The 288,358-nt window shown below is 43.8% G+C and overlaps 4 protein-coding genes and 1 pseudogene across 7 annotated transcripts; 1 reads left to right on the forward strand and 4 right to left on the reverse strand.

Annotated features, from left to right (window-relative positions):
* Positions 1-43,549: 43,549 nt before the first annotated feature.
* Positions 43,550-204,608, reverse strand: LOC147419047 (protein FIP1-like). Of its 4 annotated transcripts, XR_015187096.1 has the most exons (18): positions 204,423-204,608; positions 204,199-204,328; positions 139,392-139,504; positions 139,214-139,301; positions 138,907-139,015; positions 117,160-117,209; positions 116,962-117,028; positions 115,456-115,534; positions 110,683-110,738; positions 109,509-109,605; positions 108,375-108,459; positions 108,244-108,303; positions 60,914-60,976; positions 60,673-60,765; positions 60,539-60,601; positions 44,282-44,415; positions 44,134-44,199; positions 43,550-44,026 (listed from the first exon to the last, which is right to left on the reverse strand). XR_015187096.1 is itself a non-coding variant. In XM_086505493.1 (17 exons), the coding sequence occupies exons 3-16, from the start codon at positions 139,475-139,477 to the stop codon at positions 44,320-44,322; spliced, it is 1,089 nt and encodes a 362-aa protein (XP_086361619.1). In that variant the 5' UTR covers positions 139,478-139,504; positions 204,199-204,328; positions 204,423-204,608; the 3' UTR covers positions 43,550-44,199; positions 44,282-44,319. The 4 variants fall into 4 exon arrangements, 3 of the variants coding, with proteins under 3 accessions (XP_086361619.1, XP_086361617.1, XP_086361618.1); XM_086505493.1 differs by having other exon boundaries at positions 43,550-44,199; positions 60,914-60,973; XM_086505491.1 differs by having other exon boundaries at positions 43,550-44,199.
* Positions 53,211-54,263, forward strand: LOC147419048 (uncharacterized). Its single transcript, XM_086505252.1, has 2 exons — positions 53,211-53,333; positions 53,538-54,263. The coding sequence occupies exons 1-2, from the start codon at positions 53,211-53,213 to the stop codon at positions 54,261-54,263; spliced, it is 849 nt and encodes a 282-aa protein (XP_086361378.1).
* LOC147419049 (uncharacterized) lies at positions 103,288-103,881 on the reverse strand. Its single transcript, XM_086505641.1, has one exon. It carries the CDS (start codon positions 103,879-103,881, stop codon positions 103,288-103,290), a length of 594 nt encoding a protein of 197 aa, XP_086361767.1.
* On the reverse strand, positions 121,598-124,162 carry LOC147419050 (uncharacterized; annotated as a pseudogene).
* On the reverse strand, positions 155,336-156,487 carry LOC147419051 (uncharacterized). The gene is made up of 2 exons (XM_086505775.1): positions 156,082-156,487; positions 155,336-155,910 (listed from the first exon to the last, which is right to left on the reverse strand). Exons 1-2 carry the CDS (start codon positions 156,485-156,487, stop codon positions 155,336-155,338), a joined length of 981 nt encoding a protein of 326 aa, XP_086361901.1.
* Positions 204,609-288,358: the final 83,750 nt, after the last annotated feature.

A 288,358-nucleotide genomic window follows, 5' to 3' on the forward strand; every position in this document is an offset into this window, starting at 1 on the left:
CTGAAATGACTTCACCTGCAAAAATAAGTTGCTCATTGATATCCTTGACACTAGCAAGGAAAGTGTCCATATCATCTTCCTCATGCATAATCTTCGACTCAAGCTCTTTACACAGCAAAGCAATTTTAGCCTCATTGTGACTTGCATAAAGACCAACCAAAATATCCCAAGTCTGTTTTGCAGATTTTGCTAAACAAATGTGAGGAACAATGGTACGCTTCACAGACAACACAATCAATGCATGAGCTTGCGTATCCTTTACATCCCAACGAGATTGTTCTGCCGTAGGCAAAACAACTCTAATAGTGGCAATTCTTGCAGCAAGACCTGCAACATCCTCAACATCGCCTGCATCCTCAGAACCAGGATGTACATCAATGCCTTGTACAGTATTCTGAATGCCCTTTGATAGAAGAACATGTTGCATCATATAAGCCCACATAGTGTAATTGTCCCCATCCAACCTATCCTCAATAGCAAACATCTTGGACAAATCTGTGTTGTTGTCAGCCATATAAATGCTACACCTGATGTGAAAATTGGCCGAAAAGAGGAGAAACAAAGCGAGAACAACACGTGCTATATAGCACAAACCATAGAAGACTATAAGGCACCTATTATGCAGAAAACGACGACAAAAATTTTGCACAGACTGACGAAATTGATTGTGCAGGCCTGCCTGTAGTTGAAACGAAGACCGAAATGAGCCTGACTACCTGCCTGTAGAGTCGACCTGCAAATGCTTGCCAAACCTCACTAAAATCGGAGAAAGAGAGCAGGTGTGTGCCGGAGCAGCTGGCGACTAAGCCCAGGAGGACACAACCTGCTCTGATACCAATTGTTGGAATTAGGGTTGCAGAGAAACACACACAACTTGGAGAAGACGAAGGAAGCTCAAGGCACACAAATGAGAGTGTATTACTTAGTGTGCGATGGAAAGATAGATAGCCCTAGAGTGATGGCATATATACAATGCACGGGAGGAAAAACCTCCTAAAGAGGGAAAAAGTGCCTCGGCGGTCCTAGTGTGTTCACACACATCACTACCACATGTATATGGTAACAACTTGACAACTAAACCAAATTTCAAATTGCCCAACTTTTGAGTCAAATTTGAAGTGGTTGCAAGAAATATAGAACAAATAGGATCTTGTAGCAAGGAGTGTAGAGAGAGATGCAGTGCAAAGTAAATTAGTGGAAAATTAAAAGTTAAATTAGCAATATTACAAAGTGATGGTGCCATCCACCCATGTGCTCTCAAGATAGAGCTTAGATGGCGATATAGATAACTAGAGCTAGTAGGCAAGAATCCAAGGGGTTTGTATCCTTCAACATGTTGGGGTAAAGGCGCTACGCCTTTTGCCCGTCCGGATGTCTAACGTCCGGCCGCCCGTCTACGTGTGTACATACCCTTATTCTTCATTACATATGAGAATAAGGAGCTCCTCATCTTTAGTCTTGTGAAGCTGCTCTGCCCACACCGGCTTGTGCTTCTCCCCTTCCACGCATGCACCGCATCGCGCACGCACGCATGCATCCGTACACCCGTGCACTCATCAATTGGTATCAGAGCTCCGGCGGCGAATGACGTGCACGTGACCGCTCTCCGACGATCGACTCGGAAGTGACAGAGATCGCTAGATATGGCGGAACTCAGAGCCCGTGCTTAAGCTTAGCAGTGGCAACAAATCCGACACGGAATCGGAGCACTCAAAGGGGATCTCGGCGGTTCCCGACGTACACAGCCCCTCTCGGGTGGAGGGAATCTTGAAATCCTTGAGATCTCTGTATGTGGCATATCTATGTGTGCAAAGCTTGGCGTGGAAGAGAGCCTTGAAGGCTTGAGCATCAAGTGCTTCAGGGAATTGAGAGAATCGAGAGCAGGTTCTCTCAGAAGGGGTAGTCCAAGCAGAAGTTGCAGGTCAAATCAAAACCAAGGTCAAAGGCAAGAGCTGCAGCATGTGCTTGTGAGCAAGGCGGGTAGGTAGCGACTTGCAAGCAGTCCAAGCACCGGTTATTGGTCATCAAGCTTGGGATTTTGGGTAGCAGGTTTTCGGCAGTAAGTTGAAAAAGCGCGCACACACACACACAGAGCCAATTGTAGTGGGCAGAACCGGGTAGCAGTGTGACGAGCAAGGAGCAATTGGGGGAAGTCGAATTGAGGCTCCACAAGAGCTTGGGGGAAGTAGCAAACAGTGATCTGAGGGAATTCGAGAGGCAAAAACATTGACAAGCTTGACATTGAGCCAATTAGGCAGCGGGAAGTCTCAGCAGTGGGTAGAATCGGGTGCAGCAGGACGAGCATCTCGACAAAAGGGGAGCACAACATATGGAGAGCTCTATGTACATAGGCAACATCTCCCCCTAGGATGTCTATGATGTCTTTTGTTGCTACAACACCAAGGTTGTCATAGCAGGGCCGAGCACCAGAGCTGTAGAAGTAATCGACCAAATGCCAAGGAATTTGAGCAATTGGGGAATTCGGGCAATCGACAGGCACCGAGTGTAGCCATACGCAGCCGAGGACGGCTTCTGCAGGTCAAGAGCAAGTGAGGAACAGAAGCCAGGCTAAGCGGTGGGCGACCTTGTATTGAGTATAACACACACACAACACACACACACACACTCTGTCTCCTGGCAGATCGTCAGATTCGACAGAGCAGGCCACTTTCGACAGCATGAGAGATTGCAATTTTTTTTAAAACCTTTGACTCTCAGGTTTTTGTGTGCAAACGACATTTCTTGGCATCAGAGACTCTTGCCCGATGGCGGGGAGGCGACATCGGCATTAGTTTACGACACTGATTTAGCGGCTCAACTTTAGCGGTTCTTCTCGACATTTCACATCGGCTCGGCATTAGCCTTGAGCTCGATGATTAGCCGTCCCGATGCATCAGTTTCGACATCGATTAGACAGCTATTCGACTAGCGTGCTTTCACCTAGCGGTGGAAGCCAACATTGAGCGTTTTCTCGACTTCGAGCACAGGTGGCCATTGCATTGGCACTTCCCCCCGATGGCGGAAGACGACTCCGATAGCCATCCTCGGCTTTTCAACTTCGACGGTCATCTCCAGTTTCGGCGTCGTCGGCATATACCGATAGATACGGCTCTGACGGACCATTCCAGAGCAAGTTTTTTTTCCCTTGAGCGCACATAGCTCCTGGAAAGCGTTTTTGATTGACGTGTTTACCGATCAATGAGGTAGTACTTGCCAGTTCTCATTGGTTTCACTCACAGGTTGCAGTGTAGTTTGTGTGGAGCACTAGAGACCAGTTTTTTTGTGCAGTTTGGTGCAGTTTCATGCTATGTATGCATATGAGGATACAACGTGAGCTAGGTATAGCTCGCAGGTAGCAGATTTACATGTGTTTTTGGACAGGTACACATCCATAGAGCCACTCGATCAGGAGTGAGCCAGTTTACCAGGCTTTTGGCAGCGTATGTAGACCATTTGTGGATTTGTTTACTAAGACACTGTATGTCTAGTTTTCATGTGATTTGGTGAGATTTTTGGAGTTTTTATTGAGTTTCCAAGAAAAATATACCGAAGTTTCCCAGATTCTCGCCATGGTTTGCACGTATTCACAGTTTGCTCCCTAATGGTTTAGTGGTCGAGTTGACTCCCACTCTGGTAGTTATCTGCAGTTTTTTGGCTTGCGGTTTGCGCTGAGTTTTGACTCATTTTGCAAAGGAAATACTGTTTGTTTCTCCCCGTTTTCTTGCCATAAAAGTTTGCAGTGTTATGCCATCTTCTACAGTGGTTGATATATTCCCACTTCGATAGTGACCAAGTGCTTACTCTCACTTTGACAGATTTTGACAGGTTTTGTCACTTTGGACACAGTTTGGTGTTCTCGTACCCACTCTCGTAGGAGTGAGGATTGTGATTGTGTATGCTTGTGTGGCTACAGATAGACAGTCATAGGTTTCACAGGTTCTTTGTAGATATTTTGCAACCAGTTTCTCTCGTGGGATGCGTTTTGAGCTAGCTTGTTCTCTACTTGCATATATGGTTATGCGCTTTACGCTCAGTTGAGTAGTTTGTCCCAGTTTATGCTTGCAGAGTTTGCAGATTATGGAGTTGCTTTTAGGCATATGTTAGCGTTAGATTTGATGCAATTGATCTTGCTTTTAAGCATTGTGTAGTGGTCGAGTTACCTCCCACTTTGTTGCCAGTTTGGCATGGTTTATGGTTGAGATTGTACTTGAGATTTTGCTCAGTTTACAAGGGAGATTCTATCAGATTTTCCCAGATTTCTTGCCATACTTTGGCTCTTAGCCATTCATTTATAGTATGCTCGTAGTGGTTATAGGTTTCCTTTGATTTTGCCTCATGTTCTCACATCGACACATATTCAGAGCATGAGACTACATCATGCAGGTTACAGGTTTTCATTATTGAGCTACTGGTTGGTTTATGCTTGATTAGCATAGTGGTCGAGTGATCTCCCACTTTGTTGCCATTTTGGCATTCACTTATGGCAGCAGACATGTGTGACATTGAGAGACGACGGTCTTGTTCTTGCCGATACATGCGTTGTTGGCATTGCGGTCACACACGGCACATTAGACGCCCGTTGTTTCAGACGTATGAGATAGCAACAGAGATGTATGCAAGATGCAGATACGGCTTTGACAGATGTTAGAGAGGCAGTTCCAATGGCAATCTATGCCAATGACGATGATGTCACGCTTGCCTCTAGTGTACCTCTTGCAGATCTATGGTTAGCACAATTTCTCCACAGTGGTTACTAGATAGCGAGTCAGTTTTCCACGTCACACCATGCCGTGAGTGGTTTAGCATATTTTCTAGTGGGAGACTTGGTTGTGTGCACTTGGACGATGATTCGATGAAATGGTGCATCATACACGCTATGACATGTGCGCTACATTCCTCAGTTGAGATAGAGCTTGATCTTAGTGAGACAATTGGCAGCTTTTGGTTGTCAGGTACTGTTTAGAGAGCAGTCTTTCCAGATGCATTGCGGTTCAGTAGTGATTGCCAGAGGAGCCCGCAGCGGCCTAGTATATCCTATGCATGTGTTTGAGGTTTGAGACGGCATAGTCTTGGTTTTGTTGCTAGCACGCTTTGAGCGAGAGATGAGACGTGTCTTTTTTACCAGTGATCTCCATCATGCTCAGGAGACGGAGCATTTTGCTATGCAAGACATGCAAGTAGATTCTGTAGAGGCAGAGATAGTGCGGCATTGCTCTAGTGAGACACAATAGGTGTTGTTAGACATGTGTAGGTAGAGGTAGAGTAGGTCTGCTCCCCAAAGACACAGACAAAGCTGACAGATATGGAGTTTTTTGACATGCTCATGTTAGAGGTTGATGAGTTAGTGCCAGGATGCACAGTTTTGCCTATGGGTGAGAGGGACGTAGCTTCCCCAGTGTCGGTGTTGACACATCCATACGCGATGGGAAGTCCTGAGGATGTAGTGATTGCAGATAGCACAGGGGAGGCAAGTACAACCACTCTTGTGTAGATTTCGTCAGCGTTCGGGCGTCTCATGTTTGACTTGTTACTGTTGAGGCCTGACCTAGCAGTTACAGTGGGAGCATTTGCAACAAGGACTGTCAGCCATACGGTGGCTGACACTAGCATGAAGCTTCGTGGAGCTTTGCAGACCATACAGAGTTGTCTGCGGGATTTACATGCAGGCTCTAGCGTGGGTATGCACACTAGCCTACCACCATGGCTGATACGACTGCATGTAGATCGACAGAGTGAGCCAGTGGGCGTAAGTTGAGAGAGTCTCTCACCTAGTTTCTTGTACATGCTAGTAGTTTAGCTAGTAGGCCTCACCTATCGGCGCATTGCCTTTAAGTGGGAGTTTGTTGGGGTAAAGGTACTACGCCTTTTGCTCACCCGGATGTCCAATTTTCGGCTGCCCGTCCACGTGTGTACGTACCCTTATTCTTCATTACATATGAGAATAAGGAGCTCCTCATCTTTAGTCTTGTGAGGCTGCTCCATCCACACCGGCTTGTGCTTCTCCGCTTCCTCGCACATACCGCATCGTGCACGCATGCACGCATCCGTGCACACGTGCACTCATCACAACATAGGATACTATGGTTCATGGAAATGGTCTCCTTATATAGTGCTTGCAGTGTATGTGTTAGATAGGTGTGTATGTGTGTGTGTGTGGTATGTGCGGTATTGACTATGCCAACCCACCACCATGGCCATCGACCACTAACCACCGGCCATTGGCCATAGAGCTAATGGTATGTACATATATATGGCTTAATATCGCAGGGAATATTCTTTCAAAATTTTCATCGATGGCGTTGTCCTTGAACCCTTGCTTGGGGACCCACTAGCACCCTAGACCCCTCAACCATCACCTCGTTTTAGTGTGAGCAAGCTAGAATCCACGAAATATATGAGCACTATCGGCTTCTCCTCATATGGGGGCCTTACAAACTGTGCATACATGATGGTGGGAAAAACTGGAAAGTTGGTAATGCAAGTATATTAACACCCCCTCAATGATCACCTGAAGATGCATTATGTTGGTCGTGCGCCAACTCTGAGTTGATGAAGGTGTCGAAGTAGTTGGTATTTCCCAAGAGCTTTGGTGAAGATTTTTGCACAATTATCTTCACTCGGACAATACTCTAGCTCCATAATCTCATCCTCAATAAGATCTTCAACATAATGATATTGAACCTCAACATGCTTTGTATGTGCATGGAAGATAGGGTTCTTGGCTATTGCCATGCAATTTTGGTTGTCACTTTGAAGTGTCATTGCTAAATCAACAAGAACACGTAAGTCCATGAGAACTCTCTTGAGCCAAACTCCTTCGCAAGTTGCAAAACAAGCAGCTTTATACTCTGCTTCTATTGAAGAGCATTGGTTGGCTGCTTCGTGCTAATCCAAGAAAATGCTTCAGAACCAAGTAAGAAACAATATCCAAAACCCACTTTTTGGAATCACAATCTCTTGTCCAGCAATAATTTTCCACTTTAGAAATAATGCTATAGAAAACGCCACGGCCTTTAATATATTTTAGAACACACATGCCCATATTCTAATGAGATTCCCTAAGCTGTTTGAAAAACTGCTCAAAACACCAACTGGAAAACAAGTGTCTAGTCTAGTATTACATAAGAAAATCAAACTTTCCACAAGATTCTTGTACTTCTTGATGTAGAGTAAGGGAGAAGAATCCTCCATGGAGAGTTTCACAGACACCTCCATTGGAGTGCTCACAAGTTGAGAGTCCATCATCCCAAATGCTTTAAGGATTGCATACTTTTGATGAGAGATGAAGATGCCCTTTGTGGATTGTCAAACCTCAATCCCCAAGAAATAATGTAAAAGTCCCAAGTCTATCATTTCAAATTCAGAGCTCAAACTCTTTTGAGTTTGTTAAATGAACTCTTCATAGACACCTATGTAATTTAGTTATCTACATACAATATGAGGTTATCTAGACATGCTTTTCATTCTCTCTTAGTACATACAAATTTTCATTAGAAGCTCTCCTCTCAAAGCCAAGCTTTTTGAAAGAGACTGTCTATCCTGACATACCATGCTCTTGGTAATTGCTTTAGGCTATATAAAGCCTTTTTTAAGCTGCAAACCTTCTTTTTTGAATGGGACGACTCAAACCCTAGTGGATGCTCTAGATAAACCTCCTCCTTTAGAAGTTCATTCAAAAAAATTGATATTATATCCATTTGGAAAACAACTCAAGAAAAGATAGCAACAAGAGCAAGTACAAGGCAAATACAGGTTGGTTAGTTTTGTTTGAGTTGTCATCATTAGGCAAATCCTCCTCCTCAAATTGTCCTTAACTTTGATTTGGCACAAGTTGGGCTATTCTTTTATGCAGTGAGAAAGTGGATGAACCTATTTCTCCACAGAATGTGGCCCTTCTTCAAAAAACACATCGCACCTAGTGAGTATCTTCATTGCCTCTAGATCATAGAGTTTGTATTCCTCAAGCTCTTCACTATATCCTCAAAAGATACACTTCTTGATTTTGGCTTCTAACTTTGTTCTTTTGAGATTAGAAACATGTGTATAGCAGAAACACTCAAAAGTTCTAAGATGCAAGACCAAAGGTTTCTTACCAAAATACGCTTCTCGAGGTGTTTGTCCTTTCAAAGCCTTTGTGTAGCTTTGATTGAGGATATAAACTGTTGTATTTACTGCTTCGACCCAAAAGGAGTCTGGCATGTCCTTGGCTTTGAGCATTAATCATGCCCTCTAACACACTCTGTTTGCAATGTTTCATAAGTCCATTTTGTTGTGATGTGTAAGTAGTACTAAGGTCCATGCTCATTGCAGTAGTTACTGTATTTTTTCGAAATGAATATTTCTCCTCTATTTGTGCAAAATTTCTTGACCTTCTTTCTTGAGTCTCATTTTCTACAAGCGTGTGCGACACTTTAAATCTTCCAAAAGATTTAGAATTCTCACAAATGAAATACAGCCACATCTTTCTACTAAAGTTATGGACTAACATCAAAAAATAGAAAGATCCACCCAAAGAAAAAGTAGACATTTTACCACAAAGATCCACATGCACCAACTCTAGAGGAGACCGTGCTCAATTATTAGTCTCTCGTGGAGATGCCTTCCTTTGTTTCTTGCCCATCATGCAAGCCTCAAATGATCCATCTATATCTAGTATTTGAGGCATGTGTGGAACCATCATAGAACCTTGTATCTTTTTTAGCACAAAAATACTTAAGTGATCAAATCTCTCATGCCATAACTGAGTTGTACCCTTTTTTGTAGTTACCATAAGAGAAATCTCATAAAGATTATTTCACCTTTCTCCCTTTCCCAATGTAACATGGCCCATATGCATAAGGTATATGCATCTAAAAAAATGCTTGGAGTAATAAAACAACAAAGGAAGGCATCTCAAAAGGAAATCGCTTCACATAACAACAAAAATTCTATGTAGATAAGCAATGTACAAAGTCGAGTTTCAACTTTTCTCACCTTAAGATAGCAAGTGTTTTTAATCCTACTAAAAGCCTATTATTAAGGCTTGAGCCTACCAAAAGTCTATTGTTAAGGCTTGAGCATGTATTGAATGTTTTTCATGTAATCCTACTAAAAGTCTATTATTAAGGCTTGAGCCTACCAAAAGTCTATTACTAAAGCCAAAATAGCGGAGGGTTATGTAGTAAATATGCTTGCAGGCCATATATGGTTTACTTTGCGCGCCACTCGTTTTGCAAAGTCTCCACATGTACACGTCAGACTACTGGCAACATGAACTTCATACCTCTCTCCTTGAACTTGAGAAGAAGATGTCTCCACCATGAAATTTTCATGCATGCTTGCCTTCACGACAATGTGTTGTATAATTTGTGCCTCCATGGTTACGATCGATTTAATTCTCTTTGAGACCTGAATCGATACTCATGGCCGGTAACGCACATTGTTGGTTTCCTTTACCGTGATCTTATTTACGGTGAAGCCTCCTGTCTCCAATTCCAACAGCTGTGAGAAATTCATGTTTGTTTCCTTTTCCACGGGCCAAGTACTAGGCACTCTTGCAGGACATTGAGTGAGATCCTCCATGTGTGATCCACACTATTTTTACAGAACCACATGAATTGTGCCTTCGAAGCATTACCTTGACCAGTGTCATCCCCTCTTTCCCATGTGAAAATACCATAGAAGGATGGTGCACCTGCACCTGCACCTGTGTTCTATATGTTTTTCCTGCATTTACCAACTCTAGATCCCAACCACCCCGGACATTGAACCCTACTACCCTTTGGTATACGACGGATTGCCCACATTGTCTTATGAATATCCGTCTCCTCAACCACCATCTTACCCTCGTGTTCTTTGACTTCATGACTTGCCCGTGTGGATGCTGTTTGGAGTCCTCTATGATATCAAGGAACGTTCTATGTAATATATTCACGTTGATGCAACACATTCTCCTCCTCATGATTTATTGTCCCAACATTTTTGCACTTTCTGGCTACTGTAATATTATCTCCCTCCATTGTCGGTCTTTGATAGAATGGTGTACCTCCCAGCCTATCTTCAATCTATTTAGCAATAGCTTCTGGACCCTGTGCTCCACCTTGTTGTGCACGACGACCATGTTTTTCAGCCGAAGGTCCTGCTCCATGATATCTACCCTTGACAAAAGCAAGCATCTTCACACTTTGCAAAAAAGCGTTTGATAGATAAAAAACGCATGCATCGTACAAACTCAATATTTCTTTGTTTCCCTCGCCAGCAAGCCAACTTGCATGCTTTGTCTCGGCAAGGTTTGTAGGTGGAATGTATGACTGATCATCCACTTCTTGCAACATATAATAATTTGGTAAATGCATTGAAGCAATCAAATATATATTCCACTCAAATAGAGCCTCACATAGTTTTACCCCAATGAAGTGCTTTTTCCAGCGAGGGTAATGCACATGCCACCAACTGAGCCAACAATCCATTTGCGACAAGCTACTGTCACTTTTCCAGTAGCCCACCAAGCTCGAATAGTCATGTACAAGCTTGTTGCCTCCTCCTCGCTCCTTGCACATGACCATAGTTCACACATACGCTTGTGCTCATCTTGGAAATTTTTATGCAAGTATTGCATGGTGTTAATGTGCAAGCTTTGCTCCCAATGAAACAAGAAAGAGCTTTCTCTTCCCTTCATAATATTGTTAGGCCCTCCATTGAATACAATTTGAATAGCTTTCCAATTTTCCCCAGCCTCATCTGCCATGAATCCTCTAAAATCAGTTGTACGGTGCTCGCTTTCCAATAGTACCGAGTTCACCATTTTCCTAAACATGATTTGTGCTTGTGTATTTTATTCCTTCATCTCGCAAATGGCTATTATCTACATTTCTTGGATCGTGCAAAGTGCAATGATTAACCAATGTTGTGAACCAATGCAAAAGTAGAGTGATGATATGCCAATAGGCCTTATGTAGGGTCATATACATGGGCTGCCATTGTTGTCCACCCTACTACTCTACGGACATGATAAAAGCAAACCCAACTTTTTTGGAGGTCTCCACTTCCATCTTGTTGCATTATATTCACAAGCTTGACATAAAATCTCGGGCCATTGACTGACATTTTGGACACATGACATATTTTGCTATGATCTATGGATTGTCATAGAAAAATAAAACCGTGGAGAAACTTGTAGCCACAATTTTTTTTAAGTCGAATCAATTGGGACTCCGCACCGACACCAATCCAGTAGTTGCTTTTCGCATCCAATGTTTGAATCTGAGTTTTAAACAACAAGTATGCAGATTAGACTCGTGGAGGGAGCAAAATTGCTACACATATTAGATAGAAATTCAATACCTCTATGTATGAATCAATGGATGCATCTTCTCCAGTATAGAGAGGAGCTCATTGCTATTCAATTTCTCCCCATTTTCTCATACCACCACCCCCATAACCATCTGCTTCACAAGATTCAACTGCAAATGCCTAGGTCCAATCACTGATGTTTTAGATAGCACACGCGACACAAGTTCTCTCGTCTATCTGATCATCGATCGCAAAACTCCCTTTGCAATAGGGTGATTATGCCTTTCAAGGTGGATAAACAATTGGGTCCACTTGTATTCAACGAGAAAGTAATAAACAGTGCATGGACACTCCCGAAGAAGAATTGGATTGCTGCCACGGTGGAAGCAATGAAGTGTACTTCCATTTTTGGTGCTCAACATATTGACTGATGCAATTGATGTTAGCAATTTTCCTTGTCCAAGAAGTCTCATTTGGATGCCCGTTCATTGCATTTATGAGCATGTGCTATTCTTAAGAATGAGGTGGCCACCACATTTACTTCTCTTGATCAAAGGTGGATACCTCATTCTAGAATGAACATGCTTAACCCAACAATGGCCATCATACTTTTGATCCATCCCAACCTTTTTGGGATGCCATCCGGCACAGTGTCGAGCTCATAAGTGCAATCCAGATTGTACATCTATGGAACTTCATCAATGTGCTTCTTAATTAAACATCTAGAGACCATTTGGCTTAAGCTGGGGTACTTGTGGCTATTTAATGCAATATACTCTAATGTACTCTGTGTTTTTTCCACATGGTCAAAACCAGCCCAATCTTCTTTGTTTTTGGTTTCTTCTTCTCTAAAATTGCAAGGTGTTTGACAAACCAGAAAGGAATCTTGAGTTTTATCAGATGAATTTTCAGCAGGAAAACCTTCTTGTTCTTCCATGGAGCTGTTGGACAACTCTACTATTGCCACATTTGATGTTGAGGACATTTCCACACTCTTGTGTGTGACCAACATAAACTTTGAAGACAAGGTTGAATCCAATACAAATTGACATTGCTGACAAAAGTGCAAGAAGGGACATCTCCTGGGGTTTGTGGAAGATGCTATCAACTCGGATGAGGATATCGATGACCAAGAGATGGAGGCTTACATGACAACAGGGCTGAATGCCGCGGGGGGAGGCGGGGGGGGGGGGGGGAGAGTTTCCAATTAATGAGGATGTCACAGTGCGTCAAGATATGTTATCCAAGCATCTTAAGAATTTGAAGGTGATTGTGAACTTATGTATTGAAAGTATGCAGTCGCTTTTGCAAAGTATGGGCTTTGAAATAATTTGGATAATGCAAATAGAGCATGAAACTCCATTGCCTTGGGTTCCTCTATGGCGATTGTTGAAACTAGAGAAAGCAAGACAAATAAGCTAGGATTCCAAGCGTTGGTGCAGCTAAAGTTGGCCCAAGCTAGGAGATGGTCTATGCCGGGCAGAGGCAGCATATGAGTGCAGTGCAGAAGGCTAGGACCGGTGCAAGGGCCCTAGACAGCCAAAGGTTAGCAGGAATGTATGCTTGAAGCGGGTTTTTGGGCCAAAAGGTCTGCAGGATGGTCTAGATGGGATGGCAGATGAAGGTGCCCAAAATGCCAAGTCAGTGCTCTAGAATGTGGTTTTCAATGTGCTTTTCAAGCTGGTCCAGACAGCTCGTAAAACGGAACCCCGGTGCTCAAGATATTGCGGTTTAAAGTTGAAGTGTGTAGCAGATCTCCGACAGACAAGACAGTTGGGGATAGGTAGCCTAGGGAGGTGTGAGCGCATACATGTGTAGAGATCGAGTTGTGGAGCATACCTGTCTTTTCAGATTGTGAATCGGAGCTTTGGATAGCAAGTTAGGACCATTAGAAGATTTTTCTGGGGGCCGGGTCTGAGATCACTTGGCAGCATCAGAGGGTGAGTCATCTGGCATCGTTTCGACCTCGCCAAAGTTCTCAGGGGAAGGGTGCATCATGTGGAGCTAGCACGAGTCGACTGCACCTCAATCGGATGCTTGGTCGGCCAGATACCGAGAGATGAAGCTGGGAGCCATGGACAGTGAACAAGTCGCAGATGTTTTTTTCTGATTTTTGTGGCCTTGGGTAACGAACTCCGGGGAGTCGGAATGCAGTGGGGTTTGCACGACCAGGAACCGGTAAAAGGGGGACTCAGCACCGCTTTGCGACTTGATGATTGGATCACCAGGTGATGTATGGCATGCACGGCAAGTAAAGGGGAAAAAATGGGCTAGAGGAGGTTTTGTGGAGGAAAAAGGCATGGAATTTCAAGTCCTTGGAGGCCGCTGAAGCCAATGGCTGCCACGTGGCGTGCATGGTAATCCCACATGCTTTGTCGGAGGTGGACTTAGCGCACTTTAAGACTTGGGTCGAGAGCCCCATTTGGTGTGTAGGTTGGAGAGGGGAGCTCCCCTTGAGCGTGGCTATGGCGCTGTGCGCGGGGCGTTGCGTTGGCCCGTGGTAGTGCTGCTAGGCGGATCCGCGGGAGTTTTGGCCGGGCAGGGGTGGCGCAGTGGCTCTCGCGTGGCTATGGCACTGTGCACGGGGTACTGCGTTGGCCCATGGCAGTGCTGCTAGGCGGATCCGTGGCAGTTTTGGCTGAGCAGGGGCGGCGTAGTGGCTCCCGCATGAAAGTTGGGTGGTGAGCTGGCGGCGCTCTTTGATGACATGGCAGTACCCGACACGGGGCGCGTTCCCGCGGGCCAAGTTTTGGAGAGGGAGAGAAGAGGCAATAGCGACATCGCTATTGCCCCCTCCCCCTTGTGTATGAGGAGTGTCCCACAGGGATGAAGCAAGGTAAAGCAAGGGCCGAGTTGGCCATAGGGTTAGAAGCAAAGAGGGTTTCAAGGCCGAGCAAGGGCAAAGGCCGTCCGGACAAATCAAAGGGTGCAAAGCTAAGCCAAATGCAAGGCCAAAAGAGGACAAGAGGAGCCGGACAGGTGAGTTAAAGTCAAAGTCGGACCAAAGAGGCAGTACAAGGCTAAGCCCAAAAAGGGTAAAAATTGAAAAATAAAAAATAAAAAATGAGAAGGCTAGGGGGCAATAGCGACATCGCTAATGCCCCCCCCTCCCAAGAGTAAAAGAGAGAAAGAGAGCAGATGGAAAAAGGCGGTGCCCCCCTTCCCAAGAGATACCAAAAATGGGTGCCCCATGGACCAATTAAAGAGAAATTTCCCAAATTGAACCCCCCACCCTATAAAAGTAAAAAATTGATCAAATTAGGGGCTTCTTCTTAGCTTTTTGGCCTAGTTTTTGTGATGTTTTGAAGCCTGCAAAGTGGAGCTTTTGGACAGAGGAGTGTGCCTATCAAAGCCCTTTGTATTTTCCTTGTGTAAATGGCCATGGTGATGGCAGTGTGAGTCTGTATAAGTGTTTGGTGGAGTGTAATCGAGTCGTGGTTGCCTCCCTTGCTGTTGTTTTCCCTTCTCGCCTTCTCTTTATCCTGCTTTCATGGTTCTCCTCGGTGCCAACTGTGTGGAAGTGTGCGCCCCCCCGGACGGATGGTGTTTTGAGTGAGAGAGTGAGATTGAGTTGTTGTGAATGTGTGTAAGGGTGGAGACAGGCAGTGGTAGTAGGTGTACCTTGTGTGGTGGTTTGTAGAGTGTGTGAACAGTGGCAATTGAGCAGGTGGTGGTTTAATAGTGTAAAGTGTTTCTTTGAAGGTATTTTCTGAGAGGATAGGGGTGCTGTGAATACCCTGAGCTATAGAGAGGCCCTTGTGTTTGTGCCGGGTGTGTTCCCCCATTCCCCCTCTCCAGCGTCTCCAGCCATTGGCTGATACCTATTTGTTGGAGGGATATTATGAGCCCAAGGGATGCTTCATGTTCTCTATCAATGAGCTGACTCTAATGAAAAAGGGATCACAATCAGAGGTGGCCAAAGCGTTGGTAGACACAGGCAAAAGATGTCTTTACAGGTTTGATCACTCTATATTTTTATCATAGACAAACAAATTGAATCTGCATGCTTAGAATTCTATAACTTGTACTAGATGGTTGCGAAAGCCTAACATCAGAGGTGTTGCAAGCTTTTGAAATTGGTAAACCTGAGCAAGTGTTTAACCCTTTGTAAGTAGCCCGCAACTTCAAGGGGAGAGTGTACCATGCTCTACCTTGGTTCTTGGAGTATGATGAGGGATGTTTCCCTTTGAGCAAGGAAAAAGCACACAACCACACAGTGAGGGAAAGAGAAGAGAGAGCACATGGAGGTACACAAATGTCCACAATAGCAGGTTCTAGTGCGAAAATTCCTCGAGGGGAGGCATTTGATATGACTTCTCAGGTACCAAAGAAAGTGGTTTCAAAGGGGTCTTTTGTGATCATCGTTGTGCTGATTAATTTTCACTAAGCAATTCGGCTTTGTTATGTAGATGGAACATTCTAGTGAAGCTTTTGGTTCACAATGAGAGGCTCCAATGAAAGGAAAACGTGAGTTCTATCGATATTCATAAGAATAAGAAGCTTCATTGTCTCCCTTATTAATATGATCTTGCTGTTCAACAAAAGAAGTGAGATGTCTACAGAGGAGGTGGTAGACTTTGCCCCATGAGTTTGGAAATAGAAACATTGCATGTCTCAGACCTACCACTAGTTATAATACCATCGCGAGTGGTAAGTTCCAAAACAAGGTAAATGGTTGTTCAATTGTGTTTTGAGAACTTTTTTACTTAGTTCAATGTTTTGTTGCAGCTAGTGGTGGCAAGCATAAGTAGATTTTGCATCTTAGCTGCTTGGACAAGTCAGAAGATGACTTGAAAAATGCTTTGTTGAGCAATGTCAGACCTCAGGGAGAAGTGTCTAATGCCATTGCAAGATGGGTCAACAACTGATTCCTCAATGAACACTTCTATTCTTTTCCTACCATCCAATGTGCCTGTGTATGGGCTGTTTGATTCAGAAGTCCCTGATTGGAACAAGATGGAAGCATGCCCTTCAAACAACTCACTTGACTTGCATTGGCAAGAGCTGCTGACAAAAGTGTGTTCGTGGTTGTTTGTCCAACCATCAGATAATTATGGAATGGTGCATGATATGGCAACAGTTGTTGGGTGGTGAGAAGACCACTTGAATGTGGTTGTCTGTAAGACACCAGTGTGCAAGACAAAAAGTAGAACCGTGCACACATTATTGGTGTCAGCAATGAGAAAACACACTTGGACATCAGAGGCCATTGCCATTCCATCGAACAAAGCTTGGTTTGATTCATTGCAAGAGGATGATTGGACACGAGAGGAGGGTGGGACACCAATGTGATGTACAATCCATCATTCATTGGCTCTCTGTAGAGTTTTTCTGTAACTTGTTTCTAAGTCCTTTGACATATATTTGCTGTGTAGGGGATATGGAATGTGTGCATTGGTTCCTTCGGCACTCCTTTGGCAGTTTCTTGCACAGTACACCAATGAGAACAATTTGTCATTCAATACAGGGGTGATTGCGTAGCCTTGGCCTTGCTGGTTAGCCAGATGGGCCATATGATGATAGTGTTTAAGAGCAACGAGGACGTCTCCACCAGACTACACAATGTTGTGTTGGAGATGCAAGCCCATCCACTATGAGAGATACAAGAGCAAGACAAGAGACTTGCAGATGAGGTAGAGCATTCCGTGAAGGCAGCATCTCTTGTAGAGCTGCATCCGAACATTGTGGAATTGGATCCACCAACCCATTTCATAGAGTAGACTAACAATGGAAAACCTCACATTTTGTAGACAATGATCTTTTTGGTTGGTCACTGTAAATGGATGCTTTAAACATTCTTGTGGATAAATAGATGTGTTTTCTTTATTTGTAAGTAGTTTGAACTTGTAAAAAAATGGATTTTGCTTGTTGTCGTGAACCTATCCGTGTACTGTGAGAGAGGGTATACGAACTTGTCTATTTTTTTGAGCAAGTGGATATTTTGTATTTTTGTGGCTATTCTGTGTAACCTTGTAGTCACTCTAGTTGTCCTTACTAGGTGTTGCGTAGAGCAGAGGGAGCTTTTTTGCCTTTAAGATTTGATCCCATAAAAGGGGCATAGAGGAAGCTTTTTCAATAAAATAATCAAGTGGTCCATTTTCCAAGAAAAGCTTTCTCAAAAGCTCCCTCTAAAATCTTCCACCGTTTCCCTACTCAATTGTGGAGTGTAGATTAAGTGCATCATATTCTGAGTACATTGCAACCATCCAATTTCCTGAATCCTGTGAAAGAGGTTCCTCTTCATCTTATAAACTAGAAACAACCAAAGCATAACAATTTGACACATATGATGCATCACAAGAACCTGAACGAGTATGACTATGAATGAGTATGACTAGACATAGGTGCATCCAATTTACTATCACACAAAGTAGGCACCACCCATTTTGGCATACCTCTAGCCTCTTCATTCTCAACCCTTTCCACATCAAGTACATTATGTACATTTGCATCAACACAATTAGCTGATACATAATATTTTTGAAAACCCCATAGGCTATACACGTGTCTCATTGGAACTTTCATTCAAGTTTTTGCCATTAAAAAGAGGCAACAAAGTGTCATAATGTCATGTGAGCTTACATTACTATCTGGTACATGATAACAAAGGTTGAGCACAATCTTCCACAAATACATCATCTTGTGAAACCAAAATACATGTTGTTTGCGGATGGTATAACCTGTAACATTGGCTTTTAGGATTGTAACCATCAAAAATGCATTTGAGATCTTTATTATCCAATTTTTTGCGCTACATTTGTGGCACCAAAGAATTAAGCTAAACAATTAAAAAAAATGCATGTGATCAACAAACGGCTTCCATGGCTTCATATCATGCCATGCTTCATAAGGAGTCATAGACTACAAGGCTTTGGTAGGACACGTTTAAATACAAGTAGCACACATGACAGCCTCAAGCCAAAACAAATGTGGTAAAGCTTGACTCTTGACCATACATCGTGCCATCTCCATAAGAGACCCGTTTTTCCTTTTAGCAACATTATTTTGCTGAGGTGTATATGGCACTATAGATTGGTGTTTTATCCCATGAATACCCAAAAATGCATTAATTCATGAGATATATACTCTCCCCCTTGATTTGAATGGAGGGTGCCCATGGTACATTTAGAGATATTTTTAGCCATAACTAGAAATTGCTTGAAACACATGAACACTTTGGCCTTAGCTTTAAGAAGATACACCCATGCATGCCTGGAGTAATCATCAATAAAAGTCATGAAGTACAGGTTATTATCCAAGGATGGAATTTGGATAGGCCCACAAACTTCACTATGCTGCAACCTGCATGTAGCCCTTACCAAATTATCCTTTGGAAACTGTGAACACCGCATCTGACCCAAAATACAACCTTCACAACATGCTTAGAATGCGCTTCAAGAGGTGGCAAAGAAGCAACCATATCAACTTTATCCAAACATACCAAATTGGCAAAATTTAGAGACCAAAAAAGTGCATTCCAAAGTTTGGCATATGAAAGAACCTTTGAATTTACAAATGCATTTGCAAAATTCTACCCACATTTGTCATACAAAGTGTGCATGCCAAAAATTGGCATCTGAAACAACCTTTGAATCTACAAATGCATTTGCAAAATTTTGCCCACACTTGTCGTACAAAGTGAGCTTATATAGCCCATGGTATAAGATGCCAGATGCAACAATTCATCACCAAAACTAAGATAATGAATTGTACATTTCTCATCCACAAATTTGCCAACAAGACCAAATCTTGTAAGTACAGATGCAGACAAAAGGATCTTTTTAATCCTTGGTACATAAAGTGCATCAACAACTGTAAAAGAACTGCCATTTGCAGCTGTTAGCACAATTTTTCCAACTCCCTTGACTGGATAAGAAGCATTGTTGGCACACGTGGTCGTATTCCTATGAAGGACAACCTTGAGAGAGGCAAACAAATCAGGATGCGAAGTAATGTGCTTTATAGCACCACTATCAAAGTACTAAGGATGTGACTTTGGAGCAACTAACATACATACATTATGGACAGAAGGATCATCAGTGCACTCTATACTAAATGCTCACTCTGCATCTATATCAATATCGGAATCTCCATTAAAAGATTCTATAATAGCTGCACTGGTGGTAGATCAAGCCTCTTTCTTCTTTTCTTCTTTTGCCTTTGACTTAGGAAATTGCTTTATCAAGTGATCATTAGCCTTGCAATAATGGCAACACATCTTCTTCTTTCCTTTTTCACCAAAATTCCCTGACAAGTTGTTGCTACCAAAAGCACATAGACACACGTGATTTGCTACTCACAAAAGAACTAGGAGAAGTGGTTGCATTGCTATTACCACCTTTTATTTGAGCAGCAACAAAAGCTTGTTCAATTGCATGATGTTTAGCCCCGTTCTTTCTTGAAAGTGAGTCTTGTAAAAACAAAAATCTGCATAATGCATCAAGCTTGACATCTTGAGGGTTTTCTAGGGTCATAAGTCTCTAAGTACTAGCAAAAGTCTGGTAAAAGTCTGGCAATGCATTGAGAACAGTCTGCGCACAAGTGAACCATAAAAAATAACTTCACTTGCAAAAATGAGTTGCTCATTGATATCCTTGATACAAGCAAGAAAAGCGTCCATGTCATCTATCTCTTGCATAATCTTTGATTCCAGCTCTTTACGTAGCAATGCAATTTTAGCTTCATTGACTTGCATGAAGATTAGCCAGAGTATACCAAGTTGTTTTTGCAAAACAAATGTGAGAAGTAATAGTGTGCTTCACTAATAGTGCAATCAATGCATGAGCATGCGCATCTCTTACATCCCAATGAGATTGCTTGATAATAGGTGAAACAACTCTAGCGGCAACATACCTGCTAGAACCTGCAACATCCTCAACAGAGCTTCTATCCACAGAAGGCGGACATACATCAATGCCCTGTGAAACATTCCAAACGGCCTTTGACACAAGAACATGCATCATCATGTAGGCCCACATCGGGTAGCTATCCCCTTCCAATTTTTTCTCAGCAGTAAACATCTTAAAAACATCTATGTTGGTGTCAACCATGATGAGTGACTACACTTGATGTGAAAACTGCTCCAAAAGAGGAAAGGTAGACTAACAGGTGCTATGTAGCACAACCCAAAGAGGACTATAAAAGACTTGCTATGCAAAAAATTTCATTGAAAAAAATTTGCACAAAAGGACAAAATTGCCTACTTTGTACTACTACTACACAGTACTACATGTAGTGAAAACGGAGGCCAAAATGAGTTCGAATCATAATTATGAGCACACCAAGCCTACGAGCTCTCTTGAAGTATTACTTAACCTTCCAAGGCTCACCAAAGCACACCCAATTCGGAGAAAGTGAGCAGGGAGGTGCTAGCAACGCTGACGACTATGCCTAGGAGGACACAACCTACTCTAATACCAATTGTTGGAATTAGGGTTGCAGGGTGCACCCACAACCTGGACGAGATGAAGAAGCTCAAGGCACACAAAAAAGAGTGTATTTCTTAGTGTGGAAATAGAAAGATAAGTTAGCCCTAGGGTGATGGATGTATATACAATGCATGCGGGGGTGGGGGGACCTCCTAGTGAGGAAAAAAGTGCCTCGACATTCCTAAATGTGTTCAAACACATCATTACCACATATATGGTAACATCATCACCATTTTTGGAAAACTTAAAGTTACACCAGCCTGTCCTCTACCACGATCACCACTCAACAAGCTACATGAATAACAAGTCCGCTTCCACTACATAAACCCACTCCACTAGCCATGTGAGTAGCTAGAGGTGCAAGCAGAAATGCAAGGCCAAAGACCCAACTACTCAACCAAAGTAAAGCAATGCTTTAACAACCTCCAAGGGTGAAGTGCCGATGATAAGCTACTTTTGGCATGTACATAGTAGTGGACATTTGCACGAACATATATACAAGTAAATGTAAATACATGCGTTTGTAAGTGTTTCCAATTTCATATTGGGGTTTTAAATATGTGGACCATGTACACATTATAAACAATCTTATTTGCGCGTCAGTAGTCGCGCACATGTACATACCTAAACATGGTTTCAGAGCATTGGATGTGGTGCCAAGTGGATTTTTTTAATCTCTAGGTTGTGCTTTTCAGCTTTCTAGAATGTAAATAATGCAAGTGGGAAGTATGGGTATGCTCATCTTGCCCCGGAAGTTTGACATGTGCGACAACTATCTATTTGCGGTGCTTGAAATATAGTGATGCACGAAAAGACTTAAAAGTGGTCAAAAATATAATTTTGGTATGTGACAATAAATTTTGGGTATCAAGGATCAAGCCTACAAAATTTGTAGAACTTCAGAGTCTGTTGGGCATTTTTCCCTCCAAAAATGCCTAGTCAAGGGTCAAAATTAGCCCCTAAAAGGTAAAAAGGAGTCAAAATAATGTGAAAAGATTAAATTTTTCCACATCACTCATGGTTTTATGAGGTCCAATCTAAGGAGTGTGTGCTGAATCAAATATGTGCAATTTCACCTCTCTATGTGGAAGAGGAATCGGGGTTTCTACAGGAGGTCCTATGCAATCGTCTCGACTGGTCTGCGTCGTGTTTTTGAGTGCATGGAGGAGTGAATGACGGTTTTTTATCTTCAATTTTGCATTTGGGAGAGTCTATGTAAGTTTTTAAGTTTCGATTGATGTGTGTGTGCAAGGAATTGAGGGAAGAAGGTGCAGATTTCTGCAAGACTACATGCACTTGTATCGGTGCCATTAGGGTTGAGGCTACACCAAAGAGTTGGACAAAGTAAAGTTTGGTGAAGATTTTGAAATAGTTTGAGTCATTTGTGGCTAGATTTTTGTGTTTTTAAAGGTATTTCTTGTGTATTTTGATGACCATCGACTATGATATCAAACCTTGATTAGCTTGACTCACTGCGTAGTGCCTACGGGTAGGTAAGGGCATGTAGTTTGAGACATTTGGGGCTTGAATTGAGTTTGGGGGGAGGATTTTCATTGAGCTCTTGATTGTTTGTTAGTGAGGTGAGAAAATTAAGGAAATTACTTGTTTTTTGTTAAGGTACAAGGGTGTGTGAGTCATTGTCTTTTGCTCCATCATCTCTTGGCAATCCTACTGGGAAGTGGAAATTTGTCGGTCGTGCACTCAAGTGAAGGGTTTTGCTGTGGTTTTAGCATCCTTGAAGATAAGGTAGTGTGTGGTTGAAGCACAAGACTTCAAATTTTGTGTAATTTCTCAAGCAAAGGAGAAGTCACTCTGAAGAGACAACGTCTAGTAGGCCAGTGTTTACAAGAAAGGAAGATGTGAAGGACTGAATTGCTGAATTTGAGTGGCATACCCTTCGCATGAATATTGTAAATGATGAGGCTAAGGTTCATGTATTTCTTGTTGCACTCAAAGGAGAAGCTCGTGAGTGTTTTGAAGGATTGGAGAAAGAAAAGCAGACTTGGGAGCAGGTGAAGCAATCGATTTTTGACAGGTTTGGAAAGACGTTGACAATGACAGAAGCAACAACAAAGTTGAGAGGTTTGTAATAAGATGTCCAAGCTTAATTTCAAGAGTCTTTGCAACACTTCAAAGGGCTTTGGGTGCAATTAGAGGCGACGTCCCAACTACCACCATGGGATTTCTTCAAAGTACGTTAGTTTATGGAATGTCTTCATCCAAGTGTAAGGGAATAAGTCGATCAAGAGGAGGTTGCTACATTTGAAAGAGCAGTGGAAATAGCCAAGGACAAGAGAAAAAAGATCAAATGAAGGTGGGAGCAAGTTATGATGCATGTAAAGCCAATGGTAGTGCAACCAATGGTTCTTGTAGTAGCAGATGAGAGTGGAGCGAGTTGTTCAAGGTCCTGATCCCACTACAACAAAGGCTTTGCATTATATTGCAAGAGTTGAAGGTTGACATAATGGATAGAAATCAAAGAGAAGAGCATCCAATTGGGAGAGGTAGGGGATGAAGTCTACAGGGAAGGTGTTACAATTGTGGTGAAGAGGGTCACTATGCCCTTGATTGTCATGAATCACCAAAAGAGCGAGGATGGATGTATCCCTTAGATGGATGTGGTTGAGGAAGGGGGAAGGAAAATCATCAAGAGCGGGCACTAGAAGCACCATCGCAACAACAACAACCTCAACTGTTGCCTCCGAATGGAGAAGGTAGGGATATCAACATCATTACCCTTGAGCAACAAGATGTGCATATCTTTGCCAATAAGAGATCCAGACATGATAAGGAAAAAGAGATGGAAGAGGAGAGGTAAATAATAGCAAAGAAGGGGAAAGCTAAAGTAGATGATCAACCAGAGAGCAGCAAGAGGCGGCATTGAAGAAAAATAGGTCCAGTGGACTACCGACTTGGTGAAGGCGTTGAAGACTATCATATTCTTGATGACATACGATATCAAAAGGCTAATATATTGATTGGTCAATTGGTGGCTCCAAACGCTAAATTGAGGAGGAAATTGACAAAATATGTGAATACATGACTTCCTTCTTAGAGAGAAAAGCATCAATGCATGGTGTCACATTTGAGATTCGATCACCCTACATATATGGTGCCAATAGTAGAAGATATGTTGAAAAAGAAGACAAAAGTACAAGAGTGTGTGGATGGGGGTGCCCAAGTCATGAAGGAGTCATGTATCAAGATTTCAGTGAATGATTTGATTCTTATGAGGATGGCCAACCAAAAAAAGGCAAGGTGTCTTGGGATAGCTGAAGATGTCAAGATAAAAGTCTTGGGGATCGAGTGCTTGTTTGATTGCTACGTTATAGATTTCAAACCTTTGAATGCTGCCACAAAGAGAATTTGTTATCCACCTTCTAGGATGAGATCCTCAATCAAATTGCAAGTCTTGAATGCTACTCAATCATGGATGGATTTTAAATCTACTTTCAGATCTTGATAGTGATTGAAGATTGATTGAAGAGTACATTTTGACTCCTTGGGGTTGTTTTGCATACAAGAAAATGCATGGATTGATTAATGTGTATGCTTCTTTTTAAGGGTGGATGAATGAAGTGTTTGGTCCCTACTTGGGTAAGACTTAGTTCATTCGAATTTTCATGGATGAAATTGGATGTTATAGCTCCGGGATCACACATTTGGAGAAGCTGAAACTGAGTTTCAGAAGGCTTCAACAAGAGAGTGGGCAACTCAACCCAAAGAAGTGAAAGTTTTCCCATGCTAGAGTTCATTTGTTAGAACACGTGGTCTCACAGAATGGAATAGAGGCCAACCACCCTGAGAAAGTTAAAGACTTATTGTGTATGGATCCACCCAATAACACAAAGGATTTGGCATCATTTGCATAAGCTCAGGTACCCATCATGTTTTTTTTGGATGCTATGTCAAATGTGTAACCTCTCCAAAAATTGAGTTTGAGTTCGTTTGAATGGAACAAAGACATGCAATAATCTTGAAGGTATCAAGGAGGTATTGTGTACTTTACCAACAGTGAGTCCTCTTAACTTGGAAACCATTTTTTGTGTATCTATTAGTGTGGGATCAATAGATTCCTCTTACAAAAGTAGGGTAGAAACTTCAAGCCAATCTATTTTGAGAGCAAGATGAAGCGAGCTCTCCTATACAAAAATGGAACAATGGGTTTTTGTATTGGTTCTTGCTTGTCACAGGTTCAAGACATATTTTCTGCCACAAAGGTTCAACGTGCTATCCACATCAAACCTTTTGCCGGATGTAGTATAACACTTGAAGCCTAGCAAGTGCATCTTAAAGCAGACTTTGAGTTTGAGTTCAAAGTTGATCATTCCGTTAAAGCTCACTTGGTGGACATAGTGGTACACAAGGGAGGGGAGATGCCGTCTTACCCAAGAGTTGATAAGGACAATCATGAAGAGGAAGTGGACATTGTAGATGTGTATATGATGATGTTTGATGGTGCAAATAGGAAAGTTCTTCAAAAGGAAAGTGGTGGGGTGAACATTAAGAATTTAATAGGCGATGTATTTTTTTCTAGAGCTTATGATCTTGATGAATCCAAAAGCAACAATGAGAACGAGTACCTAACTCTTTTCCTTGGATTGAAGTAGTGTGCTAAATTTGGATTGAGGAGAATCATTGTGAAAGGGGATGCATTGCTAGTCATGAATCAATTTCTTGTTTTGTGGAAAGTTAAGAACGATAACTTAAAGATATGGTCTTATGGAATCAAGAAGCTTTTGCAAGAGAGTAGATTAAGCATGTCCCTCGTGAGCATAGTAAAGAAGTTGATGAGTTGGTTAGGGAATAGTTCTCTTTTGCACACTCCTCCTCTACAAGAAAATATGAGAGGCCTTTCTCCTCCTTGCAGGTTCCACACAACAATTGACAACACAATTCACCTCCCTTGCCAAAAACACTTGTGCAATGCCTATCTTTTGGTGTGTCTCCTAGACACTTGCCCATTTCAGGCTACCCTTGTTGGCTCACACGAACCTTGGATTTGCTTCTAGATCCAAGAGGTGGAATCTTGGCAGATTGGGATGCTCAATTTTTTTTTGGCCCACCTATTGAGGGGTACTGCAAGATGCAATACCTTTTCCTTGCTCTAAGACTATGAAGATCCAAGCTTCACAAGCATGTTAGTCAACCTCTTGGTCTATAGGGGTGGTTGATCGGAGGAGGGGGGTGCCTCATCGGTGACATGTCTGCGCGCGCGCGTGCGCACACACACACACACACACACACACACACACACACACACACACACACACACACACACACACACACACACACAGAGAGAGAGAGAGAGAGAGAGAGAGAGAGAGAGAGAGAGAGAGAGAGAGAGAGAGAGAGAGAGAGACTCAGGTCTATCTACATATGGCATTAAATGAAGCCAAGTGATGGGATCAATGACACAAAAGTTGGGCACGTATCGTGACACAATTATCATTGTCCATGCGATGGGGGTGGAGAGGTGACTAGATTTACATAAAATGTAAACCTAGTGTGGTGTGCATGTGTAGGCCATGGGAGCTCAAACAATGCAAGTTTGCGCATCGATGTGGCGTGTGTGTGTGTGTGTGTGTGCGTGTGTGCACGCGTGCACACACACGCGATGAATGATTTTATTAGTGATTGAAAATCTCTAGATGAGGAAAGAACTCGTCTTCATTTTAGTAGCTTGATTCTAGTGCCTCTCTGTTTTCACCTACAATTTGTGCACCCGAGCACGATACATCCAAGTATCGTTGTATAACACATCTCAACTCTCCATACATGCATGGTGGTTGGGAGAACCTAGACACAACATGGTGTGTGTGTGTACGCGCGCGCATGTGCAAACATGCACATAGGCCATGGGAGCTCAAACAATGCAAGTTTGCACAGTCACAAAAAACTGAGCACGATACATTTGACTATCGTTGTATAACACATCTTAACTCTCCATACATGCATGGTAGTTGGGAGAACCTAGACATGATGGGTGTGTGTGTTTGTGTGTGCGCATGTGCGCACATGTACACAGGCCATGGGAGCTCAAACAATGCAAGCACATTCACAAAAACTAGTATGCCCGTGTTTACCTATGTAACCACTTGTGTGTGTGTGTGTGTGTGTGTGTGTGTGTGTGTGTGTATGTGTGTGTAGGCCATGGGAGCTCAAGAAATGTAAGTTTGCACATCCGAAAAAAAAAAGTATGCCCGGGTTTACCTATGTGGCTATGTCTGGGTTTACTTGTGAGGCTAATGGTGGAAAACCTCTCTCTCTCTCTCTCTCTCTCTCTCTATCTCTATTTGTGTGTGTGTTGTGTAAATCCTGAGGTTATGTAGGTAGGATTTTAACTAACAACAAGTGGCTATTACAAAGAAATAATGGTATGTATGTCAGTGAAGACTGAAAAGTGACATGTACAAAAGAGTATGTATGCAAGTTGTAATTGAGAGGAAGATGTGGTTGGATTGATCCACATTGTTAATCACCATATATACTAGCTTCAACGCATCCTACTTAACCATGTCTCTAGTGCCTGGTTGTAATCTGTTAGTCAGTTAGAGGGACGTCTATGGGGCGAAAAAAGTTACAAAGTATAATCATGAACTACACAATGACACTTGAGCATGAATATTTGCAAATAACCCCCCCCCCTCTCCCCCACCCCCACCCACAAAAAAAACGGGATAAATTGTCACACAATAGAACATACTTGAGCTCTTTTGAGAGGCTTGAGAAAACCATGCAATAGATGGAAATCAATGCTCAAAATCCTACACAACCTGACAGTTCCACATAATATGGCCCTTAGTGCCATAAAGAATTCCATGCTTTTTCATCTAAAGCCGAATCCATTAACTAAGCTTCCCCAATCATCACACTACTTAGTCTAAACAATAGCATCATGAGTGTCATTTTTACGCATGTCATACTTTCTTCTTCTCCTTTTAGCTGCATGCACCACCCAATAGATCCCCAAACCATGCATATAGCTTATGGTAGCTTTGCCTCTGTTGACTTAGTCTCTATATCTTAGGGGAATTTCTTAGAATCCCGTGCCTATGATAAGCATTCAACAACCCCTTGCTAGGGCTTTGTCTCGCCACCTCAAGTCATTCTTCGTCAAAGTATGCAGCTACTCATTGACCATCCTAGTATTATGTAAAATATTCTAAAATTAAGGTATCATAATTAATTCTTGATGAATTATTGTGAGGATTGTAGGAGAGTAAAATTTTGATAATTTGATCTCACAATTTTTATTCTTAAATTGCATATTTGAGGATTATAATGGGGGTTTCCACTTTAGACTAGAGGGGGAAAATACTGAAATATGCTTCTAATCAAGGTGAAAGTGAATGGAATGAATATGTTAGCAAGGTTAAAAGAATATGGGAATATTCATAATCCTTCCACATTCGTTCTTGAAACTACAACGACCTTGCGACTAGAAATTTTCATGCCCAAAATATAGTAGATGCAATAGTATTCTTTGTGATGTTCCTCAAGATTTCTTTCAATTTAAGATTTTCATAAAAATAAGATCAATATCTGCTGAAATGAAGATTATAGTTCTTTCCTCATCTAAAGGTTTTCAATCAGTAATAAAATCATTCATCTCTCTCTCTCTCTCTCTCACACACACACACACACACACACACACACACACACACACACACACACACACACACACACACACACATATTGAGGTTTTTGAATAGTAGCCACACATGTAAACCCGGGTATATTGTTTTTTGTGTATATGTAAACTTGCAATAGGCTTCAAACTGCTCAATGAAAATAGAAAATCCTTACTCACATCCTAGCATACCGCCTTCAACTTTGCACCAGCTTCTTTCGGCGTAATCACCTCTTGAAACTGCTCCACAAACTATTTGAGCTCCCATGCAATGTCAGAGAAAAATGTGCCTCAACCTAATACATGCTGTTTTCAATTTCAAAAATGTCATTTGAGAGAAAGAGGAAAAGGAGAAATTCCACTTCAAAACAAAATAAATAGTGTAAAAAATTGGAAATATAACCAAATTTGTAGAAATTTCCTCTTGGCAAATTGAAGGGAAGAAATTTTGTATGATAGGGAAAATTCTTTTTCCCTAACATTTCTCCCATGGCCTACACACACACACACACACACACACACACACACACACACACACACACACACACACACATTTCTCCCATGGCCTACACACACACACACACACACACACACACACACACACACACACACACACACAAACACACACAGTGTTACTTTAGTACTCTTGATTTTTTAATTAAATTACTTTAAAATAGACCACACTTAGGCCTAGCCCTTCTTTTGGGACCTGTTGGGGGTGGTTTATATATGTATATTTTTTCTGGCAACAATAAACATACACACACAATTCTTCACCCGGGGCAACTTAATTACTTGAGATCCTATTTAAATCTACTACCGTATATCGTCACCATGGGGCATAGCCCTTGTAGTTAGCCTATGTACTGTGTCGTGTTACTACCTCGGGCGTGCCCGATCGTGAATACATTTGGGGGTTCCTCTTCATAACACCTTGAAGGAGGCCTCACCATCCCCGCTATGGATCTCCCCACTCATGGATATCTGAGCGCCACAATAGGGCAACCATCCTCATTCCTTCCTCTATTTAAAAGGTGAGGGCACATCTCTGCTCCTCACTTAGCTCTATTTATGTTCATTATTTTGCATTAAGCGACTGCGTGACTGTTTCTACATGGATCTCTCAACTCAAATAACACAGGTAAGCGGTTTTTTTACTGTATGGCAATATTTGTGCTGCTATGGCAACACACACACACACACACACACACACACACACACACACACACACACACACACACACACACACACACACACACACACACACACACACACACACACACAAACACACACGTCGTTGACCCCCCTTTATAATTTATTACAGATTTTCTATTAAAATCTCAAAATACTTGCTAAACTTTGAGCATATCCCGATAGATCTGAACAATCTACTAATATGTATACCTTGGATATTCTTTCCTTTCTTCTCCTAATCCCTCCATGGAAATTTGGACCTTACTTATGATGACACCTCTTATTGCAATTGCTGCCTCTTAGTCTCGACCCTCTAAAAGTGAACTCCCTCACCTGCCTATCATTGACTCCCTGAAGGTGAAGGCTTGGGAACCAAGAGCAGGCACTTAACTGTTAACTATTTTGGATAAATAGCCTCATTAATTTCTTGGTTCCTATTGATCATATGAGTGATTGTGTGTTTTTGGCATATGGCGAGGTGGGAACACCCTCATCACCCACCATTAGTTATTATGGGGGTCCATTTTACTGCACCCCCTATTTATGGTAGTCTCATCCCCCTGCACTAGTTTTTGGCTATATCCCTTTGGCGTATGGCGAGGTGGGAACACCCTCATGGTAGTCTCATCCCCCCGCACTGGTTTTCGACTACATACCTTTGCTACGGCATCGACTGTAGCACTCCTAGTTAATTCTCTCCCCTCTACACACTCTCCCTCCCTCTCTCTTTCCCCTGTGCAGACGACAGGATGTCTTGTTTACTAATTATCCTACTGCTAGCTTTGTACCCCCGACTCCTGTTCGCCAAGATTTGGTGGAGATATGGTAGTTGTGCTAGGGTTGAGCCCAATACTGCTACATCGTGGAGACTCCTATAGAGTTACTTCTTATTTAAAGGTGAGGGGTTCTCACCTCCCTCACATTCATGTGGGTGTGTTTGTTGTTTAAGAAAGAGAGTGAGGCCCGTGAATACTGGTGGCTGATCTGTGTGTTGTGCACTATGGACATCATTGAGCCACCGACTGCTTCTTTGGTGCTCTTTCATTGTCATCTTCAAACTAATCAATCTACTGCTACTTTTCTTATACTAGCAATGGTCGTAGATAAATACTCAATGATGGTGATTAAAGTATTCATTGTGCAAATGATGGGGAATTCTTTGGCCCTGTGTAGGGTGAATAATGCTAAAACTTAACAGTTGCCTGTTTACTTTTGATAAACTTTGTAATACCTAATGTTCCCAAAACTGGTCTAAACACTGTATTTTTTTCAGAAACGTGTCTTGGTTGCTTATGTGGGAGCACCATAATTAAATTTGGGTTATGATTAATTAAAGAAAAAAAGGCTTTCTAATACTGCTCGAATCTGATATTTTTTTCATGAGCTTAATCTATGTAAACCAAAAGCTTTCATGGCTTGGGAATTTTTTTAACCAGTATTTTTTTACCAAGGAACACTATAATCTAATTTCAAGGAGGCTGGCTTATGAGCATTACTCATATCAGATATTTTTCTCTGTTTTGAAAAAAAGAAATAGATTGTTAATACTTATTGGAATTTAAGGTCCTTTTTTAACCTATGATATTACTGTGGTTGAGGCACTGCTGGTAATTTTTCAAGCTTAAAAATGCCAGGTTATTCCTTTGATAAAGATCTTGTATGCCTTAGTTGATGCTTTGCTTTGAAATAACAAAAAATCGAGAGTATGTTGCACCAACGTTTGGAAAATGGTTTGCCTTTGGAAATTACAAAGTAACATACTTACATGCTTCTCTACATGGATCTTTTAAGAGGATGCTGTGAGTTAACTCTGGACTCATAAAAAGTTCTTCTCAATCATTACATACTATTTAATTGTTGGTATTATGCAAGGCTTGGGACAAGTGCATAACCTGACTAGATTTTCTAAGAACATCATGAAAGATTCTTCAAAAAACACTTTAAAAGGGAACTCAACATGATAGATGAGTTAAAATTTAAAATATAAATTTTATTATGCCACTTGAATAAGAAGGGGTGATGGCCTTCTTATGCTTACTAAATCCACATAGCTATAAAAAATGTTTTTCACATAGTAGTTTAAGTTAAAATATTTTTAACTAGGACAAGGATAGCAATTGATAGGTGACAAGGATAGCAATTGATAGGTTCTTTGACATTTGTAATACATATTTAAAGCTAACAAATATGTTGTCTTGTTTATACGGATGAAGGTGAGAATTCTATCTTTACTTAAGAGCATTTTGGATTCTAACATTGAAGATCATGGCCACCTTTACCCATAGGACTTTGTGAACCCTACTATTTCCTATACAAAAAAATGATGCCTCATTCTTAACTGTAATGTGCAAAAATGAATCTAAGACTGAGTCATTTTTCTAAAGCCAGCTGTCATTTGAACAATTTTGTTCTCCCGTGTATATGTATTAAGTTTAATACAACAACACACACATCCAAAACACAAGGCTCTCCCAGGTTACTTGGGGACCGGGATGTTGGCTTTAGAATACTCTTGGTCTATAGTGCTTTGACTAGCCCACTATTTATAATTTCTTGTTAGGTTGATAGGTGTTAGGTGGTCCGTCCTTGACTACAGATCGGATTCTTGCTCACAGCTTTTGTAGTCTTTTGGCTCTGCCAATTTTAGGGTTGCAAGTTAATCTAAGTTCACTTAATTACCCTTGATTAATCTTTTTTCAAAAACATACTACTTTTGAATGGACTACTCTTATGAGGGTTATCCACGACCCTGAGAATCACATAAAAATCATGGAAAATATTCTACAATATCCAAAGGATCACCCTTTTCATAAACCTCCCCCCCCTTGAACTAGGCCTTTTCTTGATAGAAAAGCCAAAAACAATAAAAAAACTTATTATAAATAAGTATCTTTGGACAACTAATCCCTTATATTTTTGATACAGGCTTTAACCCTTTTACAAGGGCTCGGACTAGCTTCTGAACCTCTTTTTGTGGCCAGATCTTTTTTCCTTTGATGTATTAACAATTTGGATGCTTCACAATTTATATACGACTTGTCCTTATCAATAGAAAAGAAATCCTCTAGTTTGTTCTCTTTCAATGACTAGGTATAGATCCTTGCTGCTGTTGACAAAGAACTTGAAGGTGGATGTGCTATGATCTCTAATTTTATTTCCCAACTTCCCATTTTAGCTCAACAATATAACCAAGACTTGGATTAGTTTTCCTCTTCTGGTGCTCACCTCGCCAATTTTCTCAAAATTTTTGTGGACTTTATCCAGCTTTCATGAGAGTACTCCAGCTACGCCCATTGTCCCACAATCAGGTGGTCTCTTTTGTTGGGATGATGCTACTTTGGGAGTTGTTCAAGAATTTGAAAACAATCTTTCTCCTCTTAGTGACTCTACTCTTTTAGAAATGGTTCCAAAAGTCTATAAAGTGTCCCCTTTCCTTCTATTGAAGCAAATCAAAGTGGAATCTTTTGGCATTGACCATCAACTATGGATTCTTCCCAATAAAGCCTTTTCTGCTCCCAACTTGGGTTTACGTTGCTAACCTACCAGCATCCATAGTTGATGATTGACGCCTTAAAACTCTTAAGGGTGGACAATTTTTGGACAAAGCGAAACTCATTAAATCTCCCTTCAACCTCAATTTCATTGATCAAGCTAAATGTGCTTCATATGCATGCCTCTATATTCGAACAAAAGGCATCATGGATTTTACCAAAAGTAATCCCGACTTCTACATTGAATCTATTTGGAATGTCTACTAACCTTACCTAAAATGTGCCTACAAATTTCTTGACTCTAAGGCAACATGTGAATCTAGTACTATGTGGTTTGACCATTCTAATTGGTACATTCTTAATCATCTTGAGCAGCTGTTTCCTGAAAAACTAGTAGACTTCCACCTATATATTTTCTGTTCTTGACTTGGTGGGAAAGCTGAATCTCTTGTAATTTCCTAGATTTCTTTTAATGCTTTTAGAAGTATGGTGCTTGCCATCCTCAAAGAATTGAAATTAGATGAACCTCATACCTATCTTACCACCTATGCCACTTACAAAGGGGTCAAACTTGCTACTAGCTTGCTTAAACCTTGCATTGAAGATGATAGTACCACTTCCCTCAAAAGGCCTAACTCTCTCAGTACTCCTAATAACCCTTTTACATCTTTTTTAACCCTTGGAACTTCTACTAGCCATAATAGAGGAAAAGCCCGATGGTGCACCCCTGAGGGGGATCCCACCTATCAGGTTACTTGTGCCTCCGTGGGTTTGCCACCCACCGACTCGCGTACATGTTAAACTCCTTGGTCCGTGTTTCAAGACGAGTCGGATGGAAAGCCCAGAGCACCAACGTCTCGAGCGCGCAAGTGCATAAAGCCCACCACGAGTGACGCGCGCTTCGTTCCTCGCCCGACGCGACGGCATCGGCGGCTGACGAAAGCCCGCTCTTGTCCTGCCGCACCAACCCACGCTGACCAGCGCCCCGCATCGAGCGACAGACCAACTCTCGCCGTTCCGCATCCGACCGGGGTGCACCTGCGGCCTCCATTCGCTTCCCTCCCAGCAAGAGGGAGAGGGAGGAATGCCCTTATTCAACACCTCCTTGATATGTAGCTTATTTTGGTGCTGCAGGTACTTTTTGGACCATGTGGGAGAAATACAATTTTCAAGATGGCACATACAAAAGATCGGATTTACATACGTTGTCACATCACAATGAGCTTTTGGATTGGTTTGCGCCTAGGTCTATCTTTTTTGAATGTTTTGACACTCTTTTTGGTCATCATAATATTCTTTTTGGTCATCATAATATGCTAAACAACACAACACAAACTTTTTACGAACTAATACATAATACGGTGCTTGAATGTTTTTGTGCACAATTTGATATGTTTTTGAAAGACTTTGACAATCTAGGTAAACATGTTTGCACTTGTTACCTTAGGATCATAGATAATCCCAAAGCTTGGAGAATCATTTTTAAGGGTACGAATCACATCCCAATTTTTCCTAAAAATCCTTATCATGCCCTTTAAGCCTTACTTGGCTATTTGACCGACTTAGTCAAAGCTCTCCGATTGGAGTCCAACAAAACTTAACCAATTTGGTTAAAGAGTGTTTTTTACAAAAAATTGCTCGTTTGTCACCTGAATGGTTATCCACGCTTAACGGATTACCCCAGATATTGGCAAATATCTACAAATGCTTTCACAGAAATGGTTTATCGTAGGCCTTGATAAAGCCTCTAACAACCCTAAAATCTTACATAAACAACTAGCTTGGAATGCAGTCCACTATGACTCAATCAATGAGTAATAAAATCATTCATCTCTCTCTCTCTCTCTCTCTCTCTCTCTCTCTCTCTCACACACACACACACACACACACACACACACACACACACACACACACACACAGACACAGAGGTTTTCCAATAATAGCCTTGCATGTAAACCAGGGCATACTGTTTTTTTGTGTGGATATGTAAACTTGCATTTTTTGAGCTCCCATGCAATGTTTGAAAAAAATGTGCCTTAGCTTAATATCATGTTGTTTTCAAATTCAAAAATGTCGATTGAGAGCAAGAGGAAAAGGAGAAATTCCACTCCAAACAAAATAAATAGTGTAAAAATTTGGAAATATAACCGAATTTGCAGAAAATTCCTCTTGGAAAATTGAAGGGAAGAAATCTTGTATGTTAAGGGAAATGCTTTTTCTCAAACATTGCTCCCATGGCGTGCGTGCGGCCTGTGAGAGCGCACGTGTGCGCGTGCATGCGAGCACGCACGCACACACACACACACACACACACACATGGCCACACAGGTAAAGCTAGGCATACTATTTTTTGTGAATGTGCAAACTTGCATTGTTTGAGCCCCCATGGCCTGTGCGCACACATACACTCACACACTGTCACGTCTAGGTTCTCCGAACTACCATGCATGTATGGATAGTTGACGTGGTTTTACACAACAATACTTGAATGTATTTTTCTTGGGTGCAAAAATCGTAGGTGAAAAGGGATAGGCACTAGAATCGTGCGAGAATCCTCAAGGGATGAATTGGAGGAGGTCGAAGGTGAAATTGAATCTGATGAAGAGGGGAGGAGAAGATCCGCTCTTAGGATTAGCTCGATGCACACAAAATAACACCAAGAGCTGGCTGCAAATAAGCTCAAAGGGGACGAGGGGAGACTAATCCCGTAAGGGGAAACCAAGAGGGGAAAGGGGCTTTGAAGGAGAAGAAAGAAGGGTGCTCAAGGAGTAGCCCAAGAACTTGCATAGAGATCTCGGGTTTACATGTGTAGCCATGGTGAAGAGGTGAGAGAGGGTGCAAGTGAATTTAAAAATTGAATTCCTTCTTTTCTCTTCTCTCCCCTTAGCTTGCCTCGTTAGTGGAGCCATGCATTTTAATCCATGTGCCCCACTAAGCATTTAATAATGCCACATTTATGCCTTGTCTGTAAACACGTGTATGCCTCATCATCAAACGTTCATGATGCCACGTTGGCAATCATCAACATCTCATCTTTTGCTCAGGTTTACATATTATGTATATACATGCACCTATCCACCCACACATGGGCAACAACGATCGTCTCACAATACGCATCCAACTTATGTGCCATTGATCCCATCACTTAGCTTAATTTAATGCCATGTGTAGATAGTCCTGAGGGAGAGCAACCCACAACCCACATGAACAATCCTTGCCAAAAGTAGCACACTATAGGTAACACAAGCTTTTATCTACGAGTAACACCAAGTTGGGAACTAGCTTCCTATGGTGAGCTAGCCAAGTTAGCTTCACCTTTGCTATCAAAAGTGCCCTTGTCAACTACCAACATACTGTCTAGTGTCACCAAAATGTTTGCAAGGGGAAGATAGAGTCGTAGGTTCCTAATAGGATATTGTTTACTCTCTCTCTCTCAAAAGTATCTTCCCTTTGGAATCTTGATGCTTTTGGAAGATTCTTCATTTTCCAGAGTTGTGGGAACGAGGGAATTGACTACTTGCTTGATATAATCTTTTGGGATTCTGTTTACTCAAGCCTTTTTTCTTTTGCAAAAGTCACAAATCGTGAGTGATAAATATATTAAAACCAAAAAATTTACAAAGTAATCCAAGATCAGCACATCAACATCAAGCCAGATCAAGGGAGGCCAAGCCCGAACACAAGATACTTTGACCAACATGCGCATGAAAACATAGCGTACAAATACTTGTCCCTAACACAAGAAGAAAGCTCATGGGGTGCCACCACATCATTGCCTCTGCCCCACAAGCAAACCACATGCCTAGCGAGTATCTTTGAATAGTGCATATTAAAAATTAGAAGAAAAAAACTAGCAAACAGAAGCATCCGGATGTCACCAAGAGAGACCTTATTCCATCAGCCATCCCTTGTCTGAACATCATGGCCAACCAACAGACCAACCAACAAGAAAAACATTTGTGCTGGAAAGAGCCCCCAACCATAGTACTGCCAAACTTAGACCGCATCCAACAACCTCACCAGAATTGGAGCACAACAGAAGAACCACACCATCTTTGGACCAGGACCAACACCCAGGGAAGAAATGCATTGAACCCAGATGGGTTCACTCAAAGACCGTACCAACACCCATGGTGCTCAACAATGTGGGCCTTACATTAGGGAAAGAAAGGGACGGCCCATATACCACCCTATTTCCATCGCCCTTGTTCTTACCAGCACGTGTGTCGCACCCATTTGTGCCACCTTCTTGAGAATTTTATTTACAAGCTCCTATGAAGACTCGAAAGGATTTGAAAGAACCTCTAGAGGTTCTAGGTAATGAGAAAATGGAGCGAGTAGAAGAGTACTCATTTTCATTTATTCTAATGCATAGTTGGCCTTTCAACATTTGATTCTCTCTCTCTCTCTCTCTCTCTCTCTCTCTCTCTCTCTCTCTCTCTCAAATATACATAACCTACAATGGTGAAATTGAAGGAAAGAAATTTTGTATGATAGGGAAAATGCTTTTTCCCTAACATTTCTCCCATGGCGTACATGCAAGCGCGTGTGCGCGCGCGCACACACACACACACACACACACACACACACACACACCTTTGGTCATTGCATTGGACTTGGGCTGCTTCATCCAACTACACACACACACACACACACACACACACACACACACACACACATGCACAAACACACACACTTGGTCATTGCATTGGACTTGGGATGCTTCATCCAACTACACACACACACACACACACACAAACACACACACACACACACACACACTCACTCTTGAGTAGCTTTATCTGATAGTGATTGATGCATCTAGCTACACTGATACTTATTCTTAAGCTATTGTTGTAGCTAATGGTTGTGTTATCTTATGGGTAATTGCCTTGGATAATTGTTCTCCCGCCATGGGTGATTTTGGCTCATGTTATATTAAAGTTGATAAATATAGGAGGCTAATGTTGTTCACCATGATTCCTGACCATTTAAGGATATAATTGTCAAGGATTACTATGAATTTTTGTGCTTATACTAAATCTTGGTGGTAATTATATGTACTTGAGGGGGTCCACCGTGAGATTATACCTTGTAATTACCTCATAGGTAATTTTGAAGTGATCCTAGATACTTATTATTTCTTATGTTGCTATCCTGGTGAGCATGGTTTAAAGTGACCATTTTTTAGTAAGCTAGGTGGGAGAAACCCCTTAACGACTTGACCCATAAAGGGTGCATGAATGAAGGGTTTTCCCCTTTCCCATATTTTTTCCTCCTGGCGTGTATCTAATGCACTCTCCAATGCGGGGTTAATGCACTCCACCTCTGTTGCGATGGTTCCCTTCCTGCTTTCACTCATGTTTCTTCACAATGTACGCATCTTTATCTGATGATCGGCTTGATGGTGGGCGATTGTGCACGGCGTTTGGCCCATCCGTTTCTTGACATCATTCGATTGCATAACTCCTCCTCTTACCCTCCAGTAGACTGGCCAGTGATGAAGATACACCTTAGGGCTATGACTCTACATATCGGCATGCTACTTATAAAGGTGAGGGATTTATGCTCCCTCACTTAGACTTGGGTTTGGTTTGGAGAGAGAGAGAGAGAGAGAGAGAGAGAGAGAGAGAGAGAGAGAGAGAGAGAGAGAGAGAGGTTGGAAAAAAAACGGTTTTCTCTGCATTAAACGACTTTTGCTACCTAGATATGTAGTGGAAAGGCTTCTGCTTCACAGTTGCCTTATTTTATTGTCCATTGAATTCGCTCAAACTTGGTCTTTTTCTTTCTGTCTGCCAATAAAGGGAGGATTGGTTGAAGTTTTGTTGCATAGTGATATTGAAGTAACTCAGTGATAGGGAAGATTTGCAAATTCTATTTTAGTTATGAATACATTTCATTGTGGGATTGTATTTTGCTGATGATACCCTGATTAGATGTTTTGTTATCTGATCTAATCTCTTATTAAAAAAAAGGGCGAGGGGGGGGGGGATCTGCTATATTGTCTTAGCACACCTAGGCTCCTCATATGAGATCTCTGGTTTTCAGCTTGAGTAACATACTGGTTAGAAATGCTGAGGGCTATGGATTTACATTAATGGGAAAACTTGGGCACAAAATAGGAGGAGGATTTCTCAGGCTATTGTTGACCTTTTGTCTAATAAAGCTGTTATCTGGTTTGCTGCACTCCTGGCCTGTTCACTTTACTGTGCTTGTGGCTTTTTGAGAGAACTCGATTACTGATGTTCTATTCTAAGCTATGAAATCTCTGCATTGCCTTATTCTTATCATTAATGGTTTTGGTGTCTTATTGTGGGGACTTCTGGAGAAGAAGTAATGGATTCTAGTTGTAGCTTTTTTACATACATATAATTACTGATCTGGCTTTGTTGCTTTACTACCTAGGATTTGGCATGAGAAAGACAAAAGTTGGGTTATGATTCTTTGTTTCCATGGAGCCCATTGACTAGGGTTTGCTAACTCTGGATTAACAGATTTATGGATTCACTAACTTGGAATATGATGGATTTCTTGTATTGGCTAACTGTGGGATTAACTGGTATTTTTTTGCCTTTTGCTGAAATAACTGGGTTGATTAAGTGGCACGACATTGCTGAGTTCTATATTAGGCTTTTATCCTACACAGGGCTCGCATGCTCTGCTGGATATGGGTTGGGATATTACTTTAACTAATGCTTCAATACTAAGGTGTGAGCCTATTTCAGACATAAAGATTGCCCTCCCTAGCTGGGGGTTTGATATTTAAAGAGTTTTAAGGTATGATAGTGGCTCACTGGGATTTGATCTTTACTTGAGATTCAATTGCTGGTAATTTCTAATGGCTGTGGTCTTGATTGGGATCTGGTCTATGGCTTATTCATTGGTCTTTTAATCCTTGTCTCTGGCTATTGCTGGTCTTTTTTGCTGGGACTGGATTCTATTCTCTTAACTTGGTTCTATTTGGGTATGGTCTGCTGGTTAGGAAGATTAATTTTTGAGATTGCTTAAACACCACCTGCTGGTTTTAGACTTTCATAATACTGGGTATTTTCATTTCTACATTGAAAGGTCTGACAGGGTCAACTATATGGTAGTGCTTATTCTGATAGTTTGGAGTTAAACTTGGCTAATCCTAGGAGATCTTGTCTTTTTTCACTGACTTGCTGGCTTAGTGTCCTAACTTTGATGGTAATTTGCTGGCTTTGATTACTTTTATGATAGCCTGATTTTTTTGACCACTACAAGCTTCTTTGAATTGGTTTAGATCTAGCTTTCTACTTGTATGATCAAACAAGCTAAGCCTTGTAGGAATTTCATTATGGATTTTTGGCTGTCAAACTTGTTGAATTAGTGTTAAGCTAACTTTGATTTGTTTTGGTCTCTACTTAGGGTTGTAACACTACTAGTTACTAACTTGGGAACACTCTCGCTTTTATGGTAGGGTAGCGTTTATCTAGTTGAAGGGTATGTTGTATGTTAATGAATCAAAGACTGACTCATTTTTGTACAAATCCTTGCGTAGTCATCTAAAACCAGTCATCTTTTGGACCTCATGTTCGTTTGTGTATATGTATTTAATTTAAAACTGCAACACACACAAGTAAATCTAGGCATAGTTTTTTTTTGTGAATGTGCAAACTTGCATTGTTTGAGCCCCCATGGCCTGTGCTCACACACACACACACACACACACTCTCTCTCTCTCTCTCTCTCTCTCTCTCTCTCTCTCTCTCTCTCACACACACACACACACACACACACACACACACACACACACACACACACACACACACACACACACACACACTTTCACACACCATCACATCTAGGTTCTCCCAACTACCATGCATGTATGGAGAGTTGAGGTAGTTTTACACAACAATACTCGAATGTATTGTGCTTGGGTGCACAAATCGTACGTGAAAAGGGAGAGGCACTAGAATCGTGCAAGAAGCCTCAAGGGATGAATTAGAGGAGGCCGAAGGTGGAGTTGAATCCAATGAATGAAGAGAGGAGGAGAAGAGCCCCTCTTAGAATTAGTTACATGCACACAAAATAACGAGTTGTTTGCAAATAAGCTCAAAAGGGACAAGGGGAGACTAATCCTCTAGGGGGAAACCAAGAGGGGAAAGGAGCTTTGAAGGAGAAGAAAGAAGGGTGCTCAAGGAGTAGCCCAAGAACTTGCGCAGAGAGCCCGGGTTTACGTGTGTAGCTATGGTGAGGAGAGAGGTGAGAGGGTGCAAGTGAAATAAAAATTTGAATTCCTTCTTCTCTTCTCTCCCCTTAGCTTGCCTCGTTAGTGGAGCCATGTACTTTAATTCCCATGCCCCACTAAGCATTTAATAATGCCACATGTATGCCTCGTCAACAAACGTTCACGATGCCACGTGTATGCCTCGTCATCAAACGTTCACAATGCCAAGTCGGCAATCATCAAGGTCTCGTCTTTTGCCTGGGTTTACATTTCATGTAAATCCAAGCACATGTCCACCTTCGTTGCATGGAGGACGATAATTGTCTTGCGATACTCACCCCACTTCCGCGCCTTTGATCCCATCACTCAACTTAATTTAATGCCATGTGTAGATAGTCCTAAGGGAGAGCGACCAACAACCCACATAAACAATCCTTGCCAAAAGTAGCGCACTACAAGTAACACAAGCCACTATTCACAAGTAACACCAAGCTGGGAACTAGCTTGCTATGGTGAGTTAGTGTAACTAGCTTCACCTTTCGCTGTCAAAAGTGGCCTTGTCTACCGACAACATACTTTCAAGTGTCACACAGATGTTCGAAAGGGGATGATGGAGTCATAGGTTCCTAATAGAATGTTGTCTCTCTCTCTCTCTCTCTCTCTCTCTCTTCTCTTCCCTATGGAATCTTGATGCTTTTGGAAGATTCTTCATTTTCTAGAGTTGTGGAAACGTGGGAACCTATTACTTGCTTGATAGAATCTTTTGAGATTTTGTTTCCTCAAGCCTTTTTTTCTTTTGGCAAAGTCACAAATCGTGAGTGATAAATATATTGACCAAGATACTTTGACCAGCATGCGCTTGAAAACATCGCGTACAAATACTTGTCCCTAACACGAGAAGAAAGCTCACGGGGTGCCACCACATTGTTGCCCAGCGACTCGCGAGTATCTTCGAGTGAGAGCTTATTCCATCAGCCATCACTTGTCCAAACATAGCGGCCAACCAGCAAGAAAACCATTTGTGTCGGAAAGAGTTCGACCACAGCATCCAACAACCAGCACAACAGAAGAACCACACCATCTCTGGACCAGGACCATCACCCAGGGAAGAAATGCATTGGAACCCAGATGGGTTCACTCAAAGACCAGACCAACACCCATGGTGCTCAACAATGTGGGCCCTACATTAGGAAAAAAAAAAAAGGGACTCCCCATGTGCCACCTTGTTGCCATCGCCCTTGTTCTTGCCAGCACGTTTTCGCCCCCATTTCTGCCACTTTCTTGAGAGTTTTATTTACAAGCTCCTATGAAGACTCGGAAGGATTTGAAAGAATCTCTAGAGATTCTACGTAATGAGAAAGTGGAGCGAGTAGTAGAAGAGTACTCATTTTCAGTTATTCTAATGCATGGTTGGCCTTTCAACATTTGACACTCTCCATCTCTCTCTCTCAATCAAAATATACATGACCTTACAATGGTGAAAATTTCGCTAGAAGATAAGGCACAAGGAAAGATACGATAGTAGTACCATAGTCTTGTAAGGACATACTCTAGAGCTAAACCCAGCCATTGGAGAACACATATTGAAGAGCATTATTCAATAGTTATGTGGTATGACAATCCGAATTGAGTTCTTATAAGAGGATGAATGTGAAACATAATTCAAATTCATCTGTTCTTATAAATGGCAAGAATGCCACACAGCTTGCTCTAGAATGCTTTTCAAATGCGCAAAAAGCATTAGTGACATTAAGTAATCTTAATTAGATAAAGGAGCAAGCTTATGTTTAGTACTTTATCCTTCCATGATGCAACTCCAAGGATGGGGGACTTAACTTTGATGACAATTTGGATCTAAGAAGAAGTTATATATGGCCGACACCACGAGAGGGAAAAACGACCTGCTAGCCAAATTCCTTGAAACTACTTTTTGTGCTTTAAAGCATATTTTATCTTTTGTTTGAATGATAATCTCTGCCATTGTGTCTTTAAAGGGAATTTTGTATGAAAATAAGATAGCTATTGAGAACAACTACAAGTTTGATGGTAAAACCTGAAATATACCTGACAATGATAGCAATCAATAATAGAATCCAGGTTCATAACCCAGTCATATAATCACAAGTGGACAACTTCTTGACATAAGGTTTTTGTTACCTAGCCAAAATGGGAGTCGTCACATTACCTAGCCATATCAATAACAAGACATTGATAATTGTCTACTTAATTCACAAATTAAACATACAATTTTGCAGAGTTGAAACCTTAGCACCAAACTACAGTTCTAAAACTTTGGTGTGTGTGATGAACTCAAAATGCTCCTCTGTTGCAATCAATATTGAACATAATTTTCAAAGCGCTAACTTCAGGCATTACTGCTCAAAAGTACATTGCTTTTGTTGTAAAGATCCAATTTGATCCATCCATCAAAAAGTAACACCATTTGAGGTGGGTACAATGATTCCATGGCAAGTTCCTAAAGTTGGCCTCCTTGGACTTTGGATTACATGTACGACAGGACTGTGAAAAGTAAAATATGAATATGGCTTCACTTGAGAATTTTGGGGCCCATCCATCTTTGAAATGCTTTGAAATTGTCTTTCCCCCCTTTGCTTGGTGAAATCTAGGCATCTGAGACAATTATGCCAAGCTCTATTGAAAGGTTCACTATATGCTAACAACCAACAGGTTGGGGCAAAATTGGTAAGACACCAACTGTTCTCTTGCAAAATGGCCTTCAACGCCACAACTGAAACAGGACCGTTGCTTGAAAGGTGGTCAGTAACCCTGCCTTGCTTGGCAAGCCTACAATGAGCTGTTCGGTTGTTAGTGCTTTGCATAGCGGAAAGAAATGGCTCTCAGGACGATGTGTGTTGGTCAGCTTGCTAATTAAGAAATTGCCAACAGAAACAGGAGAATCACCGTTGCATCAGTTATGCCATTCACTCATGCAAGTGGCAGCTACAACATGATTTGCAGGCGTTAGTTCTGCACAAATGGGCACGAAGTCAAAAAAAATGGACTGAAATCTTATGCAGAGGCCTTTATCCGAGAAAAAATCAAGACTTACTGCATGATAGGTGTGTGCACACTCTTCCCAGATTAAAGTCAACTGGTAGACTCTGTAGTAGCATGCCGCAAAATAGCTAGCCTTTTGTTGAGCTCTGCATTGGACACTCGTTCTGCTTCAAGTGCTATTTCTAGCTGGCATCACAAATCAAAATCGTCAGCTACAAAACAAGTGCTATAGTGTAGCATAGATTTTTGAAGAACAGTACAATCAATTATGAAGCTTTTCTAAAACTGGCTAAAACATAAGCAGGTTTAACAAAAATGAGTGTGTAAAGGAAAGAGGAGTTCACATGGAAAGATAACAGAGTGGTACCGTATGCTAAAATCCACTATGTTCTAAGGGACGCTACAATACAGTACAGCACCTACTGGAGTAGTATGATATAGTACTAACAAATTCGTGTGTAGTAGTAGGGAAACTATCCAGCTAAGACTCTTCTTTTTACTACTATTTACTCGTCCATGAGCAAAGAGAGAAATGAAATGTTGTAATGACCTATGAGACCAATCTGTTACAAAATAGTGAATCTGATACGATGTCTGCGTACAAAAGAAATAGAACAAAAATACTACTACTACTAGAATCCATCCTCATTTGCACTCTAGATGTCGAGAGAGTATGGCTCGAATCCTCTGCTGTAGTCTCCATCGATGTTGTGTAGCCCCTCTCCTTTTCGTGTCCATACTGATGCTAGTCAATTTGCGGCCGGCACGGTTTTGACTCAGCCGAGCAAGGAGTTCAACCTTGATCGCCCAGTCCACTATGCCAGTCACCTGCTCACAAAGGCTGAGCTCAACTACAGCACCACAGAAAGGGAAGGTTTGGCTACGGTGTATTCTTTACAAAAGTTTCGCCATTACTTGTTAGGGGTTCACTTCACTATCATCACAAATCATCATGCGCTGCGCTATCTTCTGAATAAACCCCAAGTTGCAGGAAGAGTCTGGAGGTGGCTACTGATATTCTAGGAATTCGATTTCGACGTAGTTCTCCATCCAGGCAAACGGCATGTCATGGCCGACCACCTCTCTCGCATACTAGGGTTGATGATAACTTTCCGGATAGTCATCTCTTTAAGGTCGACACGACCCCAGAATGGTATGGAGATATGTTACATCTGCTCTTTGCTGGCCTATATCCTGAGAATGCTTCTCCCTTGCAAAAAAGAAGACTCTTGCTGAAGTCTAGACTCTTCTCTTTAATTGGCGGACAACTTTACAAATCTGGGCCAGATGGTGTGCTGCGCAGGTGCGCCTCCCCTCATGAAGTAGACCACATTCTGGAAGATGCACACAGTGGTCCTACAGGTGGCCATTACCCTGGTCACATCACGGTGCAAAAAATCTTACAGACACGCTTATGGTGGCCCTATATATTCAGAGATGCTATTGCTCATGTCAAGACTTGTGATGTCTGTCAGCGATGTGCACCCAAGCCTAGCAAGCAATCCAATTGCCCTTTGCAGGTATGTATGGCGTGGTTGCCCTTTGAGAGATGGGGCTTGGACTTTGTTGGTCCAATTGCTCCACCTGCTCAACTTGGCAATCGTAAGTATCTCCTGGTAGCGACGGATTATGCAACAAAGTGGGCCAAGATGGTGGCTACCATCAACTCTACAGCCGCCACTGTCGCAAAATTTTTGTATGAAAATATTTTTTACAGGTTTGGGTGCCCTCATGAAATCACCAGTAATCGAGGTAGTCATTCATCAACGACCTGATCTCCACACTCTCACGAACTACAGGATTTTTCATCGCAAATCTTGCTCTTACTATCCCAGAGCAAATGGGCAAGCCGAGAGCACTAACAAAGTGCTAATCACGCTTCTCAGGAAAGCTTGTCACCTGCATCCAACTTCTTGGGCTCAAGCTATCCTCCGCAAACCTCTCTCATCTCTCGAAGTTAGAAGAAAGGAGGATGTTAGCTTCACATGCTCTGCAAGCCAAGCAACTTCGTCGCAAAGTGTGGCATGATCGCCATCTCAGAAAGACGAAAATAACGCAAGGAACACTAGCGCTACTCTATCAGGCTAAATATCTAAAAAAAAGCTAAGAAGCTGGTCCCAGCCTGGCAAGGGCCGTTCATGGTACAAGAGATTTTGCCACAGGGGGCTGTCCAATTCGTCACTCTGGAAGGTGTTCCCTTGCCACTGGTAAATGGATCCAGAATCAAGTGTTATCACTCGCCCTCACTCTTTAGAAATTTGGTGATGTTATCCCTTCCACGAACAACCGTATGACTGTCCCGTCCTCAGCTCTCTCCGGCCGTCCATTCTTCCCTCTTCTCAAGTCTTCCTCATGTCATTTCTCATTTCAGTTGTAATCGGTGTTATCTTAAAAATTCTTCTTGTTTTACTGCGTGCATCCATTTTCCTCTCATATCATTCATATAATTCGGTTCTTGGAGTCCTACTATGATCCAGCTTGTCCTTTTAATTAATCGAATTCACTCATAGATTGGATTGTCATCCTCCTGTTTCTGTTTCTGTCTTTGTGTCTCCATTTGATCTCTATATATCTCTATCTTTGTCTGTACAGCTCTATCACTACTGCCTCTCTGTCCTTCGGGATTTGTTCAATGTCCGAGGTTCAACTCTAGTAGGATAGATCTTTGATTTTCCTTGGTATTGTTCCTAGGACGTTAGAACTACTCTGTTGCATCTCTCTCTCTCTCTCTCTCTCTCTTTAATTTATTTTGTTAATCTGACTTTGTATCAGATACACCGCATTGTACTTTCTGGTCTCATAGGTTACTTTGGCCTTTTGAAGACGTTAATATAACATTTCATTTCATTTCATTTCTCTCTCTGGTTTATCGTGTCTTGCTTCCAATTTCTTTCCATTGATCATTGATCATCACCCCCTCGCCCCTAACTCTGGCCCCTAGTCCCTCCCCCTCGCCCTAACCAGCCCTTGCACCCCCCTACTTAGCCCTCGCCCTCTCCCCCACTCCCCCCAACCACCCCCCCCCCCCCCCCCCCCCCCCCCCCTATCTACCCCTCGCCCTCTCCTATTCAGCCCCGCCCTCGCCCCCCTCACTAGCCCTCACCTCCCCCCCTATCTACCTCTCAGCCCCCCTATCCACCCCTCGCCCTCCCCTATTCAGCCCTATCTAACCCTCGTCCCCCTGCTAACCCCTCGCTCCTCCCCCTAAACCCTCGCCCCTCGTTCCCTCTACCCAGCCGTCGTCTATCTACTCAGCGCCCCTCCCTCGGCCCCTACCCATCTCCCCTCTCCCCCTATCCAAGAACGACGCAATTGTAGCGATCAAGTATTTACGCGTCTGAAGGGGCATTGGTTCGGATGTCTGACTTCCTCATCCGTCTGTCTCTCTTTCTCTATTGTCGCCTGAAAATCAATCTACATCCTCGGCCTGCTCTTAGTCATATTTTCAAGATACCACCTTTTAGCAGCACAAAAGGCTGTATACAGAATTGCGATTGTGTATGAGGCATACGGTGATGTATTGATGGATGTATGATCCTGGGGATGTTTTCTATGTATGCTCTTGTGGGCCTAACAGAATCTAGTCTGCAGTGAGATCATTGCTAAAAGCTTTTGGGGTTTTTGAAAAATATTGCTACAGTGTTTACAGATGTTGTCAATCAATGTCTATGGCAGGAGGTAAAAAATTGTTGCTGAGGAAAAGGCCTCAACCACAGAAGCAGGCTAATTATGAAACTGAAGCAGAATTAGATCCTAGCAGCCATGGGGTCACGGATATGACATCCAGGGCTCCATTTGACGAAAGTTACAAGGCCTCGGCATCATATGCAAATTCCAGCTCAAGCTCGGACAGTGGTAGCTCAAGTGCACAAGAGAAGGATCCAAAAGGGAAAGAAAAGTAATGAGACACATGATCAGTCATGAAGTTGCAACGCCTGAAAAAACAAAACACAAAACAAAATTTTCACTCAATTTTCACATGTAGCAACCCAAGCTATCTCTTATAGATGTTCTCTCACAGGACCAATTGGACAACTTGGGTGTAAAACCGCTAGCTAAAGCTGTCCTTCCTGATGACATACCTGTCGGCATGATTCATGAAATGCTGAAAATTTTTCCCAAAGTCAGAGGACGCTTTGACAGCGGCGCGTCTAAGACATGCAATGGGGATGACTAACTTTCCCTCCTTGCAGCCGAGTACTAGGTCTTACTCAAAGCTCTCCAAAGCTGATACCATAAAGGCATGCAAGGCATTGTTCGAACCCGATCATCTGAATCTGTAGCATCACAAAGCTCTCTTAGCAATATTCAGATATTATTTTTTAGTGAGAGATGCTCAAGAACCAAAGGGAAAATGCGAAGTACCTACCACATTCCCACAATGTGATGGTCTTTACTGTTTAATCGAGAACATACCTTGTGGGTTTCATCAAATCCTCTTTACATCATTGCAAACCAGGGCAAAAAGGTTTAAAGCACAAGTGCAGTCACCTCAATCTAGCTTCCAATGTTTTACCGCGCCACTGTTGACTTGGGTGATAAACATCCGCATCAACCCTCTTGAAGTGGATGAGGATGCAGAATTGCCACCGCAATGCAAAAAGAAAGTCTCTTGGTACAGATGATCAGAAGAAGAAACAAAACAAAAAATGTCAAAGTGGTCAAAGATACGGCAGAGACACTACGACCTCTGCCATTTTCAGAGAGCCAGCGGGTGACGCATCCTCCACGACGTCCTTCTTCTACCTCCTCTGTCCCTGTCTCTATAGTGCCGGAGGCCGTCGGTAGCTCCGCTGTTCTTGGTACGCCCACTCCTGTTACTGAGGCGGTCTCTCTCCCCCAGGTATGTCTCCCTACTGCTCCCGTTGCCACTGTTACCACACCATTCTCAGCACCTGTGGTACCCTCGTCATTCTCTCCCATCTCCAGCTCACCCACTGAACCTGCTACCACTGTCACCCCGACAACCACTACAGTGCCTCTTGGGCACCCTACCCCTACTGTTACCCCGACATCTACTGCAGTGCCTCTTGGCCACTCTACACCTCTAGGTGCTACTACTGCTTCTTCCAATGGAACAGACTCTACCTCGTTGCTCAGAATCTCTGAAGAGAACCTGCAAGAGTCAAGAAATGCTATTGCAATGATTGAACTTGGTGCCGAGAAATTAGCAGCTACCCACCAAAAGCACTCGGCCACATATGCGGCCATGGAAGGCTGCTTGCGAGTTGCAGAGAGAGAGAGATTGCTGATAGAGATGCTACCGTTTTTGCCCTGCGTCAGCCTTTGCATGTAAAGTCCCAGATAATTGATGACCTCAAAGCTCAAATGCAAGGATTTCGGGACATGCTAGTCCAAGGGGACATGGGGTTTCAACACCAGCCTTAGGCTACCATGGGATATGGGTAGGTTCGTCCTGCTAGATCAGTACAAACGTCCATGGGATATGGAGAGTACAGTCATCGACAGTTCGGGGGAGGTGCTCCATCACAGTAGCAATTTGACTACTACCCTCACGGATTTCAATAGCCTGACACCTTTGGCTCCTTACCACACGTCATCCTCACAAACGGCTCCTTGTGACGGTTTCGTAGACGCACATCGACATGGGTGTGCGAGTCGGCGGCCTCAGTACACTTCAGGCCAGGTATTCCCATCCGCCGAGCAGCAGGTGGTTGCTCCTTTCACTAAGAGTCGGTTTGTGAAGAGCACTCATAGACTCCAGAGTTTTCCCATCATGGCTCCACCTCTAGAGTCTGATACTTCGGTTGCAACAGTGCCACAACTCTATCTCTTGGATGACAGATTCAAGAGCTCACCATTGTACATACGTAGTACCTAGTGGTTTTATTTCACAATTTTTCAGTATTCCTCTCACCATGACGGTGAGCGGTCTTGTGGCGGGCAACCTGTAGCAAGCTACAGTGTCACTTTCACAGGACACACAAATAGTATAGATGGTCTGGTCTGGTTCACACTGGACGGAATCTCTGGGCTGGGCAGTGACACGTGGCAGGGATACGGACGGTGGTCTAGTGGACATCGTGGCCAGGTCACCACCACCACTTAGTTTGGGGATAGACTTAGATGGCTGACATTTATAAGCCATTGGTGGCTCTTTATGGTTGTACATGTGAGTAGTAGCTATGGGGTCATGATTATCATCTTCTTCATATATGGTCCAACATCGTCGTCTAGAGTAGCGAGTCTATTACACAGCACGTCTGCACTATCTCTGCACATCTGAGCCTTGACACCCCCATTGTACCTGTGAGTTCTGAGCTGGAGATGAGTATGCTGCCACGCCAGAGTCGGTATCGGTTCTTTGAGATAGTCGAGTCCATATGTTCTGGTCTGTTGCTATGCCTCTGTGTTGATCAACTGTTATCTATTGTGTCCTTTGTTTTCATTCTGTTTTGAGTGAGATGTCACGCACATTGCACCGAGGAGCACCCACTGAAGAGAGCACGACACACTATCCGTGCTACAACACACACACACACACACACACACACACACACACAGAGAGAGAGAGAGAGAGAGAGAGAGAGAGAGAGAGAGAGAGAGAGAGAGAGAGAGAGAGAAATGAAATGAAATGAAATGTTATATTAACGTCTTCAAAAGGCCAAAGTGACCTATGAGACTAGAAAGTTACAATGCGGTGTATCTGATACAAAGTCAGATTAACAAAATAAATTAAACTAGGATAACAAAATATAAATACTGCGGGATCCTAAACTAAGCAGTACAATGTGAAGGCAAAATGGGAGGGGAGTAGAGATCCATCTACATAGGGATCCCTCTTCATCTGCATTGTGGACGACGAAAGAGTATGGCTCGAATGCTTTGCTGTAGCCTCCTTCGAAACTGTGTAGCTCCTCTTCCCCATCGGGGTAGTCTAGATCTCCCTAGCTCCAATGCTCGGTCTATGAGAATGCCAGTAGTGCGGGTAGACCTCTCCACTGTTGGCTGCTCCTCTGTCTGTTCTTCTGGGTGTACAATATCTAGTCTAAAGAAATCTGTGATCTGTCTCTCGGGTTGTCGCTCTTCAGCTCTCCTCAGTAAAGTTTCTCTATGCTTGTGTAACTCAAGTAGATATAGCCCAAGACATCTCTGATCCTCATAACTCATGACCCTAGATAGAGGCCCAAAACCTTCTCTGAATAGACAATGAAAACGGCCTCGTATCTCATAGTACACTGTGCAATGACATGTAATGTACTTCTGTCTTTGGCTCTAGATGGCATAAGCGGCATATCCTGCTATCTGCTGGTGTCCCTCTGAATCTGCCAGTCTCGATCTCGAGTTGATGTGAGGACGTGCGTCTGGCCAATGGCACAGCGCAGACCATGAGAAAGATGCGTGTCCATATAGCTAGGTCGACTCACGAACCCATCCCCCGTGAGGTGGAGAAGATGCTCTCTATAGAAAGCCATCTTTGTGCCCAGCTCCTATAACGGCTCTATCCATGTCCTCCTCGTGTCCAACTGGATCAGATCCTGACGAATAAGTCTATTAATCTCTACCCGTGTCAGAGACCTCAAGGGTGCCTGTAGAGAGTATTGAAAAGGAGGCAACCTGTCCATGGTGAAACCATGATGCCATCTGTGCAAACCAGCATGATGTATCCCCATTAAGAGCTAATTGTCTGGAGGACTCTAGAGCCACCCTGGCATATTTGTCTCTAGTAGTATCCCACAGACTGTGTACAAAGGAGACTGATCTGGTAAGCGCCTCAATCTCCATAGGGGGGGCAGCTAATTCCGCTCGAATGATATCATGCGGTACGGAAGCCTTGGCTCTAATCAGCTGAGAGATCATAGATACCAGGGGCTTCTCCATACGCCTCCAGCCATCTTGGCCTATAGAAGGTCCCCAAACCTACACCCCATATAACATAGTAGAAGCAACCAAAGTATCAAAGAGCCATAACTTTGTCCTAGGTTCCTGGAACTGAACCTGCGAACACATCCTCTCCATTCCTCCCAGAGCCACACCAGCTCTAGTTAGTCTAGTCTCTGCTGCTCTTCTCAAAGAAAATCTCGGCCCAGTAAAGACTACCCCCTGGTAAGTGTATGCATCTGTATACTCCACAATCTCCTGACCATATTTGAAGGTAGGTACTGATCTCCTAATCCATTGCGGTGTGGTGTTAAACACCATAACCTTGGTTTTACCTAGGTTTACACACAGTCCACTATCCTCTACAAAACTGCGTAGTGCATCCAAATGTCGTTGCATACCTTTTGGTGAGTCAGATATCAGCACAATATCATCAGCAAGGAGTCTCTTCTCTCAGCCCTCAGTTCAGCCAATTCTCTCTATCGCGCTGCCCCCCCTCCCCCGTCTGTCGTGCCCTCCTGCCCTGCTGCCCTTGTTTCTCGCGCTTCTTACCCGCCCCCGCACCCTCTCTCTCTCTCCCTCACCCCCCTTCCCTGCGCTCCCGCTCCCTCGCTCCCTCTCTCTCTCTCGCGCTGCCTGCCTCGCTCCTCTCTATCGCGCTCCCCCCCCCCCCCCCCCCCGGTCTATCGTGCCCCTCCTCCCCTGTTTATCGCGCCCCTCCTCTTCAATCTATCGCGCCCCCCCCCCCCCCCCCCCCCCCCCCCTTCCCCTCCTCTGTCTATCGCGAAACCCCCCCCCACCCCTCTCCTCAACCTATCTATCGCACACCAACCCCCCCCCCCCCCCCCCCCCCCCCCCCCCCCCCCACCCTTCTCCTCAACCTATCTATCGCACACCAACCCCCCCCCCCCCCCCCCCCCCCCCCCCCCCCTCTCTCTCTCTCTCTCTCTCTCTCTCTCTCTCTCTCTCTATTGCGCTGCCCCCCCCTCCTCTGCCTATCGCGCCCCCCCCCCCCCCCCCCCTCAGTCTATCCCCCCCGCCCCGCCCCACCCCCATCCCTCTCTCTCTCTCTCTCTCTCTCTCTCTCTCTCTCTATCTATCTATCTCTCTCTTTCTCCGATTCTTTGGGCCTCACCGTAATGGATCAACGTCAAGGCCATGAATGCTTGATGGGTGTTGCACAAACTGTCACACTTGAAGAAGACCCTGCACAGGACACGGAAGCCGCCAATGTCTCACCTATTTGCAAGCCGCGAGCAAAGGCAACCTTCATGCTCACGAATAAGTGGATGGCGCAGATGGAGAGGGAAATGAAGGAGTGGAAAACAGAGATGAAAGGATGGTGGAAGGAGAAGGCCAACCTCCTTCATATGGTCTTCAATGAAGGCGCACAATGGAAGAAGGAGAAAGAGAGCCTTAACGCAGAAATACAGACACTCAAAGAAGAAGTCTCAGTCCTCAAACAGGAGAACCCAAATGCCGAGATACGGGTACTCAAAAAAGAAGTCTCAGCCCTTAAACAGGAGCTTGCTGATAGAGTAAGCAATGGACTAGAGGAAGGCGAATTTCAACCCTCAGTAATAGATGAAATCAAGGAAATTAAGGAACACGTAAGGATGATCACAGAGGAAGAGAAACTGAGTGTGGCAAAGACATCTTCATGGGCGGAGATGATAACAAGGACACAGAAAAAGGCGGACGAGGCTGAAAAATGGATTGAGGTCGCCAAGAAAGGGAAAGGTCAAGAAACTCCTTGTACACCGACGCTTATCAACATGACTCTCGAAGAGGAACAAAGAAGGCGGATGCGAGCACTGCATGTGAGAGTGACCGGTCTCAAGGATATAAACAATGTGGAGAAAGAGGTCACAAGCCTTACATCCATGATGGGGATGGAGAAGCCTTTGCACACAAAGGCATGGAGGGTAGGTAAGAAAAGTGATGGCACGGGAGAGTCTTCAAAGGGGAGAGCTCTCATACTACGCTTCCCCTCGTTGGAAGAGAAGAAGGAATTCTTGAGGAAGAGGCCTGCTCTCAAAAAGACGGGTATTTTCCTTGGTGATGACCAGACTCTCTCACAGCTCGCACATATGAGAGAGGTAATGCCAGAAATTACAGCAGCAAGGGAGAAGGGAAAGATAGCCTTCTACAGAGATGGACGGGTGGTGATTTTAGAGCGGCGTACTGCATGACGGTGCGAGACCTATGGGACCACACTGAAGATGGCTACCTGGAATTGTAACGGGTCTATGAGGTTGGACGTGGGTGCATTTGAGGAGAGTTTCAAAGACAAGGATATTGTGTTCTTCTCAGAGACTCATCAGGTCCCTGGACAGGTAATGCCACATGTGGTGGGATACAGATGGGAAATAGCTCACAGGACAAATGTGAGATCTGAGCACGGGAGTAGAGGTTCAAGAGGAGTAGCAGTGCTATTCAAAGAGGAACTACAACCATTACTGCATATTGTACGAAGAGATGATCATGCTAAATATATGTGGGTGAGACTGAGACTTGACACATGTCGATTCCTACATATTGCCATATGTTACTTTCCTCCCAGTACATCAATGTATGCCGCATCCATAGGGCATGCGCCTTTCTCTATCCTAGATGATGACATTTGGGAGTTTTCTAGGGATGGTGATATCATTCTCCTAGGGGACTTCAATGCCCGAACGGGCAACTCGCAGACAATTTTCTACGACACTTCAGATGAGGTGCTTAGAGAGCTGGATGGGGGTGAGTTGGGACTTGACAGATGCTCAGATAGAGAGAAGGAGCGGGGCGGGCAGCGCGCGCGCGAGAGAGAGAGAGAGAGAGAGAGAGAGAGAGAGAGAGAGAGAGAGAGAGAGAGAGAGAGAGAAATGAAATGATATATTAACGTCTTCAAAAGGCCAAAATGACCTATGAGACCAAGCTGTTACAACATAGTGAATCTGATACCATGTCCAGAATAAAAAAGAACTGAAACAAAAATAAAATAAAATAATAATAATAAAAAAAACAACTGCTACAAACTGGAACTGTATGGATGTGCCAGCGAATACAAAAGGTGCCCAGTATACACACACACACATAGAGAGAGAGAGAGAGAGAGAGAGAGAGAGAGAGAGAGAGGGGAACAAAAAGAAGAAGAAGAAGAGAATTTTAACGTTGTAGGAAACTATCCCAAGAGACCTTAAAGATCTATCCGACAAGGAGATTTGAACTCAAGATCTGTTATTCAAGAGGGAAATGGCATAACCAATCTACCACACTTGGGTGATAGAAAGGTTATACCATTTTCCTTTTTTATTAGCGCGCACAAACACACACACACACATTTGAGAAGAAGAGAATTTTAACGTCGTAAGAAACTATCCCAAGAGAACTTAAAGATCTATCCGACGAGGTTGAACTCAAGACCTGTTATTCAAGAGGGAAATGGCATAACCAATCTACCACACTTGGGGGAGAGAGAGAGAGAGAGAGAGAGAGAGAGAGAGAGAGAGAGAGAAATGACGAGCGAGCTGCCCTAGAAGTTCTGCTTCTGTGCCGCTGTTAGTGCTCAACTCACCCTCGCGCCCCCCCCCCCCCCCCCCCCCCCCCCCCCCCCCCCCTTCTCTCTCTCTTCCACCTCTTTGTAAGGAATCTGTGATCCCTGATCGCTTTCTTCCCTTTCTTTGTTTTCTTGTTTGTTACTTGGGGCTTTCTGTGTTTCTCTGTTTCCTGCTTGTTATTGTTTTACATGCTTGCCTTCCATTATCTTGTTTGTGTTTCCATAGTTACCCGGAACGAGGAACGGGAACGGCGACGGGCCTCCCTGCGGAACGGCGAAACGGCAAGGGGTCCGGAACAGGAACGGCGCGGAACGGGAGGCATTAAAAAACACCCAAATAATGCAATTTTTAGCGTTGTGTGTTTGAACTTTGAATACAAGTAGTATTAGAGTCCTTTGACTCTAATACTCACAAAAAACATACCATTCCACCTTATTATGGCTTGATTGCATCGTGTGGTGATGCGCGGTCATAGTATGTTCACAACAGACACAATGCATGCTTGAGAGAGGCTTCACTTCTTGAGACCAAGGGAGAGAGAGCTTGAAGCCTTGAAAATTGAGGGCAAGCCCAAGAGAGAGAGCTTGAGAGCTTGAGGCCCGAGCGCAAGGGTAGAGGAAGAGAGAAATGTTATGAAATGTTATATTAACGTCTTCAAAAGGCCAAAGTGACCTATGAGACCAAAAAGTTACAATGTGGTGGATCTGATACAAAGTCAGAGTAACAAGATAACAAAATGACAGAATGACAAAATGACAAAATAAAATACTATGGAATCCTAAACTGCTAGGTGTGGACTAAGCAGCTAAACAACTAGCTGGGATAGCTAGATCACATGAGATCTAGCATCGGTCGCTGGCGGATCTCATCAATCTCCTCCATGGTCAGTAGTCTGACCGGGCGTCGTGCATGTCGAGCCAAAGTGACCCGAATCCTCTGATGCAGCCTTGAGGCTTGTTGCATTTGGGAAGGAAAGGGGTGAGGGGGGAGCAATTTATAAGGAAAAACACACACCCAAAATCTGCCCCTTTATGCTTTCTTACCATTGCTGCTGTTCCGGGCTGTTTCGGGCCGTTCCGAGACGTTCCGGCCCCGTTCCCTCCTTCCGTTCTTGTATTCCCTGGTCTGTCGGAACGCCTAGCCGTTCCGGGCACTTGAAGCCGGCCGGAACGCCGTTCCGGCGTTCCAAGCCTTGGTAGGAGCGTTCCCCGGTAACTCTGCCCTTGTTGCTTGTGTGTTCTGTTGCCAGGTTGTGTGTTGATGTGCTTATTGGTTGCTGTTTGTTTACTTGTTTGTTGGATTGCCTTCCAATTGTGGTTGGCTGCGTGGGTTGGGGGGTGGTTTTGTGGGTGGCTTGTAGCCTTATCTTTGGCTTTGTTCCGGTCAATGCTTATGCCTCGCAGTCGGACTGCCTCATAGCCTTGTGGATTGTTGCTAGAAATGGTTGGGAGGGGTGTCTCTCTCCCGGAGGATTGATGCAGAGGGGATTGGTGGTGGTGGTGCTTCATTTGCTGGGCTGCGCCTGTTGGCCATGGAGATCCGGAGTCTGATATTGGACTCTTTGGTGGAGTTTTCAGCCTCCTCGTCGCCTGTATGGGTGCCTTTTTCTACTCCTTCTACAGTCCCCTTCACTCCCTTGTCCCTCTCCTTGGAAGCATCACTCATCCTTTGTAACTTTGTATTACTCATGGTTTTTCCCCTATGGTTTGTGGTTAATGTTGTATCTTTGGGGTTTTTCACTGCTAGTTCTGGTTTATCCTATAATGTCTACGGGCTTTGTAATTTGTTCACGTGATATAAAAGGGTCTAAGCCCTCCTCCTTGGAGAGAGAGAGAGAGAGAGAGAGAGAGAGAGAGAGAGAGAGAGAGAGAGAGTCAAAACACACCCACACGAGCAAAAGCACACACATCAACAAGCAACATGCAGAACACACAAAGAAAACAAAAGTCACACACACAGCAAGCAGCAAAAAAGAAAAGAAAACACTTAACTGAAACCAACACACACAAAAAATTGGTACAAGAGCACATGCGACTCCGACAAACTATGGTAGGGGGGAGGGGTAGGGGGGGGGGGGGATATACCCTGCAACAACCAATATCGTGAAAAAACTCACGAACAGTGTCACAAAAAGTGCTGACATGGCATTATTATTGCAAGTGATGACCTGGTAAAGCCTTATGAACTGATGACGTGGCAGTTGTACAGATCCGCAAATCGCGCCATGTTTTATGGGTGCTAACGTGGCAGTTTGGCTGGAAATTGGGGAGGTGCTTTTGGGTGCCATCTTTTTCTATATGATGCTTTTCAAGCCAGGGGTCTTTAAATATGACCGACCATCTCTGTAAAAGGCCATCTTTCCCTTCTCCCTTGCCGCCATAATCTCTTGCATTACCTCTCTCATATGCGCAAGCTGTGAGAGAGTGAGATCATCACCGAGGAAAATACCCGTCTTCTTGAGAGTAGGCCTCTTTCTCAAAATTCCTTCTTCTCTTCCAAGGAGGGGAAGCGTAGTATGAGAGCTCTCTCTTTTGAAGATTCTCCCGGGCCATCACTCTTCTTGCCCACTCTCCATGCCTTTGTGTGTGAGCGCTTGTCCACCCCCATCATGGATGTGGGGCTTGTGACGTCGTTTTCCACATTGTTTATGTCCTTGAGTCCGGTTATCCTCACATGTAGAGCCCACATCATCCTCCTTTGTTCCTCTTCGAGGGTCATGTTAATAAGCCTGGGTGTACAAGGAGCTTCCTTACCTTTCCCTTTCTTCGCGACCCCAATCCATTTTTTGGCCTCCTCTACTTTGTTTTGTGTTGTGGAGATGACTGCGGCCCATGACTTCTTCTCCTTATCTTCCTTGATAACCCCTATTTCTTCTCTCATGGTATTCAAATTCTTCCATCATGGATGGCTGAATTGTAATATTAACATCTTCAAAAGGCCAAAATGACCTGTGAGACCAAAAGGTTACATGCGGTGAATCTAATACCAGGTTTGGGTACAAAAAGTACAAAGAACTGAAAAGAAAATAGTGGGTAGGGGTGGGGTGAAAGCTGATAGAATGGAGCTCTCTGACAGTCGAGGCATCATACACGTATACATCAATATCCAAAAGGCTATATAGATTCAATGTCCTCCAAGGTAGGCACTCTATTAGGATGGCTCCTATGTCGCGCCAGTATGGTATTGATCCTCTCTTGCAGTCTGCGTCCATGTCGAGAGGGCCTCCTCATCCGTGGGGGACGGGACCGCCTCAACTCTATCGCCCAATCAAGCAGTATGCCTCTGGTGTTGTTATGCCGTTGGGGCTGCTCGGACTCCTCTGCCTGTGACTGAAAGAAATCTGTAATCTTCCGGTTGCTAGATCTCTCTCATTGTGCCCCTCTTCAAGAGGTCCTCTCCGTGTTTGCGAATCTCCAGTAAGTATAATCCGAGGCATCTCTGATCCTGGTATCTCATGACTCTAGAAAGTGGCCCAAAACCCTCTCTGAATAGACAGTGAAAGCGGCCTCGTATCTCATAGTATACTGGGCAGTGCCATATGTAATGTAGCTCTGTCTTTGGCTCTATCTGGCACACATGACAAATCCTGGACTCAGCGGGTACTCCTCTAAATCTGCCTGTCTCGATCTCTAGCTGATGTGAGGATGTGCGTATCTGACCAATAGCACATCGTATCCCGTGGGATAGATGAGTGTCCATGTATCCTGGTCTGATCACAAAACCATCCTCCGTGAGTTGGAGAAGATGCTCTCTATAGAAAGTCATCTTCGTACCTAGCTCATGTGTAGGTTGTATCCATGTCCTCTCTTCGTATCCAGCTGAATATGAGGAGAGAGAGAGAGAGAGAGAGAGAGAGAGAGAGAGAGAGAGAGAGAGAGAGAGAGAGAGAGAGAGAGAACCTCTCAGAAACCCATTGCTTGTAGGAGCATGTGCCGAGGTGTGCATTGATCTCCTTTGGCTGCGAGAAAAGGACATCTCTGCCTAAACACCTTCGTGACATTCTCATGCACTTTTGGGTGTTCGAGTCAAGAATCTTTTGCTGAAAAGATACCGGTGTTCAGCTGGTAACAAATGTGGGGCATAGGAGGGGGCCTAAGTCATCCACACACTTGCCAATGTCATGTCTTTATGAAGCCTGGTAGCTACAGCTCTCGGTATCAGATTTTCTTCAGACACTCTTTGCACTATCCATGATTCAGGAATTTCATTAGAGGCTTGTTGTTTGGTTTGTAAGGATGGGGCAGCTTAGAGACTATCTTAAGGCTTCTTTGGTCAAAAAGCCTAATATCAGGATTATAGATATCTCTCCAATGGGGAGAGACTATATTACAGACATCGGACAGGCAGATGAGTTTCTTGCATATAGAGCCCTTCAGATTGGAGCAGAGCTTTTTGCTATTTGTACAGGATGGAGACAAGGCATGCATCTACATGCTCTGGGGGAGAGTCTTTAGGTCATAGATAAGGTACTGGGAAAGGCGAAAAGAGCCTTGCTCAGAGAGCTCTTCCCCTAGTTACAAATCTGGCACTTCTGCAAGCCATCATGCACCACGTTTGATTTGAGAAATCACTTTAAGAGGTGCCAGAGTGACTCCATCTAGTCATCTAGCGTGTTCAAACAAATCACAGAGTGCTACTTTAATACCTGGTCTCATACTTCACTGTCACTACAGAGAAGTTAGAACCAACAATCTCAAAGCTCTGATGGGCCCACTGTCTAAAGTAGCATAAGTCAGATTTCTGCAAAGTTCTTCGCATAGATAGTTTCTGGCATGTTTAAATGTGACATGCCCCTTGTCTGCTTTCCCCTACAGGCTGTTTTTGTGTCCAACCATTTCATATGTTGACATTATTTTCTATCAACTACACCAAAGAAAACTCTTTAATTCAAGCCATATTACTCCTATGTAAGAGGAGTGAATTACCTTCGCTGTCCGAGAACTCCACTCACCCAGCATTGAGCGAAGCCTTTCATTTTCTTCCACAAACTGCAAATAATAGATATGTATGAGGGATAAGGAATGCCAGTCATGAACTGGATAAAAGATGCCAATCTCACCCTGTCATTGGTTGCCCGTATATGAATAACATTGGCCTCCCGCTCAGCTATGAGGCCCCTTGCTAAACGAAGTTCAGATTGAAGCTGATCTCTCTGAAATCATTACAGTAAAAAGTACAGTGCCTTGTGTGCTTAATCTTGGCTACGTCAGGAATTTCGTAAAACCTTTTGTGCACAGGCACCTTCTCAGTTACCAAGGACCATTAAAAGTAAAGCTGCTTTCTTCCAGAGGATCACTTACCTCAGCCGTCATTGCTCTCAGCTCCTGTTCCCGAGCTGCAAGTATGTGGACAACATCTACCTGCTAATTCACAATACCAAAAACCCGTAAATTAAAAGTCTTTCTTGCAATTTTCCTGAGCGGAACATTTCAAAAAATGTGTTATCAATTTCTGGTCGCATCAAAAAAGACATTGGGTCCTCCAGTGTATAGAAATTAGTAACGTTTGGATTAGAAAGAACACACACACATAGCAAAAATGAGTACACATACCTATAAGAATCCAGGAAAATCCCAGATTCACCTTTAAACAGAAGTGCATGGTCAACATAGACTTAACTAGATACTACACATCCCATTGTACACTTTCTCCATCATTAGCCCTCATGTCATTGTATCCCTCCCCATAAAATTTGAGATGATTAATTATGGAAAGCTGATGATGATGGAGGTTAGGCTTGCATACCTACTTAGTCTAGGTACCCTCATCTTTTTTTATTTTTATGTTACCCAGACATTGTACTAAAGTCACACATGGATGGAACCTTTTGGTCTCATAGGTCATTTGGAGCATGAAGACTGGATCTGTCGGCAAGCCCTCGAAAAAGGTGTGTGACCCTGAAAATTGCAAAAGCCATGCAATTGTCCCCCACGCCACGAACCCATCATGTGTGCCCACTCTAATCAACAAACAACAAACCGACCTCCACACTGGCTGAGCATATGGAAAAACCCTAAAACAATGCCTCAAAGACTCAAGCTATAGAGTAGATCGCTGACAAGTTGGATCATGACCAATGACTGCAGCCCAAGTGCAAACAGGCAATCTTGCATGTGCGATCATCCCCATGAAATAGCATATCCTGCGGCTGATCCTGAGGGACCAGATGCATGACCAAAACTGTCACTGGAAAGTAGGGTAGATTCGCTGGTCCTGCCATACATCTCACTGTCGTGGATGGTGAGGTGGATGTGTCCACAAGAGGAGTCTCCTCCCAAGAGAGACAGTGTACTCGAAAAAGGAAAGAGGAGTCCCTTCAACCTGCAAAGAAGGCCACTGCCAGTGGCTACTCACCAAGATCCTAGTCAAACTCAACGAGAGGCTTTCCCTACCAGTCCACAATCTCCAAAGTTGTGCCTCCTCGGTAGTGAAAGCGTAGTCAGCACAAGAGTGACTCTCGAAAGAGCCTACCACTCTGACAGGCTACCAATCCGTATCCAGTTGCTGATCAAGTGGCACCTCACCCTAAAACTCCAGCTTGATGTGATGCCCATGATTGCCAGCCAGTCTCTACAATGCTAGACACTAGAGTTCCTTGCTGTGCAACAATCCGTTCTCTTGGGAGGGTCGAAAAACACCGACCAACCCTGACGAGAAGGTAAAATATTTTGTCTTCCAATATAGCCTTGCCGGTCAGCAAGAATAGCTTCATCAATCTCTCTTATACGGGGAGTAACCCCTTTGCGGATCTTGTAGGTAACACCAACGGCCTATGCACTACGAACCAAGGAAGCATCTGACCAATGACGTAAGAACTTGCAGAGCCAGCATCCCATCTAGCCCAGTGAATGTGTCCTCTCACCTACCTGACGCTCCTATAAATCTGTCACATACGCATTCCAAACTAGTGGCTGCCTCACTACCTCCTCTACACAAGAAGGTGGATGGCGAATCAAAGCAAGGTGCAATTCCTTCCAAATCCGCAACAAGCAGGACATAAAAGGTGACAAATGAGCCATATCCAAAGGTGCATCTGTGAAGATAAATCTATAGGTCAAGCGCCAAGCCCCGGAAGTATCCATAGATCCAAAACGAGGAGAGCCACATGACAAAGCATCGTGCAATAGCTGCTTCGGAGGCTTGGACCCAGGAAACAATCCACGTACAATGAGCTAACAAGAAGAGCCACGTGACAAAGCATCGTGCAATAGCTGCTTCAAAGGCTTGGACCCAGGAAACAATCCGCGTACAATGCGCTTGGCAAGCAATGCCTTGCTCTGTATCTCTGAATCAAGAATCCCCAAGCCTCCCTCCTCTCTAGGCAAGATAATTGTGTCCCAATGAACTCGTGGCTGTGTATCAACAGAGACATCTAAGCCACCCCATAAGAAGTTGCGCACTAGGTGTAACAGACTTGGACACTCCAAGTCAAGAATCGACCGCGACAGCACCAAATAACCACTTCAAAACAGTTCACAGTTCACAATTGATTTACATTGGCCGGGCGGAGTTCCGTGCCTAGAGATATTGGCCCCAAAGACTGGCGCCCCTTTCGGTATTTCTTTTTGTATTAATCTGAGTTCAAAGTACGAGAGTGGGAGGGTTCTCACTCTCACACTCTGCGTCCAGATGCTCTGAGGAGTGAGGGCCTTGCCCACTTATTTATAAGTTACAAGGGATGCCAAAAGTAGAGCCCCAAAAGCTACCATCTTTTAAAAAATAAAGCAATTTGTCTCATAAGACTTGCTTGAAATTAAAGCAAAGTTCAAAAGCTGCCCAAAATAATTGCGTAGAACTTCTAGCTGTTTTTCCCAGCGCAAAAAGCGAAAATTCTGCCGTACAGCCCAGCGTGAAACGCGCCGCGTTTTCCGGATTCTGCTATACGGTGCCATGTCATCATGTCTGCAGAAATTCCGCGTTTCACGGACCTGCCCTGCTCCCCACGGACCTTACCTACTCCCCACGGGCCTGCCCTGTTGCCCATATGGCTATGTGTGTTAGGGTTTGCTAGGTCACCATTTTGTGACATACCCCCCTCTTAAAAGCATTGTAATCACCCTCGACTACGCTTGCAAAATAGACAGAGGCCATAAACCGTCTTAGCAGACACTGACTGTTAGTACCTACGCACTAGGAACACACATCTAGCACAAGTACCAATCGACAGTCACATCACAAGATATCACAGGACATCACATGACATTCAACATTCATTCGGATCGTAGACAATGATTTATCGACAATGTAGCTAGCAATCGTATCTAGATCCAGTCGGGAGATGCCCGATTGACTAGCCCCTATTGCAACCATGTCTATTCGAGATCAAGTAGACCAAAATGCTGCAGTCATTTTGTCTATCAGTTCTTGCACTTAAGTCAAGAACAAATCAGTTTCATATTCAAGAATTCCATTTCATAAAGTCATACAGAAAATACTGTCAACTCTTAGTATCCCTGAAGCTCAAAGAGACATCAGTGACTCTAGTATCAAAATCGAGGCATATTTTGACAAAGAAGCGGAGTAACTCCCCTCTTGTGCATCCCACTGCACTAGATCTCCGGCCAAGCTGAATTCTGGGTTCCATTGGAGTAGACTATGCTAAACCAAAAGTTTCGAGGTAAAGTTTCACAATCTGAGGAGTATCTGCTAGGTCCTCCTCCTCCATCCATTTCGCATCCAATGCAGGATAGTTCTTGAACTTAACCAAGAACCACCTTCGGACTTTACCTTTATTCTTCGTATCCTTATGTGCCAAAATCTGTTCAGGAACAAGGATCTCCTCGTTTTCTTCCACTTCGGGTTGCTCATCAGGCTCCCTATCATCAGGCACATCACCTTTAAAAGGTTTCAACAGACTCACATGGAATGCATTGTAAATCCTCCAAGTGTTAGGCAGTTTCAATCGGAAGGAGACATCATTGATCTTTTCAGAGATCTGGAAAGGTCCGTAGTATCGCATACTAAGCTTTGGAAAAAGCCTCTCCTTTCCCTTCTTCTTTCTCAGGCGTGCCTTCTCAAAACGTAAGAGCACCCAATCATCCTCCTTCAATTTCAAATCGCGACGATGGCCATCCACTACCTTCTTCTGTCGTTCTTAAGATTTCTGCAAAGCTTCGCGGACCTTGGCAAAAGCCGTGTCTAAGTCGCGCGTATACTCATCAGCTTCAAAAATCTTATCTTTCGTGCTTAGGAAGGGTGGAACCTTCGCAGCACCTTCAACAATCTCAAATGGCACCTTCCCCGTCGAAGAGCGTATCGTGTTATTGTAGGCAAATTCCACCAAAGGTAGATACTTTTCCCATTGAGTCTTCTAATCCGAGATATAAGACTTCAATAAATCTAAAACCACTGAATTGACAATCTCAGATTGCCCGTCAGCCTGTGGGTGGAACGATGACGAGAACTGCAACCGCGTGCCAATGTTCTCCCAAATTGCCTCCCAAAACAAACTCGTCAGTTTGGGGTCCCTATCGGAGACAATCGTCTCAGGCATGCCATGTAATCTGAAGATCTGGGCCACAAAAAGTCTCGCTAAGTGATCCGGCTTGACTGTTTTCTTCACTGGAATAAAATGAGCCTGCTTGCTAAATCTGTCAATAACAGTCCAGATACCATCGTGACCACTCCGTCTTCTCGGAAGATCAAAAATGAAATCCATTGCAATACTTTCCCAAGGGCGGGTGGGTATGGGCAAAGGCTGTAACAATCCCTGTGCTTTATGCCCGTCAAACTTGACCTTCTGGCATATCAAGCAACTGCGCACAAACTCGTCCACATCCTTCTTGAGTCTCGGCCAAAAGAAGTATCTCTATACTCCTTTCATGGTGGTAGCGATGCCGCGGTGACCCGTAAAAGATGGACAGTGGCATTCAGTCATAACCTTTTCCCTCAAAGGCCGTGTAACACACAACATGGTTTTTCTCATCAAGTAGCCATCCCCAATGGAATATCCCGCTACTGTCTCCCCATCCCGTATCCGTGTGAAAACGTTTGCAAAATCTGTATCTGTGGCATACTGGTCGACCATATCCTCGAAGCTCCTATGATGTATCACGGAAATAGCCAGAACCAACGGCTTCCGAGACAAAGCATCTGCCACCACATTCTTCTGTCCCTGTACATGGACAATCTGGAAGTGAAACTGTGACAAGATGTTCGCCCACCGGATCTGCTTTTCCGATAGCTGCTTCTGTGACAAGAAGTAGCGCAAACTCTAATGGTCTGTGAAGACAGTGAAATCCGCTCCGAGTAGGTAATGCCGCCACTGAGTAAGAGCATGGATAACCACCAAAAGCTCTTTCTCATAAATCTGTGCTCTCAATTCCGGCCATGAGAACAATCGGCTCTCGTAAGCAATGACGTGGCCTTCTTGCATTAAGACCGCATCCAGACTACGACCACAAGCATCACAATATACTTCAAAAGACTTCTACAAGTCCGACAGAGTCAAAACTGGTCCCGGAGTCAATTTCTCTTTCAATGTTTGAAAGGCAGTCACCTCTGTGGGTCCCCACGAGAAAGGGACTCCTTTCTGTGTCAAGATATGCAAAGGGGAAGCAACCTCTGCAAACTTTCTAATGGACCGCCTGTAGTACGAACACAGTCCCAAGAAGCTTCCAACTTCATGGACATTCTTCAAATCGGGCCAATCACGGATAGTCTCTATCTTGGCCGGATCCATTTGCACTCCTGTTGCTGACACAATGTGTCCCAAAAAGTGTATCTCTGGTAGAAAAATTTACTTTTCTTTGCATTAATCACTAACTTGTGATCTCGTAATGCCTGAGAGACTTGAAGCAGATGATCTCTATGTTCTGCCTCATTCTTGGAGAAAACAATGATATTGTCAAAGAAAGTGCCAACAAATAGCTTGTACTCTCGAAAAATCCTGTTCATCATCCGGTTGAATGTCGCAGAAGCATTGGTTAAGCCAAAAGGCATCACCAAAAACTCAAATAACCCAAAAGTCGTCCAAAAAGCTGTCTTGTAGATGTCTTTCGGCACGATTCTGATCTGATGATATCCACTCTTCAAATCAATCATGCTAAAGCACGAGGATCCCTGTAATTTGTCGAGTATATCATCGGCTCACACGGTAAGGTGGCCGGTTTGATGGTGTGTTTTCAGGTATCAGATCAATGGTATGATGAGGACGAGCAGGTGGTAACTCGCCTGGTAGGCCCTCTGAGAAGCAATCGGCGTGAGAGTGGAGAAAATCTTGGCGTTCTTTATCAAGTTTAGACGTATTTGTCCTATCCTCATCACTCAACTCTTTCATAAAGAACGAGTAAACAAACAGACTTGATTTCATTAATTTAGAAATGGCGGAAGCCGATACAATAGGGATAGACTCGCCCTTCGGTTTAATGTCAAGTACAATGGTTTTGCCCTTCTCTGTAGTCAATGTTGCTTTCCTCGCCCGATAGTCGACCACTGCGTTGTTCTTGTGGTACCAGGGAATTCCCAAGAGAACATCACAACCTTCCAAAGGCATTATGTAAAAGTCCTCATGCCCCAAATACCCTTGACAATGCAACCGAAGTTTGCCAATGACAGGAGTGATGGCTACGTCCTTGCCAGGTGCCGCTAGAACAGCCTCCGCAAGTGGTCCCATCCGATCGGGAGTGATCTCGAGCCGCGCCGCCAATTCCGGTGAAATGAAGTTGGCCTTGGCTCCTCCATCAAAGAAGATCAGGGCCTCTTGGTCTTTCCCTTTGCCCCAAGCTCGGCAAAGTTCTGTACTCTCGTCCATGGTGTTGGGATCAGTACCCACAAAATCTGGAACCAGTCCTGTTTTCATCTTGCCTTTTCTTCCACGTTCCTCAGCTGCTCTCGAACTCTCAGGCCTTTCGTCGTCCTTGTCGTTCTGTTCTTTTTGTGCCTTTTTAGGGCACTTCGCGGAGATATGTCCAGTTTCCCCGCATCCAAAGCACTTCCCCTCCCTGATGAAGCGAGCTCTTACCTGAGGAGTAAGCTTGGGTCGTGCATCTTTCTTTTGTCGGTTGCTCTTTCTCTTTCTACTTTCACTTGCTGAAGTCTGTTCGGCTCGTTGTGTCATGACCTCATCGGTGGGGTAGGTCAGACTGCCAATGAATGGCAAAACCCCGTTTCGCATGACTCATCAACTCCTGAATAGAAGCTGACTTCTGTTCCAAGCAGTGATCTCGGATCTCCGTAGGGAGACCCAACGTAAACCGCTCAATCTGTTCTCTGAATGAGATTTTCTTGAATGAAGAGGAGGGTAGAAAAGAGCTCCAGAATCTCTCACAATAAGCGTCCACCGTATCTTTCTTGGTCATCCAAAGATGGTTCCAAGCAGCTCGTATATCGCGTTCATACTTTTGAGTCAGCCAAGAAGAAATAAAAAGCTTCTTAAATTTCAGCCATTTAACTGGCGTAGTCTTGTTTAAAAGAAGCGTGGACCACCAGGTTCGAGCATTCCCCTTAAAGTAAGAGGCAGCTCTCTGAATCTTAGAGTGCTCTGAGTAGCGTCCTCTCGCGAAAGCGATGTCAAACTTGTGTACAAAAGACAAAGCCTTCGAAGCATCCCTATATCCAGAAAACGTGTCAAATTTAATTGACTGTCCACCTGCCTTAAACTCTCAGACTTTCTTGCTTTTATCTTCCAAAAAGTCATATTGGTTGGCTTTATAAGAATTCTTCTTCTTTGCATAAAAGAAGTCGTCGTTAGAGTTTGAACTGTCTGTAGACGAGTCCTTTGTAGAACTGTCACTCAATGGGCGAGATTTAGACTTCTTTGCCTTTTTCTTGCCCTTTCCGAAGTGTTGTTTCTTGCTTCGGTTTTTGCCTTTACGGTCTTCTTCGCTCGAGTCAGAAGAGCTAGAAGAACTGTCAATAGAAGAAGAAGAAGAAGTAGAAGAGCTGGTCAAATCGAGCACGCTTCTTCTGTTTCCAAACGTCGACTAACGACCCAAATAACCTGGGAAGTCAGTACCTTTTTTTTGCGTTTTGCCATGCTTTTAAGCTTTGTTCTGCGTGTCAAAAAGCTGAGCAATCCGTGCACCAACCACCTCCTCTAATTCCTTTTCAAAATATTTCTTGTGAGCAGAAGATTTCTTGAGAGCGGGTTTCGGGGGTGGTTCTATGGTTTTCTGTCACTGCTCGTGCACTTCCTGAAAAGAAGTCTTGCTCATATATTTTGCAAATTTTGAGTCCTTCACAAAATTGAGCATCATCTTTGTTGCATCGCCGATCAATTGACGACGCTCCATCTCTCGTCACTCCGCCTGAGTAGGCTGAGGCGGGCCATACTCCTTGCCGGAATCTTCATTGTGTACTCCTTGCCGGAATCTTCATTGTGATCCCTTCCCGCATCTCCGGATGTAGAGGGAGTCGACTGATCCTTGCGTGAAGCCATAGGTGCCGCGGAAAAAAAATTGGAATCGGATTCAAGTAGAAGAGAAATCGGTCGTGCTCTGATACCATTGTAATGGACTTGGACACTCCAAGTCAAGAATCGACCACGACAGTACCAAATAACCACTTCAAAACAGTTCACAGTTCACAATTGATTTACACTGGCCAGGGGGAGTTCCGTGCCTAGAGATATTGGCCCCAAAGACTGGCACCCCTTTCGGTATTTCTTTTTGTATTAATCTGAGTTCAAAGTACAAGAGTGGTTGGGTCTCACTCTCAGAATCTGCGTCCAGATGCTCTATAGAGTGGGAGCCCAAACCACTTATTTATTTGTTTACAAGGGATGCCGAAAGCAGAGCTCCAAAAGCTGCCATCTTTTTAAAAATAAAGCAATTTGTCTCATAAGCCTTGCTTGAAAATTAAAGCAAAGTTCAAAAGCTGCCCAAAATAATTGCGTAGAACTTCCAGCTGCTTTTCCCAGTGCAAAAAGCGGAAATTCTGCCGTACAATCCAACAAGAAACGCGCCACGTTTTTCGGATTCTGCCGTACGGTGCCACGTCATCATGTTTGCGGGAATTCCGCGTTTCATGGGCCTGCCCTGCTGCCCATATGGCTATGTGTGTTAGAGTTTGCCACGTCACCATTTGTGACACTAGGCACTTCAACCGTGCCATAATGCCAGAGTGAAGAGTCATGCAGATTGTGGTGAGCCAAGTTGTCGCAAGAACCCGATTCACCACAAGGTCTTTGCCATTCAAAGAAAAATGCAAGGAAGACCAATGGCAAAGTTTGGAGAAATGTAAAATTGGTTCAAATTGCTGCTCAACCGATGCATCAATGCCAACATGAAATCCCAAATATTTGCAAGTATGTCCTCTCGATAGCCAAGTGAAATTATCTTGCAAACCGAACTGACAGTCCTCATTAACACCTACAAGAAAACCAAAAGACTTGCGCTAGCTGATGAGTGCACCATCGGCCAAGCGAAAGGTATCAAGAGCATCCCGTAGATTGCTTAAAGTGTGTGTCATAGCATACAAAGAGCATAGTGTCATTTGCATACGCATGAGCCAACAAGTCTAGCAAGCCATCCAAAGGCATAGCTAAACCTCTCAACTGTGGTGTCTTGCAACGCAAGAAGAGTGACATGGCCTCAATAAAAAACAGAAAGTTGCCAAGGGACATCCCTGCCAAACTAAACGAGACGAGGAAAACTCCATCCAATGTGGCGTCTAATTGTGACAGCACTAGAAGCACTACGATATAATGCAGCTACACCCCTACTCCATTGCAAGGGGCACCCATCCTCTGGATAGTGCCCTTCAAGAAACCCCAATTACTCTATCATAAACCTTTTTGAAATCAAGAAGCATGATAGCTATCGATTGTCGTGACTGGCGAGCCCATTCAACTTCCTCATAGAATGTGAAGATGTCCAAAATTCATAGATCCTGCACAAAACATGTCTGAGAAGCATGAATGAGGTCAGGCATCAAAGGTCTCAAATGCATACTAATCATGCGAGCGAAGATCTTATACACGGAAGACATGAGAGTGATCCGCCTCCATTGTCGGAGGCGCGATGCATCTCTGTCTTTCAATAAGAGAAATGAGTTCCGAACACATAGTGGCAGGCATATCTCCTATAAAAATTGTCCAGTCAACTCATCCTCTCCTGGACAAGGAAGTACTATTGAGGCCAACGACTACATCGCACATCTCTTGCAAAGTGAAAGGGGAGAGTAAAGTGTGACACATAACCTCCATAACCATAGGCTAAACATGAGACCAAACCTCCTCTTTGGCATGCACAATATCATCAATTAGCTGATTTGCAGTAAACAAATGCTTCAAATAATCTGAAGCTATGTCAAGGACCTCATCAGGATCTGAATGCAACCTGTTTGCAGACTCTCAATAGGCCCTAATAGAACTCCCCTTGGGACCCTCCATGAAATGTGCAAAGAAATCCTTATTCATCCTATTGGCGTTGGATATCCATGTCGAAACTGAAGCATGATAGGTCAATTCCAATTTCTCAGTTAGAATGTGACTAAGAGTCTTTCTGTGTCAGCCTCCCACTCACCCAAAAACTCATCTCTTGGAAACTCCTCAAGCTGACGGCGGGTGCATCCTTATCGATCTTGTCACACTCGTTCTTTGCGGAACAGAGCTTGTCGCCTTTTTGCAGTTGTCTCTTGACAAGCCTGAGAAATGCAGCAATGCATATAGCCAAAAGGCTCATAGGATATGCAGAACTAGTGTGTGACCAAACATCCTTAATTGTTTGAGAGAAAGGACATCCTATAACACCAAGTCAGGGATGGACGATCCTCATCTAGGCATAGAAGTAGTCTCAAATCTCAAATGCAAAGCAACTAGGGCATGCTCAGAGAGCATGTAGCAGGCCAAATCATTAATTGTCCCACCATGAGATGATGCCCAGGTGCCAATGTAAAATCTATCGAACCACTAATAACCAACCAACCTGCCTCCTGAAACCCCACGAAAACTATAGTGACTGGAGGGCAGATCAAGGAAGGGATATGCAAGGCATCTGTATCTAAAACTGCAGAAAGGAATATGTCCCAAACATCTCTCTCCCGTAGCAAACAAATGGCAGAGAAGATGGTTATACTGCACATCACTCCTCAGAGGTCTCTACATTGTTGAAATCACCCACAATAATCCACGAATCACCCCCAACAATCCATGAATCTACTGTAGAATCTACTGCCCAAAACTCAGCTCTCTTTTGAGCTGAAGTGGGGACATAGATACACATCAACACCTAATAAAGAGCCATCAATCTCTAGAGTAATCCACATCCCTGTACTGTGTATGAATGTACCATGGTCACATCCACAATGTCGCCAACAAGATTCCACAAAAATGCATAAACCAAAATCCATGACTGGATTCTTTGTCCATGTCTCTCTGCAAGCAAAAGACAGGGAGAAGGAGAGCATGGGACTCTGCCTGCTACCTCAAAGAGAGCGCGTCCCAAATGTACAACCAGACTAGTAATGGACCTGTGCTATCGCCATTGTGCTCGGCTCGAGAGAATTGCAAATGTTGGGCTGAAGTTTTACGCTGGAGCTTTTGGGATTGCTTTTAATTTACATTAAGCAAGAGAGAGAGAAAAAGAGTCCTCTTGCTTTATTCTTCAACTGCTTTTAACTTGAAGCTTTTGATTTGACCAGCTTTTGGGGCTCTGCTTTTGGCATCCCTTGTACTCTTTAAATAAGCAAACAGGGCCTCATAACTCAGGGTATTTGGACGCAGAGTCTAAGTGTGAGCGCCTGCCCGCACTCTTGTACTTTGAACACAGATTAATACATAAAGAAATACTAAAAGGGGTGCCAGTCTTTGGGGCCAATATCTCTAGGCACGGAACTCTGCCGGGCCAGTGTCGAATCAATTGTGAACTGTGGACTATTTTGAAGTATTTATTTGTGCTATCGTGGTAGATTCTCAACTTGGAGTGTCCAAGTCTGTTATGGTGGTATCAGAGAACGGCCAATTTCTCTTCCACGGGAAATCTGATCCCTATTTTTTTTCTGCGGCACTTATGGCTTCAGGCAAAGATTAATCGACTCCCTCTACATCCAGAGAGGCGGGAAGGGATCACAACGAAGATTCAACGAGGAGTATGGCCCGCCTCGGCCTACTCAAGCGGAGCGTCAAGAGATGGAGCGTCCACAATTGATCGGCGATGCAACAAAGATGATGCTTAATTTTGCCAAGGACCCGAAATTGGCAAAATATATGAGCAAGACTTCTTTCCAAGAGTTACACACGCAGTGGAAGAAGACCACAAAACCACACCGAAAACCCGCTCTGAAGAAACCTCCTACTCTCAAGAAGTATACAGAGAAAGAATTAGAAGAGGTGGTTGATGCACGAATTGCTCAGCTTTTTGATGCGCAGAACAAAGCTAAAAAGCACGACAAAAAGGAGAAGAAAGGCGCTGACTTCCCGGGTTATTTGGGTCGTCAGTCTACTTTTGAAAAGGCAAGAAAGCAGAAGAAGCATGTTCGATTTGAAGGAGTACCCAATTCTTCTTCTTCTTCTTCTTCTTCTTCTTCTGACAATTCTTCTAGCTCATCTGACTCTAGCGAAGAAGACAGAAAAGGCAAAAAGTAAAGCAAGAAGCAACGTATCGGAAAGGGCAAGAAAAAGGCAAAGAAGTCTAAATCTCGCCCCGTGATTGACAGTTCTATTGAGGACTCGTCTACAGACGGTTCAAACTCTAACGACAACAACTTTTATGCAAAGAATAAGAATTTTTACAAAGCCAACAAGTATGACTTTTTGGAAGACAAAAGCAAGAAAGTCTGAGAGTTTAAGGAAGGTGGACAGTCAATTAAATTTGACACGTTTTCTGGTTATAGAGATGCTTCGAAGGCTTTGTCTTTTGTATAGCAGTTTGACATAGCTTTCTCAGGAGGGCCTTACTCAATTCACTCTAAGATTCAGAGAGCTACCTCTTACTTTAAGGGGAATGCTCAAACTTGGTGGTCCACGCTTCTATTAAACAAAACTGCGCCCGTTTTATGGCTGAAATTCAAGAGGCTTTTTATTTCTTCTTGGCTGACTTGAGAGTATGAACGCGATATACGAACTCCTTGGAACCATCTTCGGATGACCAACAAGGATACAGTGGACGCTTATTGCGAGAGATTCTAGAGCTCTTTTCTACCCGCCTCTTCATTGAAGAAGATCTCGTTCAAGGGACAGATTGAGCGGTTTACCTTGGGTCTTCCTACAAAGATCCGAGATCACTGCTTGGAACAGAGGTCAGCTTCCATTCAAGAGTTGATGAGTCATGCAAAACGGGGTTTTGCCATTCACTCGGGCAGTTTGACCTACCCTACCGATGAGATCATGACACAAAGAGCCGAACAGACTTCGACAAATGAAAGCAGAAAGAGAAAGAGTAACCCAGAAAAGAAGGATGCACGACCCAAGCTCACTCCTCAGGAGAGAGCTCGCTACATCGAGGAAGGAAAGTGCTTTGGATGCGGGGAAACTGGACATATCTCCGCGAAGTGCCCTAAAAAGGCACAAAAAGAAGAGAACGACAAGGATGACGAAAGGCCTGAGAGTTCGAGAGCAGCCGAGGAACGTGGAAGAAAAGGCAAGATGAAAACAGGACCGGTTCCAGATTGCGTGGGTACCGATCCCATCACATTGGAAGAAAGTACAGAACTTTGCCGAGCTTGGGGCAAAGTGAAAGATCAAGAAGACCTGATCTACTTTGATGGAGGAGCCAAGGCCAACATCATTTGACCGGATTTGACGGCGCGCCTTGAGATCATACTGATTGCTTCTCAGAGGCCCTGCTAGGCGAGTTACCAACTGCACGTCCTGAACATCATACCATTGATCTGATACCTGGTAGCACACCACCAAACCGGCCACCTTACCGTGTGAGCTGAGCAAAGAACGAAGAGATTGTGAACCAAGTGAAAGACCTTTTGGAAAAGGGTCTTGTCCAGCCTAGTACTTCACCGTATTGCTCTCCAGTGTTGTTGGTATTAAGAAAGACGGATCTTGGAGAATGTGCGTCGATTATACAGCTCTCAACAAAATCACCAGCAAGAACAGATTTCCGATTCCTAGAATCGATGATCTACTTGACCGACTTTAGGGATCCTCGTGCTTTAGCAAGATCGACTTGAAAAGTGGATATCATCAGATCATAATCGTGCCGGGAGATGTCTACAAGACAGCCTTTCGGACGACTTTTGGGTTATTTGAGTTTTTGGTGATGCCTTTTGGCTTAACCAATGCTCCTGCGACATTTAACAGAATGATGGACAGTATTTTTCGAGAGTATAGACTATTTGTTGCCACTTTCTTTGATGACATCATTGTTTTTTCCAAGGATGAGGCAGAACATAGAATACATCTGCTTCAAGTCTCTCAGGCAGCACGAGATCACAAGTTGGTGATTAATGCGAAGAAAAGTGAATTTTTCCTACCAGAGATACACTTTTTGGGACACATTGTCTCAGCAGCGGGAGTGCAGACTATCCGTGATTGGCCCGATTTGAAGAATGTCCATGAAGTTAGAAGCTTCTTGGGATTGTGTTCGTACTACAGGCGGTTCATTAAAAAGTTTTCAAAGGTTGCTTCCCCTTTGCATATCTTGACACAGAAAGGAGTCCCTTTCACGTGGGGGCCCACAGATATGACTGCCTTTCAGACTTTGAAAGAGAAATTGACTACGGGACTAGTTTTGACTCTGCCGGACTTTCAGAAGTCATTTGAAGTATATTGTGATGCTTGTGGTCGAAGTCTGGATGAGGTCTTAATGCAAGAAGGCCACGTCATTGCTTACGAGAGCCGATTGTTCTCAAGGCCGGAATTGAGAGCACAGATTTATGAGAAAGAGTTTTTGGCAGTCATCCATGCTCTTACTCAGTGGCGGCACTACCTACTCGGAGCGGATTTTAATGTCTTTACAGACCATCAGAGTTTACGCTACTTGTCACAGAAGCAGCTATCGGAAAAGCAAATGCGGTAGGCGAACATCTTGTCACAGTTTCACTTCCAGATTGTCCATATGCAGGGACAAAAGAATTTGGTGGCAGATGCTTTGTCTCGGAAGCCGTTGGTTCTGGCTATTTCCGCGATTCACCATAGGAGCTTCAAGGATATAGTCGACCAGTATGCCACAGATACAGATTTTGCAAACGTTTTCACACGGATACGGGATGGGGAGACAGTAGCGGAATATTCCATTCGTGATGGCTACTTGATGAGGAAAACCATGTTGTGCGTTACACAGCCGTTGAGGGAAAAGGTTATGACCGAATGCCACTGTCCGCCTTATACGGGATATTGAGAGATGAGAGTATTCTGCTGTATGACTTTATGAAATGGAATTCCTGAATATGAAACTGATTTGTTTTTGACTTGTTTTTAAGTGCAAGAACTGATAGACGAAATGACTGTAGCATTTTGGTCTAAATGACCTCGAATAGACATGGTTACAATAGGGGTTAGTCAATCGGGCATCTATGAGGTCCTGAGTGGATCTAGATGCGATTGCTAACTGCATTTCTGAGTGAATGTTAAATGTGATTTGTCATGTGATGTCAAGTGATGTCCTGTGATGTCGTGTGATGTGACTGTCGATTGGTACTTGTGCTAGATGTGTGTTCCTAGTGCGTCGGTAGGAACAGTCAGTGTCTGCTAAGACAGTTTATGGCTTGTGTTTGTTTTGGAAGCGTAATCGAGGGCGATCACAATGCTTTCAAGAGAGGGGTATGTCACAAACTGGTGACATGGCGTGCCACAACACACACACAAATATTCACCGCTAGCTGTAGACAAAATGATGACGTGGCTGCACGTACACCCTCTGTAGGAAATGCCGAATTGCTAACGTGGTAGGTTCTGTACGGCAGGGCCGAAAAATGTGGCAGGGCTGACACGTGGCAACTGTACGGACCCCCGCGATTTACGGAAAGCTGAGACAGTTTTTGGCTACGCAATTTCGGGCTGAAGCTTTACCCTGGAGCTTTTGGGATTGCTTTTAATTTACATTAAGCAAGAGAGAGAGAAAAAGAGTCCTCTTGCTTTATTCTTCAAGTGCTTTTAACTTGAAGCTTTTGATTTGACCAGCTTTTGGGGCTCTGTTTTTGGCATACCTAGTGCTCTTTAAATAAGCAAGCAGGGCCTCATAACTCAGGGCCTCTGGACGCAGAGTGTGAGTGCGAGCGCCTACCTGCACTGTTGTACTTTGAACACAGATTAATACATAAAGAAATACAGAAAGGGGCGCTAGTCTTTGGGGCCGATATCTCTAGGCACGGAACTCTGGCGGGCCAGTGTCGAATTGATTGTGAAATGGGAACTGTTTTGAAGTATTTATTTGTGCTGTCAACGGTAGATTCTCGACTAGGAGTGTCCAAGTCTGTTACATTGCCTGCCCACCGAGAGGTGTTACTTTGTCAGATTCTCCACAAAAACCCATGTGTAATCTGGGGTTCTTTATGGCTTATGCCCTGTAAAACAGAGCGATAAAAATGAGGGCGCGCCCGATGCGTGATGAAGTAAGGGTAGGAGTGGCTAATAAGTCTGGGTCCGGGGCACGAAGATTCTAATAATAAACATGCAAGTGCACAAAGGATCGGTGTCACAAACTGGTGACGTGGCAGCCCGGACACACCCTGCTGATGTGGCACAAGTCCGTAAAATGTGCCAACATGCTGACGTGGCAAACTGTACGGGTGTCCGCAGATTCCGTTGACTGCTGACGTGGTATTCTCCGCAAAACTCGCTGACGTGTTGATGTGGCAACGTACGGATTTTTGAAAATTGCGCTGGCTGCTTTTTGGCAGTTTTTGGAGACAATTGCTTTTGGGAACTATTGCTTTTGAGTTTGAAGCTTTTGGGGCTCTGCTTTTTAGCATCCCTTGTTACCTTTTTAATGAACCCAAGGGGGCTCACTCTGCAGAGCATCTGGACGCAGAGTCTGAGAGCGAGCACCCACGGGAGTTGTACTTTGCTCAAAGATTAATATAAAAAGAAATACCAAAAGGGGCGCCAGTCTTTGGGGCCAATACCTCTTCGCTCAGAACTACACTGGGCCGTGTCGTCTTTTGTGAAATGTTTTAAAGTGAATCTCTGCTGTGTCGAGGTAGAATCTAGACTTGGGGTGTCCAAGTTTGTTACAGTGGTATCAGAGCACAGAAAGATTCTTCTTTTACGGAGGATCCGATCTTTTTTTGCACCGCACACAGCTTCTAGGAAAGAATCTTCGTGCCCCGACCCCGGACTTACTAGGAACTACCACCCTTCATACATCGCGCATCGGGCGCGCTCCTGTCTTCATCGCTCTGTCTTGGCATAAAGCCATAAAGAATCCCAGATAACACACGGGTTCTCGTGAAGAATCTGACAGAGATGACACCTCTCAGTGGGAAGGCAAAGAAAAGTTGAAAATTCGGCACGGGAACTGAAGAAAAGAATGAAGATTTGGGCAACTTTTTTTTTCGGACTAGTTTGCCAGAAAGGAGTAAAAACGCCAACTGCACATTGATATATGTGTGAACAGATTGATTAAGTACTCCTGGGACCCGAGATTGGCGAAACACCTGAAGAATTACCCGATTGATAATAGTTACTCGAGATGGCGTGTGGCCATTGCTTCTCCTCTCAGGTATGGAGGAAAGCCGAAAAGACAGACGAGTGCAGAAAAGTGGAACCTGTACTCGCAGAAAGACATGGACAAGCACTCTTGAAAAGAAGCACTTCTATAGAGCCAACCAATATGACTTCCTCGAAGACAAGAGCAAGAAAACAAAAGAATTCAAGGAAGGTGGACACTCCACTAAGTTTGAATCCTTTTCTCAGTTCCGAGTTGCTCCAAGGCTTTGGCCTTCCTTCAGCAGTTTGACATAGCTTTCTCTGGAGGGCATTACTCAGAGCACTCCATGATTAGGAGGGCTACATCTTTCTTCAAGGGAAATGCTCAAACATGGTGGTCCACTCTTCTTTTGAGAAAGGAAGCTCCACTTAAATGGTTGAAATTCAAAAGGCTCTTTATTTATTCTTGGCTGACTTGAGAGTACGAACGAGATATACGAACCGCTTGGAATTATCTTCGGATGACCAAGGGAGATTCTTTGGACGCTTATTGCGAGAGATTTTGGAACTCTTTTCTACCAACCTCTTCATTTAAGATCTCTTTTAAGGAACATATTGAGCGGTTTTGCTGCGAACTCCCTACACAGATCCGAGACTACTGGCTGGAACAATGATGGGTCATGCAAAACGGGGTTTTGCGATACATTCGAAAATTTGACTTACCCAACTGATGAGATCTTGACTCAGAGAACCCAACAGACCTCTCACAATGAAAGTAGAAAGAGAAAGAGTTCCTAGGACAAAGAAAAGAAAGATACACGTCCCCGACTGACTCTTAGAGAAAGGGCTATGTATCTCAAAGAGGGGAAGTGTTTTGATTGCGGGGAATTTGAACACATCTCTACAAAGTACCCCAAAAAGGCACATCAAGAACAGACTGAAGACAAGCCAAAGAGTTCTAGAGCAGCAGAGGAACGAGGCAGAAAAGGCAGATGAAAACAGAACTTGTACCACATTGCGTGGGGCCCGAATTGAATCAGATGAATTGGCAGCTCAACTTGGAATTACGCACGACAGGCTGAGGCCATAGGCGGAGGCAGTTCTAGCGGCACCCGGATGGGATGTTTCCATTACACCAATCATTGGCAAACTGCGTTTGCAATGTCAGGGGTATTTAGGGCACGAGGACTTCTACGTAATGCCCTTAGGAAGGTTGTCCGAGAAATCCCTTGGTACCACAAGAACAACGCCGTGGTCGACTATCGAGCTAAGAAAGCGACTTTGACAAATGAAGGGCAAAGAGATTGTACTTGCATGCTGATTGTTTCTATGAGGGCCTGTCAGGCGAGTTGCCACCATCTTCTCTTGAGGATCACACTATTGATCTAATACCTGGAGGCACACCATTGAACCGGCCACCTTACCATGTTAGCCGAGCCCCGAATAAAGAGATTATGATCCAAGTGAAAGACCTTTTGGGAAAGGGTCTTATCCAGCCGAGTACTTCACCCTACTGCTCTCCAATGTTGAGGTTTTAAAGAAAGACGGATCTTCGAGAATGTGCATTGATTATAGAGCTCTCAATAAAATCATCATCAAGAACCGATTTCCGATTTTGAGGATCAATGATATTCTGGACTGACTACACGGATCCTCTTGTTTAGCAGGATCTATTTGAAAAGCGGATATCATCAAATCAGAATTGTGCCGAGAGATGTCTACAAGACAACTTTTCGGACGAGCTTCGGTTTATATGAATTTTTGGTGATGCCTTTTGGCCTTACCAATGCTCCAGCGACTTTCAACCGAATGATGGATAGGATCTCCAGAGAGTACAGATCATTTGTTGGCACTTTCTTTGATAACATAATAAGGGTAAGGTAGAACATAGACACCATCCGCTACAGGTCTTTAAGGCATTGCGAGATCACAAGTTAGTAATCACTGCCAAGAAGAGTGAATTTTTTATTGCCCGAGATACACTTTTTGGGACACATCGTCTCAGCAGCAGGAGTACTGAAGGACCCGGCCAAGATTGACACTATACGTGATTGGCCCGATTTGAAGAATGTTCATGAAGTTAGAAGCTTCATGGGCTTATGTTCTTACTACCGGCGGTTCATTAGAAAGTCTGCAGAGGTCGCTTCCCTTTTGCACATTCTGACATAGAAAGGAGTCCCTTTCTCGTGGGGACCCACAGAGGTGACTACCTTTCAGACAAAGAGGTGTGGGGCGTTACTTCTTTTGGCCGAGACTCAAGAAGGACGTGGACAATTTTGTACGCAGTTGCTTGGTATGCCAAAAGGTCAAGTTGACAAGCATAAAGCACAGGGATTGTTACAGCCTTTGCCCATTCCCACCCGCCCCTGAGAAAGTATTGCTATGGATTTCATTTTTGATCTCCCGAAGACACAGAGTGGGCATGATGGTATCTGGACTGTTATTGACAGATTTAGCAAGCAAGCTCATTTCATTCCAGTGAAGAAATAGTCAAGCCGGACCATTTAGCGACTGTTCATTGCCCAAATATTCAGATTACATGGCATGCCTGAGACAATAGTCTCTGACAGAGATCCCCGATTTACGAGTTTGTTTTGGAAGGCTATTTGGAAGAACATTGGCACACGGTTGCAGTTCTCGTCATCTTTCCACCCGCAGACACATGGGCAATCTGAGATTGCAAATTTAGTCATATTGGATTTATTGAAGTCTTACATTTCTAATCAGAAGACTCAATGGGAAAATTTTTTGCCCTTGGTGGAATTTGCCTACAATAACATGATCCACTCTCCGACGGGGAAGGCACCATTTGAGATCATTGAAGGTGCTCCGAAGGTTCCACCCTTCTTAAGCACGAAAGATAAGATTTTTGAAGCCAACTAGTACACGAGGGACTTGGACACTACTTTTGCCAAGGTTCGTGAGGCCTTAGCGAAATCTCAAAAAAGACATAAGAAGGCAACAGATCAACATCGTCGCGATTTGAAATTAAAGGAGGACGATAGGGTGCTCTTACCTTTTGAGAAGGCACGCCTAAGGAAAGGAGCGGCTTTTTCTAAAGCTTGGCATGAGGTATAATGTCCCTTTCCAGATAAAAGAAAAGATAAATGATGTCTCCTTTAGACTGAAGCTGCGCGATACTTGGAAGATTCACAATGCTTTTCATGTGAGTCTCCTAAAACCTTTTGAAGGCGATGTGCCCGATGATGGGGAGCCAGATGAGCAACCCGAAGTGGAGAAAAGCGAGGAGATACTAGTTCTAGAGCAGATATTGGCACATAAAGATAGAAAGATTAAAGGTAAAGTGATTAGGCGGTTCTTGGTTAAATTCAAGAACTATCCTGCATTAGATGCGAAGTGGATGGAGGAGGACCTAGCAGATACTCCTCAGGTTTTGGAACTTTACCTTGAAGCATTCGGTTTAGCATAGTCTACTCCGATAGAACCCCGATTTCAGCATGGGTGAATCTAGTACAGCGGGCTTGCACAAGAGGGGAGTCACTCCGCTCCTTTGTCAACGGATTACCCCGATTTTGATATAGAGTCACTGATGTCCCTTTGGGTTTTAGGGATACTGCTGGTCTACCAGTATTCTGCTGTATGACTTTCTGAACTGGAATTCCCGAAAATGATACTGATTGATTTGTACTTGACTTGTTTAAGTGCAGGAACTGAAAGACGAAATGACTGCAGCATTTCGGTCTAATAAATCTCTATAGACATGATTGCAATAAGAATTAGTTAATCGGGCATCTCTGAGGTCCCGACTGGATCTAGATGCGATTACTAAATACGTTGCCGATTAATCATGGTATGAGATTTGGAATGAATTTGAATGTGATTTGTCACGTGATGTCCTGTGATGTTCGGTGATGTGACTGTCGATTGGTACATGTGCTAGATGTGTTGTGTCTAGTGCGTCAGTACTAACAATCAGTGTCTACTAAGACAGATATGGCCTCTGTTTTTGCAAGTGTAATCGAGGGCGATTACAATTCTTTCAAGAGGGGGGTATGTCACAAACTTGTGACATGGGAGCCCGGACACACCCTGCTAATGTGGCACAGGTCCGTAAAATGCAACGACAGGCTGACGTGGCAAACTGTACGGATGCCCGCAGATTCCACTGAATGCTGACGTGGCATTCTCCGCAAAAGTTAAAACATGCTAACATGCTAACGTGGCAACGTACGGATTCCTGGAAATTGTGATGGCTGCTTTTTGGTAGTTTTTGGAGACATTTGCTTTTGGGAACTATTGTTTTGAGTTTGAAGCTTTTGGGGCACTGCTTTTTAGCATCCCTTGTAACCTTTATAATGAACCCAAGGGGGCTCACTCTCCAGAGCATCTGGACGCAGAGTCTGAGAGCGAGCACCCACGGGAGTTGTACTTTGCTCAAAGATTAATATAAAAAGAAATACCAAAAGGGGCGCCAGTCTTTGGGGCCAATACCTCTTCGCTCAGAACTACACCGGGCCGTGTCGTCTTTTGTGAACTATTCTAAAGTAAATCTCTATTGTGTCGCGGTAGAATCTAGACTTGGGGTGTCCAAGTTTGTTACAATCGGAGCCTCCATAGCAGAAGAATCTTTCTGAGCTTTGATACCACTGTAACGGGCTTGGACACTCCAAGCGAGAAATCGATAACAAAACACAAACAAAAACTTCAAAATCTCTGAACTTTAATAGAGAGAGAGAGAGAGAGAGAGAGAGAGAGAGAGAGAGAGAGAGAGAGAGAGAGAGAGAGAGAGAGAGACATGGCCCGGCGTAGTTCCGTGCCCAGAGGTAATTGGCCCCAAAGTTTGGCGCCCCTTTCGGTATTTCTTTATCATTAATCATTGCAAAGTACAACTCCCGAGGAACCTTTGTCTCAGCCTCTACGTCCAGATCCTCTGTAGAGTGAGGCCCCAAGGGCTCTTATAAACAGTACATGGGATGCCCAAAAGCAAAGCCCAAAAGAAAGCAATCAGTTCAAAAGCACTTTTACCCAAAATCTCTCGTCTCCAAAAGCTAGCGTTGGAGATTCCCAAAGCAGCCAGTGTAATTTGCGAAAATCCGTACAGCCTACCACATGGCACCTGCAGTGCAAATCGCGGAAATTCCGTACGGCCCTGCTACGTCAGCATCCGTACGAGCTGCCACGTTAGCATGTGAGCGCAGTTTACAGAAATCCCTTTCACGGTTCAGGCTTTTGTCATTTAGGGTTTCGGGCCCTACGACCGGTGCTTCATAAGTTCTGCAAGTTAGTCCGTTCACTTTCTCTTGTCCACTTGGCCATTTCTCTACCAAATGGTCATGCCAGGTCATCATTTTGTGACAAGAGTCATGCAGGATGTGGTACACCAAGCTGTTGCAAGAAGTACCTGGTTCACCACAAGGGCTCTGCCAGCCAAAGACAAATGCAAGGAAGACCAAATGGCAAAGTTTCTTTCTGAGAGACTGTTAAACGGGTGCAAACTACCGCTCAACGTAAGTATCGATGCCAACATGGAAACCCAAATATATGCAATTCTGCCCTCTAGGTAGCCAAGTGAAATTATCATGCACACCCCAAAGGCAATCCTCATCAACTCCTACAAGAAAACCATAAGACTTGTGCCAATTGATGAGAGCAACGCTGGCTAAGCAAAAGGTAGAGAGAGCATCCCGAAGACTATCCAAGGTGGGTGTGTCAGAGTGTACAAAGAGCATAGTGTCATCTGCATACTCCTGATCCAACTTATCTGGCAAGTCATCAAAAGGCATAGTTAGACCTCTCAATTGTGGTATTTTCATCGCAAGAACAAAGACATGGCCGCAACAAAAAACAAAAAGTAGGCTGCCAAGGGGCATCCTTGTCGTACTAGACAAGACAGAGGAAAATGCCATCCAATGTGGCCTCTAATCGTGACAGTGTTGGAAGCAGTACGGTATAATGCAAATTCCCCTCTGATCCAATGCAGGGGGATCGAAGGTCTCTCTCTCTCTCTCTCTCTCTCTCTCTCTCTCTCTCTCTCTCTCTCTCTCTCTCTCTCTCTCTCTCTCTCTCTCTCTCTCTCTCTCTCTCTCCAAAGGGTCAAGCCGGCTTCAAGAGGGGTTTCTCCACTCTTGATCATATTCTGACACTCAGGGCCATCATTGAGGAGGGCAGAGCACATGGGAGACGGATATATTGTAGCTTTGTGGACTTTCGTAAAGCATTTGACATGGTACCAAGAGCTCGATTGATGCGTAGACTACAGGAGATGGGGGTGCCCATAGAGGTGATTTGGGGGATTATGGCTTTGTACAGATCAGTGATGGGACGGGTACGCACTCCGGAAGGGGTATCTGATTTAGTTCACTCTACCATTGGAGTGAAACAGGGCTACCCATTGTCTCTACTCTATTTGGTATGTATGTTGATGAGGTGTGATTACATCGATAGAGAGGGTGACAGAGGTGCACAGCTGGCAGGGACGTGGATCCCATTGTTGCTATATGCTGATGATATTGTGCTGATATCTGACTCACCAGAAGGTATGCAACGACATTTGGATGCACTACGCAATTTTGCAAAGGATAGTGGATTGTGTGTAAACCTAGGTAAAACCAAGGTTATGGTGTTTAACACCACAACGCAATGGGTCAGGAGATCAGTACCCACTTTCAAATATGGTCAGGAGATTGTGGAGTATACAGATGCATACACTTACCTGGGGGTAGTCTTTACTGGGCCGAGATTTTCCTTGAGAAGAGCAGTAGAGACTAGACTAACTAGAGCTAGTGCGGCTCTGGGAGGAATGGAGAGGATGTGTTCGCAGGTTCAGTTCCAGGAACCTAGGACAAAGTTATGGCTCTTTGATACTCTGGTTGCCTCTACTATGTTATATGGGGTGCAGGTTTGGGGACCTTCTCCCAAACCTTCTATAGGCCAGGAGGGTTGGAGGCGTATGGAGAAGCCCCTGGTATCCATGATCTCTCAGCTGATTAGAGCCAAGGCTTCCGTACCACATGGTATCATTCCAGCGGAATTAGCTGCCCCCCCTATGGAGATTGAAGCGCTGACTAGATCAGTCTCCTTTGTACACAGTCTGTGGGATACTACTAGAGACAGATATGTTAGGGTGGCTCTAGAGTCCTCCAAACAATTAGCTCTTAATGGGGATACATCATGCTGGTATGCACAAATGGCATCATGGTTTCAGACACATGGTTTCACCATGGACAGGTTGCCTCCTTTTCAATACTCTCTACAGGCACCTTTGAGGTCTTTGACACGGGTAGAGATTAATAGACTCATTCGTCAGGATCTGATCCAGCTGGACACGAGGAGGACATGGATAGAGCGGATACAGGAGTTTGGCACAAAGATGGCTTTTTATAGAGAGCATTTTCTTCACCTCACGGGAGATGGGTTTGTGATTAGACCTAGCTATATGGACAGGCATCTTTCTCATGGTGTGCGATGTGCCATTGGCCAGATACAAACGTCCACTCATCAGCTCGAGATTGAGACTGGCAGATTCAGAGGGACACCAGCAGATAGCAGGATATGCCGCTTATGCCGTCTATAGCCAGAGATAGAGGTACATTACATATGTCATTGCACAGTGTACTATGAGATACGAGGCCGTTTTCATTGTCTATTCAGAGAAGGTTTTGGGCCTCTATCTAGGGTCATGAGATACGAGGATCAGAGATGTCTTGGGCTATATCTACTTGAGCTACACAGGCATAGAGAAACTTTATTGAGGAGAGCTGAAGAGAGACAACCCCAGAGACAAATCACAGATTTCTTTACACTAGATATTGTACACCCAGAAGAACAGACAGAGGAGCAACCAACAGTGGAGAGGTCTACCCGCACTACTGGCATTCTCATTGACCGAGCATTGGAGCTAGGGAGATCTAGACGACCCCGATGGAGAAGAGGAGCTACACAGTTTTGAAGGAGGCTACAGCAAAGGATTCGAGCCATACTTTTTCGTCGTCCAGAGTGCAGATGAAGATAGATCTCTACTTCCCTCCCAAATTGTCTACACATTGTATAGCTCAGTTCACACATCTCACGCCTTTCGCCTTTCACACCTATCCGCTTAGTTTAGGATTTATTTTGTTAATCTGACTTGGTATCAGATACACCGCATTGTAACTTCCTGGTCTCTTTGGTCACTTTGGCCTTTTGAAGACGTTAAAATAACATTTCATTTCATTTCATTTCTCACTCATATAATAGGTCTTGAGTTCAACTCTCCTCCTCGGATAGATCTTTAAGGTCTCTTGGGATAGTTTCCTACGACGTTAAAACAGTCTTCATCTACTTCTTCTCTCTCTCTCTCAACACAAAACCTTCGCAGTCAGCCTGGTCTCGAGCCCCCCACTTGTCTAACCCCTCGTCAATCTCCAAAGTTCATGGGAGAGATGAAGAACAGCAGAAGGTAGCACACCTCAAGACGGAGCTATCAACCAAAGAAGCTAGGATTGTCAATCTCGAAGCTCAACTACAAGAGGTTAAAGCTAAACAAAAGATTCAAGAAGCCATGCAGCAACACATCCAAGAGGAAACTTCTGCAAGAACACAACAGGAAAGCACCCCACCAAAGGTAAAATCTAAGACCTTAGTCAATGAAGTGTTATCAGTTTTGAAGGAAAATGAAAGGGTGAAGAGCTTGGAAAGTTACATCAGAGTCGGAGGTTTACCAGAAGGTTGGGCAACAGGTACCAACCCAGATGAATAGCTTGAAGGATACATCCTAGCTGTAGACATACTCGAGGAAAGACTCACCAAAGTGGTCCCTTTCGTAGACCTTGGTGACCCAACTGACATCCAAGTCCAAGGAAACCAAGCCAGAGTTTGTTATTATGACACAGATGACAAGATCAAGGTAATCAAGCAAACATAGTCACTACAAGGTACATCAGTGTGGACTTCCGATGAGTTGACACCCCTACAACTAAAGAATAGAGCCAGATAGTTGGTCAAAGTCAAAGAAGCAAGGAAGCGAGGGAAATGGGCAATTTACAGAGGAGAGAAAGCTATCATTAGAGGTTTCAAGAGTCCACCACCCGCCTCAAAGACATGGACCTGGCACTTGTAGCATCTAGCCACTTTAAGCACATGGTGATCTATACCATTGTAATATTTATCTCTCATGAGTAATGAGAGTTTTGAGGTTAAAGAGCACGTGCACTTTTTTTCTTTTCTCGTACTTGAAGTGGATTGTAACCAAACATGTATCCGATTTGTCCTATACGTCGACTTCGGCCTCCAGTGGACATTAATAGACTCTCTCTCTCTCTCTCTCTCTCTCTCTCTCTCTCTCTCTCTCTCTCTCTCTCTCGGGATAGTTTCCTACGACGTTAAAACTTTCTTCTTCTTCTTCTTCTCTCTCTCTATCTGGCGGGCAAGTCTGGCGAGAGGCTGAAGCTCTGTGGCGGGCAGGTCTAGCGCGAGGCTGAAGGTCTGTGGCGGGCTGAGCGCGAGGCTGTGACAGGTTTCATGCGTTAGGGACAAGCAGCACAGTGACTCTCTCTCTCTACACACTCAGTTCGAGCAGTGTGCAACATTCTGTGGGCAACGTGCAACATTCCACAGGGTAGCGCTGGCTGTGCATTAGGGTTTTGGGCGAGAGAGGTGGAGCAAGCAGGAGCTCGCGCGAAGGGCAGGCAGCAGAAGAGGTCCTACGCGTAGCAAGTCCCAGCATACGCGCGCCCTTCACCTACGCGTAGGAAGTCCCAGCCTTAGAGAAAAAATTTTAAGCCTTAAGGTAAAAAGCCTTAAGATAAAATATTTTAAGTTTGTCCTATTCTCCCTAGTACCCTACCCCATTTGAGGCTCGGGTTTGATGGATCCGCCTACCGAAGGGGAAGGGCCGGGTGTAGATAGCTACACCACCCCAAAAAAAACAACAGCTACATTTAAGTGGAGAAATAGAGATACTGTACTATCACCAGGATCATTACGAGTGGGGAAAACGTCCAAGATACATGATGAACTAATGATTGAGAAGGTCCAGATGATGCTCAAATCAGAACTAAACTACATGAGAGATGACATCAGGAAGGAAATGCACGCGAGCGCTGAGAGCTACAGGAACTCCATGTATGGAGACATGATGAGAGAACTAAGGAGAGAGATCCGGGGGATACAGAATGAGGAGATTCAGATCTTGAAAACGGAAGTATGAAACCTAATCAAGGCCGAAGTAAATGTAACAGAATGCGTTATGCAAAAGAAACTCGATGAGGCAGTAGTAAGTTTTGAAGCATGGAGAACAAATATGGAAAAGCACATGGGGGAAAAAGATGCAATAATTGAGGAGCTCAAAGGAGAACTTGCGGCTTGCAAATCTGCAACTAAGGAGAAGGGAGACGACCAACCTTCGGTGCTGAAGCAGCTCGAGGACATGAAAGATCAAATGAAAAATCTACGGGAAGGAGATGAACAGAAATCGAAAACGGCATCTTCATGGGCGGAACGTCTTTTTAAGACACAAGAAAAGGTTGATGAAGCACAGAAATGGATTGAGGATGCGAAGAAAGGGAAGGCCCAGATGCTCGAGACCACACCTACTTCTACCATTATTAATATGACCATTGAGGAAGAGCAGAAAAGGAAGAATCGGGCTCTGCATGTGCGGGTCACAGGAGTCAAAGACAGAGAGAATGTAGATGAAGAAGTGAAGGAACTGCTACAACGCATGGGCATCACAGAGCCTACTCACACAAGTGCATGGAGAGTGGGCAAGAAAGGAATCGATGAGAAGGGAAACGTAAAGGACCGGGCACTTATTCTCCGCTTTCCGAATATAGAAATAAGGAAAGAATTTCTAAAGAAGAGGCCAACTCTTAAGAAAACCGGTATTTTCTTGGGAGATGACCTTACATTGGCACAAGTGGCACACATGCAAGAGTTGATGCCAGAGATCAGGGCAGCAAGAGAAAAGGGGAAAATCGCCTTTTATAGAGGAGGGAAAGTAGTGGTTCAGGAAAAGCGCTCAGCATGACGGTGCGAGACCTATGGGGCGACGCTCTAGATAGCGGCGTGGAATTGTAATGGGTCATATAGGCTAGATGTAGGTGCCTTTGAAGACAGCTTTAGGGACAGAGACATAGTTTTCTACTCAGAGACACACCAGATACCAGGACAACGTATGCCACATGTGAAGGGTTATTTATGGGAAACAGCTGGTCGACCAGACAAGAGATCTCTACAAGGTAGCCGGGGGTCAGGAGGAGTAGCAATCTTATTTAAAGAGGAGCTGAAACCACTACTACAGATTATCAGGAAAGATGAGCAAGCAAGGTATATGTGGGTGAGAATGAGAGCCGAGACAGGTAGATTTCTATATATCGCTATCTGCTACTTCCCTCCAATTACCTCAGTCTACTCCTCACCTAAAGGACAGTCCCCTTTCTCCATATTGATAATGACATATGGGAGTTCTCTAGAGATGGAGACATAGTTCTCTTAGCAAACTTTAATGCCAGAACGGCCAACTCTCAAGCAGTATTCTATGATACTTCAGAGGAAATGCTCAGAGAAGTGGATTTATCACAAAGGGGGCTTACTAGAAACTCACAGGATAAAGAACACACTGAATATGGGAGACATCTCATGGAGATGGCAACCATACATAGTTTGGCCATACTTAATGGTCTAGAGAATTTCCCGTTTTCTGGGGGATTCACATGCTTCCCACACAGGCATGGGGCCAGTACAGTGGATTATGTCATGACTTCACCAAGCTTTATTTCTAGTATCAAGGACTTTAAGGTGGGACCCAGACCGGTTGGGATTGCAGTGGATCATGCTCTCTTGACCTTATCAATCTCCTTCCAATACAATGCCTCTCAAGTACAAAGGAAGAAGACACACACAAGATATACTTTCACGCTAGAAATTGATTCAGTCTATGTGGAAAATATCTATAATAGGATGCGGGCAGCCGAGCCAATATATACTGTAGAGGAGATTACTTCTCAGTTAACAGAGATACTACATGGAGCAACACAAGAGGCATACCCACATACTCAACCTGATCAGAAGAGAGGAGCTGGGAACATGCCTCAAAACAGTTGGTATGACGAGGAATGCAGAGAGACGAGAATCCAGGTCCAGAAAGAGCTTACACTTGGGATCATCACATATAACTAGTCTCGGATTGCTCTTCGGCGTATAGTACGTCGCAAGAAAAGGACATTTTTAGCCAATCTAGAGAAGGATTTATATCAGCTCTTCTTGAGTCAGGACTCACATGAGGCATGGCGCTTATTTCAAGAGCACTCACCGCCTCCGACGATTACTTCTCCTGAGATTTGGGGTCAATATGTAACATGATTATATATGGTATCTGGATAGCCTCCATTACCAGATCCGCTAGAGCCATGCCCTGCTGTTAGTACTTTCTTTAATACGGAAATGGTGGAAAAAGCCATTGATAAGATGAAGACAAGAAGAGCATATGATCACGAAGGTTTAGTAGCAGAACATCTGATCCATGCCAGGGATCTACTTTCAGAAGTCCTTGCTCGGCTGTTTAATCGGGTCATGTGTGAAGGATTACCTGAATCTTGGAAATTATCTACTATCGTACCTATTTTCAAGTCAAGGGATCCTATGATATCCGGGAACTACCGCACCATTATGGTAGGTCACACTTTGACCCGACTGTACGCATCCATTCTTGAACAAAAATTGAGTAGATGGGCAGAGAATGAGGGCATAAGAGCAACAGGACAAGCTGGATTCAGAAGGGGTTATTCCACTTTAGATCATATTCTTACGCTCAGAGCCATTATTGAGGAAGGAAGAGCAAACGGGAGAAGGATGTATTGTTGCTTTGTGGATTTTCGGAAAGCTTTTGATACAGTACCAAGGGCCAGATTGATGCGCAAGATGCAAGATTTAGGGGTCCCCAAAGAGATTATTTGGGGGATCATGGCCTTATACGGATCAGTAACTGGTTATGTACGTACTCCAGAAGGGGATTCCGACATTGTTCATTCCACCGTTGGAGTAAAGCAGGGATGCCCACTGTCCCCTACTTTATTTGGTATGTACATAGATGAGGTATCAGATTACATTGATAAAGAGGGTGATAGAGGGGCTCAACTTGCAGGGTCATGGATCCCTTTGTTGTTGTATGCAGATGATATTGTATTGATAACAGAATCACCGGATGGAATGTAGAGGCAGCTGGGATGCATTACATAAATTCGCAGAGGACAGTGGCCTGTCGGTAAACTTGGGTAAAACCAAAGTTATGGTGTTTAACACCACACTGCAGTGGGTCAGGAGATCGGCACCTACATTTGCATATGGCCAGGATACAGTAGAGTACACAGATGCATACACATACCTTGGGGTGGTATTTGCAGGAGCGAAGTTTACTCTTAAGAAAGCAGTGGATGCTAGATTATCCAGAGCCTCTGCGGCCTTGGGAGGGTTGGAGAGGATGTGTTGACAAGTGCAGTTTCAGGAACCACGAACAAAACTTTGGCTCTTTGATATTGTGGTGGCTTTGGCTATGCTTTATGGGGTCCAGATTTGGGGACCATCTGTGGATCAGGATAATTGGAAGTCAATGGAGAGACCTTTGGTATCTATGATTTCCCGAATGATTAGAGCCAAGGCCTCCGTACCACACGCGATTACCCGAGCGGAACTAGCGGCCCCTCCGATAGAAATTGAAGCTCTTACCCGATCAGTGTCCTTTATACATGGTTTGTGGGATACAAATAATTGCCGATATACTAGACTGGCCCTCGAATCCTCTCAACAATTAGCAATGAAAGGGGATACATCATGCTGGTATGCGCAACTGTCCTCGTGGTTTCGGAGACACGGGTTCAGTATGGAAAAATTACCCCCCTTCCAATACTCTCTTGAGGCCCCATCACTGGCAATTACACGAACGGAGATTAATAAAATCATGTGACAGGATCTTATACAGTTGGATACTAAGAGGACATGGGTAGACCCTACACAAGAATTGGGCACGAAGATGGTCGACTACAAAGAAAACTTCCTACAACTATCTGAAGATGGATTTGTGATTCGCCTGAGTTACATGGATATCCACCTGTCTCATGGTTTGAGATGTGCTATTGGTCAGATTCGTACATCCTCACACCAGTTAGAAATTGAATTTGGCAGATTTAGGGGAATCCCAACTGAGAGCAGAATTTGCAAGTTATGCGGAATGGAGCCGGAGACAGAATTACACTATATATGCCACTGCACAGTATACTATGAGATATGGGGGCATTTTCATTGCCTCTTTAAAGAAGGCTTTGGACCTCTAGATAGAATCATGCAATACCAAGATCAAAGATGCTTAGGCTTGTACCTACTGGAACTACATCGGCACAGGGATAATCTAATGAGAAGACAAAGAGCACTACAGCCTCAGAGGCCGATCACAGATTTCTTCGGATCGAGAGAAGCAGGAGTGGAAGGAGAAGCAAGAGGCCAACAGCCAGCACAAAGGAATACCCACAGTCATACCAAAGGCACGCTAATTGACAGAGCGACTGAGCTTAGGAAATCGAGACGACCACGGCCAAGATGCAGAAGCACACTTCACCGGAGGAGACTACAACAAAGGATTAGAAACATTCTAGCCAGACACCAAGAATGCTCCTAAGAAGTTTATTTAATACTTTGTATTTAGTTTTTCACATTTATTTTCACACTTTCACACTTTTCACACTTAGTACTTTAGTACTAAGGTACCCAGACATTGTAACAGATTCACCACTTTTGTATCAGTTTGGTCTCATAGGTCATTCTGGCCTTTTGAAGACGTTAATAACATTTCATTTCATTTCTCTCTCTCTCTCTCTCTCTCTCTCTCTCTCTCTCTCTCTCTCTCTCTTTGTGTGTGTGTGTGCGCGCGCGCGTGCGCGCATTGAAAGTGGGGCTTTGACCCTTTGCATTACATAAAGATCAACCATCGGTCCATATACAAGAAATATGGGAAGAACCGTAATGAATGTACAAGGAGAACATGGGCAAAAATCCCATAACAAACTACAGAAAACATCTATGGATAAAGATACTTTAACCAGGCGGTGAAGTGTAGCTATCTGGATAATGATCAAGTCTACACAAATCTGCCCAAAGCTCTGTCCACCTTGGGCGATGTAATGAAAACCATGGAGTCCAGTGCTGTTTATCTCATTTGTATAAAGCCTTGTCCACCTTGGACAATGTAGCAAAAACCACCGAGTCCAGTGCGATTTATCTCATTGATAAAAACCTCCTGTAGCAACTCACAAAAGCCAAGGGACTATAAAAACGTCTGCATCGATTCTAACACTTCCTGATGTACTTCAAAAAAAGGATGCGGATCTACGGCACGACCAAGCTGTAAGAGAGGCAGGGGGGAGCCACTCATTGTCCATCTCAAAGGCCAAGGGAAGGTACCAAGATGCACATCTCTAAGCAAAGCAGCTTCCCAAAGGCATCTCTAAATTGGCTCTCAAATAAATCTACAAATTGTCTCATATACATTTAGTAATTGGCCTCTACCATTGTCTGCACCTGTATGGTATTGTAGACAGGAAGTAGTCATCATGTAAAATTTGTACTCCAAATCTGATCATGGGTGCTCTCTCTGGGCTGAAAAGAATGTGACGTGTTCTTGATAACTGCAATAAAAACATATCGACACATAATTGCCCACTCCTCAAAGAAACATCTGGAGATTTCCATGGGCCAACCGCGAAGAATTGAGCTGGCAGGATCTCATGTGCTGGAAATGTGAAGCCTGCTGAATAGCCAAAATCCTCAGCAAACTACCCTCCTATTCCTCTTGGACAGGGCCTATTGTGAGAGGCACCTGCGACTGAAGCTCCAAGAGATCCAAATTCTACTCGACTGGTCTACCCTCGGGAAGTTTAGGAGCATCGACTATTGATCTTCCTCTAACCCTCTATCCAACAGCTTTGGTACCTCCTCTCAATCTTGGTCTGGTAACCTCTCCTCTGGAGGTCTGTGTCTGGGGGCTGCTCTACCTCTACCAACCTCTGTCTCACTACCCTTCTGTAAACAAGGATCGGTTGTACCTATATCTGTCTACCTGCAAGTCTTTGTCTCTGTCTCTGTGTCTGCTCTCCACTGTGCTGATGATGAGCACTATGTTGCTAATGACTCTCAATGCAATCCTCTCCTTTAGGAAGGTGATTTTGTCCATGACGTCTTTGAATTGTAGTATGAGCACCCATTTACATTGATGAGGATCTCACCAAGACACAAGTGGAGCATCGAAAGCTTTGTATGCCCAAAATCACGCAAGCAAGGAAAGTGGGCAAGAAAGCTTTCTATAAGATGGACGAATCTTCATAGATGGAAAACCCATCACATAGGGATTCATGGCCTATGAGACTACGGAGACCACTACAAAGGCGACATGACATGAGATCACACTCGGAGTATGGAATTGTGACGGATGCCTATGGACTCAGCCAGGCAGACTCGAGGAGGTGATGGAGGGGAGAGATTGTGATGCTGACAGAGACACACGAGAGCCAGGAGAGAGGTCTACCACATGTCCGGGGCTACCACTGGGAGTCCACATATAGACGATCCACAGGGAGATAGGGGACATCACGAGGTTCAGGGGGGATTGCTCTTTTAGTGAGGAGAGAGCTACAGACCAAGGTCACAGTAGTGAGTAGAGATGTAGAGGCCCGCTTCATGTGGGTGAGGATACAGCTAGCCCCGGACAGAGCCATACATTTGCACTGTGCTACTTCCCCCCACGCGGGTCACATTTCGCAGACCATACAGAGATACGACGGGCATCTACGACAGAGGAGGAGCCACCAGAGGAGGATGCCGATGAGAGTATGGTAGAGGAGGAGGAGGAGGGACCACAGTCACAATCACCCTTATTGGTTCTCTCGGAGGACCTCCTACACTACGCGGCATTGGGAGAGATCCTACTTGTAGGTGATTTCAATGCCCGCACACAGAGCCGACAATGCGAGATATATGACTTTGATGATTCCACCCTACTCCATACCATAGCGGCGGAGGATGTGGGACTAGGGAGGACATCAGAGGACAGAGGGAGTGACCCTACCAGATACGGATCACACATCAGAGGATAGAGGAAGTGACCCTACCAGATACAGAGGGAGTGACCCTACTAGATACGGATCACACATCTGGCACTAGGATCAGCGCACCACCTCTTGATCTACAACGGGATGCCCCGTTGGCCTATGTTAGGTGGATACACTTGCTTCCAGAAGGGAGGCAAGACAGGACAGGGAGGCAGGAAAGTCCAGAGCACAGTGGACTACATCTTAGGCTCCACAGGGGCCATGGATATTGTACGCTCCTTTACCAGACCACCATGGCCCATCGGCACGGATCATACATATCTCAGCCTCTCTCTCAGGACCAATTTACCGACACCACCTCCCCAGTCCTCCATGCAACATACCACTATACACTTCAGTGAGGAGCTTTCCGAGATTTATAGATACCATGTGTACGTAGGGATCAGCCAGCTAGACCCTGACGCCCCACTCTCCACTCACCACTGAGCTCACCTCCATACTCCACTCAACAACGCTCGAGAGATTTCCCTCGACCATGCACTCCAGCGACACACCACGATCTGAGACGATGCCCCAGAATAGATGGTATGATGATGAGTGCAGACAACTATATCAGACGCTTAGGGCACAGCATATTACTGGGCAAATATCCGAGAGACAGATGCACCGACAGATGGGTACTCTTACTAGACGTAAGAACAGAGCTTTTGAGGGGACACAGTGGTGGGATGTGTACAATACACTTCAGAGTCGAGAGGCAGCGATCTCTTGGGGAGATATGAGACAGCGGACCCCACCCACGCCTATAGAGGACCCAGTGGTATGGCATGCTATGCAGAGACACTCTATCAGGTGCCGGCTCAGCTCCCCCTTCCACACCCGGCGGCCCCCCGACCTACAGCTCCCACTCTCTTTACCATAGATATGGTGAGACGAGGCATTCAGAGTCTACAGCACCGCCGAGCCGCGGACCACACCGAGCTTCAGGGTGAGCATTTTATATACGCTACACACACTTTGGCTCCATTGATTGCACACCTGTTCAATAGGGCATTGACAGAGGGATTCCCAGAAAGCTGGACTATGCATACTATTGTGCCTATACATAAGGCTGGAGACAGCATGGATCCAGCCAACTACAGGACTATCATGATTGGTCATATGATGGCCAAGATTTATGGAGCAGTTTTAGAGTCAGAGTTGAGCAGATATGCAAAGACTGAGGGGCTACGCGCCTCCGGATAGGCAGGCTTCAGACGCACATTCTCTACTGTGGACCACATCTTCACTCTCAAATGCCTGATAGAGTAGTCACGGAGCCGAGGGAGACGCCTTTACTGTTGCTTTGTGGACTTCTGCAAAGCCTTTGACAGAGTCCCCAGAGAGAGACTACTACAGCGACTCATATCTCTTGGGATACCCCCGGACATGATATGGGCCATATATGCTTTGTATGAGAGAGTGTCAGGCAGGGTCAGATGCCTAGGAGGACTATTAGATAGCATCACTAGCACCATCGGGGTGTCCACTCTCCCCTACTCTATTTGGTATGTACATAGATGAGATGGAGACCTACATCCGACAGAGAGGAGGAGCAGGTGCCGACCTATCAGGCACTCAGGTACATATTATGCTATATGCTGATGACATTATTTTACTCGCAGAGTCACAGGAGGATCTCCAGCTCCACATACAGGCTCTAGACTTATTTTGTACAAAGAGAGGAGTGACAGTGAACCTTGGCAAGACCAAGATTTTGATATTCCACACATCAGGCATTGTTCGGAGAAGATCAGTTTTTCCTTTTGAGGGCAGCCAGATTGAGGTAGTAGAGTCATATGTATACTTGGGCATCACCTTCACAGCCAGGATTGGCCGCTTCTCTATGGCACAGGCAGCCCAAGATCGTACCACACGAGCGTATGCAGCTCTAGCCATGCTTGAGAGGGGATGCCATTAGACACATTTCCAAGAGCCCCGCACGAAGAGCTGGCTATTTGACACTTTAGTGACACCAGCTCTTCTATACGCTGCCCGAGTGTGGACCCCAGGATTATCAGAGCAGGCTTGGAGCAGACTCGAGAGGCCACAGATATTGCTGCTTGCCCGGATGATCCGGAGCAAGCCATCAGTCCCACATGATATTGTGAGAGCAGAGTTTGGTGCCCCACCCATGGTAGTGGAGGCGCTATTTCAGACAGTGGGATACCTCCATAGGTTGCGAGGCATGAGGGCAGATAGACTACCTCGCCTTGCTCTTGAGACTTCCCGCAGGCTAGCAGACTCTGGGGATGAGAGATCATGGTATGCGAGTGTGACTAGATGGCTTCAGACCAGAGTTACCCGGAATGCGGAACGGGAACGGCGACGGGCCTCCCTGCGGAACGGGGGAACGGGAATGGGCCCAGAATGGGAACGGCGCGGAACGGCAGGCTAAAAAAACACCCAAATATTATTTTTTTTAGCGTTATGTGTTTGAATATGTATTTTTTTTATGCGTGTAAGAGCATAGCTTGCATCCCCATGCACGAGAACCTCCCGCCGCCGACAAGGTGCCCTCCGAGGTCACTTCATCCCACCACGACCATTCCTTCGCCTTTTGAGTGTTGCCTGCATGAACGGAGGGGGTTGAACGAGAAGAAGAGGCCATGGATGATGGATTATCCGTGAAAGAGAGAGCTTGATCTTGAACTTTGAGAGAGAGAGGCTTGCCGCTTGATTCCGCGAGATTGTCAAGAAAGGGAAAGGGAAGGAAATAACACCCACCCCCACACCAACCATCATCAACTTGACACTAGACGAGGAGCAAAGGAGACGTGTGCGGGCCTTACACGTAAGGATATGTGGCCTCAGAGACCAAGATAATGTAGATAAAGAGGTGAAAGAACTCATCACTCTGGTGGGGGTCAACGAGCAGACGCATACGAGGGCTTGGAGAGTGGGCACTAAGAAAAGTGGGAGCAACGGAGAAACCTCGAAGGAAAGGGCACTCATTCTCCGCTTCCCCTCCATGAAAGCGAAGAAAGACTTCTTGAAGAAGAGAGCGACTTTAAAGAAGACGGGCATCTTTCTTGGAGATGACCTCACCCTCTCGCAGATTGCTCATATGCAAGAAGTAATGCCGGAAATAAGAGCAGCAAGGGAAGAGGGGAAGATTGCTTTTTACAGGGATGGAAAGGTGGTGATATTGGAGCGACGCCCCGCATGACAGTGCGAGACCTATGGGACCACACTAAAGATGGCAACCTGGAATTGTAATGGGTCACTCCGTCTTGATGTAGGGGCCTTTGAGGATAGCTTCACGGGGAGAGACTTCATTTTCTACTCGGAGAGACATCAAGCACCGGGACAATCCATGCCACGGGTGAGCGGATATAGATGGGAAACAGCCTGCAGAAAGGAGATCAAATCGAAGCATCGAGGACGGGGCTCAGGGGGAGTGGCACTTCTATTCAGGGAGGAACTGCAGCCAATGATATATATAGAACGCAAGGATGAACAGGCTAGGTACATGTGGGTGAGGCTTAGGGCAGAGACGGGCAGATACCTCTACATTGCTATTTGTTACTTTCCTCCTAGTATGTCAATATATGCATCACCTAGAGGACAATTCCCCTTTGCTATTTTGGATAATGACATATGGGAGTTTTCCAAGGATGGTGACATTATCATACTAGGGGATTTCAATGCTAGGACTGCCCACCACCAGACAATATTTTATGATACTTCCGAAGAGATGCTTAGGGAGCTGGACATCACAGAGATGGGTCTATCCAGACTATCACAAGATGAGGAATACACTGAATATGGCAGATACTTGATAGATATGGGAACCGCACACAGATTGGCCATTGTGAATGGCCTACAAAGATTTTCGACATTTGGAGGTTTTACTTGCTTTCCACACCGACATGGTGCCAGCACAGTGGATTATGTTATGGCCCAGCCAGGTCTCATTCCTTTCTTTCAGGATTTCATGGTGGGCACTAGGCCAGTTGGAGTAGCAGTTGATCATGCTATCGTGTCTTTCACCCTGACCTTTCAGTTCAGCACAGCTCCATTAGGAGAGGTCCCCACACACACTCGGTATACCTTCATGAGGGAGACGGATTCTGTGTATATGGATGAGATATACATGCAGCTATGCACCCAGGAGCTGGGACGGCCACTATATAAACTCACTCAGATATTGATAGAGACGCTCCATGAGGCAACATCAGAGGCATTCCCCACAGCCAGCCCACACAGAGACGATCTGGGAACATGCCCCAGAACAGTTGGTATGATGAGGAGTGCATAGAGACGAGGATCAAACTACACAGGGAAGTTCTCACGAGTACTACCACACATAGATAGTCACGGATTATCTCTCGCCGCCTAGTGCGACGAAAGAAAAGGGCCTATCTATCTCAGGTAGAGCGGGATCTATATCAGCTATTTATAAGTCAGGACTCGGGCGAAGCATGGAGGCTATTCCACGAGCATTCACAACTGCCCGCGGTCACCTCCACTGAGACATGGGGGGAATATGCCACATCTCTCTACACAGCATCAGGGCAACCACCTTTGCCAGACCCACTAGAGACATGCCCAAAGACATGTTCTTTCTTTATTGTCGAGAGGGTAAGGAAAGCCATTGACAGGATGAAGACAAGGAGAGCACATGATCATGATGGTCTGGTAGCAAAGCACTTCATCCATGCTAGGGATGTGCTGGCAGAGCTCCTGGCTATGATGTTTAATCGAGCCATGTATGAAGGCTTCCCGGAGACTTGGAGTATGTCTACGATTGTGCCTATTTTCAAGTCAGGAGATCCCATGATTCCTGCGAATTATCACACCATCATGGACACATTAGCTAGGTTGTATGCATCCGTTCTTGAGCAGGAGCTGAGTAGATGGGCAGAGCGAGAGGGAATAAGAGCACCAGGGCAAGCACGTTTCAGGAGAGGTTTCTCCACTCTTGACCAGATTCTGACACTCAGAGCTATTATTGAGGAGGGTAGACACCATGGCAAGAGAATCTATTGTAGCTTTGTGGATTTCCGCAAAGCTTTTGACACAGTGCCGAGAGCCAGACTTATACACAGACTACAGGACATGGGTGTGCCTACAGAGCTGATATGGAGTATTCTGGCTCTATACAGGACAGTGATGGGGCGGGTGCGCACCACAGAGGGAATGTCTGACATGGTCCACTCCACTATTGGAGTAAAGCAGGGATGCCCCCTATCCCCGACTCTTTTTCGGATGTATGTGGATGAGTTTTCAGACTATGTAGAGCGGCAGGGGGACAAGGGGGCTCAGCTAGCAGGGACATGGATTCCGTTGTTACTATATGCTGATGATATTGTGCTGATTTCACACTCCCCAGAGGGGATGCAGCGTCACTTGGATGCTCTGCGTACATTTGCTCGTGATAGTGGATTGTCGGTCAATCTGGGGAAAACCAAGGTTATGGTGTTCAACAACACACCACAGTGGGTTAGGAGGTCGGCATCCACATTTATGTATGGCCAGGAGACTGTGGAGTACACAGATGCATATACCTATCTTGGGTAGTATCCAATGGACCGGTGTTTTCACTAAGGAGAGCATCAGAGACTAGACTGATGAGAGCATATGCAGCTCTGGGAGGACTGGAGAGGATGTGTTCGCAGGTTCAGTTTCAGGAACCGCGAACAAAGCTTTGGCTTTTTGACACTCTAGTGACTCCAACTATGCTCTATGGAGTTCAGGTATGGAGACGCTGAGTAGACCACCATGGGAGATCTGGCAACACAGATGGATGGAGATGTATGGAGAGGCCTCTGGTCTCTATGATCGCTCGGATGATTCGGGCTAAGGCCTCAGTACCACATGAGATTATCCGAGTTGAGCTAGCCCCCCCCCCCCCGTGGTGGAGGCTCTGACGAGATCAGCTTCCTTTATGCACAGTCTATGGGATCTCCCCAGAGACAGATACGCTCGGCTTGCCTTGGAGTCATCTCGACAACTAGCTCTACAAGGCGATACAGCATGTTGGTATGGACAGATGTCATGGGTTCAGTCGCATGGTCTCAACATGGATAGATTACCTCCGCTTCAATACTCCTTGGATGCACCCTCCTTGTCTCTCACATGGGCAGAGATTCCAGGCTCATACGTCAGGATCTGATTCAGCTAAATACCAGGAGCACATGGATACAGCCGACACAGGAGTTGGGCACGAAGATGGCCTTCTACAGAGAGCACCTTCTCCAACTCACGGAGGACGGCTTTGTGACTAGGCCAGCATACATGGATACACACTTATCCCATGGGATAAGATGCGTTATTGGACAGATACGCACATCCTCACATCAGCTCTAGATCGAGACTGGCCGTCTTCGAGGAGTGCCGGCAGGAGCCAGAATATGTCACCTATGTAACTTAGAACCAGAGACAGAGCTGCACTAGACATGTCACTGCCCGGCATACTATGAGATACGCGGCCGCTTTCACTGCCTGTTCAGAGAAGGGTTCGGACCTTTTTCTAGAGTCATGAGATACAAGGATCAGAAGTGTCTTGTATTGTTCCTGCTAGAGCTGCGCAGACTTAGGGAGAGCTTGCTGAGGACATCAGGGGAAAGACGGTCTCAGAGACGAATCACAGAGTTCTTTACACCAGAAAGAGGAGAGCCAACAGAGCAGTCATGACAGCAGATCTCAGAGCCTACTCATACTAGAGGTACACTGCTTGACAGAGCCACTGAACTTGGCAGATCCAGACGTCCACGGCCTCGGGGGGTTCTCCCACTATAGACGAAGGTTGCAACAGAAGATACGGATCACTCTAGCTCGACATGCAAGACGCCCAACCAAATTTCTGACCATGGAGGAGGTTGATGAGATCCGAGAGAGACCGCTGAGAGATTTCATTGAACCCACAAAATCCCCCCCCTTCTGTAGCGCGGATAATGTGTCGTGCTCTCTACAGTGTGGGTGTCCCTCAATGCAATGTGCGTGACAATCTCACTCAAACGAATGGAAACTCTCTCAAACAGAATGAAACCCAGAAATAATGGATAACAACAGAGACACAACAGTGGACCAGAACTTGTGGACTTGACTAGCTCAAAGAACCATGTACAGACTCTGGCGTGGTAGCACACTCAGCTCTAGCCCAGGACTCACAGGTACAAATGGGGGTGTCGAGGCTCAAATGTGCAGGGATGGTGAAACAGTGCTCTGTGTAAGACTCTCTCTAGACGACTACGTCTTGACCATATATGGAAGATGATGATAATGACCCCTAACAACTACTCATGTGTACCACCATAAAGAGACACCAACGGCTCATAAATGTCCCGTCAGTTGGTGGTATCCTGGCCACGATGTCCACTAGACCACCGTCCGTATCTATGCCACTTGTCACTACCCAGCCCAGAGTGTCCGTCCAGTGTAAACCAGACCAGGCCAACTGTCCAACTGTCTGTCCAGTGAAAGTGACACTGTAGCCCTGCTACAGGTTGCCCGCCACAAGACTGCTCACCGTCTCGGTGAGAGGAACACTAAATACAGGTATGTCTACCAAAACAACTGAAGTGACTCATATCAGAGAAGGCATTAAAACCACAATGGAAATCTACAGGAAAGTGATATCTGCTATAAAGCTCAATCTGCTATAAAGCTATAAAGCTCAGCCAGATTCTTCAAGTCAGATAAAAAATTTCGACCACCGCATGGTAAGCTAGTAGAAGAAGGCAAGAAGATGGTAAGTCAGGATAGACCCATGCGACCTTCAAGGCCAGGGCAAGGGGCAAGGCTTGCAGCAGGGCGAGGCCCAACAGGGCAGCAGGGGCGAGGGGGGTGGGCTGAGGCGGGATAGGGTGGATAGAGGCGGTGGATAGGGGCGAGCCTTGAGGTAGGGGTGAGAGGGTTGGGCTGGGGCGAATCCTAACTGGGCTGGGGCGAGACAATTGGATAGGGGCGAATCCAGGTAAATTTGATAGGGGCGAGCTAAATTGGGCTGGGGCGAGACCACTGGATAGGGGCGAGAGGGGGTGGGCTGGGGCGAGAGGGTGTTTTGGACTAGTGGCTAATTAGCATGAAAGGAAAACCAGGTTCAAACACTTGAACAGGCATTCCATCACACAACTAAAAGGACCTTGGTTTGAAGCTTCTACTTGCTAAAACATGATCAAATACTGACCAAACGATATTTGAATGTAGCTATCTGGTGTAGTGTGTATGAAGGCATGTCTTCAATTCGACTTACCGACTCCATTGCCAGCTCATGTTCAAGCTGCCCACGTGTAGCCTTCATCACTACATTGAACTCCGTGTATGAAGCACGCATGGCAAGCCACAAAGTATCCATAACTTTGAATGCCACACAATACAGCAACTCGAAGGCCATCTCGTCTTCAGCAAGAATTCTCAAGAAACAAACTGCAGCCCAAGACCTCGGCTTTCCTGACCAAAGGTCAAGCATTTGAATCAGCATAAAGGTGATGTTCACACCAGCAACTGCGAACGGATACTCCCACGTTGCTCGTCTACCTCCTTTCTTGTACAACAGCTGCTGAAATGTTTTCGGGTATCGTTTTGAGAAGAACAACAAATTCTCCAGAGAGATAAATCCTCCACCCCTGAAATCTGTGGATGGGTCAGTCCCTTGCCACCCCATATCTTTCCATTGACTGGAAACAAAGCCATTCAAGTATGAGTTGGGAAAAGCAGCAGACCATAAATCCTTCAATACCTCACACAAGACCAAGAGGAAAGACTTCATAGACTTCAATTGCGTGTAGAGACTGTTTTTGATAGCTATCGTTCTGATCACTTCCACAAAGGGAGCATCTGAGTGATCAATCTCTGTGACCTTTACACTTGCCATTGGCTGAGGTGGCTCATTGGGCTCAGCTACTGTAAGAACTTTGGAAGATGGAGGTGGGGTATTCTCAGGCAAAGAGTGAACAGATACCCCATAACAAGGGATAGATTGGGTAGCTTCCAACCACTCTAGCAGGTCTTCATCTGACCCATCCGGCGGAGTAGGTTGTTCTAGTTCGGGATTGGACTCCATGGACAGGGAACTATGATGCACCACCGGATCCATTCCGCCTTCGAGGCGAATCGGTTGCATTGGGGAGCCAGGGGTTCGTATCCACATTGCATCGTTTCCCCAATCATGTAGTGCTTTCGTGTGTCGTAGCCATGGTCTGCCAATGAGCAATGGGAAGCCATCTTCTAGCTGGGGAAGGTGAACCACCACAAAATCCAAGCTGAATGTGAAATCTTGAACCTGCAGAGGCACCTTTTCTACAATGCCCAAGGGGTAGACAGTCCTCTGGTCGGCCAAAGTCACTGTGAATGGGGCATGCCTAGTGGGCTGGAGACCCAATGCCAGCATAGTGAATTCAGGCATCAGGTTGATACCCGACCCACCATCTACTATGACCCCTGAGAATTCGCGGCTCATAATAGGAACGGTTAGACGCGGACTCCTATAATCAGTAAGTGAAGCTTCGGGATAGGATATCATGTAGGATTCGGAGGGCTGCACTGGGAGCTGCCCGCCACTAGACCCTGCACCAAGGTACAGAGATTGAATGATGGCAAGGGTGTCACTTCGAAAATTTGCATCAAGTCGAAGCATGTCATACAATGACACTTGCTGAAAGGTATTCTTCAATATAGTCTCTGTTGTAGGTTTTTCTCTTGGGATCAGTGTCTTCTCAGTTTCCTTGATCTTTTGTAAGTCAGCGACTGCTTCTAAGAAAGCCCCATCAATATCAGAGAGCATAGTAAAAGATCCTTTCTTAGCACTAGGGGATGGCATGTCAGCTGCTGGAGGAGGTGTAGGCATTGGGGAGGAAAGGGCTGTACCTGCTGGAAGATTGAGGCCGAGGGCTGCCCTCTGAGCTCGTGTGAGGACACCAGCTGGCTCCTCTACCAGCTGCAACTTGTCCTGAGAGGCAATCATATGGGCAGAAAGTGGTGGCTTGGGGTTGGTACTAACTGCTATCAAATTGATCTTGGGAAAGGTGAATTCAGGTTGGCTCTCACTTGGGCTCGCAGAGGTAGAGGCGCGTTGTTTTGGACAATCCTTAGTGTAGTGAGCCTGAGCCTCAGGGCAAAGTTGGCACGGAGGAGAGACTTCTGGCAGAGGGCATTTGCTCTGATAATGCCCATACTCTCCACATCTGTAGCATAAAATGGGCCAATTGGAGGGACGGAACGGCGGACGAGGTGGTTGTTGCATGGAGTTTGAGGGTGACGTGTAGAAGCTCTGAGGGGTTGAGGGAGCATTAGCATGATAAAAACTGGGAGATGCGAAGTTGTTGTGCATACCTTGCATAGGAGGTGTTGTCAGCAGAGGTGGCATAGGGTGTTGATGACCATAGGGTGAAACCATGTTGGATGTAGGTGTCAACCCTTGTTGAAGGTTGGGGGCGAGGCTCTGTTGTAGTTGCCGCATTCCCTTCAGATAATAGCACTCTTTGTCATCAAGGCCAGGCTTCTCGCAGAAATGGCAGTAAGCTCGAAGTGGGCAGTCCTGAGAAGGATGCCCTGGAGATCGACATGAGCTACACCATACCATAGCCTTAGTCTCCTGCTGAGACCTGAGCTCTTCTAGCTCTCTTTTAAGTTGATCATAAGCCTCTTGATGTGGGGGCTTCTCCTGTCTGAGAGAGAAGGATCTCTCTTCCTGAAGGGCCCGCTGTAACTTTAGGGCTTCCAGTTCCCTGTGTAAAGAAGTCAAGGGGTCTGATGGACTGTCCACGAGTACAGGGGCAGTCTCTACCTGAGGAGAGTCAGTGAACAGCTTCCTAGCTCCCTCTATTCTAGTAGCAGCAACAAAGTCCTCCAGACTGGCTTCAGGACGGAAACTTTCTCTGAGCTTTTGTTGAGAAGTCTTAGGCAGAGCCTTCTCTACCCACTTCTTCACCATAAATTCTCCTGGTTGCTGAGGCAGCTTGGCGACCAGGGACTTTGTTCTGGTCATGAGCTCGGAAAATGTCTCCTTGGGCTAGAGCAACAGGTTGGCCAACTCATCTAGAATCTTTTCTTGATAATCCCCTGGTCGGAAAGCTTCACAGAACTGCTGTCTTAACATAGTCCAAGTAGCAAAGTGGTTTTCAGCAAACTGACTGTACCATTTATCTGCAAGACCATCCAAGGTGGACAGAAAGAGCACAAGGTAGGCGTCTTCTCTATTGAGGCCACGACCTCTGCAAAGAGAAACAAACCTCCGAGCATGGTCATCAACGTCCTCTCTGGAGAGACCCTTGAAGGTAGGGAACTTGATGTTCACCTTGGCCAAAACACTTGGTGAGCTCCTCCATGGCCTCTTGCTCCTGAGCCTGTTGCTCACTAGCTTGCTGTAACAAAATGGGGGAGAGCCTTACCGGAGAAGGTGACCTGGAGGATGTAGAACCGGTCGAAGGAATGGAGGGAGCTATATGTGTAGGTATGGGTGATGGTGTTAATATACTTCTACTGGGTACCAAAGGTTGGCGTCATCTGTGGTAGTACTTCTGGGGGCTCAATAGTGCGCTTTGACGCTCTAATGATCGCCTTGTATGTGTCATGCAGTAACCACCACCCCAACCAAGCTTTGGGCAAGAAGACCTTCACCTGGTTGAACAGTGGACTAGACTCTACTAGACCAGGCGAGTGACTAGACCAACTAGCCTGGACAAGGACGAGGAGGACTAGACCAGGGACGAGGAGGACTAGACCAAGACGAGGACTGGGTGGACCAGGGCGAGAGAGGACTAGACCAGCAAGGTGAGAGACTAGACCAGCTAGATTAAGCTGTCTAGGGTGAAATTGGACCAGACCAGCACAGGAGAGCGAAGAAACCAGCTACTCAACAGACTGAGACTTCAGTTGAGGTCCCACCGTGATCGCCAAAATGAGAGCACCTGTAGCGCGGATAATGTGTCATGCTCTCTACAGTGTGGGTGTCCCTCAGTGCAATGTGCGTGACAATCTCACTCAAACGAATGGAAACTCTCTCAAACAGAATGAAACACAGAAATAATGGATAACAACAGAGACACAACAGTGGACCAGAACATGTGGACTCGACTAGCTCAAAGAACCATGTACAGACTCTGGCGTGGTAGCACACTCAGCTCTAGCCCAGGACTCACAGGTACAAATGGGGGTGTCGAGGCTCAGATGTGCAGGGATGGTGAAACAGTGCTCTATGTAAGACTCTCTCTAGACGACTACGTCTGGACCATATATGGAAGATCATGATAATGACCCCTGACAACTACTCATGTGTACCACCATAAAGAGACACCAACGGCTCATAAATGTCCCGTCAGTTGGTGGTATCCTGGCCACGATGTCCACTAGACCACCGTCCGTATCCATGCCACTTGTCACTGCCCCGCCGAGAGTGTCCGTCCAGTGTGAACCAGACCAGGCCAACTGTCCAACTGTCTGTCCAGTGAAAGTGACACTGTAGCCCTGCTACACCTTCCCCCTTATTTCCTTTCTCCTTAGTGTTTAAGTGTTAGTGGTAGTGTTAGCTCTTTGTAACTTGGCTCTTTGTAACTCGGTAACTTTGTAACTTTGTAATTTCCGTGCTCACACATGTATTAGATTCACAAATTGTAACTTTTTGGTCTCATAGGTCATTTTGGCCTTTTGAAGACGTTAATATAACATTTCATTTCATTTCACTCTCTCTCTCTCTCTCTCTCTCTCTCTCTCACACACACACACACACACACACATATGCATACCTCCATAACATACATATGCACATGCATGTGTATGCGTATATGCATACACACATACATGCATATATTCGTGTGTACAAAAATGTGTTACTAGTTGATTAGAAAACTTATTTGTATAAAATTGCAAATGCAAATAAAACTATGTAAATTTTCATGTTTACAAATGTTCATTTCTTATTCCTTAATTACATAATTCAAGTTGCAAACAAGACGCATGCTAATATAGCCGCACAATCAAATCATTTTAGTTTTTTGATATTTTGTTTGGTCTTTGAAGGTTTGAGAAAGCAATTTACAAAGCACTTTGTTATAGTAATTCTAAAAGTAATTTTGTTTCTTGTGAGATATAAAGCAAACAAAAAACAAGGAGATTTTGTGATAAACACACTAACCTGAGGTGCACCATCTTGTGAACGCTCATATTTGCTTAAACTTTCTTGTAGTCGCAAAACCTGGCAAGTTGCAATAAGCACACAAGACTCCCCCATATGTCACAAAGAGAGTGAACTTCAAAAATTCTCACCTCCTCATGCAAATAACGGAGGTTCTCTTGTTGGTAGCGCAGAAGAAGTGCTTGTTGCTCTGCTAATTTCCCTCCATCAAGGTATCTGCAGGCATTCTTCTACATCATGGTGAGAAATAAAAAGCTGGATTGGTTACTCGCATTTCCTAGCAATACTACATGACGTTAGGGCTCAACGGCAATATCAATTTCTAATAAAGAGACCTGAACACTAATTAGATACAAGAAAATCTCTTCTCCGAGAGATGGTAACATTTGAATGTCTGTGGAATTGACCAAAACTTTCTTGGTTTTGTGTTCAAAGCGCTTGCATATAATCAAGGCATTGCATTTTGCTTACTAGCCATTCTGATGAATCTGGAGTGCACAAGCTAATCTTTCTTTTTGCAAAACCACTGATCATTATATTGAAGAAAGCGCCATAAAAACGCTTCTTCCAAGAAAGTACATCTCTAAATATGAAAATAAAATGCACAAAAAGGGTGCATGCACGTACCCACACCCTCATTTACCTCCCCACCCACCCCACGTATGCACTCACAAGTGTACAATACATAATAAAGAAGAATATCTTGCTGCAAAAAAAAATATTTGCCAAAAATGGAGGGGTAGTATTGAACATTGAACACCATGACCTTGGTTTTACTAAGATTAACCAACAAACCACAATCCTGTGAGTAGCATGTAGCAAATCAAGATGCCTCTGTACGCCTCTAAAGAGTCAACTATCAGTACAATATCATCTTCATACAATCAAGAAGGATCTATATGCTGCTCAACTGCTCTCCTCTGTCTCCTCGTTTGCCAATATAGCCTACAAGCTCATAAATATATAAACCAAAGAGAGTGATGACAGACATCCCTGTCTCCCCCCTATGGTGGAATAAACTGGTGTAATTGACCCTCAGAAGTTCTTACTCTGCCAATCATCATCTCATACAATGCAGTGATCCCCCAAACAATTTCACCAGGTACTCCCAAGTCATACACCCTCTGCAATAGCCTTGCCCTAGGGACTGTGTCAAAGGCTTTACGAAAATCCTAAGCAACAGTATATCTGTCTCCCTCAGAATCTGCTCTCCTCAATAAAATCATACAAACAAGGTTCAAAGCATAAACTTGTACATTACAAACCTCATATTACCCAACAAGGTAGGTGGCTGGATGACTGAGTGCAGAGAGTAGATGACGTCAGGCTGCAGATTAGACATATTGTGCCAGCGAATCCAATCTGCAAAACCATTAGTTGGATCAATGGAGAAAGTGTGCTACACAGGTTTGCATTCATAGCTAACATCAGTAAAACTTTACAGCACTGAAATTTACTGGTTGCAGCAAATTCTTTACTATAGAGTTTGATGATGATCTTTCTATCTTTGTACAAGACCAACATCAACCCCTCAATGGACGTGGGAAGTACAAGAACGTCCTTCAACAAAGGCAAAACAGATTTCTGGAAAGAAAAGTAAAGCAGTCTATCGGACTACAAAACTAAACATCATCATGCAAGGAATGTCAAGAAGAAAAAGACAGCAAAAATAATGATGGTAAAGTATCCACGTCTTCGAGTTTGTAGTAGCACCCCGTCAACAATGGGAAACATAGGAGACTTTGTGACAAACTCTGCTACCAAGCATGGTATCACAACCTCTCAATCAGCTGCCTTAAAAAATTTTACTTTCTTGAAAGCTTCTACTGTTTGATGAAGTATTAGGTGTAGCATGTTTACTACTAGTAATCTTTTTAAAAATAGTTAGTTGCCTAGGCACCAAGCAACATATATACCACATGCATGCACCATAGTTGCACGCTAAGGCCTTCAATAAGCACATCACACACCCTCTTCTTGAAAACTATTAAGGTGTTCACAACTTGATGCTCTTACCTTTTTAACATCATCTAGATGCAATGTCACCACAATGAGGACATTAGGAGCACTGACTTTTTGAAGCAACGGATACATTTATTCTCTAGAAGCTTCATAAAAAGGCTCCCATCAAGGGTTGTTTCCTGGTATGGATTTCGCAAATGTCTCCAACTATCCATAAAAGGATATATTTTAAAGTTGTGAAGAAATCAAGTTCACATCAAACAGCATTTTGTCTGGGTATTCTAACAAGTTATTTGATGGCCCACGTATTTTCATATCTTACCCACTTCACTCGTGTGGCAGCACGTTAAGACATTACCCTCATTTCTATACACAATGGTCTTGCACCTGATAAAGCTGCTCATTTTAAGCGAATAACTCACTGTTAATAACCATACACTAGTTAAGAAAAGAGACGGCATGCAAGCTTTGACTTACAAAGATACAGCCCAATCACTGCTCCAGTCCACAAGATTTCCAACAAGAGTGCCAACCTGCAGACTCTCATGCATCACGTATGTAGCCATGAGACACTGACAACCTTGAGCTCTATTAGTAACAAAAAGTTGATCTTCCAGTTAAAGACACGCCTTTACTCAGAAGTAAAACAAACAGATATAACTGATGCAGCAAACTGAAAGATTGACCAAACCTGCTGGGTGTACTAGGGTGCTAGTCATTCTCCTCACCCATCTCCCCCTTAGGCAGGCTAGGGTATAAAAAAATACATAATAAGTCACTATCATTACAATAGCGTTCAATGAACTGAGCTCAATTTCCACTGCTGCCTTTCCAATGAGCCAAGTTGCTCTTTGTTCACTGCTCTGCCCATTACTTGCTGCTGCATATACTCAAGTCCAATGATCTCAAAATGTAAAAGGACACTGCATGTTAATTTGCAACAGCAAAGCACGGCGAACTGAAAGGCATTGTCAAATGCAAAACATTCGACCCCAATGCCCGTTCTTACTCCAAAAGGGATAGTTCAATTCAGACCGTTTCACCTTGAATCACAGACTTCCCAAAACGTACAACAAGCTTTACCACCGTTGTAAAGGCTTTAGGGGATGGCCTCTATAACACCTATCACAATCACAACATGAGGATGAAGGAAAGGAACAAACAAAGAACACTCCACCTAGCCTCGACTAGCTGCAATCTACACATTCGCAACAGAGACTAGCATGACCAACTCCCATGCAAAGCCAAGTACGATACAAAAACTCCTAAAAGAACCAGCCCAAAAGCTATGGAAGTCTCTGATTTGTTGATGCCACCACCTTGGGTTACAACTTATTCAACCCGCTAGCGTATACCCCTGCAAGGTGACCATATGCACTCATGACTACACATAGTATTAGGGCAAATGAAACCCAAACCAAGAGAAATTCAAAACCCGACTAACTCCAACCAAAAAATAAGAAAAAACTCAGAATTTGAAGCCCAAACATTGAGGGAATCTCTACACTTCCACATATGCAAAATCAGAGCTTCTATCGAGAAGCTCTAGCCTCAGCTACACACAAGAGAGGGTAGAACTCACCAAGGCTGCTAAAGAGGCATATTTGCAAAGATCAAACACCACCTCCATCAACTCCAAAAGGAGGGACACGCCCTCAACTAGGCTACACAAGCCCCATAGCTAGCAATGATGGGTCTTCCGTGTCAGGATGCCTCCATCCCACGCAAGTAGGGCTGATTTTCTTTCCTGTTCTTCCCTCAAACCTCCTCATCACTGACAACCAAAAACTCAAAAAAACTTCAGGTTTTTTCATTTTTCGAAGCACTTACTCTTTGAAGTCTTGACACTTCTATGTACAAAAAGAGCAAAACTGTGTACCCTGCACAACTGTAACGCATATGTAGAGATAATTGGCACACACCGCCTTTGTACACTTTGTACAAGCAGGCTTTATTTACATCCATGAGGTCCAAACACACTAGAAAACATCTCTCAAATTCTTTAGGGTGGTGCACATCATTCCGTAAAAACACGTCACACCATCTTTTGACCAGTCCTCAAGATCCTTCTTGTTGTATTCTCCCATGGCATTTGCCTCTTCCTTTAGCAGTCACTTTCACTTTAGCAATAGAGCTTCATGCTTCAGCAGTGAAGAGGGCAGTGTGGCCATGTGATAATCTTGCTCAATGCCTTTTGGCTTTAGATATGTAAATAGGGCCGAATATCTCACCATCTGTACATATGCTACATTGGTCTTCACAACTTCATCAATGTGTGCCTGCATCTCTGGTGTGACCATTGTCAGGCCAAGCACTGGCAGCATTGTAGTTGCAGAGGTTGACTGCTTCTAGTAATATAAGCTTCATCTTCTGGCTGCCCACCCATAACCATATCAAAGGAGGTGTCAATGTTTTGCATTTCCAGAGGGAGAGCTCTGCCATTTCCTTGTTCATGTCCCAAGACCTACATAGCCTCTATGTACCTTAATTCCTTCTCCATGAAGATGTTCACTAAGGCTTCTCTTTGGACTCTTTGCATTGTCAATTCCATCTGAGACTTTTCCAAATCAGCTTGGAACTTGTTGGTAGCTTCATCAGATGCGGAAGGGAGTGTAGCTAATGGGTCCTACAAGAATTCTTGGAACCTTATTATGTAAGATGAAAGCTCCTCATTAGCTAATTTGAGAGCCATTTACAGCCTGTCAGCCTTCAGGTGGCCTTTGAAAAGCTCCATTGTAGCTTTAGCAAAGAGGTTGCCTCAATAAACACAAATACAAATACACAAATATGTGTGCAGCTATATCCAACAAAGACGTTAATACGTGTGGGTATATGTTACAAATGCGAGTATAAATTATGAGACTCTACATGTATTATAATAATAAAAAAATCGTGTTTGAACTAAGGGTATTTTGCATGTAACCTGAAAAGTTTCAATGCATATGATAGAAAATGTATGGCATCTCACTTAAGCATGTTTCATGGTTCATAAAATCTCGTAGTAACCATGCTCATAGGACAGCCTTGCAAAGATGATTATCCAGAGCGTGGAGGTGGAGGACAAGGAAAGACAATACCAAGAAGACAGCTCTCATCCTCCAATTTCCCAATAAGACCAAGAGAGCCACTTTCATGAGGAAATGTTACAAACGCTCCCGGTTTCCCCAATCCTCTTGGATATTGATCTCACACGGATGGAAATTGAGCATAGGAGGGCATGCATTGCTTGCGTCTTACAAGACCACAAAGAGGGCAAGACTCAAGAAAGCTATATACGACAGCCATGTCAGCATTGATGGCAAGGCACACATTGTTGTGTTTGTCTCTACACAGCCACTCTCCCTCTCAAAAGCATCTCTCTATCAGAAGTTAGAGAGCCAAGTTCATGTGCATGTGCACTCTCTCCTGTAAGAGATGCACTACAACACCTTTCCCTTGCCGGAACCTCAAGGCACAAAAAGGACTTTGACGCGAAGATACTGGCATCACGGCACCTGTAGCTAGTTTGGCTTGAAGAGAACCAAGGGTGGTTGTGAAATCCTTTGAAAGAAAAATTGTGAAGCTCCAAAATTAAAGAATATCAAGGCTTTGTCTCCTTTCACTTGTCCCCAAGATCTACAAAGTTCTCATGATTCATCAGTTGACAAAGTACCAATCATATCAACTGCACACCTGTTAAGTTGAGAGTTGGCTGACAAGTGAGATTGCCGTACGGAGGGATTAGCACATAAAGAATGCCCAGTTTGAAAACAATTGCAGCATTGATTGTGCTTCCTAAGAAAATTCACGTTTGCATAGCATTAAGATTTAGAGTCTGAAAGGTTTGTCGATTTGTTCGGTCATGTGCAGAGGGGGTATGCATAGCATTAAGATTTAGAGTCTGAAAGGTTTGTCGATTTGTTCGGTCACGTGCAGAGGGGGTATAGGAAGAAGAGGGGCATTCTTGAAGGAAGATTTATCATTTGTGAAAGTAAGACTTACAACCATCTTGTAGCCAACTGCAACATGACCTGTAAGTTTCGTGGATTGTAAACAGTAAGACGATACTCCTGTAATGGAGAAGGGAGTCCACAATGGTACTTCCCGAGACTCCCACTGATCCGCCCAAGTACATTCCTTAAAGATGGAAGCAAGAGGATAAGCATCCCAAAAATGTCAAGGTTTCTCCAAGATACACCATCAATCGGTTCCAAGGAAAAAGAATTTGTAACTTGAAAGCTGTAGTGACATAATTTTTGGCAAAAGCACTCTTGAATTGTGACCAAGTTTTTGGAGCAGAGGGTTTAGCAGTAAGGGCAATCCACCATTGCAGAGGATTGTCTTTCAAAACCTGGTGACTCGAGCAAGCTTGGATTCTTCTGTGCAATTGCCGCTATTGAAGAAACATCAAACTGGTGACAAAACCGCAGAGATTTTAATCTGTCTCCGACTCTACAGAATATGTCAAACTTAACCCTAGAGCCACCATCTTTGAATAGTTTAGGAACTTGCAACATAATTGGAGGAAAACAGGAAAAAACACATTGGATAAGATCCACTATAGGGTGGTAATGGGGTCCAGGTGGTGTAGTAGTAAGAAGAAACTGTCAAGGTAAGAGGTATCTATAAAGTAGGAATTTTGTTGGCCATCATGCAGAGAACACCTCCCATGAATGAAGACTATGGAAAGGGAGTAAGAGGTGTAGAAACTAGAGGAAGAATAAATTTTGGGTCCAAAACTGTGTAATATGGCATGTGAGAAGGCAAAAATCCCATGGAAATCAGTGGAACAGGGGAATAGGTGGGCGAGATGCTACAACAGATCCTTGGGTTGAGAGGAAGTTACTGGTCGAGGTAAAGTATGTCCCATAGTTTCATAAAGATTCTAGAAATTTTCACCTTCCACATAAGGTGCATATAGCTCTAAAGTGATAGCCGTTTGCAATTCTCAAACAAGATCCCCCAAATATTCACGATCAAACAAAAGTCTGCACGACCAAATGTTCTGCAAAGCTCCATTGGTTGCCTGTGTTGAAGTCGGGATTCAGTTAGCGTTTCTCTTGTAGGGATAAGACGTAAGCTGAGCTTTGACAGCACTGTATATCATTGCTTCCATAGTAGGGCTAGGATCTCGTTCTCATAAGCCACTTTGTTCTTTTAAAACATTGCGTTACGTTTTATTTTTTCATCTCTCCCCATCTTTCCACCACTCCAGTTAAACTCACAAACCTACTTTTGATAATGATCACAAGAGAGAAAGGGACTGATTACCGTACAAGAAGCAGAACCGGAACACCAATTTTGCTCAGTTGATTTGACCACACAAGGATTAGCAACACCACTGATGTTCCTGAGAAAAAATACAATTTTGACATAAGTTATTTGCAATCAAAACTAAAAAAAGACTATCCTTGATGGCTCATACAAAAGAAATCTCTTAAATTAAACCACAAAAAGTAATCTGTTTTGGACAGAAGTCGGAATATGACAAGAAAAGAAACAACCAGTTAACTTATATTGTTCTATAACCAAACCTCTAAAAAGAAAAAAGAAACAAGAAAAAGGAAAATGCACCCAACCACTGCAAAGGTAACAACTATGCCTTGCAGCTCCTACTTTATATTAGTAACAAACAACTACCAGTCTTATAACCAACCGCCAAAACGAAGTTTTTAAAAAAAGATAAATGCAGCAAATGCACCCAAAAACTCTGAAGGCAACAACTGTGCCTTACAGCCAATGCTCTCATTCATTAACTGACCTCAAAGAAGAAAGCACTAATGAGATCACATGTAGCACAGCACTGTCCTCTTGACAGAAACAACTTAGGACAAGCTTAAGATCCTTGAAGATAGGTTACCTTGTCCAAGCTAAATCGTTAATTTCAAGAAAGCATGTAAATTAGCACAGATGCTAGAACAAAGAGTCAAACCGTTGTTCAGTCATAGTTACAAGAAACGGGGAAACAGAAATGGAAAAATTTGAAGTTTCAGGGAATTTTGGGTGGCTTAGGAATCAAGGGACAAGTAACAATAATGTAGTTTACTAGTGGACAATGTGCGCTTAGACATCGTCAAATGAAAACAAATGGGCTACTCAGTGGCCACATGGATAGCCAATGTTAACAAGAGTTAACATTTGCAACATAGTTTCAGAATGGCAGGCAATAGTAAGGGGAACTTAGACATGCTTTAAGAGATGTCCACACAAAGTCCATTAGAGCTCAAAGTTCCAGATTCTATGGAGTGTTGGTATGGAAAAACTCTCAAGCAACTCTTTGTGAAGCTGACTCCAACCAGAAAGCAAACTAAACTTACCTTGAATACATTTGCCCACGTGATATTAATTTCTACATGATCCTCATCTTGGTTACAAATAAACTTGCAAAGTCTTTCAATAAAACAACTGCAAATGCATTGTGGCACTCACGACCTTGGTTTTCAAAACTCTTAATCCCTCTCATCTCTCCCATGCATTTGCCTACTTACCAACAATTCTTAACCTAACTTCTAAGGATTCTCAAATAGGAACCAACTAACCGAAGATCCCTTGTCATGGGGCAACTTGGCTCTTGTGACATCAGCAGAGGTATTTTAAAAAACCAGAGAGCTTATCTGGGGGTTATCTTCGCAAAGAAACAAAAATATTGGGCATCCACAACATGCTTTACATCTGTTAAAACACACTGCAAAGCTGCCAACCTACAAAACTTCTTGTTTACCACACTGCAAGCAGCCAAACATAGAAAACTCCTTAATTTGATAAGCAATCACTTACCGTATGACAAACCAATAAACGGGACATGAATAAGAGGCTTCAAATGCTCCGCAAACTTAAGAAATCCCTACAATAGGAGCATAAACTTGTCATCCTAGAAGTTCATCAACATAATATGCCAATCGTATATATTACTACAGAACACACTCTTTTGCAATAACATTACACGGTAAAAATGTTTGAGAAACTAACAAGCACCTGTCTTCTTTCTTTCTTGACTTGCTTTGAGAGATGTTTCTGCACCAAGCCTAATACCAAGAATAAAAAAGCTGTAAGCTGACACAACCTTTACTTATTATGGAGTAAGAAACTATAGAAAGTTGTTTAAAAACTTTACTTGTTACATGTCGTGTGTCATTCTAAATGGGAAGTATAAATAGAACAAGTGGCCATGCAAACTTTGGTATTAGTGGGCCCTTCCTTGCCCCATTAGTCTAGTCCCCCCACGCCATCCCTTTCAAGAAATGTATCTGAGAGAGAGAGAGAGAGAGAGAGAGAGAGAGAGAGAGAGAGAGAGAGAGAGAGAGAGAGAGAGAGAGAGAGAGAAGTGACCTATGAGACCAGAAAGTTACAATGAGGTGTATCTGATACAAAGTCAGATTAACAAAATAAGTTAAACTAGGATAACAAAATATAAATACTGCGGGATCCTAAACTAAGCAGTACAATGTGAAGACAATATGGGAGGGGAGTAGAGATCCATCTTCATCTGCACTCTGGACGACGAAAGAGTATGGCTCGAATCCTTTGCTGTAGCCTCCTTCGAAACTGTGTAGCTCCTCTTCTCCATCGGGGTCGTCTAGATCTCCCTAGCTCCAATGCTCGGTCTATGAGAATGCCAGTAGTGCGGGTAGACCTCTCCACTCTTGGCTGCTCCTCTGTCTGTTCTTCTGGGTGTACAATATCTAGTCTAAAGAAATCTGTGATCTGTCTCTGGGGTTGTCTCTCTTCAGCTCTCCTGAGTAAAGTTTCTCTATGCCTGTGTAACTCAAGTAGATATAGCCCAAGACATCTTTGATCCTCATAACTCATGACCCTAGATAGAGGCCAAAAACCTTCTCTGAATAGACAATGAAAACGGCCTCGTATCTCATAGTACACTGTGCAATGACATATGTAATGTACTTCTGTCTTTGGCTCTAGATGGCATAAGCGGCATATCCTGCTATCTGTTGGTGTCCCTCTGAATCTGCCAGTCTCAATCTCGAGCTGATGTAAGGACGTGCGTATCTGACCAATGGCACAACGCAAACCATGAGAAAGATGCGTGCCCATATAGCTAGGTCGAATCACAAACCCATCCCTTGTGAGGTGGAGAAGATGCTCTCTATAGAAAGCCATCTTTGTACCCAACTCCTGTATTGGCTCTATCCATGTCCTCCTCGTGTCCAGCTGAATCAGATCCTGACGAATGAGTCTATTAATCTCTACCCGCGTCAAAGACCTCAAGGGTGCCTGTAGAGAGTATTGAAAAGGAGGCAACTTGTCCATGGTGAAACCATGTGTCTGAAACCATGATGCCATCTGTGCATACCAGCATGATGTATCCCCATTAAGAGCTAATTGTCTGGAGGACTCTAGAGCCACCCTGGCATATCTGTCTCTGGTAGTATCCCACAGACTGTGTACAAAGGAGACTGATCTGGTAAGCGCCTCAATCTCATAGGGAGAGCAACTAATTCCGCTCGAATGATATCATGCGGTACGGAAGCCTTGGCTCTAATCAACCGAGAGATCATAGATACCAAGGGCTTCTCCATACGCCTCCAACCATCCTGGCCTATAGAAGGTCCCCAAACCTGCACCCCATATAACATAGTAGAGGCAACCAAAGTATCAAAGAGCCATAACTTTGTCCTAGGTTCCTGGAACTGAACCTGCGAACACATCCTCTCCATTCCTCCTAGAGCCGCACTAGCTCTAGTTAGTCTAGTCTCTGCTGCTCTTCTCAAAGAAAATCTCAGGCCAATAAAGAATACCCCCAGGTAAGTGTATGCATCTGTATACTCCACAATCTCCTGACCATATTTGAAAGTAGGTACTGATCTCTTGACCCATTGCGGTGTGGTGTTAAACACCATAACCTTGGTTTTACCTAGGTTTACACACAGTCCACTATCCTCTGCAAAACTGCGTAGTGCATCCAAATGTCGTTGCATACCTTCTGGTGAGTCAGATATCAGCACAATATCATCAGCATATAGCAACAATGGGATCCACGTCCCTGCCAACTGGGCACCCCTATCACCCTCTCTGTCAATGTAATCAGACACCTCATTAACATACATACCAAAGAGAGAGAGAGAGAGAGAGAGAGAGAGAGAGAGAAATCAAATGAAATGAAATGTTATATTAACATCTTCAAAAGGCCAAAGTGACCTATGAGACCAGAAAGTTACAATGCGGTGTATCTCATACAAAGTCAGATTAACAAAATAAATTAAACTAGGATAACAAAATAGAAATACTGCGGAATCCTATACTAAGCTGATAGGTGTGAAAGGTGAAATGTGTGAACTAAGCAGTACAATGTGTAGACAATATGGGAGGGAAGTAGAGATCCATCTTCATTTGCACTCTGGAGGACGAAAAAGTATGGCTCGAATCCTTTGTTGTAGCCTCCTTCGAAATTGTGTAGGTCCTCTTCTCCATCGGGGTCGTCTAGATCTCCCTAGCTCCAATGCTCGGTCTCAGAGAGAGAGAGAGAGAGAGAGAGAGAGAGAGAGAGAGAGAGAGAGAGAGATGAAATGAAATGTTATATTAACGTCTTCAAAAGGCCAAAATGACCTATGAGACCAAAAAGTTACAATTGGTGAATCTGATACCATGTCTGAGTACGGAAATTACAAAGTTACAAAGAACTAACACTAACACTAAGACGCTAAGGAGAAAGGAAATGGGGGGGGGGGGGGGGGGGGTTTGTGGGTTCATATGAAATTTCTCATCGGTCACTGTCGGATCTCATCGAGCTCCTCCATGGTCAGTACTCAAGTTGGGCGTCTTGCATGTCGAGCTAGAGTGATCTGTATCTTCTGTTGCAGCCTTCGTCGGTAGTGGGAGACCCCCCCCCCCGGTCGTGGACGTCTAGATCTGCCAAGTTCCGTGGCTCGATCAAGCAGTGTACCTCTAGTATGAGTAGGCTCTGAGATTTGTTGTAATGACTGCTCCGTTGGCTCTCCTCTGGCTGGTGTAAAGAAATCTGTGATTCGTCTCTGAGACTGTCTTTCCTCTGATGTTCTCAGCAAGCTCTCCCTAAGTTTGCGCTCTAGTAGGAACAATCCGAGACACCTCTGATTCATGACTCTAGAAAAACGGCCGAACCCTTCTCTGAACAGGCAGTGGAAGCGGCCGCGTATCTCATAGTATGTCGGGTAGTGACACACAGAGAGAGAAATGAAATGAAATGAAATGTTATATTAACGTCTTCATAAGGCCAAAGTGACCTATGAGACCAGAAAGTTACAATGTGGTGGATCTGATACAAAGTCAGAGTCAAAGTAACAAGATGACAAAAAAGACAAAAATGAAATGACAAATGCCACAATAAAATACTATGGAATCCTAAACTACTAGGTGTGAACAGCAGCTAGCTGGGATATCTAGATCACAAGAGATCCAGCATCGGTCGTTGGCGGATCTCATCAATCTCCTCCATGGTCAGTAGTCTGATCAGGCGTCGTGCATGTCGAGCCAAAGTGATCCGAATCCTCTGATGCAGCCTCCGTCGATGATGTGTAGTCCTCCGCAGTCGTGGGCGTCTGGATCTTCCAAGCTCAGTCGCTCGGTCGATCAGTGTGCCTCTCGTGTGAGACGACAAGCTCTGCTGTGGTAGTAATTCCTCCGGGTGTCCAGTGACAGCTCTAAAGAAATCTGTGATCTGTCTCTGGGACTGGCTAGCCTCTCCTCTCATCAGGCTCTCTCTGTGTCTGCGTAGCTCGAGCAAAAACAAGCCCAAGCATCTTTGATCCTCGTACTGCATGACTCTGGAGAATGGTCCAAAGCCCTCTCTGAACAAGCAATGGAAGCGGCCTCGTATCTCATAGTAGACGGGGCAGTGGCATGTGTAGTGCAACTCTGTCTCAGGCTCGATGTCACACAGGGGGCATGTCCTGGCCTCTGTTGGTACTCTGCTGTATCTCCCAGTCTCGATCCGCAGTAGCTGGTGTGAAGATGTACGTATCTGGCCGATAGCACATCGTATCCCATGAGACAAGTGGGTGTCCATGTATCTCGGCCTCGTCACAAAGCCATCAACCGTAAGCTGGAGGAGATGCTCTCTGTAGAAAGCCATCTTCATGTCCAGCTCCTGTGCTGGCTGTATCCATGTCCTCCTGGTGTCTAGCTGAGTCAAGTCCTGGCGGATGAGCCTGGTGATCTCGGACTGTGTAAGAGTCAGAGAGGGTGCATCCAGTGAGTACTGGAAGGGAGGCAATCTGTCTATGCTGAACCCATGCGCCTGAAACCATGATGTCATCTCCCCATACCAACATGCTGTATCTCCCTGCATGGCTAACTGTCGAGAGGACTCAAGTGCAAGGCGAGCATATCTGTCTCTGGGAAGTTTCCACATGCGGTGTATGAAGGAGACAGATCTGGTGAGCGCCTCCACCACTAGTGGGGGGGCAGCTAGCTCTGCTCGAACAATAGCACGTGGTACTGAGGCCTTGGCTCTAATGAGCCGCGAGATCATAGAGACTAGAGGCTTCTCCATGTCCCCTCATCCATCACTGTGGCCTGTCCTCCCGTGATGATCTAATGAAGGTCCCCAGATCTCAGCTCCGTAAAGTAATGCAAAAGCCACCAGAGTGTCAAAGAGCCAGAGCTTCGTCCTAGGCTCCTGAAACTGAACCTGTGAACACATCCTTTCCAATCTACCCAATGCTGCATGGGCTCTGGTCAGTCTAGTCTCTGCTGCCCTCCTCAATGAAAATGTTGGCCCACTAAAAACCACTCCGAGGTAAGTGTACGCATCTGTATACTCCACAGTCGCCTGGCCGTATGTGAATGCTGGTGCTGACCTCCTGATCCACTGTGGGGTGGTATTAAATACCATGACCTTGGTTTTACCAAGGTTGACGGACAAACCACTTTCTTGAGCAAACCTATTCAAAGCATCCAAGTGACGTTGCATCCCCTCCGGAGAGTCGGAGATCAACACAATATCATCAGCATATAACAATAATGGAATCCATGTTCCTGCCATCTGTGCACCTCTATCACCATCTCTCTCAATGTAGTCAGAAACCTCATCCACATACATACGAAATAGAGTAGGAGAGAGCGGACAGCCCTGCTTCACCCCAATAGTGGAGTGAATCGGGGTGGATAGACCCTCTGAGGTGCGTACCTGCCCCACTACTGACCTGTATAATGCCATGACCCCCCATATGAGCTCTGTGGGTACTCCCATTTGCTGTAATCTGTGCATCAATCTAGCTCTAGGCACTGTGTCAAAAGCTTTGCGGAAATCCACAAAGCTACAATAGATCCGTTTCCCACGCGATCTACCCTCCTCAATGATGGCTCTGAGTGTCAAGATATGGTCAAGAGTAGAAAAACCCCTCCTGAACCCTGCCTGCCCGGCTGCGCGTATCCCCTCCCTCTCTGCCCATCTACTCAGCTGCTGCTCAAGAATGGATGCGTACAACCGTGCCAATGTGTGTCCAATCATGATAGTGCGATAATTCCCAGGTTCCATAGGGTCTCCCGACTTGAAAATAGGTACAATAGTAGATAGGCTCCAAGTATCAGGCAAGCCCTCACACATGGCACAGTTAAACATCACTGCTAGAAGCTCTGCTAGTAGATCTCTGGCATGTGTGAAATGCTCAGCCACTAAACCATCATGATCATAAGCTCTCCCAGTCCTCATCCTGTCAATGGCTTTCCTCACCATCTCTGCGGTGAAAAAAGCACATGTGTGTGGGCATGGATCGGGGGGGTCGGGAAGGGGGGGCTGCTCAGGAACTGTGTACAGAGATGATGCATACTGGCCCTAGTCCTCTGTAGAAGTGATGGCGGGGGGGGGAGAGTGCTCCTGAAAGAGCTGCCATGCCTCACGTGAATCCTGACTCAAGAACAGCTGATATAGATCCTGCTCTAGCCGAGCCAAAAATTCCCTCTTCTTCTGCCGCACTAGGCGCCGGAAGTCAGTCTGTGACTGTCTGTGAGTGATGTCCCCCAAAAGCACCTCCCTCTGAAGTCTAGCTCTAGTGTCCCGACATTCCTCATCATACCAACTGTTCTGGGGCATGCTCCCCGAACGGCGTCTCTGCTCAGGCTGGGTATGTGGGTATGCCTCTGTTGTTGCATCATGTAGTGTCTGTGTCAATATAGTAGTAAGCTCCTCCAGAGGTCGCCCTGGCTCCTCTGTGCATAGGCGTCTGTAGATCCCATCTATGTATACAGAGTCTGTCTCCTGCGTGAAGGTGTAGCGAGTAGGGGCTGTTGTCCGTAGCCTGTGTGCTACACTAAACTGAAAGGAGATGGTCATTGACACAAGAGCATGATCCACTGCCACACCAACAGGTCTGGGTCCAATCGTGAGATCCTGGATACTAGAGATGAGGCTCGGCTGTGCCATGACATAGTCCACTGTGCTGGCTCCATGTCTGTGTGGAAAGCATGTAAAACCCCCTGAGGCGGGAAATCTCTCTAGGCCATTCAAGATGGCCAATCCATGTGCAGTCCCCATGTCTATGAAGTGTCTTCCATACTCAGTGTGTTCTCTATCTTGTGATACTCTGGATAGGCCCGTCTCTGCAGCATCCAGCTCTCTCAGCATCTCCTCTGAAGTATCATAAAATATTGTCTGATGATGGGCAGTCCTAGCATTGAAATCCCCTAGAATGATGATGTCACCATCTCTAGAGAACTCCCATATATCATCATCCAAAATAGAGAAAGGGGACTGTCCTCTGGGTGGTGCATATACTGACGTGCTCGAGGGAAAGTAGCAAATAACAATGTAAAGATATCTGTCTGTCTCTGCTCTCAGCCTCACCCACATGTACCTAGCTTGCTCATCTCTGCGGGCTATATGTATCAATGGCTGCAACTCCTCCCTGAATAACACTGCCACTCCTCCTGATCCCCGCCCTCTGCGCTCTGATCGTATCTCCTGTCTATAGGCAGTCTCCCATATGTATCCACTGATGTGAGGCATAGACTGCCCATGGGCCTGATGTGTCTCAGAGTAGAAGACAATGTCTCTTCCCCTGAAACTATCCTCAAAGGCACCCACATCAAGTCGCATAGATCCATTACAATTCCACGTGGCAACTTTGAGGGTGGTCCCACGGGTCTCGCACCGTCATGTGGAGCGCCGCTCTACAATCACAACCCGGCCATCTCTGTAGAAGGTCGTCTTTCCCTTCTCCCTTGCCGCTTGAATCTCTGGCATTACCTCTCTCATATGCGCAAGCTGTGTGAGAGTGAGGTCATCTCCAAGGAATATGCCCGTTTTCTTTAGTGTAGGACGCTTCTTCAAGAAGTCCTTCTTTGCCTCCATGGATGGGAAACAGATGATTAGAGCTCTCCCTTTTGAAGTCTCCCCATTGCCTTGTGTCTTCTTCCCCACCCTCCATGCCTTTGTATGAGTAGCCTCACTACCCATCATGCAAAGAAGTTCTTCAACTTCCCCTTCCACATCATCTCGGTCTTTTAAACCGGTTACTCTTATATGCAAAGCTCTAGTTTTCCTGCGTTGTTCTTCCTCTAGAGTCATGTTGATGACTGTAGGAGTGGGGATAGATGTGGTTTCTTTCCCCTTGCCTTTCTTAGCGACTTCTATCCACTTCTCGGCCTCATCCGCCTTCTTTTGTGTCTTCGTGATCGCATCCATCCACGAAGACGTCTTTACCATCTTTTGTTTCTTCTCCTCTTTGATCATCCTAGAGTTACCCGGAACGCGGAACGGGAACGGCGACGGGCCTCCCTGCAGAACGGGGGAACGGGAATGGGCCCGGAACGGGAACGGCGCGGAACGGCAGGCTAAAAAAACACCCAAATATTATTTTTTTTAGCGTTATGTGTTTGAATATGTATTTTTTTTATGCGTGTAAGAGCATAGCTTGCATCCCCATGCACGAGAACCTCCCGCCGCCGACAAGGTGCCCTCCGAGGTCACTTCATCCCACCACGACCATTCCTTCGCCTTTTGAGTGTTGCCCGCATGAACAGAGGGGGTTGAACGAGAAGAAGAGGCCATGGATGATGGATTATCCGTGAAAGAGAGAGCTTGATCTTGAACTTTGAGAGAGAGAGAGGGCTTGAGAGAGAGAGGCTTGCCGCTTGATTCCGTGAGAGCTTGAAAGAGAGCTTGAGCCTTGAGCCTTGAAAGTTGAGGGTTAGAACTTAGAAGTTAGCCCAAGAGAGAGAGAGGTTGAGAGCTTGAACCTTGAGGCATGCCGCGGCGCCACACTATGGCTTGAGAGTTGAGAGCAAGCTAGGGAGAATGAGCTTGGCTTGAGAGTTGAGAGCAAGGCTCAAGCAAGGGAGAATGGGCCTTGAGGCTTGATGAGTGTGTGAAGAATGGGGGAGGAGGGGGGCATTATATACTTTTTTCACTGCTGAAAATGGCCGTTGGCTGCCCAACAGTCATTTTTTTTAATTTCAAAAACTGTCATTGGGGCCGTTGGGGCCGTTCCGGCCCGTTCCGGTGACAGCTTTCAGCCGGAACGCCGTTCCGTTCCGACGCGTTCCAGAAACTTCCAGTCGGCCGGAACGCCGTTCCGGCGTTCCAAGGTCCTAAAATGCCGTTCCCCGGTAACTCTGGATCATCCATACTTGCTCTTTGATGACCTTGATTTCCTCTACTACCGATGGCTGGAATTCCCCCTCCTCTAGTCCATTGCTCGCTCTATCGGCAAGTTCTCGCTTGAGAGCTGAGACCTCTTCTTTAAGTGCTTTGGAGTCCGCCTTAATTGCTTGTAGCTCTGCGTGCAGGTCCTCTTTCTCTTTCTTCCACTGCGCGCCTTCGTTGAGAAACATTTGAAGAAGGTTGGCCTTCTCCTTCCACCATCCCTCCATATCGGCTTTCCAGTCTTTCATCTCCCTCTCCATTTGTGTAATCCACTTGTTTGTGAGCACAAAAGTTGCCTTCGGATGGGGCTTACATACCGGCGAAGTAGTCATTACGTCCATCAAAAATCAACAGTACAATCTGCACTTCTGCCAAGTCAAACCCCCTATGTCCACATCACACATACATCCCTGTCCCGCATGATGCATACATAAGTGTTCCCCATATCAATCATACATTCTTTATATTTTCTGCAATTTCTTGCAATTTTCTGCAATTTCCTGTGAATGCTGCAAATTATTTAAATCCTGAGATTCTGAGCTTTCCCTGCAGGAAATCTGAAAATCTGACAATGTTTGCATTGTAATGCACCTGCGGGTTTTGTGGGGGGGGGGGGGGGGGGGGGGGGGGGGGGGGGCGCGTGGGGTGCAGTTCAGATGATAGTAATCCCGTGTGGTGGGGGGTTGGGGGTGCCGGCGCACTGTCACAACAGGGGGGGAGGGCGCAGTCCAGCTGAACAGCAAGGTGCAGCCCAGGTGGCGCGTAGGCAGCAGCCAGCAGTTGGCGCGCGTCAGCAGCAAGCAGCAACAAACAATTGGCGCACAGGAAACAGTAAACACGTGGCGCAGGTCAGCAGCAGCAGTTGGCGCGCAGGTAGCAGCAATTTGGTGGCGCAGGTCAGCAGTAGCAGAGAGAGAGAGAGAGAGAGAGAGAGAGAGAGAGAGAGAGAGAGAGATGAAATGAAATGTTATATTAACGTCTTCAAAAGGCCAGAATGACCTATGAGACCAAACTGATACAAAAGTGGTGAATCTGTTACAATGTCTGGGTACCTTAGTACTAAAGTACTAAGTGTGAAAAGTGTGAAAGTGTGGAAATAAATGTGAAAATAAATGTGAAAAACTAAATACAAAGTATTAAATAAACTTCTTAGGAGCATTCTAGGTGTCTGGCTAGAATGTTTCTAATCCTTTGTTGTAGTCTCCTCCGGTGAAGTGTGCTTCTGCATCTTGGCCGTGGTCGTCTCGATTTCCTAAGCTCAAACGCTCTGTCAATTAGCGTGCCTTTCGTATGACTGTGGGTATTCCTTTGTGCTGGCTGTTGGCATCTTGCTTCTCCTTCCACTCCTGCTTCTCTCGATCCGAAGAAATCTGTGATCGGCCTCTGAGGCTGTAGTGCTCTTTGTCTTCTCATTAGATTATCCCTGTGCCGATGTAGTTCCAGTAGGTACAAGCCTAAGCATCTTTGATCTTGGTATTGCATGATTCTATCTAGAGGTCCAAAGCCTTCTTTAAAGAGGCAATGAAAACGCCCCCATATCTCATAGTATACTGTGCAGTGGCATATATAGTGTAATTCTGTCTCCGGCTCCATTCCGCATAACTTGCAAATTCTGCTCTCAGTTGGGATTCCCCTAAATCTGCCAAATTCAATTTCTAACTGGTGTGAGGATGTACGAATCTGACCAATAGCACATCTCAAACCATGAGACAGGTGGATATCCATGTAACTCAGGCGAATCACAAATCCATCTTCAGATAGTTGTAGGAAGTTTTCTTTGTAGTCGACCATCTTCGTGCCCAATTCTTGTGTAGGGTCTACCCATGTCCTCTTAGTATCCAACTGTATAAGATCCTGTCACATGATTTTATTAATCTCCGTTCGTGTAATTGCCAGTGATGGGGCCTCAAGAGAGTATTGGAAGGGGGGTAATTTTTCCATACTGAACCCATGTCTCCGAAACCACGAGGACAGTTGCGCATACCAGCATGATGTATCCCCTTTCATTGCTAATTGTTGAGAGGATTCGAGGGCCAGTCTAGTATATCGGCAATTATTTGTATCCCACAAACCATCTATAAAGGACACTGATCAGGTAAGAGCTTCAATTTCTATCGGAGGGGCCGCTAGTTCCGCTCGGGTAATCGCGTGTGGTACGGAGGCCTTGGCTCTAATCATTCGGGAAATCATAGATACCAAAGGTCTCTCCATTGACTTCCAATTATCCTGATCCACAGATGGTCCCCAAATCTGGACCCCATAAAGCATAGCCGAAGCCACCACAGTATCAAAGAGCCAAAGTTTTGTTCGTGGTTCCTGAAACTGCACTTGTCAACACATCCTCTCCAACCCTCCCAAGGCCGCAGAGGCTCTGGATAATCTAGCATCCGCTGCTTTCTTAAGAGTAAACTTCGCTCCTGCAAATACCACCCCAAGGTATGTGTCTGGATCTGTGTACTCTACTGTATCCTGGCCAAATGCAAATGTAGGTGCTGATCTCCTGACCCACTGCAGTGTGGTGTTAAACACCATAACTTTGGTTTTACCCAAGTTTACCGACAGGCCACTGTCCTCTGCGAATTTATATAATGCATCTAGCTGCCTCTGCATTCCATCCGGTGATTCTGCTATCAATACAATATCATCTGCATACAACAACAAAGGGATCCATGACCCTGCAAGTTGAGCCCCTCTGTCACCCTCTCTATCAATGTAATCTGATACCTCATCAATGTACATACCAAATAAAGTAGGGGACAGTGGGCATCCCTGCTTTACTCCAACGGTGGAATGAACAATGTCGGAATCCCCTTCTGGAGTACGTACATAACCAGTTACTGACCCGTATAAGGCCATGATCCCCCAAATAATCTCTTTGGGGACCCCTAACTCTTGCATCCTGCGCATCAATCTGGCCCTTGGTACTGTATCAAAAGCTTTCCGAAAATCCACAAAGCAACAATACATCCTTCTCCCGTTTGCTCTTCCTTCCTAAATAATGGCTTTGAGCGTAAGAATATGATCTAAAGTGGAATAACCCCTTCTGAATCCAGCTTGTCCTGTTGCTCTTATGCCCTCATTCTCCGCCCATCTACTCAATTTTTGTTCAAGAATGGACGCGTACAGTCGGGTCAAAGTGTGACCTACCATAATGGTGCGGTAGTTCCCGGGTATCATTGGATCCCCTAACTTGAAAATAGGTACGATAGTAGATAATTTCCAAGATTCAGGTAATCCTTCACACATGACCCGATTAAACAGCCGAGCAAGGACTTCTGAAAGTAGATCCCTGGCATGGATCAGATGTTCTGCTACTAAACCTTCATGATCATATGCTCTTCTTGTCTTCATCTTATCAATGGCTTTTTCCACCATTTCCATAGTAAAGAAAGTACTAGCAGCAGGGCATGGCTCTAGCGGATCTGGTAATGGAGTCTGTCCAGATACCATATATAATGATGTTACATATTGACCCCAAATCTCAGGAGAAGTAATCGTCGGAGGCGGTGAATGCTCTTGAAACAAGCGCCATGCCTCATGTGAGTCCTGACTCAAGAAGAGCTGATATAAATCCTTCTCTAGTTTGGCTAAAAATGTCCTTTTCTTGCGACATACTATACGCCGAAGAGCAATCCGAGACTGCTTATATGTGATGATCCCAAGTGTAAGCTCTTTCTGGACCTGGATTCTCGTCTCTTTGCATTCCTCGTCATACCAACTGTTTTGAGGCATGTTCCCAGCTCCTCTCTTCTGATCAGGTTGAGTATGTGGGTATGCCTCTTGTGCTGCTCCATGAAGTACCTCTGTTAACTGAGAAGTAATCTCCTCTACAGTATATACTGGCTCGGCTGCCCGCATCCTATTATAGATATTTTCCACATAGACTGAATCAGTTTCTGGCGTGAAAGTATATCTTGTGTGTGTCTTCTTCCTTTGTACTTGAGAGGCATTGTATTGGAAGGAGATTGATAAGGTCAAGAGAGCATGATCCACTGCAATCCCAACCGGTCTGGGTCCCACCTTAAAGTCCTTGATACTAGAAATAAAGCTTGGTGAAGTCATGACATAATCCACTGTACTGGCCCCATGCCTGTGTGGGAAGCATGTGAATCCCCCAGAAAACGGGAAATTCTCTAGACCATTAAGTATGGCCAAACCATGTATGGTTGCCATCTCCATGAGATGTCTCCCATATTCAGTGTGTTCTTTATCCTGTGAGTTTCTAGTAAGCCCCCTTTGTGATAAATCCACTTCTCTGAGCATTTCCTCAGAAGTATCATAGAATACTGCTTGAGAGTTGGCCGTTCTGGCATTAAAGTCTGCTAAGAGAACTATGTCTCCATCTCTAGAGAACTCCCATATGTCATTATTCAATATGGAGAAAGGGGACTGTCCTTTAGGTGAGGAGTAGACTGAGGTACTTGGAGGGAAGTAGCATATAGCGATATATAGAAATCTACCTGTCTCAGATCTCATTCTCACCCACATATACCTTGCTTGCTCATCTTTCCTGATAATCTGTAGTAGTGGTTTCAGCTCCTCTCTAAATAAGACTGCTACTCCTGACCCCTGGCTACCCTGTAGAGATCTCTTGTCTGGTCGACCAGCTGTTTCCCATAAATAACCCTTCACATGTGGCATACGCTGTCCCGGTATCTGGTGTGTCTCTGAGTAGAAAACTATGTCTCTGTCCCTAAAGCTGTCTTCAAAGGCACCTACATCTAGCCTATATGACCCATTACAATTCCACACCGCTATCTGGAGCGTCGCCCCATAGGTCTCGCACCGTCATGCTGAGCGCTTTTCCAGAACCACTACTTTCCCTCCTCTATAAAAGGCGATTTTCCCCTTTTCTCTTGCTGCCCTGATCTCTGGCATCAACTCTTGCATGTGTGCCACTTGTGCCAATGTAAGGTCATCTCCTAAGAAAATACCAGTTTTCTTAAGAGTTGGCCTCTTCTTTAGAAATTCTTTCCTTATTTCTATATTCGGGAAGGCGAGAATAAGTGCCCGATCCTTTACGTTTCCCTTCTCATCGATTCCTTTCTTGCCCACTCTCCATGCACTTGTGTGAGTAGGCTCTATGATGCCCATGCGTTGTAGCAGTTCCTTCACTTCTTCATCTACATTCTCTCTGTCTTTGACTCCTGTGACCCGCACATGCAGAGCCCGATTCTTCCTTTTCTGCTCTTCCTCAATGGTCATATTAATAATGGTAGCAGTAGGTGTGGTCTCGAGCATCTGGGCCTTCCCTTTCTTCGCATCCTCAATCCATTTCTGTGCTTCATCAACCTTTTCTTGTGTCTTAAAAAGACGTTCTGCCCATGAAGATGCCGTTTTCGATTTCTGTTCATCTCCTTCCCGTAGAGCTTTCATTTGATCTTTCATGTCCTCGAGCTCCTTCAGCACCGAAGGTTGGTCGTCTCCCTTCTCCTTAGTTGCAGATTTGCAAGCCGCAAGTTCTCCTTTTAGCTCCTCAATTATTGCATCTTTTTCCCCCATGTGCTTTTCCATATTTGTTCTCCATGCTTCAAAACTTGCTACTGCCTCATCGAGTTTCTTTTACATAACGCATTCTGTTACATTTACTTCGGCCTTGATTAGGTTTCGTACTTCCGTTTTCAAGATCTGAATCTCCTCATTCTGTATCCCCCGGATCTCTCTCCTTAGTTTTCTCATCATGTCTCCATATATGGAGTTCCTGTAGCTCTCAGCGCTCGCGTGCATTTCCTTCTTGATGTCATCATCTGGACCTTCTCCATCATTAGTTCATCATGTATCTTGGACGTTTTTCCCACTCGTAATGATCTTGGTGATAGTACAGTATCTCTATTTCTCCGCTTAAATGTAGCTGTTGTTTTTTTTGGGGTGGTGTAGCTATCTACACCCGGCCCTTCCCCTTCGGTAGGCGGATCCATTGAACCCGAGCCCCAAATGTGGGGTAGGGTACTAGGGAGAGTAGTACAAACTTAAAATATTTTATCTTAAGGCTTTTTACCTTAAGGCTTAAAATTTTCTCTAAGGCTGGGACTTCCTACGCGTAGGTGAAGGGCGCGCGTATGCTGGGACTTGCTACGCGTAGGGTTGCTAGGACATACTACGCGTAGGACTTCTTCTGCTGCCTGCCCTTCGCGCGAGCTCCTGCTTGCTCCACCTCTCTCGCGTGAATCCCCTAGACCCGCCACAGGTCCATCTGCACGCTGATTTGCTGAGGCTGAAGCCTGCTCGCGTTGTGGTGCTGAGGCTGAAGCTTTCTCGCGAGAGAAAGAGGACGACCCCCTGCTCGCTGAAGCCTGCGTGCTGTGGAGCTGACTGAAGCCTGCTGAGGCGGGATTGTAGGTGCAGAGCAGAGGGCCGCCTTCACTTCGTCACCACGCAGAGAGAGAGAGAGAGAGAGAGAGAGAGAGAGAGAGAGAGAGAGAGAGAGAGAGAGAGAGAGAGAGAGAGAGAGAGAGAGAGAGAGAGAGAGAGAGAGAGAGAGAGAGAGAGAGAGAGAGAGAGAAATGAAAATGAAATGAAATGTAATATTAACGTCTTCAAAAGGCCAAAATGACCTATGAGACCAAAAGGTTACATGTGGTGAATTTAATACCAGGTCTGGGTACAAAAAGTACAAAGAACTGAAAAGAAAATAGTGGGTAGGGTTGGGGTGAAAGCTGATACAAAGGGAATACAAAGGGTGAGCTGATACAATGGAGCTCTCTGATAGTAGAGGCATCATATACATATACATCAGTATCCAAAAGGCTATAGAGATTCAATGTCCTCCAAGGTAGGCACTCTGTCGGGACGGCTCCTATGTCGCGCCAGTATGGTATGGATCCTATGTCGCAATCTGCGTCGATGTCGAGAGGGCCCCCTCATCCGTGAGCAACGAGACCGCCCCAACTCTATCGCCCGATCAAGCAGTATGCCTCTAGTGCCTCTGAAGATGTTATGCCATGGGGGCTGCTCAAACTCCTCTGTCTGTGGCTGAAAGAAATCTGTAATCTTCCCGTCTCATTGGATCTCTCTCATTGTGCCCCTCTTCAAGAGGTCCTCTTTGTGTTTGCGAATCTCCGGTAAGTACAATCCGAGGCATCTCTAATCTTGGTATCTCATGACTCTAGAAAGTGGCCCAAAACCCTCTTTGAATAGACAGTGAAAGCGGCCTCGTATCTCATAGTATACTAGGTAGTGACATATGTAATGTAGCTCTGTCTCTGGCTCTATCTGGCACACCTGACAAATCCTGGACTCAAGTGGGTACTCCTCTAAATCTGCCTGTCTCGATCTCTAGCTGATGTGAGGATGTGCGAATAGCACATTGTATCCCATGGGATAGATGAGTATCCATGTATCCTGGTCTGATCACAAAACCGTCCTCCGTGAGCTGGAGAAGGTGCTCTCTATAGAAAGTCATCTTCGTACCTAACTCATGTGTAGGCCGTATCCATGTCTTCTTCGTATCCAACGGAATCAAGTCCTGTCTAATGAGCCTGGTAATCTCTGCCCTAGTGAGGGAGATGGAGGATGCATCCAGAGGGTACTGAAATGGGGGTAGCCGATCCATACTAAAGCCATGTAGCTAAAACCAAGATGCCATCTCTGCATACCAACATGATCTAATGCCAACTGTCGCAAAGACTGTAGTGCTAATCACGCATATCTGTCTCTAGGGAGAGCCCAGGTGCTATGCACAGCTCTGCCCTAACAATGTCATGTGGTACTGAGGCCTTGGCCCTAATCATCCAAGAAATCATAGACACCAAGGGCATGTCCATACATCTCCATCCATCAGTACTGCCATCTCTGCTATGATGATCAAATGAGGGGCCCCATATCTCCACTCCGTACAGCATGGCCAAGTGTCAAAGAGCCAAAGCTTTGTCCGAGGTTCTTGGAACTGAACCTGCGAACATATCCTCTCAAGTCTCCCCAATGCTGCATAGGCTCTGGTCAATCACGTATCTGTTGCACGCCTCAGAGAAAATACTGGACCACTGAAAACCGCCCCAAGATAAGTTATGTATCGGCATACTCCACAATATCTCGACCATATGTAAAAGTGGGGGCGGACCTCCTTACCCATTGTGCCGTGGTGTTAAACACCATTACCTTGGTCTTACCAAGGTTCACAGACAATCCATTGTGTCGTGCAAATACATGCAATGCATCCAAATGACACTACATCCCCTCTGGAGAATCTGAGATCAGCACAATATCATCAGCATATAATAGCAACGGAATCCATGTCCCTGCAAGTTGAGCACCTCCATCACCCTCTGGCGGACATGCCCTGAGTAGTGTGTACCCGTCCTACCACTGTCCTGTATAAAGCTAAGATCCCCCAAATCAGCTTTGTGGGCACCCCCATGTCTTGCAATCTGCGTATGAATCTGGCTCGTGGCACTGTATCAAAGGCTTTGCGGAAATCCACAAAGCTACAATATATCCTCTTGCCATGGTGTCTACCCTCCTCAATAATGGCTCTAAGTGTCAAAATCTGGTCAAGAGTGGAGAAACCTCTCCTGAACCCTGCCTATCCTGCTGCCCGTATGCCCTCTCTCTCTGCCCATCCACTCAACTCATGCTCAAGAATTGATGCATATAGCCTAGCCAGAGTGTAACCAACCATGATGGTGTGGTAATTCCCGAGAGAAGGAGAAGAAGAGAGTTTTAACGTCGTAGGAAGCTATCCCAAGAGACCTTAAAGATCTAGCCGATGAGAGAGAGAGAGAGAGAGAGAAATGAAATGAAATGAAATGATATATTTACGTCTACAAAAGGCCAAAATGACCTATGAGACCATCACGGTTACAAAATGGTGTATCTGATACACTGTCTGTAGAACTGAAAAGATGAAAGAAAAACTAGACTGAAAGCTATAGTGACAAGCTAGGGGGGGGGGGGGGGGGGGGGGGGGGCATTGACGAGAAAGAGAGAGAGAGAGAGAGAGAGAGAGAGAGAAATGAAATGAAATGAAATGATATATTAATGTCTTCAAAAGGCCAAAATGACCTATGAGACCATCATATACAAAGTGGTGAGTCTAATACAATGTCTGAAGTACAAGTACAAAAAGTATTGAAAGTAAAAATGAAAACTGAAAATGAAGTGTGAAATGTGAAAATGTAGAATAGGCCCTCAATGACAATCTGGGTGTCGTGCTAGAATGCCTTTGATCCTCTGCTGGAGTCTCCGCCGATGGAGTGTGCTCCTGTGTCTCGGTCGTGGTCGTCTCGATCTCCCTAGCTCAGTCGCCCTGTCAATGAGGGTGCCTCTGGTATGAATGCGGGTACCACCCTGTGCAGGTGGTTGGTCTCCTGGCTCGCTCGATCCAAAGAAGTCTGTGATCTGTCTCTGTGACTGTCGTACTCCATGTCTTCTCAACAGACTATCTCTTGTAACTCAAGTAGATATAAGCCAAGGCATCTCTGATCCTGGTACCTCATGACTCTAGCTAGGGGTCCAAAACCCTCCCTGAATAAGCAATGGAAGTGCCCTCGTATCTCATAATACACAGTGCAGTGGTATATGTAGTGTAGCTCTGTCTCTGGCTCTTTACCACATAGTTGGCATATCCTAGACTCCGGTGGTATCCCTCTGAATCTACCCGTCTCAATCTCCAGCTGGTGTGAGGATGTGCGAATCTGACCAATAGCACATCATAGACCATGAGACAAATGAGTGTCCATGTAGCTCGGACGAGTCACAAACCCATCTCCCGAAAGTTGGAGAAGATGCTCTTTGTAGAAAGCCATCTTCGCGCCCAACTCCTGCATTGGCTCTACCCATGTCCTCCTGGTGTCCAACTGTATAAGATCCTGACGGATGAGTCTAGTGATCTCCGTCCGAGTGACTGGCAGGGAGGGTGCATCCAGGGAATACTGAAAAGGAGGCAATCTATCCATGTTGAGACCATGCCTCTCAAACCATGAGGTCATCTGCGCATACCAACATGACGCGTCTCCCTGTATCGCTAACTGTCTAGAGGACTCAAGAGCCAATCTAGTATATCTGCCTCTATGTGTATCCCATAGACTGTGCATAAAGGACACTAATCTGGTAAGAGCCTCAATCTCTATAGGAGGGGCGGCTACCTCCGCTCGAATAATCGCATGTGGTACGGAGGCCTTGGCTCTAATCATCCGGGATATCACAAATACCAAGGGTCTTTCCATGTTCCTCCAACTGTCATGATTCACAGATGGTCCCCAAACCTGGACCCCATAAAGCATAGCTGAAGCAACCAAAGTATCAAAGAGCCATAGCTTTGTTCGTGGTTCTTGAAACTGAACCTGCGAACACATCCTCTCTAGCCCTCCCAAGGCCGCATAGGCTCTAGACAGTCTAGTCTCTGCTGCTCTCCTCAGAGTAAACCTCGGTCCCGTGAATACCACCCCCATATATGTATATTCATCTGCGTACTCCACAGTGTCCTGACCATATACGAGTGTAGGTGCTGATCTCTTGACCCACTGTGATGTGGTGTTAAACACCATAACCTTGGTTTTACCAAGGTTCACAGACAATCCACTATCCTCTGCAAAGTGTGCAATGCATCCAGCTGTCTCTGCATGCCTTCTAGCGACTCTGATATTAACACAATATCATCAGAATATATTAATAAAGGGATCCATTTCCCTGCTAGCTGACCGCCTCTGTCACCCCCTCTGTCAATGTAGTCAGAGACCTCATCTACATACATACCAAAAAGTGTAGGGGACAAAGGACACCCCTGTTTCACTCCGACAGTGGAATGAACAATGCTAGAAATCCCCTCAAGGGTGCATACCTGGCCAGTCACTGAGCCGTATAAAGCCATGATCCCCCATATGATCTCTGTGGGTACTCCCAATTGCAGTAACCTGTGCATCAATCTCGCCCTCGGCACTGTGTCAAATGCTTTGCGGAAGTCCACAAAGCAACAATGCATCCATCTCCCATGTGCCCGACCCTCCTCAATAATGGCTCTGAGTGTAAGAATATGGTCCAAAGTGGAGAAACCCCTCCTGAATCCATCCTGTCCTGCTGCTCGTATGCCCTCACTTTCTGCCCATTTACTCAGTTGTTGCTGTTCAAGAATGGATGCATACAGCCGTGCCAATGTGTGCCCTATCATAATAGTTCGGTAGTTCCCTGGCACCGTGGGGTTCCCTGCCTTGAAGAGAGGTACAATTGTAGATAACCTCCAAGACTCGGGTAGTCCCTCACATGACACGGTTAAACAACCGTGCAAGAACCTCTGACAGTAAATCTCTAGCATGTATCAAGTGCTCTGCCACCAAACCATCATGATCATATGCTCGCCTAGTCCTCATCCTGTTAATGGAGTTCTTCACCATCTCAGTAGTAAAGAAGGTACTAGTGGCTGGACATGGCTCTAGAGGGTCTGGTAATGGTGGTTGCCCAGGTACTGTATATAATGATGCTGCATACTGACCCCAAATCTCCGAAGAAGTAATCACTGGAGGAGGTGAGTGCTCATGGAAGAGACGCCAGGCCTCACCTGAATCTCGACTCAAAAAGAGCTGATACAAATCATGTTCCATCTGGGCTAAGAAGGCCCGCTTCTTCTGCCGCACTAGAGAGAGAAATGAAATGAAATGTTATATTAACGTCTTCAAAAGGCCAAAGTGACCTATGAGACCAGAAAGTTACAATGTGGTGGATCTAATACAAAGTCAGAGTCAAAGTAACAAGATGACAACAATGACAAAAATGAAATGACAAATGCCACAATAAAATACTATGGAATCCTAAACTACTAGGTGTGAACAGCAGCTAGCTGGGATATCTAGATCACAAGAGATCCAGCATCGGTCGCTGGCGGATCTCATCAATCTCCTCCATGGTCAATAGTCTAACCGGGCGTCGTGCATGTCGAGCCAAAGTGATCCGAATCCTCTGATGCAGCCTCCGTCGATGCTGTGTAGTCCTCCGCAGTCGTGGGCGTCTAGATCTTCCATGCTCAGTCGCTCGATCGATCAGTGTCCCTCTCGTGTGAGACGACAAGCTCTGCTGTGGTAGTAACTCCTTCGGGTGTCCAGTGACAGCTCTAAAGAAATCTGTGATCTGTCTCTGGGACTGGCTAGCCTCTCCTCTCATCAGGCTCTCTCTGTGTCTGCGTAGCTCGAGCAAAAACAAGCCCAAGCATCTCTGATCCTCGTACTGCATGACTCTGGAGAATGGTCCAAAGCCCTCTCTGAACAAGCAATGGAAGCGGCCTCGTATCTCATAGTAGACGGGGCAGTGGCATGTGTAGTGCAACTCTGTCTCAGGCTCGATGTCACACAGGGGGCATGTCCTGGCCTCTGCTGGTACTCTGCTGTATCTCCCAGTCTCGATCCGCAGCTGGTGTGAAGATGTACGTATCTGGCCGATAGCACATCGTATCCCATGAGACAAGTGGGTGTCCATGTATCTTGGCCTCGTCACAAAGCCATCAACCGTAAGCTGGAGGAGATGCTCTCTGTAGAAAGCCATCTTCGTGCCCAGCTCCTGTGCTGGCTGTATCCATGTCCTGGTGTCTAGCTGAGTCAAGTCCTGGCGGATGAGCCTGGTGATCTCGGACTGTGTAAGAGTCAGAGAGGGTGCATCCAGTGAGTACTGGAAGGGAGGCAATCTGTCTATGCTGAACCCATGCGCCTGAAACCATGATGTCATCTCCCCATACCAGCATGCTGTATCTCCCTGCATGGCTAACTGTCGAGAGGACTCGAGTGCAAGGCGAGCATATCTGTCTCTGGGAAGTTCCCACATGCGGTGTATGAAGGAGACCGATCTGGTGAGCGCCTCCACCACTAGTGGGGGGGCAGCTAGCTCTGCTCGAACAATAGCACGTGGTACTGAGGCCTTGGCTAGAGAGAGAGAGAGAGAGAGAGAGAGAGAGAGAGAGAGAGAGAGAGAGAGAGAGAGAGAGAGAGAGAGAGAGAGAGAATATTTCACTTTTTTAAGAAACAAAAGGAGAAGGGACCTTCGTAGAAACATGCAGAACAAATTTTGTGGTCAAATAGACGTCCAATTCAGCAAAAGGTCCAGATAGCACATTCGAACCATAAAGTGGGAAAACCATTTTTACTCTAGCGAACTTAGAATTAAGAAAGCCAAATGAAAAAAAAAAAAAAAACACAGTGCATTCTCTGGCAGGGTCAACAAACCTGTACAACCAAGAAGAAAGACATTACAGCTACAAAGGATAGCAGGATACAACGGCGTAATTGCAGCAAATATCCAGGGAGCAGCAATCACCACAACAGCACGCAGCACCTGCATTTTACATACAAAAGTGTTCATCCGCATCAATCGGGAAATGAGCACCCTCAAGCTCAGGTAACAGTTTGCAAAATTATGATGAGCATTCTCAAGGTAAAGGCTTCCTCAATATCTGCAATCCTCCTGAACTAAGGATAATCACATTAACAAGCAGCTACAACCTGACTCCTTATAGCAAATGGGAAAACTCACTAAAAGAGTTAAATACAACGAGGCTCCAATAGAGCTTGCTTTTTGTTTCCTGCCTAATAAAGGAAGCTCCAAAGCTGCATCAGTAAACCTACAAGCATGCAAATACATCTCTTAGTGATCAAATCTTTCTTTTCACTGTAAAATACAGATATATGGTTTAGAGAAGCTAAGCCCCTACTGGTCGTTGCTGATGGAAATGTCTTCGACCGTACGCTGAGAATCTTGGCGACTTTCTGACCCTGACAGCCACCTCGTCATCGACATCTTACTTCAAGCCTTTAGACCATTGCACTGTAAAGAAGAGAACCATGGGCATGATGTATTTGAGCTTTGAAGTTGAACTACCTGCCGAAGTTGAATATGAACAAGCAATCAAATAACCAGAATCAATCACCAGGCACATTAGAAGTGGCATGCTCAGTTATGTGAAAGCTGGACACAGCCTTCAACACACCTCCCAACTTTGAGTGTGCAGGAATATGAATGAATAACACCATTCGGGCTTTTATAGCCTTTCAGACCATTCTTCAGAATTGAAGTATAAAGGGGCAAGCATGGTCAAACAAAAAATAGCTCTCTGTCCACCTGACATCGCAAAATGAAAGATAATGAATATCAAAGGATGGGAGAAACAGTTTGCCTTGAGTATCCTACAGGCCTTTGCCCTGGCCTCCAGCTTAGACTCTCATCCAACAGATAGGGAAGACTTCATCAGACTTTGCAATGGAGCACCTTGTTCCACACAGCATGCCCATCCCCAGCTGGATATTGATTTTTTGTAACTTGCCGGAGGATGTGCAAGTGAATTGGCTGTGTGTCTCATAAGGGGTTAAGAATACAAGGACAGGTATAATTGAGGTGACTCCAGGGGAGTGGTACATTCCCTGTGAGATGATAGCCCCAGCGTACAAGGGAACTGTCACAACAGGGAGCGCACAGCAATATAAAAATAATGCACTTAGGGTTTGCCAAAACTCAAAGTTGTAGCAGAATAGGTGAATTGGATAAGATCAAGTCTGCAACCACGAGACCCTCCTCTCAATCACGGGCAGTCACTATATCTCGAATCCCCGACGAAATCTCCGCGAAAAAAGCCTCCAACCGCAGATAGCCGTCCATAGCAATGGTGCACGGCCTAGGAAAGCCAGCAGTCTGCAAACGTGCAAGGGGAACACTCCAAAAAGCAAGCATTGAGAGAGGTAGAGAGATCACAAGGAAAGAAATTGCTGCCAATATAAAAACGCTATAGAGAGAGAATGCTAGAGGAGAGAAGATGTGCGATTCCCAAGATGCTGGCAATCTCTAAAGCAAGCACACACAACACTGCTACAAAGTGAGGGGCAGTTGGTCCTTTCATAGGGACCTCAAATATTTGCCGGCCCACTCAAAATACCCCACTACCCCATAAAAGGGGGGCTCTAGTAAAAATGCCAAAAGGTCTACCAAGCATAAGCATGCCACATCATCTCGGTAACACCTAGGTGAAAACTACCGTATGCCGATCCCAAGGAAACCTAGGAACCAGGGTCCTGCCTCATGCCAACTTCCCTGTTGGACACATACATGGCTCGTACTGCAAGGAAAGGTACATCTACATCAAATAAAGCCGCGCACACCCACAAAGCAACCCTCACTCCCTAATCTGCTCTTGAGAGATATTGGAGTCACCACCAAACAAAAGATGAAACCTTAACAGGGGTTTGCACCAGCACTTTGCCCATCTTGGGCCTTTTTTGGCCATTTTGTTAGAATTTGGAGGACAGTTTTATTTTTTATCGTGGTATTTAAAAACCATATTTGAATTTTGACCAACCTTACCCTGGCAAAGAGGAAATCCTCTTAAGGCATTCTTCGGAGGGGGTAACTTCAACTTTACTAATCATCGGAGAGGATTTTTGACTGAGACTGCAATCATCATCCATTAAAGAATCCCAAAATTCTTCAGAATCATCTACGGAAACCGTCACTTCATGACTTGCAATTGGCATATCATCGTCCATCAAAGAAAGCATGATCGTCTACTACCTCAGAATGTGCAACCATATCTATATCTGGTAACAAAGTATCACTTGGAAAAATTTCCTGCTTGAAAGCATCTTTGTCTTCAGCAATTGATTCAGGAGAAGTTAATGAATCCAAAAACTCATCAATGATAAGTTTTGTATCTACATCATGTTGTTTGACTTGTACACATGAGGCTTGAATCATTTGTTCCACACGATTAAGCTTGTGTAAAATCGGTTCACGTATATCTTTGAACAGATTGATAGTATGTCTTCAAAAGCTAATAGTTACCATATTGGAACAACCAATGCTGACCAAGAATCATATCGTAGTAAGACAAAAGCATGAGACCTCAAACTCCAGTTGATCTACATGATTTGGTATACTGAACTGCAACTGTTGAGCTATCTTATTACAAGTTTAAAAAATGATCCATCTACTACCTCCACCTCATACAATTGACATGTCTTCTAAGTTGGCAAGCTAAGTTGTCGAACTATCTCAGTGCTATGAAAATTATCCTCGAGCAACCGCTGTCCTAGAACATTAATGGAGCAACCAATGAGAGTTCCAAGAAGGCTCAAACCTTGCTTTGAGAGAGGCTCCAAAACCAGAGAACCACACTGAGCATGCTTTATAAGGATTGTCGTATCCGCTGAGACACGAATTGTATTTTGAAAATTCTTCTCAAATTAGACGGATTTAGTCTCTTGGGACACTCATACCATCTTTCGCGACCACAAATTGTACATAATCCATCCTTCTTTTAAATCAAAGAAGTATTTGAAGAAGAACCTTGCTCCATATTGGAACGCCAATCTTAACGGAAATCATGTCCTTTATCATGGTAAGATCTGCTTTGAGATTGTTGATATTGAGAGTAGGACATCAAGTTGAAGAAGGCACCGTTGCTTGTTGCTTGAACTGAAACTGTTGTTGTGGACTTTGGCTATAACGTCCTCTGCAATCGCGTTGTGAAAAGTGAGCATTGTTTGAAAATCGGTCACCGGGAAGAAAGATCCTTGTAGGGTGCCAATTAGCGTCAAGACATTCCACATAGGCGATTGTAGCATCCAAGGTGGTAGGGTTTTACTTGTGAACATCGTCCTTCAAGGTTGGCTCAAGCCCGTCAATGAAACTATGTAGTTTGTCAAAGAGGTTGAGAGTCTCTATCTCCAGTGTTAACTCTGTGATATACAAACCAGTTTGGCTCAGGCAGCGCAAAGAAGACCGGGCATGGAATTCCACATTAGCACGTTCAAACGCCTTGCGAATAGCGCGCCGGAATTTTTACCAAGAAGGTGTGCAACCCGTCGTTGCGATCAAAGAAATGATTTGTCTTTCAACAAAGAACTACCAAGTGTAACCTTTTTGCTCTCTACTGAATCTATGTTGGACAAGTAGACCTACATTTTGAGCAACCATTCGTCCAACACGCGCTTGTCGCGGGTACCAGTGTAAGGCTCGGACAATTTAACATCCAATTTCTTCTTTTGTGGAGCGTTAAAAATTGAAGTTGAAGTTCACAATTGTCTACCTCAGCACTTGGGTCTGGTTCGTCGTGGAGAAGCTTCGGAAGAAGATGGCAGAGAAGTAGTATGAGGAGTCCGAGAAGTAGTATGGTGAGTCAGTTAAGAGGTTTGTGCCTACAACTGCTCCAAGAAAGTATTATTGAAAGTGCTTCCATTTACTCCTTGAAAACAATAAGAGCATCCTCCGGCTGGCCATCGTTGTCCTAAGATGTCGGCATGGTCAACTCCCAAAGAGAATAACGAGGGGAGGTCGACGAGATTTGTGGCCCATTGATGGGCAACGCTAATGCCAATTCGCCGCCAAGTTTTGCCAAGAAATCCGATCCAAGGTCGGAATCTTCTATGTCCTTGACCTCCTTGATAGGAGGTGTCTCTGATGTGATCAAGGGTGTATAATCGGGAGCCAACAGCTCGCTGTGTCTGTGTTATTAAGACTTGAAAGCTAAAATTACACTTGAGAGACTAAAACACAGATGTTTGATTCATGGCTTGGAATTGCTAGGATGTAGCTTGTTGCTGTGTACAACAGTTTACGCGAGAGATTTGTGTGTGTGTGTGTGTGTGTTGGTCCCGCTTTATTTAATCCCTGGGCCCCATCAGAGGTGGTCCCATAAGTTGGTGGGAACTCGTCTTTAAAAATAGGCCACTCAGCAAGACTCTGCAAGTTGGTAAAACTTCTTCTGTTGCTTTTGGTTTTTCTATTGCTTCTAGGGTTTAGGCCCCTCGGCCGGGATCTGCAAGTTGGCTCCATTCTTCAGTGGCTTGACACATCGGCTGTCACAAAATGATGACATGGCATGTCCACTCATAAGTTGTTCCAACTTATTGGGTACCCGTCCTCGATGGGGCCCTTGGGGGCACACAGAGAAAATAAAAGAGAGAGATCGTGAAAGTGTTGGCGTGGCAATTACTGTAAGGATAGGCCGCGTTTTACGCACACTGCTCACGTGGTAGCGTACGGAATTCTGCGAATTGCGCTGGTAGTTTGGAGCGCCAGCTTTTGGGCCAGGAAGCTTTTAGAACTCCAAGCTTTTCATGTACTACTTTTGAGAAGGCCATAGGCCTATAAATATGTATCAAGGGTCTCTCTTCTGTCACATTTTCTTGGGAGCACTCACGGAATTTGTGCTTTCCTCAATTGTTAATATAAAAGTAAACACCGAGAGGGGCACCAGACTTTGGGGCCAATACCTCTAGCACAGAACTACACTGGGCCGTGTCGAATCTATTGAAGTGTGAAGTAAATTTAAGCGATTTTCTTGTGTCATGCCAGAGTCCTGACTTGGGGTGTCCAAGTCTGTTATAGTGGTATCAAAGCATCAATCGATTTTCCTTCTAAGGAGAATCCGATCCTTCTTATCGCGACATACATGGATTCAATCGACGAATCCCGCAAGGACCAGAACAACCCACCTGACAACTCAGGGTCGGGTGAAAGCACGGAAGATTCAAACGGACGACGGTCACTTTCTGGAGATTCAGAAGAATACGGGCCACCCCGACCCACAGAGTATGAACGAATGGAAATGCAACGTCAACAACAGATACTCGAGTATTCTAAAGATCCCCAATACGCGAAATTTTTGACCCGGCACTCGATTGATGAGATGCATTCTCAATGGCGTACGGCCATCGATTCACCTTTGAGGTCAGCTTTGAAGAAAGCTCCTCTTCCACGGATGTTCACTGAAGATGAACTCGACGACGTTGTCGACAGACGCGTCAACCAACTTTTGAAGACCAAGAACCATTCAAAGGCACACAGTGGATCCCAGACTATCCTGGCTACTTGGGTCACAGTCTACTTTTGCAAATGCACGAAAAACAAAGAAGCGTGTACACTTCGAGGGTGTGTCCAGTTCGTCATCATCCTCTTCTGATAGTACCTACAGCTCTTCCTCTTCTGATTCCAGTGATGAGGACAAAAAAGGCAAGAAACGACGAAAGATCCAAAGATGCGGAAAGAACAAGAAGGCGAAGACAAGCAGAATTCACCGAAGATCTCGAAAATATTTAGATAGCTCGAAGGAGACTTCATCCTCTTCTAAGAGTTCAAACTCCGATGAACCAATGTTTTATTCTCAGAGGAAGCACTTGTAAAGAGCCAACCAATATGACTTTCTCGAGGACAAGAGAGCAAGAAAACCAAAGATTTCGAGGGTGGACAAGCACTTAAGTTTGATACTTTTTTAGGCTTCCAAGATACCCACAAGGTCCTCGCTTTTATCCAAGAGTTCGACATAGCTTATTCTGGAGGGCGCTATTCAGAGCACTCCAAGGTTCGGAGGGCAGCATCCTATTTGAAAGGAAATGTACAGACATGGTGGTCCACTCTCTTGCTACAAAAGGAAGCACTGACAAAGTGGCTAAAGTTCAAGCGACTTTTCACTTCCTCTTGGCTCAATCAAGAGTACGAACGTGATGTGATTACCGCTTGGAATCACCTTCGGATGATCAAGGAAAATACTTTGGATATTTATTGTCAAAGATTTTGGGATACCTTCTTACCGGCCTCTTCTTTTAAAAAGATCACTTTTAAAGAACAAATCAAGAGATTTTGTTGTGGTCTACCTAAAGAGATACGAGATTATTGCTTACTGTAGAAGTCCGAATCCATACAACAACTGATGGGACATGCTAAGCAAGGGTTTACTCTTACGTATCCAACTGATCAACCTTTGACAACTAGGACTAGACAGAATTCGAATAATGATAACAAAAGAAAAGGGAAGTTTCAGAAAAAGAAAGATACACATCTCCGACTGACAGAGGAACAAATATCCGAGTACTTAAAAACGGGGAAGTGCTTTGAATGTGGGAAACAAGGACATATATCAGCACGGTGCCCCAAAAAGGCATCCAAGGGACAATCAGAAGATAGGCCAAAGAGTTCCCAGAGCAAATGAAGAACGTGGAAGAAAAGGAAAGACGAAAGCAAGACTAGTACCAAATTGTGTGGGGACCTGACCAACCCTGATCAGATGGATGAAAGTACTAAACTTTGCCGCGCATGGGGCAAAGTGCGAGATCAAGAAGACTTTATCTTCTTTGACGGAGGAGCCAAGGCAAACTTTATTTGACCCGAATTGGCGGCTCGACTTTGAATTACGCCCGAGGAAATAAGGCAACAGGCGGAGGCTGTTCTAGCGGCACCCGGAAGGGATGTTGCCATTACACCTCTCATTGGCAAACTTCGTTTGCATTGTCAAGGGTATCTAGATGCGAAGTGGGATGGAGGAGGACCTAGCAGATACTCCTCAGATATCGGAACTTCACCTTGAGACTCTCGGTCTAAGCTCTAACTATTCCGAGAGATCCTGCACATCAGCAGGGTTGAATTTGGTGCAGACGGGACTGCACAAGAGGGGAGTCACTCCGTTCCTTTATCAAACATTACCAAGATGGAATAAAGTCACTGATTTTCTTTTGGATTTCTGACTTGGGGTGTCCAAGTCTGTTACATCAGCAATTTGTGACACATAGCATGCAGTTCACAAAATCAAACACTTAGTTCGCACAAAACCACTTGTGTTTCAATCATTCAATCTAGCCATCTCATTCCGTTCAGATCTTTTGATGCACCTAGATCACTGTGCAGTCGTCTCATCCTTCCAGAACTCTTGATGCACTCCCAACAGTATCCAATCATCTCATCGAGATAGACATCTTGATGCATTAGAATCTCATTCAATTCATATTCAATTCTAATCTGTAGCAAACGTCTAGATGCACTAAGTCCAAATCATTCATCAAACAAAATGTTGCAGACATTTCATCTTTCTCTACATGTCTCTAACAATACACGCATGAAAGAGCACATGTTTTCAATTCAATTAAAGAAATTTCCAATTCACTACAAACAGATCATAAAGTCATTCCGCAAAATACTGTAAGCTTGTCAGTATCCTAAAATTAGTGACTTTATTCAATCAAGGCAATATGTGACAAAGGAGTGGAATGGTTCCTCTCTTGTGCAGTCCGCACCGCACCAGATTCAACCTGTTGATTCATTGGTAACTTTTGGCATAGACACTGCTAATGGCCCAAAAGCTTCAAGGTACATCTCTCTCTGAAGAAAATTTGCGAGGTTCTCCTCCTCCATCCACTTTGCATCAAGGGCCAAGAAGTACCCTTGAACAAATTATCTGGCGGACCTTACCTTTCTGTTCTTTTCTCATGCCCTGTGACCTATTGGTAGCCCTGCTCGCCTCCCTGTCCTTGGCACCTCAATCTGGATTTGTGGACTTCTCGAATCAGCTGATTCCCTTTCTTTTCTTTCCTTGTGTCCTGGGACCTGTGGGTAGCCTCGCACGTAGGTCTCAATCGTCGGAACCCTGAGACGCACTATCATTAAATCCTTGTTCGTCTCCAGAATCCTGAGATGAACTTGCATCTGGTTCCCTTAGTTCGTCGTAACCCTCGGATGCCCTACCATCTGATTCTCTTACTGCTCCGGAATCTTGTGATGAGCTGTCATCCGGTTCCCCTGATTCATTCTCTTCATTGAAAGACTCTTGCCTTGGTGGGGTGGATACTATCTCGTCCGTAGGATAAGTCAATGAGCCGGCATGCATTCCAAATGCTTCAAACCACAGCAAAACCGCTCAATCTGGTGTCCCAAATTAATCTTCCGAACGAAGACACTGGCAAATAAGTATCGCAAAACCTCTGGCAATAGTCATCCAATGTACCTTTCTTATTCATTCTCAAATGATGCCAAGCCGTGATGACCATCCTCACTAGAACTTAGAGGACGACGAACTATCAGAACTCTCTGAAGACATCCTCGAAACAAACACGCTTCTCAGATCTGCTTGCCACCTCGAAAGTCGACTTCCGGCCCAAATAGCCGGGAAAATCCACCAATAATTTCTTCTTCCGAGAGTGCTTCAAACTTTTCGTTATCTTGTTATCTTTTTTTCAAGAGCTCTGTGCAACTCTTTCTGCAAGTACGGTTTCTGCTTTTCTACACTCGTCTATCCTTTCAACTTTCTTCTCGACTTGAGAGGAGAGTACATGGTCTCACGCTGTTAGGAGTTTTTTGGAAGAAGTGATTGCGCATATGTACATACACATGCATGGTGCATCGAATAAAGAATTGCCCATTTTCCAAAGCCAGGTGGTTACGTGGGGCCCACATGTGTACAGGTAGGACAGTCTGTACGTAGTACATCGATTTTCATCATCACCACTATCAATATTTTTTTCTATAATAATGAGGAGTTGGTAGAGCGTAAAACTTCTCGAGGAAGCTATCAGCGGGCCGACGCCATGAGGTAAGCAGGTGTGTCAAGTGGCATCCAATGGCGTCAGGAGGACGAATGGGATCAAGATTTGCACGTGGGTAAGTGAGGACACAACGTGGGTGTTTTCTTGTGATCAATTATACAGAAAGGTCATCATGAGAACTATATTTGGGGGTCACTTCACGTGATTGCGGGATGCATTATTGGGAAAAGTTGAGTGCCAGGTGTGCAGATGGATGTAGAAGGGTGACAAAAACGCACTGCGTGGGTTTGGCTTGTTCGGGATCCATTTGAGGTCAATCAAAAGGCCAAAGGTGCCCAAGGAATAAAGTGAAGTGTAGACACTGAAAAACCTGAGAAAAAACCAGAAAAAATGTGGAGAGAAGAGGAGGAACAGCCGCAACTCGATTTTTGTTGTTTTTGGAGCCTGTTTTGGCCATAAACTGCTCATCCGAGCTCGGATTTGAGCACTTTGATATTGTAGACTGGGATTTTTGGCCGTTCAAATGCAATGGCGCTGTCCATTTTGCCAAATTCCTCATTGTTTCCTGTTGTTTTGGCTGTGTAAGTTTCTCCTGTGAGCGAACCCTCTGCTCAAATTTGTGACTGTATCTGGCATATTTCATTCATATGGTGTGAGCTATTTGCCCCATTGGTGTCGGCCCAAGCTCAATTGTACCTAAGCATCAAAAATCTTCCTCCTTTGAGCTGATTTATATGTGTGTGTGTGTGTGTGTGTGTCTGTGTTGAGTGGACAAATGGATACTCTCTCCTCTCACTACATTGGTGTGTTCCTTGTCTCGGCTAGGTGAATTGTGTAAGCCGAGTGGTGCCTCATAGTGTGTGTGTGTGTGTGTGTGTGTGTGTGTGTGTGTGTGTATTATCCCAAGAGTGTGTCGAATGATCATGGAGGCGTGTGTGTTTCCATCCCGCTCACATTCTTTTCGCGCCCCCATGGAGGATCTTCTTTGAGTACCTTCAGCTTCGGGATTACAGGTTGCAGATTACAGATCACAGATTACACGTTACAGGTTACAGGTACAGATACAAGTGATTCACACAGGTATAGGTAGCTGGAGTAGAGTGATATACTGACAAGTGAAAGTCACTTGCAGTTGCCGTGGGTATGCATCATTTGGCGCATGTTTGAGCGCATTGTTTAGTATTGTACGTTACTTATGGATACTGCCATTGTACGCCTTTGTGGAACCATACTTGGTTTTATTTGGAAGTCCCAGCCATATCTGAGACTTCTTCTGGAAGATAGTCATTTCTGAGCCTTAACTATACGATATTTGCATAAACCTTCGTGAGAGGGTCGTGGTGAGGTTTTATTGAGCTAGGGAATTCTCAAATGTGAGATCCTTTCGGTGATACACGTGGCTGGAGCACCCTTTTCGTGACCTCGTCATAGGCTATGTGCTAGTGATTCCTACTTGATGCTTGGGTTCCATTGTTGGCAGGTTATGCATACATATACAGTCTATATTTTGGGTTCTTACTGCTCTACTTCTGGGGAAACTCTACCAAAATTTTTCCAAGTTGTGACGGCTGGTTTTTTGGTCTTTTGAGCCATTTATGTTGTTATGCTGCTGAAATTTTGGCAAACTCAGAGGGTAATTAGTCAAGTGTGCTTTCTTGGAACGGCATGGTTTGCCTTTAAGGGATTATCATGGCGGACCTCAGTTCACTCCTGCACAAAGAATCCAGATAAATGTTCATGTGGTGGCATGTGACACATCCAACCCTATGTGTCCGTGCACAAGCTACAGCATGACTAGGGTTCAGTTCAATCAAGTCAGTCTAGAATAGGAAGTGATCTCGCACTTTTGTGAGTCTGTTCACAGACCGTGCATGTCCAGACACTTAGATTAGATGCATATCCTCTCGTTGCACACAACATGATCATCAGCATTACCATCAGAATCCATTAGGAGCATTTTCCAGTGCATTAAACCTATTTTTCCTATTTTTGACATTTTTTCACTTATTATTTTTAAGTGACTTTTGTTGGGAACTGGGTAGGGCAATTTTCCTAAGTTAATATATAAGGAAACCCTAGCACTAGCATTTCTGGCAGAAGAAGAAGGAGAGCATCAGGCACTCAATGCAACAGGCCTCTGGAGAACCTTCTCAAGCAAGACAAGAACCACCCCTCAGATTGGCGTTTTCCCTTACCTCAGCCCTTCAGCGTTTTCAGCCTTGGAAACCTCAGCCTTCAGCGCTTGTGAAGCCCAGCAAGATCAGCGATTCCCATTACAGTTTGACAGCGTTTTCCCACAGCGTTTTTACAGCAGCTGGGTAGCCTTTTTCAGCATCATTGCATCAGCGATTTCAGCCATAGAAGACCAGCCACTTCAGCCCATGGACCTGCGTTTTTGGAACAGCCTCAGCCAGCGTTTTTGGGACAGCACACTTCGCGTTTTCAGCAGCCTGTGATCAGCGCTTTTGCAGTAGAAATTCAGCAAGCAGTTGCAGATTCAAAGCACTCGGTTTTCAGCCATAGTCTCGTCCTCGTCGTCCACACCGTCGGCCTCGACATAGCCCATTAGATTTGCATCAGCCATTGTACCAAATTGTGCAATCAATAGTAGACCACTCTCGCCATCGAGAGTGGGGCCCTTGGAGGAGGGTTTTACAACGTCTCTTGTATCATTCTCTTCTCTATCTCTCAGTCTCATGCACCTGCACTCAGAGTGTCCATTCACTTTGTTTGTGTCCATTGCACTCTCTCATTAAGAACGAAAGGCTCTCCCTGCACCTTACATTTGTATCAGAGCTTTGGTAGTGTTCTATCACTCAAGGAAAGAATCACAAGAACCACAAGAATTTTTTCTTTATGTTTTTGCTTGTTGCGATCGCAGGTAATCCAAGTCCTCTTGGGCGTGTCGATTCCTAATTGTGTTTTTGAAGAGTGATAGGAAACACAAGAAAGAAGGGCTTGTCCAGCCTCCCCTTGTGCCTCTTTTCACTCATTGAGAGCGGACCGTGCACTTAGCGGCCGGCCAATCGACATAAAGCAACCTTGGTGTGAGCGCAAGGCCGCCAAGGGGTGCGCCCGCGGGAAAGAGCAGAACTCGGGTGAAGAGAAGATCCTTCTCTAACACAGATTGCAAGCGAAAGAAGAACTCAAGAAGCTCAAGAGCCTCAAGACCCTCAGAACTCAAGAAACTCAAGACCCCCAATAACCTCAAGACCCTCAAGAACCCAAGTTCCTCGTGAACTTAAGAACCAAAGATCACAGTGTATGGTCATCACCCGAAGCGGAATGGATACTTCGCATAAAGGTGATGGGCATGACAATAGCGAAGAAGAATCTCACCACCAAGGAGGTTTTTCTGACCCTCCTCCTTCCCCATCTATGCCACGGGTTGTACCAAATCCTATGGAGGCTTTGGTCAAGTCGATGATGGACATGATGGCACAACAAGAAGCAAATCGCGTTGCCTTGGAGCGTGAGCGTGATCAAGCGCGCTTGGCGGCCGAAGAAAGACAAGCAGAGCGTGCGACACAGAGTGAAAGACATGGTAGTTTATCCAGTGCCGCAAGCCGAGATTCGGACTCCAACAACCATGTCACAGAGAAGATCACTTTCAGTAAGTATGATTGTAAGATGAATGCTACGGTTATCTATTCTTGGTTGCATCAATTTAATGCTTATTTTGCGACAACTAAGAGGACAGGCAATAGCAAGGTTTTGACGGCAACCATGTACCTTGCCAGTGATGCCATTAATTGGTACCACGCATGGCAAGAGGCACAGTTGGCCGCGTATCTAGATGAAGCCGACGAAGACACGCCCCTTTCTTTTAATTGGGCCGACTTCCAAGACAAGCTCAAGGCACGGTTTATGCCACCCCAGTATCTCGCACGATTGAAGGACGATTGGCGTAGTCTCAGGATGTGTCGTTTACAGTTCAACAAGCTGCTTTCCGTAGAAAAGTTTTAGCCTCTCCTCTCTCAGGAGGTGATATGATGGTTTCGTGAGTAAAACCCTCTCATTGATTGGACGGAAAATACGTTCACCTTCAATGCCAAAAGTGACTCTCCCATTGCCATTCGTAGAGAGCAAGTTGTTCATTCTTTATCTCTCATTTCTAATGTGCACATGAAGATTGAAAGGATTCAGGAGAAGGAGACTCTCTCAATCTCGTCTTCTCCAAAGCATGACACATTTGATTTGCATGATAATGACAAGCATGATGATAAGCATAATGATGAGCATAATCAAGATGTGATTTCTCACAAGCATGATGATTTGCAAGAAGATGATGTGATTGTTCGCCAGGATGATGGTTTAGTTGATGCTTTTTCTAGCGAAGCTAACCTCGTTGCAGATTCGATCAATCACGAAGAACCGATCTTGGCTCTCAAGTCGAGGTCCCAAGAACCCCACCAAGAAGTATTATGTGTTCGAATGATTAGTCAGCACGCATTGTTCGAGTGTTTCATTCGTGATGCTTTCTTGTATTTTAGTCACCGTCCTTATGTGATCCCTGTTCACAGGCATGACATATTGTACGATGAGCACGATTAACTCATGAATGAGCACGGATGTATACGGATTACTCATGAAAAGATGATCTGTTTGCACCCAAGGAATTCACATTACATGTCTCTTCCTTGGCATGACACACTATCCGAAAGAGCAAAAGAAAGATTGAACATCAAGCATGGGCATTTCCATTGTGTTTTGCCACAGTTGATTGATTTAGATCAGAAAGTCAAGATTCGACCCCATTGTTTGCATGTGTTCGATGAACGGTTTGGCACTCCGTCTCTATATTCATCTACATTGCATGCACAGTCTTTAGAGAAGACTAGAATTTTTCCAATCACTTTACATGAAATAGGTATGTTCATGTTTTTGTGTTCAAAGTGGTTTCAGGAATTTTCAGCTCTAAAGATTCTTAAAGAAGCTGGACCTACGTCCATAGACAAAGTTAAAGCATTGAAGGAGCTACAAATGATTTTGTGTCGCTTTCGGCGCGGCCCAAAGAAGCAAGCGTTGCAGACCTTTATGAAGTTCAAGTATCACACGACCCACACATCAGAGTGGGCCGGCGAAAAGTCCTTCACAGGATTCCAGACCCTATTGGCGATCTCCCTCGACACCATACAGTTCCGTACCAGTACCTCACTTTGAAAAGGAGGGGATGTCACGTGACACATCCAACCCTATGTGTCTGTGCACAAGCTACAGCATGACCAGTTTTTCAGTCAAGTAAGTCTAGAATAGGAAGTAATCTGGCACTGTTGTGAGTCTGTTCGCAGACCGTGCATGTCCAGACACTTAGATTAGATGCATATCCTTTGGTTGCACACAACATGAACATCAGCATGTACATCAGCATTACCATCAGGAGCAAGGTGGAAAGGTACGTAGTGTACGGTACGGTTTAGGTACGTATGGAACGTACTTCCGTACTGAACCAACCTTTAGGTACGTGATAGGTACGTACCATTTGTAAAAAAAGACAATTACACTAAATTTAAGTTCACAGACCTTTCAAAATTCAGCCTCATTAACAATGCAATGCTTAAAATGAACATATTGATCATAAAACTTAATGACTCAAGACTCAATACTCAATGAGAAAACCAATCCAGAAGTCGACATATACCATACAAACTGAATCAAGATCCAAAACAAAGTATTGTGAAATACTACAATGCCATAATAACAATAAAAGTCTGTTGCAGCCTGTCCTCCAAAGCATGCAGTCACCAGTGTGCACTAAGACGTGCGGCCTCAAAAGTCTGTGTCAGATGCGGAAGATGAATCGTCGGTAGAGAGCAAGCCCCCATCATCAAGGACATTGCCCTCCTCATCAAACTCAAGGTAAAAGCATATGTCAACTCTGGTAAAAGCACCTCTGCACCACAAGCCTCCTCAAGCATATCAGCAATCTCTGCATGGATGAGCCGGACAGCTTCATTCGCTCGCCTGTGAATGGAGTGAATAGGAAGCTTCCCCCTGCGAATACTCTCTCGTCTCACAGTGTCTAGATCTCCTCCCACCGTGCGTAGAGGAAGGCTAAGAGCTCGTGCAAGTGATCTAGTCACACGACGATCCACGCTCTCAAGCTCTCTATGCAGCTCTCTGAGAATCTGCTCCTGCTCGTCTCTAATCTGTCAGTCCACCTCCTCTGGTCTAGGATCATCTACCATTTTCAGCTCTGTCGCATCAACCTGTTGAAGAGTAAAATAAAGTTAAACTGACTTATTTATGGCATATGCTTGCAGGTTGAGTTTACAGTGGCCAACATCAAGATAATTACCTGTTTGGGTTGCCCCAAAGAATGGTAACTCCGCACGAGCCTCATGTTGGCTCTACAATACACCAACTTCTCCAACTGAGAAGTACTAAGGCGATTTCGAATCTTCGTGTGTATGAGAGAGTAAGCACTCCAATTGCGCTCACATGCTCCAGCCGAGCAATGCTCAGTGCTCAAGCAAGAGCGCAATCATCAGCAAGAGAGTGACAAGTGTCAAGTAATATAAAGATGAAGTTAAAAGTTTAAAATGATATATACAATGTACATGGGGATGGCAGTTTCCTAACCTGAGAAAGGATACGAAGAGCAATGCGTGAGAGGTTGGGAAGACCAACTCTCCCATACGAGTGCCACCACGTCAAAGGATACTTTGTGGCTTCCTTCCTCAAAGAAGCTGCTCTCGTGAAAGAAGCGCCAATGCCATTCATGTAGTCGGTGAATTCCTTGTCTATCCCAAGCTGATCATCCTCTGAAAACATGAGCCCAACATACTCTGATTGTTTTGTGTTGAGCAAGGTATCACTCCATAGCTCTGGCGACCTGTAGAGAGAATGAAGCATGGCAAGCCATCGCATGTATGGGACGGCTCATGAAAATCCAGCGGCTCTCAACACATCCCAATAAATCTCATCGGCTGAAATATCAAAACAACTTGTCAATACAAGTTATAACTTAGACTTGATAATTAAAATAGACAACCATTAGAACATGAGGAACCCTTACCGATCAATAGTCAACAGATCGCATTTGGAAACGTGGTCTTTCATCTACATAAACAGATGATAGACTAATCCCAAGGTCGATCCCTCCATATCCGTCAATCGAAGGAGGATGTAGACTGGCTCGAGTGCCACTGAAAGAGCGTGCACTTCCTGCCAAAAGCTCTCATCAAGGATCCGCCTCTACAAGTATTTTGTAGATTCATCCTGCGATCTTGACATGCCTCGCCATTTTGGATCCACCACTGTATGTAGTCGTGGATCTCTAAGTTTGTAGAGCCTCTGTAAAACCAAGTAAATGTAGGCAAACCTAGTTTTTGAAGGTCGAACCATATCCAAAGTGCTATGGCTGCGGAAGAGCAAGAGCCTGATGTTTCTTCCGAAAGAATGTGGTGACCTTGACTACATCTGCAACTATGGGCTGCACCCATGAAAGTTTGCCAATATCCTCCATGAGAAAATCCAAACAATATGCAGCACATGGAGTCCACACTATGCCAAGAAACTGTTGCTCAACCATAAATCCCATTGCCTTGCAATTAGCTGCATTATCTGTCACCACCTGCACAACATTCTCCTTGCCAACCTCCTCTATGGCTGTTTTGATGTGACCAAAAATAAACTCAGCCGTGATCTTTTCCCCTGCTTTTCCTGCATCCACAGCACGCAAGAAATAGGTGTCCAAAGCAGAAGACACAAGGATATTGATTATGTGTCGTCTGCGTATGTCTGCCCAACCATCTGAGATAATGGTGCATCCGAACTCCTTCCATCCAGCTTTCACAGGCGTAAGTGCCTTGTCAATTAAGGCCTTCTGTTCATCTAACATAGTGGTGCGCATCTTTGTGTAATCAAAACCTGTCCATGTCTCAGTAGGCCCCACCTGTGCAATGGCTTTTACCATTCTTTTCCACTGATCTGTGCGCAAAACATTGAAAGATGTGTTGCACTCAATAAGAGTGCGACATATCTCCATCTATGCCACCCTCTGACACTCTTTCACCCAAGCCTGAGAAGAGATGCGACTAGGCAAAGTGGTCTGCGTTGGTGTTTTAGATGTATCTTTTTCACGTGGCAAGGAATCCTCACCTTCACCACCAACACGTGCTCTCTTCCTAGAAGTAGGGGGTTGCATGGAGGCCGAACCTCCTCCAACCTCTGTCTCCGCACCTAAAGACTCCAGCTCTCTAACAAAAGCATCATGTAAAGCATCCTGTGTGCTGGGAGCACCTCTCAAACCAAGAGCACCAACAGGAAAATACTCTTGAATAAGTTGTTCCCTCAAAGGTGGTGGTATTTTCTCACATGCACCAATCTGATCAGTGCACCCGATGTCCGTCAAGTGCTTTTTGACTCGCGTAATAGTGCTGGTGTACTGGTCCCCACAATACTTGCATTGCCATAAGCGTGTGCCGGAACCTTGCTGAGAAGTGGTCGTGATGATGCTCAAAACATTGGTGTAGAGCGACCAGTTGGGGTTGGTTTTACGCGACATAATGAATCCTGCACATTGCAAATGCAAAAGAGTGCACACACATGAGGAGTATGGAGTGCATGGTGGCAGAAGCAGTACCTTTTCACGCGCGTAGCTCGGCTCTCCAGGACTTGTGCGCTGCTCTGCAGACTTCTCTGTAACAGAACAGAGACTCTTTTGCTACAGTGGTCGATTAAAAAAGCCTAAGGCTTTCCCCCCTTCACACTAATAAGCCCATCTGAAAGCGCCCCCTAGCGGAATTCGTCCGAGCAGAAAACGCCCCAAAAAAAAATTTATGCCGCATTGTACCGTACCGTACAGAATGGTACCGTACGTACGTACGGATTCTACCCTGATCAAGAGCATTTTCCAGTGCATTAAACCTATTTCCCATATTTGTGACATTTTTTCACTTGGTATTTTTAAGTGACTTTTGTTGGGAATTGGGTAGGGCAATTTGCCTAAGTTAATATATAAGGAAACCCTAGCACTAGCATTTCTGGCAGAAGAAGGAGAGCATCAGGCACTCAGTGCAGCAGGCCTCTAGAGAACCTTCTCAAGCAAGACAAGAACCACCCCTCAGACTGGCGTTTTCCCTCACCTCAGCCCTTCAGCATTTTCAGCCTTGGAAACCTCAGCCTTCAGCGCTTGTGAAGCCCAGCAAGATCAACGATTCCCATTACAGTTTGACAGCGTTTTCCCACAGCATTTTTACAGCAGCTGGGCAGCGTTTTTCAGCATCATTGCATCAGCGATTTCAGCCATAGAAGGCCAGCCACTTCAGCCCATGGACCTGCGTTTTTGGGACAGCAAACTTAGCGTTTTCAGCAGCCTATGATCAGCGTTTTTGTAGTAGAAATTCAGCAAGCAGTTGCAGATTCAAAGCACTCATTTTTCAGCCAAAGTCTCGTCCTCGTCGTCCAAACCGTCGGCCTCGACATAGCCCATTAGATTTGCATCAACCATTGTACCAGATTGTGCAATCAATAGTAGACCACTCTCGCTATCAAGTGTGGTGCCCTTGGAGGAGGGTTTTACGTCTCTGGTGTCGTATTCTCTTCTTTCTCTCTCAGTCTCATGCACCTTCACTCACAGTGTCCATTCACTTTGTTTGTGTCCATTGCACTCTCTCATTAAGAACGGAAGGCTCTCCCTTCCCTATAAAAGGAACCTTGAGCACAGTTCGGAGCACTCATCTTGAGCAAAGTTCAACATCCACTTCCGCTGCACATTACATGTGGACAGGAAGATTTTTTTCCAGCAACGCATAGTCTTTATGTTTGGGCCAAGAAGATTAAGAGAGATATTGGAATCCCCTTTGCCTGTTGTAATTCAAATGATTAACTATGCAAACTCATTTGATGTGCATGTGTTCATCCTTTTCTAAAGCTTGAGCTCTATTGAAGTTTCTGGGGATTGAGACAGTAAAAAGTTTTGGGTTCTTGCATCTGTGCTAGAAGGGGTTCTCAAAGCATCGAAACTTGGGTAGCCTGCATTAGCAACTAGATTCATGATCCTGCGCAAATGTTACGTCTTCTCCAGATTTATTTGGAGAGTGATGCACGAGTGTGGTCCAAAGCATTTGAAGAGGAGTTGTGTGCGCTGATCCACCTGTGAGATTAAGTTGGGACAATCTAAGGCATGGATTGGAAGTGGAGTTTATGAAGACAGAAGATCCTCAAAAAGTGTGGCAAGAAGTACACGGTTTGGTGCAAAGGGAAGGTGAGCCAGTAAATGCGTACATAAGTAAGTTTTCAATGGCATGGGAGCGGATGTGCAAGGCCTTAGCACCACAGTTATCCCCACCTGACATGATGAAGAAGGACAGGTTCTTAGCTGGTCTTTGGGAGAAAATACCTTGGAGAATGGAGCTAAAGAAGCCTAGGACATATGAAGATGCACTAGATGTAGCGAGGAACAAAGAGTGGAAGCTGAGAAGAATGAGTCAGCTAGGACTAGAGTCTTTGCCCAGGAGGTCTGAGTTTCAGCCTATGGATTCTTTGCAAGGTCACATGCCACGGGTTCATCATGAACCAGTGGTTTCTGTTACTCCTCAAGTTATGCCAGCAGTGGTCACTACAGCAGTGCAAGATGATGGGCTAAGGCAAGTGGTAGATTTAATGAAGAATCTCAGCCTAAACATGCTAGGTAATGTGGGAAATAATTGAGGTCGCAGAGGTTTGCAAATCAGCCATGAGGTGAAGAAAGACCCAGGAATGGTGTTGCACAAAGCAATGGTAGAGTCTGGAGATAGACGCCCACGTGTTATAATTGCGGAGAGTTGGGACACATCAGCCCAGTGATAAGTGTGGTCATCTTGGAGAAGGCAACAAAATTGGAGGATACATTAGTGATGCTTATTGGGAAGAGGACCACACAGGATAAGGAAGGAAGAAGTGACGCAAGTCCTAGTAAGAAGAAGGGAAAGAGCCATGAAGGCCATGATGTCAAGGCCAAGAGGAAAAGAAGGGCTCGTCGCAAGTTTCATGTTTCAAATTTTCCACTAGGGGATGGGCAATTAAGCTATGACTTGAAGGAGGATCTGACAAGCAGGAAAGCAGATGTTACTTTTGGGCAGCTTATAGAGATGGTGCATAAGCTAAAGCGACAGTGGAAGAGGATGGTTAACCCAATGGAGAAAGAACTAGAGAGAGGTTCAGTGAAGGTGTCGGCGATGGATGAGCTACCAGACATTTGCTCAATAGTAAATGTGTGGCACAGAAGATAAAATATGGAACAAGGTTATGTTGATGGCGGAGCCCAAATATGTGTCATAAGTTATAACACACTCATGCGTTGAGAAGATGGGTCTTACAGTGACTGGGGTGTTAGGCTTTCAGATCAGATTGACAAACCATCAGATAGTAAAATGTTTGGGTGTTGTAAAGAGCTTAGAAGTGGAGGCGTATGATACAAAGACGGTGGTTGATTTTCATGTGATGCCAGCAGGGTTGGGAGCATATCCTATTATACTGGGCAGACCATGGTTACGTGCAGTGGGAGCTGTTCAAGATTGGAGACGTGGTACGATTAGCCTCTATGGAAAGACACGTGCCAAGAAGCTATATAATATGGACACAAGGAAACTATTGGAGGAACTTTATGAAGATGAGGATGACTCTAGTGATAAAGACTATTCCATAGTGACCGACGAGGACATTGATAGTACTACCAACAATGATGAGGATGTTGATGTTGCATTTCTTATGATGGACAAAGAAATCAATGAGTCTGGTTTTGTTGCATTTGCAAATGAGATTGAAGATAAAAGTGAAGGGGCTTATGAAGTGATTGAAGGGCTGATGCAAACCAAGGTTGAATTGACAAAGAAGCAGGAATTGATGACACAAATGATCGGTGGAGATCTCTCAGCTATGGAGAAGGAGATATATTTGGACATGCTGGCTAGTTTTCCTGATTTGTTCATTACTTCATATGAAGAGATTAGAGGGTTCAAAGGAGAAGAGATGCATATAGAGCTGAAAGAAGGTGCTTCTAAGCCAGTGCGGCAAAGGCTAAGAAGGATGGGTCAAGAGAAGATGGAAGCCTTGCGGGAAGAAATGGACAAGTTATTGAAGGCAGGGTTCATAGTCCCAGTGGAGACCACAGAATGGGTGAGTCCAATAGTGGTCTACCCAAAGAAGGATGGAAAGTGGAGGATTTGTGTGGATTTTAAACCCTTAAACGCAACCACTAAAAAGAACCCATATCCTCTTCCATTCATCGATTAGATCTTGGATTCAGTGAAAGGTACAACGTGTGTGATGGTTTTTCAGGCTATCTTCAATTGAAGATTGCTCTTAAAGACCGAACACAGACAACTTTCATTACGCCATGGGGTTGTTATTGCTACACGGGTATTGCCATTTGGGTTGACAAATGGACCATCCTTCTATCAAGAGAGAGCAATTGGGTATTGTCACCATTATTGGTAGTTGTGTTAAAGATTTCATGGACGACTTTTGTGTCTACAGCGGTAGGGTTGAACACCATGAGTGTTGGGAGTAATTGTTTTATGTAAATCCATCAGTAGAGGATGATGCCATTGGAGCCATGCTATTGCAAAAGGGGAGGGCAGCCATTATATGAGGCCAATGTATTATGCAAGCTGAGTGAAGTTGGTAGCAGAAAGAAAATTGTTGGAAGTAGAGCTAGTGATGGCCAATGTAATATTTACTTGTCGACGATTTTGTCATTACTTGCTACCACAACCTTTTGTTTTCTTAACGAGTTACTCCTTTTTACCACATTTAATTAATGGCACTAACATGTCAAACGTGGTCAAGAAATGGTAATTGAGCTGTAAGAGTTTGAGTCATAGTTACCCGGAACGCGGAACGGGAACGGCAACGGGATCCCCGCGGAACGGGGGAACGGCTAGGGGTCCGGAACGGGAACGTCGCGGAACGGGAGGTATAAAAAACACCCAAATAGTGCAATTTTTAGCTCCTTGTGTTTAAATACAAGCAGTATTAGAGTGCTTTGACTCTAATACTCACAAAAAACTCGTTTTGAAGACCATTCAACCTTGCTATGACTAGATGATGAGAGAGAGAGAGAGAGAGAGAGAGAGAGAGTGAGATGGAGAGGGAGAGATTTGAGAGAGTGGGAGGGAGAGGAAGAGAGCTTGAAGGCTTGAAGCCTTGAGCCTTGAGAGAGTGAGTCTTGAGAGGGAGAGATCTTGAGAGTGAGAGGGAGAGAGCTTGAGCCTTGAGGATTAGCTTGTGAAGAGAAAGGGGGAGGGGGGTGCATTTTATGAGTCCTTGAGGCCTTGCACACTTTCAAAAGAAGCCCAAACATTTACTTCAATTTTTTCAATTTTTGCCAAATTTGTTTGTAGCCGTTGGCCGTTCCAAATTTGTTTGTAGCCGTTGGCCGTTCCAGGGACATTCCGGAACGGTCCAGGGGCGTTTCGGAACGTTCCGGAACGGCCGTTCCGGTTTGCATTGGCCACCCAGAACGTCAGACATTCCGGGACGTTCCGGAACGTTCGGGAAGGGAACTGCCCCCCGGAACGCCGGAACGGGGGCTAGGGGGCGTTCCCCGGTAACTATGGTTTGAGTTCTCTTTTCTAGTGAAAGAGAGTACAAGAGCTACCCTAGCTAATTTGTTGACTTATAAAGAGAATCCCCTTCTTGTCAAGGAAGAAGTGGTGAGAAGGGTAGTTGAAGAAGTGCCACAGATCAGCAAGGCACATGTGTTGTTCTTTGATGGCTCATACAGAAAGAGCCATGATGCGGCTTCAGGGGGTATAGCACTTTATGATCCAGAGGGGAAGCTAGTATGCAAGAGAGGGTTCAAATTGGATGTTCATAGTAACAATGAGGCTGAATATATTACTTTGGAAGTTGGATTACACATTTGTTTGAAACATAGGATTAGAAGGTTGAGCATAAAAGGTGATGCCTTGTTAGTTGTGAAGCAAGTGTTGGGTGTGTGGAAGAGCAAGAACGCCTCATTGAAGGAAATTTGTTTCAGAATTAAAGGCCTGTTAAAAACGTTTGAAGCATGGAGCATCAGACACATTGAACGTGCTCTAAATAGAGGCACATGAAGCAGCTCAAAGCATGATTGAGAAGCTATTTGTCATGAGGACCAATTTACCTCTTTATCATGGCCGGGGGAAAGTTTGGTGCAAGAAGAGGAGTTTTCACTAACAGGAATCATTCCGAAGGACATTCAAAAGTCTAATAAGTATGGTTTTGTGCGTAGAGCATCCAAGTACAAATTGATTGGTGATGTCTTATACATGAAAGGGGTTGATTTTGTGTTGAGACGTGTACCTTGGCGGGAGGAGCTTTATAGAGTGTTGGAAGAAAACCATGAAGGCGCATGTGGCGGACATTTTGCTCTAAAGATCACCTTGCATAAGATCTTGCAAGAGAGGTATGTATGGCCTAGTTTACACAAGGATGTTCACCATTGGTGTAAGTCTTGCAATAGATGTCAAGCATTTGGGAAGAGAGTGTTGAAGCCAGAGCTACGAAAAACCATTATGGCATTTGATGTGTTTGAAAAGTGGAGGATTGATGCAATAGGCCCGTTACCTACCACAAGCAAGGGCAAAAGCTATATTTTGACTACAGTGGACAATCTCTCTAGATGGGCAGAGGCAACAGCAGTAAAACAAATCACTACAAAGGATGTGGCAAAATTTGTGTACGATGAAATATGTTGCAAGTTTGGGTTGCCACTAGAGCTATTTTCGGATAAGGGACCAAGATTTAGAGTTAAACTATTAGACTTTTTATGCACGAAGATGAAGATTAGGCACCAGTATACCACTCCTTATTATCCACAATGTAATGGCTTAAATGAAAGATTCAATAGTGAGTTGGTACAAATTCTTTCGAACGTGACAGAGCACCAAGGAAAGAAATGGGATTTGGAATTGCCTAGTGCATTATGGGCTTACCGTACTTCGGTAAAGACAGGTACAGGGTTTACTCCATTTCATTTAGTATATGGAAAGGAAGCACTATTGCCTGTGGAAGGAGAGTTGCCTGCAGTCAAGATGTTAGAAAGTTGCTCGGAAAGTGTTAACCCTCACGCACATTCCTATCACCTACAACCGACACTGTATTATTTATTTGGTAGAGTCAAGTACCGGACTTGTCGGTCCAATAGGAAAAGGGTAAGAGTGATCGCCGATGAGAGACGCACTCTAACTGGAACATTCAAGGGATTAGTTGGCTAAGCATGGACGCCCAAGTGTGAATGCGGCGAGCTCATATAAAAGTCAACTAAGCCTAAAATTCGCTCATTCTTTCATTTGTGCAATTGAAGAGTAATTGAAGAGTGCTCTTGCTCCATCTCCATCTTCTTCTTCTTCACCTCTTTGTGTGTGTGTGTATGCGTGAGAGAGAGAGAGTGTGGGATCGAGCATTGCGACGACGGCACGGCGGCGGCGAAGCCGTTTAGTGCGGCGCAACGACGGCTCCTTCTTCGCGACGAGGAATCCTCCACGACAACAAGCGTAGAGCGGTGAGTGACACACCATCGCCATCTTTGAGCTTACTAGTTTAAGCTAGTTGCATGCTTGGAGCCATTTGTGGCTCGCACACAGTGTATCGGCAAGTTCCTTGCATTGACACGTGCGACATACACGTACATTTTTGGCACCGTTGCCACGGAATGCCATACACTAAGCTTGAGTGGCACTTTGTGCTTCTTTGTGGTGCAATTTCAATCGTAGGAAAGGTAGGGAAGGAAGGTGTGTGTGTTGAGAAGAAGGATTTTATTTTGCTGCTCTGTATTTCTGTGTTAATGAAGTTTTGAAAGGTACTGTGTTTTCTCTATGATAAGGTGTTAGTATTAAGATTGTTAGTTCTGTGTAATGTAAAGTACAGTAAGTAGGAAGTAGATCTGTGGGAGCTAATGAAGTGTGTTAGTGTGTAACAGTAGGTGTATTAGTTGTAAGTAAGTAGATAGAGTGTGTGTGTGTGCTTGCACGCAGGCCACGGCGACCTTATCAAAAAAAAAAAAAGGTAGGACCGGGATCGGGAATATCACCCAGACCCAAGCCCAAGCTCACGCTCAGACTTAGGCTTCAGTCGCCTTTTAAATTACGTATTTTAGCTTCACACGTAGCTAAAAATCGACTTTTTTGAGGACCGACGGAGCTTCAGGATACCAAACGTTATGCTGTAAAGCACGCCGCGACCCTCTGAGTGATACGCTCGTTTTGAGCTATCACAAACTTTAATAAAAAAACCGATCGTTAAAAAACATTAAAAAAAACGAGTGAAAACGGACGCCTCAAAAAGTAAGCAGTTAACCTTCGAGGTTATTCGCCGACGCTTGTAGGGTGCCAAAGGCACATGCATCTGCGCTCTGGTCGTGTGCTAGAGATGGAGCAATTAGAGAGAATTTCGACTTACGCGAGTTCTCATTATTCACCTACCTTAGGTTCCAAGTCCTCGATGGTCCCAAGGTAGTACAAACCAAGACCCAAACATAGCGGCTAGTGACTCTTCCTCTGACTATGACGTCATGGAGGGTTTCCCAATGCCTAATCCCGATAGCTCAAGCCAAGACATGCATGCCATGGGTCCACGGTCCGGGCCGAGCGTGCTTAGCCACTTGAAGGAAACCTTTAGTAGAGCCACTCGCTCCGAACATGGAGCTAATGATGTAAATGAGAGGGGTGGGGAAGTAAATTCTCCATTCATGACCAACGTAGACCCTATGCCCTTAGAGAATATGCACGTGAATACTCCATTCACTGCACCCCCTGACTCTTCAGAACTATTCCCCTCTGAGGTTATATTACCTGATGGTAGAAGCCTTGCCGAAGTGCAAGAGGTTGAGCGGTATATCTTTGCAGCAAGGGAAAAGGAAGTCGAGAGCTTACGCAAGGCGGAGCAACGAAGAGAGTTAAAAGCGAAAACCCCTATGTCAATATCCTTGCAAGGAGAGCAATCGAGTGCTCCTGACTTAGCAACTGCTAAGGGCCAACCCCTAGAAAGCAACATTGCATCTAGTTCAAAGGACACCCCTAGCACCTCAAGCTTAGATGGAGCGTTCCTAAATGAGAACTGGGAGTACGAACTACAAATGGAAACTCTAACCGACCTATACACAGGTCACACCTATCACGTGGGTTGGTTAGATGTCCTACAGTCCACAATGGATGCTACTAGTGTGGAGGATCAACAACAAAGAGTTTGTGAGGTCATCCATAGGGTTATTGAGTTAGAGAGACAGAACAAGGGGATCAACATGCCTTCAACAGGTCTCATGAGATTCTTGGATACAGGAAAGGCTAAACAACTGACCTTATCGCAAATGGAGACTCCCTCGGTAAGTCCGATGGATCCCCCATATGTTGTTTCGCCAGGGGTCTCGGTGCAATCTGAGCCCACAAGTGATAGCTTTACCTTTCCAAGTCTAGCTCATCTTTCCCTTGATGACACCACGGCTACCATGCCTACCCCAACGATGGGCATACCAAAAAACACGCCATGGACCTCATTTGTTAGTAAAGCACCGCCACATGGTAGCTCAATGCCTACAACAGTACCTACAAGTGTGTACCAATCGTATACACCCATGGGTCCTCATACTCATGTAGTCCCTACCCCTCCCATTGTTTCAACTACCTATGCTCAACAACCACAACACCCAAGCTCTTATTTCCATGGGACCATACCGGCTAGCATTAGCATGTCACATCCGATGTCTGCTATGCCTAAGGCCACACATATGAAGTTTGGACCGCCACATGGCACAACACCGTACCAAACGTGGAACCCAAGGGCTTACTATACACCAAGCCCAATGCCAATACCTACTCCACATGTAGTCTCGGGAGCACCTACACCCACGGTTCCTGCTCACTTAGGTGACTTGGCAACATTTGCTCAAGCTATTGGTCGATCTATTGTTGAGAATATACGTAACACGCATATTATAGAGAGCCTAGAAGTAAGGCAGTCGAAATAGCCAAGCTCACACAAAAATTTAGTGGAGACGGAGATGTGAGAAACCATATCGAAGTGTTTGAACAAATATGTGATTCTCTAGGAAAACACAATGACCTGCATAAGAGTAATGCTTTAAGTCTAACCGTAAGTAGAAAGGCAGGGGATTGGTATAGAACCCTAAGGGTGGAAGAAAAAACGATTTACCCTACTCTTAGGAGACTGTTCTTGAAAGAATACATACGAGAAGGAGTGCTTTGGGGTGTAGCCTCTCAGCTCCAGAAAGCCCAACGAGAGGAAGGAGAGTCAGTGAGAGACTTTATTAGTCGCTTGAAGCATTTGAATTCTCGTTGTAATCCAAATGAGCGCTTCAATAATAATCAATTGCTTGATAGATTCATTAGGGGATTACGACATGAGGATATCTACAATGGCCTAGTCATTAGAGGTATCACCACTTGGGAAGCAGTCACCACCAATGCAATCCAATTGGAGGATAATCTAATGATTCAAGGAGAAAGAGTCTCTGTTGAGTCTAAATCTATTAGCTCACAAGCATTGGGGCATCAGCCAATGATCCTAAAGCCTATTGCTAAGGAGCCAAAGATATCTGAGATGACTTTAGCAGATCTCACCGAGGCTATTCAAGAGAGTCTTAGAGACAATCGTGCTCCGCAAAACAATCATATATATCCCAGAAGGGAGCAACAATGGTGCTCAGTATGCTATGGACCGCACCAGTGAATGCCCTACTTTTAGAGTAAAATTCAATGAGAATTGCAATGCCTATGGAAGGTACGGTCATCAAGCTAAGGATTGCATAGTATTTAAGCGCGCGATGGCCAATAGACTAACCTTAGCATGGACAAACACACCTCGAGTGCCTGCATTGATGCCGGCCCCACCTCTTGAACGGACAGCACAACACATGGTCCCTAGGGCCCAAAATGTTGTTCAAACAACACCCTTACCACCTCCAGTGCTAGGACCGCAACCACCACATTCGAGAATCACTTATGTGAATCAAGTGGGTTGTGAGTCATCTATTGCTTGTTTGGAAGGCTGTGAGGAAGATATAGATCCTAATATTGCCTATGGGATGGATGTGCTTGAAGAAAGTCCACAATACTACATGGAGGACTATTGGGGACAAGTCAAACCTGTATATCAAGTAGCTTCTCTTGCGGCAAGAGGCCAATATATCAATTACACTGCTAAGAGACCACCTCTTCAATGCTATGAGTGTGGAGGTCAACATCGTGTAGCCGAGTGTCCTATTAAGCTACAAAAGAACGCCACAGTAATGCAAACCAATCAAGCGAGCACGTCTACTATGCCGATACTCATGTGTAATCCATGTGGCATAGATCATTTGATTGCCCAATGTCCAAATAATCCAAATGCACCGAAGATCACGCCATTAAACTTGATTGAAGTTACCGAGGAGCCATCACAAAGTACACCTGTGGTACTAGTAAACGTACTCACACAATCGATGCTCCAAACACAAAATTATATTCTTGAGGAACGAGACGCGGCATCAATTGCCCAATCTCAGAAAAAGAAGAAAACACGAAGGAAGAGATCGCAACAAGCAGTGAAGTCAGACCCGAGTTCAAAGACCAACATAGGGACTGGTGACGACCCCGTATATATCAACGACGCTAAAGAGGATTCTGATTCAGGTGAAACCATGGAGAGCAAAACGACCACTAAGATAGAAACCAACAAGGAAGATCTTCATGAGCCACATGGCCAGGATCCAAGAAGAAGATAGGAACTTTTCCAAACCCTACAAAGGAGATCGAGCGAGTCAAGCAATTAAGGAGTTTGGTAGAAGATACCCAAAGGGATCTAGAACCAGCACCTAGGCAGATCCAGATTACAGACACCGTGTTTCCTATGCAACAACAAGCTCACCAAGTCCATAGACCCTTAGCCATACCTAGTGTCATCCAAGAAGAAAGTGACTTAAAGTCATGGGAAAGTGGGCATACGCACTAAAGAATGTTTACAGAGGGACTACCTGATCCTATCGAAGAAATGGAGATCCTATCTTCCCCACGTCAAGGGACTGAAGCCCAAAAGGTGCCGTTAAACATTGCCAAATTTGTGGATTTCATGTCTTCAGAAGTTAAAACCACCATCATGTCCAAACTATATAAAGACCCTGAGCTAGTCTCAGCTCTTCGAGCCTTCCTCAATGGAGAACTAAAGTTTGGACTACCACAATTTGCACAAATGGATGGAGCTGGGGAGATGCCAATAGAGGAGGAACACTTAGATCCACAACCCAACCTAGATGAGAACCTTGTTATAGAAATACCTGTTAACAAGTTGGGACAATACTTTGAGGGTGATGAATCCAATGCGACCATACCAATCACTACTAAGGGATTAGCTGTGAAGGGAATCCTTGATGGTGGTGCTGGGGTTAGCATTGTGACTAAAAATTGCTGGGAAACTATGGGAAGACCTCACCTTGCAACCAAAACCATAGTAGTGAAGATGGCCAGTGGGTCTATTGTTAAACCTATTGGGATGCTAGAAGATCTCAAGATCAAGGTCTTTGAACATAAAATAAGCATTACCTTCATTGTTATGGATTCCTCCAAGCACACTATGGCATCGGAGATGATCTTAGGACGTCCTTTCATGAGGGAAGCAAAGATGATGCATGACTGGTCTAAAAACCATATCTACTTGCAGTTCCAAGATTATGTCATTCGAGTGGATCTTGTGACTGGTCGAGCACATCCTCTACGAAACAGGTTTATAATTGATCATAGATCTGACACCACAGTTCATTCGGCCCCATTGCAGTATTGTTACACGTGTAAAGCGGACACTGATGTTCGGGAAGATTCTCCTTATATGGATGTACTACATGGGATAACTGAGTCGGACAATGTGGATTGGGTCCACCTAGCAACAACCATAGACACTTGGGGAAATAGGGGGACAACCTGGGTAACACCTAAAGGGGATGAAATGCCACCACTCGTACCCTTAAATATGCTAGAAGCAATGCATATGGCTTCTGAGGACCTACAAGATGAAGGTTTGACTGGCATTGGAACCAGTAGCGCCTCACAAGACTATAGCCCACACGATTTGGGGTCAGAATCATCAATTGAAATTGACTCTGCAATGGAGTCTATGATGGTCCAGCGATAGTTAAGAAAATAGAGTTAGCAGACCCAGGAGAAGAGTCTAAACCTGTTTTCATTGCCCAAGATCTGACAGAGACTGAGGAGTGTGTACTTAAAGAACTTCTCAAGGAATTCAGGGATATATTTGCCTGGACATATCATGATATGAAAGGTATTCCACCTTCCGTGGTGCAACATACAATCTCCATGAATAGCATGGCTAAACCAGTTCAGCAACGACCCTACCCAATGAATCCTAAATATGCAAAAAATCGTTCAAGAAGAGATTGAAAAGCTTGTGGAATGCGGATTCATATACCCTATTGAGCACTCAGAATGGGTGTCTCCAATAGTGATTGTGCCAAAAAAGAATGGGAAACTCAGAGTGTGCGTGGATCTCAAGAAGGTCAATGCCGCCACTAGGAGAGACCATTACCCCTTGCCATATTCAGAACATGTGCTTGAAAGAGTTGCAGGGAAGGAAGCTTATAGCTTTTTAGATGGGTACTCTGGCTACAATCGAATCACAATTGCGCTGGAGGACCAAGCTAAAACATCTTTTATAACCGAATTTGGAGTGTTCGCATTTCGTGTTATGGCTTTTGGCTTAATCAATGCCCCTGCTACCTTTCAAAGATTAATAAACACTGCTTTTTAGAGAATATTTGAGGGAGTTTTGTGAAGCTTTCTTAGATGACCTTTGTGTTTATTCCTCTTGGAAAGAACATCTATCATGCTTACGAAAAGTGTTTGAGAAGTTTAGATTGTATTGCGTCTCCTTAAACCCTTTCAAATGCCAATTTTGGGTTAAACATGGAGTCATTTTAGGACATATAGTGTTTAAAAATGAGATTTCCACAGATGAGAGCAAAATTAAAGCCATTGCTGAATTACCACCACCTATAAACTATAAAGGAGTTCAAATGTTCATGGGCCATGGTGGTTATTACCAACGGTTTATTTTAAACTTTACCAAGATAGCTCGTCCTTTGTACAAGCTTCTTATTGAGTTCCAATGGACTACGGAGTGTGACCATGCTTATGAGTAGTTAAAAAAGACCTTGACTAGCGCTCCTATTCTACGAGTGCCCGATTGGAATGTAATTTTCCATGTGCATATTGATGCATCGAACTTTGCTATTGGGTGTGTTCTATCTCAACCAGGAGAACATAAACTGGACTACCCCATTAGCTTGCAAGTCGTCAATTGAATGATGCCGAGAGAAACTACACCACTACAGAAGGAGAAGGTTTAGGTATGATTTATGCAGTGAAGAAATTTTACTACTACCTTCTGACCAACAAGTTTGTGTTCTATGTTGATCATCAAGCCTTGTTGTATCTAGTAAATAAACCTTGTTCCACGGGAAGAATTACACGATGGTTGTTAATTCTCCTTGAGTTTGATTTTACCGTTGTGGTGAGACCTGATAAAAAACATGTCATGGCGGATCATTTGTCTCGCATACCCAATGGTGAAGCCCCTACTAGAGTCGATGATGAGTTGCCCGATACTTTTCTATTCCTAGTCGGAACCATATATGAATGGAGTGAGAGGATTGTGAACTTTCTAGTTAATGATTTTCTACCCAAAGAGCTTCGTAAAGACATAGCTCGAAAACTGTTAAAAGAATGTGAACCTTACTCTCTCATTGCAGGAGCTCTCTACAGGCTAGGAAAGGATGATATTCTTAGATGTTGTGCCTGTGAGGATGAGTATTTATACATATTGCAAGAAGCCCACATGGGTATAGCCGGAGGACATTTCTCAAGGGAACTAACAGCTAGAAAAGTATTGCAATCAGGCTATTGGTGGCCTACCTTATTCAAGGATGCATCACTTTTTGCAAAAGGATGTGATGAATGCCAACGTTACAAGATCACACAGCGGAAGGATAGGATGCCCTTACATCCAGTTAAAGTGACTCAACCGTTTGAAAAATGGGGTTTGGACTTTGTAGGCGCAATTAGTCCGGCAGCTCGTACCACTCAATCTCGATATATTATCGTTGCCACTGACTATGTGACAAAGTGAACGGAAGCCAGGGCGACACGTAAGGCCGATGCGAGTCAACTGCCAAGTTTCTCTTTGAGAACATTATTACAAGATTTGGTTGTCCCTTTGAGATTGTGAGTACTCATTTTATAAATGGAGCAATAAAAGAACTCACTACCAACTTTATGATAGCTCACCATAAGTCCACACCTTATTATCCACAAGCAAATGGCCAAGCTGAGAGCACCAACAAGACCTTAATCTCTATCTTAACCAAAACCATGGAAGCTCATCGCACAGATTGGGATTTAAAGCTTACATCAGCTCTATGGGCTTATCGTATTGTGTACAAAGTTGCCATTAATTGCACACCATTTAAGATGGTGTATGGCCAAGAAGCGGTTATGCCATGGGAGTTTGTCGTTCTTAATCTTCGAGTAGCTTCTCAAGAAGGTTGGGATGGTAACCCCTTAGTTGAGCGATTATATATCCTTGAAAGGCTAGATGAAGAGAGGCAATTAGCTGGGCAAAATACACTTGTGGAGAAAGATAGAAGGAAGAAATGGTTTGACCGTCATCTAAAGAACCAAGATATCAATGTTGGTGATAAAGTCCTTATGTATGGAGTGCGTAACGAAAAGAAAAAGTTGAAATATGCAGGAAAAGGACCATATAGATTATGTGAGATCACCCCACAAGGAATCATTCATATGGAGACTCTTGATGGAGTTGAACCCATTGGATTCCTCAATGGGAGCAAATTTAAAAGATACTATGATCCTTTAAGCCAAGAGGAGCTACGTGACATCCATACAAAAAAGGCAGCCAAGGCACAAACAGAATTGAAGAAGATACAAGCTCAAGCTGAGGCTAAGGAGCGACAATAACGCATAAGACAAAAACGAGAGGCTAACCTTGGAGTCACACATGCATTCCACGTTGAAACCGACGAGGATTGGTTGGACTCTAACACACCTCTACGATACCCTATTGAGCTAAACAGCACCTATGGAAAAGTGTTATATAACGCCTTATTAGACACGGGTGCTAAATATAATCTGCTATCATATAGAGTGTGGTGTCAATTAGGAAAGCCACCTCTATCTGACAGTATTATCCAAGTCAAGGGTGTCAACAAGAAAAAAACTTCGGTTTTTGGAATCTGGCACACTTCTGTCAGTTATGACAATGGAGTTGTAGCCAAGACTTTTTGGTCATGCCTGTTGGAACTATGGAGGGTAATATAAACCTAGGACGCACGTAGATAATAGCGACCAAATGCACTATTGATTGGGGAATAGGGGGTGTCACAACAGAGGAACCAACTCTTAGCGCTGCCACTCAAGCCATAGTCCCTGAGATATTGCCTCTTAAGGAAATAAAACCCAAAACATTGCATGTCCAAGAGGTTGAACCATATGTCCCCATAGCCCAACTCTCAAGAGCTTCAACTGATGTAGTTGAAATAAAGCTTGAGACACACAAGACCCATCCCAATATAACAAAGAAAACATACAAGTGGGTCCCTAAAGCTTCTTTAGCAACCATAGCCAGTGCTAAAAGACAGAAGCCTGGTAAGAGACGTCCCATTAGCCCCAAGAAATATAAGAAAACGTTGCGTTGGATTCCTAAAAAAACTATTCGAAGCCCAAGGCTACTATCAAGGAAATGATCAAATCTGAGTGCCAAAACGTAGATTGTATTCTTACCCGTCACCTGATCTATGTGCGCCCAATCCTGTAACTCCAAAACAAATTCAAGATCACGGAAAGGAAAAAATCACGGAATGCTACACACCTGCTCCAGAGCTAGTTTGGGTACTGAAGAAAGAACGATTTGTTCCACCTAGCTCAGGAACAGGGAAATCAAATGAAGCTTCTTGCTCTTCGTGTAGTTCCTATACAGAAATAGAAGCTTCGACACAACCTCCACCTACCATTGTACATACCCATACAAGCAAGAAAGAGTTTGCACCACCCGTTGTAAGTTCACCACCTACAACAATGTTGCAAATAAAATCATGGGAGAGTACCTTACCACCCTTGCAACTAGATGAAACGCATAAGGCGGTCGAAAACTATTAGTTAAAGCCTTCACCCATAACAACTTGGAACAATTGGTTTCAAAAGGTGAAGACATCATTCCAAAAGGTATGATCTACCCAAGGAAGGGGGGAGTGTTTGCTGACATCCATCATTCACTTGCTTCCCTCTCAACCTTCCTCCCTGACCTCTCAATCTCCAATCTTAGGGAATGTATATATAAAGCCTTATACTCACAAAAAAAAGATAAAAAAGTAAAAGAGCAAGAGTCATAGCACAAAATCATAAAAACACATTATGCACAAAAACAAGACCCTTGTAATATTTGCACTCTAACCATCATCTATTTGCGTGTACAGATATGGCTAGTACACTAGAGTCATCCACTCCTGCCTTGGGTGAGAGTTACCCTCGTTACTTTTCACAAATGTTTCACATGGTCTTTACGGTGCTTGCCTGTGAATGGGATTTGGTAGGTACGCTAGCATGTGAGAGGAATTTCGAGGAGTTAGAATGGCTGATACGTCTTTTGACTACGACTGATCCATACTTAGTAGAGAGTGTATCTCCCATTGCACAAGCCTATCCTTTTGACCAAGATGACTATAGGCGTCTAGTGACCTTCTTAGTAAACATTGGTGCCTCTGATGATGATGAAGATTTACATGATTATACGGATGGCACATATGGTCTCACGAATGATGACTTTGTTTTTTTCGACGACAAGGATAGGGGTTTAGCTTTAGGGTTTCCCCCCAATCTCTACAATATCCCATTCCCTTGACTCTCTACAGGAAGTGCAAATAATTAGGTTAGGGTTCCTTATGTTTTTTAATTATGTTCAATAAGTTGGTACCTTTTCCCACTGATGTGCCTCCTAGAGGTATTCTTTGTGTTTCCTAGTGTGTATAGGAACGTGTTGCTGTTGTTAGGATTTGGACCTTCATGGAATCTTTCTCTCGTTCACACTTCAAATCAAGCGCGACCATCAACACAAACAGGTGTTTCTTGTCCATTAGCATTGCTCCTTATCTTTTTGCATCCATGTTCGTCTGCTTTAATTGTGATTGGTAGCATAATATCCAACACATTTGCTTAGTATCAAACATTAAATTCAATGTAATTTTTTGTCATAATTACTTGTTTAGGTTTAAAGATTAAGCAGTCCGACTAAGCTAGTTTGACCAAGCTAGGCGTTAGAGATCTTCTCTTAATACCATGGGGAATGCCTTCCTAATTATCAAGGGTTACTTAAGTTCTTAATCCGATTTAGGCAGCATTGTGTGAAATGTACTAGGGCTTTCTAGTGGGCTTAGTACCTATTGACCTTTAGCTTAAGTATTATGAAGGGAGTTTACTAGTGTGATTAGCCTTGGGAGGGTAACAATGTTATATGACCCCCCAAAGTTACAAAATTAAAATGTTGAAAACAAACAAACAAACAAAAAATCAAAGTGCCACAATGTAAAATCTTAAGCTGGAAGAGAAACCTCAGCTTGATTTGGTACTGCACTCACATGTATCACCTATGGTACTAGAGCCCTAGAGGTTCCCAGTGTGGGCGCTTTTCTTTGAAAAGCAAAAAACCCAAGGCATACAAAATAAGCACACACATCAAAATTGAATCACTGTGAAAAGATTTTGGGGGGTCAAAGAAAAGGAAATAGGTCAGGCGATGATTTCATGAGAAATTCCTTTTATCGTAGCTTAACTACAAAGTCTTCTAAGTATAGCCTCTAGTGAGCCCAAGGACATGAAATACTTGGCTCTCGCGATTAAACAACTTAATTGACCAGAGAAAATTGAGAAGCTTCCCGATGGTATTAATAGTCGCTCTTTAGTGCCTTACGGCCGTTAAATTAACGACCCCAGACTTGTCTAATTTTTTACCTTTACAACTGTTTATGTGTTTGATTATATTACAATTTAATGTTTATTCCTGACAAATGGTTTAGAATTCTATTACCAATCAAATTGTCTACCTACAACTACATATGCTTTTTAATTGTTTATGAGAATACAATTACTGTGCCAATGTTGTTTGATTTTGCAGTGACTGAAGGAGGCTAAGGACATTCATCTCAAATGCTCTTCCACCTCGATGAACGAGCTTCAACTCAATAGCTTCCGAGGACGGAATCTACATCAGGAACGGGGGAATGTTAACCCTCACACACATTCCTATCACCTACAACGGACGCTGTATTATTTATTTGGTAGAGTCAGGTACCGAGCTTGTCGGTCCAATAGGAAAAGGGTAAGAGTGATTGTCGATGAGAGGCGCACTCTAACTGGAACATTCAAGGGATTAATTGACTAAGCATGGGCGCCCAAGTGTGAATGGGGCGAGCTCATATAAAAGTCAACTAAACCTAAAGTTCACTCATTCTTTGTAAGGTGCAACGGAATGAATGTTGTATTTTCTCAAGATTAGTGATCTTTACTGCTCAAGGTTACTTTTAGTTCTTAGGGAAAGAGAGAGCTTTCCGTCTTATAGAGAGTGTTGTGATCACGAACAAAGTGAGTAGATCTTGTGCGTGCAAGTGAATGAGACTGAGAGAAGGAGAGAGAAAAGTTACGACACCGAGAGGTTGTAAAACCCTCCTCCGAAGGCCCCACTCTCGTCGGCGAGAGTGGTCTACTTGATTGCACAAAAGTGTACAATGCGTATGCAATGGACTGATGCAAAGTTGGACTATGCCGATGACGACGACGGTGATGACCACAACGGCTTCGTGGCTGAAAACAGTGATTGTTTATGGGCTGATCTGGACCTCCTGGTATCTGCTGTCCACAAAGGCTTAGAGGCTGAAAATCCCGTGACTTCTAAGGGGCTGAAATTCCCTGTTTTGCTGAGGTTTTAGGGCTGAATAAAACGCTGGTTCTAGGGTTTTCAGGCTGCGTTTTTGGAGACTGCTACCGGCTGGAAAACGCTGATGATCTACTATGTTTCCAAGGTCTCGAACTGATGTAAAACGCTGAATTTCCTGCAGTTTTAAGGGCTGAGTTCTGGCATCGTTTTTGGGGCTGAATCCACCGAGGATCTGCAACTGAATGATGGCGTTAGTGGTTGCTTTGGACTGCTGCCAATGAATATCAAAAACGCTGAATTTGCTGAGTTCTTGCCTGGCGTTAGTGATGCTGAAAAAACGCTGATGAGGCCCAGATGTAAAACGCTAAGATTACTGCTCTGCTGGCGATGTTGGCTTGATGAGGAAACGCCAGATGGGGGGAGGTGCAAGTGGTGGCTAAAACGCTGGCTGATGGGGTGTGGCCTCGCCAAGGTGGGAAAGGTTCTTGTTGAGAGAGGGTTGGACACCTGTTGCTTGGGGAAGCCTGTTGTGTCTTTGCTTATCTGCCAATTTGTGCTAACTTGGGTTTGCTTATATATTAACTTACCCAATTTGCCCTACTGAGTACCCAACAAAAGTCACTTAATAAATAAGTGAAAAATGTCAAAAATAGGGAAAAATGGGATAAAGTCATCTGAAAAAATCCCCAAACTGACTCTGATGGAATCTGATGGAAATGCTTATGCTTATGCAAGGTGCAACCAGAGGATATGTATCTACATTGAGTGACTGGGCATGCACGGTCTACGAATAGACTCACAAAAGTGCCAGATCACTTCTAATCTAACTTGACTAGACTTGACGGAAAACCTGCTATGGTGTAGCTTGTCCATGGACACATAGGGTTGGGATGTGTCACGTGACATCCCCTCCTTTTTAAAGTGAGATATTGGTACCGAGCTACATGGCTTCCTTGTAGTCAGCCAACAACTCTAGATAATCCTTGAAGAACTCTTTGTCTACCCACACCGCTTCATGGGTTCCTCGATCTTTGAACTTCAAAAAATATTGTCGTACTTGTTTCTTTGAACCATGGCGAAACCGATGCAACAAGACTTGCTCCGGCTCCATGACTTCTGCTTCATCGATGATCTCCGGTTCTTCTTCTTCCGAAACGTCCTTTGGAGGTGTTCCCTGAAACACTTTCAACCAAGAAACATGGAAAACGTTGTGCATAGACCATGAGTTAGGCAATTGCAATTTCATTGAAACCTCATTAATCTTTTTGATAACATTGACTGGAAATGGACCATACATACGAAAAGATAACTTAGGACATTTCTTTCCAACTTGCTTAAGACGCTGTTTCATAATTCGTAGATACACCCAATCTCCTTCCTTGATCGAGACCTCCTGATGATGCTTGTTAGCCTGTCAAGAATAAGATTCCTGAGCCTTGCTTAGCCGAAGCTTCACACTCTCAGAAATCTCATCCAATGACTAACTTTCAGCATTGGCATCAGGCATTTGACTGACCGATCGAGTCAACAATGACTGGAATCGGCGGCCAAAAGCTGTCTCATACGGAGTTTGACCAATAGCAGAAGAGAAGGAATCATTGAGAATAGCCTGTACCAATGGGAGATAGAGCTCCCATTGAGACTGCTGATCATGAACATAAGACTTCAACACATCAAAAGCTAACTGATTATAAATTTCCGTTTGACCATCTGACTGTGGATGAAAAGCGGATGAAAAATTCAACTTTGTGCCAAAATTTTCAAAGAGTGCACGCCAAAAGTTGGACGTAAACTTAACATCCCTATCTGAAACAATGGACTTTGGCAAAACACAAAGGGGGTACCGATGCTTTATGAACAATCGTGCAACATCTTGTGCAGTAACTGTGGCCTTACAAGAAATTAACATGCAAAATTTACTGAAACGATCAACAATAGTTAAACATTGAGTGTTCCTAGAATGCTAAATTGGTGGTAAGTTAGTCACAAAATCCATAGAGATATCCTGAAAAGGTCCCTCGGGAATAGGCAGCGGAAGCAAGAGACCTTACTGCTTACCCCGAGGAGCTTTTACTTTTTGACATATAGTGCAATGTGTGACATAACTAAACACATCTTTTCGCATTTTAGGCCAATAGAAAAATCGTTCAATCTTTTCCAATGTGGTGTTCATACCCCTATGCCCACCCATGAGAGTCATGTGCATCACGCAATATGGCTGGCCTGAGAGAGGGCAACACACATAGACGTTGACGAAAAAATAACAATCCATCACGAATGAGATAGTTGCTGGGCCCTTGGGAAGCAAGAGCCTGCAACCAATACTTACCAAACTCCGAATCTGCATACTGATTCTTCATGCTGTCAAAAGATTCACCCTGTATAGAAAATGTGGTTCTTGACTCAAGAGCCAAAATCTGTCCTTTGCGACTCAACGCATTTGCAATAGGGTTAGCTTTTCCAGGCACATACTCAATCAAACCTCCAAATTGCTCAAAAAATTGTGAGCACCGCGCTTGGCGATCACTCCACTGTGCACTAGGCATAGACTGTAGCCACTTGAGGGCTTGATGATCTGTGCGCACTGTAAACTCTCTACCATACAAGGAATGCTTCCAATGCTTAAGAGAGTGAATGACAAACAAAAGTTCTTTATCATAAACTGAATAATTCTTTTCCGCACTATTGAGCTTCCGGCTAAGGAAAGCTACAGGACGACCATGCTGCTGGAGCACAGCACCTATGGCAACATTGCTCGCATCTGTCCATACCTCAAAGGGGTCATCCCAAGAGGCAAGGATAAGACACGGTGCTTCTGTCACCGCAACCTTGAGAGCTGCGAAAGCCTCAATGGCTGCCTCGGGCAAGTCTACGCGCTGACGGCGAGTCTTTACCCCTTTCAAAACATCAGTCATAGATGCAGCAATGCGTGCAAAATTCTCTATGTGAGAACTATATGCTTGACATAAACCAAGAAAAGAACGCACATTATATGCAGTTTTGGGTAAACCCCAATTACGAACCTGTTCCACCTTCACGTGGTCTAGCTTGACGCCATCTGCAGAACTGATATAACCCAGTACGTGACTTCAGTAAGAAAAAATTCAGACTTCTTAGCTGCAATGTACAACTGACACTCATCCAAACGAGTTAGTACCCTTTCAACATCTCTTTCATGTTGTTCCCACGATGCAGAAAAAATGAGAATATCATCTAACAAGATGAACACACATACACCTACCATGTCGCCAAAACTACCTACCATGAGACGGTTGAACGTACCCACGGCTCCTGTCAATCCAAAAGGCATAACAATATACTCCCATTGCCCTCGCTCAGTGCGAAAGGCGATCTTGAAAATGTCGCCTTTGAATACCTATACCTGATGGTATCCACTTTTGAGATCGACCTTGCTGAAAACCTTTTCCCCATTGAGCCTATCCAGGATATACTCAATGTGAGGAATCGGAAACTTGTTCTTGACGGTCATCTTGTTTAATGCCCTGTAATCAACACACAAACGAGACGAACCATCCTTCTTGCGAACAAACAAAATAGGGGCAGCAAAAGGACTTACACTAGGACGTATGAATCCTCTAGCCACCAACTCCGTGAGTTGTCGCTCTAACTCTTCCTCCTGTGACTTGTTCAAACGGTAGGGAGCCTTACTGACCGGCTGCGCTCCCTCCATAAACTCGATGTGATGGTCCTCCGGCCGCTCCGGTGGGAGACGAGGTGGAAGATCATCCTGCAAAAAGAGATGTTTAAATTTCGTAAACATCTCCGAATACTTACTTGGAGCCTAAATGCTCTGGGAAACTGGGGCAGCATAAATGAATGCCGCTTGTGCTCCTCGTCGTAATTCACCCTTTACCTGTACATGCGAGATGAGAGGCAAAGAACGCAAGCCCTCCTCAGCACGAATGATGAGGGGGAAATCAGATTTGGCATGTAAAATGAGAGTGCTAGCTTCAAAATCAATGAGAGCGTTGAGTTCACGAAACCATTTTATGCCCAAAATCATATCACATCCTGAGAGAGGAGACACCAGAAATTTCCTTCGAAAAGAAGCTTGTTGAACAATAAACATCACATCAAGGCACTCCTTCGTGATGAGAGAGTCCATACCAGGAGCGAAGCCAGAAACCTCGAGAGGAGATTTCTGACTAACCTCTAGGCGAGCTCTCTCAACAAGAGGGGGACTAATCACATCATGCATACTACTGGGTCAAACAATATGATGAAACGCTGTCCTTTGACATGACCATAACACTTCAAGAGAGATTCATCAATGTGTGTGTCAGAGTCAGGTGAAGATGCTGGTTGTGTTGTGACAGAGTTTGTGGTAGTTGTGGGTGCCTTTGGTTCTTTAGGTGGGACTGTCTTAGGACAGTTTTTCTTGATGTGACCCTTAATGTGACATTGAAAACATCTACCTTCTTTAGCATAAATCACTTGTTCTTCTGCCGTGATGTATCCTCCTATAATTCCTTGAGAAGCTTTTTCATCAGGGGTTAGCTTAGGTTTTGTAGGTGCTTTAGCTTTACCCTTAGATTCATTGTTAGAGTTCTTTTCCGAGGAATTAGAGGAAGAAGGGCTAGAAGAATTACCATTCTTACCGTTCTTACCATTCTGTGTGGTCTGAGAATTCTGAGATGTCCCTTGAGAAGACTTGTTCTCCTTAGGCTTTCCCTTGTTGTGATTCATCTCTTGGGCGAGAGCGATTGCTACCGCCTTGTTGAGATCCGCAGGGTCAAAGACTTTAACATCAAACTTGATGTATTCGTCTAACCCAAAGAGAAAAGCCTCTTTGCGCTCATCATCCGACTTGCGTAGTTGAGTGCCTAACTGCAAAACACGGTTAGAAAAAGACATGACTGGCATACCATGTTGCTTGAGATTACGCCAATCCTCTTTCAAGCGTGCAAGGTACTGAGGTGGAATAAACCGCGCCTTGAGCTTGTCTTGGAAATCAGCCCAACTAAAAGAGAGGGGCGTGAAATCGTCGGCTGCCTCTAGGTGCGCGGCTAGCTGTGCCTCTTGCCATGCATGGTACCAATTGATGGCATCACCGGCAAGGTACATAGCTGCCGTCAAAACTTTGCTATTTCTTGTTTTCTTAGTTGTCGCAAAATAAGCATTAAATTGATGCAACCAAGAACGAATCACCGTAGCATCCATCTTACTATCATACTTACTGAAAGTCACTTTTTCGGTGTGACTGGGTTGTTGGAATCCGCATCATGGCTTAAACCACGAGAGGAACTCGCATGATCTTTGGGTGGTTCAGTCTTTGAGGCTACCAAGTGGGAAATAAATTCTTGATGTCGAATCTCCCGTAGAGCTTCTCGTTCATCGCGCTCGCGTTCAAAAGCAAGCCGATTTTCTTCTTGTTTTGCGGCAAGAGCAAGACGATTTGCTTCTTGTCTATCCATCATGGCAATCATCTGCTTGACCACTGCCTCCATAGGGTTTGGCGTAGATGGCGAAGGGGGAGGGTTGAAGAGATCATCTCCGGGTGGGAACGAGTCTTCATCACCTCTCTCATGCTCATCACCTGTATGCGAAGTATCCATTCCGCTTCGGGTGACGACCATACACTAAATTCTTGGGGTCTTAAGCTCGCGAGGAACTTGGGTTCTTGAGGGTCTTGAGGTTCTTGAGGTCCTTGATTCGGGAGAATCTTGGGTTCTTGAGGGTCTTGAGGTGCTCTTTTGCTTGCAAATCGCGTTGAGAAGGATCTTCTCTTCACCCGAGTTCTACCCTTTTCTACGGGCGCACCCCTTGGCGGCCTTGCGCTCACACCAAGGTTGCTTTTTCCCACCTCACGTCGATTGGCCGGCCGCTAAGTGCACGGTCCGCTCTCAATGAGTGAAAAGAGACACAAGGGGAGGCTGGACAAGCCCTTCTTTCTTGAGATTCCTGTCACTCTTACACAAAACACGATTAGGAATCGCCACGCCCAAGTTCGTGCGATCGCAACAAGCAAAAAAAATCCTTGTGGTTCTTGTGGTTCTTTCCTTGAGTAATGCAGAACACTTCCAAAGCTCTGATACCAATGTAAGGTGTAGCGGAATGTTGTATTTTCTCAAGATTAGTGATCTTTACTGCTCAAGGTTCCTTTTAGTTCTTAGGGAAAGAGAGAGCTTTCCGTCTTATAGAGTGTTGTGATCACGAACAAAGTGAGTGGATCTTGTGCGTGCAAGTGAATGAGACTGAGAGAAGGAGAGAGAAAAGTTACGACACCGAGAGGTTGTAAAAGCCTCCTCCGAAGGCCCCACTCTCGTCGTCGAGAGTGGTCTACTTGATTGCACGAAAGTGTACAATGCGTATGCAATGGACTGATGCAAAGTTGGACTATGCCGATGACGACGACGGCTTCGTGGCTGAAAACAGTGATTGTTTATGGGCTGATCTGGACCTCCTGGTATCTGCTGTCCACAAAGGCTTAGAGGCTGAAAATCCGGTGACTTCTAAGGGGCTAAAATTCCCTGTTTTGCTGAGGTTTTAGGGCTGAATAAAACGCTGGTTCTAGGGTTTTCAGGCTGCGTTTTTGGAGACTGCTACCGGCTGGAAAACGCTGATGATCTACTATGTTTCCAAGGTCTCGAACTGATGTAAAAACGCTGAATTTCCTGCAGTTTTAAGGGCTGAGTTCTGGCATCGTTTTTGGGGCTGAATCCACCCAGGATCTGCAACTGAATGATGGCGTTAGTGGTTGCTTGGGACTGCTGCCAATGAATATCAAAAACGCTGAATTTGCTGAGTTCTTGCCTGGCGTTAGTGATGCTGAAAAAAACGCTGATGAGGCCCAGATGTAAAACGCTAGGATTACTGCTCTACTGGCGATGTTGGCTTGATGAGGAAACGCCAGATGGGGGGAGGTGCAAGTGGTGGCTAAAACGCTGGCTGATGGGGTGTGGCCTCGCCAAGGTAGGAAAGGTTCTTGCTGAGAGAGGGTTGGACACCTGTTGCTTGGGGAAGCCTATTGTGTCTTTGCTCATCTGCCAATTTGTGCTAACTTGGGTTTGCTTATATATTAACTTACCCAATTTGCCCTATTGAGTACCCAACAAAAGTCACTTAATAAATAAGTGAAAAATGTCAAAAATAGGGAAAAATGGGATAAAGTCATCTGAAAAAATCCCCAAACTGACTCTGATGGAAATGCTTATGCTTATGCAAGGTGCAACCAGAGGATATGCATCTACACTGAGTGACTGGGCATGCACGATCTACGAATAGATTCACAAAAGTGCCATATCACTTCTAATCTAACTTGACTGGACTTGACGGAAAACCTGCTATGGTGTAGCTTGTCCACGGACACATAGGGTTGGGATGTGTCACGTGACATTCTTTCATTTGTGCAATTGAAGAGTGCTCTTGCTCCATCTCCATCTTCTTTTTCTTCACCTCTTTGTGTGTGTGTGTATGCGTGAGAGAGAGAGAGTGTGTGCAATCGAGCATTGCGACGACGGCACGGCGGCAGCGAAGCGGTTGAGCGCGGCGTAGCGGCGGCTCTTTCTTCTTCGCGGCAAGGAATCCTCCACGATAGCAAGCGTAGAGCGGTGAGTGACACACCATCGCAATCTTTGAGCTTACTAGTTTAGGCTAGTTGCGTGTTTGGAGCCATTTGTGGCTCGCACAATGTATCGGCAAGTTCCTTGCATTGACACGTGCGACATAAGCGCACAGGCAATCCAGTGATGCATTCAAAGAGAGGCTCTTACAATTACAAGAGGTTCAGTTGGATAGGATGAGCGCATTGGAACATTATGGACAGATGCAAGATAAGGCTTTAGCAAAGATAAATAAAAAGGTCAAAAGTAAGGGTATCAAGAAACATGACTTTGTTTTGCGCTACAACAGTAAGCTGGACAAGACATTTCAAATTAAGTGGGAAGGCCCTTTCAAGGTAGTGGAGTGTTTTTCGAATGGTACATATCAGCTGCCTAACCTGGATGGCATTCTACATAAGTCAAGGGTAAATGGATTGCGTCTTAAATTATATCATGCAAGATTAATAATGGTGGAGCAAGATGAGTTGTCTGCAGAACAAGTAATGTCTGTGAGGGATGAGGAGACCTGTGACACGGCGAGTCTCATATCTCTTTTTGTTGCTGCTGATCATGAATAATCTAGATGGCTAGGGGATGGGCAAATTATGTTAGGAGGTTTTTGGAAGAAGTGATTGCGCATATGTACATACACCTATAACAGACTTGGACACTCCAAGTCAAGAATCAATCACGACAGCACCAAATAACCACTTCAAACAATTCACAGATCACAATAGATTTGCACTGGCCCGGCGGAGTCCGTGCCTAGAGATATTGGCCCCAAAGACTGGCACCCCTTTCGGTATTTCTTTTTATATTAATCATATCAAAGTACAAGAGAGTGGCTAGGGTTTCACTCTCAGACTCTGCGTCCAAATGTCCTAAGAAGTGAAGCCCTCACCACGTATTTAAAGGTACAAGGGATGCCCAAAAGCAGAGCCCCAAAAGCTTCAAATCAAAAACAATTGCTCTCTCTCTCTCGCAGAGAGTCAAAACTTGAAAGCAAAAGCATTCTCTCTCTCTTTCTCATTGCATAGAGAAAAAGAGAAATTTGCGTCGCTCATTATTTTCAAAATAAAAAATAAAAAAATATTCAGCCTCCGCGATTTTCAAAAATTAGGGTTTCTCGCAGAAATTAGGGTTTCAAATCAAAAGCAATTACTCTCTCTCTCGCAGAGAGTCAAAACTTGAAAGCAAAAGCATTCTCTCTCTCTCTTTCTCATTGCATAGAGAAAAAGTGAAATTTGTGTCGCTCATTATTTTCAAAAATTAGGGTTTCTGGCAGAAATTAGGGTTTGAGGAATTTTAGGGTTTCTGACAAAAATTAGGGTTTCTGTTGTCCGCCATGTCATCACTTTGTGACATACCCCCCTCTTAAAAGCATTATAATCGACCGCGATTACGCCTGCAAAATCGACAAAAGCCATAAACCGTCTTAGCAGACACTAACTGTTAGTACCTACGTACTAGGAACACACATCTAGCACATGTACAAAATCGACAGACACATCACACGACATCACAGGACATCACCAGACATCACAGGACATCACATGACATTCAACATTCATTCGGATCTTAGACCATGATTTATCGGCAATATAGCTAGCAATCACATCTAGGTCCAATCGAGACCTCATCAATGTCCGATTGACTAACCCCTATTGCAACCATGACTATTCGAGATCAATCAGACCAAAATGCTGCAGTCATTTCGGCTATCAGTTCCTGCACTCACAAGAAGTCAAGAACAAATCAGTATCATTATCAGGAATTCCATTTCATAAAGTCATCCAGCAGAATACTGTCAGCTCTCAGTATCCCTGAAGCTCAAAGAGACATCAGTGACTTTAGTATCAAAATCGAGGCATCTGTTGACAAAGGAGTGGAGTGACTCCCCTCTTGTGCATCTCACTGCACCAGATCTCTGGCCAAGCTGAATTCTGGGTTCCGTTTGGAGTAGACTATGCTAAACCAAAACCTCGAGGTAAAGTTTCACAATCCGAGGAGTATCTTCTAGGTCCTCCATCCACTTCGCATCAAATGCAGGAAAGTTCTTGAACTTAACCAAGAACCGCCTTCGGACTTTACCTTTCTTCGTATCCTTATGTGCCAAAATCTATACAGGAACAAGGATCTCCTTGTTTTCTTCCACTTCGGGCTGCTCATCAGGCTCCCCATCATCAGGCACATCACCTTTAAAAGGTTTCAAGAGACTCACATGAAATGCATTGTGAATCCTCCAAGTATATGGCAGTTTCAATCGGAAGGAGACATCATTTATCTTTTCAGTAATCTGGAAAGGTCCGTAGTATCGCATACTAAGCTTTGGAAAAAGCCTCTCCTTTCCCTTTTTCTTTCATAGGCGTGCCTTCTCAAAACGTAACAGCACCCAATTATCCTCCTTCAATTTCAAATCGCGACGATGGCGATCCGCTGCCTTTTTTTGTCATTCTTGAGACTCCTGCAAAGTCTCGCGAACCTTGGCAAAAGCCTTATCCAAATCTCGCGAATATTCATCCGCTTCAAATATCTAATCTTTCGTGCTCAGGAAGGATGGAACCTTCGCAGCACTTTCAACAATCTCACATGGCGTCTTCCCCGTCGAAGAGTGTATCGTGTTATTGTAGGCAAATTCCACCAAAGGTAAGTTCCTTTCCCATTGAGTCTTCTGATCCGAGATACAAGACTTCATCGATGTCTTAAACCACTGAATTGGCAATCTCAGATTGCCCGTCAGTCTGCAAGTGGAACGATGACGAGAACTGCAACTGCGTGCCAATGTTCTCCCTAATTGCCTTCCAAAACAAACTCATAAATCTGGGGTCTCTGTCGCAGACAATCGTCTCAGACGTGCCATGTAATCTCAGATTGCCTGTCAGTCTGCAAGTGGAACGATGACGAGAACTGCAACTGCATGCCAATGTTCTCCCAAATTGCCTTCCAAAACCATAGTTACCCGGAACGCGGAACGGGAACGGCAACGGGATCCCCGCGGAACGGGGGAACGGCTAGGGGTCCGGAACGGGAACGTCGCGGAACGGGAGGTATAAAAAACACCCAAATAGTGCAATTTTTAGCTCCTTGTGTTTAAATACAAGCAGTATTAGAGTGCTTTGACTCTAATACTCACAAAAAACTCGTTTTGAAGACCATTCAACCTTGCTATGACTAGATGATGAGAGAGAGAGAGAGAGAGAGAGAGAGAGAGAGTGAGATGGAGAGGGAGAGATTTGAGAGAGTGGGAGGGAGAGGAAGAGAGCTTGAAGGCTTGAAGCCTTGAGCCTTGAGAGAGTGAGTCTTGAGAGGGAGAGATCTTGAGAGTGAGAGGGAGAGAGCTTGAGCCTTGAGGATTAGCTTGTGAAGAGAAAGGGGGAGGGGGGTGCATTTTATGAGTCCTTGAGGCCTTGCACACTTTCAAAAGAAGCCCAAACATTTACTTCAATTTTTTCAATTTTTGCCAAATTTGTTTGTAGCCGTTGGCCGTTCCAGGGACATTCCGGAACGGTCCGGGGGCGTTTCGGAACGTTCCGGAACGGCCGTTCCGGTTTGCATTGGCCACCCAGAACGTCAGACATTCCGGGACGTTCCGGAACGTTCGGGAAGGGAACTGCCCCCCGGAACGCCGGAACGGGAGCTAGGGGGCGTTCCCCGGTAACTATGTCCAAAACAAACTCATAAATCTGGGGTCTCTCTCGGAGACAATCGTCTCAGACGTGCCATGTAATCAGAAAATCATCGTGATCATTCTGTGTAATCGGGAGATCAAAAATGAAATCCATTTCAATACTTTCCCAGGGGCGGGTGGGTATGGGTAAAGGCTTTAACAATCCCTGTGCCTTATACTTGTCAAACTTGACCTTCTGGCATACCAAGCAACTGCGCACAAACTCTTCCACATCTTTCTTGAGTCTCGGCCAGAAGAAATATCTCTCTACCCCTTTCATGGTGGTAGCAATGCCGCGGTGACCCATAAAAGGTGGACAGCGGCATTCAGTCATAACCTTATCCCTCAACGGCTGTGTAACGCACAACATAGTCTTTCTCATCAAGTAGCCTTCCCGAAGGGAGTATCCCGCTATTGTCTCCCCCTTCCAGTATCCGTGTGAAAATATCTGCAAAATCTGTATCTGTGGCATACTGATCGACCATATCCTCGAAGCTCCTATGATGTATCGCGGAAATAGCCAGAACCAACGGTTTCCGAGACAAAGCATCTGCCACCACATTCTTCTGTCCCTGCACATGGACAATCTGGAAGTGGAACTGTGACAAGATGTTCGCCCACCACATCTACTTTTCCAAAAGCTGCTTCTGTGACAAGAAGTAGCGCAAACTCTGATGGTCTGTAAAGACAGTAAAATCCGCTCCGAGTAGGTAATGCCGCCACTGAGTAAGAGCATGGATAACCGCCAAAGCTGTTTCTCATAGATCTGTGCTGTCATCTCCGGCCTAGAGAACAAACGGCTCTCATAAGCTATGACATGGCCTTCTTGCATCAATACCGCACCCAGACTACGACCATAAGCATCACAATATACTTCAAATGACTTCTGCAAGTCCGACAAAGTCAAAACAGGTCCTGTAGTCAATTTCTCTTTCAAGGTCTGAAAGGCAATCACCTCTGTGGATCCCCACGAGAAAGGTACTCCTTTCTGTGTCGAGGTATGCAAAGGGGAAGCAACCTCTGCAAACTTTCGTATGAACCGCTCGTAGTACGAACACAGTCCCAAGAAGCTTCTAACTTCATGGACATTCCTCAAGTCGGGCCAATCACGGATAGTCTCTATCTTGGCCGGATCCATTTGCACTCCTGCTGCTGACACAATGTGTCCCAAAAAGTGTATCTCTGGTAGGAAAAATTCACTTTTCTTTGCATTAATCACTAACGTGTGATCTCGTAATGCCTGAAAGACTTGAAGCAGTTGATCTCTGTGTTCTGCCTCATTCTTGGAGAAAACAATGATGTCGTCAAAGAAAGTGTCAACAAATAGCCTGTACTCTCGAAAAAATCATGTCCATCATCCGGTTAAATGTCACATGAGCATTGGTTAAGCCAAAAGCATCACCAAAAACTCAAATAACCCAAAAGTCGTCCGAAAAGCTGTCTTGTAGACATCTCCTGGCGCTATCCTGATCTAATGATATCCACTCTTCAAGTCAATCCTGCTAAAGCACAAGGATCCCTGTAACCTGTCGAGTATATCATCGATCCTAGGAATCGGAAATCTGTTCTTGATGGTGATTTTGTTGAGAGCGCTATAATCGATGCACATTCTCCAAGATCCGTCTTTCTTCAAAACCAACAACACTAGAGAGCAATACGGTGAAGTACTAGGCTGGACAAGACCCTTTTCCAAGAGGTCTTTCACTGGGTTCATAATCTTTTCATTCTGTACTCGGCTCACACGGTAAGGTGGCCAATTCGATGGCGTGCTTCCAGGTATCAGATCAATGGTTTGATCTTCAAGCCCTCTGAAAAGCAATCGGCATGAGTGTGGAGAAAAATCTTGGCGTTCTTTTGATCAGGTCAAAACATATTCAACCTTTATCCATCGTTCAGTTCTCTCCCAAAAGAATGAGTAAGAAACTGAAGTTCATCAAGTACAATCTCTAAGCCCTTCATTTATCAAAGTCGCTTTCTCGGCCCGATCGACAACCACGGCGTAGTTCTTGTGGTACCAAGGGATCCTGACTAGAACGTCACTCGCGGGCCCTGAACACCCCTGTCATTGCAAACGAAGTTTGCCAATGCTCGGTGTAATGGCAACATCCCATCCGGATGCCAATCGAACTACCTCCGCCTGTGGTGTCAATCTGTCGGGCATAATTTCCAAATCGAGCCGCCAATTCCAAGTGAAAAGAAGTTGGCCTTGGCTCCTTCAAAAGAGCTTCTTGATCCTTCACTTTGCCCCAAAAGCGGCAAAGTTTGTACTTTCATTCATTAGATTCGGTGCAAGTTCCACGCCATGTGGTACCAGTTCTGTTTTTCTATCTGCCTTTTCTGCCACGTTCCTCAGCTGCTCTCAAACTCTCGGGCCAGTCGTCGTCTTTATCATTCTGTTCTTTCTGTGCCTTTTTAGGGCAATTCGCGGAGATATGTCCATGTTCCCCGCATCCAAAGCACTTCCCCTCTCTGATGAAGCGAGCTCTCTCCTCAGGAGTAAGCTTGGGTCGTGCATCCTTTTTCTCTAGGTTGCTCTTTTTCTTTCTACTTTCATTCCCAGAAGTCTGTTCGGCTCGTTGTGTCATGGCCTCATCTGTGGGGTAGGTTAGACTACCAAAGTGAATGGCAAAGCCCCGCTTCGCATGACTCATCAACTCCTAAATAGAAGCTGACTTCTGTTCCAAGCAGTGATCTCGGATCTCTGTAGGTAGACCCAAGGTAAACCGCTCAATCTGTTCTCTGAACGAGATCTTCTTGAATGAAGAGGCGGGTAGAAAAGAGCTCCAGAATCTTTCACAGTAAGCATTGATTGTATCTTTCTTAGTCATCCGAAGATGGTTCCAAGCAGCTCGTATATCTCGTTCATATTCTTGCGTCAACCAAGAAGAAATAAAAAGCTTCTTAAATTTCAGCCATTTAACTGGTGCAGTCTTGTTTAAAAGGAGCGTGGACCACCAAGTACGAGCATTCCCCTTAAAGTAAGAGGCAGCTCTCCGAATCTTGGAGTGCTCTGAATAGCGTCCTCCAGCGAAAGCGATGTCAAACTGCTGTATAAAAGACAGAGCCTTCGAAGCATCTGAGTATCCTGAAAAAGTATCAAAGTTGATTGAGTGGCCACCTTCCTTAAACTCTCGGACTTTCTTGCTTTTATCTTCGAGAAAGTCATACTGGTTAGCTTTGTAAAAAAAAATTCTTCTTGTTCGCATAAAAATTTCCGTCATCGGAATCTGAGCTGTCTGTAGACGAGTCCTCAGTAGAACTGTCAGTCTCTGGGCGAGATTTAGCCTTCTTTGCCTGTCTCTTGCCCTTTCCGAAGCGTTGCTTCGCTTTTTACCTTTTCTGTCTTCTTCGCTCGAGTCTGAAGAGCTAGAAGAATTGTCAAAAGAAGAAGAAGAAGAAGAACTGGGTAAGCCTTCAAACTTGACGCGCTTCTTCAGTTTCTTTGCCTTGTCGAATGCCAACCGACGACCCAAATATCCCGGGAAGTCAGTGCCTTTCTTCTGCTTTTTGCCGTGCTTTTTGTCCTTCTTTTGCACGTCGAAAAGCTGAGTAATCTGTGCATCAACCACGTTCTCCAGTTCCTTCTCCGTATATTTCTTGGAGGTAGAAGGTTTCTTGACAGCGGGTTTCGGGAGTGTTGTGGTTCTTTGCCACTCCATCTGTACCTCTTCCAAAGAGGTCTAGTTCATATATTTTGCCATCTTTGGGTCCTTGGCAAAATTGAGCATCATCTTTGTTGCATCGCCAATCAATTGACGACGCTCCATCTCTTGCTGCTCCGCCTGAGTAGGCCTAGGCGAGCCATACTACGTGCCGGAATCTTCGTTGTGATCCCTGCCCGCATCTCCAGATGCAGAGGGAGTCGACTTATCATTGCCTGAAGCCATAGGTGCCGCGGAAAAAAAAAATCGGGGATCGGATTTCCCGTAGAAGAGAATAGGCCGTGCTTTGATACCACTTTAACAGACTTGGACACTCCAAGTCAAGAATCAATCACGACAGCACCAAATAACCACTTCAAACAATTCACAGATCACAATAGATTTGCACTGGCCCGACGGAGTCCGTGCCTAGAGATATTGGCCCCAAAGACTGGCGCCCCTTTCGGTATTTCTTTTTATATTAATCAGATCAAAGTACAAGAGAGTGGCTATGGTTTCACTCTCAGACTCTGCGTCCAGATGCCCTGAGAAGTGAAGCCCTCACCACGTATTTAAACGTACAAGGGATGCCCAAAAGCAGAGCCCCAAAAGCTTCAAATCAAAAGCAATTGCTCTCTCTCTCTCTCTCACAGAGAGTCAAAACTTGAAACCAAAAGCATTCTCTCTCTCTTTCTCATTGCATAGAGAAAAAGAAAAATTTGAGTCGCTCATTATTTTCAAAAAAAAAATTTATTTTTTTTTCAAGCCTCCACGATTTCCGGAAATTAGGGTTTTTGGCAAAAATTAGGGTTTGTAAGAATTTTAGGGTTTTTGGCAAAAATTAGGGTTTCTGTTGTCCGCCACGTCATCACTTTGTGACAACACATGCATGGTGCATCGAATAAAGAATTGTCCATTTTCCAGAGCTAGGTGGTTACGTGGGGCCCACATGTGTACAGGTAGGACACTGTAGGACAATGTGTACGTAGTACATCGATTTTCATCGTCACTAGTATCACTATTTTTTTCTATACTAATGAGGAGTTGGTGGAGCGTAAAACTTCTCGAGGAAGCTATCAGCGGGCCGACGCCATGAGGTAAGCAGGTGCGTCAAGTGGCATCCAATGACATCAGGAGGACGAATGGGATCAAGATTGACACGTGGGTAAGTAAGGACACAACGTGGGTGTTTTCTTGTGATCAATTATGTAGAAAGGTCATCATGAGAACTATATTTGGGAGCCACTTCACGTGATTGCGGGATGCATTATTGGGAAAAGTTCAGTGCCAGGTGTGCGGATGGATGTAGAAGGGTGACAAAAACGCACTGCATGGGTTTGGCATGTTCGGGGTGCATTTGAGGTCAATCAAAAGACCAAAGGTGCCCAAGGGATAAAGTGAAGTGTGGACACTAAAAAACCTGAGAAAAAACCAAAAAAAACGTAGAGAGAAGAGGAGGAATAGCCGCAACTCAATTTCTGCTATTTTTGGAGCCTGTTTTGGTCATAAACTGCTCATCCGAGCTCAGATTTGAGCACTTTGATATTGTAGACTGGGGTTTCTGGCCGTTCCAGACGCAATGGCGTTATCCATTTTGCCAAATTCCTCATTAATTCCTGCTGTTTTGGCTGTGTAAGTTTCTCCTGTGAGTGAGCGAAGCCTCAGCTAAAATTTGTGATAGTATCTGGCATATTTCATCCATATGGTGTGAGCTATTTTCCCCATTGGTGTCGGCCCAAGCTCAATTGTATCTAAGCATCAGAAATCTTCCTCCTTTGAGCTAATTTATGTGTATGTGTGTGTGTGTGTCTGTGTTGAGTGGGCAAATAGTATGAGCACCACGCATGGGCATTTCCATTGTGATTTGCCACAGTTGATTGATTTCGATCAAACAAAAAAGATTCGACCGCATTGTTTGCATGTGTTTGATGAACGGGTTGTCACTCCGTCTATATGTTCATCTACATTGCATACACAGTCTTTAGAGAAGACAAGATTTTTTTCCTTCACTTTACATGGAATGGGTATGTTCATGGTTTTGTGTTGGAGATGGTTTCAGGAATTTTCAGCCATGGAGATTCTTGAAGACGAAAGAAGCAGGACTCTAGACGAAGTTGAAGCAAGAAAGGAGATTCAGAAGACTTTGTGTCGCTTTCGGCGCGGCCCAAAGAAGCAAACGTTGCAGACCTTTATGAAGTTCAAGTACCGCTCGACCCACACAGCAGAGTGGGCCGGCGAAGAGTCCCTTCCAGGATTCCGGATGCTATTGGCGATCTCCCTCGACGCCATACAGTTCGGTACCAGTACCTCACGTTGAAAAGGAGGGGATGTCACGTGGTTCAGTCAGTTCAGTCAAGTCTAGATTAGCAGTGATCTGGCACTTTTGTGAGTCTATTCGTAGACCGTGCATGCCCAGTCACTTAGCATAGATGCATATCCTCCGGTTGCACACAGCATGATCATCGGAATTCCCATAAGAATCCATTCGCATCAGTTAGGGGAATTTTCTAGTGCATTTAGCCTATTTTCCTATTTATTGGGATTTTCACTTATTATTTTTTAATTGACTTTCCAACAAAAGTAGGTAGGGCAATTTTGCTAAGTTAATATATAAGCAAACCCAAGTTAGCACTTTCTGGCAGAAGAGGCAGCAGGAGCCCCTTGCTCAACAGGCAACTTCTCAGCAAGACCAACCCCCGCGACTACTCTAGCGTTTTCTCCACAGAAGACCTAGCGTTTTTGCATCAGATCAGCCTTGGCGATTTGTGCACAGTAGATCAGCCCCGGCGTCATCACGACAGCAGATCAGCCTAGCGTTTTTGCATTTGCAGAACCCCAGCAACAGAAGGACCAATTTCAGCCCCTGGCGTTTTTGGATTTCAGCAGCAAATTAAGACCGGCATTATTCACCTAAAGTGTAGCAGATTCAGCCCGTAAAGACCATCAGTTTTCAGCCCTAAGAAACCTCATTTTTCAGCCAAGAAAACGCAGCCAAACAGTCATTTTCAGCCATCGAAAGTCCCGAAATTCAGCGATTAGAAGATCTCACATTTCAACCATCGTCGTCGTCATAGACCAAGTTGCATAGTCCATTGCATATGCATTGTACACCTTTGTGCAATCAAAGAATAGACCACTCTCGTAGACGAGAGTGGTGCCTTCGGAGGAGGGTTTTACAAACCTCTCGGTGTCGTATCTCTTCTCTCTCCTTCTCTCAGTCTCATTCACTTGCACGCACAATCCACTCACTTTGTTCGTGACCACAGCACTCTACAAGATGGAAAGCTCTCTCTTTCCCTAAGAACTAAAAGGAACCTTGAGCAATAAAGATCACTAATCTTGAGAAAATACAACATTCATTCTGTTGCACCTAACATTGGTATCAGAGCTTTGGAAGTGTTCTGCATTACTCAAGGAAAGAACCACAAGAATTTTTTTTGCTTGTTGCGATCGCACGAACCCAAGTTTACTTGGGCGTGGCGATTCCTAATCGTGTTTTGTTGAAGAGTGACAGGAATCCCAAGAAAGAAAGGCTTGTCCAGCCTCCCCTTGTGTCTCTTTTCACTCATTGAGAGCGGACCGTGCACTTAGCGGCCGGCCAATCGACCTGAGGTGGGAAAAAGCAACCTTGGTGTGAGCGCAAGGCCGCCAAGGGGTGCGCCCGCAGAAAAGAGTAGAACTCGAGTGAAGAGAAGATCCTTCTCCAACGCGATTTGCAAGCGAAAGAAAACCTCAAGAACCCCAAGAACTCAAGAACTCAAGAACCCCAAGAACTCCAAGAACCCTAGATTCTCACGAATCAAGGACCCCAAGAACTCAAGAACCTCAAGAACCCTAGATTCTCACGAATCAAGGACATCAAGAACCTCAAGAACCCAAGTTCCTCGTGAACTTAAGAACCCAAGACCCCCAAGAACCCAAGTTCCTCGTGAACTTAAGAACCCACAAGAATCCACAAGAACCCACGACTTCAGAATGGTCATCACTCGAAGCGGAATGGATACTTCGCTTGGAGGTGATGAGCATGAGAGGCGAAGAAGAATTTTCCTCACCAGGAGTTTTTTCCGACCCTTCCCCATCTACGACAAAGATTGCACGAACTCCTATGGAGGAGTTAGATCAAGAAAGAGAAGCAGAAAGAAAGGCTTACGAAGAACGAAGGGCAGCCATAGATCATAAATACAAAGAAGGAATGGCAGCCATAGCACGTGAGAGCGAGCAAGCACGCTTGGAAGCCAAAGCAAGAGAAGCAGAATTTGATTGAGAGAACAAAGAAATGCAAGCCAAGTTTGATCGCGAGAACAAAGCAATAAGGCAAGAGATGTTGCGACTCTTTTGTCGAATGCAGGCTCAGATACAACAGGATCGGGAAAAGAAGACTCTCTCAGTCTCTTCTTCTCCATCGCATGATACACAGGATTTGCATGATTGTATGAAGCATGATGATGATTTGGATGACAAAGATAAGCATGATGATTTGAATGATATTGCTAAGCATGATGATTTGGATGCCAATGACAAGCATGATGATTTGCATGATCAAGATGTGATTTCTCACGAGCATGATGAGTTGCATGAAGAAGATGTGATTGTTCACCAGGATGATGTGTTAGTGGATGCTTTTTCTAGCGAAGCTAACCTCGTTGCAGATTCGATCAATCACCAAGAATCGATCTTGGCTTTTGAGTCGAGGTCCACAGATCCCCCACAAGAAGATTCGATAGATCCCGAAGAAGCGATCTTGGCTCTCGAGCCTTGGTCCAAAGAACCATCACAGGCAGTATGATGTGTTCGCATGATTGATACGCACGCATTGTTCGAGTGTTTCATTCGTGAAGGTTTCCTGTATTTTAGTCAGCATCGTTATGTGATCCCTTTTCCTAGGCATGACATATTGTATGTTGAGCACGTTTCTCTCATGGATGAGCACGAATGTATGCGGATTGTTCATGAAAAGTTGAAAAGTTTGTATGTCAGGAAGTCACATTCCATGTCTCTTCCTTGACATGACACGGTTTCCGAAAGAGCACATGATAGTATGAGCACCACGCATGGGCATTTCCATTGTGATTTGCCACAGTTGATTGATTTCGATCAAACAAAAAAGATTCGACCACATTGTTTGCATGTGTTTGATGAACGGGTTGTCACTCCGTCTCTATGTTCATCTACATTGCATACACAGTCTTTAGAGAAGACAAGATTTTTTTCCTTCACTTTACATGGAATGGGTATGTTCATGGTTTTGTGTTGGAGATGGTTTCAGGAATTTTCAGCCATGGAGATTCTTGAAGACGAAAGAAGCAGGACTCTAGACGAAGTTGAAGCAAGAAAGGAGATTCAGAAGACTTTGTGTCGCTTTCGGCGCGGCCCAAAGAAGCAAGCGTTGCAGACCTTTATGAAGTTCAAGTACCGCTCGACCCACACAGCAGAGTGGGCCGGCGAAGAGTCCCTTCCAGGATTCCGGATGCTGTTGGCGATCTCCCTCGACGCCATACAGTTTGGTACCAGTACCTCACGTTGAAAAGGAGGGGATGTCACGTGGTTCAGTCAGTTCAGTCAAGTCTAGATTAGCAGTGATCTGGCACTTTTGTGAGTCTATTCGTAGACCGTGCATGCCCAGTCACTTAGCATAGATGCATATCCTCCGGTTGCACACAGCATGATCATCGGAATTCCCATCAGAATCCATTCGCATCAGTTAGGGGAATTTTCCAGTGCATTTAGCCTATTTTCCTATTTATTGGGATTTTCACTTATTATTTTTAAGTGACTTTCCAACAAAAGTAGGTAGGGCAATTTTGCTAAGTTAATATATAAGCAAACCCAAGTTAGCACTTTCTGGCAGAAGAGGCAGCAGGAGCACCTTGCTCAATAGGCAACTTCTCAGCAAGACCAACCCCCGCGACTACTCTGGCGTTTTCTCCACAGAAGACCTAGCGTTTTTGCATCAGATCAGCCTTGGCGATTTGTGCACAGCAGATCAGCCCCGGCGTCATCACGACAGAGCAGATCAGCCTAGCGTTTTTGCATTTGCAGAACCCCGGCAACAGAAGGACCAATTTCAGCCCCTGGCGTTTTTGGATTTCAGTAGCAAATTAAGACCGGCATTATTCACCTAAAGTGTAGCAGATTCAGCCCGTAAAGACCATCAGTTTTCAGCCCTAAGAAACCTCATTTTTCAGCCAAGAAAACGCAGCCAAACAGTCATTTTCAGCCACCGAAACAGTCCCAAAATTCAGCGATTAGAAGATCTCAGATTTCAGCCATCGTCGTCGTCGTCGTCGTCGTCGTTGTCCTCGTCACCGTCGTCGTCATCGGCATAGACCAAGTTGCATAGTCCATTGCATACGCATTGTACACCTTTGTGCAATCAAAGAATAGACCACTCTCGTCGACGAGAGTGGGGCTACAAGATGGAAAGCTCTCTCTTTCCCTAAGACCTAAAAGGAACCTTGAGCAATAAAGATCACTAATCTTGAGAAAATACAACATTCATTCCGCTGCACCTAACAACATGCTCTGCAGAGTGAGGCTCATGGGATCTTTATAAACAAAATAAGGGATGTCCAAAAGCAGAGCCCCAAAAGAACTTTCCCCCAAAGCACTTGCTCCCAAAAGCTAGTGTTGAAATCTGCCCAAAACAGCCAGCGCTTTTTGAGGAAATCTATACAGCCTACCACGTGGCATCCTAAGCGCAAAACGTTGAAAATCTCTACAGTACTTCCACGTCATGGTCCATGTTGCTTGCCACGTCAACATGTCAATGCGTTTTACGGACATCAGTCTCAGACTTCAAGCTTCTAGTTTTCAGGGTTTTAGGCTTCTCGGTCGGTGCTCCATAAGTTCTTTCAGTTGGTTGGCTCAGTTTCTCTTGTCCACTTGACCATTTCTCTTCCAATTGGGCATGCCACATCATCACTCTGTGACAACCTCCCCCATGCAAAAGAAAGGTAAACATCCTCGACTACTCTTGCAAAATAGATCAAATTTTCGGGATTCTGATGACACTTCGATGTCACCTTCACGACCTCACCTGACTACTTGCCAACAACATGCTCTTCAACAAGAAGGTTGGTGCTACAAATGGTTCTAGACGAGACACAATTCCTATATTTGTCCCCACAAAGGAGATAAACCTCTTGAGCATCCTCCCACCAAGAAAGCCAGAACCACAATGGGACTTCTCACGAATATTTAAGCAATTTCTTTACCTGATGCTTCCAAGGAATTGTACAGAGCTTATGCAAATATTCGTGACCACAAAGCACTTATCTTCTTTGATCTCAAAGCCACCAAATAATTCATCCATCCAATATTTCTCAAGCTCATGGACTTTGAGTACGACCAAATTGCTAGGAGGCGTTGAGACATAGTTGGATACAATGGGTACCAGTTTAGTTGTCCTATTTATTGAAGCCCTTCTTGTCACCATTCTCATGGGGACCATGGGAAGGCAGATTTTCACATCATTAAGTTGGGACACTGCAATGCTCTTTTGGGAATTCCTTGGCACGATCAAAACGATGGGCCATTCAAATCCACAACAGAACCATTACCTTAAACTTGTTTGGAACAGATTGTATCTTGTTTAAACTTGTAGCAGTTTGATAACCTCTTAACGACGTAGACTACGGCCTTGGGAGCGTTTGATTGTGCTTGAAACCTCTAAACGACGCAGGTTGCGGTCTCAGGAAGTGCGAAAGTTTGTTTCAGTTCTGTTCTTATCAATTGGCATGTGGTGCCCTCCGGTTACACCATCAACCAACCCGCACAAGACATCATTCTCATGAATCGTGCACTAGCAAGTATACTAATCCACACTAGATTTTGGATGACAATAATCAATCACATTCACATCTTGGTCCTCACCAAACTTCAAATGCATCTATCTAGCCAAACTGTGTTGATGTGTGACAAGGGAGTGGAGTGGATCTCTTCTTAGACTCAACGATTTCATTGGCCTGCATTTTTTGAGAGGTCGATGCTAATCCAAAGCCTAAAAGGTAAAGCTCTAACAACTAAGGAGGATCTGCCAACTCCTCCCCTTCCATCCAGTTGGTAAAAGGTAGTTCTTGAGCTCGACCAAGTACTTCCGAACCAGCTTTCCCTTCATTTTCCATTCCTTGTGTGCTAAGATCTACTCTCGTTGAAGGATTTCCTCTGTCACTTCTACCTCCCGCTGCCATAGTCACCAAAAAATGGGAATGTTGTGGGAAACTGTCACAAAATGCAGACGTGTCAAGCCACTGAAGAACGGAGCCAACCTGCACATCCCCGCTGCGGGGTCTAAACCCTAAGAAGAAGAGGAAGAAGAAGAATTCTTACCAACTTATGGGACCCCGTCTGATGGGGCCCAAGTGACCTAAAATAAAGCAAGACCAACACACAAATTTATTGCGTAAACGATGATGACGTAGCAGTTTTACAAACGTCCACGATTTGCACTGACAATGCCACGTGGCAGCCTGTACGGAATTCCGTGATTTACATTGTTGACTGATGATGTGGCAGCCTGTACGGATTTCCCCTGTTTTGTGTTAGTTGCTTTTGGGAGGCCAAATGCTTTTGGAACTTGAATGCTTTTCATGTAAATTGCTTTTAGATATATATACCTTCATAAGTCTAAATAGTCTAAACACATGAATTATAAGAGGGAATAAAGCACTCATAAAACTATAAAAGCAAGGGACTCAAGAAAAGAGAAGGGGGGGGGGGGGGGAAGTAAATTTTTATTTCCTATGAAACAAAACTAGATAAAACAGAACATTATTAACTTAAAAATGTTTTTAGAAGAGCGACACGTAAAATAAGTTGACGCAGCTTACTTTGCTAAGACTTAAAACAAGTACTCAACTTTAAACAAAAAAGGAAAAGACATCTTAAAACCTTAATCCTAGAATCAAACTTCACACAACAAACTTCTAAAGGAACATATTCTTAAGTCCTAACGTAAGCTAACTACAAACTCGAAAATAAATACTACTCCAAACCTACGAAGAAGAGGCTACAAATAACCAAAGAAGTACAAAGATCCAAACTTGACAAAATGTGGCCTCAACTTCCTGCTGCATAGCTTGGACAACAGCTATGACATTTCTACTCACGTCGTCACTGCCCAAGAGTAGGTGCAGGTTTGTATAGAGGTCATTCATGCTTTGACCATACTCTATAAAACCAATGACCTGAGTTTCTATCACCCTCCGGAGGTGATGGGCATACTCAGCCATGATGAAGGCTAGCATTTGTCAAGCTAAAGTAAAAATATTAGAAGCACTAGAGATCAAAACAACAAAATAGTGTGTTACTAAGTCGAACAATAAGTGGACTTTTAAGATCCCCACTTTTATTGAATTTACTATTGATTATCGTGAACATTCCAAAGGAAGAAACACTAAAAATAAACTTACTACGACGCAAAAATGAACGAACATTTTTCATGATTCTTTTGAATGGGTATTCTTTCTCAACGAGTAAAGAAATAAGATGGCGTGATTGAACAACAAAAACAGATTTACTAGAACAAAGACGAGAAAATCTAAATAACTGAGAGCAAATGACACCGTACTTAGCTAAAAGAGAAATATTCGAAGAAAAGTGAGGCATACGGATGATATTTAGATTGGCATATTCTGGTTGAAGGCGCTTATCATAGATATCTACTTCTAATCCCTAGGGAGTCTGAAAAACCTTAAGGTCTAAAAAGGCACAACAATCACTATTTGTGGTACAGTTAAGTTCACAAAAATCCTTCAGGATAAATTCCTCCACCTATAAAACTCGAATTCGAGTACATAAAATCTTGAAAAGAAGGAACGTCAAGAACGAAAATATCATCTACAAAGCGTTTTACATTGCATAACTTGTGCAAAAACATTGGGCAAGTGTTAGCAAGGCAAGACGCTCCATAAAATCAAACTCATAAGTAAAAGGATAGAAATTAGCAAGAAAAACAGCACAACTGGTGTCCATAGGGATACCAATTGTTTGCTTGAAAAGAGAGTCACCGACGATTATATATAAATTGTCCAAAAGAAAATCTAACCAAGATATGATATCAATGTCATCTACAATTCTGGTCAATCTCTTTCTTACTTTGTCTACATCTACATTCTTACTTTTTAACCATAAGAAGTCAAAGTTCAAGGCTGACTTTTCTACTAGCAATGCCTTGTACCTATCCTTCTCAAGCTTGTACGCAAAAACTTTTAAAATAAGAGACTTGACTCTTAATTTAAGGTCCTCCAAATTTAGCTTCGTACATAGTGTTGTAAAGTCAAAAGTTTGGAGACATAAAGGAAAAGATTTCTTCTTAAGGCTTCTTGAAGAGTTCAAAAACTTTATAACAGGAATCACACCTTTAAAATCCAACTTGAATCGATAGGTACGTCTACTTCCTTTAGCAGATTTTTCCACAATTCATTTATGCTGGGTAAAATGGCTTTGAAACAATAACTAAGCCATTTGGAAACCTCGGTGAAAGCAGCTATAAATCTAGGCTTTATAGGGTTCTTGTGGAACTTCCAAACGGTATATAAAAAAGAAAATTTAGGCTAGCACTTGAAACCAAAGACTTACAAAAATCTTGATGTTTCAAGATAACCTCTTGCATCAAAGATCACAACCATTGCAAGTCTGAGAGTTTACTTCACCTAACGAGCATTCTAAATAGAACTTTTTGCACGTAACAACAAAGTTATTAGAGCACTTATCTACGTAAGAGATTATAAAATCACGATGAAAATTCCTAAGAGCATCACGATCAGAAGAAGATAAGCTATTCCTTCCTGAAGAAACGTTCCTAGAGCAAGATGCTAATTTCAAAGAAGCTTTCTTAAGGACTACAGACTCCTCAAACTTTACTACGAAACTAGAAATTCCTTTCTCTATGGCTTTGAGAAGGCAAGAGTCATTCAAGGAAGGGAACCTATATTTAGTACCTCTTGAGAAAAGGTCTTTCAAGGAATCCGAAAGAAGAATAGAACAATCGGCAGTAACTACGTGACCCAAATCTTCATTTACGTAAGAAGAAAAGGCAGCTTTACTACAAGGGCAATCAATACTTGAGATTGCTAGCCTTTCTCGCTTTTTAAGATTACGTAAATGTCACTATAGTTGAAAGCTTTTTGATCCTAAAGTTTTCACATATTTGAAAGCTACGACGGGATGGTTCCATACCTTTCTGACACAAGGAGGGAGAGCATCCAAAGCTTTTTAAGATCTGAAAATAGAGCTTAATCCAATTTTGTCTGAGTTAGGGGAGGTAAAGATAGTTATCCAACAAATCTTTCTTTCCAACCAAGGGATTTTTCTAACTAAGACACTTGGACTTCAGAAATTTACTTAACAGTACTCGAAGTTGAGTACTATGAGACTCTCTTAGCTCCAAATCTTCATAAGAGTAGTTCTCAAGGGTATACAATGCCAAGGGTCTTTACATATGACCCATGGGCTCTCATTCTGGCAGTCTGCCCGCAGGGGATGCAGAGCAGAGCGATGGGAGTTGTACTCAATTGAAGGAATAAAGAATACCGAAAGGGGCACCAAGGTTTGGGGCCAGTGCTCTCTTGGGGTGGAACTCCGTCACTCCCCGTCTCGTGTGTCGTCTCTCTCTTTCAGTTCAGTTGCTATTTGAAGTGCTTAAAGTTGTTCAGTCTATTCTTTTCCATTGGCACGTGGTTCCCACCCCCGTTACAAACTGACGACCCTTTGGAATGGAAGTGATAAGCTCACGTAATAGGGAACAATCTTGGGAAGGCCCCAAGATTGCATAAATTTTTGTTTATTACTTTGTTTTAAATATCTCCAAATGATTGAAAAAGAGGCACAGTAAAAAAAAGAAATTGTAAGGATCTCGATAGTGGTCATAACAATGCATGTGTTTATCTTACATGAACCTCATTTTCAAAAATATTGCTTACAGGATCTCTTAAGTCATTTTGACGAGAACGGCAACGGGAATGAGAACAACTCTCTCTATGGAATGCATTCCCCCATTCCAAAAGCTTGGAGCAGTGTTCTCTTGTGACCCTGTATCCAAATCCTTTGGCCCTTGTCCTTGAAAGGTTGTAGGAGACTCACATGAGAAGCATTGTTGATAGTCCAATGATCCCTAAAAGATACATCGTTGATCTTTTCCAAGAATAAAAAAGTCCACAATATCTCATACTTAAGCTTTGGATAAAGTCTCTCCTTTCCCTTAATTTTTCTCAATCTAAGCCTTCTCGAACTTGAGAAACATTTGGTCTGCTTCCTTCAACTACAAGTTGCATTGATGCTTTTCTACTTCTCTCTTATGCATGTCCTAGGACTTCTATAAAGCTTCCTTAACCTTACCAAAGGAGGTTGCTCAATAAAGTAATCTTCTTTAAAAATTTTGTTCTTGGTGCACAAGATAGGTGGAACCTTCTTGCCACCCTCGACTATCTCAAAAGGTGTTTGAGACATGTGAGCAGTGTGAGCAGTGTTGTAAGCAAACTTTACCAATGGCAGCTACTTGTCACATTGAAATTTGTGATTAAAAATATACCACTAGCATCTCTCTGGATTTACATACGAGCCATACTCATCGTCAAAGGTAGGCATCCTAGGTCTGCCAAGCTCTCGTTGGAGTTTGCATTGGTTTGGATACTTCTCTAGTGCAAGATCCTCACATGGACAATAATAAACCAGCTTCATACATGTTACAATGCATATGTGTTTACTATTAACAATGGTCTCTATTCCATGGTCTGAAGATCCTTTGCCATCGTGACCCATCTTTGTTTTAGTAATACGGCATGATCATTTAAGGCTAACAATTGCATGCTTGATGATCCATCACCTTAAGTATTCCATTCAATTTCTTTGCATCCTTGCCATATTGGCATTTCACTCTCTCCTCATTGCACAGACTTACATAGATAAGACATGGCTGCAAGAGAGTCAACTGTGGACGCCATTTTCTATTGATCTTTTGCTTAGATCCCTGAGCATGCACGTGCGTGTCACCTCATCACCCTTAGCAACATTTAAGGATTATCGATAAGTTGAGCAACCTCACTAGGTTGCCATCGTGATAAACAACGAGTACCCACCATATTAGCCTGCACTACAGTTGTTGACTTTAAGAGAGAGGAGTCCAACCTAGGTAAAGACTTTCTCTTCCTCCCCAAACTCCATGTTGTCTACGTAAACAAAGAACTAAACAAAGCACTACCCTGCATCGCATTGACCCAAATAAGAAGTGTACAATAAGATACGAAATACCATGGCATTTACATGTGCGTGCTTATGCAAAGTTGAGCATTATTCTATTTAATGCCTACAATATGACAAGCTCTCATCTAAAATGAATCTTTAAACTAAGAACACCTCTCAATTGTCAAAAGTACATTCAATTCATATCAAGACAAAAATTCACATTAAGAAACATAAGGGATGACAGAAAAACATGTACCTGCAGCTTCCAATTCTGACCAGTTTGTGCCAATGCTTAAGAGTGAATACCTAATTCGATGCTTGGAACCTCAAGAGTGAATAGCTAATTCTTGAATGAAGCTGTCCAACCCAAACTCCTGGCAAGCTCTCTGGCATAAAAGATGAGATAATTGTTTTCAGTGAATCTTGCAAGAAACTCAATGCTCGGAATATATTTGCAATGAATACGCTGCCTGGACTGGCCTTGGAATACAAGGTGCAACTCAGCGTTTAGTAATGACACGTGCGTGCTCTCGGTATCGGAGCCCTGCTGGCAAGAAAGAAGCATGCGCAGGTCAAGGCTGCAGGTTCTACACACGTTGATGGCGGGCTACACACGGGAGCTTACGCTTGCAAGGGAAGCGCTTCTACTCGGCAGATTCCAGGCAATTTTCAAAATTGAAAAATGGTCCGCTTTTTGTTTTACTTAAACAAGGGAAAATTACCAAAATACCCCTCTAATTTGTGGAAATTCCCAAAATACCCCTCAATTTTCAAAAATTCCCAAAATACCTTTCTAGGTGGATTGCTCTGGAATTTTTAGAGTGTATTCCTTTTGACAATTGAGATCCATTTTTGTCTGCTTAACACATCATTTCTCATGAATTAGCTAGCAAAAAAAGGTATTTTTCTCTAAAAATAATGAAACAATTCATCGGCAAAGCCTACATAACCATCCCAAAATTTAGTTTTAACATCTTACAATAATATACAATCAATCTTCTTATGAAAAGCTACAAAAAAAATTGTTTTTGGAGATGTTTAGTCTCCTATCCAGGGGTATTTTGGGAATTTTGGAAAATTTGAAGGGGGAGTATTTTGGAAATTTCCACAAATTAGAGGGGTATTTTGGTTATTTTCCCCCTTAAACAATGATATTTTAAATATTAAATCATCTTGAAGAATGTTATATTAAAATACAAAATATGTAAATATAAAATATGCTTGTAATTTTGGAAAATTTGAAGGGGGAGTATTTTGGAAATTTCCACAAATTAGAGGGGTATTTTGGTTATTTTCCCCCTTAAACAATGATAGTTTAAATATTAAATCAGCTTGAAGAATGTTATATCAAAATACAAAATATGTAAATATAAAATATGCTTGTAAATCAATTAATCTCTCTCTCTCTCTCTCTCTCTCTCTCTCTCTCTCTCTCTCTCTCTCTCTCTCTCTCTCTCTCTCTCTCCCCCACCAATGTGCATGTGAACGCACAAGAGGTCTCCTAAGAAGAAGAGGCTACTTACACACAGGCTTCCCAAGCTTGGGTACACAAACTGGATTAATCTTGGAAGCCAGCTTGCAGAAAAGGGGTGGTCAGGCAACGGACAAGAGCATGGGCAACCATGACCACTGTCTAAGCTCAAGTAGGGGTTGAGTTGTTGATGTTGCCTACCGAAAAGTGGCTTTCAACTAGTGGACTAAGCAACCTCATTGAACAGATCCACAACTTTTATAAGATATGTGTAATAATAGCCTCCGAGTTGTATGCACATTCCCAAAAGGATGAGCATGCATAGATCTCATCTTTAAAGGGCCTACTTGGTTTGAACCAAGTTGTAGTTAGTCCATGCAAGAACATTGAGTAAGTTGCTTGATATGTAGTTATGGGCTTAGAATGTACATTTTGTGGTTATATGTTGCAAATTATATGAAGAGAGCGATATCGTTAGACTCATAGAGTTTGAACGTGTAGAATTAGAGTCAACATTGAAATTGTCCAAGAACACAGTTTGATGATTTTGATCATAGAATAGTAGGATTTAATGCCAATCTTTGAGCATGATGGATTGTTCATGGAACTGCTAGTCACATGGGAAATTGATTTAGATTTTGTACATTGTGTATGAAAAGTAAAGGTATGCCTTCTTGTGTGCTATTGCATATCTATTCATTGTACAAGTCTTATCTTTGTTTGCATAATACGGGTGGGAAAAATTAGTTGAAGATCTTGATAGAGTAAAGATTGCGGACTAAGGTTTTCAGCTGATAATGAGGTGTTAGATGTCTAGTGTCAAATGATGTATTGAGTGGATAGTTATTCCTCCAATATTTGAAGCTTCTTTCTTTCATGTCTATCACTAACAATGTCTTTCTTCATTGAGTTTGATTTTGAATGTGTTTTGTGGGGCTACAAATTCCAAGAGAGTCCTTTTACACTCAATAAAAGAATGAATATCTTGATTGTTGTGTTGTTACAAGTACACAAGAAGAGGCGAATGGGGATGCCAGATCAACGCATCAGCCTGTTGCAGGTCAAAGTTGAGTTCTAAAGGTCAAAGAAAGGCTATGGAAATATAAAATGAAGTTCAAAGGGCACATAAGGATATGGAGATCCATGAAATGCCACCATCTTTCCCGCATTTTGTACTTGAAATGAGGTGGTAATTGTCCAAAGCCTTGATTTTATACAAGTTTTTGTAATAAAGCCTTGGTGGATGGATTGTAGAGGATCTTAGAAGCCTTAGATATTTTTTATGTAATATTCCTAAGCTCTCATAGCCAAGTTCCTACAAACTATGCCAATTTTAACTAGTATTAATCAAGCAAGTATAAACCCTAAAATTATAAACTTATTGTTATAAATTGAACTTGTTTTGACATTGAGGGTTTGCATGCTTTTGAACCATGTGTATATCCATTCCATAGGAGATTGAGCATTGAGAGCATCAAGTAACACCACAAATCTCTTTTCTTCTCTCTTTCTCTCTATTGACGTACATACTACCTCCCTTATGGTCCTTCATGATAAAGGTTGAGCAATGCAATGAGATAAATCTTTGCCTCTCTTAACTTGTTGAGCAATGAGTCTTGTCAATATTAAAAGTGTTTCCATTAATTGAAGGGCTTGTGTTGTATGCTAAAGATCTAGTAGGAAAGGAAGGAGTGTGTAGGGGATAGACACCATTGAGCCATACTTTGCATGAGCTCTCTTCCTAAGAGCATGGTGCTTCATCCCATTGCTTTAAGGATTAGTTGAGCTTGGCTAACACTACATGCATTGAGAATCTTTGCTTAGCTAGTCAAGGATATGGATAGCATTCTATCACTTAGGTTATGGAAAAGGGGGATTAAGCTTAGGTTTGCATAGTAGTTTTCTCACGAGCTCACTTAGTGTAGTGGTTGGGTGGGTTTTCTTAACTAGTAAAGGATATGGATAGCATTTCTATCACTTAGGTTATGGAAAAGGGGGACTGAGCTTAGCGCTTGCATAGTAGTTTTCTCACGAGCTCAATTAGTGAAGTGGTTGGGTGGGTTTTCTTCCAACATTCTAGGTTAAGATCGACGTGTCTTGACCTTGGATAACCAACTTAAAGGGTTGGTTCTTGGGTTCTATAGTACAAGCATGGCACACCCTTATCGGAGATAAATGCTAGGATTCAGGCACTTAAAGGGTGTAAGTACCCATGAGGGGATTTCTAAAGTGTGTGAACTCACCTAAACGTAGTAAAAGGGTTCATTAAATATCCTTAAAGAGCACCCACGAGTTCTCAAGTGGATATGGGCTCTTCTTCACCCCATTATGTCTAGGTAGCAATCCCATAGCTATTGGTGTCAAGCCAAGGGCCAGAGGCCAAGGGCTAGTATGAATCGGGCTCGGGGGTTGCCAATATAAGGGGTAGAGGTTGGGTGGGGAGGAGGTTCTAGACACTTCGGTCTCACAAAAGTATCAGAGCTAAATTTATCAGCTCATGGAGCTATTCTTGGAAAAGGTGTGCATGAGCTCTCTCTCTCTCTCTCTCTCTCTCTCTCTCTCTCTCTCTCTCTCTCTCTCTCTCTCTCTCTCTCTCTCTCTCTCTCAAGGACGAAGAAGAAGACACGTGAAGCCATGGCCGCTTAAAGGGGAAGAAGACGCCAAGTTGACCGACTTAGAACGGTGTAGGGTCGGGCTTGTTGCATTCGTGTTGTGGAGGGGAGTGTTTTTTGCTTCTCGCTCTCCCTCTCTCGAGATCGCTTATAGAGCATGGTGAATGAAGCTTGCTCTACTGCGCTATCCAATAGTGGCGCCATATCTTGGAGGCCATTGTGTTTGCATGTGGGTGCCCACACTAGGCAAAGGGCCACCCTTTGGTTTTAAAAAAAAACTCTCAAGGGAGTGTGCCCACATCACATCCCCCTCGCCTCCTCTCTTCTTGCAAGCATAATGCAAGCCCACACAGTTGAAAGTGCAAGCGGAGTTTGAGGCAAGCGACGTTGCCAAGCCTCTGCAAATTTAGAGAATTTCAAGAGAGAACATATTTTCTATTTTCTTCTTATCTGTAAGTTTTTGACTATCAAATCACATGGGCATAATAAGAGAACATCTATAGTAGTTGCATCTGATTCATCCAAGAAGCCCAAGGGGCCATCTGTCTAGTGAAGAGTTTGAGAAGGCTAAGAAGGAAAAGTTATGTTTTACATGTTTATGGAGTGGACACAGCAAAAAGGATTGTCTCAAGAGAAAATGGGATGCCCAAATTAAGGAGAAAGCAGTGCACATGGTTCAATTGTTGCCTCTCGAGGAAAGTGGTGCACATGGTGCACTTGTTGCCTCTTGAGTCGTCCTCTCATTTTTGAAATGTGGAAATAACACACACCGAAGCGGTGCGTGAGTGCTATATCATGGCCTCAATCTGGCAATCAACCTTTGGTCCACATGAGTTTGTGTGTATGCATGGGTTTACCCAAGGTCACAAGGTGAGAATCTTGTCAGAGACGATGGTGCTTCGCACAATTTCATTAACTATAAGTTAGTGAAACGGTTCAATTTGCCCCAAACTCTCAATTCCCACCGTTACAAGGTAGCGATGATTAATGGCCATGACATCGAGGTGTGGGATACTCAAGTGAAGCATGTACTGCTGAAGATTCAAGGGTATCACACTTCCTTGAATTTCCAAGTCATAAATCCAGATCCGACATATGTAGTCCTTAGTCGGGAGTGGTTATATGGTTTAGGGTCACTGATTAAAATGTAGCTATGAGCACAATCGTTGATGTTCAAATCCAATGGTGTGCACTTGCTACTGTTGGGGGGAAGCCTTACCATTATTTATACAACAAGCTTACGAATTTCTCTTCTCAAGATGAAATAGAAGAACTCTTTTTGTGTTACTTGTTGTGTCATTGTTTGGTCAAATGCTAATAATGTTTTAAATGAAAACTCCTCGACGCCGCATTCTTCTCTCTCTTCTCTTCCAAGTATGACTACTTCTCTCTCACATGAACAAACATATATTGCTAATAAGTTAAGGTTTATTAATGGAATACAAAGATGTGTTCCCAGTTGATTTGCCATCAGGGTTACTGTCGACATGTGTTGTGCAACATGGCATAGACAAAACCACCCTATAGAATGATTCATTATGAAGCTACTAAGATGGAACATCATCTTACTGGCTATCTTAGTAGAAGTTTTATACAACCCAGTTGTTCACCATGGGCTTCTCTCATCTTGTTGTGAAGAAAAAGGATGGTAGTATGTACATGTGCGTAGATTACTGTGGACTAAATGTGATTAGTGGTGTTAAGAGCAAGTATTCGTTGCCAAGAGTGGATGATTTATTTGATAAGCTTACCCAAGCTTGTATCTTTACAAAGATAGACTTGCAGAAATTCAGGGTATCATCAAGTACGCATTAGACTCTCATATACCCGAAACTCCTTTTGAAAAAGGTTTGGACACTATGAGTTTTTGGTTATGCCCTTTGGTTTGACCAATGTGCCAACAACGTCAACAACTTTCATGGCACTTATGGACAATGTCTTGAAGCCATATCTCGACAAGTTTATTATCGTTTTCCTTATTAACATTCTAGTATATAGTGCCTCTAAGGAAGAGCAGTTACAACATCTTAAGCATGTGTTTGAATTGTTGCGGAAAAATAAGTTACATGCCAAAGAATCCAAGAGTGATCTTCTCAAGAACCGTTTGGGGCATGTGATTTCAGCTGCCAGGCTACGTATGGATAAATACAAAGTGGGCGCCATTAGGAGATGGATTTTTTCCAAAAATTTGAAAGAGTTATAGATTTTCATGTTTTTACCAAAGGTTTATTAAAAAACTATGCTCATATTGCTCTTCCAATTATGAACCAATTGAAAGCCAAGGGAAAAATCTCTGACTTGGTTGGCTGCTGCGCGCCGCACACTGGACTGCTTGTTTTTTAAAAATGTTATGTAGCCCTCCAACCATTGTTGTGAAAAACGTTGATCGGGGGCATTTGGAAATCTAGCTAACAGAGCGTCTTCAATGTACCGTGCATAATCGGGCAGTTGGTCTCTAAACTTTATAAAACAATTCTTATACGTTGAATGTATAAAAATTTATACATGGTATCGAAATGCCATGCCCCATGCTGTGCCAAAATCCACCTGCCCGCCATATTTAACCCTGTAGTAGCGCCCATGGGTGTCTAGCACGGGTGCATCAGTATCCTCGTCCTTTGCGTCAAGGGCGGCACGCTTTGAAAGTGAGGACTCCGTTCCCCTGCTACTACCAAAACATGCGAAACCACAAGATCCGCCGCTGCTTCATCTCTCACGGCGCTCGCTGCCCTGAGACAAGCGTCGATGCGCACTGCCAGAGGAAGTCCGTCGACGATGTTCTGGCGAAGCCGGAGTGGAATGGAGTGGCGTAGGACCCTGTGATGCCATGGGAGTAGGACCCTGTGATGCAAGGGGATTAGGACCCTGCGATGGAATAGGAGTAGGATGATAGGAAGGGAGAGTAGAGGGAGGTGCCGTCGGTGCGAGGCTCTGCAGGTAAGGAGTCCCTCCCTGACTCCCCCATGGTGTAGTCTGTGGAGAAATGCCATAGGTCGCAAGCTGTTGCGGAGTGTAGTGGCCAAAAAAATCCTCCGTCGAACGGAGGTACTGCTCTCGTAAAGAGATAGCCCGCTGTAAGTCAAGATCTACGACCGGTGGAGGAATCTGAGAAGTGTAGGTGTATGATGGCCATGCCTACAAATAACAAAAAAAAAACCTATGACACTCATGGTTTATGGTTAACTACGTAGAAACATTATTTATTTCTTTGCTTGTTCTCACCGACTCAAGACTCGAGTCCACTGGAGGCGATGTTTACCCCGGGTGAGAGCCCACCTGAGATGTGAACCAACCAAAAGAAGAGCCAATTGGTTGCTCCTCACTAGTTGGTCTCTCGTATGACATCTACATTACAAAGAGCAATATAAGATTAAGCTTTCCACCCTACTCACTCATCTATATATACGTACACGAGTATATTAGCACACAAACACGTAGATACATATACATACTAGTAGACCTAAGTAGAGGCTAGTAGTGCCAAAGGTCAACTGCACCTCTTTAGATATCATTGCAATCTCAACTGTGGTAAAACCAAAGGTACATTGCGATAATCCATGCATGAGTTGATCAATGACCGCAACTCCACGATTAAAAAAGGACTATACCCAAGAGGAAGTGTCTAACCTTCGGATGCTATGCTCTCGTACTTAGTGCCTACATACATGCATAAATAAATATATATGTACACACATATATATGTTATGGTTGTAAATGTAGCCATCGTTTTGTGTTGGCTCACCTAGATTCAACGTCTAAGAGATCAATTGATCGTAACATTACAACTCTAATGTAATGCAATAAGTAATTCTATTTCTCTCACTGAGTCTCTCTCTCTCTCTCTCTCTCTCTCTCTCTCTCTCTCTCTCTCTCTCTCTCTCTCTCTCTCTCTCTCTCTCTCTCTCGCTCTCCCCTTCTTGGTCGTGCAGTTGAACTACGAAGCGGAAGCTCCATCCCAGAGTCATGTCTGTGCCTCCATGTAAAGCAAGCACTCTCAGAGATGAGAAGTCAAACATGGACGACATCTTCTGCCAAGGCATGGAGGTCTCGGCTAAGGTCATGGTGGCTTTGGACTTGGGCACCACTTTTTCGGGCTTCGCGTACGTCCACACGAGCGACCCCAGGGACATCCACCATGTCCTAGATTTGCCTCACAAACTGAGGTAGCCGCTTCATCCCGTTATTGCAAAACACAGACCAACATGTTTTACAAGTGGAACCCCTTGTCTTCTACCTACACCCTCCAAGCTTGGGGATGGGCTTCCCTTCGCTCAACAAAGCGTTCTCGCCTTGAAGGTAATCTTGGTGCTGGTTGCTCAGGTATCCCTTTGGAGCCCAATTTTCATCTCCTTAACTTCTTTCTCTCTCTCCCTCTTTCCCCTCTTTTTTCTCTCTCTCTCTCTCTTTCCATCTTTCCCTATCTCTATCTCTATTCTTTCTCTTTCCCTATTTGTCTCCCTTTCTATCTACTCTCTCACTTTCTATATCTCCCTCTCTCCCTCTCTCTCTCTCTCTCTCTTGCTCGGTTTCTCTCTCTCTCTTTCCCTATATCTCTCTCCTTCTCTCCCTCTCTCCCTCTATCTCTTTCTCTCTCTATCTCTTTCTCTCCCTCTTCCCCCCCCCTCTCTCCCTCTATCTCTCTCTTTCTCTCCCTCTTTCCCTCTATCTCTCTCTCTTTCTATCTATTTCTCTCTCTATCTCTTTCTCTACCTCTCTCTCTCTCTCTCTCTCTCTCTCTCTCTCTCTCTCTCTCTCCCCCCCCCTCTTTATCCCCTCTATCTCTCTCTCCCTCTCCCTCCCCCCCCCCCCCCTCTCTCTCTCTCTCTCTCTCTCTCTCTTTCTCTCTTTCTCTCCCTCTACTTCTCTCTCTTTCTATCTATTTCTCTCTTTCTCTCTCTATCTCTATCTACTTTCTATCTCTCCCTCTTTCCCTCCCTCCCTCTCTCTCTCTCTCTCTCTCTCTCTCTCTCTCTCTCTCTCTCTCTCTCTCTCTCTTTCTATCTATTTCTCTCCCTCTTTCCCTCTATCTCTCTCTTTCTCTCCCTCTCTCCCTCTATCTCTCTTTGTTTCTATCTATTTCTCTCTCTCTTTCCCTGTTTCCCTCTCTCCACCTCTCTCTCTCTCTCTCTCTCTATTTATCTCTATCTCCCTCTCATTAATTATCTCTCTCTATTTATCTACCTCTATCCCTCTTTCTCTCTCACTCTCTTTATCTATTTCTCTCTCTCTATCTAACATTTATCTCCCTCTTTATCTATTTCTCTCTCTCTCTCTCTCTAACATTTCTCTCCCTCTCTCACTCTCTTTATCTATTTCTCTCTCTCTATCTAACATTTCTCTCCCTCTCTTTAAAACTCTCTCTCTCTCTCTCTCTCTCTCTCTCTCTCTCTTCATTTATCTCTTTCTCTCTCTCTATTTCTATCTAACACAATCCAAACAATCATTTCCAAACGTGCGTAGCAAAGCAACCATTTTCAAACGTGCTTAGCAAAGCAACCATTTCAGACAAGCCGTGCGAAGCAACCATTTCCTAATGAACGAGGTATGTTATGGATTTTCTATTTTCTCTATTTTTTAAATTTATGTGTGTGTGTGTGTGTGTAGTAGTAGTAGTAGAAAACAAAAGGGGAAGAGGGAGGATGTGATTTTGTGTTTACCTCTTCTTTGTAGCGCAGTTGAGCTTCGACTAGGTTGAGCTTCCAAAGACGATGGAAGAATACCCCCTTGCTGAAACTTGTACGAAACCCTCTTCGACGAAACTTGAGAAGCTTGGAGAAGGAGAGAGGGGGGGGGGGGGGGGAGAGAGGCTTGTTGAAGGAGAGAGAGGGTAGGGAGATGGGAGGTGGGGGAGGGGAGGGGGGGGGGGGGGGGGGGGGGGGGGGGGGGGGAAGCTTGAGAGCGATGGCGGAGAGCAAGAACGCAGGGTATGCTGCAAAAATGCGGCATACTCTGCCTTTTTTCCTTTTTTAGGCGCCAGTTATTATCGCGCGTATTATCTCCTATATTACCGCGGCCAGTCATTTCAAACGGATACATGCGAATCCGAGGTTGAAGAGGGGGGGTACAAACCACCCCCTCTACCCTTAGCTATACATTATTTCATTTTTTAGCCTTTTGAGTTTTTTGATAAAGATGTTTAATTTTTTATGGATACTTTATTTTGTAGTACTTTTAAATGTTTATTAATTGAATTTTTTAAAATCTCTTTTAGTTAAAAAATCATTTTAACACTCATTGTCATTTATTCCCTTTGACTTTAACTATATGTAATTTTTCTAATGGAATTAAGTGTTTTTCTAATTATTTTCTTTTTAGGACACATGACTAAATAAACAACCTTTCGCATGTGCAGAACATCGATTGGGATGATCATGGTCCTCTGGAGGCCCAAAGCGAGATCGTTGGCTCAAGGAAAAACTACTTTGTCCTTGCGCCAAGTGCAAAAGGGCAATTTCTTGCTTGAGGCTCATTGCTTTGGAGCACGTGGAGAACAAAGGGCTTTGGCATCCTCGAAAAAGCGCTCGGAGAGATGATAGCGCGACTTACCCGTCGCTTGAGGAGGTGTCCATGCACTAGCGCGCAAGGCCTAGCGGCAGAGGCAAGAGTGACTGGGCGATTTGGGTGCACCACATGGTGATCCTCTCGTTGGCTCTACGTCAACAGCTCCTATGGCGTCTTCGTCGCACTTTGAGGTAGAGGATGAGCACATGTTCGACATGTGTGATGAGTTACTAGCTCATGAGCGCGACGTGTGAGAGGAGGATTGTCAGCCCTGCACTAAACGGGCTGCCAAAACAGAGGATAGATTGATGACGAATGCACAAACACCTCTTTACGATGGTACACGGTACTCGGTGCTCCAAGCATCGTTGGAAGTACTCAACTTGCAAGCAAAAAATTCGGTTGGAGTAATGCCAGTGTCGATGCACTACTTCTGTAAGTATGGAACGTGGCCTTTATATACTCTCTCCCTCTCTCTTTATGGTGTCGTCTTCTAGGAATTATACTAATACGCATGTTTGTTGTAGTTTGATGGGCAAAATGTTGCCAAAAGATCACCACATGCCTCCAGATCATCGACGAGCTAGATCGTATGTCACTGCACTTGGAATGGAGTATGAATGCATCTATGCGTGCGTCAACGATTGCATGCTATACCGCAATGAGCATGCACATGCTACCTCATGTCCCGTGTGCGGGGAGGCACGATACAAGACAGGTGTGAGCGGGGCACACCTACCCCGCAAGGTATTAAGACATTTTCCATTAATTCCTCACATCCAACACATGTTTAAAAGGAGGTCTACCGTGGAGCTTCTCGTGTGGCACGAAACCATCGTTCAAATGATGGAATGATGCGTGTCCCTACTGATTCACCTGCATAGAGGCACACAAAACTCAATGGCCAGAGTTTGGGTTGGAGCCTCGACACTGGAGGCTTGGGTTAGCAAGTGACGGTGTCAACCCCTTCGGCACTAAGTCTACTTCATGGAGCACTTGGCCTGTGGTGATCGTCAACTACAATATTCCACCATGGGAGACAACCAAGAAGGGCAATATACTTCTTTCCTTGCTTGTGCTAGGGAAGTACAAAGTGTCAAATATTGACATTTACCTCGAGCCCCTCATTGAGGAATTGGAGGAGTTATGGAGAGGCATTCCTGTTGTCGATGTCTCACTTGCAAAGGGGGGGAGAGAGGCTCAAGTGAGGGGAATTCTTATGTGGACTATGCACGACTATCTTGGGCTTGGAGAGATTTTTGGTAACCCTCTGTCCTCTATCTCTCTTTCCCTCATTCCCTTTCTCCCTTTAGCTCACTTTAGTTCACTCATCTCTCTAACCATATGATATGTATGTAGGGTTGTCCACATCGGGGCACAATGCATGTCCTACTTGAGGGCCATGTTGGTGACGGAGAGGCCCGATTCCTTGCGCAAGGTAATCCATCCAAACAACCATCGTTTCTTACCCCAACGGCATAACAAGCACAAGGCTCCAACAAATGGGAAGGCTCCTCTAAAGCTCATGTTGGCAGATTGGGCAACCATTTGGGAGGAACACCACAACAACAATCCGGCTCCGTGTCCTCCACCAAAAGGTATGTCAAGGTATTCCATATGTTTAAGGCTTCCATATTGGAAGGACTTAAAAATACACCTCTTGGATCCCATGCACATATTCAAAAATGTAGCCCAAACACTATGGAACCACATTATTGGCAAGAAGGACTCTTTTGGTGCGAGGGAGGATTTGAGGCTTTTAAAACATCTTCCCGCCTCTGCTACTCCATGGCGTGCCCCAAATGGAAATATTGTGCTTCCTAAAGCACCATGGATGCTAGCAAAAGAAAAATTAGACAAGGTGAAGGGTACCATTGCCTCTATTCGCACACCAACAGGATACATGAGGTCGCTAAAAGGAGCTTTCACAAAAGCTAAGAAGGGTGGAAGCGTTCAATTGTATTGGTTGAAGTCCCACGATTGGCACAAGATGCTTCAGGTAATCTTCATACTCCCTATTCTATCTATAGTTTGTGTGTATGACTATCACTCACTTTCCCTTTCCCTGATTTATATTGTAGTTCATTCTGTCGGTGACTATGTGTATATGTCAGGACAAGAAAGTCAGGGACACTATTTTCAAACTAGGAGAGCTCGTAAGGTACACCACAAGACTCCACTCAACTACACCTTTTTTATGTACACAATAATTTCAACTATCACTTAATGTATCCTTGTGTGTTTTTTTGCAGATTTGTGAGCTCCAAGGAAATTGAAATAGATGCTATCCCTACTGCTCAAACACTTGCAATAGAAACTATGTGTGCCATTGAAGATGCATTTCCTCGATCGGTCCTTCTTAGATAGCTATATGTGGAGTAGTGCACGCACGATGGATGTTCTTCTTAGAGAGGTTTTTAAATACTCTCAAAGATTTTGTGCGGCTACGGTCTCAACCAGAGGCATGTATGGCTGAAGGGTGGATTGTTCAAGAGGCATTTGTTTACATATCAGAGTATTTGGCACAAGTTGATCCTTCAATGCCTTGCATGTGGTCAGACGAGGAAGATGCAAGGATGACTTCACACTTGACAAGTGGAAAGGGGAAACTACTTAACATGGATATGAATCTATCCCGAGTGGTCGATAACTTTTGCATTCTTAATGCAAAGATTATGACCAAGTGGGTGGACTTGTGGATAGTGGCAAAGGCAAGGCGTTTGCAAGAGAGGAAGCATGGAAACAAGCACATGGAAGGAGGAGGGCACCTCAATGCCTAGACACCTTGCATGTTTCCCATATTTCATTAGTGCAGAGCGGATTCATGAGAGAATGACCGAGGTAAAAGCACGCGGAGAAGACATCACCAACAAAGAATGGGAGTATGCATGAGGCTGCGTACCAAAGGTAGAGTACTCATATACCTAAACCATATTGTCTCACTATTTCTTGAAATTATCTTTAATATGTATTTGATAAATTAATATATTTTTCTATTTTGTAGTGCTTTTCCTTTAACTCTATGTGGTCAAAGGGTCGTCACTTTCGTATGCGCCACATTGACGAGTGTAGAACCACCATGGATTGTGCCATCATGGGCAACTTTGACACAGACGGTGATGAAGCCAGGTACTGCGGAACTATTGAAAGGATACTAAAGTTTGAATTTAGAACCTTTCATAGCTTCATCTTCGAGTGCAAGTGGTTTGCAAATGTGTCTAGACGACATGAGAATGGCCTCTACATGGTGGACTCTAGTGTGCATCACACAGGGAGGTGTGACAATTTAGTTTTACCGTGCAATTGTGAGCAAGTGAGTGACATGTACCTTTTTTATTCTTATTTACTTGTAGTGTTAGTTATACCAATGCTACTCACTTCGAGCTTCTATTTTATAGGTCATCTATATCCCAGCAATCCACCAACCAAAACTTTGGTTCGTAATTCCCGTAACACCTTGGGGGAGAACCATTTTTTCCACTAATGAAGTGGAGACTATCTTCGACCCTCTTACACCTCCGACTTTGGATCAGGTGGAAACACAGGAGAGGGAGGTCGATGATTCAAGTCCGGCAACAACAAGTCTTAGCGAGGATGATTGTCATGATGATGAAGATGATGACATGGAGGATGACGAACTCGAAGATGATGAAGCTGGCAATGTATCCACAAACGAAAATTCTGTTTCTCTCTTTATTGATTTAGGAGCCATGGGCTTAGAATTGGATGATGCTTCATGTAGAGATCTTTTGGAAGATGATTCATAAACATTTTGCAATTATGAAGTTTTTTGGTCGTGTAATCCATTCACCCCTCTCTCCTTCCTCTTCCTCTCTTTAGATTTGAGAATATGCTCAATTATGTTAATTAATTGACAATGATTATTTTAGTTGTAACCAAGTGTAATCTTATATCCCCGCCTCCTTCTCCCCCCTCTTGCTCTTTCTCTCTCTCTCTCTCTCTCTCTTCTTTTTTATATTTGAAAATTATATACAATATTCTTTAATTTATATTGAGAGGAGAGAAATGCCAAATTTGAATTGGGGGGGGGGGGGGGGGGGAAGGGAGGGGTTAAGCCAGAATTTGAAAGTTTAGGTGCTAAATTTCGACAGCGGATATAACGATGGTAATGAGCGCGGTAATAACAACGGTAATAACAACGGTAATAACAACGGAGAAAGTCGTGATAATACTTTTAACACAACCCCCCCCCCCCCCCGCCCTCCTCTCTCTTGTTTCTCTCATTGAATTTGCACCTTCTCTCTACAAAACATGGTAAAACAACGCGGTAAACACTTGGAGATTTTCATAGTGCATACGACTATGAAGGGCGGTGGCTACTTGCTCCAAACCCTATAAAACGGTGAGCTTTACATGGTCACTTAGCATTGGAAGAGAGAGAGAGAGAGAGTGTGTGTATACTTGGGGGTTGTTTTCTGTGTACATTAGGGCTGTGAGGGTTTACCTGCAACAAAGGGGTAGTGTTAAGTGTCGGATCTATGGCAAAGGTCAAGGATAAGCGGGCTATTGTGGAGCTGGCTACTCCGACTCAATCTCAGGTGACTTTTGGCATTGAAATGGACTGCTGTCCGAACTGTTTGATGGGATGTGATTCACTTGTTGGTATGGTAATACTCTCATACATATGCCGATAGAGGTACTTTAATGGCAAGTTCTGTTGAAACGTTTTTGTATTTATAGCATTGGTTTTTTCCAGCTTGAGAGTAAGGAATTGCTTTTTCCTATCATATGCATATGTATGGGCACCTTTTCGGTGTCTATGGATTTGGCTTATAATTACTTCGAGTTTAGGCATATTTGTTAAGAAAACATTGAAAGGCTGTACCCTCTTTCAAATACTGGTAAATGTGACCTTGAGAGTCGGTTAAAAGAAGAGTTTTAATGATAGAGGGCTTGCTGAAATATCTGGTGTATGACCCTATATAGTGGGGGTGACCCACTTGTGGGGTGTAAGACAGCGGCCTGTATGTTCTAGTAAGGCTGCGTTGGTGGTTATACTAAGGTTGATATGACTTTGGTTGTTTATTGAGTTTACCACTCTTGTTCAGATATGGTCCATGCTATTGTGTTGATGGATCTTGAGAAAAATAGCTTAAATAAGCCGAATGAATGGTTGCCGAATATGGTGAAAATGGTTGTAAATTGGCTGCTCATAAGGCCGTATGAGGTCACTTATTACACTGATGTTATAGGCATGTGTGGCACACATTGCTGGTTTGAAGAAATGAGGAAATATGGAATATCCCTTCTATATGGGGATAAACACATATACTTACTACCTTGCATATGGTCTTTGACTGCAACTAAATGGGTGTAGGGCTTATGTACTAATGTCTTTTTATGTTATAGGTGACTCCAAAATTTAGATTGACTGCACGCATGAGTACTGTCACTGACCTAGAGAAAATCACGATAATTAATGCTGACACGCCAAACTCATCACGGGAAGTAAACAAGGGGGCACCACCTAGCTTTGAGCGGCTAGGATGCGGGCAATAGTGATTAAAATAACACTAATAGTGCACACCGTAGAGAGAGAGAGAGAGAGAGAGAGAGAGAGAGAGAGAGAGAGAGAGAGAGAGAGAGAGATGATGAAAACCCTCGGGATGTGAGTGCAATCTTGATTCAAAGTGGTATTTATAGAAAACTCAGTTTCGATGAGAGAGAGAGAGAGAGAGAGAGAGAGAGAGAGAGAGAGAGAGAGAGAGAGAGAGAGAGAGAGAGAGAGAGAGAGAGAGCTTATCCTTGCACCTTCTTGGCTGGTTACGAACAAGGGAGAGAGAGCTTGGCTGCATCGGATAATGGAGGAGAGAGAGAGAAATTGGCGCCATGCTGGGGAAGAGAGAGAGAGAGAGAGAGAGAGGGAGATAATGGAGGAGAGGGGGGAAGGGTGATACCAAGGCGGGGGGGGGGTGTTGGACGGGAAGCGACTCACACATCCATGAAGTGCATGCAAACACTACCTAGATGGACACAGATGACACGATAGGCACACGGAGGAAATCTCTTTAGCTTGTCAGGCTGAGACCATCCTACACATACAACACTCAGGAAGGCCAACTAAACCACAATCAAGAACCTCACTGCTCTCAACTACACCACCTAGCCACATACACACATACGGAAGGTAACTCACCTAATCATGCCAGATTCGTACGAAACTTAAGGGAACACCATCCCCTCACTAGGATACACCTGTCCCTAAGCTTCTACACTCAAAACCTTCACTCTAAACCCATCTGCGGAAAACGCGTAGGATGACAGAACCGAATTTTGAAAGTGCCCAAAACTGAAATTTATGAGTACCTATGCGTAGCTTATGTCGCCACGATTCTATAGACTACTAACACGTAGAAAACAAACATCGTTTGATACACTTACGGCCACAAATAGCTCGTAGATGCGTCGGCGTGTGCGCTTCGTCTCGTGTGGAATGCTTGGCGTTGTCGCGTAGCTCTCCTCGAGCCTTCAGCAATGGTGCAGTTGGATCTCCAATGTGTTGAGCGAGCCGGGCGTAGCGAGAGGATGAAGCTCACGCTCACTCTCTTTCTCTCTCATACACAGTAGACGGCAGCGCTAAAGTTTGATTATGAAAAGTCTTTTTACAAAATGACCTAGGTACCTTATATACTAAGGCTACCTTAGGTTTTACCAAAAATGGGGTTGAAAGGATCAAATGGCTTTGTATTTACAATCTGGAAGTGCCATTGCACCCCGTCTTCTGAAACTAGAATAACTACTCATTACAAATGACGTTTATAGCCATAATCCGCATCATTTCATAACTCGTAGAAGATAAGACTTTGGTACGAAACTTGAGTTATGTTGTGTTGTTGACCCAGCGGTCAACAGGGGGGGTGTCTCTGCATGCACATGAGCAAGGGGAGGTGGCGCAGGCAGGAACCCACAAAAAAAACATTTTTTAATTTTATTTTATTGTTATTATTTCATGCTAGAGAAAATCACGGCAATTAATGCTGACAAGCACAAGCGCAAAAGAGACCTCGACGGCCTCAATGATCGTGCACCCAAACTCCTCATGGGAAGTAAACAAGGGGGCACCGCCTAGATTTGAGCGGCTAGGATGCGGACAATAGTGATTAAAATAACACTAATACTGCACACCGTAGAGAGAGAGAGAGAGAGAGAGAGAGAGAGAGAGAGAGAGAGAGAGAGAGAGAGAGAGAGAGAGAGAAATGAAATGAAATGTTATATTAACGTCTTCAAAAGGCCAGAATGACCTATGAGACCAAACTGATACAAAAGTGGTGAATCTGTTACATTGTGTGGGTACCTTAGTATCAAAGTACTAAGTGTGAAAAGTGTGAAAGTGTGAAAATAAATGTGAGAAACTAAATACAAAGTATTAAATAAACTTCTTAGGAGCATTCTGGGTGTTTGGCTAGAATGCTTCTAATCCTTTGTTGTAGTCTCCTCCGGTGAAGTGTGCTTCTGCATCTCAGTCGTGGTCGTCTCGATTTCCTAAGCTCAATCGCCCTGTCAATGAGGGTAACTTTGGTATGAATGTGGGTACTCCTTTGTGCTGGCTACTGGCCTCTTGCTTCTCCTTCCACTTCTGCTACTCTCCATCCGAAGAAATCTGTGATCTGCCTCTGAGGCTGTAGTGCTCTATGTCTTCTCATTAGATTATCCCTGTGCCGATGTAGTTCCAATAGGTACAAGCTTAAGCATCTTTGATCTTGGTATTGCATGACTCTATCTAGAGGTCCAAAGCCTTCTTTAAATAGGCAATGGAAACACCCACGTATCTCATAGTATACGGTGCAATGGCATATGTAGTGTAATTCTGTCTCCGGCTCCATTCCGCATAACTTGCAAATTCTGCTCTCAGGTGGGATTCCCCTAAATCTGCCAAATTCAATTTCCAGCTGGTGTGAAGATGTACGAATTTGACCAATAGCACATCTCAAACCATGAGATAGGTGGGTATCCATATAGCTCGGGCGAATCACAAATCCATCTTCAGATAGCTGTAGGAAGTTTTCTTTGTAGTCAGCCATCTTCGTGCCCAATTCTTGTGGAGGGTCTACCCATGTCCTCTTAGTATCCAATTGTATAAGATCCTGACGGATGATTTTATTAATCTTTGTTAGTGTAATTGCCAGTGATGGAGCCGCAAGAGAGTATTGGAAGGGGGGTAATCTTTCCATACTGAACCCGTGTCTCTGAAACCACGAGGACAGTTGCGCATACCAGCATGATGTATCCCCTTGCATTGCTAATTGTCGAGAGGATTCGAGGGCCAGTCTAGTATATCGGCAATTATTTGTATCCCACAAACCATGTATAAAGGACAATGATCTGGTAAGAGCTTCAATTTCTATAGGAGGGGCAACTAGTTCCGCTCGGGTAATCGCGTGTGGTACGGAGGCCTTGGCTCTAATCATTCGGGAAATCATAGATACCAAAGGTATCTCCATTGACTTCCAATTATCTAGATCCACAGATGGTCCCCAAATCTGGACCCCATAAAGCATAGCCGAAGCCACCACATTATCAAAGAGCCAAAGTTTTGTTCGTGGTTCCTGAAACTACACTTGTGAACACATCCTCTCCGACCCTCCCAAGGCCGTAGAGGCTCTGGACAATCTAGCATCCGCTGCTTTCTTAAGAGTAAACTTCGGTCCTACAAATACCACACCAAGGTATGTGTATGCATCTGTGTACTCTACTATAACCTGGCCATATGCAAATGTAGGTGTTGATCTCCTAACCCACTGCGGTGTGGTGTTAAACACCATAACTTTGGTTTTACCCAAGTTTACTGACAGTCCACTGTCCTCCGCGAATTTATGTAATGCATCTAGTTGCCTCTGCATTCCATTTGGTGATTCTGCTATCAATACAATATCATCTGCAGACAACAACAAAGGGATCCATGACCCTGCAAGTTGAGCACCTCTGTCACCCTCTCTATCAATGTAATCTGATACCTCATCTATGTACATACCAAATAAAGTAGGGGACAGTGGGCATGCGTGCTTTACTCCAACGGTGGAATGAACAGTGTCGGAATCCCCTTCTGGAGTACGTACATAACCAGTTACTGACCCGTATAAGGCCATGATCCCCCAAATAATCTCTTTGGGGACCCCTAACTTTTGCATCCTACGCATCAATCTAGCCCTTGGTACTGTATCAAAAGCTTTCCGAAAATCCACAAAGCAACAATACATCCTTCTCCCTCTTGCTCTTCCTTCCTCAATAATGGCTTTGAGCGTAAGAATATGATCTAAAGTGGAATAACCCCTCTTGAATCCAGCTTGTCCTATTGCCCTTATGCCTTCATTCTCTGCCCATCTACTCAATTTTTGTTCAAGAATGGATGTGTACAGTCGGGGCAATGTGTGACCTACCATAATGGTACGGTAGTTCTCGGGTATCATAGGATCCCCTGACTTGAAAATAGGTACGATAGTAGATAATTTCCAAGATTCAGGTAATCCTTCACACATGACCCGATTAAACAGACGAGCAAGGACTTCTGAAAGTAGATCCCTTGCATGGATTAGATGTTCTGCTACTAAACCCTCATGATCATATGCTCTTCTTGTCTTCATCTTATCAATGGACTTTTCCACCATTTTCGTAGTAAAGAAAGTACTAGTAGCAGGGCATGGCTCTAGCGGATCTGGTAATGGAGGCTATAGTGAGTTCTCTAGGAAAAATCCCATATACACGGAGAGAGAGAGAGAGCGAGAGAGAGAGAGAGAGAGAGAGAGAGAGAGAGAGAGAGAGAGAGAGAGAGAGGAGAGAGAGAGAGAGAGAGAGAGAGAGAGAGAGAGAGAGAGAGAGAGAGAGAGAGAGAGAGAGAGAGACTATAGTGAGTTCTCTAGGAAAAATCCCATATACACGGAGATTCTACTCTTGTGTGTTGCGACCCTTGGAGTCAGGGTGTGTGCATGGCTCCTTTCTCAACTGTTGACTCCCAAGTACTGCCCCTGATAGTGACCTCTCAGTGTTCTTTTATAGGTGCAAGCTGCATTAGTTTAAGATAATCTAATTAGGTTAGGGCCCTAATTGAGAGAGACAAAGCAAGGAGTCGGGTCCCAGATGGTTGACCCTTGCTTTGTTTTAAAAGAACTTTAAAATGATATCTCCTAGGTGGGCCTTTGTGACCATCACCTAGAGAGAGGTAGCAATATACAATTGGTTTTTTATACAAGGTTTTGACTTGAAAACGGAAAAATAGATTACCCTACGGATGTTTACTGCGGCGATGCTTAGTGGACGAGATATTGGTGAATGCGGGCTTTGCTGGTGCGTCGGTGTAGCGCGTTCGTCACTTTCGAGGCCGTGTCTTCAACGTCATTTCTTGATTCATCCTCGTCGTCGCATGATTTTTGTCTTTCTTCTTTTTGTTGTTTGGGCATTGATGTTGAAATCCTTCCAATTTTCTTCTTATTATGCGTGCATACAACGTGCGTGTGTTTGTTTGAATGTGTGCGTGCGCTCATGCGTGTAGCATACGTTGTTGGGCGTATTTCTGACACCCTACTTTTTGTAAATTTTTACATACAGACATGACGCCCGATGTCAAAAGGGTGTGTGGTCTTTCTTTTTGTGGGTTTTTTAGCTTGCTTTAGCAAGCACATGTACATGCACTGCAAGTCGCTAGTCTACTGACAGCTTTCGGGCTACTATAAGTACCCGTGAGTGAGTTTTTTGAAGTGAGACTTGTATATAATCAAAACTAATGTACAAACTTAAAAAAGTTCATCCAAACATCAAAAATTTGCAAGTTTTAGCTCGTTGTGTCTCCTTGGTGCTTTTTGATGCAGTTTTTTGCCCCGACTAGCCTTCTCTACGTGTAGTCGTGCTAGGACAGCTTTCTGTTCGCGTCAATTTTTCTCATGGCGGCGTATGGAATAAATTTTGGTCATATTCAGCTTTCTCGCCAATCATTTTCCAATATTTTTTCCAAGCTTTAAAGTGCCCCAATTGGAGTTGTGCTCTTCAGGTTACGACTAGTTCTCTGCAGGGTTACGACTATGACAGCCTGGTGGAAAACTGCATGTGGGCAGATTGGGGGGGCTTGTTTCTATGAATTGTGAAGTTGTGGGTTTGTGGTGTTAATTTGAGGAAGGGGAAGCTCTTGTCTTCATATGCATTGGTCGGCGTGTGCTATAAATCCGTGCTTTGACAGGGTTTTCCTCCTATGCTCTATGGTCCGTTGGGTGGGCGTGTGCTTGTAAATTCCCAAGGGAGCATAGGCCTTTTGGTTGGGGGTTATGAAGATTTATTTTGGTATAGTTTTTGGTTTTGAGGATGAAGTTTGAACGCTCTTGGGCTATCAAGCTATAGAGGTATCCCAGTTTTCCTTTTGCCCAACAGTGTTTTGGTGCCCGCCACCGATGAATCGCTTCAAGTTACCTTCGGTTTACAGGTTTTGGAAGACATGGTGTTTAATTTTCCGGAGTTTAGTGGGAAATTAAATGAAAGTTCTAAAGGTTTCATTGAGAGAATGGAGTTTGCTTGCCTTCTTGCTGACAAGCAAGACCCAGCGTTGGTGCTGCGAATCTTCTATTTCTGTTTGAAGGGAGATGCTAGGGAATGGTTGGAAGGCTACGAAAAGGAGCTACAATCAGCCCAAACTCCTCAAGTTATGACTTATGAAATGGTAAGGCATGATTTTCTTACACACTTTCAACAGGTGGAAGACCCACAAAAGGTATGGCAGTCTATTCAAAGCTTGATACAGGGTGAAGGCCAGACCATAGAAGACTTTGTGAAGGCATTCAATGCGTTATGGGCAAAGTGGTGTACATATTTGGGGGCTGAAATTCCTCTAGCCATGTTGAAAAAGGACATGTTTCTTGCAAGCTTGCGGAGTAACCTACGCTTGAAGGTAGAGCTTAAGAAGCCAAGGACCTTTGAGGAGGCAGTTGAAATTGAAAAGAATAAAGAGTGGAAAGTAGAGCGTCTTCATCAACTTGGAATCAATGTCGAGCCAAAGGTTGAAGGGAAAGCGATAGAGCAACCAAGGGTCCTTATTAGGGAGCCAGATTATGATCAACAAGCTTCTCATGATGTGAATGCTTTTCTCAAGGAGATGCAAGAGGTTGTAGGTCTTATGAAGAATCTTAGTGTGCATATGATGGGAGGTGGAAGATGTCAAATCTATGGATATGGAAGTGGTTATGGAAGCAATGAGGGTTATACAGGTGGTAGAGGAAGAGGCATGGTTGGAAGAGGGGATATGTTTCAATTTTACAATTGTGGTGAATGGGGTCATAAAAGCCCTCAATGTGACAAGCCAAAGAGAATGGGTGGTGTCATGTTTCCTCTTCCTCCACAAATTCCTTCTCGAGCTCAAGATTATGGTATTGAGATTAAAGGGGAAGCAAGACCAAGTGGTTTGACAACTGAAGAGAAGGGCAAAACAAAATTGGTAAGCATAATCCGTTTGGAGAAGAAGGAGGATGATTTGGGAGCTGTTGTCATGCTTGTAGGTAAGAGGGTAACAAGAGATCATGACATGAGTGATGCAAAGTCCCAGCCATAAAAGAGGGAAACAGGTTGAAACAGGTACAGGTAAAGAGAAGAAGAAGAGAAAACCTAGGTAACATTACAATGCATCCGAATTTCCTTTGGGAGAAGGGCAACCAAATTATAGTTTACGGGCTGATTTGGTGAGTAGAAAGGCTGATGTTACCCTTGGGAAACTCATGGAGATTTGTCACAAGTTAAAGAGGCAATGGAAGCATGCAGTCAACCCCATGACAAAGGAGCCTGCAAGGGGGTCAGTGAGAGTCCTGTCTTTGAATGAGCTACCTGATATATGTCCTACTATGGATGCATGGCATAAAAGGAAGTGCATTGGAGAGGCTTATATTGATGGAGGTGCACGGATATGTGTTATTACTCAAGCTTGTGTATCAAAGTTGGGACTCAACATGGTGAAGAATTCAGGTTTTTGCATAAAGCTTGCCAACCAATTAAGGGTAAGGTGCTTGGGAGTTGTAAAGGACTTGGAGGTGGATGTATTTGATGTTTAAGTGCTGGTCAATTGCCATGTTATGCCCGTAGGTATTGGTGCTTTCCTTCTCATCCTTGGAAGACCATGGTTACAGGCAACCAAAGCTGTACAGGATTGGGGACATGGTACCATCACTCTCTACAATAGAAGGGGTGATAAGAAGAGGTTTGACATGGCTAGCAAGCAATCTTTGGATGCTGATTTTGATGAGAAAAGTGATGAAGAAGAGTACTCAAGTGAAGAAGAAGATAATGGGGATGATGGCAGTGGAGTGGAAGATAGCAGCGAGAGGGATCTAGATGTTTTCTCCTTGTTTCTTGAAGAAGAGCATGATGAGAAACAAAGATTTCTTGACCTTTTGGAGAATGAGGATATCTCTGGTCCTTATGAGAAAATTGAAAAGCTGATGCAACCCAAAGCTCAACCTAATGTCAAATAGGAGATGATACAAGGTATGTTGTCTCCCAACTTGACTAGTCATGAGAACGGTGAGTACCTACATATGATATAACAATTTCCCCATTTATTGATCACTTCTTATGAGGAAATTAGAGGCTTTAAGGGAGAGGAAATTCACATTCCAATCAAGGAAGGAGCTCAGCCTGTACGCCAAAAGCTAAGGAGAATGGGACATGTACAACTTAATTCTTTAAAGAAGGAGGTAGACAAGCTTCTTGAAGCAGGTTTCATATGTCCTGTGAGTACTGCAGAATGGGTGAGACCTGTTGTTGTCACACCCAAGAAGGATGGAAACTGGAGGATATGTGTTGATTTTAAGCCCCTAAATGCAGCCATGAAGAGGGATCCATACCCCCTTCCTTTCATAGATGACATACTTGATTCTATTGCAGGGCTATTCTATTGTGCTAGCAGGGTGAAGCTAGAGGTGGAAAGAGGCGTATCTATTGTGAAGCCTATCTATTGTGCTAGCAGGGTGAAGCTAGAGGTGGAAAGAGGCTATACTAAAGTGGAGCTCATCATGGTGAGTGTGATTTATGCATGTAGAAGGTTTAGGCACTACCTTCTCCCTAAACCATTCACATTCCTCACTAGCTACACTCTTTTACCTCAATTGGTGAATAGCCCTACTTTGTCAAAGAGGCTCATGAAGTGGATTCTGGAGCTACAAGAATTCCAATTCTCTTTTCTTGTTGAGGAGAGTACAAGGGCTACATTGGATGATTTGCTTACTTATAAGGAAAGCCCTCTTCTTCTTAAGGAGGATGCAGTGAAGATGCAACACATGGAAGCTCCTGACATAGACAATGCCTATCTATTGTTTTTGATGGCTCTTACAGGAAAGCGCATGTTGGAATTAGGGTTGCAGAGAAACACACACAGCTTGGAGAAGACGAAGGAAGCTCAAGACACACAATAGAGAGTGTGTTACTTAGTGTGCAATGGAAAGATTGATAGCCCTAGAGTGATGAGCGTATATACAATGCACGAGGGAAAAAACCTTCTAAAGAGGGAAAAAATGCCCCGGCGGTCCTAGTGTGTTCACACACATCACTACCACATGTATATGGTAACAAATCCCCCCGCGAGTGATGCGATGAACGAGAGCTGGCACATGAGTAAAGGGAAGTGCCATGCCCTGAGGACAGGATCAGTCCACAAAGGGGAGTAAGCCCAAAGCTTTGCGGAAAGATTCAAGCTTCTCAAGAGACAATGCCTTTGTGAAAAGATCTGCAAGGTTGTCCTGTGTTGGCACATAAGCCAAGCTGATCTCTCCTGTTGAGAGCCTCTCCCTGACATAGTGGTAATGCACCTCAATGTGCTTTGTGCGAGCATGAAAAACTGGGTTCCTAGCAACTGCCAATGCGCTCTGACTGTCAGTGTAGATAGTGTTGGCAGTGTCCTGTCCAACACCCAAATCAGCCATAAGGCGTCTGAGCCATACACGCTCAACCGTAGCTGTGAAGACTGCCCTGTACTCAGCCTTACAACTCGAAGTGGCCACAGTAGGTTGCTTCTTGCTCAACCATGATATACATGAACTGCCAAGCATGAAACACAAACCCCTTGTGGACACTCGCGTGTCAAAACAACCAGCCCAATCTGAGTCCAAAAAAGCATGTAAGTCTGGCGGAAATGATCCCCCCTTGGGATAAAACAAGCCAAGATGTAAAGTGCCACTAAGGTAGCGGAAAATCCTCTTGACAGCCTGCCAATGCTTAGACCCTGGGCTATGCATAAATCTGCTGACATGTGAGACTGCAAACTTAATATCCGGCCTCGTGTTGCATACATAAATGAGGTAGCCAACAGCAGTTTGGTAAAGAGTGACATCAGCAGGATCACTAGCATCATGTAGACTCAACTTCAAACCTGTTTCCATGGGAGTGGCAATAGGTTTGCAATCCTAAAGTCCAAACTTACATAGCAATGTCTCTATGTAACTTTTCTGACACAAGGCAATACCACCATCACACTACTTAAACTATATACCCAAATAATGATGCAACAGCCCCAAATCTTTCATCTTGAAAGTAGCATTCAAATCAGCCTTAAATTCAGCAATATGTCTCTCATTTGGTCCAGTGATCAGCAAATCATCAACGTAAAGAACCACAATGAGAAATGCATCACCCTCACGCTTTACATACAATGTGCTTTCTGTTGGACTGTTACGAAAGCCTTGTTTGACCAAATGAGTGTCAGCTTTCTCATACCAAGCACGAGGAGATTGCTTCAACCCATACAAAGCCTTGTTACATTTGCACACTTTGTCCTCTTGTCCTTTTATGACAAAACCGCGAGGCTGTGTTACATAAACTTCCTCAAATATGTCACCATTCAAGAAAGCAGTAACAATGTCTGATTGATGTACATCCCAACCAAAATGAGCTGCCAATGCACATAGAAAACGCACAGTAGTCATACGACAAGTGGGAGCAAAAGTTTCTTCATAATCTATGCCTTTTTGCTGTGCATAACCCTTTGCAACAAGTCGAGCCTTATGGCGATCGATCTCACCATCCGACTTGCGTTTCAACTTGTAAACCCACTTCGTACCAATGGCCTTTTTGCTAGGAGGCAAATCACATAAAGTCCATGTGTCATTTTCTATAAGTGCATTATATTCTGATTGGATGGCAGCCATCCAATTTTCTGAATTCTGTGCTTCATCAAAAGATAGAGGCTCCTCAACATCATGTAAACTAGACACAGCCAAAGCATAACAATCTGATGCATAAGATGCATGGCGAGAGCCTGAACGAGTACGACTAGACAAAGGTGCATCCAATGTACTGTCACGCAAAGTGTGCACCAGCCATTTTGGCATACCTCTGGCCTGCTCATTTTCAGCCCTTTCCTCATCAAGTACATCATGTACATCTGCATCAGTAATAGGCTGATCTAAAACATTTTCAGAAACCCCATAGGCTGTACATTTTCCTCATTGGAACTTACATTTGTATTTACACCACTGAAAAGAGGCATAAATGTCCTGTGAGCTTACATTACTGTCTCTAGTACATGACAGCAAGGGCTGAACAGAATCTTCCACAAACACTACGTCCCGTGAAACCAGAATACGTTTTGTTTGCGGATGATACAACCTGTAACATTTTCTTTCAACACCATAACCAACAAAAATACATTTGACAGCCTTATCATCCAATTTTCTGCGCTGCACTTGTGGCACCAAAGCATATGCCAAATAGCCAAAAACACGCATGTGCTCAATAGAAGGTTTTCTATCATTCCATGCTTCATATGGAGTAATAGACTGCAAAGCTTTCGTAGGACACCTGTTAAGTACATAAGTGGCACACATAATGGCCTCAAGCAAAAAATAATGCGGCAAAGCTTGACTTTTGACCATACATCGTGCCATTTCCGTCAGTGACCTGTTTTTCCTCTCAGCAACACCATTTTGCTGAGGTGTATAAGGCACTGTACATTGGTGTTTTATCCCACGACTAGCCAAAAATGCATTAAATTCATGAGACATATACTCCCCCCCTTGATCGGAACGAAGGGTGCCCATAGTACATTTTGAGACATTTTCAGCCATAGCCAAAAATTGTTTGAAGCACATAAAAACTTCGGACTTCGCTTTAAGCGGAAATACCCATGCATGCCTGGAGTAATCATCTATGAAAGTCACGAAGTACAGGTAATTGCCCAAGGACAGAGTTGGCATGGGCCCACAAACATCACTATGCACAAGCTGCAACCTGCATGTGGCCCTAACTGAACCATCCTTTGGAAATTTAGAACGTTGCATCTTACCCAAAATACAGCCTTCACAAACATGTTTGACAGGTGCCTCAAGAGGCGGCAAAGAAGCAACCATATCAGATTTCTGCAAACGCAGCAAACTGGCAAAATTCAGATGACCAAAACGTGCATGCCAAAGTTTTGCATATGAAATAGCCCTTGAATCTGCAACAGCATTTGCAAAATTTTGTCCACACTTGTCATGCAAAGTGAGCTTATACAACCCACGACACAAAAGGCCAAATGCAACAATTTCATCACCAAAACTGAGGTCATGAATTGTACATTTGTCATCCACAAATTTGACTACAAGTCCAAGTCTAGCAAGTGCGGATACAGACAAGAGATTCTTCTTGATCCCAGGTACATAAAGTACATCAACAAGTGTGAAAGAACTGCCATTAGCAGCAGTAAGCACAATCTTTCCAACTCCCTGAACTGGATAAGAGGCATTGTTGGCACAAGTGACTGAATTCCCATGAGGGACAGACTTGAGAGAGGTAAACAATTCACGATGTGAGGTAATGTGCTTTGTAGCACCACTGTCAAAATACCACACATGTGAATCTGCAGCAACTGATAGCATGCATCATGGACAACAGGATTGTAAGTGCACTCTGCACTAAACGCCCATTCCGCATCAACATCAACAACACAGTCTCCTTTCACAGAAGACTCAACAATGGCTGCATTTGTAGTGGAACCATTATTTGCAGTGGAACCACCCTCTTGCTTCTTAGCCTCTTTGACCTTCAACTTAGGACACGACTTGATCAAGTGATCATTGGCTTTACAATAATGGCAACGCATCTTCTTTTTGCCCTTATCACCTGAATTGCCAGACGAAGTGCTGCAAGCAAAAGCATTAGGAACAAAATTTTTGCCACTCGCAGCAGAACCATAAGAAGTGGCTGCATTACTGTTACCACCCTTTCTTTGAGAAGCAATAAAGGCCTGTTCAACTGCACGTTGCCTAGTCCTGTTTTTTCTGGAAAGTGACTCTTGCAACAGCAATGTGCATAATGCATCAAACTTGACAAATTCAGGATTTCCTTGGGTCATAAGTCTCCAAGTACTAGCAAAAGTCTGGAAGGAATTTGGTAAGGCATCAAGAACAGTCTGCACAAGGGAACTATCTGAAATGACTTCACCTGCAGAAATAAGATGCTCATTGATATCCTTGACACTAGCAAGGAAAGTGTCCATATCATCTTCCTCATGCATAATCTTCGACTCCAGCTCTTTACGCAGCAAAGCAATTTTAGCCTCATTGCGGCTTGCATAAAGACCTGCTAAAATATCCCAAGCCTGTTTTGCAGATTTTGCTGAACGGATGTGAGGAACAATGGTGCGCTTCACAGACAACGCAATCAATGCATGAGCCTGCGCATCCTTAACATCCCAACGAGCTTGCTCTGCCGTAGGCAAAACAACTCTAACAGCTGCAATCCTTGCAGCAAGACCTACAACATCCTCAACATCGCCTACATCCTCAGAACCAGGACGTACATCAATGCCCTGCACAATGTTCCAGACACCCTTTGACACAAGAACATGTTGCATCATATAAGCCCACATAGGGTGGTTGTCCCCATCCAACCTGTCCTCAGCAGCAAACATCTTGAACACATCTGTGTTGTTGTTGTCAGCCATGGTAAATGCTGCACCTGATGTGAAAACTGCCCAAAAATAGGAGAAACGGAGCGGGAACAACCTGTGCTATATAGCACAAACCGTAGAAGACTATAAGGCACCTGTTATGCAGAAAACAGCACTGACAAAAATTCTGCACGAAATGACGAAATAGCCTGTGCAGTACTGCCTGTAGTGGAAACGGAGGCCGAAATGAGCCCAAATCGAAAATCTGAGCAAACCCAGCTCTTCGAGCTTGCCCAAATTTCTGTCGACCTGCGAAAGCTCACCAAAGCTCATTGAAATCGGAGAAAGTGAGCAGGCGTGTGCTGGAGCAGCTGGCGACTAAGCCCAGGAGGACGTGAACTGCTCTGATACCAATTGTTGGAATTAGGGTTGTAGAGAAACACACATAGCTTGGAGAAGACGAAGGAAGCTCAAGGAACACAATAGAGAGTGTGTTACTTAGTGTGCAATGGAAAGATTGATAGCCCTAGAGTGATGGGCGTATATACAATGCATGGGGGAAAAAACCTCCTAAAGAGGGAAAAAATGCCCCGGCGGTCCTAGTGTGTTCACACACATCACTACCACATGTATATGGTAACAGCGCATGGTGAAGCTTCGGGAGGTGTTGTAATTTATGATCCTCAAGGTGCTTTGGTAACTAAAAGGAGCTTGAAGCTTACAACACAAAGCAACAATGAAGCTGAGTATGCTACTTTGGAGAAAGGTCTCAACCTTTGCCTTGAGCTTGGCATCCATCGTATGAGGGTAAGAGGTGATGCTCTTTTGGTGGTTAAGCAAGTACTTGGGATGTGGCAAAGTAAGAATCCAAGGCTGAAAAATATGTGTTTTCAAGTGAAGAATCTGCTTAAGCATTTTGAAGCTTGGAGTTTAAGGCATGTGGACAAGTCTCAAAATGAAGAAGCACATGGTGCAGCACAAGCTTCAATTGGGAAATTGTATGTGATAAGGGTTGATTCTCCTCTTTATTTGGGAAGGGAAGCTTTAGAGAGGGAGGAAGAGTTTCTACAAACAGGTATGCTTCCATCAGAGTTGGAGAAGTCAAAAAAATATGCCTTCCTACGTCGTGCCAAAAGGTATATGCTACTTGGTGATGCCTTGTATATGAAGGGGGCTGATCTTGTGATGAGAAAGTTCCTTGGAAAGAGGAAATTTACAAAATTTTAGAGGAGAATCATGAAGGTTCTTGTAGTGGTCACTTTGCTTCAAAGATCACTTTGCATAAAGTCTTGCAGGAGGGTTATGTGTGGCCAAGCGTTCAACGTGATGTTCATCATTGGTGCAAGTCTTGCAAAGAGTGTCAAAGCATGGCATATAGGGTTCTCAAATCAGAAACTACAGGCACCATTGTGGCTTATGATGTGTTTGAGAAGTGGGGTATTGATGCAATAGGTCCTCTCCTATGACAGTTAGAGGCAAACATTACATACTTACTGCTGTTGACTATCTATCCAGGTGGGCCGAAGCCAAAGCTGTTAAGCACATCACGAGTAGAGATGTTTCCTTATTTATATATGAAGATATTTGCTGCAAATTTAGCATGCCATTGGAGTTACTTTCCGACAAGGGTCGAGGTTTCAAGGGAGAGCTGGTGGATTATCTATGTGAGAAGCTTCATGTGCATCGCAGGTTTACTACTCCATATTATCCCCAATGCAATGGCATGAATGAAAGGTTTAATGGAGAGATCATAAGGATGCTTACAAAGATTACAAGAAACAATGTGAAGACTTGGGATTTAGAGCTACCTTGTGCTCTATGGGCTTATAGGACTGCCATCAAATCAGGTATTGGTTTCTCTCCCTTCCATCTAGTTTTTGGCAAGAGGCTTTACTTCCTATTGAGGTGGAGAAACTAGCTTTGAAGGTGATGCTAAAGCTTGAAGAAGAGCCCAATGATGCATTCAAGGAAAGGGTTTTATACTTGCAATGTCTACAGTTGGATAGGTTGTTGGCTTTTGAGCATTATGAGCAGGTCTTGAAGAAGAATCAAGCAAAGGCAAATGAGAAGGTAAAGGACAAGGACATGAAGAAGGGTGACATGGTGCTTCGTTACAACAGTAAGCTTGATAGCACTTTTCAAAAGAAATTTTAAATAAAGTGGCAAGGTCCTGTCTTGGTCTTAAACAGGTTTTCAAATGGCACATATCAGCTTGCTGACTTGGATGGTACCCCACATAAAGCACGTGTGAATGGCTACAGGTTGAAGAAGTATATTGCAAGGTTGATGTCTGTGAGATTGAGGATGAGCATTCTTTTGAAGAATTTTCTGATCATGTGTCTAATGATGAAGATGAAGTGAAGACTCCCTCATGTGGTTTATAGGATCTCTTTTGTGCTGCTGATCATGAATGAACTAGCAGGATGGGGTGTGGAAAACTATGTTGGACGCATTTCTGACACCCTAGTTTTTGTAAATTTGTACATACGAACATGACGCCCGATGTCAAAAGGGTTTGTGGTCTTTCTTTTTGTGGGTTTTTTTAGCTTGCTTTAGCAAGCACATGTACATGCACTGCAAGTCGCTAGTCTAGTGACAGCTTTCGGGCTACTGTAAGTACCCGTGAGTGATTTTTTTGAAGTGAGACTTGTATATAATCAAAACTCATGTACAAACTTAAAAAAGTTCAACCAAACATCAGAAATTTGCAGGTTTTAGCTCGTTGTGCCTCCTTGGTGCTTTTTGATGCAGTTTTTTGCCCCGACTAGCCTTCTCTACGTGTAGTCGTGCTGGGACAACTTTCTGTTCACGTCAATTTTTCTCATGGCGGCATATGGAATCAATATTGGTCATCTTCAGATTTCTCGCCAATCATTTTCCAATATTTTTTCCAAGCTTTAAAGTGCCCCAATTGGAGTTGTGCTCTTCAGGTTATGACTAACTCTCTGTAGGGTTACGACTATGGCAGCCTGGTGGAAAACTGCATGTGGGCAGATTGGGAGGCTTGTTTCTATGAATTGTGAAGTTGAGGTTGAAGTTTTGGGTTTGTGGTGTTCATTTGGGAAAGGGGAAGCTCTTGTCTTCATATGCATTGGTCGGACTGTGCTGTAAATCCGTGCTTTGACAAGGTTTTGCTCTTGTGCTCTATGGTCCGTTGGGTGCACGTGTGCTTGTAAATTCCCAAGGGAGCATAGGCCTTTTGGTTGGGGGTTATGAAGATTTGTTTTGGTATAGTTTTTGGTTCTGAGGATGAAGTTGGAACGCTCTTGGGCTATCATTGGAACGCTCTTGGGCTATCAAGCTATAGAGGTATCCCAGTTTTCCTTTTGCCCAACAATGTGTGTGTGTATGTGTGTATGGAAAGAGAGCGAGAGAGATATTTTAACTAAAAGAGAGAGAGGTATGGAGATAGAAAGAGATGGGTGAGAGAGAGGCCGAGGAAGTGTGTGTGGGTGTGTATAGGGGGTTGTGTGTGTGTAAGTGTTTGAGTTTTTCGGCAAGTGTGTGTGTGTGGGAACGAGAGAGAGAGAGATAAGTTTTTTACATGCCCTGTCGACACAGGAACGAGGAAGAGAGAGAGGGAGGCTGAACGAGGGAGAGAGAGAGAGACAATGGGTGAGAGATGGGAAGAGAGGGAGGGAGAGTGTGTGTCAGAGAGTGTGTGTATGTGTGTGTGTGTGTGAGAGAGAGAGAGAGTGTGTGTATGTGTGTGTGTGTGCGGAGAGTGTTGAGAGAGAGAGAGAGAGAGAGAGAGAGAGAGAGAGAGAGAGAGAGAGAGAGAGAGAGAGAGAGAGAGAGAGAGAGAGCTGAATATTCTACGCCCTGCATGGGCTTCTGACACAGGATAGGCGAGAGAGAGGGAGCGTGAGTGAACGAGGGAGGGAGAGGGTGAGAGTGTGTGTATGTGTGTGTGTGTATGGGTGTGTGTGTGTACGAAAAACGAGAGAGAGAGAGAGATTTTTTCTTGGCTGGCCTGGTTGCTGACACAGGGAAGAAGAGAGAGAGAGAGCGGGAGTCAACGAGGGTGAGAGAGAGAGAGGGAGAGAGAGCGGGCTAGGGAGTGTGTGTGGGTGTGAATGAGAGAGAGAGAGAGAGAGTGCTTATCCTTGAGCCTTCTTGGCTGGTGACGAACAAGGGAGAGAGAGCTTGGCTGCATCGGATAATGAGAGAGAGAGAGAGAGAGAGAGAGAGAGAGAGAGAGAGAGAGAGAGAGAGAGAGAGAGAGAGAGAGAGAGAGAGAGAGAGAGAGAGAGAGAGAGAGAGAGAGAGAGAGAGAGAGAGAGAGAGAGAGAGAGAGATAATGGAGGAGAGGGGGGAAGGGTGATTCCAAGGGGGGGGGGGTGGCTCCTCTGCATGCACATGAGCAAGGGGGGGTGGCGGCAGGCAGGAACCCACAAAAAACCATTTTTATTTTATTTTATCGTTATTATTTCATGCTTCCTCGAGTGGGGTTTGTTCCCACGATCGCGGCTTCAAAAGCTAACCGTCATTAGCCCTCCCCTTCTAGCTAAAGGCATTCATGCCTCTAGCTCTACTTCTGACTCTGTAACAGCGGAGTTGGAGGGCTCTCCCTCCTCTGGAATATCTAGCATGAACTCTGGATCAAGCCTTAAGAAGTACCTTTTTAGCCTCCATCCATTGACTCTGGTCTTGTGAATTCGACCATCTGCTTCCATCAATTTGTAGCTGCCATTGGCGTATCGCTTTTTGACGATGAATGGCCCTTCCCATCTGGGCTGAAATTTCTTATCTTTCCTAGTGTCAAATCTATTGTCGTATCTCAACACTAAGATGCCTTTCTTCAGACCCTTTTCCTTAAGCCCTTGATTGAATGTGAGTCGGCATCATTTCGCTTGCGTTGCATAGTGGTTGATCGCATCTTCCCTATCTAGTTGAATGAAGCCTTATTAGATCCAAGATGTGGTTTCAGAGATGGGAAATTGGGCGTTGTAACTGACTAGACATGACTCGCAAGTTGGCTATCTTCACCTCGATGGGTAGAATGGCCTCCTTTCCATATGCCAGATGGAAAGGGGTGAAACCTAGTGATGTTTGGAATGTCGTGCGGTAGTCCCAAAGAGCGGCAGTGGGATGCTTATCCCAATCACTTGTGTGGTTATTCACTTGCTTTGTGATGATCTTACATATCATGCCGTTTACCTTTTCCACTAGACCATTGCACTGTGGATAGTATGGAGTGGAGTGTCGGCGTGTGATGCCTAACTTGTTCATCAGTTCTCCCACCAAGTTGCCTTTGAAACGTGGCTCTCTATAAGATATTATCTCCAAAGGTGTGCCAAAATGAAAACAAATAGCTTAAATATAAACTTCGCCACCTCTTGGGCTATAATGTGTGTAGTGGCCGCTGCTTCCGCCATGTAGTCTACACCAACTAGAATGTACAGTTTACCTGATTGGGCCCTTGGTAAAGGACCGATTGCATCTATTCCCCACTTCTCAAACGGGCCATATGAGATGATAGGAGTCTGTGGCTCATAGGTTAGTATTCGATCATTGGATACTTGACAAGCTCTGCATGTTTTACACCAATGATGCATGTCCGTGTTTAGACTAGGCCAAGAGAATCCTGCCTGTAGAATCTTCCTACTAGTAATATCTAAAGAAAAGTGGCTGCCGCAAACACCATCATAGAAACTTGAGATTACCTCCATGATTTCACTGGAGATTGGCACTCGCATGAGAATTTGGTCTATGCCCTTGCAGTACAAGGTGCTGTTTATAAGGTGGTATCTTGTTGCCTTTCGGACAAGCCATTGTTTCTTGCCCTTGGTATACCCTTCATGACATTCTCTTGTATCTAAGAAGCTGATGATATCAGGCATAGCATCACTACCATGAAAGAGGGGTAGCTTCAATTTGATTGCTCCTACGGGAACATCTTGTATTCTTTCCTTGGCTAGAGCATCCCTTCTTGATTTTCTGCCCTAAGGACATGAAATAGTTGCACTGATTCAATTTTTCTTAAAAGACCCTTAACTTGGCATAATTGGACAAGAAAAACCTGATTTTTCCAAATCCAAGTGCCATTTATCTGCTTAATCAAGAACATGGCATCACCAAACACATTTAGGCGCTGAACCCCTAGCAAAACACATTGTTCTAAACCAAAAATTAGGGCCATGTACTTTGATTTATTGTTCGAGTGGGAGTGTAGTAGCTGCCCAATAGAGAATACCCTTTTCTTTTGCTCATTGAAAATGATGATGCTAGCTGCAGCCTGGTCCGCTGTTCTTTTGTATGCTCCATCAAAGAAAAGAGAGTGATCTCTTTCTAGCTTAGGAAATTTCCACCATTGGTGTCACTCATTTACCTCTTGTGTTGACATTTAGCTTCTTCTCATAGTGATGATGAGTAAGAATACCTGCTAGAGTAGCCTTGGTGGAGTTCTTCACCTGCATAGTGTAATCAAACTCTTGTAATCTAATGAGCCACTTAGAGATTCTAGATGAGACATCCATGTGTTGCATCACATACGGAAAGACCTCTTCCATTGTTAGAATTAAAAAGGGTCTAGGCAATAGATAAGAGCGTAACTTTGAAGTGGCAAACACCAATGCAAGCACCATGTGCTCTACCTTGGTGAATCCTTTTTCTAATGGGTCATGACACGACTAGAAAAGTAGATAGGACACATGAAAGAGGTTTGGGGGTCCTTCTGCATTAGTACGGCTCCAAATGTATCACTTCCTACACTGGGATTAACATAAATGGGCTCGTCCCATCTAGGGGTGCAATGGTGGGAACTGTGGCTAGGATCTGTTTCACTTCGCTAAACTAATGCTCATTTTCTTCACTCCATAAGAAGACATGTCTATGGGTGACTTGTTGTAAAGGGAGAACCACTTGAGAGAGCAAGTGAATGAACCTGCTCAAATACCTTACCTTCTGAAGGAAAGAGACAATTGCTTAGCTATTGTGGGTGATGATAAAGACACTAAAGGTTGAACCTTGCTAGGGTCAGCCTCAATTCCTTTTGCTGAAATTACATGGATCAGAAGATTGACCTTGCTTTCACCAATGTGACACTTATCTATGTTAAGATGGCCGCCCAAGGTTTGTAACCTAGCCATGCCATCATAAACCTTGCTCAAATGGAGGGAGCGAGAAGCTGTAGATGGAGAAATCATCTAGGAAAACCCGTATTGACTTACCAAAGTATGGCTGGAAGACAAAATTTACATAGCGTTGGAATGTGGCCGGAGTGTTGGTGAGGCCAAAGGCATCACTCTATAAGCAAAACATCCCCATGGTGTTATGAAGGTTGTCTTTTTCTGGTCTTCTTTTGCAATGCTAATCTAGAAGTAGCCTGAGTAGCCATCACATACTGTGTAGCGCGCATGACATGTTACCTTGTTGAGAATCTCGTCTTGGAATGGGAGGGGAAAATGATTCTCTCTATTGCTGCCTCTTGGTGACTACCCCAAGCATTCTAAGCTTTTGCAATATAGGCTTACTTCCTTTGTTGAGTCTTATGCGGTGTTGCACCACTGTGATCCCTGTGATCTTGTCATAACCATCAATGAATAGTGTGGTGAAGCTACCTAGAATAGAGATGTATTCTTCTCTCTCTTCACTAGATAACTCACTGGAGATGTAACTTACTTGTATCCACCAAGGGTTGCGTACCTGATGGTCCCTCTTGGTTCTCTGGTGGTGTTTTAGATTGTGTCAATCTCTTTGATCTCTGAGGATGACTCCCATCACTTCGATGCTACTGTCGCTATCTTCAATTGTTGTCGTCTCTTCCCCTAAGGTGGTCGAAGAGTCTCTGGTGAACTCATCTTTAGTGCCTCCAAGATCATTTTGTGTTGCTTCCCAGTCTTTATATCATCGTAGAATATGGACTTTCCTTTAGCATCCTTCATTGAATCATTCCGGTACTCGAGTCCTGCTTAGCCTCCATAGCCATGAGCCACGGTCTTCCAAGAATGATAGGGTAGCCCTCCCCTTTGTGCGGCATGACAAAAATGTCTACCTCCACTTCTATGTTGAAAGCCTTTACCTTGACTGCATTCACAATGCCTACGCACTTTAATTTGATGTTATTTGCCAGTTTAGCTCGGCAGGGTGCCGGCCTACTTACCTCTAGGCCTAGATGGTGCATTATTTTCTCACTCATGACGCATATCTGTGCGCCACCATCTATGTAGATGTTTGAGATGCGTTGCCCCTTGATGTGAGCATCCATAATAGGTAGTATGTCGTCAAGATTCCTCCCAGAGATAGCCCTAGCTATCCTTGGTCTTGACTTCCTTGTACTTACCATCTTCGTCCATTGTCTCCTCATCCTTGGTGCAAGATGGAGTAATTAGGGCCACGTTACTTTGGGACCTTGCATCAAAACATCTTGAACTAGGTCATATGGTTTAGCATACATACCCAATGAAAAATCCACGATATCGATCTTTCACTGAGGCTTAGACGCATGCTTGCTAGACTCTCCTTTTCCTTTCATCTTCTCCTCCCTTTGAGAGGCCTCTTCGTGCCTGGCACGCTTCACTCCCATGGAATCCACTTCTTCTACTGTTCCCTTTTCTTTGTCCTTCTCTTTGACATGCTCATCTGCCTTTTCCTTTCCCTTAGCTTCAAGGATGATGACACTTACTGATTGGTTTTCAGTAGGTGGTGGAGGTAGCAGTGGAATGAGAGGTTGCGGTAGTGGTGGTGGTTGAATGGGTGGTCGAAGGATTTGGACTGGTGGAATCAACTCTGGTTGCCTGAGTGGTGGTGGCCTCGCCCTTGGTGGAGAGATCGGATTCTGCCTTCCTCCTCTATTGAAGTTCTACCTTCTTGGATGAGGACAGTAGTATATGCCATGGCTGTCCTCTCCACAATTGTAACAATGGTAGTCTTTATTCTGTCTTCATTGCCCTCTTCCTTGCTCTGGATTTTTGGCAGGTGCATGCACTTGCCGTACCAAATGTCTTGTTGATCTTCAGCCGGTTCCTGTGGCTGATTCCTCTGGACAGATGCTGCGGGTTCGGCTAGGTATGGTCGGGCCCTACCTGGTTCCTCTTCCTCAATAGTTCTAGCTTGTAGATGCAACTTCTTATCTTTAAGGCGGGCTACTTCAACTGCTACCTCATACATAGCAAGAAACCTTCCCTTCACCTTCTCTTTAATAATTGGCCATAAACCAGCCACAAATCAGTCTTTCTTTAGGAAATCAGGTGTCCCTTCCCCCTCCCTCAATGTTGCAACCCATCATCCCCATGGATCCACAAACTTTGATTCGTATGCTGCGTACTCAACCATCTTTCCTTGCTTCAACTCCATCAGCAATTGCCATAGCTTCTCGGATGTGGTGCCTTCTCCAAAACGCCTTAGGAATGTTTCTCTTAGCAGATCCCACCTATCCTTGGTGGCTGGCACCAAGGCATTGTACCAAGATCTTGCTTCCACTTTCATTAGCAACAGGAAAATATGCAGACGTGAAGCATCATCATCCCTTCTAGAGACGACACATGCTATTTCAAGATTATCTAGGAAATCTGAAGCATCTTTCCCCACCTTACTCGTGAAGGTTGGGAAGGAAACGTTTGCCATTGCCAAAAACAAGATTTTTCTTCAAACTTTATTTTTTCTTAAACACAAATGACTTAGCGGCTTATAACGGCTTTCTTACAAGGCTGGGTGAATAGATTTGAGCAGAGCTAAGAAGAGCGCAAGGCTAGAATAGAATAAAGATGCTTACATAAAAAGAGTGGTAGTAATCAAGAAGGGCAAGATGATGGGATGTGGAAATCTAAGGATTTCATTAAGAAGCTCTGCTCCAAATAGGAAAACAATCTTTTGCTGGTAGAATATCTTCCTATCAATGTACACGTTGACATGCATGTGTTGCAAGAAACGGAAAGGAAAGACTTCTGGCCTATTGTTATTATCCATGTCAGGTGTAGGGAAAGGCTCTGATCACTAGAGTTGCATACCTTGTGTTGACAAGGTGACACCTTCACCACATGCCTCTACCTCTTGTTGAAGTCCACATAATCCTCCACATTGGGTTCAAAACAGACTGGGCGAGAAGAGTCTACCTCAATTGTAATATCATAATTTTTGACTTCATAATATCAAAATTAAAATTCAAAGTCATCATGGTCCCAAAAGCACATACCAATAGCAAATTCTTGGTCATGCAAAATTTAGGAAAGTGCTAAGTTTGACCTTGCTTAATCTACATACCATAGTAAATAGCTCCAAACTAAGATGATTGGTCACATGAATTCTACTAGCAATTCTTGATCTTAGGACAAATGATCAATTTTGAAACATGAGCATGATCTTAAGAGTATGTTAAATTCAAAGGTAAGAACCATGAAATCTATTGAATGCAAAAATTGACCAATGTCTATGCAAGAGAATGCTAGAAGAAAAGGTATAGATGGGATGCTTGGTCTTGGGACCATGCTAGAATACAAAAAGTAAAAATAGTTCTCATTTCTTTTTAGGTTTTTACATCCAAGAGCATGTAGAATGTAGTAATGTGCTAAATAATTAGCCCATGATTAACTCCGGTCCATGATGTTTCAAAGCTGCAAGAAGCAGCTCAGTCTTCATCCTCTGATGCACCCATTACTAGTGACGCCTTCAAACCCGATTAGAAAAGTCAAATTAGGTGACCCTGACGAACCTTAACACATCCTTCTAGCCTCTTGGTTATGGGATCATCCCACACTACTCGATTAAGTAGTCTCACTTATGTACTCCTATAAAGATGTTTTTGCATGGTCTTACAAGGATTTGGAAGGAATCCCACCAGAACTGGGTGCCCATACTATCCCTCTGGTTGGAGGGGCCAAGCCAATTAGAGGGAAAGCTTACAAGCTCAACCCTAAGTATGCCGAAGCTATCAAGAAAGAGCTGGAAAAGATGCAAGAGGTAGGGATCATTGTGCTAGTAGAGCACTCTGAGTGGCCGTCATCCCATGGTCATTGTGCCTAAAAGCAATCAAATAGAATCCACGTGTGCGTTGACTACCGCGCGTTGAAAAAGGTAACTATCCAAGATGGTTTCCCCACCCCCTTCATTGAGGGTTTGAAGATGTGGCAGGGCACGTAGTGTAGAGTTTCATGGATGGCTTTAGAGGTTACAACCAGTTAGGTATCCATCCGGGTGATCTGATCAAAACGGATTTTGTGACTCCATGAGGCATTTTTATTTACACCAGAATGTCTTTTGGGCTAAAAAATGCTCCACCCTCTTTCAATCGCACAATATATTTCATCTTTTGTCCTTTGCTTACGGATCATCTTCGCATCTTCATGGATGATTCGGGTGCTCAACGTTCGGCCTCAGTGGAGAATCTAGAGGAACACCTTGCCCAGCTCTCAGCCGTCTTCCTCAGGTGTAGGGAGTCATGTTTGAGGCTCAATCCCAACAAATGTCACTTTTTGGTCACTGCAGATACATTAGTGGGCCATGTTTTATATTTTTAAATCCATTTGTATTAAGATTCTTGTTATGAATGTTTGAATTGATTTTTATGCATCATATATAATTTAGCTTGCATAAAAGAAATTAGGTCAAGAGTTAATTATGTTGAAATTACAATGTATTCAATTAGATTTACATATTGATATGTGTTGAATTTCTTATTGCATGATTCTTAGATTTGATTTTCATGCATCATATGAAATTTGGTTTGTATGAAATAAATTAGATCAAGAGTAAGCATATTGAATTTACATCGTTTTCAATTATATTGAAAGAAGTAGATAATTTGATTGATCTCCATATTTACTCTTTATGTGTATCACATATATTTCGATGCATGATTGCGTATGATGTATGATAAATATGAAATCAAAATTTTCTTTTATTGAATCTACTAAGAGTTACATGATGTTTTTGTAGAGAGAATACTATCCATCATCTCATATTTCACACATATATTTGATGTATGACGTTTCACTTGAAGAAAGAGATTTTAATTCATTGTAGATATTGAAGGGTTATGGATTTGATGATTCATAAAGAGTTATAATTGTAGATATCAAAATCCAAAAGCTAAGCAAGAATGCATGGTATTGTGACCATGATATATATTTTGGAACTCAAGACTTTTCCATATACTAGGAATTTGGAGGAAGATTCCTAGCTTCACAGTGACCCTTATCATTACCTTTTCAAGCATGGCCCTAAGATCAAGCATTTTGAGGATTTTTTTTTCAAATTGAAGTATGGTATTGCTATCTACAATTCAAGACTTGGATTTCATCCTTGTAATGATAGAATGGTCTTATGACCATTGTAAAGAAATGTGCATTGTGGCCATGAAAGCCTTCGGCCTCTGACTATGAGGGTTTGCAACAATATCAAGCGAGATAGAAGATTTGAAGCTAAAGACACACTCATAAAGACCAAAACTCTAGCCATGAAAGTTTCACTTTGAAGAAGAACAAAATATAACTTAAAACTCTTATGTGTGTGAAGATTTGATGTAGCTAGCCTCATTCCCGATTACAGAGATGTAGTGCTCTTTCGCCCTGATAAAAACCTTAGATTAATGCTAAACTTATTTTCCGCATTCCGAGGAGGTACCAAAATCACAATTGATCATAATTGAGGTCTCAAAAACTGCAATTGAACATATCAAAAGGGCCGCCCTAGGGTTTATGAACATTCTCCTATAGTCGTAACATTAAAAAACACAATTTAACGTGCTCAAATCAATAGATTTAGTGTACAACCAAGTAGTAAAAAATCAGAGTAGAATCGACAATGAGCATACTCAATTGAAAGAGAATCCGAACAAGGAACACATTGCAAATTTCAAAACTGAAATATCATTATCAGAGCTCAAGATGTGAGGATTACAAGTTGTAGAGTAGAAGTCACTCTCAGCCGTACGCTTTCAACCTTTCAAAACTTGATAATGATCCCCCCTTCCCACTTTACAAATTATGCTTTATACCTAGGGCTCTCTTGACTGGTGGCCGACCATACAAGACTCAATTTCATTACAGACTCCATAACTTCGATTCTTAGAGTTTTTCCATATTTAATCAGAGATGATCAAAATAATTACAAGGCTTCCAAAAAAGAATAGAAATACATCAAAATTTTAGGCTCTTAGAAGAAGGGGTGTACTTGAAGGGCGCCAGTCTGGCTTGACTGCTAACATTCCCCCCTTCCTCGTCTTTGTACTTCCTCATGCAAACTGCATCTGAAGGTGAAAATACCCTTGATGGTTAACAATTCCTTGCTTGCTCAGCATGTTTTGATAGCTCAACTATCAGAATTGAGTAAAATTTTTTCCATGTTGAATGTTAAGGCTATTTAGATCTCGGTGGATCTCATAGAGAGTCTGCAAGAATGTATCAGATTTGTGGGTAAAGATATAGTAGCTCAAAGTAGATGATATGTGATTCATGCTCACTAATGCTTACATGCAATGAAAAAATGATTTCACTTGCACACATGTAGAGGAAATTTCCCTAGCCAAGAAGGTGACTAGCAAGCAAGAGCAGATTAGTGTACAATATGCTGAATGTTCATAATTTCTTTAAAACCTGAATCTTAAGGATACTAAAATCCAAAAGTAATAGGAAACCTTTAACCAAGCTGGTGACAATAGGTAGGTATATGGTAATTGAACACCAAGAGCGTACAGATCCATGTGTTAAACATAGAACTTGAGCTTAGGACAAGGTTAGGTCATGGTGATAAACTACCATTGATTATGGGTTGACTGTAAACACCTTAAAAGGATGACCGTTGATGCTTAGTTTCATAGGGCCCTAAGTACAAATCAAGAATTCAGTTGATGCTCACATGCAATTCCTTTGAAACCTTCTCAAGGAGACTAAAATACAAAAGTAATAGAAAACCTTTAACCGAGCTGGTGATAGAAGGTAGGTCTATGGTAATTCAGTGCCAGGAGTGTATGCATTCATGTGTTAAAGATAGAACTTGAGATTAGGAGAAGGGTAGATTATGGTTGTAAAATACTTATGAGTGTAGGTTGGCTATAAGACCCTTGACATTTAGTTCCATAGGGTCGTAAGTACAAATAGGGATTTAGGTGATGTTCAAGATTCCTTTAAAACCATCTTAAGGAGACTCAAACTGAAAAGTAATGGAAAACCTTTAACCAAGCTAGTGATGGAAGTTAGGTCTATGGTAATTGAGCACCACGAGCATATGCATCCATGTGTTAAACATAAAACTTGAGCTCTGCAACTTACAACGATAAAAATGCCTCTGATTGTAGATTGACTATCAACAGCCTAAAAGGAAGACCCTTGATGCTTGGTTCCATAGGGCCCTAAGTACAAGTCTCGCCCCATGGATAATACTAAATAAAAGGTGAGGTGCACTATTAGGCCACCAAGTTAGGAAAAGTTTGTGAGACCCTCTCTAGAAATCCATTAAGTTGGGGCTGCCATTTAAGCTAGGAGGTCGGATCAAGGACCGTGTGGTGACATGCCAAATGTACTAGCAAGAAAATCCATAGCCTACATGATAGTACGCACACGACCAATGAGGAAACTACATTTTTCCTATGTAACAAAATGAGGGGTGAATGAAAAGCTGGGATCTGGTGAATGAAAGTATAATGCACCAGCAAGGCTCGAACTCTGGATCATACTTCTATGATTTTGTTTCATCTACCTTATGCACCCTACCAATAACTTGTTTGTGTATCACAACTTCCACACCCATAATAAGTTAGTATTGGGGATAGATGGGTCCCTCTCTTTTTAATGAGTGTTTTACCCTAAGGTCACTAGTGATGCCCATACATTGTTGAATCAACACATTTTGGCATTGCTAAAGGTGTTGTGTATGCAACATGACCATAGAAATGCTTGTAGTGATGCCAAAATGTTTCAAAAAGCTTCTCTATGGACAAAGTATCATGGTAGTAACTCTTTGGATAGAAAATGTACATTGAGAGAATGATCTACTACGAACCCCTAGCCATGTCCTCATTGGTCACTATGTTTATAATGTGTATATCACTTGCATTCAACGACTATTTCTAAAATTGTTTATTTGTAAATTTTTGACAAGCTGTAATAAACAATCTTTTCCTATAATTTTTTTTTCCAATACCATTTTATGGTTAGTGAAATGTGAGAAAAATCAAAATTTAATAACCCCTTCTGTTAAACTCATGTGATAGTCACATACTTATTAAGTGGACCCCCACTTATTAAGTGGACAAAGAGAGAATAGAAAAAGATGCATAGATGAAAATGAATATTCTCAAAAATATTACAAGGATGTCTTATTTTACTAGAAATCTTCCTACTATCCAAGACTTGGCTAGTATGGGTACACGCACTCAGTTTCATAATGCAATTGTGAAAAAAGATATTTTTCTGTGGTGGACATAGAGTGTTGGAAGTTCTTCTCCCTAGACTAGAAAAATAGCTATAAATGTGCCAAATGTATCAAAGAAGAGCATATGATAAGAAGTTCACTTTGGGTAGAACTCATAAATGGCCCATCCTTCATGTGTCCATTTATAAAATAGCTGATAGTCACCCTAGGAAAACCCATGTATGCTACCTCAATTTGACACCCAATAGACACAAATCTTGTGTGCTTTAGAATAATAGACCTAAATCTCCCAGGACATTAGCCATTAGGAGATTTTGGAGGTCATTTGGAGGGCCTTCTAAGAAATTCTGTTTCTCTCTCTAGAAAACGTTCATAAAATATACTTGCACTTGTTTCGTACGTTCAAAAGGACAACTGAATACTCTGAAAAGTGAGCCTAACTTTTTAAAAATCCTTGAAAACGGTCACTTTTTCATTCAATGTGTGTGTCGTTTTCATGAAGTACATGACGCTCATTCAATATAGCTTTCATCATCATTGAAATTAAAAAATACACAATTATCAGTTGGTGTTAGCATTTAAAGTTTTTGATACTGCCAATGCGTTCAAAATGACCAAAAACTTTAAAAACGTCTATCTACTTGCCTCAATCTGATAGCCAGAGAGGGAGAAATTGTCAACATATCCTAAAAAGGAGATTTTGCCTCACGGCATGCGAGGGGCATCTGTAAAATTCCAAACGGCCCTCCATGCATAGTGAGGCAAAAAAAAAAAAGTTGGATCACGGCGCGCAGAGGGTCATCTAGAATTCTCCATACGGTCCCTCGCGCGCCATGATCCAAAATCCCCTTTTTAGGGGTTTTTTGGTGATTTCTCCCTCTCCGGTGTCAGATTGAGGCAAGTAGATAGGCGTTTTTAAGGTTTTTGGACGTTTTGGATGCATTGGCGGTGTCAAAAGCTTCAAATTTCAACATCAATCGATAATTTTGTGATTTCTCTAAATTTCAATGATGACAAAAGCCATATTAAATGAGCATCGCCTACCTCATGAAAAAGACACTCGCATTGAATGAAAAGATGTCTGTTTTAAAGGACCACTGACACCTTTTTTATATTTCTCTTAATATCAATATATTTTTCTACGTAACGTAAGCTCTTCTTTCATTGGAGGAGCGCTTTTTCCTCTCTCTTCTAAAAGGCCCTCCAAAAGACCTCCGAAATCTCGTAATGGATCAAGGTGAGACATGATGCTTGAACATTGGTCATATCTCAAGCTGGGAAATTGGGTTGGGCCCTAGTGTGGTTGTGGTCATTGAGGGCCTTTTGAAATCCTAACCATCCCTCACTTCTTGAGATGCTAATCTTAGTCTTGTCTTTTGTGGATGTAAGATAATGGTTCCCTACCATAAACAGTATTAAGCCACTTGTGCTTCTCCTTTAGATGGCTTATGCCCCAAAACTTATGGCCATTTTTTTGGGAAGACAAGTTTGGGCTCTTTAAGTCATCCAAGTGGTGTTCTTCCTAGCTATGGGCCTCCTTCAGAAAAAAATATTGTGAATGCTAGTGAGAAAAATAAGAAAAGAAAAAGGACCAAGGAGGTTGAGGACTCTAAAATTACTATAGTTAAAAAACCTTGCAAAAATAAAACCTTTAATTATGGTAACTTCAGCCCTTTAGTGTATGATATATTCCATAAAACTTCTTGAATTGAGACCATAATCACTTTAGATGAGGCAAAATTTATCTATAATAAGCACAATGTTGGGAAAGATGAGGGAAAGATCCACATACTATCAACATGGAGATTCAAATGAATTATGTAGAAGACGGTGAGGGTCCATGATGTAGTGATTGAATAGTATTGTCTACTGTTTCCCATGAAGAGATCTCCATATTGAAAATGCAAATGCACTAAATGATGCGTCGTGCATAGGATTGCATTACTTTGGGATTGGTTGCGTAATTTTCATTTACATGAGGGCATACTTGAAGGGGATTTCACCATGGTGCTAACAATAGAAGATACTACCTTTGGTATACTTGTGTTAGGTCCAAATCTTGAGAGAATTTGGTAAGTGTACATCACTAATAGATGCATGGTTTTTTATTCACCATACTGCACAAGGGTCGCATTCCATCCTCGTACACATCCTTTATCTAGGCTAGATAGAATGTATTTTTAAAGTATTAATTGGTGACCTAGCTCTAATGTATTGAGTTAGATGTGGGTTCTATTTTTCATATCACTGCCTTGTTACTTTATGCTTGACTGATATTGAGTGTTTTGGCGAGATAGTGGAGGTGAAAATTCCCTTGATGGTTAACAACTCCTTGCTTGATCAGCATGTTCTGACAGCTCAACTAACTATCAGACTTAATTAAAAAGGTTTCCATGTTGAATGTTAATGATTTTTAGAAATAGGTGGAGCTCAGAGAGATTTTGCAAGAATGTATCAGATTTGTGGGTAAAATATAGAGAATCTCAGAGAGAATGAAATGTGATACATGCTCATCAATGCTTACATGCAATGAAAGAATGAGCTCACTGGCAAAGATGTAGATCAAGAAATTACCCCAGCTAAGAAGGTGCTAAGAGAGCTAGAGAAATTAATGTACAAGAGGCCACAATGTTATGAAGAATCAAGGAGTTAGCTGATGTTCATGATCCACTTAAAACATTCCTAAGGAGACTACACTCCAAAAGGAATAGCAGACCTTTAACCAATTTGGTGATGTACAGGTAGGTCTATGGTAATTGAGCACGAGAAGCGTATACATCCATGTGTTAAACATATAACTTGGACACATGACAAAGGTAGTTTATGGCGATAAAATACCACCAATTGTAGGTTGACTGTTAGCACCTTCAAAGGAGGACCCTTGACTCTTAGTTCCATAGGGCCCTAAGTACAATTGTCATATGAGGAAACCAATTAAGCGCCCCATGTCTAATACTTTCTCTGAAGCGAGGTGCACTATAGGGTCAAACCCCCAATACCAGGCCCCCTAGGATGCCGAATGAATTGCAATTGATGTGCTGCAGAGTTTGCCGATGAATGGGTGCGTTCGAAAGCTAGGTGCCAGAAGTACTAGCAAGAAAAGCCATAGCCTGCGTGATGGTATAGAGGCGACGAATGAGAGCAACACATTTTTCCTGTGTAAGAAAATGAGAGGTGAATGAGAAGCCGGGGTCGACTACATTTAAGCAGCTAGAAGGTTGGATTAGGAACCGTGTGGTGACATGGCAGTATAAAATGGTGACTTGGCAGTACAAAGTACTGCCAAATCCGCCAATGCCAGTAGCGTTAATCCTCCTCAGCACCACCTCAGCCAATGCAAGTAGCGTTAATCTTCCTGATCAGCGCCACCTTCAGCCTTCTCTCTCGTTCTGCAACAGATCGGGTATGTACACGGGCAGTCGATATTTTGCATGGCAGTGAAGATTAATATATTGCAGAGTTCTGTTTATATCGCTGCAGGTACCCAAACTAAGTGACTAACTAACACATTCATGCAGGGTCTTGGAGCTCTAATCACTGGCCAAGTCCAGGGGCCAAGTCCAGAAGACGATAAGGTTTTCATGTCTCTATTGGAGCACTGTTTTGAGAGCTAGAGACTTGCTACATAGGAAACGCAAGCCTGTGAAGCTGGTTCTTGTCTCTGATTATAATTTGTGCAGGGAATTAAGAATGGTATCTCATGATCCCAAGAAGAAACCGGCTATGAAGAGCCTGGCCACCAGTAGCTGTTGCAAGAACAATATTAACATGTTAATGGGTCCCCGACGGGTAGCAGCACGTAAATGGTGGGGAGAGGTGAGAGTGCCAGCTGATGTGTCACAAGGCCGCTTTAGCAATGCAAAACCGCGCACCAGCATCTCATGCAACTCTTATCATAGCGCGCAGGCCGTGGCCAAGGCCGAGACTTCATTGTGGCCTTCATCTACGAGGATGAGGACCACTTTGACCGTCTCCTCAATTATCCCCAAGATGCCGATCACCTCCGCCAGATTGTGAAAGAGATTGGAGGGTCTCAGAGTTCCCACCCACGAGAATACATCGCAACCTTGCCTGTAATGTGGGTGCGTCTTATGACCACCTTCATCCTCATGATCTTGAGCAAGAGCGGGATGCAGAAGACGTAGAAGCAGAAGCAAAGGCAGAGTTTCAGGTGAAACCGGAGCCGAAGCCAAGCCTAGATCTAGAGCTGGGGTTGGGGAGTTGCATGTACAGTAAACCATTTGATGCACTAGAGCGAGAGGTGCAGCTGAAACCGAAACCAAAGTGAGAGCAAGCGCTTGTGGCGGGGCTAGATCTAGAGCTGAGATTGGGAACAAATTTACGGTCAAATTAGTTTACAGAATGAAGCAAACGTCCAAATCATGCATTTTCGTGAGTAAGGTACTATTTTTGAAAGCCGTGAGGAATTAATTTTATCCTATTTTCTTAACCTAGAAGATTCGCCCTTATTCTGTAGTGTTGTTTAACTATGTGTATCAATCGGCATGTAGCGGGTCAACCCAGCTCATGGTGTCATTGTTGAATCTGACATTTATTGCGCTTTAGTGTAGCAAGCAATACTTCATGTGAGCTTACTGACTCTGCTTTTGATAACATTATTTTTTCCAAAATTGTGCATATTACAAATCGAATATGGAATAACCTCTTTTGATGACCTCAAAAGTACATCAAGTTTGTTCATCGCCAATGATAGCGAAATCTTACTTCTGATGTTCTTTATCTACTCGATCACATGATCTTGACTCGTTGTTTTGAGGATGCACCTCTATGCATCTGGCTTGAATTTAGCTTGGTCATTTTTGCACAATTTATATATGGTCAAAGCTAGTGGAAACCCCCCCTGAATCGAGTCCTTTGTTCTTCTTTCCTCAAAGATATTGACACTGGGTTAGCTGCACCGCCCTCTAGCTCAGCCTGAAAAAAATTAACGTTCTCGGTTTTCGAAACCGAGAACCGCATGAATCACCATTCGAGGAGCTGGAGGTAAAGAAAACCACAAAAAAAACATTGATTTTCCTTATTGTCATTGCCGCCAAAACCTTGAAGGGTGCATGAAAGTTTTACTTTCTTCTATGGCGGGCCGTGTTCTCTCTCTCTCTCTCTCTCTCTCTCTCTCACTATCTTTCCCCCCCACTCACACACACTCTCTCTCTTCCCCTCGGTGTAGGAACCCGCCATACATGTATAATATTCTCTCTCTCTCTCTCTCTCTCTCTCTCTCTCTCTCTCTCTCTCTTTGCTTCATTATCCCTCTCTCTCTCTCGCTGTGTGTGAATAGCCCGCAGTCTAAGCATAATAATGCACACTCCCTCTCTCTCATTACCCCCACCCTTTAACCCCAATAACTCCCCCCCCTTCCTCGCTCAGTGTCGGCCGAAAGCAGCCAGATGGCCCGGACCCCTACCTCACCTCATCTCTCTAGCGCTCTTTGGACGAGGCCCGAAGGCGCACAGGACGAAGCCTTTCTCTCTCTCTTATCCACATCTACTCCCTCACATTCTCCCTCCCTTGCCACCTCACCCCGCTCTCCCGCTCGCTCTGTGTCGGAGGCCTGAAGGTGCAGTAAAACAGGACGAAGTCTCTCTCTCTCTCTCTCTCTCTCTCTCTCTCTCTCTCTCTCTCTCTCTTATTCTTACCCACACACACACACACACACACACACCCTCTCACAGTCCCTCACTCGCTCTCTGTGTTGGCAATAGCTTGAACTCTCTCTCCCATTCTCATCCTCCCGTTCCCTGTAGTAGAAAACCAAAATAATAATAATATACAAATAAATAAATAAATAAATAAATAAATAAATAAAAAGCTTATACTCCCTCGTTCCCACGCACACACTCACACATACCCCACTCGGCACGGCACACACAACTCAAGCCATACACACACATTAGGCATGTATTTTACGCACTCACATATATACACACACATCTACACACACTCACATACATACACAAGTACACGGCATGCGCACCCACACAATCAAACACATGCAAGCATATACGCACTCATAATAAGAAAACCAAAGGAAAGCAACGCCAACAAAGAAATGAAGACGGCTAGCTCGCGTGCCGCCAACACCAAAACAAGAAGTGGCGTCGAAGGCACACCCCGGCCGGCACCGAAAGGAGGTAACACATAGCATCTCGTCTTTTCGCAACAAATACCGATTTTGGTAGCCCTAAACCTCACAACCGACCACCCAAACCATCGATAAAACCCTTGTAAATTCCCCGAACCCCCACTCTTCCCTAATAACCTAGCCATGGCTAGTGGATTGTCAAAAAACCCCCCCCACCCAACTCTTTCCTCTCTCTATCTCTACCCTCTCTCTCTCTCTCTCTCTCTCTCTCTCTATCTCTCTTACTAGAGAGGCATCTAGACCTTTTACAGTGACCGGTGGATATTAGCAAGGACCATTGGCTAAAGACCACCTCTCAAGTCAATATAAAGAGGCCTCCGCTAAGCAAAAAAGAGACACAAGTGAAGGAGAAATACACTAGCTCCATGCACTCTACATTGTAAGCACCACTAAGCACATAATGCACCCCACGCTAGAGAACTCATGGCATCATGTTGAGTTGCAAGCTTGGGAATTTGGCATTGGCAACATCACTACTTTCCCCATTCTCCACCACACCATGGTTGAATTACTAGTCACGACCACTCCATGCACATAAGGTAGTCACTACTTTTTTCCGCAAGGCAACACGAGCACGCTTGAGTTGAATGCATCGACACCATGCTACCTCGGGCCGCTCTCGATGTTGGTGATTGAGGTCGTCGTTGGCTGCATTGTCGTGATGTTTTCGCTCAACTAACCTTCCCGCTAACTCCAACTTTGCCATGCACCATATGGCGCTCGCATTTCATCATGCGTCCCTAGTGCCAAGAGCCAAGTTTGTAGCCATCAAGACCACCATTTGTAAGTATCATCATCGCCAATAAAAGGGTGCTATGTTGTCTTGATCTTTGGGTTCCATTCTCTGTTCTCCTTAGTTTTGTTTTTTTCCCATATTCGCGGGATGTTTCGTCTCCTGTATATCACTCTGCTTGTGCTCCGTCATGTGCGGCCTCTCCAATCAGCCAGTAAGCTCCATTCCGACCTTGTCACATATCTCCCTCGTACACACACTCCTAATTTTTGATTAGGCATTTTTTCTACATGTGTACGTTTTCTGTGTCACCATTTCATGTTGGTTATCTAGAGGGCATCTCACTTTTGCTACCCTAGGTCATGTATGTCTGGGTCGTAGCCGCACTTATGCTAGGTGGCGCCCCTCTCTACCTATAGGATTACTCCTACCTTGAGATGATGCTTGGGGATGTTCAGGCTATGTGTAGTGTAGAGGCCACCCCATATGGCATGTCATTTCCGGCTATCATTTTCTTGGCGCCCCCACCGAGGGTCTTTTCATGAAACCCTCCAGTTTACAAGACTGAAATCCCTAAACTTTTGTGGATGGATGAATGGTTAGTAGGGTGCGCTAACTGGATGACAGAAGAAGAAGAGATCCAAGCACAACTAGATGAACTACGCATCTCCATCAAAGCTGGAGTGCCAGGCGTAACTGTAATCAATTTGTAGTGGGAGAGTCAACCAACACGCCAAACTCAGTGGATATACATAGGCCGGGTGCCAAGAAGAAGAAGGAGAAAGTCTAAACCATGTCCGCCACCTACAACCAACCCGCAACAACAAGATGGAGGGAGCTTTGCACAATAGATAATCAACACTATTCTACATCGAGAATTGGGTAACTCAAGTCACCGAGGTAATTATCACAGTCAGTTTCCAAGTCGCACCTGATGCTGCAGCACAGATAATGGAAGCACATGCTCATGCTCTCACTAGAGAGACTAGGGATCTACTGAGCTTGTTTCAGGAAAGAACACCACCCTCTTCCACAAGCTTGGACAGTGACTAAGCACCTCTAAGCTTCACATGAATCAATGCAACTTACCTCAAGGCAGATCACACATTCCGATACGAGTACGCTCAATCAAGGTAATACTAGACTTGAAGGCTCACTACCAGCACGTCATTGACACCATGCTGGGTGGGGAGCGCTTCTTTGAGGTTCTGGCATCAAATCAGCCATTTGTCTTACCTTTGGTACAAGGCAATGTACCATTTGAGATTTTAATCTATGTTCTAGTATAAAAAGGGTATACACGCCTCCTTGTAAAGAAAAAGAAAAAGAAAAACTTTGGATTGCAAGCTAAGCAATGTGTCTTTCTAGCTCTCTCTCTCTCTCTCAGTAATCATGGCAAGTGTAGCATTTCCAACATTTAAAGGAAAGAAGGGAAAGGATTTGGTAACAGATTTCTTAGATGACTTTGAAGTAGCATGTGTAGTAAGCAACAAAGATACAGATGAATCCCGGGTTAGAATCTTTAAGCACTCATGAAGCTAGAAGCTAGGTCATGGTACAACGCACTTCCACAAGCAACTAAGGATGAATGGGAGCCCTTAAAAACTACTTTTAAGAGGCGCTTTGGGGGAGGTACCACTTCAGAGAAGCTGTGGGACAAGTTGAGAGACTTAAAGCAGGAGGGTCTTTTAGAATATGCCACCTATGAGCCCAAATTTGTGGATTTGTGGGAATGGTGGGTTGCGTCACTGGCAAGAGGGGAAGCTGCACCCGATTTCCTAAAAAAGGACTAGTTCACGCATGGCTTATGGCCGCTTCTCAAGGAGAAGGTGAAGGGTAGATTCCTGGCTACGTACGAGTTAGCCATCGAGATTGCTTGCCTTAAGGACAAGAAGCTGCGGATGAAAGCCAAAGAAATCGAGTCAACAAAAGCAGGAACATCCCGTCGACCAACAACCACGACAACCACCATTCCTCCACCACCATTGGCTCCTGGGGTAAGAGACGACCAACAAGATATGTTGGCCCATATTACTGACCAACTGTAGAATTTGTCTATCCACTTGATACAGCAAGGAAGGAATCAAGAAAGAGATCAAGACCCGGGAAGAGTACGATGACAAAACATGGGGTATCACTGCTACAACTGCGGAGAAGATGGTCACGGTATGTACTACTATCCCAAACCACGACAAAACTATAATAGAGGAGATAGGAGGAACCAACTGCCACCTCCTAGAGAAAGAACACCCCCACACCCAACACCAGCCCCACCAACACAAATTCTACGTCCACCCCAGGCACCACCACAAGCACCCATTCCACCTCTTCCACCGGCACCACCACCTGATTTCCCTATAAATATCATAAGGCTAGAAGAGAAAGGAAAGGCCGTAGTAGTGGATCCACCCAGAGAAAAGGAGAGGAATAAGGGTAAGGAGAAGGTAACCTTTGTAGAACCATTTGAAGCCATGACTGTAAAGAGAGCTAGGAGGGAGAAAGCTACACAATCGGATGATGAGAGAAGCATGAAAGTAGAGACTAGCAAGAGGCCATCAAGGCCACAACGGAAATTAGGCATCACCGACTTCCAATTAGGGGAAAGTTCTAGGCCCTATGAATTAACATTGGATGTGGTAGAGCAAGGACCAAAGATTACATGGCCACAGTTGTTACATCTCGCACCAAAGGTAAGGCGGCAATGGTCCAAAATGGTAAGTACAAGGCGCTCCAAAGCAAAGGTAGACGGAGCAATTTCGGGTTGCAACATGGATGACATCGTTCCAATTTTCGATGTCAACATAAAAGGTAAGAGGGTTGGAAACACCTACATTGATCGAGGTGCACAAATTTGTGTGATGAGTGAAGCTATGATGCTTCGGCTGGGGCTCGAGGTTGACAACCCTTCTCCATACAAGGCAAAGATGGCAAACAATACAAAAGTAAAGTGTGTAGGTGTGGTAAGTGCTGTGAAGATAAAAGCTTTCAACACTGAGGTAGAAGTGGATGTTTTTGTAATGCCTACTAAGGGGGAGGAATATCCATTAATCTTGGGAAGGCCATGGTTGATGGCCATGAAGGCAAAACAGGACTGGGGCACTAGCCTTCTACACATGACTGGTAAGAAAGGGGAGACAATCTACTATGACATGAAGACTGGCAAGCAGAAGAAAATGGACCTAGAAACATTGTCAGATGAAACCACTAGTGCATCTTTCACTTCTGAGGAGGAGACCACATCCACCAATGAAATTGATAGTTCCATGGATGTGATGGGTATCATCATGAAGGATCCACAAAGGGTAAGCACACTTGGCAATCCGTCACCAAAAGGGCAATGCAATGAAGAGGAAATTAAATCATCTGGCCTAGGAGAAAGTAGGTTGAAGGGTATGTTGTCTACGAAATTAACAATTGAGGAGAAAGATAATTTTTTGCAAATGTTGATGGGATTTCCTGACCTTTTCATTGACAACTACGAAAGAATAACATGTATTACAATAGTGGAACATCATATTAAGCTGAAGGAAGGAGTAAAACCAGTTGTGCAGAAGCTACGACGACTGATATCATACAAGAAAAGGCACTCCTGGCTGAGGTAAGGAAGCTACTAGAAGCGGGGTTCATCTATCGTGTAGAAAACTCAGAGTGGGTGTCACCCGTAGTAGTGACGCCTAAAAAGAATGGTAAGTGGAGGGTCTGCGTTGACTACAAACCACTAAATACAGCTACAAAGAGAGACCACTTGACTCTCCCTTTCTTGGATGAAATTCTGAATGAAGTGGAGGGTTTTGAATGCTACACCGTGTGTGATGGTTATTCTGGGTATTTTCAAATACACATAGCCTTGGAAGATCAGCTAAAAACTACTTTCATTACGCCATGGGGTTGTTTTGCATATAGAGTTATGCCATTTGGTCTCACAAATGCACCTGCCACATTCCAAAGATATGTCACATATGTCTTTCAACCGTTCTTTGGAACATCCATAAGAGTGTTCATTGATGATTTTTGTATATATAGCCCTCACATTTCACACTTAGAAAAGGTAATTGAGGGTTAGGTCATTCTGTTAGGCCATGAAATTAAAGTCATTATGTTAGGCCATGAAATTTTAGCGAAAGGTATCAACGCCGATCCAAGTAAGGTGTTCGCACTCATAGCCCTACCTTCACCAACAACCGCACGTCAACTGGTCTCTTTTTTACAAAAGGTGAGGTACTTGAGTAGATTCATACATCTACTATCACAACTTGTTCTACCACTGCAACAACTCACTCAAAGATCAACTTTCACCTGGGACGAGGAGAGCGAACATCACTATAACAAGGTAAAGGAGGTCTTAGCCACCCTACCAACTATCTCACCACCTAAGTGGGATGAAAAATTCTATGTCACCTCAAGTGTGGGTGATGACTCATTGGGGGTTGTGCTACTCCAGAAGGATACAACAACATCTTTCATGAGGCCAATTTACTTCTCTAGTCAAATGATGACAGCGTCAGAGAAAGGTTTCACCCATGTGGAACACCTAGTCCTAGCCCTTAGATTTGAACCTACAAAGTTTATGTCATATTTGTTGCCTAAGAAATTTGTGATTTTAACCATGGATGAGATGTTTCTCTATGTTATACAACACATGGATGTTTCTGCTAGGATTACTAAATGGCTAGTTCGTTTGCAAGAATTTTACTACACGGTACAGGTGGAAAGCACGACAAGGGCAAGCTTGGGGGGACTCATGACCTACCAAAACTTTGAGAAGAAGGTGAAGCAATCTAAAGGGGAAGGAATTCAATCACTTTTAGAGCCACCGAAAGTAGAAAGAGCACACTCTCTCTACTTTGGTGGAGCCTACAAACGAGCATCTGACAAAGCAGCTGCAGGCATTATGGTCTTTGATGACAAAGGTATCAAGGTATTTTCGCTTGGCCATTTGTTAGAATCACATTCTAACAATGAAGCCGAGTATGCAGCACTAAAAAAGGGTTTACGATGGTGCGTATCAAGGGGTAAAGCGCCTTAATGTATTTGGGGATGCTCTACTTTTGGTAAGGTAGGTAAATGGAGTGTGGACATGCAAGAATCCTAGTGATAGCCGTTTTTCGGCTCTCTGTAATTGCCATAGTGAGTTATCTCACGCTACCAAATTCACCCAAACGCTATAGCTATCCCTACCATTTCACTGTACATAGGCGTGTGTGAGTTAGGGGGCTTTTCCCATATCTTCTTAAAAACCCTCAGCTAGCTAGTCACTGGGCTAGTTGAGCCAAAAAAATAAAAAAAATAAAAAAATAAAAGTATATTATGGCCTCTTTGTGTGTAAATATTTCATTGTATATATGGCCTAAATATAGGGATTTTTTATAATTATTTTGGTATTTTAATATTTCTACTTAGGCGTGTTTTATTAAACCTATGTACACCTTCTTTCATCCTCTTACACCATAATTATATTTTTTGCCAATATGTACATACTCTAACCTCATATTTTTCCTTTATACAAATCACTCCCACATTTTCACCCTCACCCTCGTGAAAACAAAAAATTGATTTCTACTCATTGGTTACGTTTATTATATTATTTACTTGCATACCTTTTCCTCTTTCACCCAAAATAATTCAAGGAGGGACCATATCATATGATTCCAATATCTTTCCATATCCATAACTCCTCCATATTTTTATTATTATTTTTACTCATTATTCTAACACCATGTGCTCATTGAGCTAAAGTCCATGAATAGTCCATACACTAGTCCCACCATGTATATATTTCTTTATTCACCAATAATCCTCCTCCATGCATGGGTCAAGGGAAACTTGGATGCTTTGTATTATAATATGACAAAGGAGGGGCTCACTCTTGGATGCATTGTACAAATTCAACAAAGGAGGGGGCCACTAAAAGACTTTTGCAGGCATAAAAACAGGCTTTTTGGTGAGAACTTTGGCACCTATCTCCACTCCGAATTTGGAGTGGTGGTCAAAAGAGAAAATGTAGCCCACGCTTTGAATAATCACCTCAAATTTTTTCATGATTTTTGGAGCTACCAGTGGTGAGCCATGATTTTTTGAGTGGGCCCCAGTCTGCCCACTTTTCTCACAAGTAGCCCTTAGTCTTCTCTCACCCTTCCACACACCTACTCACTCTTACACATCCCTCCCTCTCCTTCCCTCACTCAAACCTGCAATTTCCATGGCTTCTTCCACCCTCTTCACCATTACCCTTCTCTCTCATCCCTATAGTTTTTTTATGAACCTCTACATACATACACCCTCTCCATGTCTCTCTCTATTGCTTCTATGTTACAATTTCATTTACCTCTCCTAAAAATATCTAAAATTCAGCATCTTAACCATGATAACTTCTGCAAATTGAGGATTTTTCATCAACAAATCCTCTTTTCATCGTGGTGGTCAACCGTGGCGGCGGCGTAAAGAAGTGAAGAAGAAGAAGAAGACTAGCGGTCATTTTTTCCACAATCTACACAAGGGTGAGTTCAAGCTTCTTCAAAGCTTCACCATCTCAATGATTCTCTTTTAATTCCCCCCTCTTCCTTCATCAAATCAACTCATCCTACCCATTGTAAATGTATCACTAACAATTCTAGTGATTATTACCACTAACAACTAACTTCTCTTGTAAAAATACACCCACACTATCAACATATGGAGTAGGCAACCGCACAAGTAAACCAAATTCACTCACTCCCATGGAAGTTTCTCTCCTTTCACCACATCAATAATTCTCTTACTTGAGCCCACATCCATGTGACTCAAGAGAAAAGAGAGACCCCATTCTCATTTGAAATTCATAATCCTTGATCTTTCCTAATAAAATTGATTAGGCTTTATCCTAATCAAGGATTCTAAAACCTATAAATAGAACCCATTCCTCCTTGTGAAAGACATCACTATACCATTGCACACTAGATTGAGCGTACCACACGCCAGTTCTATCTTGGTTGTAAAGAGAGAGTAAGCTTTCTATACACCATCACCTTGGTGCATAGAAAAGCTTGAGCTAGTTTGAGTGAGTGCGAGTAGAAGATATTCTTCCTACCATTGTTGTATCTATCCCAACATCAATGAATTGGTAGTTTTGGGTGCAATTCATGTCCAAAGGCATACGCTTCTTCTCCAATTTGGCTTGGCAAACTCATTCAGCTTCATAAGGTGACTTGTTTCATTGAAGGTTGTTGTTTTGTTGCTTGTGATTCATTGGCTATTGTTTGGCTACCATTGTAAGAGGGTGGATGGTGAGAGGGCTCCCATAACCCTAAGACAATGTGCTAGTGATGCTATAACCAAATCTTGTCACTTGATTCCGCAAGCTCTAAGTTCCTTTTTGTGCAAAATTTAAAGTTGAAGCTAAGTTGTACACCATCTCTCTCTCTCTCTCTCTCTCTCTCTCTCTCTCTCTCTCTCTCTCTCTCGTGTTTTAGTGTGTGAGAGTGTTCCATTGGTGTTAGGGTTAGTGTAAATTCCTTGCTTGTTTGTGGGTTGCTCTAACGATTCTCCTCTTTTGCGTCCTAGTTCGCTCTTAAACTAGGTGGTGCCCCTTGTGTAGTTGGGATTTGGCTGTGGGTAAGTTGTTTTGGTTTGTGTTGTGTTGTGCCACAGCCCCATTGAGCAGCACGGGAGCCTTGAAGGGTGTCTAGAGGTTGCTCTTCTTGTTGCCCGCCCCGGACCGCCTCAATTTTGGTGCCCCCACTGAGAACAGGCTTGTGTATGTTTTGTGAAGGCTCAACCTTTAGCATAATCAAGTAGCTTGCATGAATCACGAGAATTTGTATGATCCCTTCATTCCCATTGCAAGGCAAAAGGTACACATAATTGTTAGTACTAAGTTGCAATTTCAGCGAGTAATTCGTAGAATTTTAGGTCCTCTTAGGTTGGTAGAGATAAACGCATCAGTAAATCCTTTTATTTTGCCTCTCATTAGGTACGACCTTAGTTTGGACGTCTGTATTTTTGTTTTGTTTTAAGAATTAGGTCATGCATAGACCATGGATAATGGCCCAGGAATAAAGGTTTTCCCCTTTCATTTCACTCCACACATTAGAGTAAACATTGCAATTAGTAGAAAAATCCATTTTCAACAACGTATGGTATTCATGTTTGGTGCCCAAAGAGTAGGAAAAATTCTCGCATCACCAAACCCTGTCATTCTACCTCTTATTGATTATCATAGGTCATTTGATGTGAATATTTTTATTTTGTTGTAGAATAGATTGCAATTTAGAAAATATTATTGTGTAAATCTTTTAAAGAAAGAAAAAACAAAAACGCGTCACTTTGAAATCAATTCAATGGAGAGCCAACGCCAAATGTCTGGATATCCTCTTTTCTTTGGAGAGCCTGGAGAGGATGCAGAATTATTTCTAGCGAATTTCAAGATGTCTTGCCATATCAAGAGGATAGTAACTGATCAAGAACGTGTAGAAATGTTTGAGGTGGTCCTTAGGAAAGATGCTAGCACTTGGTTTGACTCTTTGCCTGAGGAAGTTAAAGGGAATTACACGAAAGTTTTGAATCGTTTCAAGAAATACTTCTTTGATCCCCAAAACACTCAGAAATTATGGCAAGACATTGTTTCTCATAAGCAAAAAGACTTAGATGACTACTACTTGTACAAGCAAGAGTTCCTACGTCTTTGGGCTCTATGGATACGAAATGTTGCTAACCCTGGTGATGGTGCAGAATTTCTAAAGAAGGAGAGGTTCATAGCCGGACTCTTTCTTGACCTTAAGGTAAAAGTTGAGGCGGGTGCACCTACTACCTTTGATGTAGCTGAAACTAGGGCTACTGAGAAATATAGGAAACTCAAGTGCTTAAGGGGGGAGGTTCCAATAGAAGGTCTTAGACCCAAAGGTAAGTCACAAGCATCAACATCTAAGGAGCTTCCTGGATTAACGGCGGAAGTGATTGAGAAGTTAAATGAATCTTTAAGCAGCTTGTCAATTCACCTTGCACAAGCTGTAGGTCCAAAGGGACAAGCAAAGAAATTTGAAGAGCGAGACCCACGACCTAGGAGAGTCTTGCAATGTTGGAATTGCGGTGAAGGAACTAGTCAGCAACCACGGCTTATACAAAGGCCAAATGGAGCAAGACCACCTCCACAAGGAGTGGAAGGAGTTCCACCTTTGCCAGACCCAAACGTGCATGTGGTAGAGGTGACAAATTCAAGAGAGGTTGACATGGAAGCAAATGGCATTAAGCGTGGCCGAGGGAAAGGTAAGGAGAAAGAAGGAGTTACATCACAAAGTGACCATGGACGAGAAAAGAAGGCAAAGGAGACCAAGGAAGCTAAGAGGACTCGACGTCGTATCAACCTCCAAGACTTTCCTCTTGGACATGGAATGGCTCCATACAACCTGTTGGAAGACATGAGAGGTAAGGGTCCTGATATCTCATGGCCTCAATTTCTTGCATTATGTCCACAAGTTAGGAGGGATTTAACAAGGGCAGTTAGCACTAGGAGAAAGGTAAAAGAGAGTGTGCCTGTTGTAAAAATTGCACAAGCTGAAATGAATGAGGACATTACACCTGTGCTAGATTGTTACATAAAAGGGAGATTGGTTAGGAAAGGTCTAGTGGATGGGGGTGCACAAATTTGCATCATGACAGAGGGACTCATGCAAAAACTAGGCATGCACATCCATGAGACACCTGAAATTAAGGTCAAGATGGCAAACAATAGCAAGGCTAGGTGCGTAGGCATTTGTAATTTTTTTTTTGTGGAGGCCTTTGGCATTAAGAAGGCAGTGGATTTCTATGTCATGTCTACCAAAGGAAATGGTTACCCATTTATCCTAGGGAGACCATGGCTAATGAATATGCGAGCTTTGCAGGATTGGGAGAGTGGAAAGCTAATTTGCAGGAACGACAATCATAAGAAGGTTGTCTTTGAAATGAAGGAGCAACGCCAAGAGGAGCTCCATGAAGAATCATCTCAAAGTGAGACGGAAGAAGGTTGGACCGATAACACTTCAGAAGAAGAAAGTAGCGGCAGCATTACTGAAGAGGAGTCTTCCATCGAAGTCATGGGGGTAAGGTTTAAGCCAACCAACCAAGAGACCTCTTGTCAAGGTTTGGAGGAGGCACGTTCCCAAGAGAACCAAAAAGTGGAAGATGAAAGAATGCTAGAAGGTATGCTATCTACAACACTTACAAAGGATGAAAGAGAGGAGTTCAAATGTGTGCTAAGGAAATTTCCTAGGCTTTTTGTTAAAGACTACACCGATGAGCGTGGAGTAGATGCTGTTCAACACAAAATTGAGTTGAAGCCAGAGGCCACACCTAAGGCTCAGAAGCTACGAAGGCTAGGAGTCATCAAGGAGCAGGCTTTACTCAAGGAGGTAAGAAAGCTTCTAGCAGCAGGTTTCATTTATTCAGTGGAGAATTCAGAGTGGGTCTCTCCCGTTGTTGTCACTCCTAAGAAAAACGGAAAGTGGAGGGTGTGTGTGGATTACCGTCCACTCAATGAGGCAACAAAAAGAGATCACTTTCCCCTCCCATTTCAGGATGAGATACTAAATGAGGTAGCTGGTCATGAGAAGTACACTGTGTGTGATGGCTACTCAGGCTACTTTCAAATAGGTATCGCATTGGAAGATCAATTGAAAACAACCTTTATCACTCCTTGGGGTTGTTATGCTTTTAGAGTCATGCCATTTGGTCTGACAAATGCTCCTGCAACATTCCAACATTTCATGAACATGGTGTTTCAAGCATTCTTTGGAAAGTCAATTAGGGTGTTCATTGATGATTTCTGCATTTATAGCTCAAAATCATCGCATCTACAAAGGGTAGAAGAAGGTTTAAAGAAGCTCTACGACATGGGAGGTCAACTCAACCCCGACAAGAGCCACATAGGTGAGGATGAAGTGATCTTGCTCGGTCACAAGGTTTCCTATAAAGGCATTGAGGTGGATCCTTCAAAGGCAAAGGCTCTTATTGAGCTCCCATCACCGAAGAGTCTTAAGGAGGTCATCTCTTTCATTCAGAAGGTGAAGCATATGTCACGCTTCATTCACTTAGCCTCGAAGTTGCTTCATCCTTTGCAAAAGTTGACACAACAAGTAGAATTTGCATGGTCTGATGAGCTTGAAGAGTATTTTTGTAACATTAAAGTCATTTTGTCAGAGCTACCAACACTCATGCCTCCTTGTTGGGAGTACACATTCTTTGTTAGCTCTAGTGTTGGAAGGGAAACAATTGGTGTTGTGTTGCTACAACAAGATCCCCACAGTACAAGGATGCGACCCATCTACTTTGCTAGTAGGGTCATGAATGCTTTGGAGAGAGACTACACAGAAGCAGAACTCATGATGCTTTCTCTCATGTTTGCGGTGAGAAAGTTTAGATCCTACCTGCTACCAAAACCTTTTGTAATTCTCACTGCAAAAAATTTGTTCCCTTGGGTGTCATCTCAAATGAATCTTAGTACTAGGATCTCAAAGTGGATTATGGAGTTGCAAGAGTTCCAAAACTCTTTCAAGTTAGAAGATAGTGTGCGTGCACAATTGGCAGGGATTCTCACTTATAGGGTACATGAGAAGGAAATTAAGGTGCCTCAAGTAAAGACCCTACCATTGCCACCACCAAAAAGTATTCCCAATGCTCTTACCTTGTTCTTTGATGGAGCTTTTTGACGAGCCACAGGGAAAGCAGGGGGAGGGCTAGTGTTGCTCAACCCAAGTGGAGAGGTGGTCATGAAAGAGAAGGTCAATCTACCAGGTTCAACTAGCAACAATGAAGCAGAATACGACACACTACTTCATGGTTTGAAGATGTGCATTGGCCAAGGGATAAAACGTCTCATGGTAAAGGGAGATGCACTTCTCATTGTTAAATAGATTTTAGGCATTTGGGCATGCAAGAATGAAAGCTTAAGGACAAAAGTTCATGCCATTCGTAAGATGTTTAATCAGTTTGAAGAAGTGCAACTATATCATATTCCGAGGAAACAAAATGAAGATGCCGATTTACTTGCACAACAAGCAGTTACATGTGTTGAGAGAGAAGTGCAGGTCATCATGGTGGCAGCAGCTGTCAAGCAACCGAGATAGCAGGGATTGGAGTCATTGGCTCCCATTATTGGCTACATTTTGGAGGGTGAGTTTCCACAAGATTTCACGAAGGCTCAGAAGAAGAGACTCATGAAGAAGGCAAGTTTATATCTCTTCCTAGAAGGCTCCCTCTATCAAAGAGGGAAGGATCAAGTGTGCAGAAGAGTACCAACTATCGAGGAAATTCCAGCCATTCTAAAAGGTTTGCATGAAGAGGCATGTGGTGGTCATTTTTCCCAAGAATCAACTGTGAAGAAGATTTTGCTTGCGGGGTATGTTTGGCCAAGCTTGCATGTGGATGTTCAACATTGGTGTAAAAGCTGTCACAATTGTCAGATAAATGGAAATAGAAGGTTGGTGCATGGCCCGAGGCAAATAGTGCTTGCAAATGGACCCTTTGAAAAGTGGGGCATTGATGCTATGGGTCCTCTGCCTAGGACAAAAAATGGTAAACTCTACATTCTAGTGGCTGTAGACTATATGACTAGGTGGGTGGAAGCTCAAAGTGTGGCAAGAGTGAATGAGAGGACAGTTAGCAAGTTTGTGTACAATCACATTTTTTGCAGATTTGGCACACCTTTGGAGATTGTTTCTGATAATGGTCCAGGGTTTAGGAAGGGCTTGCTCACAGAAGTTTGTGAAGAGCTTCACATTCTACATCGTCATAGCACACCATACTACCCACAATCAAATGGTTTGGTGGAGAAGGCTAATGGTGTCATTGCAGGAATCATTAGAAAGATGGTGCAAAACAAGACAAAATTATGGGATGACTTCTTGGATGGTGCCTTGTGGGCATATCGAACCACATATAGGGAAGCCACGGAGTTCACACCATTTCACTTGGTCTATGGTCAAGAGGCTTTGCAGCCTATTGAGCTCAACATTCCAACAATGCGACTTCATGGCAAAGGAGCACAAGATGATCAAGAGGTATGGATGGATCGACTTCTTACGTTAGTGGAGCTTGAGTGGAAAAGAGAAGCAGCATATGAGTGCTACAAGAAGAAAGCCACACAAGCGAAAGAAACGCACGACAAGAAACTGAAGTACAAAGGCATCAAGGAAGGAGAGCTTGTGCTAAGGTATGACAATCGACTTGACAATCGTTTTGATGCCAAGTTTGAAACTAGATGGCAAGGGCCATACATAGTCAAGAAGGCTTTCAATTCTAGTTACTATCAGCTTATGGACTTGAATGGTAAAGAGCACTCCAGGAAGGTAAACGGCTATCGCTTGAAGCTTTACTTGAGTCGCCTTCTACCAAAGGATCTACCAGAGCAAAAGGCAACTATCTCATGTAAGTATTGTTCCATGAAGGATGAGTGTAACAAAAACCAAAATTCCAAGGGGCCAAATAATGAATATCTTGTCAAAGACTCTGAAGCACTCTCTTTGGAAAAGATTCTTTATGATGGTACATGAATATACCATCATCCTGGGGGAGGGCTAATGATAGCCGTTTTTCGGCTCTCTGTAATTGCCATAGTGAGTTATCTCACCCTACCAAATTCACCCAAACGCTATGGCTATCCCTACCATTTCACTGTACATAGGCGTGTGTGAGTTAGGGGGCTTTTCCCATATCTTCTTAAAAACCCTCAGCTAGCTAGTCACTGGGCTAGTTGAGCCAAAAAAATAAAAAAAATAAAAAAATAAAAGTATATTATGGCCTCTTTGTGTGTAAATATTTCATTGTATATATGGCCTAAATATAGGGATTTTTTATAATTATTTTGGTATTTTAATATTTCTACTTAGGTGTGTGTTTTATTAAACCTATGTACACCTTCTTTCATCCTCTTACACCATAATTATATTTTTTGCCAATATGTACATACTCTAACCTCATATTTTTCCTTTATACAAATCACTCCCACATTTTCACCCTCACCCTCGTGAAAACAAAAAATTGATTTCTACTCATTGGTTACGTTTATTATATTATTTACTTGCATACCTTTTCCTCTTTCACCCAAAATAATTCAAGGAGGGACCATATCATATGATTCCAATATCTTTCCATATCCATAACTCCATATTTTTATTATTATTTTTACTCATTATTCTAACACCATGTGCTCATTGAGCTAAAGTCCATGAATAGTCCATACACTAGTCCCACCATGTATATATTTCTTTATTCACCAATAATCCTCCTCCATGCATGGGTCAAGGGCAACTTGGATGCTTTGTATTATAATATGACAAAGGAGGGGCTCACTCTTGGATGCATTGTACAAATTCAACAAAGGAGGGGGCCACTAAGAGACTTTTGCAGGTATAAAAACAGGCTTTTGGGTGAGAATTTTGGCACCTATCTCCACTCTGAATTTGGAGTGGTGGTCAAAAGAGAAAATGTAGCCCACGCTCTGAATAATCATCTCAAATTTTTTCATGATTTTTGGAGCTACCAGTGGTGAGCCATGATTTTTTGAGTGGGCCCCGATCTGTCCACTTTTCTCACAAGTAGCCCTTAGTCTTCTCTCACCCTTCCACACACCTACTCACTCTTACACATCCCTCCCTCTCCTTCCCTCACTCAAACCTGCAATTTCCATGGCTTCTTCCACCCTCTTCACCATTACCCTTCTCTCTCATCCCTATAGTTTTTTTATGAACCTCTACATACATACACCCTCTCCATGTCTCTCTCTATTGCTTCTATGTTACAATTTCATTTACCTCTCCTAAAAATATCTAAAATTCAGCATCTTAACCATGATAACTTCTGCAAATTGATGATTTTTCATCAACAAATCCTCTTTTCATCGTGGTGGTCAACCGTGGCGGCGGCGTAAAGAAGCGAAGAAGAAGAAGAAGACTAGCGGTCATTTTTTCCACAATCTACACAAGGGTGAGTTCAAGCTTCTTCAAAGCTTCACCATCTCAATGATTCTCTTTTAATTCCCCCCTCTTCCTTCATCAAATCAACTCATCCTACCCATTGTAAATGTATCACTAACAATTCTAGTGATTATTACCACTAACAACTAACTTCTCTTGTAAAAATACACCCACACTATCAACATATGGAGTAGGCAACCGCACAAGTAAACCAAATTCACTCACTCCCATGGAAGTTTCTCTCCTTTCACCACATCAATAATTCTCTTACTTGAGCCCACATCCATGTGACTCAAGAGAAAAGAGAGACCCCATTCTCATTTGAAATTCATAATCCTTGATCTTTCCTAATAAAATTGATTAGGCTTTATCCTAATCAAGGATTCTAAAACCTATAAATAGAACCCATTCCTCCTTGTAAAAGACATCACTATACCATTGCACACTAGATTGAGCGTACCACACGCCAGTTCTATCTTGGTTGTAAAGAGAGAGTAAGCTTTCTATACACCATCACCTTGGTGCATAGAAAAGCTTGAGCTAGTTTGAGTGAGTGCGAGTAGAAGATATTCTTCCTACCATTGTTGTATCTATCCCAACATCAATGAATTGGTAGTTTTGGGTGCAATTCATGTCCAAAGGCATACGCTTCTTCTCCAATTTGGCTTGGCAAACTCATTCAGCTTCATAAGGTGACTTGTTTCATTGAAGGTTGTTGTTTTGTTGCTTGTGATTCATTGGCTATTGTTTGGCTACCATTGTAAGAGGGTGGATGGTGAGAGGGCTCCCATAACCCTAAGACAATGTGCTAGTGATGCTATAACCAAATCTTGTCACTTGATTCCGCAAGCTCTAAGTTCCTTTTTGTGCAAAATTTAAAGTTGAAGCTAAGTTGTACACCATCTCTCTCTCTCTCTCTCTCTCTCTCTCTCTCTCTCTCTCTCTCTCTCTCTCTCTCGTGTTTTAGTGTGTGAGAGTGTTCCATTGGTGTTAGGGTTAGTGTAAATTCCTTGCTTGTTTGTGGGTTGCTCTAACGATTCTCCTCTTTTGCGTCCTAGTTTGCTCTTAAACTAGGTGGTGCCCCTTGTGTAGTTGGGATTTGGCTGTGGGTAAGTTGTTTTGGTTTGTGTTGTGTTGTGCCCCAGCCCCATTGAGCAGCACGGGAGCCTTGAAGGGTGTCTAGAGGTTGCTCTTCTTGTTGCTCGCCCCGGACCGCCTCACTAGCTTGAGGACTCACTTAAGATGTGTAAAAACCTTCCTGGGTAAGTTTGAAGAAGTTTAATTACACCACATCCCAAGGGCTCAGAACCATGAAACTAATGCCTTAGCAAGCGAAAGACTACAGGAAGTGGTGGTTGGGGCTATAAAGCTAAAGCTCCATCTATTTCAAGGAAGTGACGCCTTACCTGACATCATGCATTTGAAAAAAGAGGGGAATGTCCACTGGATTTAACAAAGGGACAGAAGTAATGGCTTACCCGGAAGGCCACATGTATCGGCTTATCAATGACGGTTTGTATTTTAAGGGTAAGGACCAAGTACTCAGGAAGGTCCCTCTCTCTAATGAAATTACGAGGGTAATTTCCAGTTGTCATGATGGTGTTTGTGGTGGTCACTTTGCCCTAGATATAACAAGTAGAAAAATCTTGTAGGCTGGTTTTGTATGGCCTAGCCTCAACCGTGATGTACACCACTGGTGTAAGACATGTAAGTTGTGTCAAAAGGCTGGCACTAGGTAACTTATGCCTGAACCACAGACACCTATCCTTTCATATGGACCATTTGAAAAATGGGGTATAGATGCCATAGGACCATTGCCTAGGGCCAACTCAGGGAAGTTTTACATCATCATGGGAGTCGACTATATGAACATCATCATGGGAGTCGACTATGATGGGTGGAGGCTACAACCACAACTAGAATCACAGTGGTAGAGGTAGCTAAGTTTGTCTATGAGCACATATGCTGCAGGTTTGGCACACCATTAGAAATCATCTCTGATAGAGGGACAGGTTTCAGAGCAGACTTGGTAGGAGAGTTAATGCAAAAACTTGGCATTACAAGGAGGCACTCATCACCATATTACCCTCAATGTAATGGCCTCGTTGAGAAAGTGAATGGAATGGTTTGTAAAATTATCACCAAGTAGGTTAACAATCATCCTGGAGATTGGGATAAGTATCTACTCCCAGCCTTGTGGGCCTATAGAACCTCATTCCGTACATCTTTGGGGTTCACACCATATCAGTTGGTATTTGGCAAGGAGGCAATCTTGCCCATTGAGGTGCAACTACAAAGTCTCAGAGTGATGGCAAGCCAACTTCAACGGCCCAACATGCATTTGAGAGATCACATCCTCGACTTGGAAAGAGTACAACTGTCCACAGAGAAGAAGCAATCAATTATTATGCGGCACAGGCAGAGCACAGACAGCTCAACTTCAACGAGAATCTTCGACGCAAAGATTTAAAGAAAGGAATGTTGGTTCTCCGCTACGACAATCGTTTCGACACACGCAAAGATAAGAAGCTCCTACTCCGATGGGAGGGCCCTTTCATCATCAGGAAAAAGTATGTCAATGGAAGTTACCAGCTTATGGAAGCTGATGGTAAACTTCATAAAACCAAGGTAAATGGTTGGCGGCTCAAACCTTATATTCATCGATTTGATCAAGCTCCACCTATCGACATTCTTGATGAGGATACACCATCAACCTCCACCTCCAACGACAATGATCAAGCAGATGAGTTAGAGGCATGAATGCCCTAACCTTAGGGGGAGGGCTAATGACACTGGGTTAGCCGCACCGCCCTCTAGCTCAGCCAGAAAAAAATTAAGGTTCTCGGTTTTCAAAACCGAGAACCGCATGAATCACCATTCGAGGAGCCAGAGGTAAAGAAAACCACAAAAAAAACATTTTTTTTTCCTTATTGTCACTGTCGCCAAAACCCCGAAGGGCGCATGAAAGTTTTACTTTCTTCTATGGCGGGCCGTGTTCTCTCTCTCCCTCTCTCACTATCTTTTCCCCCCACTCACACACACTCTCTCTCTTCCCCTCGGTGTAGGAACCCGCCATACATGTATAATATTCTCTTCTCTCTCTCTCTCTCTCTCTGTCTTTCCTTCATTATCCCTCTCTCTCTTGTTGTGTGTGAATAGCCCGCAGTCTAAGCATAATAATGCACACTCCCTCTCTCTCATTACCCCACCCGTTGACCCCAATAACTCCCCCCCCCATTTCCTCGCTCACTGTCAGCCGAAAGCAGCCCGATGGCCCGGACCCCTACCTCACCTCATCTCTCTCGTGCTCTCTGGAGGAGGCCCGAAGGCGCACAAGACGAAGCCTTTCTCTCTCTCTCTCTCTCTCTCTCTCTCTCTCTCTCTCTCTCTCTCTCTCTCTCTCTCTCTCTCTCTCTCTCTCTCTCTCTCTCTCTCTCTCTCTCTCATCCACACCTACTCCCTCACCTTCTCCCTCCCTCGCCACCTCACCCCGCTCTCCCGCTCGCTCTGTGTCGGAGGCTTGAAGGCGCATTAAAATAGGACGAAGTCTCTCTCTCTCTCTCTATTCTTACCCACACACACACACACACACACACACACACACACACACACACACACACACACACACACACACACACACACACACACACACACACACACACACACACACACACCCTCTCACACTCCCACCCTCGCTCTCTGTGTTGGCAACAGCTTGAACTCTCTCTCCCATTCTCGTCCTCCCGTTCCCTGCACAACAGCAGCAGAAAACAAAAAAAAACCACACACATATATATATATATATATGGCTTATACTCCCTCGTTCTCACGCACACACTCACACACACCCGTTCGGCACGACACACACAATTCAAGCTATACACACACATTCGACACGTATTTTATGCACTCACATATATACACACACATCTACACACACTCACATACATACACAAGTACATGGCATGCGCACCCACACAATCAAAGAAATGCATGCATATACGCACCCATAATAAGAAAACCAAAGGAAAGCAATGCCAACAAAGAAAAGAAGACGGCTAGCTCGCGCGCCGCCAACACCAAAACAAGAAGTGGCAACAAAGACACGTTCCAGCCGGCACCGAAAGGAGGTAACACATAGCATCTCGGCTTCTCGCAACACATACCGATTCAGGTAGCCCTAAACCTCACAACCGACCACCCGAATCATCGACAAAACCCTTGTAAATGCCCCGAACCCCCACTCTTCCCTAATTACCTAGCCATGGCTAGTGGATTGTAAAAGAACCCCCCCACCCACTCTTTCCTCTCTCTATCTCTACCCTCTCTCTCGCTCTATCTCTCTTACTAGAGGCATCTAGACCTTTTACAACGACATGTGGATATTAGCAAGGACCATTGGCTAAAGACCACCTCTCAAGCCTATATAAAGAGGCCTCCGCTAAGCAAAAGAGAGGCACAAGTGAAGGAGGAATACGCTAGCTCCATGCACTCTACATTGTAAGCACCACTAAGCACATAATGCACCCCAAGCTAGAGAACTCATGGCATCATGTTGAGTTGCAAGCTTCACTAGAAGAGGTCACTTGAATTTCGGCGCCATTGGCGGGCGTCGGTATATGTGTGTGTATTTATGGAGGGAGCCAAGGTTTTTTTAAAAATTTCATTTGCAAAATTTTGACGCCTATTTTGGCAGGTGTTCCGACGCTAGCGCGAATGCACATTCCGACGCCCCTTTCGTTGGCTGTTCCGACGCCTATATCGACAACTTTACCGTCGGTACCTGCAAAAACCGAAACCGTGGGCTTTCTTTGCGCATTTCTACTAATTCTTGCACCACATCTCAAGATCTCCTCTTCACCCTCTCTCACAAATCTGTTGCGATACACACCGTCGGAGGTGCTAATGTTGCTTGTGGGTTAGCGCATAACACTAAGGTAAGATTATTTTCATGTTTTCTTGTAGATTTAGGGTTTAGGGTTTAACTTTGTGTTTGTGTTTGTGTGTGCATTTTTGCAGGTTCTACGACTTAGGCGACAACTTTCATTGCTCAAATAGGACTAATGTGAGTGCTCAAACCTTTAAATGCATATTAAGTTTATTTAAATTACTTTGTTTATTAAAAAAAGAAAATTTCATGCTTTAAACTTTCAAGGCTTGTACAAGCCATCCTTCGGCCATGCTACCCTCGGGGCGAGCCCTTTGACGAACAAACCCCTTTTAAGTCTTCATAAATCTCTCCAAGAAGAGCATCCACCGACTATGGACCACCCCAGCAACTGCAACTTCATCGACCACATGCACAAGTACATGCATTTGGATGGTAAGAATGTTTGTTGGAAAGTACTTTTCCACCATGCACACTGCTTCAATAGCATTTAAGCGTGCTGCATTGATGTTGTCTTCTCTTATCTCTTTTGAACTGATCCAGTGTACCAACTCATTGATTTTGTAGATTGTTCTTCTAATGTCATCTGTCAAACAACCCTTATGGCAATTGGTAAGATGAATTGTAAAAATTTGTGCCAATCGTGGGACTTAAGACCACTAAGATTGTCATCTCTCGTAAAAGTTGTTTTCAAACATCGCATGCACCTTGTGGGAGTCTTGAATGAAGATATAGTTTTCTCCACTTGTTGCTCTTTTGCATGACTCAGAACCCGTGGACCTTTTGGTATAGACCACTTTCCATTGGGTTTAAGTCGAGGCCACATCTCTGGCGTTTGATCCACAACCTGCAGGTCATCTATTTGGGCTTTGCTCTCCCTTTTTCCAGTGATGGTCTTCCAGATGATCTCCCCCACATTCTTGAAGATGTGCATTGGGTCAAGCAAATGATTGATCAGCAGGTCACTCCAATACGGGTGATCATGGAAAATAGAAAGTCTTTTCATTCCAGGTGGCATCCAATCTCCCCTCTCCAACCACATGTTTTTCCAATCGCTCGCTTTTAGCGGATGCATATTATGTTTGCATATGTTTGGTCCACGTAGCTTATGTCCTTCAGGCAAAAATCTACCATGCTCCTCGTAAACTGTCGTGCTCAAATGCTCAGAGCGGCGGAAGCCAAGTCGAGGATCACATTTTGGACATGCATGATTGCCCGAGTAACTCAAGCCTAAAACATCACATATTAATATTTAAAAGCGTTGACATAGCCATGAATCACATGCGTGTGAGGGTTTTAAAGGCACTTACCTGAGCACTCACCGAACCCTGGCCAATCGTGCATGGTCCACATGAGAATGCCTTGCACATGAAAATTCCGTCGTCCAATTGGTTGAGACATATCAACTACATCGATTCCTGTCCACAAGATTTGGAGCTCTTCTATAAGTGGTGCCAGATAGACGTCCATGTTCTTTTCTTTGTACTTTCCTGGGACGATCAATGACAACAACAGATGACCCTTCTTGATAGCAAGCCATGGTGGAAGATTATAATTAACCAGACAAATAGGCCACATGCTCCATGACGAACTCCGTAATCCGAATGGGTTTACTCCGTCCATCGCCAGACCAAAGCGGATACATCGAGGCTCGTTCTTAAATGTAGGTCAACTTTCCTCTATGTGCTTCCATGCACGAGAGTCAATAGGTACCCGCATAACATCATCTATCGATCTAGTATTTGAGTGCCATGTCATCAAGGCGGCTATGGACTTGCACCTGAACATGCTCTTTATTCTTGGAATGATAGGAAATCATCGAAGGACCTTTGCTGGGATAAATTTTCCCTATGTGTCCTCCCTGTACCTGTTTGATCCACAATTGGGACACTGTTCCAGGTTTGCATACTCATTGCGAAAAAGTATACAATCATTAGGACATGCATGTATTTTATGATAATCCAAGCCCAAATTAGTAAGAAGCTTTTTAGCGGCTGGATGGGTAGGGGGCATGTGATTCCCTTCTGGCAAGATTTGCTCATTTAGCAACATGACGTTACATGAACAAGTTAGCCCTTTGATCACTTTATATGAACTGTAATTTACACTTTACCATGATTAGGATAAATATGTTTACCTGAAAAGCTCTGTGACTGAGGTGTCAGACCAACCGTAGACAGAATGCAAATTAAACACTGCCAATGCGGTACGGAGAACTGAGATTTTTGCACCAGTGTAGAGTGGTATGCGTGCAAGACTTTGCATCATCTTTCCCTCCTCATTGTTGCTATCATGCCGTCGATATGAACGGGATGGTCCACAATACTACGTTCAATGTTGTCGCCTTCTATGTTGGAATCCATGTCAAAGAACGCGTCCAACATTTGCTCCATCTCTACTTCTTGAAATACCGCTTCAGGTATTGGTTGGGAGGACTCAGTCGATGGCTGCTCGTTTGAAAATCGTCTTCTCTGGGATGAAGTTGGAGCAATATCTACTTGCGGACTTTGATCTTCAATCTCTAGACCATGAGATCGATAACGCAGGTCTTGTACTTGCTCTTTCGGAAAGAGACCGTGATTGCGTATATGTTGGTCGTAAATTTTTTGTTTTCGAAAGATCTGATGTTGGCAATGTGCACAAGGACACGCCATCCTATTATCTACCAATGATGCAACAAATAATTAAAACACTCTAGTTGTTATAACTACAAGCTTTAACAACCTCAAATTCTCTAGCCAGGCCCGATCCCTGCACACCTCGGTCTAGAGGTGCACGGAGATTAGGACCACAAGGTAATAATCTTGTCTTTATTGGTCAATGACTATATATTAAAGTTCTTGAAGTCTGTGTGCACTTTTGAGGTCCGATTGCATTTTTACAACTATTTTCTACTAGCTCTAACAACCTCACATTCTCTAGCCGGGCCCGATCCCTGCACACCTCGGTCTAGAGGTGCATACGCCTTGTGGGCAAGATTTGTGGCTTGCCGTATTGCCAAACGGATTGCCAGTGTGTTGTTTTTAGGGACACGAGATAAATTTAGCGCTTGAAAATCGCTCGCAAACATATAGACAACACCATGGCGAGCTGTTTGGCAATACGGCAAGCCATAAAGCTTTCCTAGAATGCATATGCATTGTAAGCAAGATCTATGGCTTGCCGTATTGCCAAACGGCTTGCCATGGTGCTATTTTAGGACTTGAAATCCGCTCATGGACATATAAACAACACAATGGCGAGCATTGCCAATACGAAAAGCCATAGAGCTTGCCCACAATGCATATGTGTTGTGGATAAGCTTTATGGATTTCCGTATTGAGGAACGAAACACCATTGTGTTGTTTTTAATATGCGCTGTGGGTAAGCTCTATAACTCCCCGTATTGTCAAGCGTAGCTTAACCTAACTTAACCTAATGTAGCTTTACCTAACCTAATGTAACATAAGCTAACGTAACTTAACCTAACTTAACATATAAGATAACCTAACTTAACTTAACGTAGCTTAACCTAACCTAACCCAATTTAACTTAACCTAATGTAGCTTAACTTAATCTAACCTAACGTATAAGATAACCTAACCTAACCTAACATAACAACGTAGCTTAACTTAGCATAACCTAACCTAATCTAACTTAACTTATAACTTAAACTTAACCTAACCTATAATCATTATGCCTAACATATAATCTAACCTAACGTAAAACCTATACCTAACTTAACCTAATGTATATAACTTAACTTATACCATCTACCTAACCTATAACTAACCTAACCGAAGTCCGTTTACGTGCTTAGAAGTACACGAGTCATCCTCGAAGTCCGATTGCGTTTTTACTACTATTAATTTGACGCTAGCTCTAACCTAACCTATAATCATTATGCCTAGCCTATAATATAATCTAACCTAACGTAAAACCTATACCTAACCTAACTTAATGTAACCTATCTTATAACATCTACCTAACCTATAACCTAATCTAACCGAAGTCCGTTTGCGTTTTTAGAAGTACACGAGTCACTTTGAAGTCCGATTGCGTTTTTTGAAGTACACGCGTCATATTCAAAGTCCGTTTGTATTTTCTTGACTATTATGCCGTCGATAGCTCTAACCTAAACTAACATATAACCTAAACCTAACATAACCTAACCTAACATAAACGCAACACAATGGTGAGGCGTTTAGCAAAACGACAAGCCGTAGATCTTGTCCACAATGTATATGCGATGTGGGCAAGCTCTACGGCTTGCCAATTTGGCAAACGGCTGACCATTGTGTTGTTTTTAGAGTTGCGAAGCGATTGTATGGCCTGAAAACCGCTCGCAGACATATAGACAACACCATGGCGAGCCGTTGGCAATATGGAAATCCATAGAGCTTGCCCACAATGGATACGCCTTCTGGGAAAGCTTTATGGCTTGTTGTATTGCCAAACAGATCGCCATTGTGTTGTTTTTAGGGGCATGAGGTAATTTTAGCCCTTGAAAATCGCTCCCAAACATATAGACAACACCATGGCGAGCCGTTTTGCAATACGGAAAGCCATAAAGCTTGCCCACAACGCATATGCATTGTAAGCAAGATCTATGGCTTGCCGTATTGCCAAACGGCTCACCATGGTGCTATTTTAGGACTTGAAATCCGCTCGCGGACATATAAACAACACAATGGCAAGCCATTGGCAATACGAAAAGCCATAGAGCTTGCCCACAATGCATTTGTGTTGTGGGTAAGCTTTATGGATTTCCGTATTGATGAAAGGAACGCCATTGTGTTGTTTTTAATATGCGCCGCGGGTAAGCTCTATAGCTTGCCGTATTGTCGAACGTAGTCTCTTGTCCTCATCAGTGAGTTATTGGTCTCAAATAGATCCAGAGATGCCCCGAATGTGGACTACTGAGGTCAACGTCAAGGTGACAGGGGACGAGCCGCAGGGACAAGGCATCGTTAGGAAGATGGACATCACAATATGAGAAAAGGTTATGAGATTTTGCCTTCTCAACTCAGACATCATGCAAAAGTGGGTAGAGAGGTACGAAGGGGAAAAGCAACAACGTTTGACAGATCGCCTTCAATTCAAGCGCAATCGTGCAACTAGAAACCTTCCTTTTCCAGACCATCTTCAGAAATTGCCTGACTTTCCAACTGGGCGCTCGGTGGTTAGATGCAACACTCTCAGAGGTAAAGAGGAGTGGAGTGTTGATTACTGAAGAGGAAGAGGAGATGTCAAGGGGTTGCGATTGGCATGTACATTTCACAACTTCCTTTTTGACCTGTACATGAAAATTAGTTTGCTTTAATAACTTTTAGTCTGTTTCAATTTTGTGGCTACAGTATCACAAGTATGGAGCTTTGTGGTCGCATGGAAAGCACTTCAGAGTGCAACGGATCGAGGAACAAAGAGTCACTTTCAACAATGGTGTTAGGGCAAGCTTTGTCCAAGAAAGTAGGAGTAGTGCTAGGGATGAGAATATAGAGATTGGCCAGCTTGAATACTTTGGCTACATCCAAGACATCTTGAAGATTAGCTTTAGAAAGTTTGATATGTTTATCTTTGATGGCAAGTGGTTCAAAGTTATTACCAGCGGCTCTAATGCAACTGTGCACAAAGACAAGAGTGGATTGATTCAAGTGAACTCTAGGAGGGTGTGGACAAATGTGCGGGATACATTAGTACTTCCACAACATTCTGAACAAGTTGTGTTCATACACGATCCACTATGGACAGAAGCTGATGAGAATGATCTGTCTAAACCCTGCTGGCTCTATGTCATTCAAGTTGCTCCATGTAGCAAGCAAGTGTGTGAAGGAGTGGATGTTGAGCTCGAAGAGGTGATTCATGAACAAAGTGCAGGACTGACTCCAACTTTAAGTTTAGATTTTGAGGTGGATGTCAGCATTGAGCAATTGTCTGAACCTAGAGATGAGGTGTCAAATAATGAAGCTGATGCAGAGAGCGACGAAGAAGTAGAGTTCGACGATGAAGATGCAGAAGTACAGATTGAGATATACATCTTTCGTGCATCAGATCTCATAAAGGATGAGAGATTAACTAATGACTTTTGCTAGGAAACCTTTTGCATGGCTCTTTTTATTAGTCTACAATACACTTTAGATTTTGGTCATTTATGTAGCAGTTTCGTTGATTTGTTTCATTGTGTAACAGTTTCGTTCATTATTTGTTTGTATTGATCAAGCATTTCTTACGTAAACTAACATAATTTGTGTGTTTTGTTTGTGTATGATTAGCCATGGACGATGACGATGAGCCCTACTCTCCTAGTTTTAGTTTTCCAGTCACTCCGGCCGGCATGTCACCCGAGCAGACGGGCTCGTTTTTGTCTTCACACCTGAGCAAATCACCATGGCACAACACCTTTGGGATGTAGGTGCAGGTACCTCTAGACCTACTACGACCGACCCTATGCCCGGGACTAGTGTGGTCTCTACATCGAGCGGCCCCACAACTCAATCTAGTGTGCCCCCTACGCCTAGGACTCGTGTGCCCTCTACACCAACGGGTGGTTCATCCTCGAGATGACATCGCCTTCGTTATGGAGGCGGTGGTTGCTGTGGTAGCAATTCTACCAATGCGTCCACACCACCGAGAGAGTGTCCACCACTCTCTTCAGTAGATAGTTCACCGATGGGCACACCACGTACACCTTGGGGATCACACGAGCATGATCCTAGCAAGGTGTATAGGAGTAGGGATGGGGCTTTTGTGGCAGATAGGGTGGGAAAGGAAATGTGATAGAGGATTTGACAGCTCTGTACGATTCAGTTTGGTCATACTGTGATGGAGATTTGGGAAAATCTCGATCTTGAGAGAAAGAATTACATTTTCGATACCATTCAGAGAGAGTACAAGCTGGCAGAGGGGTACGACAAGGTCACGAATGCCTAGATTTTGAGTGTGGCAAGGTCCACAATGTCATACCGTCGGTCAGAGGCCAGAGATAGATTCAACGATGGCGATCCCAAGCCGGCATGGTTGGACGCAGAGGAGTGAATTGGGATTGCATGAGAGACACAAGATAATCCCAATAGATTTCAGCAGCAGAGAGATGCAGCCAGAGCACGTTTGGAATCTACTGGAGCGTCACATCTTGGGAGTGGATGCTACGATACGCTTTGACATGAGTTTGTAAGTATTATACATATGCTTTAAATTATTGATAGTATATATGTTATTTGAAGATTTATCTAATGATTAAACCATAATTTTGCAGGAAGTTTCCGTGAAGCGCCTTCCGACACGCCAAGAGGAGAAGTATGGGTACAAGCATGGACTTGTGGCCCTTTTGACCCAGCTGGAGGAGGAGGGAGAGGACGTCGATTGAGAGGCATTACCATGAGGGCTTCTCACTCAGTGACCTCTTGTATATGTACAATTTTGTAGTACTTATGTTCATGGTTTATGGTATGGTTAAGGTTTGACACTCAACTTATGTTTATGGTTTATGGTTATGGTTATGGTTAGTTGTGCAAGGTTATGGTTATGGTTATGGTTTTGGAAATCGTGCTATGGTTATGGTTTTGCTATGGTTATGGTTATGGTTATGATTGTGCAAGATTATGGTTATGGTTGCCCAAGGTTATGGTTATGGTTTTGGTTTTGGTTCAGGTGATGGTTATGGTTTTGCTATGATGTGCTATGGTTATGGTTATGGTTATGGTTCTGCAAGGTTATGGTTATGGTTTTGGTTCAGGTGATGGTTATGGTTTTGCTATGATGGTATAGCAATCATGTGATGGTTATGGTTATGGTATGGACACACAGGTTATGTTTATGGTTTTACAGTTTTCGACTCATGTTAACAAGTTATGTTATTCTTACAATTTTGCTAATTTCCATACACTTGCTCTTTAGCGTCGGCTTGTAGGTGGAGTGCGGTTGCTTGTGCACTCTTCCTTTGGGCAGAGAGGGATGTTTTCTTTAGCTGCAGTACATGCAACATTAGCTCCCAGCCCTCTCTGCCCAAATTTTTTTTGCAGGTTTTGGTTGTCGGTACAGGTTACGGTATGACTACTGGTATAGGTCACGGAATAGGCATCGGAATTTGATTTATTAATACCAAGGCTTATACCGTTGATTATTTCGACGCTTGTTTATAAGCCTATTTCGACGCCCGCTACACCGATACTTATACCGACGCTACGATACCGACGCCTCTTCTGAAACTTATTTCAGTGCTTTAAGTTTAACATTTAGTGCTATTTCATCGGTACTTGCACCGAATTCTGCGCGACCTCTTGTAGTGCTTGGGCATTTTAGCATTGGTAACATCACTATTTTCCCCATTCTCCACCACACCATGGTTGAGTTACTAGTCACAACCACTCCATGCACATAAGGTAGTCACTAATTTTTTCCGCAAGGCAACATGAGCATGCTTGAGTTGAATGCATCGACACCATGCTACCTTGGGCCGCTCTCGATGTTGGTGATTGACGTCGTTGGTGGCTGCATCGTCTTGATGTTTTCCCTCAACTAACCTTCCCGCTAACTCCAACTTCGCCATGCACCATATGGCACTCGCATTCCATCATGCATCCCTAGTGCTGAGAGCCAGGTTTGTAGCCATCAAGACCACCATTTGTAAGTATCATCATCGCCAATAAAAGGGTTCTAAGTTGGCTTGATATTTGGGGTCCATTCTCTGTTCTCCTTAGTTTTGTTTTTTTCCCATATTCGCGGGATGTTTCATCTCTTGTATATCACTTTGCTTGTGCTCCATCATGTGCGGCCTCTCCAATTAGTCAGTAAGCTCCATTCTGATCTTGTCACATATCTCCCTCGTACACACACTCCTAACTGTTGATTAGGCATTTTTGCTACATGTTGACGTTTGCTGTATCACCATTTCATGTTGGTTATCTAGAGGGCATCTCACTGTTGCTACCCTAGGTCATGTATGTCTACGTCCTAGCTGCACTTATGCTAGGTGGTGCCCCTCTCTACCTATAGGATTACTCCTACCTTGAGATGATGCTTGGGGATGTTCAGGCTATGTGTGGTGTAGAGGCCACCCCATATGGCATGTCATTTCCGGCTAGCAATATGTTGCTTTTTGTTTACTTCTCTACACCATAAAATGATAGAAATGGCTCGTAATCCTCGAAACAGTACATTCCACCCGAGTAGGAAACTTGAGAATTCAAACTTGCTAATTTGAGGTTAATGAAGTATTCACGTTGGCGACAACCGAACTAAGTGAATGTTGGATGCATATAATCTCTCTATTAGTAGGTTAGCCTAACATTTGTAACGAAGAATGATTTCTAGGATACAACAAAGAAGCATACTTCTTGCTTACTGTAGGCTAACACACAACACACACACACACACCACACACACACACGAGGAGAGGAAGGAGAGCCAGGTATGCTCCTTCCCTCTCCTCTCTCTCATGTTCCCTCTCCTCTCTCTCATGTTCCCTTCCTCTCTCTCTCTCTCTCTCTCTCTCTCTCTTTCACACACACTCACACACACACACACACACACTCACACACACACACACACACACACACACTGTGTTTTGAGAGAGAGAGAGAGAGAGAGAGAGAGAGAGAGAGAGAGAGAGAGAGAGAGAGCACATGTATAAACAAAACACACACACACACACACACACAACACACATAAACAAAGAATGCATACACACACTTGAGAGAGATGAGAAGAGAGAAGAGAGAGAGAGAGAGAGAGAGAGAGAGAGAGAGAGAGAGAGAGAGAGAGAGAGAGAGAGAGAGAGAGCACATGTATAAACAAAACACACACACACACACACACAACACATGCATAAACAAAGAATGCATACAGACACACATTGAGAGAGAGAGAGAGATAGAGAGAGAGAGAGAGAGAGAGAGAGAGAGAGAGAGAGAGAGAGAGAGAGAGAGAGAGAGAGAGAGAGAGAGAGGAGAAGACAAAGAGAAAGAGAGAGAGAATAAAAAACCAAAGAGAGAGAGAGGGGGAGAAAATGAAAGGACAGGCAAGGGGAGAAAATAAAGAGAGAAAGAGATTAGGTTAAAATTTAAATTAGATTAGGTTAGATTACATTTAGATTTATGTTTATGTTGAATTTAAAATTATGTTAGATTTAGATTTACGTTAGACTAGATTTTGTTTATTTAGGTTAGATTAGATTAGATTTAAGTTTATTTTGAGTTAGATTTACGTTAGATTAGATTTAGGTTTATTTATGATAGATTAGATTTAGGTTTATTTACGTTAGATTAGATTTACATTGGATTAAATTAGATTTAGGTTTATTTTGAGTTTAAGATAATGTTAAATTTATATTTACGTTAGAGTAGATTCAGGTTTATTTAGGTTAGATTAGATTAGATTTAAGTTTATTTTGAGTTAAATTTACTGTCTAGGTTAGATTTAAGATTAGATTTGAGTTTATTTTGAGTTTATTTTGTAGTTGCCTAGTAGTGTGGCGATCAGATCATTGACAAAATGGCTGCCCCCCCTGTCCACTGGTAATCTCTAAGGACACCCAAACCTGCAAAATATATTCTCATACAAGAATTTTCTATTGTAGAGCTAGTGAAATCAATCATTGCTAGAACCTCTACCCATTTAGTCGCATAAGCTGTACCACCACAAGAAAATACTTCTAATCACCTGGTTGGGTCGGCGGAGAAATTGGACCCACAAATTCCAGACCCCATCTTTCAAATGGAAGCCATGCCATGGATACATATAAGGGACGGTTTGATTGCTTACGAGGTTTAGGTGCACAACACTGACATACATCACAGACCTTCACATGAGCAATGGCATCCCGAAACACACAGGGCCACCATAAGACACTTTGTAGAATTGTTTGAGCTATAACGTGACAAGACAATGGCCACCACTAGAACCGCTATGGGGATCTTCTAAGATAGATTCCACTTCATGGGGAGAGACACACCAACTTAGAACACCATTAGGTCCAACCTTGTAGAGCTGACTGCCAATCAAAGTGAATGGTCAAGATTTGAACAATAACCTGCATTTCTACAATGGAGAAGCATTCTTTGGAAACATGCCAGTGGATAACAAGTATAGAACATCGTCGTACCACTTTGGAGTTGTATCGATCTAAAATAGACTGCTATTTGGAAAGTCATCCTCAATACCTATAACTTCCTCACCTGAGTGGACGCGAGAGAGATAGTCGGCCATGACATGAAGTTTGCTAGGACAAGGTACCACTTCAAAATCAAACTCTTGGAACAAAGGAGCCATCACCAGACTCGGCCTGCAACTTGTGGCTTATTGAGCAGGCAACGAAGAGCATGATGATCAATAATAACTGTGAAGTGAACCCCTAATAAATAGTGTCAAAATTTTTGAAGAGCATAAACAATGGCCAAACCTTCCCTCTCAGTAGTACTGTAATTGCACTCAGCTTTCGTGAGCAACCTGCTTGCATAGTGAATGGGACAATTGAAATTCAATTCCGTGCTAGCCTGAGTGAGGAAAACACCCATAGCTATCTGACTAGCATCAGTATATACATGGAAAGTTAGAGACCAATAAGGGGCTACCAAAATCGGAGCTTCAGCCAGGCGCTTTTTCAGCTAAGCAAAGGCTTAAGCTTCAGCTCTGGACCACTGAAATGGTACATCAGCAGTGGTCAGGAGGGTCAAGGGTTGGGCATCATTGCCATGCATCCTAATGAAGCAAAGATGATACCCTATATGGCCTACAAAGGAATTGATGGTTTCAATTGAAAACGTATTGAAAATAATTACCATTTCATTGTAAATCACTCCTAGTGTAGAATCTGGCCAATCTATCATGACGAACAGCTCTAAAACTCCCCACCCCTTTAGAATGATTCTTCAAATGCTGAAATTGGAGTTTCAAATTAAAAGTTATGACAATTTTATGTTTTGTTGAATTTTGGATTCTTGCTATGTATGCACTGCGCGAAACCACGGGAGGCAAAAAATGTCCTATTTCTATGAAGAAAAAGCAACCACACTCTAATACCATGTTGAGTAGAAAGAGAAAAAGAAGAGCAGAAAGATGATATGAAAAATGTGCAATTGCAAAGTGTATAGGATACATGCACATGATGATGATGATGATGATATAATATATATATATATATATATGACCCAGGATATATTTAGAGTAGCTTCACATATAAGCTCAACACATGCCACCATTCTAGTTTGAAGCTGAGATAGACGAACGGTGATCCCTCTCTTTCTCTCTACGGATGCAACCTTAAGCTGGAAAGCTTTCAACGGCATGATACTCAGATTGGAGGCCAACATGTAATGTGTTAAGTAATCCCTCGAACAAAGATCTACTGTGAAAAGATGTTAAGATGCTGTGAAATGATACAGCTAGAGAAGAGGCAAAGGGGTTTTGTCCACTACATGCACTATCATGTAGACGTGGGTGTGTAGATTTCTTGTACCCACAAATATAGGCATTGACCAATAACGACGAGATTATAACCCGATGGTTCTGATCTTCGTGCACCTCTAGACCGAGGTGTGCAAGGATTGGACATGACTAGAGAATGTGAGATAGTTTATAGTGTGAATAGAGAGAGAGAGAGAGAGAGAGAGAGAGAGAGAGAGAGAGAGAGAGAGAGAGAGAGAGGAGAGAGAGAGAGAGAGAGAGAGAAAGATGGAGAATGCCAATAGAAGATTAAATTTGTTGTCCAGGTTATAAGGTTTTTACCCTCATTATGAGTAGTGACGAGGATGTGAGGCCGTCCAACCGAAACACCTATTTCTCAACGAGGATCTTATGTCCTTGTAATCATTGCAAGCATGCTGTGAGACGGACAAGACGCGTTTCTTTGCAACACGTTCGCGAATTCGGCGAGTTCGATCCATCTATTATAAATCGAGTTGTTGCCAATTATAACTCGTCGAACTTTGACGTGGGCCAACAAGCAGCAATCTTGCAGCCCAACAGTTGTGTTCGCAGGCACTTTGGTC

This window comes from Adiantum capillus-veneris, chromosome 29 (assembly GCF_014529385.1).
Source record: "Adiantum capillus-veneris isolate H3 chromosome 29, ASM1452938v2, whole genome shotgun sequence".
Taxonomy (NCBI): Eukaryota; Viridiplantae; Streptophyta; class Polypodiopsida; order Polypodiales; family Pteridaceae; genus Adiantum; species Adiantum capillus-veneris.

Excerpts from the sequence above, each read along its gene's own strand:
- LOC147419049 (XM_086505641.1), bottom strand. The coding sequence starts at position 103,881 with ATGAAGTCTTTCCTCTTGGTCTTGTGTGAGGTATTGAAGGATTTATGG.
- LOC147419047 (XM_086505491.1), bottom strand. The coding sequence starts at position 139,477 with ATGTCGATGACGAGGTGGCTGTCAGGGTCAGAAAGTCGCCAAGATTCT. Across the intron at positions 110,739-115,455 it reads CCGGTTCTGCTTCTTGTACG|GTTGGCACTCTTGTTGGAAA; the intron begins GTAATCAGTCCC and ends GAGAGTCTGCAG. Across the intron at positions 60,602-60,672 it reads TACGGGCAACCAATGACAGG|TTTGTGGAAGAAAATGAAAG; the intron begins GTGAGATTGGCA and ends TATTATTTGCAG.
- LOC147419051 (XM_086505775.1), bottom strand. The coding sequence starts at position 156,487 with ATGTCGCGTAAAACCAACCCCAACTGGTCGCTCTACACCAATGTTTTG. Across the intron at positions 155,911-156,081 it reads AGCACGTGTTGGTGGTGAAG|ATCAGTGGAAAAGAATGGTA; the intron begins GTGAGGATTCCT and ends TTTTGCGCACAG.
- LOC147419048 (XM_086505252.1), top strand. The coding sequence starts at position 53,211 with ATGGATCAACGTCAAGGCCATGAATGCTTGATGGGTGTTGCACAAACT. Across the intron at positions 53,334-53,537 it reads TTTGCAAGCCGCGAGCAAAG|GAGAACCCAAATGCCGAGAT; the intron begins GCAACCTTCATG and ends GTCCTCAAACAG.